This window comes from Corylus avellana, chromosome 8 (assembly GCF_965113065.1).
Source record: "Corylus avellana chromosome 8, dhCorAvel1.hap1.2, whole genome shotgun sequence".
Lineage (NCBI taxonomy): Eukaryota > Viridiplantae > Streptophyta > Magnoliopsida > Fagales > Betulaceae > Corylus > Corylus avellana.
Genome location: NC_142497.1, coordinates 22,376,939 through 22,655,771, shown reverse-complemented (window position 1 = coordinate 22,655,771; position 278,833 = coordinate 22,376,939). Strand labels below are relative to the sequence as shown.

At 35.8% G+C, this 278,833-nt stretch overlaps 30 protein-coding genes, 1 long non-coding RNA gene, 3 other non-coding genes and 1 pseudogene across 45 annotated transcripts; 15 read left to right on the top strand and 20 right to left on the bottom strand.

Annotated features, from left to right (window-relative positions):
- Positions 1-535: 535 nt before the first annotated feature.
- Positions 536-3,845, bottom strand: LOC132164449 (protein LIGHT-DEPENDENT SHORT HYPOCOTYLS 5). Of its 2 annotated transcripts, XM_059574964.2 has the most exons (2): positions 2,934-3,845; positions 536-2,139 (listed from the first exon to the last, which is right to left on the bottom strand). In XM_059574964.2, exons 1-2 carry the CDS (start codon positions 3,483-3,485, stop codon positions 2,107-2,109), a joined length of 585 nt encoding a protein of 194 aa, XP_059430947.2. In that variant the 5' UTR covers positions 3,486-3,845; the 3' UTR covers positions 536-2,106. The 2 variants fall into 2 exon arrangements, with proteins under 2 accessions (XP_059430947.2, XP_059430946.2); XM_059574963.2 differs by lacking the exon at positions 536-2,139 and having other exon boundaries at positions 2,662-3,845.
- A 13,207-nt stretch (positions 3,846-17,052) lies between these two features.
- LOC132164795 (Rab3 GTPase-activating protein catalytic protein) lies at positions 17,053-33,721 on the bottom strand. Of its 2 annotated transcripts, none has more exons than XM_088519016.1 (22): positions 33,557-33,721; positions 33,237-33,280; positions 32,944-33,007; positions 31,935-32,052; positions 31,774-31,841; positions 30,737-30,834; positions 30,125-30,296; positions 29,170-29,392; positions 28,706-28,832; positions 27,787-27,896; positions 27,530-27,622; positions 26,263-26,391; positions 25,987-26,120; positions 24,639-24,737; positions 24,465-24,544; positions 20,409-20,592; positions 20,216-20,287; positions 20,090-20,129; positions 19,081-19,358; positions 18,051-18,228; positions 17,723-17,934; positions 17,053-17,480 (listed from the first exon to the last, which is right to left on the bottom strand). In XM_088519016.1, exons 1-22 carry the CDS (start codon positions 33,611-33,613, stop codon positions 17,184-17,186), a joined length of 2,877 nt encoding a protein of 958 aa, XP_088375142.1. In that variant the 5' UTR covers positions 33,614-33,721; the 3' UTR covers positions 17,053-17,183. The 2 variants fall into 2 exon arrangements, with proteins under 2 accessions (XP_088375142.1, XP_059431340.2); XM_059575357.2 differs by having other exon boundaries at positions 24,648-24,737.
- A 5,373-nt stretch (positions 33,722-39,094) lies between these two features.
- LOC132164792 (Protein kinase superfamily protein) lies at positions 39,095-45,668 on the top strand. Of its 3 annotated transcripts, none has more exons than XM_059575353.2 (4): positions 39,095-39,681; positions 39,970-41,050; positions 42,611-42,906; positions 45,510-45,668. In XM_059575353.2, the coding sequence occupies exons 1-4, from the start codon at positions 39,251-39,253 to the stop codon at positions 45,595-45,597; spliced, it is 1,896 nt and encodes a 631-aa protein (XP_059431336.2). In that variant the 5' UTR covers positions 39,095-39,250; the 3' UTR covers positions 45,598-45,668. The 3 variants fall into 3 exon arrangements, with proteins under 3 accessions (XP_059431336.2, XP_059431338.2, XP_059431337.2); XM_059575355.2 differs by lacking the exon at positions 45,510-45,668 and adding an exon at positions 44,562-44,912; XM_059575354.2 differs by lacking the exon at positions 45,510-45,668 and adding an exon at positions 44,559-44,912.
- Positions 45,669-47,183: 1,515 nt separating this feature from the next.
- On the top strand, positions 47,184-54,198 carry UBA1 (ubiquitin-activating enzyme 1). Of its 3 annotated transcripts, none has more exons than XM_059575351.2 (7): positions 47,184-47,504; positions 47,725-48,146; positions 48,991-49,208; positions 50,883-51,677; positions 51,910-52,778; positions 52,897-53,329; positions 53,419-54,198. In XM_059575351.2, exons 2-7 carry the CDS (start codon positions 47,738-47,740, stop codon positions 54,013-54,015), a joined length of 3,321 nt encoding a protein of 1,106 aa, XP_059431334.2. In that variant the 5' UTR covers positions 47,184-47,504; positions 47,725-47,737; the 3' UTR covers positions 54,016-54,198. The 3 variants fall into 3 exon arrangements, with proteins under 3 accessions (XP_059431334.2, XP_059431335.2, XP_059431333.2); XM_059575352.2 differs by having other exon boundaries at positions 47,722-48,146; XM_059575350.2 differs by lacking the exon at positions 47,184-47,504 and having other exon boundaries at positions 47,535-48,146.
- A 716-nt stretch (positions 54,199-54,914) lies between these two features.
- Positions 54,915-59,212, bottom strand: LOC132163350 (LRR/ubiquitin-like domain protein). The gene is made up of 9 exons (XM_059573602.2): positions 58,881-59,212; positions 58,469-58,624; positions 57,666-57,776; positions 57,476-57,576; positions 56,648-56,785; positions 56,186-56,234; positions 55,905-55,970; positions 55,361-55,480; positions 54,915-55,274 (listed from the first exon to the last, which is right to left on the bottom strand). Exons 1-9 carry the CDS (start codon positions 59,169-59,171, stop codon positions 55,164-55,166), a joined length of 1,143 nt encoding a protein of 380 aa, XP_059429585.2. The 5' UTR covers positions 59,172-59,212; the 3' UTR covers positions 54,915-55,163.
- A 2,708-nt stretch (positions 59,213-61,920) lies between these two features.
- LOC132163351 (Glutaredoxin family protein) lies at positions 61,921-64,022 on the top strand. Its single transcript, XM_059573603.2, is given in 2 exon segments — positions 61,921-63,748; positions 63,750-64,022. Coding segments are annotated over 2 exon segments (855 nt in total). The 5' UTR covers positions 61,921-62,923; the 3' UTR covers positions 63,780-64,022.
- Positions 64,023-72,522: 8,500 nt separating this feature from the next.
- LOC132163347 (putative inactive receptor-like protein kinase At3g56050) lies at positions 72,523-77,047 on the top strand. Its single transcript, XM_059573600.2, has 10 exons — positions 72,523-72,692; positions 72,838-73,003; positions 73,098-73,236; positions 73,818-73,889; positions 73,989-74,132; positions 74,222-74,362; positions 74,685-75,295; positions 75,646-75,836; positions 75,915-76,047; positions 76,162-77,047. The coding sequence occupies exons 2-10, from the start codon at positions 72,853-72,855 to the stop codon at positions 76,755-76,757; spliced, it is 2,178 nt and encodes a 725-aa protein (XP_059429583.2). The 5' UTR covers positions 72,523-72,692; positions 72,838-72,852; the 3' UTR covers positions 76,758-77,047.
- A 314-nt stretch (positions 77,048-77,361) lies between these two features.
- Positions 77,362-82,018, bottom strand: EOL2 (ETO1-like 2). Its single transcript, XM_059573599.2, has 4 exons — positions 80,100-82,018; positions 79,430-79,721; positions 79,038-79,347; positions 77,362-78,141 (listed from the first exon to the last, which is right to left on the bottom strand). Exons 1-4 carry the CDS (start codon positions 82,016-82,018, stop codon positions 77,906-77,908), a joined length of 2,757 nt encoding a protein of 918 aa, XP_059429582.2. The 3' UTR covers positions 77,362-77,905.
- Positions 82,019-85,414: 3,396 nt separating this feature from the next.
- LOC132163349 (pentatricopeptide (PPR) repeat-containing protein) lies at positions 85,415-88,855 on the bottom strand. The gene is made up of 3 exons (XM_059573601.2): positions 87,925-88,855; positions 87,399-87,765; positions 85,415-86,751 (listed from the first exon to the last, which is right to left on the bottom strand). The coding sequence occupies exons 1-3, from the start codon at positions 88,311-88,313 to the stop codon at positions 85,978-85,980; spliced, it is 1,530 nt and encodes a 509-aa protein (XP_059429584.2). The 5' UTR covers positions 88,314-88,855; the 3' UTR covers positions 85,415-85,977.
- A 5,983-nt stretch (positions 88,856-94,838) lies between these two features.
- On the top strand, positions 94,839-96,545 carry LOC132163161 (uncharacterized). The gene is made up of 5 exons (XM_059573348.2): positions 94,839-95,097; positions 95,223-95,299; positions 95,424-95,460; positions 95,596-95,710; positions 95,963-96,545. Exons 1-5 carry the CDS (start codon positions 94,839-94,841, stop codon positions 96,543-96,545), a joined length of 1,071 nt encoding a protein of 356 aa, XP_059429331.2.
- Positions 96,546-100,371: 3,826 nt separating this feature from the next.
- On the bottom strand, positions 100,372-107,749 carry LOC132163160 (uncharacterized). The gene is made up of 5 exons (XM_059573347.2): positions 107,343-107,749; positions 106,978-107,068; positions 106,744-106,870; positions 106,490-106,633; positions 100,372-100,640 (listed from the first exon to the last, which is right to left on the bottom strand). Exons 1-5 carry the CDS (start codon positions 107,747-107,749, stop codon positions 100,372-100,374), a joined length of 1,038 nt encoding a protein of 345 aa, XP_059429330.2.
- An 8,899-nt stretch (positions 107,750-116,648) lies between these two features.
- Positions 116,649-119,440, top strand: LOC132164031 (putative phytol kinase 3, chloroplastic). Its single transcript, XM_059574437.2, has 6 exons — positions 116,649-117,054; positions 117,802-117,869; positions 117,953-118,084; positions 118,523-118,638; positions 118,813-118,927; positions 119,009-119,440. The coding sequence occupies exons 1-6, from the start codon at positions 116,725-116,727 to the stop codon at positions 119,184-119,186; spliced, it is 939 nt and encodes a 312-aa protein (XP_059430420.2). The 5' UTR covers positions 116,649-116,724; the 3' UTR covers positions 119,187-119,440.
- Positions 119,441-124,319: 4,879 nt separating this feature from the next.
- LOC148584291 (guanosine nucleotide diphosphate dissociation inhibitor 2-like) lies at positions 124,320-129,361 on the bottom strand (annotated as a pseudogene).
- A 10,562-nt stretch (positions 129,362-139,923) lies between these two features.
- Positions 139,924-140,322, top strand: LOC148584290 (putative disease resistance protein At4g33300). The gene has a single exon (XM_088518841.1). It carries the CDS (start codon positions 139,924-139,926, stop codon positions 140,320-140,322), a length of 399 nt encoding a protein of 132 aa, XP_088374967.1.
- Positions 140,323-141,885: 1,563 nt separating this feature from the next.
- LOC132163768 (putative phytol kinase 3, chloroplastic) lies at positions 141,886-144,847 on the top strand. Its single transcript, XM_059574141.2, has 6 exons — positions 141,886-142,279; positions 143,090-143,157; positions 143,241-143,372; positions 143,815-143,930; positions 144,105-144,219; positions 144,300-144,847. The coding sequence occupies exons 1-6, from the start codon at positions 142,163-142,165 to the stop codon at positions 144,475-144,477; spliced, it is 726 nt and encodes a 241-aa protein (XP_059430124.2). The 5' UTR covers positions 141,886-142,162; the 3' UTR covers positions 144,478-144,847.
- A 367-nt stretch (positions 144,848-145,214) lies between these two features.
- Positions 145,215-146,019, bottom strand: LOC148584289 (uncharacterized; the record flags this gene model as incomplete). The annotated part of the gene is given in 2 exon segments (XM_088518840.1): positions 145,215-145,878; positions 145,881-146,019. Coding segments are annotated over 2 exon segments (504 nt in total), but the record flags the coding sequence as incomplete, so codon positions are not given.
- A 2,435-nt stretch (positions 146,020-148,454) lies between these two features.
- LOC132163992 (guanosine nucleotide diphosphate dissociation inhibitor 2) lies at positions 148,455-154,827 on the bottom strand. Its single transcript, XM_059574387.2, has 13 exons — positions 154,143-154,827; positions 153,012-153,074; positions 152,815-152,898; positions 152,586-152,693; positions 152,312-152,484; positions 151,711-151,822; positions 151,512-151,592; positions 151,267-151,329; positions 150,995-151,096; positions 150,650-150,774; positions 149,135-149,345; positions 148,977-149,051; positions 148,455-148,697 (listed from the first exon to the last, which is right to left on the bottom strand). Exons 1-13 carry the CDS (start codon positions 154,227-154,229, stop codon positions 148,647-148,649), a joined length of 1,335 nt encoding a protein of 444 aa, XP_059430370.1. The 5' UTR covers positions 154,230-154,827; the 3' UTR covers positions 148,455-148,646.
- A 1,338-nt stretch (positions 154,828-156,165) lies between these two features.
- On the top strand, positions 156,166-156,237 carry TRNAE-UUC (transfer RNA glutamic acid (anticodon UUC)). Its single transcript has one exon. It is a non-coding gene; the product is annotated as a tRNA-Glu (tRNA).
- A 274-nt stretch (positions 156,238-156,511) lies between these two features.
- On the top strand, positions 156,512-159,420 carry LOC132164167 (SAGA-associated factor-like protein). Its single transcript, XM_059574604.2, has 4 exons — positions 156,512-156,684; positions 157,733-157,812; positions 158,390-158,701; positions 158,930-159,420. Exons 2-4 carry the CDS (start codon positions 157,771-157,773, stop codon positions 159,110-159,112), a joined length of 537 nt encoding a protein of 178 aa, XP_059430587.1. The 5' UTR covers positions 156,512-156,684; positions 157,733-157,770; the 3' UTR covers positions 159,113-159,420.
- Positions 159,421-160,826: 1,406 nt separating this feature from the next.
- Positions 160,827-160,899, bottom strand: TRNAE-CUC (transfer RNA glutamic acid (anticodon CUC)). Its single transcript has one exon. It is a non-coding gene; the product is annotated as a tRNA-Glu (tRNA).
- Positions 160,900-162,328: 1,429 nt separating this feature from the next.
- On the bottom strand, positions 162,329-164,475 carry LOC132164183 (BAG family molecular chaperone regulator 4). The gene is made up of 3 exons (XM_059574620.2): positions 164,145-164,475; positions 163,276-163,679; positions 162,329-162,761 (listed from the first exon to the last, which is right to left on the bottom strand). The coding sequence occupies exons 1-3, from the start codon at positions 164,335-164,337 to the stop codon at positions 162,564-162,566; spliced, it is 795 nt and encodes a 264-aa protein (XP_059430603.1). The 5' UTR covers positions 164,338-164,475; the 3' UTR covers positions 162,329-162,563.
- Positions 164,476-174,248: 9,773 nt separating this feature from the next.
- Positions 174,249-176,150, top strand: LOC132164114 (Acyl-CoA N-acyltransferases (NAT) superfamily protein). Its single transcript, XM_059574538.2, has 2 exons — positions 174,249-174,983; positions 175,174-176,150. Exons 1-2 carry the CDS (start codon positions 174,801-174,803, stop codon positions 176,134-176,136), a joined length of 1,146 nt encoding a protein of 381 aa, XP_059430521.1. The 5' UTR covers positions 174,249-174,800; the 3' UTR covers positions 176,137-176,150.
- Positions 176,151-183,381: 7,231 nt separating this feature from the next.
- On the top strand, positions 183,382-187,191 carry ZIP6 (ZIP metal ion transporter family). Its single transcript, XM_059573922.2, has 3 exons — positions 183,382-184,037; positions 184,148-184,297; positions 186,617-187,191. Exons 1-3 carry the CDS (start codon positions 183,420-183,422, stop codon positions 186,929-186,931), a joined length of 1,083 nt encoding a protein of 360 aa, XP_059429905.2. The 5' UTR covers positions 183,382-183,419; the 3' UTR covers positions 186,932-187,191.
- A 1,637-nt stretch (positions 187,192-188,828) lies between these two features.
- TRNAI-UAU (transfer RNA isoleucine (anticodon UAU)) lies at positions 188,829-188,902 on the top strand. The gene has a single exon. It is a non-coding gene; the product is annotated as a tRNA-Ile (tRNA).
- Positions 188,903-192,640: 3,738 nt separating this feature from the next.
- ATL63 (TOXICOS EN LEVADURA 63) lies at positions 192,641-193,585 on the bottom strand. Its single transcript, XM_059574980.2, is given in 2 exon segments — positions 192,641-192,875; positions 192,878-193,585. Coding segments are annotated over 2 exon segments (684 nt in total). The 5' UTR covers positions 193,509-193,585; the 3' UTR covers positions 192,641-192,822.
- A 1,190-nt stretch (positions 193,586-194,775) lies between these two features.
- Positions 194,776-208,478, bottom strand: F2KP (fructose-2,6-bisphosphatase). The gene is made up of 23 exons (XM_059573560.2): positions 208,167-208,478; positions 207,981-208,044; positions 207,092-207,387; positions 206,490-206,702; positions 205,942-206,151; positions 205,737-205,832; positions 205,415-205,513; positions 205,270-205,299; positions 203,090-203,143; positions 202,485-202,538; positions 202,326-202,403; positions 202,120-202,211; positions 201,984-202,041; positions 201,808-201,882; positions 201,271-201,318; positions 199,402-199,499; positions 196,797-196,872; positions 196,125-196,187; positions 195,888-195,979; positions 195,648-195,716; positions 195,484-195,547; positions 195,324-195,389; positions 194,776-195,018 (listed from the first exon to the last, which is right to left on the bottom strand). The coding sequence occupies exons 1-23, from the start codon at positions 208,359-208,361 to the stop codon at positions 194,941-194,943; spliced, it is 2,268 nt and encodes a 755-aa protein (XP_059429543.1). The 5' UTR covers positions 208,362-208,478; the 3' UTR covers positions 194,776-194,940.
- Positions 208,479-211,964: 3,486 nt separating this feature from the next.
- LOC132164459 (uncharacterized) lies at positions 211,965-212,516 on the top strand. The gene is made up of 2 exons (XR_015913021.1): positions 211,965-212,124; positions 212,218-212,516. It is a non-coding gene; the product is annotated as an uncharacterized LOC132164459 (long non-coding RNA).
- Positions 212,517-213,390: 874 nt separating this feature from the next.
- LOC132164080 (CHUP1-like protein) lies at positions 213,391-216,088 on the bottom strand. Of its 2 annotated transcripts, none has more exons than XM_059574496.2 (5): positions 215,143-216,088; positions 214,739-215,055; positions 214,536-214,647; positions 213,692-213,823; positions 213,391-213,623 (listed from the first exon to the last, which is right to left on the bottom strand). In XM_059574496.2, the coding sequence occupies exons 1-5, from the start codon at positions 215,734-215,736 to the stop codon at positions 213,546-213,548; spliced, it is 1,233 nt and encodes a 410-aa protein (XP_059430479.2). In that variant the 5' UTR covers positions 215,737-216,088; the 3' UTR covers positions 213,391-213,545. The 2 variants fall into 2 exon arrangements, with proteins under 2 accessions (XP_059430479.2, XP_088375317.1); XM_088519191.1 differs by having other exon boundaries at positions 213,391-213,616.
- Positions 216,089-219,450: 3,362 nt separating this feature from the next.
- On the bottom strand, positions 219,451-222,356 carry LOC132164315 (pyruvate decarboxylase 2-like). The gene is made up of 6 exons (XM_059574806.2): positions 221,784-222,356; positions 221,483-221,646; positions 220,577-221,227; positions 220,370-220,487; positions 219,872-220,060; positions 219,451-219,743 (listed from the first exon to the last, which is right to left on the bottom strand). Exons 1-6 carry the CDS (start codon positions 222,306-222,308, stop codon positions 219,573-219,575), a joined length of 1,818 nt encoding a protein of 605 aa, XP_059430789.2. The 5' UTR covers positions 222,309-222,356; the 3' UTR covers positions 219,451-219,572.
- Positions 222,357-225,309: 2,953 nt separating this feature from the next.
- LOC132163586 (potassium transporter 1) lies at positions 225,310-230,566 on the bottom strand. Of its 2 annotated transcripts, XM_059573928.2 has the most exons (10): positions 230,467-230,561; positions 229,548-229,791; positions 228,720-228,965; positions 227,859-227,909; positions 227,509-227,769; positions 227,364-227,416; positions 227,159-227,273; positions 226,826-227,080; positions 226,576-226,727; positions 225,310-226,320 (listed from the first exon to the last, which is right to left on the bottom strand). In XM_059573928.2, the coding sequence occupies exons 1-10, from the start codon at positions 230,509-230,511 to the stop codon at positions 225,718-225,720; spliced, it is 2,025 nt and encodes a 674-aa protein (XP_059429911.2). In that variant the 5' UTR covers positions 230,512-230,561; the 3' UTR covers positions 225,310-225,717. The 2 variants fall into 2 exon arrangements, with proteins under 2 accessions (XP_059429911.2, XP_059429910.2); XM_059573927.2 differs by having other exon boundaries at positions 225,310-226,727; positions 230,467-230,566.
- Positions 230,567-235,279: 4,713 nt separating this feature from the next.
- Positions 235,280-238,173, bottom strand: LOC132162742 (ran-binding protein 1 homolog b). The gene is made up of 4 exons (XM_059572970.2): positions 237,896-238,173; positions 237,642-237,793; positions 237,405-237,530; positions 235,280-236,002 (listed from the first exon to the last, which is right to left on the bottom strand). The coding sequence occupies exons 1-4, from the start codon at positions 238,048-238,050 to the stop codon at positions 235,737-235,739; spliced, it is 699 nt and encodes a 232-aa protein (XP_059428953.2). The 5' UTR covers positions 238,051-238,173; the 3' UTR covers positions 235,280-235,736.
- Positions 238,174-246,073: 7,900 nt separating this feature from the next.
- RPL9 (ribosomal protein L9) lies at positions 246,074-250,856 on the bottom strand. Its single transcript, XM_059572969.2, has 6 exons — positions 250,660-250,856; positions 250,256-250,383; positions 248,005-248,050; positions 247,051-247,148; positions 246,924-246,971; positions 246,074-246,340 (listed from the first exon to the last, which is right to left on the bottom strand). The coding sequence occupies exons 1-6, from the start codon at positions 250,801-250,803 to the stop codon at positions 246,220-246,222; spliced, it is 585 nt and encodes a 194-aa protein (XP_059428952.1). The 5' UTR covers positions 250,804-250,856; the 3' UTR covers positions 246,074-246,219.
- A 2,314-nt stretch (positions 250,857-253,170) lies between these two features.
- Positions 253,171-257,014, bottom strand: LOC132162740 (ERBB-3 BINDING PROTEIN 1). Of its 2 annotated transcripts, none has more exons than XM_059572967.2 (10): positions 256,750-257,014; positions 256,556-256,648; positions 256,338-256,422; positions 256,018-256,167; positions 255,751-255,904; positions 254,572-254,787; positions 254,357-254,493; positions 254,158-254,249; positions 253,612-253,794; positions 253,171-253,493 (listed from the first exon to the last, which is right to left on the bottom strand). In XM_059572967.2, the coding sequence occupies exons 2-10, from the start codon at positions 256,644-256,646 to the stop codon at positions 253,405-253,407; spliced, it is 1,197 nt and encodes a 398-aa protein (XP_059428950.1). In that variant the 5' UTR covers positions 256,647-256,648; positions 256,750-257,014; the 3' UTR covers positions 253,171-253,404. The 2 variants fall into 2 exon arrangements, with proteins under 2 accessions (XP_059428950.1, XP_059428951.1); XM_059572968.2 differs by having other exon boundaries at positions 253,171-253,484; positions 256,750-257,013.
- Positions 257,015-257,612: 598 nt separating this feature from the next.
- On the bottom strand, positions 257,613-269,381 carry LOC132162739 (clathrin heavy chain 2). The gene is made up of 30 exons (XM_059572966.2): positions 269,145-269,381; positions 268,833-269,037; positions 267,828-267,916; positions 267,629-267,707; positions 267,366-267,493; positions 266,671-266,769; positions 266,461-266,569; positions 266,165-266,244; positions 265,859-266,086; positions 265,708-265,773; positions 265,468-265,584; positions 265,090-265,287; positions 264,581-264,697; positions 264,297-264,356; positions 263,880-263,966; positions 263,545-263,628; positions 263,267-263,401; positions 263,116-263,178; positions 262,935-263,039; positions 262,741-262,853; positions 262,387-262,639; positions 262,117-262,253; positions 261,762-262,040; positions 260,667-261,669; positions 259,743-260,228; positions 259,415-259,585; positions 259,152-259,337; positions 258,505-258,627; positions 258,291-258,401; positions 257,613-258,083 (listed from the first exon to the last, which is right to left on the bottom strand). Exons 1-30 carry the CDS (start codon positions 269,208-269,210, stop codon positions 257,952-257,954), a joined length of 5,109 nt encoding a protein of 1,702 aa, XP_059428949.2. The 5' UTR covers positions 269,211-269,381; the 3' UTR covers positions 257,613-257,951.
- A 3,230-nt stretch (positions 269,382-272,611) lies between these two features.
- LOC132163630 (uncharacterized) lies at positions 272,612-276,317 on the top strand. Of its 3 annotated transcripts, XM_059573995.2 has the most exons (4): positions 272,612-272,873; positions 272,987-273,309; positions 274,602-274,647; positions 275,557-276,317. In XM_059573995.2, the coding sequence occupies exon 4, from the start codon at positions 275,557-275,559 to the stop codon at positions 276,190-276,192; it is 636 nt and encodes a 211-aa protein (XP_059429978.1). In that variant the 5' UTR covers positions 272,612-272,873; positions 272,987-273,309; positions 274,602-274,647; the 3' UTR covers positions 276,193-276,317. The 3 variants fall into 3 exon arrangements, with proteins under 3 accessions (XP_059429978.1, XP_059429977.1, XP_059429976.1); XM_059573994.2 differs by lacking the exon at positions 274,602-274,647 and having other exon boundaries at positions 273,253-273,308; XM_059573993.2 differs by lacking the exon at positions 274,602-274,647 and having other exon boundaries at positions 272,987-273,308.
- Positions 276,318-278,833: the final 2,516 nt, after the last annotated feature.

Genomic DNA, 278,833 nt, shown 5'->3' with positions numbered 1-278,833 from the left:
TTTTGGGTCCAGAAATTAGCCATCAACCTATTTTGTTTTGTGTCCTTTTTTGGTATTTGCTGAACCATCTAGTCCCAACAATGTTAGCAAACACATCACTTCATTGCTTCCTCATAAATTCAGTCTACATTTACTTCAACTCTCCCAACTTCCCATCAAAATATAGGACAATTTGATTATCTATTTCATGATTAGACAATTTGAAAGAAAATAATTTTCAAAACACATGCCTCTTGTGTCACCTACCACAAAATATTAAATCATATAATTCAGATTTTTAGCAATTTGTTACTCATATTGCTAGTAACTTGCTGCCACTCTGGTTGATTAGGTCTCGAATAACCTACATCATGTTTGAACAGTAAAGATATTGACAATCATCCAAATAACAAAATTACTAAGAATTTTTATCTTATTAGATCTTGGCTAGTAAGCACATTGCAGGGCCCTATTGATAATTAATGGTCTAAATACCATCCACCGACATGAGGATCCATTTCTTAGGAAGCATTAAATACCATCCATACATGTTCTATTAATGTTGCCATGATATAGAAGACAATCCTGATCATATTCGATAGAAATCAATCGTCTTCCGAATCTATTTATTAACAAGATTTAGATTCGTGCAATGAAACTGTTCATTGTACGATCTTATTGCACGATACAATAAACAGACTCATGTGAAAGGGCACTCGGGCTCCACCTAATTCAAAATGTGTCCATATAGTTCAAAATGGTAGATGGGAGTACATTGTCCCACATGTAGAGGCCGTATACATGTTTTGCCTACGAACAAGGGCATGTGGGTTCTTCTTTCTTTGGAAGCCAATTGAGAGGGGTAAAATAAATTAAGCATATATTCCTTTCAAACCATACGTCAATAAAACCACTGCCCCCAGTTGAATTAGACAAGACCACTCAGTGCAGGTGCTTTACAAAACCCCACTCCAAGCCAAACCATTTCTCTCTCTCTCTTTTACCTACCATCGCCTAAATGAGGACTATGATATGAATGCTCTCTAATGTAACGACAAAAGAACCCAAAGATGTTAAAGAAGAAGCCACTCTCTGTACAATCTCTCTTGTGACATTACCTCTTTTCTGCACTTAACTACGCTCAGAATTCCCTGCCCCACGCACTACTGTAGTATGCAGGGTACAAAGATGATCAAACAAGAAAAAAGAGATTAATAATAGCTTTTTGTTTCACATTTGATGTTGTTGGTTTCGTACAATATTCAAGACTGAGTATCTTTTCTATGCAAGTTCTTTTTTTCTTTCGTTTTTTTATGGTTTCCCAGAAGAAAAAGAAGTTTTGAAGAGGAGGGGAATGGAGGAAGAGGAGCAAGACAAAGAAGGGAAGGGAATTTTAACCATCTTTCTTTTTCACCTTTTAAAGGGATAAATTAAAATGGTTAGGAGTAAAAAGAATGGATAAATGGGAAACATAGAAAAAGCCAGAAAGAGAGAGGAAAGTTCCTGGGAAATAGAAAAGGATGACTTTATTTATAAAGAATTATAAAAAATAAAAATAAAAAGGTAGGAAAGAAGAACCGAACAAAAACATAATACTAAAAATTGCTTTAGTACATCATGTGTAGGGCAATAAACTATTAACAATGATGAGTAGGGCAAAAATTGAAATCCAGAAATGGGGTTTTGTTTTGGAGTGTCTGGTGGGTCTGCGTTATCATAACAAAATTTGAATGTATATTATATAATATAGTAGCAGATATAATAAGAAATACAATAGAATGGAAGCAAGGGTTTGGCTATCAGTCGTTTTCATACTGAGGTGGGGATTACTTAAATAAAATAAGAGCAGCAATCAAGAGGGATTAGTTTATGTTTTTCATTGATGCTCAGCTCGTAGCCTATATCTTTTTGTAGTAGTTGTTATCCCAATCCAAATTACCAAGAGCCCCAAATATCTGAGAAAACAAATCTGAGATGAAGATATAAAAGAGGGGAGCATATGCACCTGAAACAGAAAGCGCAAAAATGTGTAAAATCAGATGCGCACGTGTGCATCAGAAACAGAGATTGAGCACAGCAGGCAGCAGATCAAGAAGCCGGGGACCAGATGAACAGTTGCTGGGAACTTTAAGGTTTAGGCCACGCTCTTGAGTTGGTGTACTAGAAACCACACAAGCAACAGATATGGAAAAACAAAAATAAATGAAAAAGAGGACAAGCAGAAGTAAGAACAAACAAGTTAACCAAAAAAAAAAAGAAAAAGAAAAAGGAGATGGCTTATTGGTTTGTATAGCTAGCCATAGGGGTCAATAATCTGATCTATTAAGGACTATAACGTGTGAGTGCTGATATCTAATATAATAATAAAGTTATATTTTGTTTCTCATTTTCTAACTTATAATAATTTTATACTGTGCGGTCTTCTTCTGATTGGAGTTTACCAGGTCAAGAGAAAAAAGAAAAGGAAGCTCAACAGTACTGAATGATATAAATGCTGGATTTTTTTTGTGGTGATATAATAAAATCTTGAAATGAGGAAGACGAAGTGAAACTTGATAATTACAGCTCCTTGCTTGCAACTGTGTGTATGTGTATCGATGGTTTAACAAGAAGGAATGATGTATATATATACATATATATATACTATTTTCAAGAGATGCAAAGAGGAAAGAGATTTCTCGATTTATATGAGAATTGGCAGAGATATATATAACCTCATAATAATCACAATTAAACGTTAAAAACAGATATGGAAATTTTTTTTTTTTTTTTTTTTCGAAAAAAAAAAAAAAGTTTCTAGAGGAAAGAAAATTAAAGAAAATAAAATTGGTAGAACTAGCTAGCTATACGGTGGTAGTAGTTGCAGTAGTTGTAGTAGCTGTTTGAGCAGCACTACTAGTACTAGCACTTCCCTCACCGCCACCACCGCCGCCAGCATCAGCTACTTGACTCACCGGCGCCACAGACACATTCTCCACCACCGTTGCCGCGGTGGCGTTGGGCCTTTTTCGCTTCTTCTTCTCGTAAGGAATTCCTCTGGCTTTGGCCTGCCCTTCCCTCACCTCCCTCAAGTAAATCCTCACCGCCCTTGCTCCGAACGGGTTCGACTCCGGCCGCCCGCCGTTCTCCTCGTAGGCTGCTCTCAGACGTCCGATCAGCGCGTCCAGGCTCCCCCAAGCTTGCTTTAAAGGACAAGCACATGGGGCGGGAGGGTTCGGGTGCCCGAAATAAGGACAACCCGTGATATGCACCTTGGTCTTCCCGAATTGGTCCAAGTACTTCAAAAACTCGATCACGTGCGCGCCACTGCACCGGGCTAGAGTTAACGGCGGCTTGTGGTTCTTCAGGTACTGTAAGAAGGTATTCCAGTCTCGCCGCTTCTGCGACTCGTAGCGGCTCGGTGGCGCGGGCGATGACCCCTCTGCTACTGCCGCTGACCGGGTTGCCGACGGACCCTCTCCTCCGCTATTCGGGTCGGATGCTCCAGCACCTGATGCTGAATCCATGATCAAGAACCAATTTTTTTTTTTTTTTTTTGTCTCTTCTGTAATATTGCTCGCAACCTCAATTTCTGTAGATGGGGTTTCCCTCTATCTCAAACTCAAACACCATCACTCTCTCGCTCCTTTTGGGTGTTTGATCGTTGATGGTATCAAGATTTTGAAGCTCGGATCTTTTCACGGAAAAGAGTTTCCGTTGGTATTACGTCTTTCATGAGAAAGAGAGGGTTTTAGGAAGAGAAAGCTTGATGATGGGACGTAAAAAGTATGGATGGATGAATGAATGAAATGTAAATTGAGACTCTCTCCTCTCACTTAGGAGAGAGAGCGAGAGAGAAAAAATAAAATAAATAAAGGCACAGAGCTATAAAGAGAGAAAAGGGAGTAATCTGAATAATAAAGAAACCATTTTAGAGACAGAGAGAGAGAATGGTGGAAGAATTCACAATACACGTGGTGGCCCCATTGGACATGACATGTTTACTATTCACCCCGGGGGAGCCCTCCACTCTCTTCAAAATATATTAATTTCACCTCGCGCTTTGGAGCGCCTGCGGACCACCGTTGTTTTTTTCACTGCATACTTGTAAGGGACTATCTGTGTGCGTGGATTTCCCCACCCGTGGCAGAGCGTGGGTGTGAACACTGGCCGTGGATCCGGTGGCATTTCGGTCTTGCTGAAGTCAAACGTTTCAAGGTGACTCATCCTATCCCAGGTTAATTTGTTTGTTTGGTCGCAACTCGCAATTCATACTTTCCTCGATAATTTTATTTTACATGTTTGATGTATGGTTAATTTAACAAATCCTATGCTTAAAGCTCTTGGATTATTTGTTGGAAAATCATTTTAACGAAATATATTATAGGACATAAATTTCCTCAAAATCTGAGAAAATATCTTCAAATCCATTTAAAATAGTGTAAGTATCTATAAACATTTGAAATACACATTAAATTCTTGAAATTATTAATAGTAGTTTACTAATTTAGACTAACATTTTTTTTTCTTTGCTTTTGGTTAAACGTTAGCAAGAACGCCTAACGTCGTTTTAGGAAAAAAAAAAAAACCTAAAAGCTTAGAACTAACATTTAAAAAAACATATAACGTTTAAATATTTATAGACACTTGACACTATTTTTAATAGGTTAAAGGATATTTTCTCCAAATTGGTTTGGAGAAAATTTATGTCCTTATATTATAACACTATTTAACACAAAAATATAAATTATTGGATTTGAATCACTCACATATGTTATTTGTCACACTTCCCCATCATGCTACATACGTGATTTCACCACCACATCAACTATATTTCCTTTTGAACAAAAGTTTTTATATAGTGTCACATGTTATCACCTAACAACTATGCATCCGATGCATGTAAGTTATGTGTTTCTTTAGTTTATTTTACTATGGAAACAACAAATCAATAACCCTAAAAATCCATTATCGATATGGTTGGGAGTGCACGTGTGATTGTTGAGGAAAAATAAATAAATAAAAATGAATTGTTAATATACATTAATGAATTTAAAATCATTAGTTTAAGCTTTAAGGTTAGTGTGGTGTCTAAACGTGTATAATGATATGTTTTTGGTGGATTCCATAAGCGAGTCACTCCATAACATATATACATTGCATTCAGCATTAGTTCCCGTTGAACTATATATCAGTTCTAATATAAGGGTAAAAGATAAATATATTTGAATGTATTTTATTGAGACCATAATATAACATATATATTATTGGGACGAAGGGCAGAACTAGAAAAAAGACTTTTTTAGAGGGGATAATACATTATAAAAAAAAAAAAAAAACATAAGTTTAGGGGTAATTTTAATTTTTTATTTTATTTTTAGGGGAGGGGGAGGCATTCCACCCCGATTATAAGGACACTAGTTAATCCAAAAATTTTAACTAATAAATCGGACCGAATTATATTGTTAGAATATTAATTAAATGATTAAATTTATAATTTTTTATTAATTTAAACTTTTAAGATAAATAATCATTTAATCTGTTATTAAAGCAAATATTACATGTTCAAATATATATATATAGTGTCTGTAATTTACCGTTCATTTTAATTGATAAAAATAAATGATAAGGAGTCATTTACCTTTCATTTGAAAATGGTCTACCTTTGGGGAACTGCATAGACCCTTGCACAGTGAGCACTATGGCTGCCGTCATTGTCGTTAGCAAGATCTTCAACAAGGAAATGGGGCTTCGATGATCATGAGACCTTTGTTTTGATATGGAATTATGAGTCATTAGAGTTGACGAGATTGATGGTGCAAGGCAAACAACAAAAAAGCTTTCAAAATTATTTTCTAAAGGTTTTAGCTAAAAATAAATATTAATAATCTTTTTTTAAAAAGTTAATAAAAAATATATTTTATATAAGTAATGATATGTAATACACTTTCACACAACTGCCATACAACTATTATGATAATGCGGTAGTGAAAATAACTTTTGGATCAATTAAGGGCTTGTAAAAGTAAAAATCAATGGTTGATATTCACTGTCACATCATCATAGTTATATGTCAGTCATATGAGAACTTACTAAATATCATTTCTCTTAATACAAACAGATCAAGATAACTTATATTATGATCATAGAGTTTTGTTTGTGCTTGAGGTTACCAGTTTGTTTTAGTATAAATAAGTTTTATGTTACACTTAAGTGGATTTGATTTTCATGCATTTGTCTTGAGAGGTAATTACCCGTGGACACAAATTTCCTCCAAATCAGTTTAGAAGAAATTTTATTCAACTCACTTTAATAAATGCTAAGTGTCTTTTAACATGTTTGAATTTTTCAAAAATTAATGTTTAGATTCTTAGGTTTGTAAAATGGTAATAAATAATTTGTTAAGAATGTTAAAGAAAACACGTGCATCTCATGACTCATATGTTAGAAGACACTTAGCATTTATTATAATGAGTTGGAAGAAATTTCTTCCAAATTAGTTTGAAGAAAATTTATGTTCATTACCAGTGTATACTAAAAGAATTTAATGAAAACTCTACTAAAAAATGGCATGCATGGTGATAGAATCATAGAATATTGAGTAATGTTATAAGTCTTCTTAGAGTCCCCTTAGAGTCACCCTAAATGCGATGTGGCTTTTAAAATCACCGTTGAATTTGAGATGTAATTTATTGACTTTTGATCTATTGGCGATTTTAAAAGACACATCACATTTGAGATGGCTCTAGAAGGACTCTAAGAAGACTTATAGCATTACTCTAGAATATTTTTGTTCTATTTGACACATCATCATAAAGAATTTTGGACATCTAGTGAGGGGATTAGAAGACAAGATTTTGGATTTGATTAGTGAATTTTAATAAAGAGAAATGATAAACTTAAGAGAGAATAAACAATTTTCCCGACAAATGCATGTGATTGGACAAGAATAAACTTCGTAGGTTTAAAAATATTCTGGTAGTGATATAATTTAATTTGGATTTAGAATTGAACATAGTAAAAGAGAGGAAAAATTACATTTAGTGTTTATGGGTGAAAAATGTTATTCGATGTTAATCGTATCCAAGCAGTAATCTAAAAGTAATCATTAAATCTTAAAAAGTAATCAAGAAATCCTTAAAACAAATCCACTCACATATTTTAATAGCAATTATAATGAGAAAGAGTGGCATTAGTTTGGTTTGTTGGACCTATTGAGATTAAGACACGTGTCTCAAGACATAAGTTTAGTCTAATTGGATCGATACGTGTTTCATAACCGGAGACAAGGGACATGCATGTATCTCAATCCCAATAAATGTAGTTCTAATTAGAACTTGACGCAAGCCAAATTTGACAAGCATAATCAATGCATTTCAATTCACTAGTAACTTGAACTATGGATTATGTTTCATTTCTAAAATAAAATAAGATAGATGAATCACCCAAGTCAAATGGACGAGCAAAAAGTTACTATGCTTTATTTGAAAGTAGACTCAACTCAAATGTCGATTATAAATTTCAAAAAGTCATATAGTTATAGATGTTTTGGTTGTTTGAAGTTTGTACCAAGTTGTTACCTTATATTTCTCAATCCCTCGACTCAATGTGCACCTATATATTTTCATAGGATCAGGATCTTATCAATTTCAAGTAAAATGACAATGATTCATTTTCATAATGCATATTAGATTTTATGATGTATATGTTGTTATGCATGTTATTTACAATTTTAAACGATGTATCACCATGTATATCGTTAAATGCAACAAAATAAAATCTATACTATAAAATAGTAATTGAGAGGATCATATTCCATTTTGATACTCTAGAGGTAGATACCGTGGGTTCAATTAATGCATTTATCAGTGTTAGAATATTAACTAAAGGATCAAATAAACATCTCTTATTAACTTAACCTTTTAGAATATTGAGCTTGAATCCGAGCCTTGTCTCCGTCATTATTCTCCAAATTCAATTAAATATTTTAAGTGTTCGGCATTACTTATTAAAGAAAAGTTCGAGTTCATACGTGAAAGAAGTTCGACTACATTTGTGAGAAACCATAGATTGCAAGGAAGAAGCAATTATAGGAATCCCAATCCTTTCAAAAGATGAATCTAATTTCGTGAAGGCCAGCCTTTCTCACTTAAACGGGGAAAAAGTTAAAGCAGCACCCTTTAGTATTTCCATCCCACAAAACTCTCCAAAATGCTTTCTTTCTCCATGCACTTGGGTGTGTTGCTCATGCAGGGAGGACAATGGTGCTGCAACCCCACGAAATCTCTTTATTTCTAAACACACAAGATCGATGGTCTCTGTGCCAATATGTACTAAATTGGGAAACTCTTGCTTTGGGACTCATTTTCCCGATATATATATATATACACACACGATGCTGATTGACAGATATGACCCGCTGAAATGACCCTTGCAAAAGACACTCTCCCACATTTATTCGTGGATGCCATTGGCGAGCTCGAGGATTGCCCTCTGGATATATACGTGGGGTTGTGCTGAGCGTGATAAACACTAACTCGTGATCCATACGATTTTTTTTTTCTTTTGTTCTTCTAAGCAAGTACAAAAGAATATAGGTAAGAGAAAATTATATCAAACAAAATATGTGGGGCAGCCCAAGAAACACTCCAGTACAACTAAACAATGCTCGATAGATTGGCTCGATCTTTAGGGGCATCTTTGCAAAGGATTAGACTGGATCCAAAGACTCAAAAAATTTATCTCAAAATCAATTATAATATTCTTACTTTTTACACTTGGGTTAAATTTGAACTCCGCAATTAATGTAATTTTTATACAAATTTTTGTATTACTCACCTATTTTTTATGTCTAGATGAGGGAAAATATTTAGGAAGATTTTAAATTTAAGATTTTGTGTTCATAATTTACTTAAACAAATGAAAAAATTGGCGTGAAATTTCTTTTTTCTATTATTTGAGTGAAAATTGATGTGAAAATATTATTATGTCATTGCCATAAAAAAAAAAAAAAAAAAAAAAAAAAAAAAAAAAACTCGGCCTATAGAGAGGAAGAAAGAGGGTCACGAGAGGGGGAAGGAGGTGGACTCTTTCATGGAAACACACCTATAGGGTGGGAGGAGGTCATGCATGGCTCCACTTGATTGAGTAACATAATATACTACATTTTTATTATCTCACAATTATTCTATAATACTGACATAGCAGTCCTAATTAACTCTTAGATCTGTTCTTGTTTAAAAATAATAATAATAATAATAATAAATAAGGATTGGTTGGGACTGCTGTTTTCAGCATTGTGAGATAACTGTGAAATAAAAATATGATTTATACTCTGTACACCCATTTTACATTGGCTGACATTTCATGTTTTAAGTGACTTTTTACATCTTACACTTAAAAAGAACAAAAGGAACGCCACTTTAAACACGTCATATCAACAACAGGTGTGAATTGGGTGTAAAGAATAGCATTACTCTAACTTCAGCCTTCTAGGTATATTAGGCTTAGGTGATCTAAAATATGGGAGAATTAAATGATTAATTATCTGGAAAGATCCATTTTTGTTATAGATGCTTTTTTGTTGCTTATTATAGATATTTAAAGCTGGTAATCATGGCTAAAAGGAAAAAAGAAAAATTAATTAAAGTTGGTTTTATTTAATATGTTTTGAAATGGTGCACGTAATTAACTAGATCTGCCGATAGTGCTTAATTCCCTTTCAAAATAGACGTTTGTCTCATTGTCTGATTTTATATCATCATGATCAATGGGATATATGTCATTTTTTTTGAAACCAACATTGCTGATATTTATAGTAATGAAAATCTTTATAATCAAAATCAAATAATTAAGTTCAAGAACTTCCTTGTTGTGCTCTATTCTTGTGGTTGAAAACAAAGTTTTTGTGCTTCAAATCTTTAAAGATTGAGCCCGGTTTTGAGTTCGGAAGCTTAAAAAGGCTTTTAATACTTAGGGTTCATTTGTGTTTGCGATTTCAAAATGCGATTTTGAAATCGGTGTGATTTTTAAAAATGCAGCTAAGTGTTTAGTAAAATTGCAGTTTGACCTTCAAAATCATAGTTTAGCCTTTAAAGTACTTGTTGCAAGCATGGGGGAAATCCCGACTGTGGAATGACTCATTTTCCATTTCACTAGAGAATCTTGATCTCAAGTGGGGAGGTTTTTATCCTTTGTGATATATATTCATATTAAAGAATTTAATGCCCAATTCAACTCAAGGATCTAGTCGAAAGATTAAATCAAGATTTGCAAATCCAGCATTTTGGTGTTTGAATTTCTGGACTTGGTAAGATTTTGAGATATATATATATATACTACTGTTGAAGGATTCTCAACATCACATGTTTGAAATTGGAGATCTTATTCTATAAATCACCCAACTTGACTACTGCATGCAGGTTTTGCAACTTCAGTTTACTGTTATTATTATTAATTAAGATTCTATTTATCACCCAAATAATATATAATAATATCTTAATTAAGTTTGTGGTCACTGATTCCCGTGATGCATTGTCGCGAATAATATCAAGCAACTTGTGATCATCACTTACTTTTCTTCAATTATCGTAATACTAAATCTGATTAATTTACCTCTAATCCGTACTTATTTCTCTTGAATTCAGCCAACCTTAATAAAAACCCCCAGAAAGATTCTTCCACTAATAGTACTATAGCCTCGTGATTACAGATCTCCATTAGTTGGCAGCTCAAATTGGAATTTCTTACCAAAATTCTCATCTAATTTACACGTGGAATATTCTTTTAGATGCTATGTGTATATGTTCTCCTCTGGGAAGAATATTTTTTTTTTAGTATAATTTTTTTTATTAATTAATGCAGTAAATTTATAATTAGTAAAATGATTAAAAGTATATAGTATATAAGTTAATTACTAACTAATTAAATTGATAAGTCAAATTTTATATCAATTAAAAATATTACTAGAAGTTCTCGTTGCTCTGGCTGGTCGGGCCATGGATTTTTGGAGGTGGCATTCAATTTGTCAGAAGAAAAGAAAAAACATATATATATATATAATAAAGAAAGTAAGGGGAGACAAAGGTAATGTGATGGGTGGGAAATGACGTGTTTTACGTGTGATTCTCATAAAAGCTGTTTGTATTTGAGTGAAGAGACAAAAGGGAATACGAGGACACTGTCCTACAACAAGTTTCCCTCTAGTCCTCAAAAAAAAAAAAAAAAAAAGTTTTCCCTCTAGTCTATTGTATATATCCTTAATAAATGAGACTTAATTTCCAAAATATATAATTGAAATGAAATGTGAGATGGGTGGTAGAAATAATGTTGTTGAGTTTATAACTTTTATTATTATATTATTACGTTAAAATTATTATTTATTTTAAAATTTTTAAATGATAAAAAAATAATAATTAATTTAATTATTTAAATAATATTTTAACATGTGTTTAATCCTTATACTTGTTTGTTAAATACAACAGTATCTAGATTGAACAGACATCTCTCATAAAAACCTATTATCATAGGAGAATTTATGGCCGCCAATTGATCCTTGTCTTTAAGAAGTTCTTTGGTGTTTTCTGATGTAATTATTCGTAAATTTTACTTTTAATTCCTGTATTTTTATTGGTGGTCGAGTTTAAAGCTGATTCATGAATCTTCATGGTGAACTTAACTATTAGCAGTAGAGCGTGTTTCATGGGTACGACATGTTTTTCATAGGATTGAAAAGCCATATATCAATGGAAATCTTCTTCCATTAGTGAGCTTGGTGGGATCTAAATGGAGATGGGATCCATCGTCTATTTTGCATTTCCAATTTTTAGCACCAACAAGTTCAAGCACAATCTTGAAATGATTGAGAAAAAGAATAAGAGAGATATAGAGAGAGAATTTCCAATCGCTAATGGATGTTCTATTTGTAAGTCTCTTTTAGGGCCCGCTCAATAGTAAAGCGAGAAAAACCTCTGCTTAAACCTTCTAATTTATAAAATGTCTCAAAAAACGCTACTTATAACTAATGAATGCTCTATGTAAGAGTTTCTTTTAGTGCCAACTCAATGGTTAGGCGAATACGGCCTCCGCCTAAGGCCCATAATTTATAAAAAGTCCTACAAACTCCATCTACACCAAAATTATCTAAATTTTTTTTATTATTTTTTTAAGAGCGAAAGGTTTACAAAAAAAATAAAATAAGAGGAAACCATTTAACATGTTATGAGAGTTTAAAAAAGAGTTAAAAGAAAATATATATATATATATATATATATATATATATATATATATATATATATATATATGTTGCATGTTTAAAATCTTAAAAGATTCCAAACTAAAGCATGACCAGCTTTCTTTTTGTATTTCTTTTCCCTTTTATTCCCTTTCATCACTTCTAATCTTTTGCTTATTGGTTTTATCTTTCTTTTATATATATATATACTTACTATCAAACTTTGTTGATTTTAGTTGGTCCTTGTTACGAGTTTTAGTCGCTTATCATCGACATGTCATTGATTTTAGTACACAATTAATTAAGTCCTAGTTACAATCGACTATCTTACAAAAATGATAAAATGGATAGAAGAATGATTTTTAAATTATTTTTTAAACATTTAATAAAAATAATTATATTAATATTCTAAAAATTTCAAATCTTTAGCCACAGTAGTTAGCCGACTTGAAAGCTCTTCTTGGTTTTTTAATTAATTAATTAATTAATTTTTTTTTTTTTTTTTATATATAAAGCTAAGCCTAAATTACTAATTTGACTATTTTGGCTAGCCCATTAATGTGAGTTATAATTATTGAGAAGGAGCTTTAGAAAAGAAAAAAGAAAAAAAGAAAAACCAAGCTATATATATATATATACAAAACCATTCCTTTTATTTTTCTGAGCATAAAGAAGTGATTCATGATAGAGATTTGAGAAAGCTCGTGAAGTGTTCTTTGCAATGTTCAAAGGACGTACGTACGGTTGAATTTGATGTAAAAGGGAATAAATTTTTCGTTTGATATACTTTTTTCTTATTCTTTTTGTTTTATGCTTTCAAAATATAAAATACTCAAAATTATAGCTTGTGAATAGCTATAATTTATGAATAAATTAAACTCAAAATTATAGCCCGTTGCTCAATAAACTCTTCATGTTTGTGAATAGCTTGCATTTATAGCTTCTCAGGAGTGCAAATTTTCACGCTCACAACTTAACAGAATTGGACACTTCTATCCAAGTTTTTGAGTAGCATTCTCGTCTTATTTTTCCCTTGCTCATTAACCTTCCTATTGATAGCGGTAAGGATTCCCTCGTAATTTTTCTTTTATTTTCATATCATCTATAAAAAAATAAAAATAAATAAAAAGTCTGAATATAATATAGCCAAGTTTTGCTGAGCAAGCCTGAAGAGAATTTACTCGTACTCTTGATCTTTATCGGATCAAGTTGTGTTTGTACAGCAAAAGGTTGCGCCGGCTGGATTTGTTTTATGCTTAAAAAATCAATTATCTTTCTTATCATAAACTCAAAACTGTAGGAAACGTTTTTTTTTTTACATGCATTTTTAATATAATCAATAACTTAATTAGTGGGATCTATTATTGTTGACATACGGGCCTGATGGTTTTGATTGATGGTAATTATAATTAAGACAATCAACTTAGCTGACACTCCCAAATGAAAGCTACTCATGATCATAGGAAGATGAAAACACAACCAAGGAGGACACCATTATATATAGTCATGGCGTGGGCATCAATATAATGGGACATAAATCTCTTTATCTTTCAATTAAAATACAATAAATGAAACAAGGATATATTAATAATAATAATGGTATTTCAAAGGTTTAGCGTAAGGGAAGAAGATAGTGGTTACATCATACGGCCTATGCAACCTTTTGCCTTTTTTTTTTTAAAAAAAAAAAAAAAAAAAAATTCAATTTTGTCAAGGAAAAGAAAGGGTATCCAATGCCTTCCCTCACAAATTCTTTCTTAGACCCTAAATTCAAGACACAAGATGTCAATATCGAAACCCCACATTTAAATAATAATAATAATAATAATTACAATATTTTATAATATTACTAACCTTTTTTTTTTTTTTTCTGAGCAATATTTTATAATAACTTGTAAGTGTTTTTCATAGGTAGCCATGCCCCCACCACCGAGGATTCCTTTTAATCATTCATCACCTCAAGCAATCAAAGCTATGCTAAGAAAGTGAGACACCCAACAGATTGGATATATAGCCTGTGGCTCAAGATGATTTTGGTTTTCCTCCTGCTATCCATTAACATTATATATATATATATATATATATATATATATATATATATAATCTGAATTATCCCATGGGAATAGTCTTATTTTTGTCATAATTTGTGAAAAGATTTTTTTTAAAAAAAAATTTAGGTTAAGAACAATGTCAATTGTTCGTGCTTATGCAGGAATTCTTAATAACAAGAAGTATTTTTCTGTTTGGTGTTATTCCTTGCAGCTTATTCAAGGAGGATAAATCATGCACCCTTGAGGAATTACTCTTTGCTGACACCTTGTCAGTAGAGCTTTTAATTTGATCTATACAAAGGCCAAGACTTGTTATGACCTCTTAAAATGATTTGAAGAGAATTAAACCATCAGAAAAATAGATAATACATGCTCTCTGAAAATTTAGTTGAATATTATTTGAAATATGTCTTTAAGTATTAAAATATTAATTAAAAAATTAAATTTATTAATTTTTACGAGATTAAATTTTTAAAATAACGGGTAATTTAACTCTTACCCTTTTTGTTTTCTTATATCTAATGTCACCAACACATGATGAAAAATTCTTCCCATCCAAGACAAAATTGAATTTAATACTTGGAAAGTATACATGTACTGTTGGTGGTTAAATGATGTTTGTTCAAAGCATGCATTGATGTTTGAATGGGGGTATCTTAGATGTAGTACACATGTCCTTGTTTTATTTATTACCCCCCACCCACCTTTCATATTCTGTGTTTCCAGTATGATGTAGGGTCAATATCCTTGTGATGCTGACCCAAAATCTATAAAAGCTTGGAATGACTAATTGGATAAATCCACATAAAAGAATAGAAAAAATATATATTTTTTTAATTAATATGGCTAATCATATTGGCCCCACTAGAAAATTTGAACTTTTTATGAGGACATTGAAAAATACAAGCATATGTTATTTAAAATATTATCTCTAGGAGAAAAGCTACATTTTCAATTTAAAATCATTCAACTCATGACTAAAGAATCGTGTGATTGATAAAAAGGGGCAGGGGGAGTAATTTATAATGAGTAATGTTGTGTATAATTATTTTATGATGTTAACATGGAAGTTTTTATTGGTTTTTAATTTTTTTTAAAAAAGAATTGGTTTAATGATTGATTGGAACTGTCATAATAGTATTGTAGTGGTAGTTATGAAATAAAAATATATTTTTTAACATTACTAATTTATAATTGTATTTTCTCAAAGCAATATACTCACTCATTTATTTATATTATTTTGTAAACCAAATGGTGAAATACTTTCACACAATGAGTTGTACCACTTCGCATTAACCCCCTCCTTTTGTGTATAATAACAAATGACTAATTAGGAATGTGACGGATCTTATTGTTTTGTCATTTCTTATTTTAATATTAGTTGAGTGTTAGTAGAGGTACTACAGTTTTTACAACAACTTCCTTATAAATTGACGTGACTATTTATATACCACTTATCACGTCAGCCACTAAAATATGGATTGTCATGTGCAATACAAAACACCTACCATATTTGACAACTGGTGTGGCAATCCATAATCATATAACACTTACCACGTCAACTACTAAAATTTGGACTATCAACACGACACTTCTTCTTAAACTAGTTTTTAAAGAAATCTTGGTAAAAGTTGTAATACCCTAAGCATTTTTCATATTAGTTTAAATTGCAATTTTGAGTGCTTAGATGAAATTGTGGGAATCAAAACTTACTCGAGTAGGGTAAAAATTCTCTAATGTGCAGAGGGCTAGACAATTTTATTATTTTGAATGTTAGCAATTCAGACAGTAAATGTAAGAGTTTTTACGATGTCTATTTGTCTAAACAGGTCTCAAGCAGACTTTTCTCCATTGTTCAAGCAATGAACAAATAACAAATTGTTGAAGATTCGATCTCGTTCTAATAGGTGAACTATTCATCCTATAAATATAATTTGCTGGGAAATGAACTAATAATGTATATTGAATTACATACTAACAAATTTTAATAAAAGATATTGGGCTCCACACATGTTTATTGTCAAAGGTTTAGGGCCCTAGAAGGTGGTGGATTTTTAGACCCACACTTCGACTTGTCGGGCACCGGCCTAGTGATCAGAAGAACAAGTTCTCCCAGTTCATCGTTGACAAGAAAAAATAAAAATAAAGCATAAAAGAACCAACAAGCTTCCACCAAATGGTCATAATAATATTCTGCAACAACCTGTTTATGGGTTTTAAAGTAAAAAAAATCTATCTATTTGAAAGTTGATCATCCCAATCCTCTCATGTGAAAACTAGAATCATCAGGACCATGTGATTTTGTTCCATAATTTGGTAATCTTTCACTGAATTTATTCATTCCGAATTAGCAATTTTCGTCAAGTTGGGCCAAATTTGAATAGGATCACTATAGTGAACATATGAATGTTAAATGCAAGAATCCGTTGCTTTGCATAGAATAAGTAACAATCTACCACGTCCTTCCATGCTGACCAGACGTTCACAGTGGCACACTCTATGGTAACTTTTCCTCTGAATTCAGCAACCTTTCCATTTTTGTGGCAGCTTCACTCAAGCACCACGTAACCCTTTCCATAGGTCGCCTCCACCAAGATTCGAACCCGTCAAAGTTAGGCCAAGGCAAATTCAGTTGAACACAACTCGGTTGTTTCTCACAGACGGCAACTTTATATTTTCCTATAAATGACTAATTCACCAAATATGCATTCATGGTCTAATTGGCCCAAGTCCACAAGCTTTCAATCCCCCACAGATGACAAAGAGAGACCAAATTGTATAAAATAGTAGTAGACGCATTCCAAAAGCATGTAAAGCAGAATGAACCAATTTCATTTCAACGGGATTTCTATATGCAGTCTCATGAAAGGGCAAGGATGAAGAAATGGCTGAACTGAATTTCCAGTGAACATAAATATTACTATAAATTGTCTTTGAGAAGATTAATCGCACGAGACAACAGAAAGGGCTACCCGGAGATCATTTGAGGTTCCACATATATACATACGGTATGTTTCGATTTCTTGTTGATAAACCCTAGGAGTAGGGGCAGCGTAGTGATTGCCACTCACTCTATCGCGCAGGGAAAATATGATCTCCCTGAGGACTGGTTCATGGCCATTGAGAAGATTACCCATGCTCAAAACTTTTCTCCATGACTGGTTTGCAGTGGGTAGTGTAAATATGTTTGACACAACTGCCCTCTCATGGTTCCTTACTTGCTGCTTCTTGTCAAACTCCTGAGATATTAGATGCGAAATAAATCAGTCCTCGCTCAAGGGGCGGCCTAAAGTAAATTACGAATTTCTGCCGATATGGTGTAAATAGACCTTATGATCTAAGAATGGGTCCCGGTAGAGGCTACCTATCTCATATAGTCAAATTAATGATGCTTGATTAACACCCAGGAGACACGAGGGACCAAAAGATTTATCTGCTAGATTGCTACACTAGGAATTGAAATGGCTTAAAGGCACTTTACCTTTTGAACATTCTCCCCTACCGAGCCTGTTCCCATTCTGGGAAGATAATAGTTGTAATAGTCACTGAATATTGCTTCAGAAAGGCGTGGTGCTTGCAAGAACTTGCTATAAAGAGAAGCTGCAACAGTTAGTAACTTCTCAACATGTTCAAGAATACCACAAAGCCTTCTTAAGTCTCCAATAATCTCACTGCCGGCAGATAAACGATTTGCTGCAAGGCACACTAAAACTGTCAATGAAGATCCCACAACCAAGTCTCTCTCATCCCCATTCACTCTCCAAGAGTGTGAACTGGAAGCAGGATGGAAGAGAAAAGATAAGTTCTACCTTGCAAAGGTTTCAACACAGATGCCATAGTAAGGTAAAGTTGATCCATTTTGGTTGTCATCTGCTTCAAGTCTCCATAACTAGTCTGGTTTAAAGTGTCCGCCGAAGCTCTGAAGGCAGTGCAAACCATTTGCTCAAGCAACTGATGTGGTTGTAATGTTTCCAGGTAATGAAGGACCTATGGAATTAAAAAGGTGCCATTAACAGTTGAAATGCAAAAGCATGGGGGAGAATACAGGAAGAACTATGAAACCACAAGAAAAATTAGTATTACATAAGCATATTGTTTCTGTTCTCTTTACACCCAGACACACAACTAATATGCAATTATAGTTTACAACCATTTATTGAAGTACAAATTCAACAACGCCAAGGCAAAAGAAAGAACATATGTCACAGACATGTCTGTTTTTGCATCTACTCTCATTATGATAACAATGGTGAAGCCACATCATAAAACTTTCTTTTCTAGTCCAAGATAGATGATATACATGTATTTAACCATTATCCCAACAACGTAAAATTTTAGGGAACCACTCCCTTGAGGAATGGAGTTTTATACATGTCAGTACTAAGAAATGCCCAGCCAGGTACAGTCTCTTGTGGGCATGAGAAAACAGTGGTTAAGTAAAATTTGCTCATGTTTAAGCACCAAGGGACTGGGGGTTAATCCTTGCAATTTGCAAAATTGGTTAGGCTTGGATTACTTTGTAATGAATGTAAACTAAAATAGGTGGCATTTATCCAAACAAGTATTTTCTGGATTATATGAAGTCCATAAGCAAACGGCGAATCCATGGGAGAAGGTTGAAGATGAGCTCTTTTTGTCTAGTTGCTCAAATCATCAACCAGAAGTCTTTATCTGAATTAATCATCTCGTTCTCATGGACCCAACAACATGATTGCAATATGAAAAGCTTCTAGTAAGAAGTTTAACAGTATAACTGCTGTTCCTCCAAAAGTACCACAGCAATGAACAATTGAAAGATAGGATAACAAGCAAAACATAGATTTCTCAAAAGAAACCTACCTTTTCTCCTTCTCTGTTGGGGTCCAGGAGTGGCTTCTGTTCCGAAGCAGGCAAAGCAGGTGCATCATTCCAAATATTTCGCCATAAATTTCCATGCTCAGACATTCTTCGAGAAAGCCGTCCTCGTGGAGGCCAACCATTCTTTGAATCCACCAATGCAAGATTTTTAATTGGTCCATTTTCTTGAGCGACATCATTCTCCCAATCTCCAGGTGAATGCCACCGAATAAAATCTTCAAAAACGGCATCTGGATTTGCTGCTTTAAATGCTGACATGTCTGATTAAAATATCAAAGGTTGTCAATGACAAATATATTGTACCATTATAAAGAAAAGCTGAACATCTTTTAAAAAGTATTAGCAGTTCCTCATAAAGAAGAAACATAAAATCTGTAGTCATGAGACAAATGACAGAAATTGGATTAAATAGGCATATCACTTCTTTGTTACATCATAGATATTACCTAAGCAGCACAAAAAAGAACTTGAAAAGCAAAAGATAAAAACTTCGATATAAGTTCACATATTAATACTTCTGGAACAGCTAGCTGCTATAGAAAGTCAGGCTTGGTTGGTTCACAAAGTAAGAGTGCTAAAAAGGTATGCAATTGGATTCAACAGACACATAATTTTGTCTTACGAATAAGGATGTTATTAATATCTACAATCAATAGATATATTTGGATGCCATCATGATAATTCTGAAGCTTATATGTATCTAAAATCGTTTGGATGGCAGCAAGTTTTCAATTCCTCAGTTCTGCAGTCCCATGATATAAAGCATCCTAATCCTTTCTAGTAATGCCCCTAGTCTTTTTATTTAATTCAGCTCCACATGCCAGAGAATGATCCTTCCAATGATAGTGCCTAAGATGCAAATTGTGTAAACGTACAAACATGACTACAAATTGTCACTATATGACTCAGGATGTTCTCCAAAAAGATGGTTAATACATTAAATGTACAAGTCTAGCCCCCTAATAAAAGAATAGGACTTCAAGCCTATTACCTGAAGATAAGATATCTCTCTCCAACTGAGCAGAAAAGTTCTGCAATAGAATGGTAGACAATGCTTCCTCAGTCAATCCTATGAAATTGGAAATCGATATATTGGACATAAGGAATATAAGCTTACAAATGAATTGCCAAAGGCTTCAACAGCCCGGAGCCGTTCTTCATGCATGTCTTCTGTCATGAGTGGTGCATCCTACAATGATTACCAGAAAAGGATGAACTGTTATATTCTTTAAATTTTCTGAGAAAATAATAAGTACAACAACAAAAAAAGTAATAAGATTGTCAAGTAGTCCAAAATTATTAAGAGAAACCTGAGTGAATGGGGCATGCATTCTTTGCTCCGACTTAAGAAGCATCATAGACCCCACTGCACCAGCTGAGCCCCTCCTGATATAGTCTGAAGGTTTTACATCAGACAACACCACATCTTCAGGCTTACTAGTAAATCTTGATACATTAGTTCCAGAACCGTGTAAATCCTCTGGTGTTGAAGGGCTGCCATATGAAGAATAAGGTGGTTATCCACAAATTTACGTGCCTATGATAAATTTACCATTCTCAAGGTAATAAGAAAACCTAGCAAAGCAGATATAATAATAAAAATTCATATAAAACAAATGTCTAGAAACTTATATCACAGGAAGTCGTGTAACTAAATTTTTTTTTTTTGATAGGTAAACACAATTCATTAATAACAATAGGCATAATCCAAGTACACAGGAAGTATAACAGAAACCCTAGCTAGTAGAAGAAAAAAATCAAGAAAAACATGAAAGGTAGAAGTGTTTAAGTCCACAGCAGCTGTCCATTGATAGTCTTTGAAAAAAACAAATCCTTAAGTTCTTCTACCGCTCGTTCACGGTCTTCAAAACTCCGATAATTTTTATCGCCCTCTAAATACACCACATAAGGCAAGATGGAACCATCTTCACTCCTACCAAAAAACCCATTTCAACAATCAAAAAGATCTACCACTCGATGAGGCATAATCCACGACAACCCTACAAGGCTAAAGATGGTATTCTGAAGGGCATTAGCCATCTTACAATGTAGTCAAAGGTAATCCATTGATGCCCCACTCTTCTTACACAAACACACCAATCAACCACGATGACATGTTGCTTTCTAAAATAATCCATCATTAAAATCTTCCCTAAGGCAGCCAACCAGAAAAAGAAAACCACTCTCAGCGGAGCCTTATTCCGCCAAATACTCCTCCAAGGAAAATGAATGCTATCGTGAGGAACAAGGACATTGTAATATGATTTAACATCAAACAAGTCTCTCTTGGAATGAATCCAACAAAGCTTGTCTTCGCCACCCCATCTCAATTTGAGGGAGTATAACAAATTGAAGAATGAGATAAAGAGATCCACCTCCTAGTCTTGAGCCACTCTGAGAAAGCTAACATTCCACTGAAGAGAGTCACTAGAAAACTCCAAAAGATTTGCCACAAAAACTTCCTTACAACGGGCCAAACTAAACAAGTCTAGAAAAGCTTTCTTGAGGGCCTAATCCCCACACCATACATCATACCATAATCTAATCCTTGAGCCATCGCCAATGTCAAATCTAGTGTGACTAGAAAACTCCACCCCACCCTGATATTCTTTTAGTGCTCCACCCCATACGCCTCCATGAACCTCATTAGAGCACCACCCACCCCATGCACTGTCATATTTAGAATGCACATCTACCTTCCATAAGGCCTCTCTCTCATGAACAAAATACCATAGTAACTTCCCCAATTGCGCTCGGTTAAATGAAAGTAAATTATGGACCCCCAACCCTCCTTCAGAGATCGGAGAATACACCTTAGGCCAGCTAACCAAATGAAATTTGAACTCATCACCAATACCACCTCACAAAATGTCTTGCTACAACTTTTCTATACGGCCGGCAACACTAACCGGGAGAGGGAAAAGACACATGAAATAAGTAGCCAAATTAGATAAGGTACTTTTAATAAAGGTCACCCTCCTACCCTTTGACAAATATGTCCTCTTCCATCCTGCCAAATTACGCTATATCTTCTCAATAATGCCATCCCAAATAAATTTGGCCTTAAACGTAGCTCCTAGCGGAAGACCTAGATAATTCAAAGGTAGAGAAGAGACAAAAGGGAGAAAATAAAAAATTAAAAAAAAAAAAGAAAAAAAGGATCAGACGCTAAAGAAAAATGCTATACCATTGTGCCTAACCTTTATTTAGCTTATACACGATGACTCACAAGTATGGGTGAGCACCAACCCCATCCTGAACTATTGGCTGGATTTTGATGGTGAACCATTGAGGATGGTAAACAAAATCCTGCCACCAATCCTAAACCGACCATTCTATGATACCAAATCGAGCTGACCCGATAGGAGTTGGTTGTTTTGGTTACTTTCTTTTTTCATTTTAAACTTCTCAACATTTTCCCAGAAACGAAATGGAGCCACTAACACATACCTATCAAATTCTTTCAAAACAAAAATAAAAGATAAAGTCTAAAAACTCGATTTGCTAAGGTTGTTGAACCTCCTTTTGGGTCTTAGTTTCTCCAAAGGAAGCAAAAGGCACAAATTTCACAAACTAGAGGGTGGGTTAATCAAAGAGCCAGAGAGAGCTTAAACGAGAATGTGTGGCTCCATTGTTTAAAGGACATGCAAAACGGTTTAAAGGATTTTGAGGATATAGTAACGATTGGGCATGGTGGGAAGTATGCTTAGATGGCTAGGGTTGTCAAACAGTGGTGTGTCTTAGGGTGGTTATGGTTAGGGGTTAGGCTTGTCATAGAAAGGAGGATAGTCTGGATGAAGGCCACTAGGATTAGGGTTAGGGTGGCCGATGGTCAAATAGAGGTGGATTAGGACCATTCAAGGTCGCAATGCAAACAAATGGGAAAGAGAGGGTGGGTTAGGGCAGGCTGTATCTTTTAAAAAGCCGGGGGGGGGGGGGGGGGGGGAGGGGGGAGAGAGAGAGAGAGAGAGAGAGAGAGAGAGATGGACTAGTTTATTAACACCCTAGTCCCATATTGGGAAGACCATGGCCCAATAACCAAAAAAAAAAATGACTCCTACATCCAAAAGGGATCTTCTCCTATAACCAAAATATAACCCGAGGATGCTTAACTTGGAAGAACCCAATTACTACAGCCAAACATGGGTCTTCTCTTCCAGCTCCAGTGAGAAACATCGCCAATGATGATCAGAAATCACTGACGACCACAACAATGATGTCCTTCGAGCCTTTTGTCAACCAGCAGTACGTCAAAAAATGAGAAATACATCATTAGAAACAACACAACGATGGCCTAAACCACTGGGAACCACTGAGAACGCCGATGAAGGTCAGTAAACCAACACAGAAAATGTCGAAAATACCAATACAACACAGAAAATGCCGACATGACAGCCACAAAAAACCACTAGATCCACCACCGACAAGAAGACAAACAATATTTTTTTTCTTCATGCCAGAGACTTTTTCCAGTCACCAACATCTAGAGCTTCATCAAGGCACTGCCCGTGTGGGCTTAGCCAACATAGGTGGTGCTACCACGGGGGGAGATTGACCAACACCAAGATCTGAAAGTTCAACCAAATAAGGTTAGAAAAACAAAGACTATAAACAAAAAAGACTAAACAAGAATCCTAAACCAGAAAACCTTGTTCTGATACCATGTTGTATGAGAAATGGTGGCGAATCTTCTACAGCATTCATTCCATTCTTCCAACTATATAGGAAAGGTGGTTATGCAATATAGCTCATGAATTGACAGCTAGTGGGGACACATCACCAGGGACAGCCGGTGCCTCACCTACAAGTTCTTGAAACTCCTATCATTCTAACAGTTTCAATTAACATGGCCTGCATTAGTGGACACTTTCCTTAAGTCTACTACTGCCAAACAAAAACCCAAATTTCCAAACAATTGACTTTTAAACTCTAGGGTTTTAACTTTGTTATTACCCTCAAGATTTTTAAACAAATTGAAATCATGTTAAAGGTTCAAAAATTTGCTAATAAAAGTCTCCTATGACTAAAATTTACTAAGAAGAAGAAGAAGGAGAAGAGGAAATGAGTGGAGGAAAGGAGGCAAGGAAGTGCATATCTTTATTTTAGCCACAAGGTAAGGTTTGTGCTTAATAATCAACAATAATGACTCAGCTCACACTCCCAAACTAAGGAAGATGATAGATGCAGCCTCAGTGTACTTTAAAGGAAAAACTCACGGAAATAAAATTAAGAATTGTAATGAATATAATCTAAAACATAAGAAGAAAAGGGAGGGTAAAACAAAACAAAACAGTGCAACAACCCCATCTAAGGTCAGCTAGTTGTTAATGAAGAAAACAAAGGAGTTCTCACTTGCTTTAGTTCACCTGTCACGTTTCCCATCAAAATCTTCACCAGGAGTATGCATAATGGACGAGTCTGAGTCCTCCCCAAGTGGATCATCTTCCTGCATAGAGTCAAACAAGCACTTCATGCCAAATACAAGAATGAAAGCAGAGTAGACAATATAAGCACTTGAACAACAATGTAAACAAGGATACCATTGTGACCTTAATACGAGGAGAAGCATTATCCATGCTTTCGACACAGTCTTGATAGTCTTCATTTAGTTCACGCTTCCTTTCAATGCATATTGCAAGCTGAACAAGAAAGCAAAGAGGTAAAACAATTTTGCTGTTGCCATCATATATGCTACAAAAAGAGGCCGACAAGTTACTCTTTTTTCTGGTCTTTTTTTTGACAGAAATTTGCTTAAAAGTGCAAAGGAGATACAGCAGAAGTACACAGGAAGGCTACAAAGGGAAACCTCACAAAGACAATTTCCAGATACAAGAAAGGTAAAAGATCTTCAAGTCATCACTTTCCGCATACAAGAGAGGTATAAGATCTTCAAGTCATTTTAATCACTTACCATATACAACATTTGCCTCTTAATTTAAAAAGTGAATGCTGCAAAATAGCCAATGGAGGCCTATTTCCAGCAAAATACGTAGCTTATCTATTCCATCACCAAAACTTTATCACACATCAGCTAATACTGATAATGACACCTAAGCTAATACTGATAACAGGACATAAAGTAACCCCTTACACAGAAGATGTGTTTACATTCAATATTTGTTGATATAAAACATATTAAATCTAAATACTGGAAAACCAAATAACAAAGTAATTAGGTAGCGGCATACATGTAGTACAGAGAAGAAATGCAGCTAAGTACTTGTTTGCAATGTCAAAGACTTTCATGTATCACTTCTTTTAAGTATATAGATAAAAGGAGAATCATATAATCTCAAGTTGAGAAGATCAAGAACAGACAGTACCAAAAATGTTACTCCTTACATATCACATCAACCCAAACACCAGTCATAGATAAGAGATATATTGAAGGAGGCAATTTCACTAAAACAATGTCTTACAATCTAATAGTCATGCATGCTGCTCAATAAGATTGCCAGAAATTGCTGGCATAAAGTATGTAACATCTAATCTTTAAATCAATGACTGTTAATGAACTTGTTACACGTAAGAACCAGCAAATAGTTCACAGTTTTCAGCACTAAAAACCCTAAAACCTCCCAATTTCAAACAAAGGACAAAAAGTGCAAGGCATTCTCCTTTCTCATCATGCCATATTCATATTATCAGGACTTAAAGTTTAAAATTCAAGAGTTCTACCTATTTCATGAGCATATAATTTGTCCTAAAGTAATAATTTTGCAAATAGTCAGGGGAATGCTGCAACCCATTATAAACTTATATATAATGACTGTGGGACCTGCAGTGTCATAAAATTGAGACGCAAATATTTAATCTTCGGAAACCTAATTCTCATTAAAAGGAATGGTTTCCACAAAAGTTCATCAAAAGAAATATGCATCTTATTACCATTTGTAGTTTCTGGTTGATCAAACAATTGGATAAGTCAATTGAATCATTAACCGGCATTTTGGGCAATGGTTGTGACTCTTCCCAGCACCACCGTACTTCTCGAACAAACTCTATCCAGAGCATTGCAATAGCTGATAACATGTAAAGATAGTCCGGTTCAAGTGATAAAAATGAAAATAACACTATAATTACAGAAAAAATTCTTAGTAGCTGCCCCCTAACAGAGAATAATTTAACTTCCTTTAAGATGCTTATTCATCCAACTATACATACCACGGATGTTGCAGTTGCCAAACCAAATAGAGTGTAAACAAAACTGCACAAAAAGAGATCCAAGAGGTGCGCCTTTAATAGCTCGAGAAGACTTATGCTCACCCTTGACAAAATCTGGGACTCCCACTCCTGCTCATACAAGGACCATTAGTAATAATAGCAAGGCATTTCAAAGTCTCTATTTGCGTTCATATGTGAAACATTTCGCACTCATATTTACAGGACCAAACAAATTGGAAGTAGGGTGGTTTCTTTCTCCAATCTCATTCCGTAGCATGTAGTTTTCTTAATTGGTAAGTTGCACACATATCCAATGGGTCTTGAACCCACGAACTTACCTCCACCCCACTCTTATGTGGGGGGGGGGGGGGGGGGGAGGGGGGAGTGTCATTTGAGTTAAAGCTATTGCCTCAGTTTGTATACATAATAAAACAAGTTTTCTTCCTAAAAAGATAATATTCTTCCAAATATAAATGGCAATATCTTAATTCTAAGATAATTATTAAAAAATCAAATAAACAGCTCGCATAGAAATGATTATTGATTGTAAAAATATATCAATAATCATATTATCCATCAAATGCTAAGCAGTTCCAGCAATCAACTAAAAGTATATTTCAGAATGGCTTCTTTAAAGCTGTCTTAATCTCAGCTCTATTCAGTATGCTATCTTTCATTGTTGATTATACTTGCATATAACAATCTGCACTACTAATTGATCAGCATATTTGTCAAAAGTTAATGCACCCTGATCAGAAAGGAAAAAGGATGCAATTTCTAATAATCTATACTCAGTGGAAACTGAATGTGAGTACTAAAATACACCTACTTAAGTTATAAACACATGTGCATGTGCATGCATGCACACATTTGAAGTATACCAGTAAGAACCTGAACACCAAAAACAAAGATAATAGATACTCTTTTGATCCAACATGGCTAAGCAGAAGAAACTTTCCAAATCACCTTGGCACAAAAGCAAAAAGAACCTCAGACAATAACAAACAAAGATTAATTATTTACTGATGCAGAACAGGGCAACAGGAATAGGAACTTATGGCCCAATAACAAATCCAGGTTTGTGGGTCTTTCATATAAGTGAACTTATGATAAATGCTCTCCGCCTTAAATGTCAAATGTCAATGCAAAGTAGAGAAAAATGCAATGAAGTTTATGTTTATCATAGTATATTCAGGCCAGCAACATGCTACACTTAGGAGAAAATTTATCAATCACATCAACAGAAGCTGAAAATTGTAGAATGTACCCTCATGAAAAAGTTCTTTAAGTATACGATCAATGACTGTAGGTGGAGGTATAACCATTGAGGTCTTCAAATTATCAGGACCTGGGTTTTCAACTGTTACAAACCAGAAAGATGAAAATGTAAGTTGAAATTAGAAGCAATCTGAAACCACATCTAGAAACAAAAATGACCAAAACCTACAAATCGTCCAATATAGTTAGATAATGATTGTGATATAACCACACAAAAAAAAAAAAAAAAAAAAAGAAGATTCAAACCTGAAACAAAATCTTCCATAAATTGAGCTTCAAATGACATATCTAATGCATCAACCAAAAGATCCAATTGGGAGGCAAATCCAACTTGGTTTCCTTTGGAATCGTCACCTCTGACAAAAAATAATCCTTCTTTAAAGATATTGCACATTTCAAAAGAAAAAGACATACTATCACGAGAAAGTAATCAAAATTAGATTTTGCTTGCAACGCTACCAACCTAAAGTACTAAACATATGATATACAATTAGATTAGTCATTGAAGCTCTCAGTAAATCATTTAAATATGCAAGGGAGGTTAAATTCTGAAAGAGCAATGGGAAAATAAATACATAACAAGTATAAAGAGAAAGGAGCTTGGGGGGGGGGGGGGGGGGGGGGGTGGTGAATATTCATCTATTCAATCTGGCATCCAAATAAAACTCCATGATGAACTATAACGTGTATGCAAAGGAGAAGTCTTTTGCAAGACAAAATCACTTCGTTAGATCAAACATAATTTTACTAGAATAAAAAAATACATACCTTATTATTCAGTGGATAAAATCTTATTACCAATGGGAAAATATTTATACATGTACCAACAGAATAAGGTACATTAAACTCACTTTATCAACAGTGACTCATGTCTGACAACATTTAATACCAAGTTACAAATTTTAGTTCATGCATAAAAGTTTGTTGAATAGTGACTTACCACTTTAGCAATAGTTTACGTAAAGGATATACAATCTTAGAAGTTAAAAGCAAGCTCTGTTTTTAGCTTTATCAAAGTTGTAGCATATGGTGAATAGTAAGAACCAACAATAACAAGCGTTCACAATATCACATGCCCAACCACCACAACAAAAATACTTGAATTTACACAAATTACTCTTATCAACGTATTAATACATTCCATCTAACAAAAGGAATTTCTTACAAATTTTGAGAAAAAATTGGAAATAATATCCACTTCTCAGCATCATCAGGTGAATCATTTTCCAATTCAGCCATTTGGAGAGAGCTTTCAACCATCTTCTCTGACCATATGGCAATCAATTCAAATCCTGTAAGCAGTGAATCCATCAAACAAAAGGAACAAATTATCCCCTAGGTAGGGCAGGCTTAAAGTAATAGTGAATCTTTAGAATATTTCATCAAGACAGAAGCTTATATCAGTTTTAAGTTCTTTCAGCCCCAAATAACAAGATAAAGAGAACAGGAAAATTAGAGAATAAAGAAAGTATATTAAGTTCATGTTGCATCATTTTAGCATGCAGACTGTTACGCACATTGAAGTACTAATCTTAAATATCATCCCAGACATCATTCCAAAACTGAAGTTAACACAACAGTGTCAAACAGAAAACAGGTATATGATGAAAAATCCTGGGCATAATGTACCTTTAATTGGGTCTTCTGCAGAATACCACTCGTTCCAAGGACAATTATCATCCCATTGTGCTCTATTCTGGGCGTCACTACCAGGGTTTCCTCCAGATTCTGTAATTTCAGTATCAATTCCTTGGATATCATTGTCATCATCAAAGGGAAGGGTTCTGTAGGTAAGCTTCATCGTAAAATTGACTTTGAAAAGATGCACTGAAAAGTCCAATGTGGAGTAGGCCTTCAACATCAGATGAAATATTATTATAATTAGGGGAAACCAAAAACTATGGTACAATCTTCTTTTTTTTTTCAATAAGTAATTGAGATATCATGAAATCTGATGCAATATGAAGAACTAATGCAATTACCTTAACTGATGCATCTGAGGGTAACTTAACTTAAACAGAATCTTATATCAGTTTTAAGTTCTTCAACCCCAATTACTTAAACTGATGCAATCTGAAAATCATTATAAGCGTGAAGCCCTTTAATTCTTATACAAATACTCTTCGCACAAAATTCGGCATAAAAAACAAGATGCAGCCACAGAGCGCATGAAAAGATGCCTATACAATATATTGGAGAATATTAGCAATTTTTATATAATTAGGAAATATCTTATAAACTCCATGGTTTACAAAGAATAAGAGTTGTGCCCCCTAAGGCATGGTAAAGTCCAACATTATCAGATTAATAACATTTATCAATGTGTGCGTTCGAACTAGATGCTGAGTTGATGTATGCTTTATTAATCAAAAGACGCCTAGATGCTGAGTTGATGTATGCTTTATTAATCAAAAGACGCCTAGATGCTGAGTTGATGTATGCTTTATTAATCAAAAGATGAGAGCTATTAATAACGCATAAGAAGCTTGCAATAGAATCCTTAATTTGCAATTTCAATAATACTGAAGCTAGAAGTATATCATAAAGAAATATTTTCAAAATGTAAAGTATGGTAAACACTTACAAACTTTGAAATAAACAACTCGTGTAAACCTTCCAAATGCATAAGTTTCACTGGAACCTGGGTACCCATATGATCTGCCTCAAATCTTCTGGTAAAAACAGTTCCCATATTTTGGATACCAATGTACGCTTTCCTAGAAGGATCATGCACTGGAACAAATGCTGGCAACAAACTGCAAATCCCAAGTGGGCAGGAGATTACAATTCAGTTTAAGTTACCCTCAGATAAATTACAAATACAAATATAATTTTATAGTATCCAATAGCACAGTAAACTGTTCATCAATGACCCTACAAGAAACTCGGTTTGAATTATTGGAGAAGACAAGGTGCAACACGAGAGAAAAAAAAAAACAAAAAAAAGACTTCCCTGGAGGTCCCCCAATAGTGCAAGAAAGTAGCCAACACAATATGCCAGTATGCTTTAAATACAAGACACGAGAATGAGATTTTACACACAGGCATATATTCTTCACATCTTAAAAAAGTGCATGACCAGATTAAGCACTGAGGTTAATTTGCAATGACCCAACTCACCCAGCCATGATGCAGAACATAAGAGAGCCGTACTTCACAATAGTTACATGGTAGAATTTTCAACTGAGAACCCTACCTTGAACAATTTGACATGGCAATTGCAACTGCACTTAAAAGCTTGCTAGCCTCCGGTGCATCAAGAACTACACCACTAGCACTTTGAGGAGCAATCACCTGGCGATGCAAACATAAGGTGTGAAGATAAGAAAAACATTAAAATTTTGAGGAAAAAGGTTCTCTGGTTGAATTTCAACCATACTACTCAAGTTCAGAGGAACAGTTTTTTAGGTATTTTCAAAATAAAGTCTGGGATGCTTTCAGAATTAGCCAGCAAGCCATATGCTATTGGAAAGCTCTACGTCTCTAGTTTCCAATGCATCAAACGGTGTGCAATTTGGAGTTTCTAGAAGAAGTTATGGAAATTTTACTACTAGGTGTCTAGGCTGGATAAAGATCGACAGCAATGTTGCTGTCCCTATGGAACCCACCTAACAGAGGAGAAGGGCAGGCTGCCAGAGACTTGCTAGCAAACTGGGCAGCAAATTGTTGTGAATCCGAATCCATCTGGGCTGCCAGAATACAACAAATTTTGAAGATTTTTTGTTTCTAATTATGCCTTTTGGTTTCTCCAATGCATATTTTCATTTTTCTAAATGTCTTTTAAAGTATTGATAGATCTAGTCAAGACTGATTGTTTTAGATTAAATGTTTTGTCTTGAAAAGTGTAAACTTTAATTACCTATGCTTGGAGGGTTGTTCCAAGTTAGTTATTTAAACCCCATAGCATGAATGGAATATATAGAGAGCATGATTTTTAATTAGGATCAGCCTTTGGCTTTTGAGAAGAATTAGTTCTTCTTGTTAACTCTTATTCTTTGGTGGATTCCAAGAGGTGGCAAGCTCCTTGCTCCGTATCTGTTTGGTGGGGTTCCTTAGAGTGGTGATATCCCTTGTTGGACTCCTTCGGGTGGTGATTTTCTGTATCCCATTGGTGTTCTCCATTTGGGTGGTGAGCTTATCTAACCCTAGTGAGTGTGTGCTTGTGTTATCTCCTAGCTCACTTCAAAAAAATCCGGTATCATATAAAGAGCAAGATGCCAATTCAAAACATACCAAAAACTCCTTGACCCCAAAACATAACTGCAACTCGTGCAAAGTGAAGTTCCAGTCTGAAATTTTACCTGTCAACCAGAATTCAAATAAATGAAAGTTTAATAGTATCCCCAATATGCGGATGATAAAAAGAAATCACCAAACAAAAAATATCCACATACTATCATTGTTGGTTTTCTCAAAGTAGTACTCCATGCAATAACTTTTTGAGGCATACTTCAAGTCAGATTTGACTTTATATAAGTTTTTTGAAAATTCCAAGAGAACAGCACCCTTTTCCTACAACCAAATAACAAGAAAATTCATATTGGAGAGGCAAGAGAAGATTGAGATCTGCTTCACTTGAAAAGGACAAACTACCACACAGCTATCAGTAATAAAGCCAAAAATTTTATCACCTCAGTGACAAAATGTCAAAGACAACTGAGGCATAACAATTCTCTTTCAAATAACTTATAACAGTTAAGTAGAAGGGAAAAAATCAATGGTATGTTAAAGAAACATTACTGAAGAACCTATGATTTCAGCCCACATTTTGGGTGAATTAACGATTACTAGAAAACTACAATTATCTTCAAATAAAACTCTCAAAATACTTCTGTCCAAGGTGACCAACTTGATCAAGTAACTGTATTCTATGAAAGCAAATACCTATTCTTCAAACAATCCATAAACAACTATCCACATGATATTCCACATCCATAGTTTCAAAAAGTAAGAGAACTGATTTCCACTTTGCTACCGGTTTAAGGTTACATAGACAACCTGACGCAGAAAAATACTAGAGCAAGAAACCCAGACGGTTTGCCAATGAGGATAGAACAAGAAAACAATCACATCAACAGGCACAGCAGCAAGTTTTGCACATGCAATAGAATAAACTAAAAACCAACTGGTCGTAGGCAATCACTTTTTGATGTTTTCTATAAGAACGGAAAATATATATATATATATATATGGGTATAATTATAAATATAAAAAGTATAATGAAAATCTGCTCAGTATGCTAATTACTTGAACCCTGAAGAATTTGACTTATTATAAATGCCAACCAACATTATCACGAAGGCATCGTTACTTCAACTATCCATATCATTCAAAATCAAAATGCATTAGTTTCTGTGTTCACTACAATGGAAATATTAAATTTCCAAATCCAAGAAAGCGTACCAACAAATTTCTTGGACCATCAGACATCCATTGCCGGCAAACCGCCTCTATTTCAGAAATGAACCTAGAAAAGAAGAAACCAGTAATATCAGATTTGTTCCACCCCTAAATTAAGTATAAGTTGATTTTTCCAAGGATTAAACAAAGGAGCATCTGCAATTTTTTAATATTCTTAATTCATTGTCTCTCTATGTTGAGATAGCAAAATCTGAACCATTTAATATTTTAAGAACTATGCTACGAAGTCACTTAGGAGATCCTAATCCCCAATCCGATTAGCTGATATAATTTACCTTTCCCATGAAGAGGCGAGCGTGAAATCATCAAAATGCTCAACCTGAACCAATATGCAATTGAAAAACGAATCAAAAGGCTAGTAAACAAGAAATGCCAGAACTCAATTTCATAATATCAGATTAACTCCGAAATTCAGCTCAATCGGATAAAGCAAATGCAGAGAATTATCAGAATAACTAGACTCTTTACTTATCAAAGAATAAAATAACCGGAATTCAAATTTGAGAACGGTAAGAAATTAAAAAAAAAAAAAAAAAAATAGAATTATAAAAACAATAATGGTAATTATAAAATGGAGGGAATATGAAGGACATGCCTCCTCTTCTTGAGCTTCATCTTCTGCGTCGGCCTCTATTTTGCTGGTGGACGCCATGAAATCAAAGATTTCAGAGAGTCCAAAAGTAGCTGAAAATACAGAGAGAGAGGACTGAGATCTGTTAAACGAGGAAAAGAGGAAGGAAAGAAGACTACGCCGGTTTGCGTTTTGTCTTTACAGTGCTGGCAATGCAAGGGACCTTTTTTTGTTTTTTTGTTTTTTTTTTTTTAAGGGTTAAATGCAATTTTAATACATGCGGTTAGGATCAAAATCAAATAGACTCTTATGTTTCAAAAAATGTCTCAAGTGATACTTGTAATTATTGAAAGCCCACTTAGTACTTCCGTCCAAATACATCAGCACTCGTAAAATAGTGACACATATCCCTAATGCTACATATTAAAGCCAAATCAGCAAACCAAATGACCTAGACTAGTACCTATGCTTTTGGTGTCATGTATGCTTAAAAAAAAAAAAAAAAGTGGAAAGCCATCCCATTTTGGCCATATGGCATTCTGCCACCCCTATTTTAACTAGGAGCCACCCTCAATGGCCTATAGGGGTGGTTCGACCACCCCCGTTTGGCTTGATAGTGGCTTCAGCCACCTCAGACCAACTGATTTAGATGTGGCCAAATCATCATCAAGGCCAAATAAAAAATAATATATATATATATAGGGTTGGCCTTTGAGGTGGTTCAGCCAGTCTAGGGTAGCAGAAGCTACCCCCATTTTGCAAGTTGAGGGTGGTCAAACCACCCCATACACCATGGGGTGATTCGGTCACTCACTGGCTGGTCATAGCCACCTCCTACCTTAAATGAGGATGGCCAGACACCCCAATTCTCTAGATTTTTTTTTATTTTTTATTTTTAGTTTTTTAACAGGAGTTACCATTTATTATTATTATTTTTGTTAGCATACATGGCACCAAAAATATAGGTATCATGCCATGTCATCTGATTTGCTTATTTAGCTTTAATATGTGGCATTAAGGGCATGCGTCACTATTTTATAAGTGCTAATGTGGAGATCCATTAAATATTTGGATGTAACCTAAACGGAAGTACCAAGTAAGGTTTTTCAATAATTACATGAATCACTTGCAACACTTTTTGAAACAGAAGGTTTATTTGATTTTAGCTCTAACTACGTATACTAAAATTGTATTTAACCTTTTTCAATATGTGTATTGTGGCTGTTTTGTGTTATAAATTATTTATTAAATGTTTTTATTTTGAAAGAAAATTCTCGAACTTTCTGCGTTTTTGTAATTAAACTATTAAGCTTTAAAACTTTTTGCAATATAACCTATTCGTTAGAATCTTTAGTTAAATCTTACCAAATGACACCAAAATACCCAAAATCCCCTTTAAAAAAATTAAAAAATTAACAAAAAAAAAAAACACACGCACACAAATTTTGTTGTTGGGTTGACCCACGACCAAGCCGTGGGTTTCATGTTTTTTTATTTGAAATGTTAATTACTTCAAAATTAAATAATTTGTTAATAGAGGGGTATAAAATAACATTTCACCTATATTATGTTTGATTTATCTCCAAATTCTAACGATAAGGGGTGGCATTGTAAACTTTTAAGTTCAATATATTAAATTGTGAGTTTTTAAAGTTTAAGGGATGATCACAAAAGCGCTGAAAGTTTAGGGGGTTAAGTGAAACTTAATCCTGTTTTGAACGAAGAAAAAAAAAAAACAAACATACTTACCCCTTAAAGTTAACAAAAAAAAAAGAAGGAAAAATACACTCTACCCTCCACAATTATCCACCCATTTGCATTTTTAACCAAAATGTTTAAAAAGTGACACTTTATCCCCCAAAGTACTTGACATTGACACTTGACCCTCTTGAAGTCCACTTTACCCTCTGAATTGACACTTTACCGCCCTCAAAGTACCTGACATTGACACTTGACCCCCTTGAAGCAAGTACACTTTACCCTCTGAGTTGACACTTTACCTCATCAAAGTAGCTAAGTTTTTGGGGGTAAACTGTCAATCCAAAATGCTTCATGGGGGTAAAGTGTACTTCATAAGAGTCAAGTGTCAATGTCGGATACTTTAGGGGTAAAGTGTCATTTTTTAAACATTGTGGTTAAAAATGCAAATGAATGAATAGTTTAAGAAGTAAAATATATATTTTTTTAAAAGAAAAAAAGATAACTAACATGCAAATTGCACGTGGTGTTCTTATAAATTGGGAAAACATAACACAAGTTTTTTGAAACAGTAATATTACATGGTACACAAACATTTTACAAAGTTGATGTGGCGATGTTTATTAATCATTGCATTTATTTTTACTTTTTTAACAAATGACCGATCTAAAGACAACTAGACCTTATTATATTAGTATCATGAAATGAGGGTGGTAGGGCCCCAAATGCTTAGCTTCCTCCTTGAGGGGAGGTAAGTAAGTGAGTGGGGACTTATTTGGGCACTTGGGCCTGCACCCTCTTTTAATTTATTAATGCAACAAATAATTTCAGGAGACATCATTATTTTTGGTTAGTTATCTAAATAGTTTCAAAGATTATTGTTATCGACTTATTGTTGTGTTGATGTGACACATCTCAATAATAAGTTATTTTAAATTAGAATAATTCTATATATTATATTATTATTTTACTATTATCTTATTATGCTCTCGTGATATTGTCAATTTATTATTATTATTATTATTATTATTGTTGATTCTAAGGGTGCATTGGTGGTGCCATAGCCACTTAGCGAGATAATGATGTAGTATATAACATTACCCTTTAAATTATGGATAAAATTCGTAAACTTCTATACATATTTATAGTAATTTTTTTTTTAAAAAAAAAAATTGATTACAATTAGGTTAAAGGATTCATTGAGCACCTAATAATATATCTTTAATTGCTAAAATCATTCATCTAAATGAAGTATATAGTAATTTTTAATGGATTATAACTTATCATTGTGCTTGATTTTGTATTGTCTAATGTCTATACATTTCATGGACTAGCTGTCTTCCTTTCTTTTTTCTATAAATCCAAATTGATGTAAAAGATTTGAAAAATATATAAAGTATATGATCAAAAGTAACATGGCTATATATGCCAGATGGGGTTATTGGACCATGTATGAAAGTTGCAACACAGGATTGGGCCTGTGGGTGATGCATTATGCAAATTTGGAGGTAACCTTGGGATGGTGTTGAATCTCATGTTGATGGTGAAAGGCTTAGTAGGGACACATACATCATGGACACCAAAAGCTAGCCCTTACTGTGCTTTTATGGAGGAATCCTTTTCATTGTTTTGGGGAGAAAAGTGAGCGGTTGAGGCAGGACCAGAGTTTTTTTATCAACCCAAACAACCACTACAATTATGATGCAATCAACTGCACAAGGACCACACAGCAATTTTTTTAGTTTTTTTTTTTTTTTAAAAAAGAATTTAATTTAAATGGTAATTTGAAAGAAATATATAAACTTAAAAAAAAAAAAAAAAAAAATCTTAAGGCAAAAAAAGAGGTGTGATAGGGATTGTAGACTGTCATACAAGAGGAAGAAGGTGGCTAATGCCGTTAATTAATAGCACGATAAATTATCATCAAGGGTGGTGGTTTAATGATTCAATTTTTTTTTCAAAGTGATTAGGTATGTACTAGGCGTGGGTTCGAAACTCCGTAATGAAAAATTCTCACATATGCCTGATTAATATTAGCCACATTTATTTTCATTGATGCCTTTATGGAGTTGAGTCAAGTTATGTCTCAGTCGGACTTGAGAGAGTGCCCGCCGTCTACGGTTTCCACTGTTTAGGCTCCTCTTGTGCGGCTCCCAATAAGTAGGTGCTACTATGGTCACGCCCAAATAAAATAGTTATAATTAGTCTCCCTAGCATACAAATTTTCAATTAGAAAAACAAAATAAAAAAATAATAGGATGATAAATTAATAGAGAGACTTATTTGAACCCAAGTTATAATTTAAGGATTTAATTATCAAAATTAAAAATCTAAAAAGGTAAATATTAAATTTGGTTTTATCATTTATATTATCTACCTCATGGAAAAAAAATCAATCCAGTTTATATCATATAAATCTAACAAGAAAATACAAGAAAATAAGATACTTACAGTAAAAATAATTCATACAGAATCCGGCTAAATCCGCACGAGGTCCCGCTTTGTAATCGAATGACGACAATCCGTTAAGTTTGAAGAGATGGTGTTCTGATGAGAACGAGATTTTCAATCAGCGGACCCACTCATAAGAAACCAACCGCATATAAGTCCCAAATATATCCTTCCCCCAATCAACGGCCCTGATTTCCCCCGTCAAGAGTCAAGACCGATTGGTTTTTTCCAAATTGGAGTCACATGGCAGACCGCGAACTAACATCTGGACCCACGTCCATGTACCCGGGCCCATGTCCCACACCCTCTTGGGCCTCTTCGTACTCTGTAGAGTGGAGACATGGATAGCTCTTTTGTGAACATTTTCTACTTTCGTCGTCTCCTTGTAAGTAGATTTATTTTATGATAAATAATTGATCTTAATATTTTATTAATAATTTTCTTGTATTCTCTTTTAAATTTAATAAATTAATAATCATTAGATTTGTGAGGTTCACTATTAACTTATGTGAAGTTTATAAGTTTACAAATTTAATAATTAATTTATTAAATAATATTGAAAAATATGAAAAAAAAATTAATACAAATCATTTTTCTTATTTTATTATATTGATTCGGTCATAATCAATATAAAGAAGCGTAATGCAATATTTTTTTATAAGTAAGGAAAAGTAATAGTCATCATGAATTAGCTTTTGTTTTTTTTTTTTAAAATTCAATAATTACTAGACCCCGTCGTTTCATTATAATAATAAGATAAAAGTTAATGATATATAAGATTGCCCAATAAGAATTAATAGAGAATTTAAGAGACTGAATTAAAATAATTTATTTCAACAAATTTAGAGAAAAACTTTTGTGGGAAGAAAAATTATATGATAGTTCATATTTTATAAAATGAGTGTAATATAATAGTCAACATTTTAGTGCCTAGTATAATGAATATTACGTGAATTATCACATCAGTTTAAAAATATAATAAGTACACTTATAATCCTTAACATGAAGTACATGAAATTATAGGAGCGTGGCAAGAGGCCCATCAAGAGCTTCTCACATAGTCATAGTCTTTCTCAACTGCACGAGCGGAAAAAATTATTAAGATTTTCAATGACGAGAAATTTTGATATTTAGTGATTCATATCATGAGTGTCACGTCGACTGTCATATAAATTTGACAAATTTGTAAAAATTGCGTAGTAAAAACTGTAATTACCCTAAGAAATCAATAATGGAGTCAATATTCACATCACCAAATTCGAAGTGTTACTCTCCTTTAAACGTTGTGAAATTAACAGATAATCCAGGCGGTGAAGTATCAAATGATAAAAACCCGGGCCAGTGGACCCCACTGCTGGGGGTATTTAGTATTTACATGCTACCCTCTCGCTAGCTCACCTTCCTAAACAAACAAACTACTACCACCACCACCCTTCCCTCTCGGTCTTTCACATTTTCCTGTCAGAAGAAAAAACATTATGGTAAAGACTAAGAAATCTGAGTGTCGCTTGAGGTGAGCTCTTCAGCCGTGTGAGCGCGACATTTGGTTTGCGTTTGAGGAAGCGAGCAATGGCTGCGGCGCTGGAGTGTTGGTCGAGCCGAGCCAGTACGGACGAGGACATGGTGGAGCAGGTGCTGATGAGGACGCAGGACAGATCGGAGGGCTCGCCTCCGGGGGGCTCTGTCGGGGCTGCAGCAGCCGGGACCGGAGCGAAGGAGTCTTCGGCGATGCAGAAGCGCCTACAGAGGCTGAGCCGGAACGTGTCCGAGGCGCTCGCCTCGCTGAAGAACTCGCTGAATCTCGACTCGGCACGTGACCTTCCACCTCCCTCCTCGTCCTCGTCCTCGTCGTCTTCGTCGCTAAAGATCGAGTCTCAGTCCACTAGAAAGGTCGTGTGGGGCAGCGTCGTAAGAAACCTCACTCAGCTCTACCCCGGTAGCCAGCTCCCGGAGAAGCTCGTCTCCAACATTCGCAGGCATTACGATTCGTTGCCGCTCAGGTTTGGAGTAGTTGCTGAAGCTTGAACTCTGTTTGGTTGCTGAGAAAGTATAGGAAAATGAAAGACAAACAAAGAATGAAAAACTGTCCTGAACTAAACGGAGTATATAATCTTGATCTTGTTAAGTTAAGTGGAGAAATGGGTTTTGTTTCTTTTCGTGTCATTGAAATCGAAACTCTCAGGAGCCAAACAGAGCATTTAGGTTACAGAGAATTGATTCTAAATAGTTTTCTCACATTTTCTTATTTATTTATTAAGTACGATTTTGGTTAAACTGACTCTTAACAGTTATGCTCAAGCGGGATTTGATATGAAAGAAGTGTTCCTTCATATCAAGTTGATAGAGGAGGCATCAGGGGATGACCACCCTGCGATGTTGATTCAAGAAGTGTCAGATGATGAAGTTCAAGGGTCTGTATTCAAGCTCACATTTGCATGTAACTCTTCGATTTCGTGGCCGGCAATGTCGGGGGCACTGGATAGCGCCTCCATTTGCTGCAAGAAGATTCAGATCTTTGAGAAAAAGGGGTTCACTCTTGGGGTTGTTCTCCTTCTGGTTCAAGCTGGGCAAGAGAAATCGGTCAAAACCCGGATTGAAAATGCTCTTAAATCGGCTATAAAGAAGCCGAAAACCAGTGCAGTGAAGCTCCCTTTTGGGTTTTGTGGGTGTCAGGAAGAGAGCACCAAAGGGATAGACTTCGGAGAGATTGAAGAAGAACCGGGTGACCAAAGTTATAGAAATGGGGTTGAGAATTTGAGCACTAAGATTCAGCTTCAGTTGCCATTACCCACATCGTCTTTTGTAGTATCGGTTGATGAATGGCAGACGATTCAGTCAGGTGGGGATGAGATTGGGAAATGGCTGTTGAACTCGGATAATCTTGAGTTTATTGATCAGACTGGACCCAATTCATTTAAGGGAGTTTACAAGGGCAAAAGGGTTGGAATTGAGAAGCTCAAGGGCTGTGACAAGGGGAATTCTTACGAGTTTGAGCTCAGAAAGGATCTGTTGGAGCTCATGACTTGTGGGCATAGAAACATTCTGCAATTCTATGGTGTTTGTGTCGATGACACTCATGGGTTGTGTGTCGTGACAAAGTTGATGGAAGGTGGATCAGTTCATGACTTATTGCTAAAGAGCAAGAAGCTTCAGAGTAAGGAAATTATAAGAATTTCTGTTGATATCGCGGAGGGGATTAAGTTCATGAATGATCATGGTGTTGCATACAGAGATCTCAACACGCAGAGGATTTTATTGGATCGGCATGGAAATGCTTGCTTGGGGGACATGGGTATAGTTGCTGCTTGTAATAGTGTTGGTGAGGCCATGGAGTATGAAACTGATGGTTATCGGTGGCTAGCCCCAGAGGTTTGTTCCCTATGACATTGGCTTCAATTTACCAAAAATCATTCATAGCAATATAAATGTGTACGTAAAATTGATACATTTTCTTTTTCAAAGCAATAGCCTAACTAGTTGGAGCATTTCAGGTGACCTGTAATGATATTCTTCCACTCAGTATCGCTAAGCATTTAAAATAACTTAGTCTAGAACTCGACTGAGCCATTAAATGCATGGGTGGGGTTTGTGTTTCCAAATGCTGAATGCTGTGGAAATAAAATGCCATCATTGCTTTCCTAAGTATGCATTTGAAACCACGTTTCACTATACTCCTTAGGATTTCAAGAAACTTAATTGTCTGATTTTTGTATTATAATTTGCTATGATGGAATTACTTTAAATCCCTCCAAGTGGCATCCAATAGTCCAAATGCATGTTAGGAAACCTTGATCACACATTGATTGTTTTCCTGTGATTTTCTGCTTGCTATTTTTAACAGTGTGGTTTGCAAGTTGGTGATGGATTTTTGGTAAATAACTTTTACACTGGATTTGAATTAAAACTATATGTTAAACTATTACAGTAAAATATTTATGCTATCTTCTCTAGTTGCCAACGTAAATATGTAATGCAACTTTACCTAAATAAACTTTTTGGGAATTTTGTAAAAAAAAATGTTTTTTCTTTGATGAATGAATGTAAATTTTACTGCGTAAGAAAAGATTACTTAGATCCATTGTATGTGACTTGGATTCTAAGGACCACTCTACACTTTTTTAAAAGAGACTTTATGTCACTTGTCTCAACATCATAGTTGACGCATGCTTAACATGTCTTCATAATTGTATTTGCTTTATACTTCAATATTGTGTTTAACTTTATCTAAGCACTCCTGTATATTCCCTAAACAAATTAGCTTGATCCCAAAGTGCGACTTTCATGACATTTCTTTCAACTAGTGGAGCCCACATAATGGAGCTTTTTAGGTTATGGCATGATTTTAGTCCGAATGTTAGTAGTCGTTTTCTTAAAAAAAGCAACAAAAAACAAAAGCCAAAGAAGAATAATAATAGATTACAATTTGTAAGCACCTTTTCCTAACTTTGTTAGCTACATAATATTGTGTTGTTGATGTCATTGGAAGCAATTTAAGGACTGATAATTTCTGATAAGTGCCAAATATTTACAGCTGGCTTAGTCCTTTATTTTGGAAGAAAGATAAGGTACAGGTGTAGATTGAAACTTTAACTTAATTATCCCTTTCTGGACAGTACCTGCATTAACATCTTTTGACGCGTTTTGTTTATTTCGAACTACAACATTTGTAAGAGTTATGGAACACTTAAAAAAAAAAAAAAAAACGCTTCCTGTTTATTTCAAACTACAACATTTGCAAGAGTTATGGAACACTTAAAAAAAAATTAAAAAAAATTGTTAAGTTCTTTGAGTTCATTTCAACTCACCTATATTTGATTGTTTATGAAAGTTTGCCTCTTCTTTTCCTTTAGTATATTCCAATTCATCGAGTATTGCAAAGCTGAAAATGGTACTTTTTTCTTTCTTTTTCTTTTTCCGGGTTGAGAACAGATAATAGCTGGTGACCCGGAGAGTGTTTCTGAGACATGGATGAGTAATGCATACAGTTTTGGGATGGTAATTTGGGAGATGGTGACTGGTGAGGCAGCTTATGCTGCATTTTCACCTGTGCAAGCAGCGGTTGGGATTGCTGCTTGTGGCCTTAGACCAGATATCCCTAAGGACTGCCCACAAATTCTAAAAGTTTTGATGACAAAGTGCTGGAACAATATCCCTTCAAAGCGCCCTCAATTCTCTGATATTATATCGATATTGCTGCGGCCAAACAACAACAACAACAACAACAGGTAAACACCCTTTTAAGTTTGTGTGGGACCTGATCTGTCGATACTAATTTATGTAAAATGGGCCCTGGTTTAGGAGTTGCCATGCATTAGTATAAACCCGCAAAGCTTATATAGCAGAAATGAAGATATAATTTCCTTTCTTTTGCCATTGCAAATCTATATCTTTATCATATTCTCTTTCTTAAAAAAATGGTGTCAATATTGTTTTCTTTAAAATGCTTTTGTGATCACATAATTCATGATGGTGATGAGTGGTGGTGGGAACATTAAAACATGTTCTCCATTCGTGTTCTTATGATTGACTAGGTATTCTCCGTTTTCTTGTGAAAAAGAGTAGGATCATTTGATCTAAAGTGTCATATGTGTGTCCTTACGAGCCTACAGGTTTTGATTATTACAAGGCACTTTATATATAAAGTTATCTTTTTGTTCGTGTAGTGGCTCTCTAAGGGCCCCAAGAGGGGTCACCCTTGTTTTCGTGTCTCATGAATCATGGGAGGCGGAAAACTATCAAGCACCCCCTCCCTCCATTCACTCTATGAGGTTCAACTTCTACGGACCAGTTCCTGAAGAATTACTGATTGTTGTGCAAAATAAACAAAATTGACATAAGCAAATAAAGAAAAAGAACACACAAGAATATAAGATTTACACAGTTTGAATTCTGCTTACATCCACAGGTGATGAGAGTTCCTTTGACTAACTTGTGAAAAATAAGGGTTACAAGCTCTCACTCTCCTTTCTTAGCCGAATGACAGCTCCTGAAGTGAATTACACGCTTATTGAAACCCCAACTCAAATTTACAATTCAAATATAGAGAAAAGTGTGAAATTATAAAAAGATAACCCTCTTGTTAGATATACAACAAAGAATATAGCAAGCAAATCCACCAATTGAATTCAAGGCACATCAGTATGTTGATGACTTGGGTTTCTGGAGTGGTTTGAACTTTAGAACTCGTTTGAGGCAGTAGGGGTGATTTTCATGATTTGTTTTTTATATTTTTGTATACTTGGGTTCCACCACTATGAACTTTCTGTTGAGATTGACTTATAAAAAAAAGGTTCTTCTATCAACCGGAGGAAAAAATAAGAAAGGGAATTAGGTTTCCAGTCATTTTCAGCTCTTTCACAATCCAAATAAAACAATAGCTTCAGTTTTTCTTCCCTTTTCCTCAGTCAGATAAATAGTGGACTACATAATAATTGGTAACCGTCCCCTTTCCGAATTTCTTCCATTGCTAAATCAAAGATCTCTCATTTAGAGGGGAAGAGATGCCACTTAGCTTCTAAGGTTAGTGTTGCAGCAGTTTCAGGTTTCATTGCTTATCAATTATAGATTCATTCATTCTACACCCGGCCGGGGTGGTATCTTAGTATAATTTTCGAAGCACAAATATTAGTTTAATAAACTGATTTATAGGAATTTCTTCCGACCCATATTTGAGGAAAACTTTGTCATCTCAAAAACGATTATATATTATGGAAATATGGATGACTATATATTAAATGAAGGAATGATAGATTATCCATCTATTTTTGGTCTGAAATGTCTAATTTGTTCATTGCTTCTAATCTTTGTAATGGATTAGATATACCTAGGAATGAATTTGGGTCTGGGTCGTTCACATGGTCTTCTCTTTTTTGGCCAGAAGAAAGGAATCACATGAGCAGTTTATATCTGGTCAAGCATGAAGGCTGCACATGCATGAATAAGAAAAAGAAAAAAAAAAAAAAAGAAAAGAAAAAGAAAACAGCGATCCACATGCGTGGCATGTGCATGTGACTGTTCAAGTTCCAAGTCAAGGAAAAACACCGAAAGGCCTGCTTTTAGCAAAGCAACAACTCTATAATCTAATTAAAGTAATAATTAAGTTTATTGTATAAGGTTTATGATTATAGGTCCTCTTTTCGTTTAGTTCATATGCCTATATGGTTCTGTAAATATACCATATATGCTACAATAAGAATTGAGAAGAGAAGCCTGTTGCATCTAATAAATTAATAACCTACCCAATCTCTCTCTCTCTCTCTCCCCGCTTGTGTGTGGTGTCCAAAACAACGATTTTTATCAGCTGTAGCAAAGAAAAGTAAGAAACTTCATAGAAGTCCAAATGCAAAGAAATCCTTTAGCGTATGGATAAAGAAAGGATCTAATTGATAGATATACGACTATGTTTGTTAATGTGTTTTGAGGTTTCTTTGTATTCGGTTTAAAAAAATGTTGTAATATGACATAAAAATGAAAACTGGTTTTATGGTAAGAAGAAAAAATATCATGCTAGGAGATGATTTACAGAGACCATAAAAGGCTCTTTTTTATTTTTTTTTGTTCTTTGAGTGTGTTTGACTCTGTAATTTTGCAGGTCAAATGTACGTGTTTAAATAAAATTGCAAAAAATATTTATTCGGGAGTGCATTCGAAAAAAAAATGGCAGCTTAAAAAATGAAAAAAAAAAATCACATTTTTAAACCCTAGACAACATGTGCTTTTTTAAGAACAAATGATTTTAAAAATTACACTTTTGTTAATTGTATTTTGAAAACACTATTTTTTTTTTTTTTTTTTTTTTTTTTCATTAGTACATTTTGGAATGAACAAGCCAAATGAACACTTTGGATGGTACCCGAAAGCCCATGAACCGGCAGTGGGAAAAGCAAGAGCAGTATCGCTGGGCAATATGGGCCTAAGCTCCGTACAGCCCACTGGACAGTTAAGCAGGCAGCTGGGAATGTAGTTGGCCCATTGGGCATCCCTCCTATGTTTTTTATGAGTACAGAGGCAATCTAAAGAAAGAGGCAATTGTATTTCAAGTTATTATTTGTCCTAAACATTTAAGGGAACAGAAATAAGTAAATTTAATTATTTAATTAATATTTTAATATATATATTTTTTTATATGTAAAGCTCAACATTTATAATATTTAATTAAATAGGAGGTGAATTGTAGAGTCAAGGATCGTACTCATAATCTGTCTCTAGTACCATGCTATATCACCACTTGTCCTAAAAATTTAAGCTCATAAGAACAGATAAATCAATTCTTTAATACTCCTTTTTTTTAATCTATATTTGAATCCTAAATTTTATTTTACCTCTTTCGGGACTAAATCACACATTCAACTAATGTTTATGTATCATAGAGTGCGGTTTTGCCCTACAATTTCGTAAGCCGAAAGCATGTTTTAAAACAAATCACATAAAGTGTCTCGTTTGAAAGTATATTAAAAAATATATATATATATATAATTTGGTCCCGAAAAATATAAACACAAGGTCCAAGCCTACAGTGCGTCGGAGACACCAAGGAGTGGATGGCACAGTTAGTCACATACTGCTTCATGTTTTTAATCGATAAAGTGCGATCCTATCAACAATAATTGAGAACTTTAGGTCTTTGACTACCCAATTTTCAAAAAAAAAAATAAAGAAGAAAAAAAGAAAAACACTTCTGTTTTCCAATTGTAGCTCATGGTCCACACCCACCAAATTCTTCAAGTTGGTGATTATGATGATGATAATAAGAATATATGAAATTAGTGTGCCCAAATTAATCATTATATTTTTAATGCAGTTCCTAAACATGACCACATATACACACACAAATATCCTCTCTTAACAATTTTCAGACTAATTTAAATCATAGCCAATCTTTCTTGAATTATTGTTCCTAAAAATTAAGAAGAGATTTCTTCATATACCGTAAGACTAAAAAGGATTAACTATATTCCATTAGTTAAAATAAATTATGCCATGATCTACTCTTTCTTTCTTCTAGATTTTTTGTGGCCATGGCCACTTACTTTAACGCTATTGGTAAATGATTAGTGGAAGGATAAAGCAACGGATCAAAATTTCTTCTTATTAGGTTATCTAAGATTCTAAATAATATAAAACTTTGAATCCTTAAAGGAAAATCGCTACAAGATTTTCTTGTCTAGAGCGAATTAAAATCTTTAATGATTTGAAGAATTTATATAAGATTTTATCTGTTCGAATAAATAATCTGACGGTCCAAATTTTATATAGGCTCGCTTAGCATGTAATATCTAAATTATTAGCAATTTAAACTAACCAATAATTTACTGAAAATTGCAGTAACCATATGAACAGCTTAATAACAGAATACCTGAATCCAAAGCAAAACGTTTGGCCGATCAAATGAACTTCCGTGAGACCCAAGACAGATTAATGAATCTCGTCAGGAATGACCGCGACAAAACGACGGCGTTTTCAGACGATTAGCTGACTTATCCTCTCTACGCGCTTCCTCTTTCTCTCTCTCTCTCTCTCTCTCTCTCTGCGGCAGAAAGAGAGAAAGAAATAGTACCTTCCTCAACAAACAGCACCTGTCCTCACAGACCCCCTAAAACCCTAGAAACCCCTTCTGAAAGCAATGGAAATCCATAAATGCCCCTCACCCCTTCTATATGAACCACCACCTCACAGATCACGCATAATTTCTCTCCACTAAGCATAAACCCAGCCCATCAAGGCAAAACAAGAACTAAAAAAAACCCCCAAAATAACCCACAAAAGTCATTTCTCTCTCTTTTTCTCTCTTAGATTCCATTCTTCTACATCGCAGTTCTAATCGGTACGTTTCTTTTGCTTATTTAAGTCTTAATCTCGTTTGCTTCGTGTGATAACCTTGGAATCATGTTGAGATTAGGGTTATTAGGGCTTGTTGTTTCGATTCTGGCTCCGATCGTTGTTGGATTTGTGCTTGGAAACTCTTGTAATGGTTATTTCCGGTTCTTGATTGCTTTTCTGGTTGTGATAATCTCGGTAATGGCGTTTTGTCGCGTGTTCAGCAGCTTACTGCACTATATGCTTCCAAGAAAGCGAGCTAGCGAAGGAGTTCTGGTTGTAGAAGAAGACACTGAAAACAACAACAACAACACCAACAGCAACAGCAACAAGAAGAGCGAGAGTTCATCGGCTTTGAAGAAGATTCGGATCGCCGAAGCCGCAGATTCGACGGGGACGATCAGCAGCGACGTCGTTTGCGGCGAGAACAACATTAGCAACAAGAACAACAACTACAGCAGCGGTAGCGTAGCTAGAGAAGAAGAAAAGCAAGAGGCTCCGATCATGGCTTTGGGCGACGCGAATCCGACGGACATCGATGAAGATCTCCATAGCCGGCAGCTCGCGGTGTACGGCCGTGAGACGATGCGGCGGCTTTTCGCATCGAACGTCCTTGTCTCCGGGTTACAGGGTCTTGGCGCTGAGATTGGTATATTTGTCAATGTTTTTAAGCTTCTGTTACTTAAATATTGATTACGTTTTCTTTAATAATCTCTGGTTGATATTGATCTTATTGTACGACAATTTGCTTTGCTTTAACAGTTCTGTTTCTAATATAGATAACGATTAGTATTTATGATTTTCTGCTGTGGTAGATATTGGTTGTGATTTCATTGTATGTTGATAGATTAGGATGTTTTCGTTTGGAGTTTTTTGAATTCGCATTTTTTAAGCTCTAATTGATATTGATTTAGAATTCTTAATACGATGATTTGGTTTTCATGTCTGATAGATGTTCGTTAGTCTTTATCATGAAATCATTTGGTTATAAGATAGGTTAGGGTATTTACTTTAGAGTTTTTCATACACATTTATGTTATCATTTGGTGATTTTTTCCTGCTTCTTTGTTCTTGAAGGTTGTTTTGCTTCTTCTTCTTCTTCCTCTTCTTCATCTTCTTTTTTATTTTTAATAAAAAAAAAAACTATTTACAACAATACTTTGGTGCTTGGTAGGCATTGTTGTTTTTCCTGTCCTTTCTCATTCACTGAGAGAACCAAATGAATGAAAATGATACAAGAGAGAACCTTTTGGTGATCTGAACGCCCTGGATCTATGATTTTTAAGTTGCGAAAGTCTAGTGGCTGTCTCTATCTTCTATCTTTTGGTCTCTAATTTTGTTTTTAAGAAGTTCATAAATAATTTTACCTCTCATCCTTCGCATTTCCATATAAATGTGACTTGATTCTCATTCTTTCTGGTGTTGTAATTCCAAGTTCATTCTATAATCCTTAACCTTGCTGGTGTTTTCAATGTTATTTTTGCTTGCTGCAGCAAAGAATCTCATTCTTGCTGGTGTCAAGTCTGTGACCTTGCATGATGAAGGAACTGTGGAGTTGTGGGATTTGTCTAGTAATTTCATTTTCTCTGAGAATGATGTTGGCAAGAACAGAGCACTTGCTTCCGTTCAGAAGTTGCAAGATCTCAACAATGCTGTGGTTGTTCGTACCTTAACAACAAAATTGACAAAAGAACAGCTTTCTGATTTCCAGGTACTTTCATTTCTTTGCATTTTTTGTTGATCTATAAACTGCGTGCTTGGCGCGCGCGCGCGGGGGGGTGACTTCTTTAAATCTACTTCCCTTATTTGATATCATCTTGATGGTAGAGAAGCCGGATTTAATTTTATATGTCAGTTTGATTGAAGGTTCCTGTGTTTTTTTTTTTTTTTTTTTTTTTTTTTTTTTTTTTTCTGAAACTATATGTATTGCTGAACCTCTTTAGTCATGTTCTGTTCAAGCCTAGGGTTTAAACCATAAATATTAATTATGGTGACCTGTAATCCATATGGTTACCTTAATTGCTTCCAGTGGATTTTATTTAACATACATTTCTTATAACATTTTATGTTATATGGACTACTTTCAAGGTACACTTCGTGTAGGACTCCTCATAGGATCAATACTTCGCAAAACCTACTGTTGTATTATATGACCTCCGCTTGGTCATCATACTTTCCAAGTATCAAGATAATTGGAGATTACAAAATATATCATCTAAAAAATGTTCAATATCTTGGTTTTTTAATGTATTTTAAAATTTTAAAAAATATACTAAAAAAATGATTTGTGGGTTCATAATAAAGGACATTGAATTAACGTAATAAATGGGAGGGATGGGAGTTTGGATACAAATGATTGAACTAAGTTTCTATGGAGGTTATTCTCTTTCTCCATCTTCAATAGTTAATTTGTTAGAATCTTTTGGTACCTTGTTGGTTAAATTTGTGTTGTTGGATTTCAATTAGATTTTTAATTTGCTGCTCTATGGTTAGGCTTTGAGTGTAATTTGCGACTCCATCTCAGTAGTTGTTATGGTTTACTTCTTGGTTCATCATATATCATAAGTTGTTTAAATGAGACACTTGAAAAATAATGTGGACAAAATATCCTAATCATTACATAGTTGTTCTATTTTAAGTTCTACTTAGTTTTCTTTTATTGCATATAAACTAGCAACTAAGTAACCCATTTAATATATGTTTACTATAGAGCTATAGGTTACAGTTTCTAATTCAGTAATTTAGCTGACACTGTGAATAGTGTAAATTCCAAAACTATGATTGTTGATATAATGAACTTCCATTGAAAAATTTGTCAAGTGTGCGTTAAAAGTTTGGTCTAGTGTCTACTTATCAAAGAAAGTTTGGTCTAGTGTCATAGTGGCCTTATTTCATCTCATCATTCAATATAATGACAATTTAGCCCATTCCCATTAGCCTTGATTGCTTCACAAATTTATAGAGATCATACTAATCATGTAGGGTTAGTGACACCCTTAATGTTGCAACTAGAGACTCTTGCTTCATCAGAACTAGCAGATTGCCAGAATATGGTTTATTTGCCTTCAACTATTCCCAATTTTATTGCAACGCCCAACTATCCCCCTGAAAAATAAATGAAGAAAGAGAAATTGTCTGTTTAAAGCATGAAGTGCTAGCCATGTATTTGCAGTAAAATCTGGCAAGTGATATTTTAGGGTTATGGCAATTCAGTCAGCACAATTCAAATCTTGCTTCTTTTGTTTTTTATCTAAAATGGTCCATAAGCTAATCATGTATTATATGCAATGTTTTGTTTGCTCTTGCTCTCTTCCAACATCCTGGTGTATGTTTGTACCTTGCTTACTGGACTGTACATGCACATGTTAATTCTCTGGTGGTGCAGGCTGTTGTGTTTACTGATATCAATTTTGAGGAAGCCATTGAGTTCAACGATTACTGTCATAATCATCAGCCTTCTATTGCATTCATCAAAAATGAAGTCAGAGGCCTTTTTGGTTCTGTGTTTTGTGACTTTGGACCTGAGTTCACTGTTGTTGACGTTGATGGAGAGGAACCCCACTCGGGTATTATTGCATCAATCAGCAATGACAATCCTGCCATAGTATCATGTGTTGATGACGAAAGGCTTGAGTTTCAGGACGGGGATCTTGTTGTGTTCTCTGAAGTTCACGGAATGACAGAATTGAATGATGGGAAACCAAGGAAGATTAAAAATGCAAGGGCTTACTCATTCACTCTTGAGGAGGATACCACAAATTATGGAGCCTATATGAAGGGTGGTATTGTCACACAGGTGAAACAGCCCAAGGTATTGAACTTTAAGCCATTGAAGGAAGCATTATCCGATCCTGGTGATTTTCTTCTCAGTGATTTCTCCAAGTTTGATCGCCCTCCTCTCCTGCACCTCGCATTCCAAGCGCTGGATAAGTTTGTCTCTGAGTTGGGACGTTTCCCTGTTGCTGGTTCGGAAGAGGATGCTCAGAAGCTTATATCTGTTGCCAGTAACATTAATGAGAGCTTGGGAGATGGGAGACTGGAAGACATTAATCCAAAACTTCTGAGGCACTTTGCTTCTGGTGCGAAGGCTGTACTGAATCCCATGGCTGCAATGTTTGGTGGTATTGTGGGACAAGAGGTTGTGAAAGCATGTTCTGGGAAGTTCCATCCACTTTTTCAGGTTAGTACTTGGTCTTCTCCTTTCTCATGTTGTGGAGAGTTGGAATATTCACTGCTTTTGACTTTCAAATGGTTATGGCCTTTCTATAAGGCCTTGACCTAGGGTGCTGATGTTATATTCTTGTTTTTTAAGTCGCAATTAGATCTTGGCCACTTTTTGAGAGGTGAGAGGTAGTTGACATCTTATCCTGATTGCTTCACATAACCTAATGTTATTTTACATGTTTCTACAGTTCTTCTACTTTGACTCAGTGGAGTCACTTCCAACAGAGCCACTGGATTCCAGTGATTTAAGACCCTTAAATAGTCGTTATGACGCACAGATTTCTGTCTTCGGATCTAAGCTTCAGAAGAAACTGGAGGACGCTATAGTGTTTATTGTTGGATCGGGTGCTCTAGGGTGTGAGTTCTTAAAGAATGTGGCCTTGATGGGAGTTTCATGTGGTGATCAGGGGAAGCTAACAATTACTGACGATGATGTAATTGAGAAGAGTAACCTCAGTAGGCAGTTCCTCTTCCGTGATTGGAACATTGGTCAGGCCAAATCCACTGTTGCTGCTTCTGCTGCTTCATCAATAAACCCTCGTCTGAACATTGAGGCTTTGCAGAATCGAGTTGGCCCTGAAACTGAGAATGTATTTGATGATACCTTCTGGGAGAATTTGAGTGTTGTGATTAATGCTCTAGACAATGTGAATGCCCGATTGTACGTTGACCAGAGATGCTTATACTTCCAGAAGCCGCTTCTTGAGTCAGGAACTCTCGGTGCCAAATGCAACACTCAGATGGTCATTCCTCACCTCACAGAAAACTATGGTGCCTCAAGAGACCCACCTGAGAAACAAGCGCCTATGTGCACCGTACACTCATTTCCTCACAACATTGACCACTGCTTGACATGGGCTCGATCTGAGTTTGAGGGTTTGCTTGAGAAAACACCAGCAGAAGTGAATGCGTATTTGTCCAACCCAAGTGAATATAGTACTGCAATGATAAATGCTGGTGATGCTCAGGCCAGGGATAACTTGGAGCGTGTACTGGAGTGTCTTGACAAAGAACGATGCGAGACATTCCAAGACTGCATTACCTGGGCTCGTTTAAGGTACTTTCCTTGTTGATAATTCTTTCAGTAGCTTTCCTTTTTCTCCTGTTAAAATTATGATACACAAGTCCTTTTCTCTTTTTGTTCATTTGCTGATACCATCTTTTAATTTACTCAGGTTTGAAGATTATTTTTCCAACCGTGTCAAGCAGTTGATTTATACTTTCCCCGAGGATGCTGCAACTAGTACTGGGGCTCCATTCTGGTCAGCCCCTAAGCGATTCCCTCGTCCACTGCAGTTGTCATTTGCTGATCCCAGTTACCTCCATTTTATTATGGCAGCATCCATCCTACGCGCAGAGACATATGGTATCCCAATTCCTGACTGGGTCAAGAATGCTAAGAAGTTGGCTGAAGCAGTTGATAGGGTGATTGTCCCAGAATTTGAGCCCAAGAAAGATGTGAGAATTGTAACAGATGAGAAGGCTACCAGTATGTCTACCAGTTCTATAGATGATTCAGATGTCATTGCTGAACTAATCAAGAAGTTAGAGCAGTGCCGGAAGAACCTGCTGCCCGGGTTCCGGATGAAACCAATTCAATTTGAGAAGGTACGGCTGAATCAAATTTAAAATATTTCTTCTTAGTAGTTTTGAATCAAATTTCTGATTTTCATAAACTTTGTCGCATGAATGTGCAGGATGATGATACGAACTTCCATATGGACATGATAGCTGGCCTTGCCAACATGAGGGCACGAAATTACAGCATTCCTGAAGTCGACAAGCTGAAAGCCAAGTTTATTGCTGGAAGGATCATTCCTGCAATTGCAACATCCACCGCAATGGCCACGGGTCTTGTCTGCCTGGAGCTGTACAAGGTTTTGGATGGAGCGCACAAAGTGGAAGCCTATCGTAACACGTTTGCGAACCTTGCGCTGCCTTTGTTCTCCATGGCTGAGCCAGTACCGCCCAAGATCATCAAGCATCAGAACATGAGTTGGACTGTTTGGGACAGGTGGATCCTGAAAGGCAATCCTACTCTGAGGGAACTTCTCCAGTGGCTCAAGGAGAAAGGGCTGAATGCCTACAGCATTTCATGCGGTAGTTGCCTGCTCTACAATAGCATGTTCCCTCGGCACAAAGACCGAATGGATAAGAAAATGGTGGATCTTGCCAGGGAAGTGGCCAAAGTAGAACTGCCGGCATACCGTCGCCACTTGGATGTCGTGGTGGCATGCGAAGATGACGAGGACAACGATATTGACATCCCTCAAGTATCCATTTACTACCGTTAGGTTCTGCAATCCGCGCAGCATATTGGATTGTGATTTTAGGAAGGATGAGCACTCTATGAAAACAACTCTATTTTTACAGCTCTCCATGACTCTTTACTGCTCATTTGACAATGAGTAAACTAAATGGGTATCTTTCACAGAAGTTCACATTTCATAATATAAATTTCTGAGTAATGTGTATCACAATTTGCTTTTATTATCATTAATTATCATCAGTATCATTATTTTATCTGCTACCACTTTAGCTCCGTAATTCAGTGCGGCAGTGTTACCATATCAACTTCCTGATTTGTGTTTAGCAGAGCAAATTCTTTAATTGTATTTTAGACGGAAACTCTTGTCCTTCATTTTTGTTAACCCAATCACCCTTGTTCCATCTCACACGGTGGGACAAACGACTCGTAGTACGTTTTCAATGGTTTTTACCCTACCTACTGTCTTTTTCCTCGGCAGTTTTAAAATTTATTGTTGGGAAAAATAGAGATTTCAAAATATATTTAATGAAAAATGTGATTTTAAAAAATTGCTTAAAATAAAATTTGTAGAGAAGTGCATTTTTCAAATTGCTCTCTGAAAATTTAGATATTTTAATGTTTTCAAACTGCCATTTTTTCGAAGGCACTAATTATATTCAATATAGTGAAATTAGCAAAGCTCCTGCACACTGTCAAATCCTGTGTGTTTTGTTCTTTTTCTTTTTCTGGGAGGGTGAAGTAAAAGTCCACGGTCTCGTCCGAGTATAACCCAAAATGGTGTTTGCAACCTCAATTTAACCCTCTACGTTTCCCTTCTATACCTTCTCTCTCTACCGCTTTCTTCCTTTCCTACCATGTCAATGAGTTTGCCATAATCTTCAAGATGTTGGAACGGGTGGGCTAGAAAAGAAGTCCATGCACAACTGAATATAAAATCTACCCTCTCATTTCTAATTTGGAGAACCATGACCTTCCATTGAGAACTTTCACCTCCATTACAAGGTTGCTATACCAAGAAATGGAGTTGCGTATAGCTTCGAATCACTTTTGCCTTTACTGGAATCTTCAAGTGGATGCTAGCTTGAAGATTATCCTATAACAAATCTACAGTCTAATACCTCAATCTTTAGCACACTAAAATTAAATGACTATTTTATTCAAAAAAATGGACCATCAGTTTTTATCAGCACCTTCATCAAACTCTGCAGAGCCCACAACTCGGAAATCGAGCTGCTTCTGATGCTTTAAGAGGCGGCGTTGGTCGAAGCTTTCCCACCCTTCAAACTGTCAGAAGAATGTTGTTGTTATTAAGCATACCAATAAAAGTGGGATAAGTTGGACTACTTGGCAAATGGGTCAAGCATATTCACCTGACGAAGGAGATCCATTGTGACTTGTGTGTTGTGGAGATCCAGTGTTGAGAGCTGAAGGCACATCTTGAATAGCGTAGAAGGAACTGATTTTAGCCCGTTGTTACCGAGATACAAAGCCTGCACATGAATTGGCACATTGGCATAAATCAGGATCAGTGGGTAATGCACAAGGGGTTGCCTTCTATGGCATGCGACTGAAAGCACACTCTTTGAAGGTGGTGCTCAAGAAGTTGCCCAACTTCCTCCTCCCCAGAGGGAGTCTGCACTACGCTCATGTGTATATGTTTTGAATTCCATCTCTTCTAAAAAGAAGGAATTCAAAGTTAGAAAACTCTGAGTATACAAATAAGCAGATCCCCTTGTTTTATAAAAGGCAATTGTGAAGAAGACAATCCCTCCCAAACTACCTGTTGCTTTATTGCTAAATATTTAATGATTATGAGCTAAATTTTACATATAAAACCAGCTCTCACACTGCAAAAAGTGTTAAAATAGAACAGAATAAATGGAGAACGAGAATCAATAACTCTTAAGTACAGACCTTCAAATCATGCAAATTACCAAAAGTCTCTGGCAACTCCGATAGAAGATTTGATGAAAGATCAACCTTTACCATGAAAAACCAAGAAAACTACATTAAAAAAAAGATGTATAGTATATACATATTGGAAAAAATAAAATAAAAAAAATCATGCTGTAGTCTGGTAATCTGGCTTGTAATGCTTGGGATCATCTTGTCTACACTTCTGAGGAATTTAATCCCCAAGGAAGACAAGGAGGGGTAGGGAGAGGGGTGATAAAGACAAAGATGCCGAGTCATACCTCAATAAGAGAAATACAGTCCCCTATGCATGTAGGAATGGTGCTTATCCTGATCCAGAGAGAAACACAACAACAATCAAACAGAAGTCATTGGTTATCAAGCATGAAAATACTCTTACGAAACTTATTTCCTCAAGACATCATCCTTGTGTTAGAGACAAGAATATTTAAGTTTCCCAGAAGGACATATTATTTAATTGTTTCCAGCATCTTTATAGGAATAAAAAATTGTGCACTTATAACAAAAGATGGATCTGAACTATTTTTGTCCTTCTACTGCAAAATGCAAATAGGGAACTCTTAAAATTACTAATACCAGATAACGGCTAAATGATGCAGGGAATAAAAAAGAGAACAGAAATAGGAATAGGGCAATAAACCAGTTCTGTCATCCTCTAATGCCCATTAGGAAAAACATGTCCTTGCCCTAAAACAATTGGTTACATGTTTTCTACACATTACCTGTTGTTATTGACTTTCATGACCTCAAGGTGTGTCAATAGACCTATTTCAATTGGGAGGCTAGTCAACTTGTTGTTTGCGACATGAAGTTGCTTCAGTGAAGTCAGAGCACCCAGCGCAGAAGGTAAAGTTGTTAAACTGCATTAATCATACAATTAATCCTTTCAAAGAAAAAATCCTACAATTAATGATAATTAAAAACGTAGCATTGGGATTGCTGACATAGATATTACAAATCTCAGTCAACTCAAAATTCTTAAATCCAACACTAATTGGGATCGGCTGCACAGATATTACAAACTGAACCGGGTAACAGGGTATAACCCACTCATGTAACTTTTGAGGAATAGATTCTGATGATTACAGGCAGTATTACATAACCAAAACAACTAGTTTTACAGAGATCAACCAATGATTAGGCAAGGGGCTTTGCCTGGCCCTAGTCAGGCTTGATAGACATGAACTTCAAGAAATGCGATAAAGAGAACCTATCTAGGACATGTATATGATTTTAAAATGTAAAAAAATTAAGAAAATTAAGCAAATATGTATGCCTCTTCTTCTTCTTCTTTTTCAACTCTCTCTCTCTCTCTCAACAAGTGACACATAATAGTGCAAGACAACAAGTGACACATAATAGTGCAAGACATGGGACACCTTTTCCTACTTTCCAGACATGCTTCAAGCAATATACTGACATACTTACAATTCTATTCATATATAGTCATATCTTGGCATTACCTAAGTAGGTAAAGCAAAAACACACATGACATTTGTAGTTTATACATTAACGGGAATAAGGTGTCATAGAGTACAGAAATTACTCACTGGTTTTGGTTCACAGATAGAACCGTTAGATACTTTAGAGATGTTAGTGCTTCCCAATTAATTGTTTCGTCCATTATAGCATTTGCATTCAGGAACAATTTCTACAAAATTTTGAGAATAAAGGAAATAAGTTATAATATTCAAAGCAGATAAGTTAAATTGTAAAAAAGGAAAAAGGAGTTTTGTTTACCTGAATGGAACTCAAACGGCCAACTTGGGCAGGAACATCTCGAACAGAGTTGTTGCTCAAATCAAGGACTCTTGCAGAAGGTCCACAAGCCCACACTTCATCAGGTATGGCCTTTCAAATTTTAAAATACAAGAATAAAATGAGTAAAAGTTAGACACACAAGAATTTACAATAAGTTTGAGGGATTTAAAAAACGAATTTTCATTTTTGCGAATAATAATTTGATAGCAGAAAACCCTAGACTGAATATGAAACATGATCTAAAGCAAGCCGAGCTTAAAAGAATTTTGGTCAAGTCCCTCTTCAATTGGGCGGGGGCTTTTAATATTTCCCATTTTTGCAAATTTTGGCAAGCAGTTTTAAAGGCGGGGGAAGGTGACTGGAAAACTTAAGGAAATAAAATACCATTTTAAAAACTCAAAGAAATAAATTGAAATTGCGTGAAAACTGCTATGATGAAATTTTCCTTGTTTTTTTTTTCAAAAAAAAAAAAAGAAAAAAACAATCATAATGCATTTATGACTAATGTTATATACTCAATTCCTATTCCACTCTCATCTCATCAAGCTCATATGTCAGTGCTCATTGGCCATTGAATCAGCCTTTATTAAAAAATGAAAAAAAAAAATACAAGAGCTGATGAGCCAAGTGGGAAGAAAGTTGAGTATTTAGAATTACTCCACATCTATATATACCGATTGATTCGAAGGATATTTGGCAACATGAAACAAGGGAAATAGGAGCCAAGTAGCCAACCAAGATATCACAACATGTCAACGTAAAAAATATGAGGCTTCTTGTACCTTCAAATTGCATTCGGACAACGCCACAACTCCGGTCACCTTCCACCGTTCCAACCTGTTCTTATCAACGCGAACTTGCGTCTTCTCGTTCACCATTCTATTAGCATTGTCAACTCGCCTCGGTACACTCTGAGCCTCTTTTAGAATTGGACCATCCTAGTTCAAACAAACCCTAACATTAATTAACTAATTGAAAATTTTGAACCCTTCTAATCCCCAATTGCTTGACACACACAACATTTCCAGCTTCAAGGCTCAATTTAATCTCCATTAACCCATTACTTTAAAGCTTGATGAAAATCTATCATGCAAAAAATGATCACTTTATACTACGATCACTTTCTTTTCCCTCGTTCTTTTCTCGAGAACCAAACAGAAAATAAACAAAAAAGGTTGCCAATTTGAGTTTTACCCCTTGGTGCAACCCCTGGGAGGCCATGAGCATGACCTTGGCCCCGCCGGTCACCGCCGACGCCCTCAACGTCGTCGCATCGACCAAAAGCTTCCCTTTGGAAATGAGCTTCTGTCCACGTGGCAGGACGTTGGTGAGGGGTTGGAGGAGGGACTTGAGATCGCCGATCGTCGCGTCCGGCGAGATAGTGACCGGGATTGACCTCCCGCTGAATTTGACAGTGATGGTGATTCCGGTGATCTCCGATTGGGGATCACTAGCCTCACCAGTGGTAGCACCGGCCGCCTCCATTTTTATTCTATCGCGACTTTGCTCTGTGGGTCTCCTTGGCACGTACAAGACTGGGTTTCCTAGTTTTTAAAGATATATAATTATTTTCATAATTTATAATTTATTTTATCCCCCCTGCTCTTTATTAGAATACTTTTTCAAACCAATATTTTTTTATTTTATATTTATGTAATATTACAACACTATGTTGATTGTTGAATACTTTTAAAAAAATATTGAACTTCACTTGTTGAATGACATGCTAGAGAGGATTAAATAATTAATTAAATTATTAATTTCACTCTTTCTTAGTCAATAGATATGCCCTTAAACATAACCATACATAACATAACATAAAAATCACACTTGAAAATGATGAATAATTAGCTAGAGCCGTCGTTTCTAGGATCGATCGACACCTCATCTATACAAGTACTTACATAGTGTAGTGTATGTCACACATTCAACATAGTGTTCGAACTCACATGCCTTAACAGAACTAGGGGTTTTTGAGCCAGTTGTGCATGATTAGCCATTAGCTAGATGTCATGCTACAATTACTTGCATTTTGAACACTATTTTTTTTATTGGGTCATCATGAAATTATAAATTTACTCTTAATTAAAAAAAACTGGGATGATCCATTGAATAGTGGATCACCTATAATAAATTATTATCCTCGTAATAAAGAGTTGAATGGAGTGGAGGGTAAAAACATATATATTTGACCATTTTGACTATCTAATCCCTATAATAAAGCCGAATCAAAAAAGCTCTAAAATACTTGAAGAATATAGCATAAAGTAGCGATCATCATACCATTTACTTGCAGAACTATTGGCAGCAATACAGCTGATGACTATCAGAACTTCTTAATATCATTAAAAAAACAAAAAAAACTATGGTAGTATTACAGCTCCACCCAGATCCAGATGGCAGATGGCAGAAAGAGGTCAACCTGGATCCGGAGCCAATCTGTAATTTGTTTGGATGTTGGACTTTTGAGACACGGATTTTGACAGCTCTGAAGCTAGACTTCTAAGTGTCAACAACAATGGCACACCATTAATGAAGTTTCCCAGCACCGGCCCCAAACCAACAAGGAATCACAGTTTTGGTTCACATGAACGAACAGGGATATATATATATATACATTTTTGGGTCGATTCTTTTAATGAATGGTCTAGATTGTAATAATAACATCAGAACAAAAGAGTAAGTCTTGTTTGCTAACACGTTTTAGGCTTTAGGCTTTTTTTTTTTTTTTTTACCCAAAAAAAACGAAACATCATATCCGTTTGATAAAGTTTTTTTGCTGTTAATCTTTAGTTGACAACGTCTTTTTCTTTGGCTATATTTACCCAAACAGCAAACTACATGTGTTTCACGATTTCCAAATTGAGTTATTTATTTATTTTGTTGTCCTTGTTGTCAAAAGTGAATGGCAATCACATTCCGTCATTCCCCCTTAATAGACCTTCAGAATTTTAGCATTTTGCTAGGGCATGTGAAAAACCCCTAAAAAGCACAATTATCAAATTTCAAACAAAAAGGACCTCACAAGGGATTATCAAATGCACCCCTAATTTTTGGATGAATATTTAGTGGCCCAACTGATTGATTCGATCATCCAAAAGGACTGGTCTTAAGGTGGTCGACCCATCCCATGATTTTGGAACGATTCAATCATCTCAAATCTGACTAAAGAGGTAGTCGAACCAGCACCAAATCCAACTGAAGGAATCGATCGACTCATGTGGAGGATTCGGCCACTAAACAAGCACATAAAAAAAAAAGTCCAACGACTAACTTTTTGGGTAATGACTTTATTATGACTATTCGGACCATTAATTTACAATAAATAGAAATCCTGCAAGGATTTTGAGGAAGAGGATGATCCATCCATCCATGAAGGATCTTGTATGTTGAATCAAATCGGCATTTACGGTTACCTAGAAAAATCAGCATCTACATTTACCCCTCCACTTTCTTTCTTTAAAAACTCTCTCTGGCGCCAGTGCCTCCATGTGAAAGCTTTTCAGACTCCACCCACTCGCTGGTGCGTTTCAGCTTTTTTTAACCTTTTGCTTTTGGAAACAACCGATTCAGAACTACCAAACACGCCTTGTCTCCCCTGTACTGATTATACATGGTCCCATACACATGCTGCACTTCTCACTTTTTATTATTCTTCCTTCTTAAATCTTCTTCGCTGGGCCTAATAAGACATCCAAGATGTTCAAACAAGACCAAAATTATCTTAAATCTGGTTCAGAAAAATTCTGTAATCTCTAACATTCTCTCTAAATGTGATAAAAAAATATATTAAACTTTCAAGTGCTTCCTCAGGGACTTGGTAGTGAATGTCACCGCTGAATTTTGGACGGATTAATATCTATATTTCACATTAATGGTAATTTTATTGCCATATTAGAGAGTAATCACCTAAAAGTACATATAACATTTCTCATAAAACAAAATTTAAATAGAATAATGAAAGTAGATAACTAAAATAGAGAGCGAGATATATGTATTTTTAAAAAATTGACAACTAAAATAGAGAAATGTAATTTTTTCAGCTAAATAAAGAGTAAATTTATTGAGCGGAATGTGAATACTCTAAATGGTAGGAATTGTAACGACCAAATAAAGAGCCACATTTGTGCTATTAAGGCTATTGTTTTAAAAGGATAAGTCAAAAATTACAATAGAAGTTTTCTAAAATTTCTCATCAAGCCTATGTTATATAGCACTCACACGCCACATGATATTCTTAAAATCGTTTATAAAGTCCAATCTTACCCGATAAAAAGTTAATCATCCACCCAATCAATGCAAACAATTCAACCTTCTCAATTAATGAGAACTCATTGTTCTTAAATGTGCTAGTGTCAGCAGATGAAAATGGTTGGATGGGGCATCCAATGTGCCATTAATGGGAGTGTTTAAAAACCATCACAATCCTATCTTCTAGCAACAAATGACCGGATGACTCTGAATATAATATGCCAGAGAGGGGCTGAATTACGATTGAAGTAAAATGCAGAATTCCCATTCAAGTTTGCCCCAAAAAGGAAACAAAAACAATTCAAGAGAGATTTAAAATACACAAAGCACTTTCCTAGCAGTAAGCACTTGCAGAAATGGTACCCCCATTGAAGAAAGGGCACCCAAACATACATAATGACAGGAAAGAGAAAGTTCCTGTTAAGCTTATCTGTTCAAACATGTCTCGACGACGGGTTTTATAATAAAAACTGTGTCTAAATTATTTAGAGACAATTAGCCCACGGCAGGAAACAGAATATATACCAAGGAGAGAAGAGAGTAGGGACTCTGCATTGACCAGGTCCATACCCAACCCGAAAAGGTAACCCAACAAAATTCAGGGTAAATCATCCCATCCACTAATCAGGACCTCTCATCTATAATTAGGCCAAATAATCCCATCTACTAATCACAGCCTCCCATACCCTTTTTATCTCTCTTAAACCCACCCAATTCCAAACCTCAACTACCTTAACCAACCGCCTTAGCCCCCATTCTCTCATACCCCTATTTTTTTTTTTTTTTTGGAGTCCAAACAGAAAATATAAACAAAAAACAGAAAGGCTGAGAGCTTCTGAAAGCCTTCGCTTTAAGCAATCAAAATTGAAAAAAAGGGAAAAGAAAAATCCAAACCCATTTTCTTTCTCTCAATTTTGTTTCATTTGGTGTCAGTTTCTTTCTTTGTTTCGGTATTGGGAGTCCCGAATTCTGATCTCTACCCTCAAATGTGGCGGCCGCGGGGCACCAAATCAACGGTCCGGATTTACGACAAGTCATCATCTCCGACCTCGCTCTTCCATTGCTCTTCTTTCAAGGACGTCCCGGAGCTTTGTAACGAAGAGGACAAGCCGACTCAACCCACCGTCTCAACCCCCAAGAAGCCCTCAGTTTTCCACCGAGTCCGGATCGCCAACTCGCTCATCCGCGCCTGGTCAACTCGGCCTACCGAACCTCGCGCACCCAAACCCAAACCCGAACCCGAGCCAGAGCCAGAGCCAGAGCCAGAGCCAGAGCCCGAGCCCGAGCCCGAGCCCGAGCCCAGTCCCAATGTCTCAATCTCGGACCAACCGGACACGCAATCTGAGCCGCCGAGTCCACTCCCGGGAACCGAGAAGCGCGTGGTGGTGTACTTCACGAGCCTGCGCGTGGTGAGGCCGACGTTCGAGGACTGCAGGGCCGTCCGATCTATTCTGCGCGGGTTTCGCGTCTCCATCGACGAGCGAGATCTTTCGATGGACTCGGGGTTTCTAACCGAGCTGCAGCAGATCCTGGGTCAGAGCCAGGGCAAGGTGACCTTGCCGAGGGTTTTCATTGGCGGGAGGTACGTGGGAGGTGCCGAGGAGATCAAACAGCTCCACGAGATCGGTGAGCTCAAGAAGCTCGTCGAAGGGCTGCCCCCAGCGGAACCCGGCGTGTGTGACGGGTGCGGCGGATATAGGTTTATCCTCTGCGACGAGTGCCACGGTAGTCACAAGTTGTTCGTGGAAAAGAGCGGGTTCAAGAGCTGTACGGCGTGCAATGAGAACGGTCTGATCAGGTGCCCTTCCTGTTCTTCTGCGCCTCTCTGATCCCTCTGATTAGACTAAGAAAAATTAACCAAAAGAAAAAAAAAAATCTTTTTTTTTTTTTTTTTTTCCTTACTTTGGATAATTCAGTTTTGTAGTTTTATTTTGTTAAAGCTTAAGCTGTGTGGGATATCATATGGATATAGGAAGTGCCACACAAGCACCCAGTAATTTGGTTGCTTAAGAAATATAATATATGAGCTAACTTGGTTACTTTTATTGTTATTTTTTTTAATTAAAATATTAATTAAATGATTAAGAGTAATGTTATAAAGCACAAGTAAACAATGACGTAGCAAAGTGTAATAGTTATTGGATATATATATTAGAGAAATGCTTCGTATTAGATTTGGATTTCTTACAATTTTAAATTAAGAAATTTATGCTGTTTCTTTACACCGAGATGCTTGAAAAATACAGCATATTAAAAATGTGGCATGCAGTTGAGAATTAAGTATATTTTTATTAGGTTCTTGTTCTTTATGTTATAAAAAAGATTTGAGAAAAAAAAACAATTTTTTAGTTTTATGAAAAAGAAGCATCATTATAAAAGTGAATAAAAAGTATTTTGAATGAATACAATTTTTTTGGTTGCCTCGATAACATGCCACATTTTTAATATGTGACATTTTCTAATTTTTTTTTTTTTGAAGGATTAATATTAAGGACAACTAAACCCTATCACGTCTGCATTGTCAGATAAAATGAAATAAATTAAATTGGTATAAGATTATATATGTCAATCTTATTTCGATCAATTTAATTCAGACCCATTAATCATATCCAACTAATTTTGTATTAGGTTCTTGTCAGATTCTTGTGTTGTGTAAAAAATTGACAGTCCTAAATAAAGATGTGGCGTATAACGTTTCTCAATGATTAAATTTATTTTTTGATATAATCGATGATTTAACATGGTATCAAAGTAAAAATTTAATTTCAAATTGTACCACCGCAATTTACTTCTAACTTTAATGTAATAATTTTTACTTGTGTAAGGTGGAGTGGGCGATGAATAAAATTACTTTTGCTACATAAGCCCACATATCACAATTTATGAGAATTGTTATAATATTAATTAAATAATTAAATTTATTATCGGTTCAAATTTTTGAGATGATCATGGAATTGTGATAGATTATTTGAGAACTAATTTTTGGGCATTTTTCTTGAAGTTGATTAAATATTTTGTATTTACGTTTAAGAATTTATAATAATAATAATAATTAATGATTAAATAATTTAAAAAGAAAAAGAATGCTGAGATAATAACTCGAATGTAACTCAGGCATCCTATGCAAGAAAAAAAAAAGAGGGTAAGTAGTACGTGAACGGTGGGCGGTGAGGTAAGATATCTTCGGTCGCTTAGTCATCCGTCATCGTCAATTTCATGATTTTCATCTGAGAACCAGCGCCGCCTACGGAATATAGCGGGGCTTTGAACGCGACTATGCTAGCTGGAAATTGGGATGCGGCTATTCCTCCTTTGAGGAACGTTGAATACTTTTTATTATTATTTTTTTTCTCCTCGAATAGTGTTCCACAATCTCACAAAATAGTGTTACATTTTTTTTTAAATAATAAATTATATATGATTATCACACATCATTTAGAAAATAAATTTTAAATTTTATTTTTTAGAAATGTAACATTTTCCTTCTAACTTCATTCATGAGTTTTGTGGAGATTTTCATGTACTTTGGCTCGCGTTTTTCAACACATGCACCAGTGGTGCACAATAATTCAGGTTTAGGAAAAATTCTAAACTCTATTTATACGAACGTATTAAGAAAATCTTCAAAATACCCTGTATCATACCACGGTAGTGTTGCCCTAGCACCCTCCAACCTAATCGATTCTCTTGCAAACTTAATTACACCCATGGGCCAGTAGACTCCTGCTTCGTGAACGTCGCTATCACGACGTTCATTCTGCTCCTGTCTACTTGGCTTTCTACTGATATTAATATGAGCCACCAATTTCAACATATAACATTTTTCATCTAATAAATAGTTATTCCATTTGAACTGTACAATTGCAATTAGTGTGTGCAAGTTGGGTACGGTTGTGTTAGAGTATAAATATAAGATTATATAAGTTAATTTTTATATGATCAATTTAATTAAATATGTCGGATTTTTCAACCCTAACTTTGTGTTAAATTTGTCTCGCATTTGCAGGTCGTGTCAAAAATTCACAATCTTTATATCGAGTATTGAGTTCGGGTCATATTAAGGCATAGGTATATAGTCAATCCTAACTTGACTCATTTAATTAAATGGACTAGACTCCTTAACCTTAATTCATTGATTTCGTATTAACTTTATATCGAGTTCGCGAGTCATGTAAAAAATTGCTAATCTACATTTCGCTACATATTTTCCACTTGCCATTGCCAATATGGTTTTCTAATTTCTATCTTTGAAAGAAGCTAGAAAAAAAGACATGGAAATTTTAGAAATTTAAATGTATGTAAATCCATATTCTTCTTGTTCAAATCCTAAGCATCATGAATTGCTTAAATCTAATATTAACTATGTGCATATTACTTTTTAGATACATTTTCATTGGAAGCGGGGTTTTAAGGGTGATTTCTACTTAAGGTTTGTTATATTTGATATCAGAGCAAACATCACGTCAAGGAGGGGACGATCTATAAGCATGACTAATACGTTTTTGTATTATATATTAGCATAAGGATTACCAGGGGGTCAATATCAATAAAATGAGTTATCATAGACGAGGGCGGACCTACCTTAGTAATTGGGTGGGTCCTTAGCATTTTCAAAAAATTTTAAAATTATTATAAAATATTATTTTCTATACCATGACCTCATAAATGATGACATTGTCACTCTTAGATGGATAGATGATTTAACTTTCTACTCTAAAAGACTTTTGTATTCGAAACAATATTTCTTTTTATAATGGACAACAAATTTTTTTTCACAAAAAATTCAAAAATTATTTCACATTTATATCATATCAATCAACTCCCCCTACTCCTTTCTCCTTTAGAAAAAGCTTTGGATATTCATTGGATCTCTATTCCCTCCTTGTTTGGGGATACATGGCGCCATTGATCATTTGACACATTGTAACGTTAATGACAACAACTGGAAGTCAGAGAGTTTTGTTCGAGGAGTTGGTTCATACGTCTATTTATTCAGCTGCTACCTTAACGTTTGGCTACACGTCAAACATATTCCCGTTTTGGGGTTAATCCAGTCATCTAAAAGAGGACAACATGCAATTGCAATCCACTGGCTCATCATAAGCAGCCAAATCTGTTTACAAGTGTTTCACTAGATATTGCAGAGAAAATCTTTGATAATATTCTTGTTGCCAGAAACTTTTTTGTAAGAGATATAGTTAGCTTTTATAAATTCTAGTCAAGTTCTTGTCTTCTTCCTTTCACTTCTAGTGCATTTAGCCTCACGATTTCGCAGTTGTATTTTTAAATAAAATTGTGAAAAGTGTCATGGTCAACCAAAAAAAAAAAAATCGAAGTTTGAAAACGTGAATTCAAGCAAGGAAGTGCATGTTTAAAAATGCATGATTTTATAGGCTGAATCGTAATTTTACTTGAGACTTACATAGGAGAGACTGTGAAGAAAAGCTTCTACACTTTTATACGGAAACTTATTTGTTAGAGAGAGAATCGTATGCGGAGTTCACTAAGAGTGTATTAATATATATGTCTGTGCATCACTTTAACCCAAAAGCTTAAGCTAATAGGTTTGGATCCACTCATGTATATTAATATGAGACACAACGCTCACACGTACACTGACATCAACCAATGAGAAGGTGGTGAAGTAGAAGTTGCAGGTGCCCTCTCCTTTGCTTGTTGCAGAGTGCCTTGTAGACAGGGACAAAGGAATAGGGCGCCCGGTATAGGCCATGGCCCTTCAACACAAGGATTTTTTTTTTTGCCTATTGGCTCCTCCCTACTAAAATTTTTGGCCCTTACCCCCTATCTATACTAATCTCTGCGTCCATCCCTGCCCGTGAAAGGGAAGTTGATTGAGCAATTGTTGTTTCTTCTTTGCCCTTAGGCAGGCATGGTTTACTTGAAATCTTTTATTGCGTATTGGATTTTGGAGAGAGTATAATTAGGGAGATTAACACATTGAGAAGTCTTTTAGTGAGACCATAAGATAGCGTAGCACATTAAGATATTACTAGACTCGGTCTACTCAAAAGTAAATAATGTAGATGGTCTTTAATAAAAAAAAAAAAAAAGGAACTGAAATTTCTCCCTCAATCATTCGATCTCTACCACTTATTTTTCACAAAAAAAAAAATAATAATAATAATAATAATTATCACCAGTAATTTTTTTGGAGGCAAGCTTATATACAAGCTAGAATAGGCTTCAGGCCTTTATCTAGGCCTATTAGTGTTCTCTTATAGGACAGAAGAAGTGATGGGGCTTTGGCCTTTGTGTATTTGGGCCGACACTCATATGGATGAACCTTAATTAACCTGAATCTTTAGGCTGGATTTTCCGACAGGAACTGTCATAGGCTCAAATATGTGACAGATTTTATGACTTTCACTACAACACCATACTTGAACTCGTCCTTATTCACGTGGTATCAATAATACCATGCCCAGATATAAATGATATTCTCACCTAACCAATTAGTATAATGTTGAAAAATATGGGTGAAATTTTTGACATAATTTATAAATTTAATTTGAAGCTAATGCAAAATTAGTGAGTTAGAGTTGATGTGTTTGATCCGTTTAATTAAATGAGTCAAGTTAGGTTGACTTATATAGTTTTATACGCTTCGACACGACTCGACTTCGACACACGACATTCAAGATTGACAATTTTTGACATGATTCACGAACACAATATAAACGCTCAATATAAAATTAGTGAGTTAAAGTTGAATGATTTGACTTATTTAATTAAATTATTAGATTATGGTTAACTTATATATATAGTATTGTACTTATGTCTCGATGTGATCCAAACTCATCAAGCAAACACAAATTACCACCCGTAAGGGCCGTAACTACATTAAGAACATTATATAACTTTTTTTTTTTTATTCAGAACATTATATTACTTGATATGAGATTTTAGTACATATAGAACTCCAATAAAATGTAGTAGTACAGTCAATTATGGCTGCTGCATGCGCCATGTAAAAACCATATATAGGATTGACATAGCCAGCATTCGCATAGATTCTTATTGAAATCTAAAGTTCAACCACCAGGAAAAAGGAATTATAGAAATTATGAGGAAACTCCACAGGAGTCGTTTTTGGGAAGCCATATTTTGTTAGTCCCATAGAAGCCGTCAGGTTGGTGAGCAAGCCGGTTGGCCATATCCTGTTTTCGGATTCCGATCTTGTGCATAGAGTTTGCCCATTCTTACTCGTTCAAACTGTCCAAACACTTGTCTAGATAAAATTGCCTTATTGCAACACAAATCTCTGTCCTTGTCTTCAATGGTTGGATTCGACCGGCTCTACTATATACATTTATGTTAAACATTTCCATCCAGGCAATTGGTATTCCCAGGAGTTAATTACTAACCAAAATTGCCAACGAATTTATTGTCTCCCTTCCTACCCCATGTTTATAGTTTGAATGAATTCTGACTTTTGTTTACAATAATGTAAATTTGCCTCTGCATTTTCCATAGTCCAATTTAGTGTGATCCAATATTAGGAAGAACGTTTACATGAGAGTAAATGATAGAGCATTAATAACGCAACTTCTCATAAGCTCCCGAAAGAGCTAAGACATTTAAATTGAGCAGGAAGAATTTTTTCAATCCAGTCTATTAAACAAGCAAGTGGGGTGGGCATCATTGAATGTTAGTGGTAGAATAGGTCGTACGGCATTGTCTATTGAATTTGGGAGGTTGCCATGTCTTTTCTCAAGCAGACCAAACGAGCCCCACTTAGGTCTTGAGTCTGATTCCACCACATAAACAACACTTGGGAAAATTCTGGAGCAAGTGAACTGTGGTCCAGAACAGACCAACCTCAACCTTCTATGACATGATATGGTGCTGCTCCTATGGCCATGCATTTAGGTGTAACATGGGGATACATGTTAGAATACAAAAACCATATGACAGAAGGTTTCATAATTGCTATTACCATCCAAACATTCTAAACCAAGTGTAGTATTCTATGTAGGGTGGACTGTCGATTTCTTGACACTTCTACTGTCGTACTCATACATGTTCCAGATGGCTTGTTATGATCATCCAATGAACTTCTTCCATTGGAGCTAGCTAGCACTTCAAATCCAGATTAATATTTTGCATTCTTTTCTCATTGTCTATGCTCTTAAAAACGAAATTATACCTCAAAGAAAATTACTTTGCGTTTTTCAAAGAACCCGCTATCAACTTGTAAAGCACACCTTAAAAGCATTGGGCTTAATTTGAGTTGTATCTCATTCCTGTGCACATAGCCTCAGGATGTGAGGTGAAACTGCCACTTGTCTTCAATTACTGATGCCTTATTGCAGTGCAAATCCCCGTTCCTATCTTCAATGATTTGATTTAACATGCTCTACTGGTAGGGCAGTCCATGAAAGAACTTGTCTTAGTACTACCTGTTTGGACTGCCTGAACACCTGTCTAATGCAGACTGGACCCGAACATACTATCACATGGTGCTGCCTTACTGCAGTGCAAATCCTCATCCCTATGTCTAATTGTTGAGTTTGATCAACTCTACTACATTTATGTTAAACACTGTATCCTAATGTACTTATGAGGAGTTATCATCATCTAATGAACTTCTTCTATTGGAGCTAGCTAGCACTTCAAATCCATTTTTAAAATTTTTTGAATGGTTATATATGCCGCTAAAAACGAAATTATACCTCAAAGAAAATTACTTTGCATTTTTCAAAGAATCTACTATCAATGTGGTCTGTGTCCTATTATCGTGCACACAGGACGCAAGGTGAAATTGCCACACATCCTCAATTATTGATGTGACAGTCCTACCTTGTGATCTGTAAATAGGACATAAGATGCAAGCCTTACTCTAGAGTAATGCTATATACGCAATTCAACTCCAATCCCACCTTACATTTCATTGGATTAATGTAACAGTACCCATCAACCCTTAGATAAACTTTTATTAAAAAGGAAAACAATCTAAAGGTTAAATGATACTGCCACATCAACCTACCTTTCATAGGATAAAATAGGAGACAAAAATCTAACTTCTAGCGTTACTCTCATTCTCTATTCTTTTGTGGGAAAACTATTCATATATGAGCTTCTTTTGAAACAAATAGACACAGCTTCTCCTTCTTTCTATCACCACTACTCCAGCAGAGAGCAAAGCATAATTAGGGTCATTGTCACTTGCAAAACATGCTTGGATTCTATGTCCTAATCATTAGGGAAAGGACAACTAACAATTTCTTTCATTTTTTTTAATGACGTAGTTGCCACATTTCTTTCCTAAGAAAACGCTAAAACATGATAAGATACCATACTCCACCCTACCTTAAGTCATATCCCCATCTTCTCTACTTTGATTAAAGCATTATACCCACGTCCAACCTTACTACTTCTCTTACACGCCATGTCTTTTCCTCATCATCACAATCCCATTACATGACCTATTCTCATAAACGTCGACGACAAAGTTTTCCTTCAAACGGAATAAAAAAAGTTTGTTCCGACGCGCGTATTAATTTGAAGAGAAAACAAATTTGTGGGCATCCACCCCTTTATACTAGTTTACTTTTGGTCCACATATTGCACACATCCAAGTCGGTTAAGATATTATTGTCTTTAGTACGTATTATGATATTAAGGGAGGACCCATCTTCTCAAACTAGACAAATGGATATATATGAACCATAATTTATTGTAAAAGTACATAAACAAAAATTATTAATCATTGTATTTTAAGTTTCATTATTTATATATATATATATAACCACTAAGATCTAGTACTATTTGTTAATGGGGTAATTATCCTGTGCAGGCCGGAATTAATTCAATAAATTCTAGGGTTTGGGATTAGGATGGAATTGGAAATGAATTTTGCCATTTGTTTGCGTGATCTTCAAGATATGATTAAAAGGAATTGTCCCATGTCTGACTACTATATATATATATATAAAAGTGACAAGAAATTTCATGCATGGAGCAGCATGCCAGAATAAATCATCGCGTGCTGACTCCTATATGAATGAATTTTGAATATTATTCCGGAAAATGAATACTAGTGCAAAGAGACCACTTTAAAGAAGGAAAGCGATACAAGCCTACCGAACTTGATGACCGGCGGAATAATTCTATAAGTTATTTTCGTGTTTCTCTTTTGTTATTCTATAATGAGATGATTTAAAATCATCATTTGATCAAAATTCAATAATGATAATTTTTCTGTGATTTGATTTAAGATTTATCATTTGTGTTTGAACCCAATTTATAAAAAAAAAAATTGTCCTAAAATTTTTATTATTAATATTAACTATAGCAGACATACGTGATTATGGTTGAACTTCTATGTATAGATGTACATAGGATAATCGAATATTAAGAATTAACGACCTTTTAAAAATTCCACAGTATAATTGACATCGGAAAATACATTAAAAAGAAAAGAAAATATATGGAAAACGAAGAAGAATAGGAGAAGAAAAGTAAGGCGCACGTGAGAAGCATGTGCAGTAGAGCAGACGGCGCTATAAATTTAATGGATGGAGAAGAGTCGCAGCACGCTGCAGCCAACCAAGACACAGAAAGTCCAATGTTATTGAATCACTCCGAAATAGCCGAAACGACGTAGGACGGTCTGACTTAGCAAGCCGATACATTGGAATCTGCAGTCTTACTCCCCGACACACCGGGCTCCGTGTCGGTGTCCCTTCCCTGCAGCCTACTCACCGAGTCCCCGATATTTCGGTTGCTGTATCGGTAAGTTTTCTGAAAAGGAAAAAAAGAGAAATCATATACGCGCTTTCTTCATTTAGTTTGCAGAGACTCTCTCCCTCTCTCTCTCTCTCTCTATATATATATATATATAAATAAACGTTTTCTTTTATGTACTAAATTGGACTAGAACAAAGAGAGAAGAATGGTCTTTCATTTTCCAGAGGTTTTGACTTTTCTTGGGATGGATGGACGGTGGAGAATCAACCGGTTGAAGCTCCGCATGGCGGTGTTCATGGTGGTGCTATCACTGTTTACCAGGAATCTGAGTCTATGTTCATCTCTGAACGACGAACGTATGTATACATAACTTCTGCATGTCCGTACAGTTTTTGAGCTGATATATATCTGGGGTTGGCTTTATGAAAAACAGAGTTTGTTTGGTCGCAGGTTTGGCGTTGTTGAGGTTCCGGGATGGAGTGGTGAGAGACCCGTTAGGGGCTTTGTCGGATTGGAATGATAATGACGGAGTGGTTGATCCGTGTTCTTGGTTCGGAGTTGAGTGCTCGGATGGAAAAGTGGAGATCTTGTGAGTGTCTTTTTCCTTCTTAATACGTGTTTTTGCTTCTGGGTTTTCATTTTTGCTCTCAGAAACTACTTCTAGAACTCCATCCAAAAAAACTCACAAAACTCAGTTATGTTTATGCTTTTGATCAAAATTTGACTATATCTTAATGTTTGGCTTCGAATTTGTGTCCTGTATTCTATTAACTTGGAGGGATTCATTTAAAAAAAAAAAGAAAAACTGCATTCCTGTTTTGACAGATGATTACAAGTACTTGGGTCTATGCAAAAAATGTCCTTTTTTTTTTTTTTGTAAAGGCACCTTAGAATTGGATTCCTGAGGCTAGAGATGTGTATGCAATGGTACTTTTGCCTGTCTAAAATGTGCATATACAGCTGCTCTGCCTCTGAACAATGTATTCTTATACCGCCTTCTTTGTCTTATAGAAGATTTCAATCAAGGTCCATATATAGTTTGATGGAGCAATTCTTCCATCATCAAGGTCCATAGTTTGATGGAGCAATTCTTCCATCTGTTAACTTATGCTTTCAAATGTTCAATGTGCTTTAATTTGTAACCCTGAAGTCAGAATTGTCAACTTGCAGAACTTTGAAGGATCTTTGTCTTGAAGGAACATTGGCTCCTGAACTGGGGAAGCTGGCTTACATAAAATCTATGTGAGCACATATTTTAGCCAAAAAACCAACAAATTTTTTTTGTTTAACTATATTTCTCTCTTTCATGAACTGATCATTACTTGTGCTTGCTTTCTGCAGTATTTTACGCAACAATTCTTTTTCTGGGAATATCCCAAAAGAGATTGCAGAATTGAAGGACCTCGAGTATTTGGACTTGGGATACAATAACTTTACTGGATCATTTCCATCTGATTTTGGCAATAATCTTTCCCTGATTACCCTGTAATATGATCCTTTCATATTATTTTTTTCACTAGTCCTATTTATATGAGCGTCCACTAATTAAGTCCATCTTGTGATTCTTACTGCAGTTTACTTGACAACAACAAGTTCCTTGGTACCATATCTCCTGAACTCTATGAACTTAAGACGCTTTCCGAGTCTCAGGTAGATGATAACCAGCTAACTGGTACTCCTTTGAGATCATCTTGTAACAGCAGATCTTTCACTTGGTAAGCAAGTTCAATAGATGTAATCCTACTACTTAATCTGCATGAGAAAATGTTATGGGTCTGGGAATTAAGATTATTATAGAAAGCTTTAGCCAGAGTGTTTTGACAGAAGATCTGCAGTTTTCCTTCTTTAAGGTCTGGTGGATCATCATGCTTGCATTGTTGCCATGGTTCTGTTCTAATCAGAAGTTCAAAGCAAGTTTTAATCTCTGGCATTGATTAAATTTACACTTGAAAGTTATTTATTACAACAATTTTTGTCAAATAACCTAGCATGTTATGGGCAGTGTATTCTCCTTGCTGACATCTTTTGCTATGTTAGGAACACTGTCAAATTTGGAGACGAAGCTTACCGAAGGAAGCTGCTGCGGGCGGTTGGTGTCTCAAATCCATCCAGAGGCAATGGAGACAACAAGAGGGTTTCATCATCCCTATCACCTTCTCCCTCCTCCTCACCGCATCATTCTCTGCCTCCATCACCATCACCATCTCCATTTTCACCTTTATTGGCGCCATCCGATTCGCCGTTGTCAGCATCACCATCATCAATTTCCCTATCGCCATCCTCATTAGAGTCTCCAGTATCTTCCCCGTCACAATCTCCCTCCAATATCTTTCTGACTCCTTCAACCTCACCTATTTTAGCACCAACTCCTGCTTCAACAGTTCCAGCTAATCCACCAACAATAGTATCTACACCAACAGGATCCCCCATGGCTCCCAATCCTTCCCCTGATTCAACTCCAAGCGACGTAGCTAAAAAGAACTCTAAGACAAAGCATACTGTTCTAGTTTTGGTTGGAATTAGCGGGGCTGGCTTATTCATTTTGGCTTCAGTCATTGGCATTGTTTTCTCCAGAACCAGTAAGGTTGTTGCGGTGAAACCCTGGGCAACTGGGCTAAGTGGGCAGCTGCAGAGAGCATTTATATCAGGTTGTTCTTCTTTCTCATGAGAACATAGAACTATGATACAACAGATGACTGAATTGATAGCAAACACACAGAGTGTGCTAATTCACCCTTGGGCCATAAATTGTATCGGCTAATTGATGATAGCATTGGAACAAGAGGCTAAGGAAACATCCTTTTTCTTGTTTCATATATCTAACTGTTGGCTCAAAGGACATAATGACCCTCTGAACCTCAAATTTTTTGGTTAACTCATTGATAAGAACCACAAAAGAAGTTTCAAACATCCTTGCATTCTTAGCAGATGTACTAAAATTCATCTTCTAATCCTTCCAATCAGGCGCAATTATCTGATTTTGACAGTTTGGATTCAGGTGTACCAAAGCTCAACCGGTCAGAACTTGAAGCAGCTTGTGAAGATTTCAGTAATATAATTGGTTCTTTACCAAATGGGACTGTGTATAAGGGGACTCTTTCAAGTGGGGTGGAAATAGCTGTAACATCTAGTGCAGTGACATCTCCTGAAGACTGGACAAAAAAATTGGAAGCCCAGTTCAGAAAAAAGGTATAGAAGAACCAAATCTAGCAAGCTTTAGGCATTCATTCTGATAGTTTCTAAGGTTGCTTATATTTATTTCTTCAGATAGAAACATTATCAAAGGTGAACCATAAAAACTTTGTGAACCTCATTGGGTATTGTGAAGAACAGAAGCCGTTCACAAGAATTATGGTTTTCGAGTATGCTCCAAATGGTACACTATTTGAGCATTTACACAGTGAGTACTTTTAACCCTTCTTCCCTCCATGTTTAAGAAAAAAAGCAAATATATTTTGGTATGATAAATAAATAGGTTAAAGTTAGGTAAATGTTAATTTTGGATGTCTTGCAGTAAAAGAAGCAGAGCACTTGGACTGGGGAATGAGACTCCGAATAGCTATGGGCATGGCATACTGTCTGGAGTATATGCACCAGTTGAGTCCACCTATAACCCACAAAAACCTGCAATCCTTCTCTATATACCTGACTGAAGACTATGCAGCCAAAATATCAGATTTCAGTTTTTGGAATGATATATTTGCAACCAAGAAGGAATCATCTGTTCTGGAGCTTTTGGAAATCCCATCAGTGGAACCAGAAACCAATGTTTACAGCTTCGGGGTAATCTTGTTTGAAATGATGACAGGGAGGATTCCATACTCTGACAATGACTATCTTGCAGACTGGGCATCTGACTATCTAAAAGGAGAGCAACCCTTGAAAGAAATGGTGGATCCAACTCTAAAATCTTTCCAAGTGGATGAGCTTGAGAAATTGTTTGAAGTGATAAAAGATTGTGTCAAACCAGATCCAAAGCAAAGACCAACAATGAGAGAGATCACAGCTAAGTTGAAAGAGATCACAGCAATGGGGCCTGATGGAGCGACACCAAAATTATCTCCACTTTGGTGGGCAGAGCTTGAAATAATGTCTACAGATTCAAGTTGAGAGTTGAAGTTGAGGCTCGAGTCTAAATCTGGAAGTTTTTGTCTGCTCTTCTTTCCTGATTCTGTTGGTTTTAGTTGCCGTGTTCGTAACTGTTCGTGTCTAATGTAAGGCAGAGGAAGATAATTGTTTTGTACATAATTGAGAAAGAAGGATGCTTCTGCTCCGGCTTGCTCACTTGTTTTTGTATTTTATTTATTTTTTCTTTTTTGGTTGTGCTCAGGTTGTAAAATTTCACTGTCAGAAGGTGTACCATTAACTTTAATATCAATAAATATTGAGTGTTTCCCGCATCAGCCAATTTAAGTTTGTGGTTGGTCATCTCACTCAAGTCAATGACTACTTTTATCTTCAATCTTGAAACCACCCCACCATTCTTCCACACTTTCTCCACCATTTCCACAAGCCTAGACGCTTGGCAGTTCAAAAATTGTCCTGAAATCAGATCAGGGACAATTCATCCCATTGGCATTGGGGATGTTGTGCTGGAAAAAAAAAAACTCGAGGAAGAACCAGAATAGCTATGTCACCAGCTTCAGACTTGAAAAATCATTTCTTTGGTAACTGGATGAAGATAAATCCATCCCTGCAGATGAAGACGTCTGAAAATGGTAAAAGGAAAATCAGAAATAATATGGCAAATTGAGACACATATAGATGTTTCTATAAGCTTGTTTATATACAAGGAGAACTGTAAAACAAAATCCCTGTTTCTATCAAGAGACAACTTGGGACGCATATATACTGTTGTCCAAGAATTGTAAAAACCTCCAACACCATAAAAACATCTGATACTCATCCCATGCCCTATTTGATTATATGGACATTTCTTTTTGGTTCATTTTTTACATACATAATCCTAATTCACCGGAGTGCTCTAAGTGGCCCTTGCATAATCCCTTGTGGGAACTTCTTCACTTGTCTTTTCCTCATCATCAATTCCACAAAGCGCTATATACAAAGCACTCCCTTGCTTGTTTTTCCTCATGACCAATCCTTATCATTGCCATGACCAGTTTGCAGACTGATGCTCATCAAGAGCATAATTTCTGGGGGAAAATGAGGCTATATGGAAAGTCCCCATGATTTCTACCCCTTAGCTGATAAAGTCAGCCAGATACTGACCTCATTAGGAACATATATAAGGTGCCTCACTGAAGTTGTCGATTAACAGCGAAGTCTCGTGCTCGACAATACAAATCAAGTGTTTCCTTATGGTCAGGGTCAAAACAGAGAGCTGCCTGACAATCTTGGAGAGCAGAGGTGAGGTTCCCCATTGACTCGTAAAATGCCGCTCGAAGATGAAGCATTTGTAAGTCAAGCTTGAAAGCTATGGCCTTTGTAAGCTCTTCTACGGCTTCAGTGTCTTTTTGGTCATCCATCAGAACTGGTGATATGTGATTTTGTAGGTTAGTATATAAGTTTTGATTTCCAGCTAATGAATATGTTTACTCACCCAGTCACATTGACAAAAAAACAAGAAATTTCTGATGTGAAAGAGATGAATGTAGATAAATGATAAATGTGAGACTCATCCTCAAAACTTGCTTTTACCAAAATGCACTATGCAGAAAAGAAGTCTTGCCACTACATTTACTAAAGGTCTCTCTAGACTCTCCTTTCATTTTCAGCAACTTTTTATTTGTTATCTTCCCATCAGATTCCAAGTTATGTAAATACGACTGCAGTTCAGAGTCTAGTAATTTGGCTCCTTCATTTACCTAAGCAAAGAAGATAGCAAGAAACTGATGCCAGCAACCCAAGAAAATTTGGCAGTACTTGGCTGTTGGTCTTTTTTTTTTCTTTTTTTTTTAATCCAAAAAAAAAAAAACTTTTTAATGAATAAGCTCTAGTAAGATCAATGTTCAGTCAAATGACCAAGGCACTGACAGTGTGACATGATGATCACAAGCCTGACAATTTATGACTACTAAAAGATGAACTATCAAAACCATACTCAGTCCCTCCAGTTACAGTCAAAAGGTAGCATATCTTGTTTCATTGCTGCTATCTAAAGATTAAATGGTTTATATTCTGGAGATAACTGAGTGCCTAAAGATTGAGCAAAAAATCAGTTTTCGGCTTGATATTGAGACTAATATGCAGGAAGCAATCTGAAATATCCAAGAACTTAAATTTCATACCTAGCATTTGACAGTTTTATACACAAAGTGTGTAATTCATGGACAAGTATCACATGTGTATCACTGGCACTGACTTCAGATCAAAATTAAATTGCAGAGAATGCAGCAGTACTGAAGGGAGAAGGGTCATAAATATTACCTGCTGCCCTGTATCTGTATGGATATGTCCTCAGTGGATCCAATTGTGTTGCTATATCAAGATCATTTTTCGCCATTTCTCGGTCACAATATTCTGACCGTTTCTCATATGCTGATGCATTGTTTTGTGCCTTCTCTATTAGCTTCGTCATCTCATCATATGCATCTTGCCGTTTATTTCGTTGATGATAAACACGTGCCAGCCCTTGGTGAGCTCTTGTGTGCTTGATTTCAAGGGCATTCATGTAGCAATCTGCAGCCAGATCCAGCTTGCCACTATCCACATAAATACTACCTAAATTATTTAATGCCTGCAAAATATCCCAATACACAATTAACCAAGTACATCAAGGCACAGAAGGTGATAAGGATCTCAGTTCAGATAATACTCACTTGTCCTTTCCGAAGACCATCTGAAGGACATCTAAGAGCCTCCTTCAAAATTTGGACGACATAAGATGAAGATTTATGATCCAGACTTGTATCTGCCAATATGTACGCCTTAAGGAAAAGAGCTTCAAATGACCTCTCAAGTAAAATGGACCTATCTGCCCTAGAGAGAGCTTCTTCACGATGACCAGTATCATATAAAATCCATCCTTCATAAACTAGCCTTTCATGCTCAGAACTTGAATGATTTCTAGCCAATCGCAAACAGCGCATTGCAGCCTTTTGACAATTTAGCCTATTAGATTAATGAATATTAGAAACTATTCATGGAAATCAATGTAGTAAGTTTAGAGTTAATCAGAGACATATGGCAGCATTTATTGTGTTACACAAACGACATAATCATAGACAAATGACAATACACCATGCAACAATCTATGGAATTTCACTAGTGAATGTGTATGAGTTTATGATTCCAAGTTGGGCTGACAGATGAGTTCCATAATTTAAACTAGGGTGTGTTACAAATAATTCTAGACATCAAAATTGGAGATTTGAAAAGAAAAATCTTCGAAAGATGAGCTTGTTAGTGGATTGCCTTCATGATGATTTACAGCATAAAAATTGAAGATGAATAAGAGAGACAAGTCTAAATTAAATTACACAAACTTACCGCAAAAGAAGTAGAGATTGCCGAAACAGGAGGAGACTCTTTCCAGGGTCATTTACCAGCATCTGATGTATGATAGCCAGCGAGCCAATGTCATCAATACAAGACCATCGCTGATAGAGCTGCATCCAGCAATCAGCCAGACTCCATTTCTGAGCCCATTGGCTGAGCAACTCAATCAAGTAATTCCCAGTAATCTTCCTATGAAACATCATGTAATTGGGTTCTAAAGTTAGAACTACTCGAATGTCTCTAAGAGCACTTTCATAATCCTCAAGTGCAATGAAGAACCAAGCTCGCAATTCAAGGCAGTCGGGTGAGAGCTTAAACCCAATAATTCTGTCAATCTCTAAAATGGCTGCTCTAATCTGCTTCTCCTCCACCTTTGCAACAGCTCTGTATTTATATGGAAATGAAAGAGTAGGATCCAATTCAGTTGCAGTTTCCAAATCCAAAATCTTTTCCTTTCCAATATTATAAAGAGACCGCTCTTGGTACATCCACCCAACTGGTTTATACTCAGATATGAGAGAGCTCATCAACTTATACGCCGAATACTGTTGCCCTTGCTTGTGTTTAGCTCTTGCTACACCAGCCATTGAATAAACATGACCCACCACAGCTGCAGCCGCAAAAAAACCCTGAGCATCCTTATACTCTTTTCTCTCAAGCATCACTACACCCAATTGATGCAATGCAAGCGCCTTCTGCCACCTCTCTTTGGCACACTCTTCCAATCTCTCCAATAGCATCACCGTCATGTTTGATACAATGCTTTTCTCCATAGCGACCTGGCTTAGGAAATAATACAGCAAGAAAGAAGCATGCCCCACCCTGGCCAATCTCTCCATAGCCTCAGAGCTACAAAAAAATTTCATCACCTTCCAATTATGCAGAGAACTTGGGAGCTCTCTCAGCAATACCTGCAAGCAACTTGCCACAACAAGATTCGCCGTCTCCTCCAAACCATATTCAATAAGAATCAATGCGTCCTTAATATCACCAACCAATGAAGCTAAATGAGCATCACAGGCAGACTTCATCTCCTCACAACAGAACCTATTTGCGAAAGAAAGTAGCTCCAAAACAACCTCAGGACTGAACAAGTCCAACCTTCTAGTTCTACTATACACTTCCACAGCTCTCATTCCCTTTACAGAAATCCCATCTCGTGAAAAATCAATTTTATCCATTTTAGACTCCAAGAACCTACCATAGAGCATAACATTAAATGCTCTAGACAGCGCTGCAATTCTATATCGGACACATTGAATCTCCTCATTACCAATGCAAAATGAAACATCACTATCCTCATTCCCTTTCAAGATTGTTTTATCAAACACCTTGGAGTGGTCCTTAAGACATTGGCAAAAATCATGAATTGAATTCAAACAATACCCAGATACTAAAGTAGCGTTTGGACACTCAAGAATGTGACCACCACAATCCATAGCTGACACGCCCACAAGCTCATCCTCCCTCCTCTCAAACCTCAACCAAGCTGAAAGAACAACCTTCGAGTGCACATCTCCAGCGTTTTGACGCGCGGCGCAGAGGCACCGGCGGAGCAGTTTGGGATCGCCAAGGCTGCGCAAGAGAGAGTACTTCTCCATGTGCAGCAATGACTTATTGGGTTGCGAGGAACTCTCAAGACGGCCATAAAGGTCAGCTAAAGCTTCTACCAAGTCAATTGGTTTGATGTGGGGGTCTATGGAGGGCTCAAGGAGGTCAGTTGTAGGGAATCCATAAGGAAGAAGATTCTCAGCTACGGAGACAGAGTTGGTGGGTTTGGACTTCGAAAAGGGTTTGATAAGCTTACCTTTGGTAGCAGCAATGGGGTTTTTACCGTTGGTGGTGTCTGAGGGACTAAGAGCATGAACTTGAATACTCTTGAATCGCTCTATGAGCTTAACACCAAGCATTTCTTATTGGATTATATATATATATATATATATATATATATATATATATATATATATATATATATATATATACTCAGATTACGATATATATAGTCTATAACAGAGCAAATAAGATTCAAGTAGCTAGCTTTCTTACGAATTGTTAACTTAAAATGCTCAAAGCAAAATAAGAATACAAGAAAAGTGAGGCTCTGAATGAAAAGGGTGTTTGCCTTTGGCCAGCAAGAGAGAGAGAGAGAGAGAGGTGGTGATGCAGGGTATGAGTCTAAAATGGTGTTAGCTTCCTGAGAAAAAGAAGGAAACTTTTTCTTGCTCTCTCTTTCATGGAATGGAGTTTTAAGCAAGAAAGCAAGTAGGGGTGCATAGTATAGGCCTCAACTGGTGATTGTTTCTCGAGAAAATAATAATAATAATAATAATAATAAATAAATAACAGTTCTTTCTTTCTTTCATGCAACAGATTCTTAAGCTAACTCCCTCTCTCTCTCTCTCTCTCTCTCTCTCTCTCGATGGGTTTGCCTTTTTCTAACCGCAGCAGTGTTTGGTTTAGGTGGCTCACTCCAAAAGCAACGAGGAAGATGGAGTTCAGTGCGCAGACTAACCACTCCAATTTTGCCACGTCCCCATCACCCCACGTAAGAGAGTTGGCCACCTGCTGAGATGGCCGGATGGGGTTAATTACCAACTAATTAAGCTATCTTTTCTGGTTTAACTGCTGATTAATTAAAAGCAGAAAGTAAGTTATATGGTGGGATTGCATGTTAAGCAAAGGTAGAGATCATTGAGTAGGTAGCATTTTTTGGTAATTATCTATCTAATTGAATAGGTTCGTGAGTCTGATGATTCCACCCACCTTTAAGTAAGACTTTTGCTATTATAAAGAATTCTAACAAACTAACACTTAACAAAACCAATAAGAAAATCTGATTTGTGAATTTAATTAGTAATGATTGACTTATTAATTTTGTAAGAAAATTGTAATAAAAGCTATAGTAATCCAAGTATTTTCGATCAATTAAATTTGAATGTGGCTGACGTGATAAGTGTCACCTGAACTATCACATAAGTTTGTAAGTCAATCTAATACTTACTACGTCAACTACTAAATAATTAAATTTGAATGTAATTAACGTGATAAGTATTACATAAATTGTCACGCAAGTTTGTAAGACGATTGTAATAAAAAAAATATGTAAGTCTCCGAGCATTTTTCAATCATTAATGATCCTCCTATGGGTAAATACAGAGGATGGGGAACCACCTCATTCTAAATCCTAAATTTAACCAATTTAGTCATATAAATAACGACCACAACTAGAAGATAACTTAAGATATGGTAATGGGACAGCTGCGTAACACGTGGGTCTGCATGAATATGCTTAAAGGACTAATCATTATCGTCTAAACAAATAGAGAAAAGGGACAGTGGGACCAAATAATTGATGGGTTAGAACATCAGATCTAAGTACATTTTTTTTTTTTCTTTAAATTTTAGTTAGCATGTCTTTTCTTCTGCATAGAGCCTTTACCTCTCATTGGACTCTACTAAACTACTCAATTTTTTTTTTTTTTTGAAATAAAACTAATCATAATTAGGTGAACATCTCCACAATGTCGAGACATATCCTGATTTTTAATAATTTATTATTCAAATTGTTAATAATTTAGACAATAAAAAAAAAAGAAAAAAAAAAAGCTCTCTTCCAAGTGGGTGAGCGAGTGTCGAGACTATTTGAAACTTGCTTAATTCAAGCAGAAGAGTCTCATAAAAATAGGGTTGGGTATCGGTCATATCGGTCCGGTTAATGGGCTTACCGGTTAAGCTATCGGTTAACTAAATCCTAACCGATTACCGACTGATAAGAAATGTTACCGAAAATTATCGGTCATATTAGTAATCCGTTAACCGGTCGGTTGTATCGGTTTTTTGTGAGCTTTTTATTGGGTTTTTAACTGGTTGTTAATTGAGTCAAAAATTAATTGTTTTGGAGGCTCAAATACATTTTGTTGGGTTAAAGCCTAAAATAGCTTATTAAAAATTAGTTATTTTGGAGTATATTTTTGGCTAAAATAATTTATTGAAGCTTTTCTTTATATTGATCTACTACAATATAAAATAAAAACCAAAACGATGTCGTTTTGGTTTCAATAATAAATATAAAATTATAAAAAATTAAAAATTAAAAAAACTTATCGGTCATATTGGTTTTTCAATAACAAATTATTAACTAACCGATTACTGACCGATAAACTTATCTGTATAAAATTTTTAACTGATTACCGACCGATAACTATCGGTTCAGTTAAATTCGGTAATAGGTCAGTAATCAGTAACTGGTTAATCTGCCTACGCTTACATAAAAACTCATATTTGTTGTTTGTTTGTTATTAATTGAGATAGCAAAATTAGTGAAATCTCTATTATGTTAGACAATTAGAGCTTGCAAACTTATCTGAAAAACAAGGACAAAACAGAACGTGCCAGTAATTGAAGTAGCAAACAGACAAGACAAATAATATAGTCCGGGAATCCCATGTGAAAATTCTGTAGCAGCCTGTTTTTCAATTATCAGTTCTCACACGAGCATCTTGATAGGGAGTCAAGGTTTAAAGCGGGCAAAAATCAACACCACAAGTTGTGCAAATGGGCTACTGAACTGTTTGTATTAAATTCTCGGAATCTTTGCAAGATTGGGTGCTTGTCAATATACGGCTGTGAAGGATGTTCAAGCATACTCACATGCTTGAACATATCAATCTCGATTGGAATTAAACGATTGAAAGTTTTTTTTCGTAATTATAAGAAGATTGGGTGTTTTTTTTTTTTTAATATATCACACGTGAACAACGACAACATTCGCTGAACAAGCCTCTTTATACACAACAAGGCAAACACACCCACTTCAATAGTGCATGGATCCGGATTACCAATGTGAGTTCTTATGAGGTCCACCTGTCCTAATTAGTCTCATGCCTGTTCAGATAGATGAGTTTCATATAAACTCTCTCACATTTGTTGTCTGAATTGCTAACAATCTGAATAACAAATTTGTTGGGTTAGGGAATCTTTATCCAATATTGCATACCAGAAGAAGGTCCGTAAAATAGATATATAATATAAAAAACTTGAATTCATGCCCAAGGCCCAAATAAAAAGGCCAACCAACAATTCTTGGTTCGTAATCTCTTTGATAAGTGTTTTCTTTCTTCTAGGCAAGTAAATCAATCTTCTTTCATGTTTTCATGGTTTCATCCTGACTTGAAGAAAGAAATACCATGAGTTAGAAATTCATTGTATCATTCTTCAAGGATGTGCAGGAACATGAAGATTAGACTTGACAAGCAGGAGAAGGTTTCTCTACATAATCATGACATATACAAGGAAAAGAAAACATATCCAATGTAAACATCGTATTCTTCCTCTTCAAGGTTGCCATAAATCCTAAAACAAGCATGGTATGTGCAATCAGAACTCGAGTTCATCATATTGAACAAACACCATATACATGACAAGTCCATAATATACACCAGGCCCTTTACAAAATATGGAACTCTACAAGTAAAAGAAGGAACAAGAGTGGAAAAATAACGTACCTGTAGTGTATATATATATATGCAGTACACTAAATTACATTCTGCTGAAGCTTTATTGTCATGCTTACAATTGCCACCATATATACAGCATTTGTTCCTAAGAAGAAGACAGACATAACTTTATTCCAAATTTTCACTATTGATCGCCTCTCAGAACTGGTCCATCCAAGGTTTTTGTGCAGCTCAAAGGCAAAGCCATCCAAAACTATACAAAATTAGCATGTAAAAAGCACCCAGAAATTGGTGCTCGTATTAACATGCAAACACCCAGCGAAAAAGTGCTTGTGCTATAAAATCTTGACCACCAAAGTATACTTTTGGGAAAGGTCGGGGTTAACAATCTCATATACGTTGGAATAGAATTCTCAAAGCATTTTCATGACCCACAGCTTATATTTCTTCATATAGAGATAAACAAGAGAAGGTCCAATCAAACTCGCATCAGAGAGGTGCTTGCAAAGCTTGAGGTAAGTTTCTACATTTCCAGATTGATGGATCCGTTTTCTTAGTCCCTGCAACACAGCTGCCCTGTCCAAATACTCTGGATTAAAGCCTAGATCAAGCATTTTAATTAGTGTTTCTGCAGCATCATCGAAATGTCCTCCTTTAACGTAACCTCTCAACAACCATGATAGGCTTTTCTTCTTGCGCAAAGAGCTTGTAACCTCAATTCTAGTAAGCAACCGTGCTATGGCGCTGGCCTCTTTCTGAGAAGCACATATGGCTAGAACAATGTCATAAAGGTCTCCGTCAGCCTCTTTGCCCACAAGCTTCATTTCCCACAACTGCCTTTCAGCCTCCAGTCCCCGACCAGCACAAATATACATTGCAAGGAGCCTCTCATGAACTATCCCAGAAAGTGAAGAGCTTCCCTCTTGAATCACCCAATTAGACAGTTGTACACCATCAGCTAAAAGATCTGACTGATACTTTTCAATAAGCTCAGCATTTTCTGCATCAAGCTCAGCTATAAACCCATCCCTCCCAAAACCTTTCAACTTGCGTAAAGTTTTTGCAAATTCATTCAGCTCTTTAACCACAGCTGTCATAGCAATGAGGTAGCTGTAGACCTCTGGCTTCAACCCTGATTCTCTAAGATGAATCACCAACTTGACCGCATCACTATAGTTACCCTCAACCTGATAGAATACAACTTATATTGTCATCCACTAGTTAAATTCAAAATCAATCTAAAATTTAGAACATAAATACCAGGGAAACAACATGTTACAAAATTAGCAATTAAATTCATTCTGGATATGCGAAAGACTGGCCATGAAATAAACCAATTTCACAAACTTAGTTTACCAATACAAACAATATTTTTTGACAACTGAAATATATTCGACAATCAGCATAAGAAACACAGTTTGATACTTGGGTTTAATCAATTTGCAGGAACGGGTTGACATCCTCCACACTATAAACTTAAATATCACAAAATTTGTACTTACTACTATATATGGAAGAGTAGCAGTTTCAACACACTTTACTACTTTAGTATCAGAATAGGAAATTTGACTGAGACCCAACTGAAAACAAGCAACAAGCAGTAAGAGACCATCCAGCTTCAACAACTAAAACCATCTCAGGCAACATGAAACAGAACAGCAAGCTATTATACCAAAAAAAAAAAAAAAAACAGAGGAAGAATAGAAACTCAAACTACCAAAAACACTTAAAAGTGAATAGAACTCAAATCCAAAATGATATCCAAAGCACCAATACAAAACTCATCAAAATTCATCCACGAAAAAGGAATTCAACTAAATTCCCCGACACTCACCATCATCTTCCAAGCAAGATACCCTGTTGGGCCACCCTTATGCCCCTCCTCTCCATTACTATCATCAATGCCAACACCAATCCCACGCCTCAACACCTCCTCCACAAACAAAACCACTCTCTCTCTCTGCTTCTCGCCCATCTCCCAATACAAAGATATCACCTTCTCCACCATACTAAACCCCGGCTTCAACCCCACACACTCCATGTCCACCAGCAAGTCCACCACGTCCCCAACCTCACGCCCCTCCTCAATCAACTTCCTCGCCCACCCGCACATTATCGCCACCATGAGCTCCATTGTCTCCTCGTCCACACGATTCTCCTTCTTCAGCCACTCAAACACCTCGAGCGCGCACCACGAATCCCTATCAGAATATTAATCAAATGGCTAAATTCACCTCAGCTTCAGTTTTAGAACGAATATCAGAGCAAGTAATTCGAGTTCGAAAGAGTAATTGAATTCGCTGAATATAATTAAACAATTAAAGTTTTTAGCTTTCCAAAAAACAACGGTGTTTATCTACCTCCCCTCCTGAGCGAAGTAGACAAGCACCAGCTGGAGCTCCCTAGCCGAGAGCCGCTCGTTCATCTCCCCAAGCACATCCGACGGCTCTCTAACCATCCTCTCCAGCTCCTCGATCGCCTCGAAGAACCCCTCGCTCATCTCGTCTTCGTCACCGCTCGTCACGAACCGGTCCAGCTCCACCGACTTGAACGGCCCGAATTCTCGGACTCTACTCGGTCTCGCGGCGACCACGAAGCTAGGCTTTTGGTAATAACAGGCGATTCTGGTGCAAATTCTTGAACTCCGACAGACCCTAGGAGCGAAAAATCGGTACCTTCGAAGCGAAAACGACGAAGAAAACGGAAAATTGAGCTTGGTCGACGGAGCAAATGCGTACGCCGAGGCCATTTCTTCAAAACAAAGCGGTTTCCGCCTGTTTGGTTGCCGAGAAAGTTAAGGAAAAAGAGAAGAAAGTAAAATGGTAATAGTAAAACTCACGTCCATCAAAATCAAAACAGTTGCTGAATTCACAATAATTTAGAGTGGGGGTTTTCGGATGGTTAAAGGACTATAAAGAATACGCGAAATTTTTTCAATTTCTTCTCTCTTTCTCTAAGTTTCTCGGCAGCCAAACAGAGCAGTTAGGTTGCGGTTATTTGGTAATTTGCAGAGAAAATGAAATCGAATTAAGGATCCATTATAAGAGAGAGAGAGAGAGAGAGAGAGAGAGTGTGTGTGTAAATTGGAAGTGTGGTAGAGGGCAAAGTTGGAAATTGGAAAAAGGGACTTAATTGAAGGGGTTTAGGGATTTGGTGGTGCTCATAGACGGCGATGATAGCAATGGCTGACGATCGCCATCGCTGCAAGACAAAGTCGTCTTTGTGAGAGAGAATCGTTCATGGAGACGTGTTCGCTAAAGGACTTCACAGTGAGTCAAGAACCTAATAGCTAGAGACGTGAATTTACTCAAGTGTCATTCATACAAGTGCAATTTGGAAGTGCTTCATCTTTTGCTCGTAAATTGATAAAGGGCAAAAGAGTCCTTTTGTCCTTCATAATTCTTTCATTTTCTAAATTAAGGCAAACTATTATTAAATTATACAATTAACCCTCTAAACTTTCAAATGATAATTGACACTCTCAAATTATGCATTACTTTCGGTTTGCCCCTTCGATTACATTTTTTGATGAAAAATACATCATGTCATCGACATTGATTAAAACTGACTATTATATCCCTATTGGAAGTGTAAAAAATACAATTATCTTCTTAGATTAAAATAAAAAAAAAAATCTCCCCCAGCAAAACCCACGGTCAAATCGTGGGTCTTTATAGGGTCTCTTTCCATGGTTTTTATTTTATTTTATTTTTATTTGATGTAGGGTTATAATGGACATTTTTGAGTCACGAGTGGGTTAAGTGATGTATTTTTGTCCAATTTAACATAAAATATTGACGGAAGAGGCAAATTGAAAGTGTCTAATAATTTGAGAGAGTATATTGTCGCTTCGTAAAATTCGGTGGAGCCATTGCAAAGAACATGCCCGCTCAAAGGGTAAGTGTAATTATTTTGAAATGTTAAAGTAAAAATCTTATGTATCTACCTTTATTCTTGAGAAATAAAATGTTTGCTATGTGATTTTTTATTTTTTATTTTTTTCTTCAAAACAAAAATATTAGTAAACAATTTAAAATTCGAAACTCTCAAAGTTTCATTTTTATATCATTAAAATGTTTTTTTTAAACAAAAACATACTATAAAAAGCACTAACAAATGGTGATCCAACGAATGAAATCCATATGAAATTCTTTCACAATTCTCTGTCGGAATTACTACCAAGCTAAACCCTAATAAATATTTGGATGGTTATTCAAGAATGGAGTATTGATTGGTCCTCTCCCGCGTTGGCTAGGACTTTCTTGGTGCGGCTGTAATCTCTAGTAGAATATATGTTCCCAGTGGTTCAGTCCAAAACAAGTCTCAGCCTTTTTATGAGTGTATAATGACTCACAAGTCACAACTGGCATTTTAACCTTAGGCCCTTCCTAGTCGGATCCAACTTTTAAGCTAAGCCCAACATAGGATAGGGATCATGTGCAATTTGGTTGACCGAATTGCAGTCAGAATAGCTTGAACTGTTGAACTTGAACATATAAATCCTATAAGGACTATGTCTCAAATCCTATAAGGACTATGTCTCATGAGACATAGTCCTTATAGGATTTGAGACATAGTCCCTATAAGATTTATATGTTCAAGTTCAACAGTTCAAGCAAGTGCTCAAATAGCTTGAAATGTAAAATTCGTTCCAACAAGTAAATCCTATCGAAGCTATTTCATCGGATCTTCAAATTGATTGCAGTAAAAAAGGAAAAAAAAAAAAAGTTAACTTTACAAAAGTTCTTTAAACTTTCAAGCGTTTGGAGAAAGACTACCAAAAGTTCAAAAACTCTCAATTTCATATTTCGAACTTCTAATTTGATGTAATCTACCCTATATGTTACGATTTGATGTTAAATCCTAATGGAGTATAAATTTTTTCAAAGCGCGTTTTGGTCATTGCTAAAGACCAAAATTAATGTGAAATTAAGGGTAAATTTAGAATTTTATAAAACATTTTAGGAGTATAAAAGATCATTTCATCTATTTTAATGTCTATTTAACCCTAAAATCCTAACGAATGGAGTAGATTGTATCAAATTAAAAGCTCGATGGGTGAAATTGAAAGTTTTTAGACTTTTGAGTGTCTTTTCAAAATGCGTAAAAATTCAAGAAACCTTTGTATAATTTCCCTAAAAAAAACATTGTACCAATAATCGAGTGTCAAACTTTTTTCATTCATCAGGTTGTAATATGCTATGGTGATGAAATAGAGATTATTAACAATTTTACTGTCTCAATTGATAGTAATCCGAATGACAAATGTAAAATAACTCATGAAACTCACATACCTAAACCATTTATCTATACAAATAAATTTAATAAAATTGCTTTCATGTTTACTGTTTAAATTATGAACAATTTCGTATGAATATAGTAATCCATGGTGATGACCCATTCATGACGGATTCGGATCCCCTGAAATTCTTGAGAAATTCTAATTTCTGAAATTTCAAATTCAAGTCATTCATTTTCATTCAAGAATTATTATCATGCCACGTGTCTAATTACTAATAAAATAATAAAATAATGATGATTATTAATATTATTAAAAATTTATTAATAATAAAACACATGATAGGATAATGACTCTTAAATAAAAATAGATTTTTAAATCTTAAATTCTAAGAACTTCAAAGGATCCGAATCAATCCATGACATGACATGCACCTGGTTTGATGTAACACATACCACGATGAGCACAGAGATAGAGGAGCTGACAGTGGTGGTGGTGGGGAGGGTGGGGAGGGTGGGGAAAGAGGACAAACATACTCATTCTCAAATTATTGCTGGATCCGCATTAATAGGGCTAGTATTCCCATGGGCAATAAAATAATTATGTTCCAGTGGAGTGGAGTGAAATAAATTAAGGGTAGGGGGTTTTGAGCAGTTGACCTTTCACTGGCAATTTGGCAAATAGGCAATGGTCTAAGCTTTTCGAGTCTCAATGAGCATAGAAAACAAACAAGTTTTGTGTTTAAATATTCCTCACATGCACCACTAGACAACGTTTGATAACTATCAACTCCCAATTCCTCTCAAGTCCTTGCCAAAATTATGGTCATATAATAATTCATTTCACATTTGTTTTATTTATTATCATTATCATTGTTATTATTAATTGTTACTACTCTAGCATAATTGCTCTGTAATCAATATGATGGTATGACGAATGAGCAGTTTAAAAACGTGCAAGTATATTGACATTACCCACTAATAAGGACAATCTTATTTTTTGCTAAGGGATGCCCAATTTTTACTAAGGAATCTTTCTGACAATGGACGGTTTTTTTCACGTTGTATAGACGAAATCAGAGAGCCCTGAGGCCATAATTTATAAGAGTTTTTGATTTCAACTCAAACTATGAACAAATTTTAGAATAGAACGAGACAGGCATGGCCTTGACCTTGAGATTTCTGGCTCTTGTTCTTGTCATGGGTCGTTTAAGTAGTTCATCATGCATTGTTCTCTTACTATTATTTTCTTTGTGGGAGGTAAAAAAATATTATAAAAAAAAAAGAGAGAGAAGAAGTTGACGTTTGAAACATAATGAAAACATCAGAATAGACTTGGATTAATTAACAAAATGTCTTTCTAAATATTCAATTAAATGAATAAATTTCGTTGGTAGAATAAATTTGTCTAAGGCCCACTCAAGCATCCCGTTACATGAAAAACGGTCCTCCAGTCTTTCAGAACCAGTGTTTTCTAATGATCATTTTTCTTGTTTCGCAGGTTATCATCGATCGATCCGGCCGTCCAAAAATATGCTTCAACAAGTTTATTAGTATTGGTCTTATTAAGAGTTTTCCTTGTAGTTGGTTATAACATAAAGTAATTAGAACAAATATCTGTCCATAATTCACACATCATTAATTGTCTTTTGCTTGACTGTTTTTTCAATTCCTTTTTTCAGCTGGTTCCATATAATTACATGGGTTAATCTTCTCAGTACAGTGGTTCCACTCTATATTGGATGAATTTTCTCTAATAACTTAATTAAGGGGAAAACTGAATTATTCCAAAAACAATAATACAAACATCTTTCTCATGTGTTAGGTGCTTCGGAGAAGCGTGAAGCTGAGGTGGAGCAAGGTCACCGGCCATATATATAGCTTCATGTAATTAAATTGAGAGAACGAATTTAATCATTTTAATCAGCATGAAATCTGATTTTGTCCAATTTTGGTTCTATTCAAACTGTTAATTACAATTGAATCTTGAATTAATTAATTTTTTTTTTTAAAAAAAGACTTGTGTTTTTCTTGGTCTCCTCCCAGTTGTACCCTGGCCTGTTGGAGTGTAGCTCAATTTCTACCAAAGAAAATAGAACAAAAAGGTAAAAGAAGGAGACATGAGGCCACATAAAGGCTTTATTAGAAGAATCAAGTCAAAGCTTAATTTGTTATATATATCTTCTATAGCAAACATCCAATCTTAGGACCATCATAAATTTTTGTGCAATTAATAGAGAATCATGCATGATCCGCTAGTGATGGCCGTTAGATTAGAAAAGAGGCACTGAATCCAAAATATGTCAGAGAGCAGGATACAAAAACTTCACATTATTCGAGAAGTGAAAAAAAAAAAAAACCAGTTTTGTTATCAGCAGGTGCGGTCATGCATGGTAACAAGCAAAGACAAATCCGTGATCACCGACAACGGGAATCATCTCAGCACAGTTCTCTCTACAATGCCTTGCCTCTTTCCATTTACATTTGTATACTTCACGTATATATGGCGGTTTCTTCCACTCGCTTTCATAATTATGCGCGCGTGGCCTGGCCTATATATATATATATATATATATATACCAGTCCATGCCCTAGCTAGCTAGCTAGCTAGTGACAAATATTATAACTATTTTCTCAAAATTGTTGTAAACTTGTATCTTCTTCTTATATATCTTACTAAATTTATATGGTTATTGTTGAAGCATATTTTTGAACGGTCGGATTAATGATGGAACTAGCTAGATCCTGCAAAAGAAAAGAAAAGCTACAAGGATGATGCCGGCCGAAAGAAGTTGGCGAAGAACTTCCGATGCTTAAGTCAATAAAAGTTTTATGAAATAATTAAATAGAGAATGTAAGAGCTTCTTGTCTAACTTGGTAACATTGGTGTCCATGGTGTGTAAGTTAATTTCCTTATATGGTGTGATTTCCCATGTTGTTCACATTAATATATAGTCATTTGATTTAAGGATTATTGATGAGAGTATATAATTTTCACGTGGAAAAGATCGATGTACATAAGAGTGAATGCTTTGTTTTTCTTATGAGGTGTTTTTTTTTTTTTTTTTTACGAGAAATGGGAAGAATGACTAACCATACTTTATATGAATTCAGGTAAGTATTGTTATTTAATACTTTAACGACGACATTTTTGTTGTCATCGATATGAAATTTTTTCTAAAAGTAGCATCGACTAGCAAAAGTTGTTGCTGATAATTAATTAAACACTTAATTATTAGCAACAACTTTGGGGTTGTCGTAAAAGTTTGATTGTTAAAAATTACATTTTTATTTCATAACTATCTTACAATACTGACGTGACATACAACACCAACCAATACTTGAATAAAGTCTTGTTAAAAGGAAAAAAATAAAATAAAATTAAGATTAGTTGAGATTACCACATTAACATTATGAAATAATTATAAAATAAAAATGTAATATAATTACAAGTTTTGGGTGTCAGATTCATGGATAGACTCAAGAGATAGTCAAGGACCTCGAGGTAGGTAAATCTCAAGTTTAATAATATGTGTATACATATATATATAGACGAGTACAAATGGAAGCAATGTGATAGCTACGCGCCTGCTAGAGAGTTTGGGTCTTGCGCTCACCTCTACAGTTTATAATTCCATGCATGTTTATTTCCACTTCTCGATCTTTTATCCAATCTTCCACTTACCCCAGATAACAACTGGTCCAAATTCTGACTTTACATGTTTCACCACATCATTTATACATGACATGACATTTATCCTACATGAATAGGTACAAGATCTAAACTCTTTCTCTGCAGAAAACTATCTGTACACTAAGATCAAGACCACTGGGGTTCCTTTTTCTTTTTCTTTTCATATTCTTTTTAATTTATGGAACTTTCCGGGTGAGGAAACTTTGCTCTGCAGAAAGGAAGATCAAGATCAGTGGATTTAGGAACCATGTGGATACACATGAGAGGCAATATTCACTTTGAATTGAAGTGACTCGATCACTTTCCAACTTAAGGATTTTCTATATATAGAAAGAAGTAAGCATGATGGAAAGTGGGAAAAACGATGGGTTGAATGTGAAATCTTCAGAGAGGAGCGAGGAAGAGGAAGGAGATGATGAAAGTAAGACCAAAAACAGTGCAAGCTCGAGCAACAGCATAGTTGATGAGGAGAGTGAGAAGAAGGCCAGCAGCTCTAGTGGGGTGCGGACATATGTACGATCCAAGCTGCCTAGACTAAGATGGACTCCTGATCTTCACCTTTGTTTTGTCCAGGCTGTAGAGAGACTTGGAGGTCAAGAGAGTAAGATCTTCAATTTTCCACCTTTTTTTTTTAAAATTTTTATGATCATTGCAAATTCATTATAGCTTTTGGGAATTTCTGTATATATATATGGTTTTTATACATGTTGTTTTCTTTTTGTGTAGGGGCAACTCCTAAATTGGTTTTGCAACTAATGAACATCAAGGGCCTAAGCATTTCTCATGTCAAAAGCCATTTACAGGTAAATTAAAAATGTTAATTAATTAGTATAAGTATTCATATATATATTCAGTCTTTGAGATTCACTTCATTCATTGGGAGTCTCATTTTTTTTGTTTTTCTTAATTTTGGCATGTTTCGAGCAGATGTATCGGAGCAAGAAGATTGATGATCAGGGTCGAGGTATATATATATTTATATAAATTTATATATACACCAACTAGCTAGAATGTACAAATTAGGGTTTATAATTTCCTACTCATGACTCATGCTTTTAATATATGAAACTTTGAACTGTTATCTTTCATGAATTGACAGTTATAACCAGTAGAGGACATCTTATGGGAAGTGCAGATCAGGATTGCCAAAACCTTTGGAAACAGTACTCCATGCTTCAAACTACTATTGATCAAAGGGTTACCCCCAAATTCAGGTAAGTATTATTAAAATAATACTTATAATTTTACCTCAACACAAGAATTTTGGTCTTTAGCAACGACATTTTTGTTGTTGCTGATACGATTTTTTTTTTTGGTTGAAATTAGCAACGACTAGTAGTAGAAGTTTAATTATCAACGATCGCAGATGACCAAATTTTTTGTAGGGCCTTTAATTAATTACTTGCTTTGCTTAAGTGCATTTATCGATCAATTTTCTATATGAGTTTTTATCTTTCTCTCTCAAGATATGGTGACTTTTCTTGGAATGGTGATGGGAGCTGGATATCCAAGCCTTATTTGACTGATCATCATGAAACGAATATTAGAACAGGAGATACCCTTTCTGAAGGTATTGATTTGAACAAAAGGAATATTGGAGCTTTCAACATGAATAACATTAACATTGCCTTCTCTAAACAAAGTAGCAAGAGAAAACTACAAGAGTTTCAGGAAGAATTTCAATGGCTGCTCAATCACAATCCTATCAAAACCCAGCAGACAAGGTCCAGGGAATTGCATGGAAGAGGAAGAGAGAGAACTAGTGGAGAAGATCAGCAAAGCACAGGAAGAAGGAAATGCTTTCATGATGACATTGATTTGAGTCTATCATTGAGCTGCATAAGATCAAGACAAGAGGAAGATCATAAGAGAATACCATGGATTGAGGAAGAAGTGGCTAGCAATTTATCGCTTTCTTGTGTATCTTCTTCAAAGAAGGGAGACTATTCTATAGATCTCAACATGCCATCAAAGCTTAGCAGGTTGAGTGCAGAAGATTATAATGCAGAAAATCCGAAATTGGCGAGTACCCTTGATCTGACTATATGAATTACAGAATTCTAGTGAGATCCTGTTGGTACTTGTACAAGAGGATACATAGATTGTTGTTATTGTTGCTGAAATATGAAGTTTCGTTAAATGTTTCTTTATCATGTATGTTATCCATTTCATTTTTCAAATGCAACATGTTACTTATCAATTAATTTCAGCTCCTGATACTTCAGTTCTTTCAATATGTTGCATAAGAAACTCTTGTGAATGTAAATTCTCTCTCTCTCTCTCTCTTTAAAAACTACTATTAGTGATACTTAGAATATTAATTAAATAATTAAGTTTAGTATTTCTTATTAGTTTAGACTTTTAGATAAGTGGCGGTGATTTAACATGAAATAATGATAGAGATTGCAAAGGCATATTTTTGGAAAGCTAAACCAAATAACGGGTCACCTGCAAGATAAGAAGGAAACTACCAGGTTGAGGCTGCCGGAAGAGCCTTTTATTGTTGAATAAAGAGTGGTGTTAGATGGTGAAGGTCATATATATATATACCTCTTTTCGTGAATTTCACCCTTGTTATTTCAGACTTCTTTTGAGATGATCTCTAGTAAAAATTGTTAGATTGTTTGTCGCACATTACAATACTCCTAAACTTTTAAGGGCCTCTCTATGGAGTTGATCACCTTTTTGTGAGGTGCATGGCCCTTTTATTAATTAGACGTAAGGCTTTCGGCCCTAAGCTTCTTAATGGTATAATCAGAGGTTATGAATTTAAACTTTGACTTCACAAACTCTATATTAATTTTGACTAAATATTCTTTTGGTTTGACCCCCACTAAACTCATTTCATCCTTTTCACCTCCTTCATCACATTTTCCCATTCTGGCCAAGTATATGCATTTGTTGTGTTCCTCACAAACCTGTTTCAAATGCATTCTTTTGAACTCCAGGTGTGATCGATCAACACAAAAATCAGTGATCCACATCTGATATATAGTAGCTCGTCATCAAAGGTATAGTAATTAACTAGCTATTGTAAAAACATTTCCAGAGATTATGTATATAGCAACAATATTAGTGTATAAACATAAGATATAAACGATGTCTCTGATAAAAAGCAAAGCATGTTGTGTTGGGCTTACCTCTTCTTGATTTCAAATGAACGTCCAGCAGCCAGGGTCAAACAAAGGTTTCAAGATTTTTTTTTTTTTTTTTTAGTGTGTGTGGTTATTTTCCACTTCTTTTTTGGTGCAAATAAAGTGTATCAAGGTGGTATTATGGCCAGGTTTGGGAGCCTGGCCTTGGTAAGTAATTAATGGATTCCCCCATCCCCAGCATCTTTCAAAGTGAATTTTTATGTTGCCATCAGGCCTACTTTTGCCGTTGCTGCCACCACTCTCAGGAACCACTTAGGTGATTTTATTGATGTCAATTCCTTGAAGCTCCCTGCCATGAATGCTTGTTTGGGAGAAGCTCATGCAGTCCTCTTGGCGGTCAGACTGGTTGTCGATCTCCTCAGGTTGCTCTCCTTTACTTATTGAGGTGATTCCTTGGTAACTATTATCTCCATCACAGATCCTCTCCTCTTTTCAGATTGGAGATTAGAACCAGTTGTTGCCGATATTCAAAATCAGCTCGTCTTTATCTCAGAATGGAAGGCTTTGAAGGTTTCTAAATGTATCAACTTTGTTGCACACATGTTAAATGGGCCGCTTCTCGCCTTGTGTTTAGAAGCATTCCCACCTTTTCTCATTTTCTTTCTCTTTGCATCAGAAGTGGCAATAAACCTCCTTTATAATTCTCCTGCCGTAGTTTCCCTTATTTGAATAGAAAAAAAAAAAAAAAATTAATGGATTGTCATACATGAAGAGAGCCCATGATTTTATGGTGTTAGAAGCGTATTAGAATTCTATGTCATTCATTGTTCGAATTTCATGTAACTTAGACAATCTCGTAAAGAAGGAACACGAGGCCTATCTAACCCCACGCAAGTAATTAAGTTCTTGTACAAATTTCATGACAAAGTAAAGAGACGAAAATAGAGAAAGAAAACACAAAAATTACATGGTTCCTACAATATTCCACTTTTATTTGTGTTGAGAGTGGGAACCTCCATGAGCTATGTATTCAAAAAGTCCAACGACCCAGCACTGATTCCTAGAGATAACTTTAAGGAGAAACAGGAAGCCCAGAAATGGAGCAAACTCTGACCCTGCACAGAGCTGAAAATTGAAATGGCCATGCCTACCCTGGCTAAAGCCGAAGAGCAGTGACAGGGACCCGCCACCACGCGCCGAGAATAGCCCAAACAAAGCTGACTCAGTACTTGCACTTTGTTCGCTGCTACGCGAGTTACCAACAAGAAACTAGAGAAAAGCAGCTTGGTATTGGTTAATGGTACTTATGAATAAAAAGGTACTTAAACTGATATTTATTTTAATAAACAATTTTTACATGTATTTTAATAAAAGTAATAAATCATATCTATTTTTAAAATATTCTTAATAATTATAATCGAAAATCTTTAATGGTAATGAAGATTGAAATGGGCTGAAACATCACACCTACACTGTAACTTTTAATAATTTAGGGGTGACATTGCAAATTAAAACTCGTGATAATTCAAGAGAGTAAATGAAGTTTCTCATAAAATTAATCATTTCTCACTGGCTTAATATTTTGAGATAAGTGATAATTTAATTAATTAACATGGTATTAGAGCAAATTAATATCTTGTTTAAATCTTATTTTTGACATTTACTTCATTTTAATTAAATATTTTACATGTTGGACCTTACTTATTAAGAAGAGTTTATGAAGAAAAAGTGTTGGAATATTAACTAGATGACTAAAATTAACAATTCCTATCAACTTAATATTTTGGAATTAGGGCCAATTCGATAAATTTTAAAGCCTAAGTTTAAGTTGAGCCATTTGTATGTTTAAATATTAATTAAAATAATTTTAATTTTTAGTTTATATTTTAAAATATTTTTTTTTCCAATTGACATATAAATTTCATCTCTGCTGTGAGACATTTAGTTTCAACGGATGACATATTTTGTGTTGAGCTACATAATTCTATTTCTATAGAATTTAATTTGCACAAAGAAATTTATTTTATTCTAAATATTATTTTAATAAAGGAACTTGGCTGACATGTAGATTTGAAGTTCAAGCAAAATTATGAGTTTAGTTACTGCCTTAGGGCCGTCTTTAATGTGGCTTTCCTTCTTTTTTTTTTTCTCTTTCTTTCTCTCTAAATTCTCAATATCTTAGAATTCAATTCTTTATAATTACTTCTACCATAATTGGAGCATTAATTAAAAAGCATTGACTAACCTCTACCATAATTGGAGCCTTAAAAGTTATATATATATACTCTTGCTATTTAGGGCCTCATATTTTATTAGGACCTTAAGTGACAGTCTAATTTGCCTATGTTATTTTTTATTTTTTATTTTTTGAGTAATTGCCTATGTAATTTAACAATGTAGTACATATACCCTTAATCACCATCCTTATATTTTCCATAATGTTATACATAAACACATATAGTCAACAGACAATACAAAATTCATAGCACAACATGCAATTAATCTTTACGTACGTTACAACAAACTGCGGGACAAACAAAAAAATCGAAGAAGGCGATCCAATGAAGAGCAGACAAGCAGAACATTTAAAGGGGGGGCAGAAATTAGCTACAAACCAGTTTGTAGCTAATTCATACAAACTCATATTAGTAATATGTGTCCCTTAACATGTGAGAAGTATATGTTTCTTTAATAACATGTACTTCTCACGTGTTTATTAGATGATTTTGTATGAATCAGCTACAAACTAGTTTGTAACAAATTTTTATCGATTTAAAGGCTCATACGAAGCAATTGGGAGCTGTATCAGCTGGGTTCGAGGAGTTGTAGCTCGGCATCTTGTCTATCCCACCCTGGTTTGAGTTAATGTTCGTTGCTTTCTGCTGTGTCGACGGCCCAGATTTATTTAAGCTCGGGTTCACCATCTGCCCTAGTGCAAGTTCCCAACTTGGCATCCACGCCTGTCCTTGCTTTTGTTGTGCTTCTTGTTGTGTCAAATTTAGTTGGCTCAGCCTATGCACTTGTGGTGGGTTCTCTCTACTAATCTGGGCTGCAAAAATCCAAGCATATATATTCATTTATTCACCATGTCACATCCATCGTGTACGTGTCGTTAAATGCAAGAAAATAAAATTTTGACACGGACATCCCAACCCGTTCGAAAACAACAAAAAGTTCTAGGGTTTGACCATAAAAGAAAAATGATGAGTCATTCCTTTAATTACATGATAGAGACCAAATGACCAGGAAGAAAAGGATTGAAAACTAATGTGAAGGAGGTTGTTGAATTATTTCAAAAAAATTTAAGTTAATATAAATTTAATCATTTAATTACTATTTTAACATAAGTATATAGTTGACACGGCCGGAGCGATTATTGAAAATCTAAAAACACAAAAGAGAAATGTTTCAGCTAATTAAAAAAAAAAAAAAGAGGCAAGAAAATGAAATTGTATGAATTGCAACGATTGTCAATGTCGTGAGCAAAGCTTCTAGCTTTCGAGGATAACTTATACCCTTGCGCTTATATATATAGTCATTAGCTTGTGTTCGAGGATATGCATAAAGAAGACAAAGACAATAAGACAACCAAGACAAGTAACTGCTCATTTTGTTTGTCCCATTTCTCACTACATGAGTTTGACTCAAATCAAATATTCTGCGAAACCCTCGATTACCACGCCCGGGATGAAGTTCAATTTTTAACCCCTCGGCCGAACTAATTAAACATTTAAGTGAAGAAGACAAAACTAAAAAAAAAAAAAAAAAATTAAAAACGTTTGGGGTTAAAAAATAAAAAGTTGATTTTAAAGAGAATATTACAAACAAATGGTGCAATCATATTATCATTTGCATTGCCCTAGCTTCTTGCTCCGGCGATCAACCACCTCCTTGTGAGGCTTACCCACCTCCTTGTGAGGCATATCTGAGGTGATTTTTTAATCCCTTTTCTCCCCTGCCCTAGCTTCTTGCTCTGGCGATCATCCATCTTCCCCCACTCTGTTTTGCTGTGAAGGTCCCTTCTTTCCTGGCTAGCGCTTTTTATTCTTCCTTTTCGGCTTTTCCTCAATCTCCCCATGAAGTTGATGGCCTGGAATTGTAGGGGATTGGCTCGTGCTCCGACCTTTCGTACTCTTCGAGCACTGAACAGGCGCCACAGTCCTGACCTAATTTTCTTGTCTGAAACTAAAGTTCCTCCAGATCGGATTCAGCTTGCTCTAAATGGATTGGGCTTCCCATTTCTGGTTCAGGTTCCCCCCGTGGGTCTAAAAGGTGGACTGATTATTGCCTGGAAGCAGGGTGTTGAAGTTGAACCAATCAGGTTGGATCCTTCTAATCTTACTTGTTTGATCTATTCTGATCCTCCCTTTTGTCCGTGGATGATTTCTTGCATTCATGCTCCCCATACCGCTCAATGGCGTAACTCCTTCTGGGATAGTTTATCGAGGGTGGGCAATTCTTTTGGAGGTCCGTGGCTATTGTTGGGTGATTTTAACTCCATCCTCTCCCAATCTGAAAAAAGTGGGGGTAGATCGTTTGGGTCCTCTTCTCATAACGACTTTGCTGATTTCGTTCATTCTAATGCCTTGATTGATTTAGGTTTTAATGGTAATCGTTTTACTTGGAGCAATCATCGTCAGGGCTGTGGTAATATTAGAGAAAGACTGGATAGGGGCTTAGCTTCTCAAAGTTGGGTCCATCTTTTCCCAAATGCTCTTATTAACCACCTACCTGCTGCCCAATCTGACCATTGCCCAATCTTGCTTTCCACTTCAGGTTCATACCAGAATCTTCCCAAGCCCTTTAAATTTGAAGCTTTCTGGACTAGAGACCTTACTAGCCATTCTGTTGTGGCTAATGCTTGGTTATCTGATGTTAGTGGTTCCCCTGCTTTTTCTCTTAGTAGAAGATGGAAGAACACCAAAATGGCCCTAAAAGATTGGAATCATCAGCACTTTGGGAGAATTCAGTCCAACATCAAGGGCTTACTTTCTAAAATTGACAAGATTCAAAGCTCTCCCCATTCTCCTGATAATTATGCCAGAGAGCTCTTCCTTCAAGATGCTCTTCAAGAACAACTTCAGCGGGAAGATGTTCTTTGGAAACAGAAATCTAGAGAGCAATGGCTCACATGCAAAGACTTAAACACTAAGTTTTTTCATGCCTCTACCATCAATCGGAGAAGGTACAATTCTATTAATTTTCTGAAAGCTGCTGACGGAACTATTTGTAATAGAAGAGAAGATATTGGAAATATGCTCGTTGATCATTTTAGTTATATTTTCTCCTCTACTGACCCATGTTTGAATTCAGAGCTTGATGGTTTGGTTCATGGTGTTATCTCTGATGCTGATAATGAATTATTGTGTACTACTCCTGATGAAGCTGAAATATTTCAAGCCATTTCTCAATTGGGCCTGAACAAATCTCCTGGCCCTGATGGAATGACAGGTCTATTTTACAAAACTTATTGGCCTATTGTTAAGGAGAATGTTATTGCCTCTGTGCAATCTTTTTTTAAGGGAGGTTTTTTGCTTAAGGAATTCAATCACACTCATATTGCCCTCATTCCTAAGATTGATAATCCCTCTCGAGTTAATCATTTTAGACCTATTAGCCTCACAAATTTTAACTACAAGATCATTTCCAAAATTCTTGCTAACAGATTTAAGCCTCTTTTCCACAAATTCATCTCCCCCACCCAATCTGCTTTCCTTAAAGGTAGATCCATCCATGATAACACCATACTTGCTCATGAGATTTTCCATTCTATGAAACAGAAAAAGGGCAATGGTGGTCTTTTGGCTTTAAAATTGGATATGGAGAAAGCTTTTGACTCCATGGAATGGGCTTTTATCCTAAAAATTCTGAATCTTCTTGGCTTTTGCCCTAAATGGGTGAATTGGATCCATCAATGCATATCTACCTCCTCCTTCTCTATCCTTCTTGATGGTTCTCCTTTTGGAAAATTCTCTCCATCAAGAGGATTGAGACAAGGAGACCCCCTCTCCCCTTTTCTTTTTATCCTTGGAGCTGAAATCCTCTCTAGACTGCTTTTCCGAGAGGAACAAGCTGGCCGCATTAATGGTATTAAGATTTCTAGATCAAGCCCACCCATTTCCCATCTACTTTTTGCCGATGATCTTATGATTTTCTCCAAGGCTAAATCCAGTGAAGCTAATTCCATTCTCTCTTGTTTGTCCACTTTTTCTAAATGGTCTGGTCAGAAGATTAATTTAGCTAAATCCTCTATGTTTTTCAGCAAGAACAGTAAACCCTCCATCATTTCTGCCATCAAAGGTATCCTTAACCTCACTATTATCCCTTCTAAAGCCAGATATTTAGGGATTCCTCTTTTCATTCACAAAAACAAGAAAGTGGCTTTTAATGATCTTAAAGAGAAGATTTTATCTCGTATTACTGGATGGAAAGCCAAGCTTCTTTCCCAAGCAGCTAGGACTACTCTTATCAAATCTGTTGCCAATGCCATCCCCTCCTATATTATGTCTCTTTTCCTGCTTCCCAAATCTTTTTGTCAATCTCTCAATTCTTCCATTAGAAAATTCTGGTGGGGTTTCCCCCAAAACAAATCCCACAATCTCTATTTTCTTGCTTGGAGAAATATTTGTCAACCTAAATCTGCAGGTGGCTTGGGTATTCGATCATTGGAATTCCTCAACAAGGCTCTCTTGGCTAGACTAGGTTGGAAGATTGTTACCAATCAACCTTTGTTGTGGGTTGAAGCTTTGAAGGGAAAGTATCTTAATAATGGCCATTCATTCCTTGACTTACCTCCAAATCTGTCTTCTTCTTGGTTATGGAAAGGCATTCTTAAGAATAGAAAGGTGATAGAGAAAGGGGCTTGTTGGGCCATCTCTAATGGTGTTGATATCAATATTTGGAACTCTCCCTGGATACCAGCTATCCCTAATTTTAAGCCCTCTCCAAACCCTAATCTGGTTGATCTTCCTGACTTCAAAGTTGCTGACCTGATTATTCAGAGAGATAGAACCTGGAACTCCCTCTTGCTTAATGATCTTTTTGATCCTAACACTGTTTTGCAGATTCAGAACATTCACTTATCTCAAGTTCCATCTCAGGATCGATGGATTTGGGTTCCTTCTCCCAAGGGTGTATTTTCGGTTAGCTCAGCTCATGAGGTGGTAGCCTTGGATAGTTCAAGTAAACCCTCACCTTTTTCTCCTGAAGATTGGAACTGCCTTTGGGGCTTGAAATTACAGCATAGATTAAAACATCTTCTTTGGAAGATTACTTGGGATATGCTCCCTGTTAGAGCTAAAATAGGCAGAATTATTCCCTCTCAGGATCCTGATGCTTGGATTTGTCCTTTTTGCAATGGTCCTGAGGAGACTTTGCAACATATTTTCCTTGGTTGTTCTTTTGCTAGGATTCTTTGGAGGAACATACAATGGCCTATTGATACTTCTTCTTTCAGCACCTTGCCTATTTCTCACTGGATTATGGCTGTTGTCAAGCCTCATCAATTTCTATCCATTCCTAAGGAAGATGTTTGGAGATTTCAAATCTGTGCAGCAGTGGTTTTGGACCACATTTGGTTTTCTAGGAATCAAATCATTCATAAAGCTCAACATCCGGAGATCAAAACTTCAATCAAGCAGATTTTCACCTCGTTCAGAACTCACCTCTCAGCTTGGCATTCGTCTGTATCCAACTCTGTTTGGTCTCCTCCGCCTGCTGGGATTTTCAAGGCCAACTTTGATGTGGCTATTAGAAATGATTTTTCTGTGGCAGCAGCTGTGCTTTCAGATTCTTATGGCTGTATTCTTGCTGCTGCTTCAAAACGTTTATCTTCTGTTGATGTTACCTTAGGGGAATCTCATGCTGCCTTGTTAGCCTCTCAACTTGCTGCTTCTCATGGTTGTTCAAACTTACTTCTTGAAGGGGACGCTCTCACGGTGATAACTGCCATTAATAACCCCTTGGTGTTTAGAGATTGGAACTTTTCTAGTGTAGTGAAGGATATCTCTCTTATTTTTTCTTCTTTTCAAAGTTGTAAGGCTTTGAAAGTGTCACGTTGTGCTAATTTTAGAGCACATTGGTTTGCTAAGTGGGCCGCTTCTAACCTTGTGTTCGGAAGCATTCCCATAGGATCTCCCATTCTCTCTTCTATTAGGATCAAGAGTGGGAATGATCCTCCCTTGTAACCTTTTCCCGCATTTGATTAAAAAAAAAAAAAAAAAAAAAAAAAAAAAAAGAGAATATTACAAACAAAAGTACATAAATTTTGGGACATTAATGCCTTACCTAATTCCGCCCCTACTGTATTGAAGTACTCTGGTTAACGAAAAAGAAATTGCATAAGGAAAATATGGATTAAAATTCCATGCAATAGAGTTATCGTATTGCAACTGAGCTTCTTCAAACTCCACTTGTTCAAACAACCAGAACGCTTGAACTATATCGAAATACATATCCGAATAAATGGGGTTCAAGTACGTTACGATAATATTATTGGACGGGATTTAAATTCTCAAAAATCATGCTTTTATTGTCAAATCCTTTCCAAACATGTCACCAATTACATTTCCCTAAATATCATTACTTTTTCTGTCCTTGAACTATAACTTCACCCGTAGGTTTCTTTGTTGAAAAATAGGAAAAAATAAAAAATAAATAAGTACGATAGGATCACTTTGCAGATATGTGTTAATTTCTTGATTTTGATATGCAAGAATGGAATGCACACTTCCTCTAACCATATATTTATACATATATTAATGGATTCTAGAAACCATAAACTAAGCAAACATAATAACGTACGGGATCACCTAGAGATATATAGTACCGTTAAAATAATTAATGTTCAGGTTAAGGATTAAGTAGCTGTAATCTAGGTTATATTAGAACTGATTTTACCTTGATTTGAGTTCAAATAACCCATCATGTTTGGATTCCCAGTTTCCCAACTAAGCATTCTTTTCTGCGCCTGCATCTGCTGCTGTTGGCTCAAATGAAGTCGCCTCAGCCTGCTCACTTCCGCTTTCTTCTCTTCAATTTCGGCTGCCAAAACACGCAGAAACAAAATTTTTTCATTAAAAGAAACAATTAAGCAGTACGAGAAAAGACAAAGACACAAACACTCAGAGGAGGATGTCGGTCGGTCTAGTCACCGTCTCTGAGGATTTTGTTGTTGGTGTAAGCCGACATCTGCTGGCTCAAACTTTTTTGCTCCAGTTGTAAGAAACGTTGGTGGTTTTTATAAAGTGCAACTTGAGGAGATAGTACTGATATTTGAGCCTGCATGTACACAAAGGACGAAAGATAGAAGATCTTGGCGTATATATATAAAGAAAATATATAATTTTGAAGATATAATGTTTATATATAATCAAGAGGTTAATTACCTCTAAAGCTTTCACCTTCCTTTCCATCTCAGTCACGTACTGAAGCTTCTTCGTTCTAGATTTCTGTGCAGAAAGTCGGTTTGACATAATCCTACAAATTAACAAAATTATGCAGATCCTTCAAGGCTTCAAAAAAAATAATATAACCCACCATATGTAAAAAGAAATAAATCGTTGTTATTATTATTATTTGATAGTCAGAGTTTTCACGGCTCTCAACTCCGATTAGATTTTTAGGACACCGTGTAAAGCTCAAACGGGGATACCCACCAAACCATGTTTGAAAATGGCTTTAGGGTTAAGTGAATTACCACTCAAGCCGACCCATAAAAGTTTAAAGAAACATAGAGAGATAGATGGATCACCGTTTGAGCTTTTTAGGATCCTCGTCTGGATCTATGTTTCGACACCATTTGGGCCTGACATTGCTCACAGTCTCAGCTTTGATAGAGTTACTTTCGCCGTCTTCGGAGGAATTAGGAGATGGGTTCTGGGTCTTTTTGTTAACACCACCACCCGTCGACGCCGGCTGCGAGTTGGGTTGATCAAGTGGCCGGAAATAAATCTTGGTCGTCCGGCTGCTGCTGCTGCCAGAACCATTGTCGCCATGGAGGAAGGGTCTTTTCCAGACTTGAAAGGAAGAAGTACTAGTGCCTAAAGGAAGATTTGATGGCGCCATGACAGCGGAGGGAGGCATCGCTTCGATTGAACTTTTAGGCCATGGTGTCACGTCCAGGCCAACGCCACTACTCTTTTTGTTCGTGTCCTCCATATCTCAATGTTTTCTTCCTGCAAATTACAGATAAGGAAATGAACTTTCTGTAATACTCCTACTCACACCCTAGCAAGCAATTGATGGATGAGCCTGTGGGATTAAGAGCGTTGCCTGGCCCTACCTTTATAAAGAGAAAATACAGTCAAATTACCAAATATTTCCTTGTCACATTATTGCACCACTCGTTATTCCCCATAGCGGGTAATTGGGTAAATTTGAAACAAGTCTAATACCCTAAAGAGAAATACTATACCGCGCTACATTTTTATTTTATTCTGTTATATTGATGTGACGGAGTCTAATAACTTTTAGACCCTACCACGTTAGCATTATGGAATAAAAGTTTGATGTATAAGATTACTATTTACTCATACTCTAAAACACAGATCTCACCTTATATTGTTAAAAGAGTAGCGTTAGAAACCCCATTTTTAGCCCATAATGCTAATATGACAATTCCAAGCAACATTTGGATCAGTCATAGTAATAAATAAAAAATTAAAAAAAGAAAAAAGAAAAAAGAAAAAAAAGAAGAAGCAAATCTAAGGATTGGTAGAAACAGCCACATCAGCATTGTACAATAAAAATGTGAAGGGATGGAATTAAATGTTGGGTATAAGAAGGACCCTAGGTTTTCCAATCTTTTCTTAATTTTGTTTATTATATATATATATATATATATATATATATATATATATATATATATAGCCTCTCTTTGACCCTATAAAATTAAATTATACTTAGCCTCTCATTCATATTATGACCTCCTAATGAGAAATCTTGATTCTGTCTTAGTTGGTAGATGCTATATATTAGTCGCATGACTCGCATTAGGTACGTAATTTGGTCAATTTACATGGCCTCATAAGATATTGTTGATGATTGAGTTAGATATTCCTTGATAATACGAGATGTGTTTAGTGTCATTCTCCTATACATTTTTTGTCCTTTTTTTTCTTTTCTATTTTTTTTTTTAATTCACTATTAAATATGTGGAACCGACATACTTATCTCTTATACAGAGATAAACAAAAAAATAAAAACCAAACATTTCACTTATCATATTCATGCTTATCTCTATTAAGGATCTCTCCAACGGTAATTAAGAACCATGCCATATGGTAAAATATGATAGCTGTCGCTTATGCTAATTTGAATGCATGAGAAAGCTACCATGAGTTTTTGAAACAGAATTCAGGCTAAGTATGGAACCTAATCATTATAGTACAGCAAACATGTCACCAAATTGTGCCATGTGGACGTCCAGACAAGCAATTCAATTTTTTTTTTTTTTTTTGTTGAGAAAACTTCATTGAAAACGTTTGAACTTTCACCCGATTTGATAACCCCCCCTAAACTTCAAAATCTCACAATTTAATTCTCTGAGCTTTCAATTGCTCTCAATTTAATTGGATCTCTCCGTTAGATTTTAAACGTTACATGACGTTTATACCTCTGACTTTTATAAAAAATTCAAACTTTCAAAACGTTTTTTTATATATTAAAAACAAAAAAAAAAAAAAACAAAAATCAAGGATATTTTGGGATATTTTGGTCTTTTTTTTTGTATTTTTAACGGCTAAAATTGACGGAAGTGTCTAAATTGAGAGCAATTTGAAAGTTCAAGGGACCAAATTAAGAAATTTTGAAATTTAGAGAGTATATTTCAAAACGTGTGAAAGTTCGAGAGTTTTCAGTGAAATTTTCTTCTTCTTTTTTTCTACAAATTAAAAAGCTTGCATAATAATAAAGCTAGCACAGTTTAAGCTACTAGGGTTTAATCATGAATTAAGGAGACAACCCAAAAAGAAAAAAAAAAATAAAAATTAGAAGATATATTAATTCAATATTTAATACGAAATTCAGTGTTGAGTTGCTCCAAATTAATATGTTTTCCAAATTTGTATCAGATGTCTTAAAAGAAGTCACTTTGTTTTTGACATGACAAGTACATTCGATTATGAGTATTTAATTAATACTTTCGAAACCTATTTATCAGTAGTATAATATACGATGGAAAGTCTATTTTACAACCTTCAATAAAAATTTGATACATCAAGTAAAAATATTAAATACAATAGAAATTAAAATAATGTATTCTTAATTAATTCAAATTAATCTCATGAATTTTTTAATTCATTTTAACCCAACGTGCACCACCCACAACGAACCTCCCATCCACCTCTGAGCCCCCGACACCGAAGCCTCCAAAACCAAGCAAGACAGTGGCTTAAGTGATTTTGTCCGTAGTTTTGTCAATGTGTATTTTGGCAAGAGAATGAAAATTATTTAGTGTGAAGAGTTATATTATTTTTTGATATTTTTAGCTTAGGTGTCTACTTTCTATTCGAGAGTACAAAACACCAAGTTTACATCACGACCTGATTGAAGTTAGTCTCTAAATTAATGATCTGGTTTTGTAATCGGCTCCAACAATAACCTTGAGGTGGGGTTTTGTTTGGAGAATCTAATCATATATCTTTGGACATCTAGGCTTTTAGGAAGAGTAAATACATTTTTATGGGATTATTATGAGGTAAAAAAGTGAAAAACTATGTAAAGCAAAAATGTGTTCATTTGGTAAAAATATTTCTTTTGACTTTTTTGCTTTAAAAATGTTCAAAATTGTGTTATATGGATAAAACAAGCTTTTCTAAGGACAAAACAAGAATGTTGCGATTTGGATGAGCAATAACAAATTTGTTTATTTTCGGACCTAGCTAGACAGAAAGAGCTCAATAAATAGATTTCTGTCAAACATGTCTTTTAGTTGTAGATAATGTAAGGAAGTTTTCATGCATGTTGGTCGGTTCTTGGGATATTCCTGCAGACGATGTATTAAGCAGATTAGGGGAAAAAAAAAAATTAAGAAAGAATAATAATAAAAGTTTTTAAGAAAGCTAGAGCCCAAGTTATTCTGCAAATTAACTCCTTTTTTATTTGTCTTTCCTCATATTCTTGAATTCATAGGGTAAAGTTTTCCCCCCAATTTGAACCGGTAGGAATTCCTCCAATTTAGAACATTAAATTGATATATGCTTCTAGAGTAAGTGATTCTCACACGCATTTTTAATTAAATTAACCGCTAATGTAAAATGCACGTGAGAAGATCATTGATTTCAAGAATAAATGTCAATTTAATAAATTGAGTCGAAGGAAAATGACTTTATATATCCTTCTTCAAAAATCAAACATCAATCTACTTCAACGATCGCGTCGGATCAATCAAAATTTAAACATATACTTTAATTCTTTGGAGAGCCTTAAATTAGAGACAGATAGATATATATAAAAACATGGGAGTAAATAGAAAGGTAGGGTGACTCTTGAATTGTGTAATTAGTGACCCTAGATTGCTTACTTAAGGTTGACTTGTATGATATTCATCTACTAATGAAAACCATTAATGCACCACCCTACCATTCAAGTAATTAGCTTAATTAGACTACAAGAAAATTTCACTCTTTCATATTCATCCCCTATATAACTCTTGTCATATTCATCCCCTCTCATATATGTAAGTTCTAATGAGAATCCTAGGGGAGGAAAAGGCATCAAGATAAATAAATTTAAAATAAGATCGAATAAAATTAAACCCTCTCATATATGTAAGTTCTAATGAGAATCCTAGGGGAGGAAAAGGCATCAAGATAAATAAATTTTAAACAAGATCGAATAAAATTAAACCCAAGTGCAATATATATATATAGTTTAAAAGACAGTTTTCTTTCAAATGCATGCGAGAATTACATATTTTGGATATATAGGAGTTTAATAGACTGATCAGTTAGAAGAAATAGCTCTAATCTAGTTCGGAGAAAAACTTAGTTTTTCCGGGACAAGCCAATACTGAATGTTCTTTTAGGAGGGCCCTGCAGGGTTTGGAGGGTTGAAGTACTCCACAAAATCTCCACCGCCAAATTGAGCAGAGTTCTGGTTCACCATCTGCGGAAACCCAGGTGCCACAAAATTATCATTACAGCTCTCATGATCAGGTTGGTTTAAGCCCATATGATGATACTCTAACGGATGATTCCCAGGGTGTGCGCCATTGATGAGCATCTCTGGCAGTTGCTGCGGTTGTTGTTGACAAGCCTCAAACATTAACTGCTTAAGAATGTCTCTTTCTTTCTTCAGTTCCTCATATTCAGCTGCATTAATATTATTTCTTGGTTAATCTTTCATTGATCTTGTGTGAAACTAATTGATGAGAGAAAGAAAGAAAGAGAGCGAGAGAGTACCTTCTTTGTACATAAGTTCACAAGAAAAGGCAGAAAGTTTTTGCTTAATTGAATTGTTTTCTGCTTTCAGAAGCAAATTTTGATGATGACTATATTTTATCCTTGGAGAGTGGATTGCTACTTTGGCCTGCATGTATATATATATATATATATATCCCAAAGAAATAAAAATTCATTGTTACAAAGTTTTGATTAGTGAATGTCATGTTGGTTCAATAAATAAATTTACCATATCAACTATATGGAAAATAATAATAGGGTTGATGACAAACACTCAGGGATCATATTTACGAGCGTTTATTTAAAAGGGCACGCACGCATCCAATCATAGAGATGCAAATTACCTGCAAAGCTTTCACTTCTGTTTCTAGTTCTGAAATATATTGGATCTGTTTGAGTCGATATTTTTGTGAGTACTGTCTGCTTGCCATAATTCTACAAGCCAAGGATAGATAATTAAAGACATGTTGGGTCAAAAAAAGGAAGCACATCTTGAAAAGGATTGTATATAGAGAAGTGAGTGAATTAATTAATGAACCTTCTAAGCCTCTTGGGGTCAATGTTAGAGTAATCTTTGTCACCGTGGCCTCGAGGGGGCTGGGCGGTCTCGATTTCTGCACCAGCAACTCCTTTGACAGAGCTATGACTTCCATTAATGGTGTAGAGCTCATGACCAGAGCTAACATTCCCATGGGGTACAGTACGACTCCTACTTGGGCCTTCCATTTCTTCAATCAACAACTTAATGATCACCTATAAAGACAATCCCCATATATAGCCGTATGAGTATATGAAGAAAAAGCACAGCAAAAAAACGAAAAAAGAAAATGGATTTTCACTTGCTATTCATACTAGCTTATGCTTATAAATGGAAGAAATGAATAGGGCTAGAATACAAGAAAGATCTGCCACAGCCACCCCTTAATTTATAGATGCTAGAATGAGAGGGAAACTCTACAAATTACTTGCTATAACTATTTGAATATTGTCACTTTGAGTATCCATTCTGTCACTCTATAATGATAGGAAATCAGCGGTTGTCATTTAGGCTGAGAAGAATATGCCAGTAAGTTTCCCCAACATAATGCTATTCTCATAATCATGAAACCCTATTAAATCCACATTAGCAAAAAAGGAAAAACTATGAATTAGTTTCTATATGGGTACAGGTAACAGGCTAATAGCCAATGTGTAAGTGGACACATGCTAGGTGCACTAATCGAAACCTAATAATTATATATTCCGTTACACGTTTAAGAAATTATTCACGTAACAAAATCATCATTCCGCTTTTTCGGACTCTTTCATCACCGGAAAGCTTGTGCTCTTTCTTCCTAACCCTAATCACATCTTTTCTCTCTCTCTCTCTCTCTCTCTCTCTCGTGTGCAACTTATCGTCAGTCCATCAACTGCTTTCGCGCGTTCGCAATCCGATGGTAGGAGTGTTTATAACCGACCGGACAACCAATAATCGCTTATAACCGCTAATTAACCGATTTGGTAGTCGGTTATTAAAAACCGCTAACCGCCTAGGGCGGTTGCGGTTAGCGGTTTTAGGGGATAGGGAAATGCGGTTATAACTGATAACCACCTTTATTTATATATAATAATATAAATATATATTAAATATTTTTATTAACAAACTATTAAATAAAAGATCCAAATATTAAGATAACCAATATATATATATATATATATATATATCTCCAAAACAACGTACATGTTTTTTTTCATCTTTTTGGGGCCTTATACCCTTAAAATAAGACCAAAAAATAGGTAAATTAAAGGCTCAAAACACTTAAAAAAATTCAAAAGCCAATTTTAAGAAAAGCGGTTATAACCACCGGTTATTTGATTGAATAACCGCTAATTGCTTAGGCGGTTGCGGTTATTAAAAGCCAATAACCGCCAAAGTCAGTTGCAGTTAGCGATTATAACCAATAACTGACGGTTATAACCGTTTGAACACTCCTATGCGCAGCCGCATTCCTTGCAAATTGGTCTACTGAATGAGAACTAGGGCATTGAATCTGTTTTGCACTTTGATGTTACAACATTCAAGTACATATATACCTTCATTTTTTATAGTTGTCTGCATTTATCAAATATCCCAAAAGGTATTATCATTAACAGATCCACATACTTGGGAGGTCCACCATTTTATACATTAAATTAAACTTTTTAGTTGATTAATGATTGCCATAATGTTTAATGTCTTGTGTAGTTTTTAATAATACACATACTTTGTTACTGAATAGTTGTCGGCCGCATCCTGCTTATGGTTAAAAATAGAAATTGATCATAATAGGCTGATAATTTTGGTAGGATTTGGCATGGGCGGAACTAAAAAGAAAAAAATAAAATAAAATTGAGGGGTAAGAATTGATTTTAAAAAGGTTATAGAGGTATTTTTTTAAAAGAAAAAAAAAATTGAGGGGTAAGAATTGATTTTAAAAAGGTTATAGAGGTATTTAAAAAAAAAAAATTAGCCAATACCTTGACTATTTTTTATTTTTTGACATGTCTATACAAGGAGAAAGAGAGGAGAAATTCGATCAAGTGATTTTCACTTAAAGATGCGTGGGCCCTAACCGATACCTTGACTATTGAGTCAACTTAGTTGCGCCCATGGGGTTTGGATTTATCTTTGGCATAATTAGAGTTAAATCCAATATAACAATATTCTTATGAATACTTCTGCCAATTGGGTGTTTGTTGTGCATTGGGATATACTAGTTGGAATGAGGGGTCATGATCCTATTGGACCATATGGACAAGTGCCTGCAAAAGCAACACTATTTAATTTTCATCGACTTACGTACATAAGTAGCTAGCCCAAGGGAATGAGAGAGACTACTAAAATTGGGGCTTACATCCCCATTAGTTCAGCCCAACCTCTATCAATCCAATATCCAAACAATTAAGGTGTGATTCTAGGACCACCTTGGAGCTCATGTGCCTAGACCCACCAACAAGCATCGATTCGAAACCCACATACAGTAACAAATCCCTATGATTATGAAACAGTCCTAAAGAAGGAAAGATTGTCCACCAAGGGGGATCACCTAAAGGGAGAGTATTCTGTTCCCAAGAGGTAGCTCAATCGACTGGGACCACGCCTAAAGAAGCAGAAGTCACTAGTTCGAATTTTTCTCTCCCCTCTTGTGTGGACTTGTAAAAAAAAAAAAAAATAGAAGGAGTATTCCGCCAAAGACAACGATTTGTTAAAGACCCACAAGAAAGGAAAACCCTGAAGGAAACCCAACATTGTCAAAGGGCTCAATCGGCTAGTGAGTGGGAATATTTTTCTTACCCAAGCCCCTAATCAAAATTAAGATCAAGCCTATATAAGGTCAGTGGGGTGAATGGCATATGTATGCCTAATCTCTACCATGTCTTCCATTCTCTTATCACCTTAACTCTACACTTTTACTTGCTTAAGTGTCAGAGATTGTACTGCCATCACGAACAGCGCGCCACTCTGACTTTTAATTTTCTTGCAAGATTCTTGAATCCTAAATGTATATAGTACTCATTGTATTAACTCTAACGTTAAGTGGTTACATCTCATATCGTACCTATGATAGTCACAAAACCACAAGAATGAATAGTTAGTCGTAGAATATAATTGATTCCAATTATATTATATAAGTTTAAGTTTTTGTACTTAGTAATTACACAGCATATTATATTGAAACTTCTTTTCATATAAGATAATATTTCAAGACCTCATGATTTGGAAACTCAACTTTCTTCTCGTGATTTTTTTGGGTTGATTGATGCAGCTAGTTGCGAAGAGAAGAAAAGGGAATTAGTTTTATTTATTTATTTATTTTAATGAAAGATGGGTCTAAAAATGGGTTTGGTAGTTGAAGGGACAATCTCGACGAGATGTTTCTCGAGCTACTTGGCCTTGTTTTGAAGCTAACTCGGATTTGTTCTTAATTTTGTTTTATGAATAAATTCATATATATATGCAAGTTGGAAATTCAGTTATGTAAATAATTTAAAAATTTAACCTTGATTTTTTTTCCAATTTAGGTTCTATTCATTTCGACATAAAATGTTTTCGGTCAAAAAAATATTTTAGCCAAAAAAAATTTCTCTAAAAAAAATTACTACATTTTTTTTTATATATTTTTATTTAATCATATTATCCTATAAAAATTAATATTTATTCACAACATAAATATATATATATATATATATATATATATATATATATATATATATATATATTTTAAAAAAAAAAACCTAAAAAATTTGAGTTCTGACCATGGTGCACAAACATACACAAGTTGCGACGGTGTCACGGAGGTGTCCAGGCCGATCGGGTCTGGTGGGGGCTTGGCAAAGTCTCGGTTGAGTTACCGCTGTGTCTTGACGGTTCCTGTAAAGTCTCGACAACATCCCAATTAAAAGTTTAAAAGAATTTATCAAGTAGACGGTACTTTGAGACATTTGTACATTTTTCATAATTTGTTTTTAAAAAAACAAAATTTATGAGAGGATGGGGCCTGATTCCCAAAACCAATCCCCCAAAGTTCATCCCTGCACGAAATAAGTTCTATAATCTATTCGTTGACGCAATATTCTTTAGCCATGGCCACCCAACGACAAGTCCAGGGTGGTTAGGCAATTGCTTCAAAAAATTAAAACATAAAGAGCAAAAGCTAAAGAAAAAGTCAAAAGTTACACTCTACTCTGGTAGAGTGTTATTTATTTAAAGAAATGGCTGCTTCAACTGCAAACGTGAATATCTTAACCCCGATTCCGTCGTGGTCGTCCAGATTCGAACCACTTCTTCCCAGATCTCAATTGGGATCAATTTCCAAGGCTCCCTTCTCTTCGCTCTCAGCTCCTAATACTACCACTATAAGCTTTGGTTCCAGACCCAGACAGACCAGAGTACTGAACCGGGACGCCAAGCCACCGGCTGCCTCTATGGTGCTTGAGAACCCGGTCGTCTCCGATATCTGCGCCACCCTCTTGAGCGGTTGCATCGCGCTGTCGATGTTTCGAGTCTGGGGAGAGACCGCCAAACGAGGGCTCTTCGACCAGGTCAAAATCAAAATCCCCCTTTGTTCTTGTGTATGTTGTATCAGTAAGTGGTTACAAGTTTATGAGAATTTGATTCTTTTGGGTTTTTTTTTTGTTAGAGTTCTTCTGGGTTTGGTTAATAATCTTAGTTGCTTGGGTGAATTGCAGAAATATAGGTTCAGAATTGGTTTTTATAGAAGTTAAGGATAGGTTCAGAGTGGCTGATTCTTGTTTCTCTAATTCACAACTGCTTGATGTCTGACTTGCCTATACATGTATATATCAAAATTCCCTTGTAGACTTGTAGTTGTCTTCAAAAAATTTACATGCAAACTTAGAGCCTATTTGGATTGCGACAAAGCACTTAAAAAACTTCTTTTTATTTTTTATTTTCTTTCTAAAAAGGTCTAAAACTGTGTTTGAAGAAAGCTTAAAAGTTTAAAATATTTTTTTAAGCTTTTTCTATAGACAAAAGTCCTATTTTTAAAGCAATGACAAACGGGCTGTTAGCCTTTAGATACTATATGAGATGGATTTTGATTAGCTTCCTTTCTCTTTTAATGTAGCCCTTGTGGTGGCATTTTGTTTTTCTTGCAAAACTAAAGAACCATATAATTAAATGCAGTCGATTAAAAATGGAACAAACAGGCATAACATGCTGTCTTAAAGTATGTGCATTTAAGGAATTTTCCATATTGTTAATTTTGTGTCTTTCTTTTCCTCTGCTTTTTCCCTCAAATTCTTTCTTTATTTTTTGGCCATGTTTAGAAGTTGAATCGGAAGCTTGTGCATATAAGCATCGGGCTGGTTTTCATGCTTTGCTGGCCTCTGTTCAGGTAATCTTATTATTGTCAATGAACTTTTTTCATAATTTTACTACATAATCTGTCTTCTGAATAGCTATTACCAAATATTACAGTTCTGGGCATCGGGGGGCCATTTTAGCATCTCTTGTTCCGGGCATCAATATCATACGAATGCTTCTCTTGGGACGTGGAATAATGAAAGATGAGGCTATAGTGAAGTCAATGAGCAGACACGGAGACTATAGGTTACAATTCTGAGAGAATTATTGGTTGGGAAATTGGAATGCTTCTCTGAAAAATGAGTCATATATGTCTGCTTCTCTTCCCTGGACTTGATCCCACCTAGAGAGATCACTTTTGCTATGAAATGACTCAAGTGCTTGACCCATATCAGAAATGAGGTTAATTTGTCTGGACTTTTGATATTACATCCTCTGGTAATCCAAAATAAGGAACTGGTTAAGGTTCTACCTGCTGGATTGCCATATAAATTCTGATATCTCCTAGGTGGGAATCAAATTTTCTAAAATTGAGCCACGTCTGAGCAAAGATTCAAAGCAAAATCATTTTTCTTTTTAAGTATATATATATATATATATACACACACACATATTTTTGATTGATTGATTAATCATATCTTTACATTACTTTTCAGTTTGTCCTTAGCTTACTTTATGCATCAGGGAACTTCTCAAGGGACCACTCTACTATGCTACAACAATCACTTTGGCTTGTATAATTTATTGGAGAACTTCCCCCATTTCAATTGCAGCAATCTGTAACCTCTGTGCTGGGGATGGTAATTCCTATCGAGTTAATTACTCTTGTCTGTTCTGTTGGCTTGATTTGGGTAGACTCTAGCCGTTGTAGTAATTAACATCAGCTTTTGCACAATTGTGCCAAAAACAGCAAACCTACTCAGATCTTCTCTGTTTGACTTTTGAAATAATGGGCTTTTACTTCCCTGATTCAGGTTTAGCTGACATTATTGGAAGGCGGTTTGGTGGTGCTAAAATTCCCTACAACAGAGACAAATCTGTAGCTGGTAGTGTAGCAATGGTGTCTGGCGGATTTTTGGCATCTGTAGGGTAAAAAATTCCCCCCCTCTATTACTCTTTGAGCTCTGCATGGTCATTTGTTTTTGCTTGTGATAAATGATACTTTGACAGGTATATGTACTATTTCTCATTATTTGGATTTGTTCGGGGAAGTTGGGAAATGGTTTTGGGCTTTTTGGTTGCGTCTCTTGCCTCAGCACTGGTGGAATCACTCCCTATAAGCACTGAGCTTGATGACAACCTGACAGTTCCCTTGACTTCCATATTGGTGGGCACTCTTGTTTTCTGATTTCAGTAGTTAAGGAAAGCAGACTTGATTAACAGAGGGAAGTGTTGGGATTGACCTGACGTAGGGGTGGATAATGTATTCGTTGTATACTAAAATTTTGGACAATTTTAGGACAAGAGAGCCAACTCTTATTAGGCTTGTAAGATTAATTGCACTTGTATGCTTTTGGGGCTCCTCCTCAAGTGCATCCTTTTGTCTGGGGTTTGGACAAGACGTTTCTCAATTTCAAATGAAATTGATAGAATCAATTCATGATGTCATTTTATTTAAATTTTTCAAAAGATTATTAATATTGACATAATGTACACCGTTACTCCATTAGATACATCAACTTTAAAATTTGATTATAAAATGAAGAGTTTTCATTTCAAATGAAATGGAGAATCATATTCACTCCTGGTTTGCCCTTTGTGCCATTGTTTCTTTTCTTCATTCTTTTCAATACATACTCATTTATCCAAAAAAAAAGAGAGCCAGCCTATGATAAATGAGATGGTAATTTCTTCTTGCAATCTGGAATCCTATGCAATATTGAAACTTGTGCGTTGTTTCTTTCAACTGTAGTGTGTACTGTACAATGAGCATACCTTTACTATCAATGTTCGAGCTCATTGCATTTGTACTAGACTAATTTAAAGCTGGCTGCGTTCTTTCGAAAAGAAATAATAAGTGTTAGAATATTAATTAAATAATTAAATAAATTATTTTTTTATCAATTTAAATTTTTTGAATAATTGTCGGGGAGAGAGACGACTTTCTAGTCTTCCGAAGAAATATCTTAAACAAGTAACAAAAAGTAGAGATGGACATTTTGGAAGAAGCATAAATTACATAAACTCATAGAATTTAGGAGCTTGTCTTAGGGAGACCTAAACCATAAGATTTAAGCAAAGTAAATATCATGGAAACACAAGATGATTATATTGATCATGGGAGACTTACAGCCACAGGTTAGAGATTAATTAATACCAAGCATCAAACCTAAACTTCAGAATATTAAGTACATAAAATAATCATGAATTTTGAAATAATTAACCCTCAAGCAGGTTCATAATAATACATGCTCAATAATATGAATTATATAGCTAAAGCTCTCGCAAACCGAAGCACTCAACTGGGGGAATTTTCTGCTAACTTCACTCTCTCCCTGCACTGACCCTTCTTCTGGTGTAACATCATCCATCCTCCCTTCTGGTGTAACATCTTCCATCCTCCTCCGTTTCCTCGGCCACGGCAACGGACACTTCTGCCGAGTCACTGTGCCGAGTCACTGAGCCCGAATGCTCCGATTCTTGGCCCCTAGCGCTCTTGAGGCGAGGCAGCAAGACAATAAACAAGATGAAAAGAGAGAAGACAGCGACGAGAACAAACATCATAATCTCTCCATGTAACTCGAAGTGCTTATCATGCAAGAAGAGAAGCTCGTTTGGGTATCCAGGAGGCATGGCGGGTGAGAGCAATGAGAGCCTTGAATAATCCACCAATCTTCTTCGTGTCATATCTTAATCTTCTTCACATCCTTTTTGGTTGGTGCATGCCTGCTTGCTTCATATATATCTGTGCGATTTAAGGAATGTGAAATGTTTGACTAGAGCAAACCCTCCAAAAGTTCCCTGTTTTATTATCCCACCACATCCACCAAGTCATTCGTCCGACGGTGACTGGGGGCCTCGTGGCCCAAGCTTCTTTTGTTGTTTCCCTCCCACCCCCACCCCAACACTGTCCTTCAATTCGTGTTGTCGAAAGCGATCCCTTCTAGCTATGGTGATATGGTGATGGGGTGATGGGTTGCAGCCTTGCAGGGTTCGTACTTACCCAAAAAGAATGGTTGGAGGGTCCTAATCCAATCTTAGTTGGAGCAAGTTATGAAAGCTTAGTGACTAAGAATTAGGACAAAGATCTCACAAATCTTTGTGTTTTGGACAATAAATGTGAGAAAGCTTTTACAAAGTCTACTTGTCCGAGCAAATCTTAGGTAGCTTGTCCACCAACCCACCTGCTCGAACAAGGTCTAAATACTTACTTATGGTTCGAACGTAAGTAAGCCTCAACAAAGTCAAAATCTTGGGCAGCCCGTCAACCTATTCGGACATTGTCTTTAACTCGTGTTGTCGAAATTGATTCCTTCTAGCTGTGCTGATGGGTTGCAACCTTAGTTGGAGCAAGATAGGAAAGCTTAGTGCTTAAGAATTGGGATAGAGATCTCATAAATATTTGTGTTCGGATTGTTAGTAATTCGAATAGTAAATGTGAAAGAGCTTTTACAAAGTCAACTTGTTCTAACACATTTTGGACAATCTGTCCACCGACCCACCTGCTTAAACATATGAACCCTATAAAAAATTCTCTCATATTTATCATCCAAACGTAAAAAAGGCCCTAAAAAATCTGCATCCACTTGTTTGGACAACATGTTAGAGCATTCTCAGTAAACTCCCTATAAGAGAGTCTGTTCCCTAAGTTTAGAGAATATGTCCAAAAAATCGCAAAAAAAGTCCCATAACAGACTCCCTAAATGAACCATAAACATTATGATTGCTGTAGTGGAACCCAATGTTTTGGGTTTCACTATTGCAATCCTTATGATTATTAAAATTAAAAAAAAAAAAAAAAAGGTTTCTCTCTCTTCTCTATTCTCTCCTCTCTCATCTCTCTTCTTACGATTCTCTCTTCTCTCTCCTCTCATATATACAATATAATTAAAAAATAAATATTTTAATGATATAGAAATGATTAAGGAAAATTATTGGGATGTATTTTGACACAGGAATTTAAATTCTTAAATGTAAAAAAAATGACAAAAAGACTGCTGAGAATGCTCTAAGTCTTGTTTAGGCTTTCTCATATTTACTTCGGAATTGCTAAGAATTTAATCCGAATCCTGAGAATTGAGCCAGTCTTGATGTCAGTGATGGCTGGTTTCCGTGTGGGGTCTAAACGCGTGAATAGAAAGTGACGTGGTACGATGGTTGTCAAAGTTAGAATCCTGTCCATTTCTCCTTTGTGAGATAGCAAACAAACAAATTTAATGGTATACAAACACATAAACAAGTTTAATAAATGTGTACTGTGTACGTTTGTCATACAAATATAGGGCTGGAAATCGATTCTCTAGGGCTATTTTTGGGCAGTTTATAACTATTGAATTAATAGGTGTCGATGACTGCTAAAAATTACTTACTGATTGACCACTTCAAGATGGCCAAATTATGCCATCAACAAGGGTTAATCGAGTCCCAAATGGTAGTTTAATTGGCTGAAAATCATGCCTCATAAAGTAAATGTTATTAGTTTAAATCACCCTCTCCATTTCTCTCCCCTTATGCAAACATTACAGCAAAAAAAAGAAAAAAGGGTTAGTCGTGTTGAGAGAAGTTTGTTCTGGGACGTTCATAACTCAACAAGATGACCAAATTACGCCATCAACAAGGGTTAATCGAGTAGTTCAATCGGCTAAGAGTCACGCCTCATAAAACGAATATTACTAGTTTGAATCATCATCCCCGTTTTGCTCCCCTTATGCAAACATGTCAGCAAAAAAAAAACGGTTAGTCGAGTTGAGAGAAGTTTGTTCTTGGACATTCATAACCCAACCTAACCACTATCAGAACTTCATTTTTCTAATTGACCCCCTACCCAATCAACATTTTTATTTGTGATATGAAAATTTGAACTATTTATTCTAAGGGATTCTATATAAGTTTTATTTGGATCCTATATACGTACCTAGATTATTGAAATTTTTATGATTCTAACACTATATTATTGAGATATGATTCTTAGAACCGTTAATAAATATCATGTGTTGATGCAGTTTTCCGGTAGGTGACCACTGAACTGAGATGACCTGCAAAACGAAAAAGTGTACAAAGAGCTTGTTGGTGTGAGTTGGCAGTGGTAGTTCCGATACTTAAATCAGTGATTAATTATCCAAAATCCGAGAACGTATAACCAAGCATGTATTTTTAGTTGTAGATTCCAAAGAGATCATACTTGGTTCAAGCTTTCCTTAAAATAGCCCTTAGGGCTCATCAATCCGAGTTGTGTTTGACCTAGAAATCATAGTTTTAACACGTGTATAAACTAAATAAACTAACTTTTTCTTTTCTGTTGAGCAAATTAGTTAGTTTAGTTAGTTTTTAAGTTCAAGTTGTTAAATTATTTTCACAATTTCAGTTGCTTCATTGAAAGCTTGTATATAAGCTTTCTTGCTTCTGCTTGTAATTCATGTGAGTTTATTATGCTAATGAAAAACTTCTCTCCTTCTCTGCTCCATCTACTTGTTTCTTCTTTCTTCTTCGTCTGTTCTTCTTTCACATAGCATATGCTCTGCCTTCGTTGATTCTATTCATTCTTGAATAGTTTTACACATAGCCATAATTGACTCATGTTGAACCAAGGATTCTCATTATTTATCAAATCAACATGGAGCACTTTTTTTTCCGCAACGGGAGAGTAGCTAGGTAGTCGTTGTCTGTCTCAAACAGGTTTGGAAATTGATGTCTTATCCGTTCGGGATTGGAGGGTCAGGATGCGATGTGATTGTGAAAGGGGGCGGCAGAAAAATGTCGTGATTTGTGTCCCACACCTTCAAGCATGACGCACCCCAACTGATTATGAATCCGACGTACGTTATCTTCTCTTTTGAGCCTCACATACTGTTGTACTAATAATGGAAAGTACCTCAAATATGGGCCCAGAAGTTACTTGCTTTAACTGTTTGTTTGGAGACTTGTTAAGTAAGGTAGAGCTTCGGTGCCAATGCCGTAGCACCCGAGCTCACATAGGTTGGTTTTCGTTGTCAATGCCGTGGCGTCCTATGATTGGCAACATCTCGATTAAGGGTGGTGTTTGGTAACTGACTCGTTATATCTCGGTCCAATCCATATTATTTTCCCTATAATTAATGCACATTAGTTTAGGATTGGGTCCTCTAAAATTTAGGATCTTTGTTGTAAAATCATAATTTTACAATAAACTGAGTGTAAACCCTAGAGACTAAATAAGTAATTTTCCCTATAATTTATTTATTTTATTAATTCCCCAAACATTCTTTGGGAGACAACACTTTATCACATATGATGTATAGTCTGACAGAAATAGAAAACAATAACAAGTCCACTGCCACCACTCTTGGAACTTAAAACAAAGCAGAAAAATCAGCTCAAGCACCAAAAGTTTTTTCCCTCAATCCTCATTCTTCTGCAGCACTGACAGCACTTAAATCCACACTGAGGTCAAGAACCTGCTCAAAAGCACCAATCAATCATTTTATTACTTGAAACCTTATGAGGGTAGAATTTGCACTTCCAACTATGGTGAGAAACCAGAGCTGTTTTTGTGTAAATTAAAAGCACTTCTAATGGCCACTAAAATGCTCTGTTTATAGCCGACATGAGTGATAAAAGCTTCATGAATGATCAAAACACAAGAGTTCCTATAAATAAGCATGTCCATGACATTATTTTGGACCTCAAGGGATTTAAACAGGGAGAGGAACCAATTGATTTAGCATTATAAAAATCCATTGCCTTTCCAGTTATCATGGTATACATGTTGAGTACATCCATGATAGTTGACTCAAAGTGTGTTGTTGCATCATAACTCTGTTAAACATGAAGACGGACTTTCTTAGCATGCATAGGTTAGTAAGAGTCAAGAATTAAGAAAACAATCGGAGATCACTTACTTTGATATGAAGCAATTGTCCAAGGTCGGTTCGTTGAATGGTTCATATCTGTCATAGATATCAAAGAATATCTCATCAACGGGCCCTAGAAGGTTGATTCCTGGCTTAAGTTCGGTCTGAGGATGGTCAGTCTCCGCCTCAGTTGATACAAATGCAATAAATTTTCCCTTCGGAGCAACGTTGTGAGCATAGGAGCAACAGAAAAGGTACCTGCTCAACCATAGAAGGATTACAAAACCAGGCCGGCAAGAAACATAACAGAAGAAAAGGAGCACTAGAATAAGTATCTAACAAGAAGTTATTGCTCTAACAGCATGTGGAGATTTACAGCGTGGAGAGTGAAAAAGTTCTTACAAGCACTCCTAACAAACAATATAGAGAAAACCTGGCATACATCAAAGCGTTGGGGGAAAAGAGCCTCTTCACATATCTAGTCGCTGAAAAGAAAACATAACAAGAAGAAGGAATTTGATGTTTAATTGAAATGAAGTTATATTACGTTATTTAACATAGCATCTAAACCAACCAAGTGATGTGAAATTTTCCAGCTGAAGTTACAATGGTTAAAACATCCTTGGATGGACTAAGTGAGGTGCCATCCGGGGTTTGACTGTCCACTCAGGGAATAATACCAACCACGTTCTAACAAATATTAGAGCAAATTGGCAAAGTGAAGACAAGTTTTCACTACAATTATTGAAAATGATAATACTGCAGAAACATCAATGGGCTAGTAGATTAGAAACATCATCAAACATACTTCCTGTCCTCGATCGCTATTCCTGTTTAGGTGGCAAATATATGCGCAAGTGTAGTAGTAAGGCAGCAAATCATATCTTACTTCACCGTACATGGCAAGGGATTTATTGTCACTACGTACCGTTTTCTCTGGTTTAGATGGAATGATATCTGAAAGATTCCATGTGCAATTTCACTTTGTGTTATGTGGATTTTGTGGCAAGAGCGTAAAAATCAAACTTCTAATGGTGTTGAGCTGAATCAGAACTCACTTAGGTCCTTATTCCTAATATCATTATATGATTGGATGAGTGTCCTTGGAAGAATTGAATATAATTCCTTCTTGGATTTTCTCCTACATCTACATTTAGAAAAATTTAGGATATTATTATTCTCTCTTTCTTGAATAAAATCTTACTAGTATAAAAGGAATCAATGGACTAATTTCAAACACCATATTAGTCTCAAAAGAGAGTAGCAATTTCCATAAGATATCCAAATGCCCAATTAATCCAAAACTTCCAGGCAAATTATACAAGCCCAGTCAAAAACACTCAACTGACCGACTATAACGATCTAGGAAACATAACCCTTGGCGGCCATTGAAAAATCTAAATTATTTTCATAAACCTCTCTTCTGATCTCCCCCCACTCCATATTAAAAAGCTGGATTTCATCTTGCACCCAGGTTAGTGATCAAATCCCCACTTCTTTTAACCAAATTTTGAGCTACATGCATGCACTCCCATAGAGGAAGAACCCAACATATAATTTATGAGAACTCACATGTCTGATTTGCGTCCCAACTGCTTTTGTGGTAGGATAACCTGCACTGAATGAGAATCATTGGTGTTTGGGATTGGGTGGCTCATTATGGCAATTGCCCTTGCAACCCTACCAACCTTCCTAACCTGTTAAAAATGCAGCCACCTTTTTGTGAGGCAAGCAAAATTCAATGTATTCTGTATTAAAAAGGAAAAGAGACCTTTAAGTTCCACAATAAAAACCTTTTTTAGAATTCACCATTTATTTCATCAGACAAGTTACATTGCATATGGGAGAAGGAAACGAACACAAAGTGAAAGAGGGAGACGTGGGGGCAGGGTCAAGTATGAAGGATCTCAGACAACCTTTTTGCACCTAGCAGTTTCCCCTACTGACATGATACCAACAACTGTGTCTTCCTCATTGAACTTCACCTGAAATTCAGATCAAATCAGACTCAGTGTCTAGTCCATTATCATCCATACATAAAGATTTTTCCTTTTATAAACCAGAAAATCGTAAGTGCAACAACAAATAAACCAGAAAAATGATGAGTGCAACTACAAAGATAGTGTTGATCTGTGAAACCTAATATACGGAGTACCTTACACTCAGGTTTGTTCAACATACATGTCCGGTGCAAATGCCTGAGAGAGAAATAATTGACTTCAACTGATAAACCTTGAATAGAACCCATAATTTATAAAATGAGTTAAAAGTACAAGGGAGAGATTTGGTTTTTTTTTTTTTTTTTTGGGGGGGGTGGGGTGGGAATCTCTCTCTCTCGAGAGAGAGACCTCGGGGAGCTCTCCCAATCCTTACAAAGGATATATGTATGGGGATCCTCCTTGGAAACGTGCACAAGACTCCACATAAAGCTATGACATGGTACAGGAACGAGAAAAATAAGTGCAACAAAAAGCTGCTGAAACTTTCAATGTGCAAGAATCAGAACCAACAAAAAGGTGTTAAATATAAAATCGGGGCAATTTTCACCCTCATTCTCTTCACGGTATCTAGTGCAGGTTCATTGAGGTAGAGATCATTAGGGGAGGACAGATTAACTGGTTTCCAATTATCGGCCGTGCATCGGTTTCGACCGAACTGCTATTAATCGTAACCGATATGTCAATATCTTTATCGGTTAAATTTTTTATACCGGTATGCTTATCGGTTCGGTTCGGTTCGGTTAAAAATTTTATATCGGTTAACCGTTTAACCGATATGAACCGTTAAGTAGGGATGCCAAAACAACGTAGTTTTGGGATTACATATATACCTATATAACCTTATCTTAATTTGGGTTTGAGTATGTTTGATTTTTTTTTAATGATGGCATTGGATGAGATTTCTTTGCTTTGGGTGAAAGCATTTTTCATTAACTAGTTTTGTTAGTCTAATTAGCATTCATTATTTCAATTAGTCCATTTGCTTTGGAAAAATGTATTTTATAAATAAAAAAAAGTTGTAGTAGATCAATATAAAAAAGCTTCAATTTTTATACCAAAAAACAAATATTTGGGTCCCGACAAAAAGTATTTGGACCATAAAACAACTCATTTTTAATAAGTTATTTTAGCCCAACAAAAAGTATTTGAACTCTCAAAAGTCAAAAAAACTCATTTTTGACCCAACAAAATAAATTAATATAAAGCCCACGGTTAAATCGGTTAACCAGTTTAACCGAATCGTTTAATCGTGTACCGTTATAACCGATAATTTTGGTTAAAATTCTTATTGGTCCGGTATCGGTTAATAAACCGTTTAACCGAAAATTATCGATTAATAACCGATAAGAGTAAAAACCAGACCGTTTTAACCGATACCCAGGCCTAGAGATCATCTCTATGAAGCGCCAATGCATGACCAATAAATTCCAGTGTTGTCATCCAGACGATATTTTCTGTCAATATGTCAAAAGTATGATAAGCAAATGGGCTATGGTTCTCACTATGTTCAGTACACATGTACTATCAACAAGGCCATGAGTTGAGATCAACTTTTCTTTCTTTGAAGAGATGAATAGTAAATAATAAAAGATGTAAACATCAGGAAACAAGAAACTAAATTTATTACTTCCACTGAAGAACTTCACATTCAAATATTTATGATAAAATTAAAGAGCTCTATAAGGCTTGACTTTCCACGTTATATTCTAAGCTCCCATATCATATGTGGTTATGCTCCAGAGCACTTTTCCCATAACATTTACAATTTACAACTATGAAATACAGTGCCCCTAAAAACTGAAGCTCCAACAACATTCCCTAACACCAATTACTTGATGTCTATGAAAACATATTGAGACCACTTAAATTGTACAGTTAAATATCTAAAGACAGAAAGCAAGAGAGAGAAACCTGTACAGAAAAGGCAATCAGCAGTAGCTTACGCAATTAGATTTCTAGTTGTTACTCTAGTCAAGTCCATCCCCTCATGTGTTTTGGGATCATTTGCATTATAATTTTGAACATAAGTCAAAAACTTGAGAGCGCGGAGCTTTTGAAATATGCCCATCAGTGAAGATTTGCGTGCTTCCATGTCTGTTGCTGGAACCTTGTGAATCTATAATCATGGGTTTACTCACCAGCAAACCAAGTGAAGATCAAATATATACAAAACCTAAAAACAAGCAAATTCCAATATCATAAAAATAAAAATTATACCTTTCCTTTATTGTAGACATAGCTTCCATCAACAGCTTTGAAGTACAAATACTTGCTGACATCTGTATGGATAAGGACACGAACAAGAGTGCCATTTGCCATCATAAACTAGCCAAACGAGATTTAGTCATGTATCAGAAGAAATTGAAACAGAAGAGAATTACAGCCATAGGTGGTGAACCAAACAGCAATGAGTAGAGAAAGAAGACAAGAGAAATTAAGTAAACACACACCTTAGGGATCATGTCCACATTATAATCCCTACTAGAGCCCAAATGTGCCGGAGGCTTATCATTTCCCCTGAACCTCTTCCAGAGCTGTAAATAAGAATAACAATCACAGTAAATAAATAGTTGGATTTTAACAAATAAAAGAGCTATATAAAGTTTCAGACTTCAACAAATCTCAAATAACACTGCAGAAATAGGACCTGAACAAGATTAAGTGACGCCGATTCGCCTCCATAATAGTTATTCCTATCCATGTGCAGGACCTGATTCACAAGATACATACATCAATTATTGCAGTGCAATCGACAGAATAGTATTTGTCCATTGCTTTAAACCAATCGTAATGATACTTGTATACTTCCTGAGTTCCTGTGTACCAAATATTTCCTTGTCACATTATTGCACCACTTGTTATTCCCCATAGCGGGTCATTTGGTAAATTTGAAACAAGTCTAATACCCTAAAGAGAAATATTATACCACGCTACATTTTTATTTTATCCTATTATATTGATGTGACGGAGTGATGTAGACTACAATGCTTGGGAGTATATGAGGAAGACCTGAACGGATAATTGTGTGAAGACACCCGAAAAGATGGTGACACGATCCCAAACTCGCGTAGCAAAAGAGGTAGTCCTTGGAACTACGATCGATCGCACCTTGACTGCGATCTAGCACAGTGCACCTGATATGGAGAAGGTAGTCCCTGGAACTGCGACTGATACTCCCCTATTTCTGCGATCGAGCGCACAAGCCCCTGGAACTGCGACCGAGCCTGCGAATGAGCGCATGGTCGAGCGCACAAGTCCTTGGTAGTGCGATCGATCGCACTATACCTGTGATCGAGCGCACTCGGACAATTCTATGTTATTCTTCCGTTGTTATTTGTTTTAAACCGACTTAGTTTACTTGTTTTACTAGGATTAGGGTTGTGGGAGCCCTAATTCCGTTCTTTACTAGTACTAGGGGTCTTGGGGCTATAAATATATGATTATAGCCTCTTGAAAAGACAGTTTATGTTATTTGATCAATTTTCTTTCAATAAGAATTATTCAGATGAGTTTTCTTCATATTTTTTCTTGAAACCCTAGATAAACTCTATAGTTTTGAGAAGAATTCTCACACCCTTGATAGACGCAAGGTCTAAGAATTATTTATCCTTCTTCTTGTATTGTTTTACTCGCTTCCACTTAGTCAAGCTGCATCATGGAGTTTAATAATTCTTGGATCAGTCCTTATTAAAAAAAAAAAAAATTCTAATTACTTCTAGACCCTACCACGTTAGCATTATGGAATAAAAGTTTGGTGTATAAGATTACTATTTACTCATACTCTAAAACACAAATCTCGCCTTATATTGTTAAAAGAGTAGAGTTAGAAACCTCATTTTTATCCCATAATGCTAATATGACAATCCCAAGCAACCTTTGGATCAATCATAGTAATAATAATAATAAAAAAAGCAAATCTAAGGATTGGTTGAAACGGATACATCAACATTGTACGATAAAAATGTGAAGGGATGGAATTAAATGTTGGTTATAAGGACCCTAGATTTTCAAATTTTTTCTTAATTTTGTTTATTATATATATATACACACACACGCACACACATACTAGGTTTGACCCTATAAAATTAAATTATAATTAGCTCCTCATTCATATTATGACCTCCTAATAATTAAGAAATCTTGATTCTGTCTCAGCTGGTAGATGCTATAAATTAGTCACATGACTCGCATTAGGTACGTAATTTGGTCAATTTGCATTGCCTCATCATAAGATATTGTTGATGATTGAGCTAGATATTCCTTGCTAATATGAGATGTACTTGTTTAGTGTCATTCTCTTACACATTTCGTATCCTTTTATTTTTTTTCTTCTTAAATTCACTATTAAATATGTAGGATCGACATACTTATCTTTTTTTGACATGTTCACACAAGAGGGGGGAGAGGGAATTCTAATTATTGACTTCCGTTTCATAAGGCGTGGTCCTCAACCGATTGAGCTACCCCTTAGGGACGACGAACATACTTATCTCTTATACAGAGATAGACAAAAAAATAAAAACCAAACATTTCTCTTATCATATATATGGCACGTCAGAATTTCTTTTATTTTTATTTTCTTTATATATATATATATATATATATATATATATATAAGTTTCTGACGTGCTAAAACTAGCACGTCCAAAAAAAAAAAAAAAAAAAAGCTGGACATTCAACTTAATTTTCCCTCTTCTTTTTCTCTTTTATTATTTATTCTTTTCCCATATCTACTTTTTTTATTTAATTCCAAATCTTCTCTCTCTCTCTCTCTCTGAATCTCCCTCTTCTCTCTCAATCTCTCTGCACAGCTGCAAGAAGAAAAGCAGATCAAGAAGAAAAAAAACAAAAGGAGAAGAGAAGATCGAAGAAGTGAAGCAGAAGAAAAAAAAAAAAAAAGAGAGAGAAAATCAGAAGATTGAAGAAGAGAAGCAGAAGAAAAAAAAAAAAAGTAGAAGAGGATCGAAGAAGAGAGATTTTTGATTTGAAGAAGCTCTGATTTGGTTTATTTTTATTTGATTTGAGAGATTTTTTATTTTTGATTTGAAGAGAAGAAGATCGAAGAAGGATAAGGTTTATTTTTTTATTTGGGTTTTTGATTTTTTGAAGATTTTTTGGGTTTGGGTTTTTGATTTTTTGAAGATTTTTTGGGTTTGGGTTTTTGAAAATGGAGGAAAGAAGAGAGAGAGAGAGAGAGAGAGTGAAAATGGAGGAAGGAAGAGATCAGGGAGAGAGCTGGGGGGAGAAGAAACCTACTATTCAAGAATTAAAAAAATATTTTTAATTGAAAAAAAAAATCTAGAAAAAATTTTAAAAAAGAAAAATTATTATTTTTTAATAATTTTAAATTTCCTGACTTGTCAATTTTTTTTTTCAATTAAAAATAGGGAAATTATATCTAAAATCCTTAGGTAAACGCACTTTTATTAAAAACTCCCTGGGTATTTTTTTTTGAAAATTTAGTCTCTGGGTCACTCGAAACTACTAGAAAACTCTCTACCGTCAATTTTTGTTAACTTCTGTTAGTCTACTCAAAACTCACCATTTTATCTGATTAAAATATTATTTTTTTTATTAATTTAATTTAAAAAATTCAATCTAAAAAAAAAGAAAAAAAAAATTTGAAGGGTGGCCAGGGGTGGCGGTAAATTAATAAAAAATAATATTTTAATCAGATAAAACGGTGAGTTTTGAGTAGACTAACGGAAGTTAACAAAAATTGACGGTAGGGAGTTTTTTAGTAGTTTCGAATGATCCAGAGACTAAATTTTCAAAAAAAAAATACCCAGGGAGTTTTTAATAAAAGCGCGTTTACCTAAGGATTTTAGATATGATTTCCCTTAAAAATATTTACTGACGTGTCAAAATTTGACACGTCAGAAAAAATTTTGACGTGTCAGAAAGTGACATGTCAGAAAAATTTTCTGACGTGCCAATTTTGACACGTCAAAATTGTTTCATTTCTGACACCCACAATTGTAACGCCCGAAACACTTCAAAACCGACCCGTTAGGAGGATTTTCTGACGTGTTAGACCACCTGACATGTTAGAAATCGTAAGTCAGCAAAAATTTATTTTTTTGTAGTGTATTCATGCTTATCTCTATTAAGGATCTCCCCAACGGTAATTAAGACCCACGCCATATGGGAAAATATGATAGCTTTGAATGCATGAGAAAGCTACCATGAGTTTTTGAAAGGGTACAGGCTAAGTATGGAACCTAATCATTATAGAACAGCAAACATGTCACCAAATTGTGCCATGTGGACATCCAGACAAGCAATTCGAATTTTTTTTTTTTTTTCTTTTCTACAAAAAGCTTGCATAATAATATTGAAGCTAGCACAGTTTAAGCTACTAGAGTTTAATCATGAAGGAGACAACCCAAAAAGAAAAAAAAAAATTAGAAGATATAGGGCCAGAAACATCAACAGAAGTGCAAATTTTTACGCTCATCATGTGACATATAGGGCTGCGGGAAGAGTTATCTCGGGCTGTATTCCCTCCTTATTTTCCCCTCCTCTCTCTATTCTCATTTGTAGTGGAAAAAATCCACCCCCTTCTCTTCCCTCTTTGTGAGGGTTTTGTTCTGTTGGTTCTTCTCTATGAAGTGGTTTGTTACAATATATATATATATATATATATATATATATATAATACGAAATTCAGTGTTGAGTTGCTCCAAATTAATATGTTTTCCAAATATGTATCAGATGTCTTAAAAGAAGTCACTTTGTTTTTGATATGACAACTACATTCGAAACCTATCAGTAGTATAATAAACGGTAGAAAGTCTATTTTACAACCTTCAATAAAAATTTGATACTTCAAGTAAAAATATTAAATACAATAAAAATTAAAATAATGTATTCTTAATTAATTTAAATTAATCTTATGAATTTTTCAATTCATTTTAACCCAATGCGCACCACCTACAACGAACCTCCCATCCACCTCCAAGCCCTCGCATCTCCAAAACCAAGAAAGACAGTGGCTTTGGTGATTTTGTTAATAGTTTTGTCAATGTGTATTTTGTCAAGAGAATGAAAATTATTTTGTGTGAAGATTTATATTATTTTTTGATATTTTAAACTTAGGTGTCTACTTCCTATTCGAGAGTCACTACAAAAAATTGGTGTTTTAGTTACAGTAGTTTAGTAACGTGTCAATAGGGTTGACACATTACTAAATGTTAGTAACATGTCTGGCATGTTAAGAATTTAGATGTTGCTAAATCCAGTTTAGTAACGTGTCAATATTGACACGTTACTATTTAGTAACATGTTAGTACTAACACGTTACTAATAGTTTAGTAACGTGTCAGTTTTGAAACGTTACTAAATATTAATATATACCAAATCCAGAAATTGACAAGCATATATTATTATATTCGTGAAAGATACAACAAAACCAAAAAGCCAGATTACCAAAACCAAATGTAGCTTTCTAACCTAAGCAAGATTAAGAGCCTGTTTGGGATTGCGGTGAAAAATAGAGCTTTTGAATATAGAGCTTTTGCCTGTGAGCTTTTGTCAAAACTGCTATTACTGAAAAGCTGTTTACATGTTTGGTAACCGTATGTCTTAAGTACTTTTTTTATGTTACTGATGTTTGGTAACAAAAAAAAAAAAATGCTTTTAGTTGAAAAAATGACACTAAAGGACATGTAATGATTTTTTTTTTTTTTTAATATAGGCCGAAAAAAAAAATCATTATGTGACACCAAATATATATCATTTTACATAAAATCATTACATGTTTTTCAATAAAGGCCTAAGGTTGGTAATGATTTTTTTTTTCCCCATTTTATACCAACCTTTTTATATAAAAATGGTTAATGTTAGCTTTCACAAGTAAAAATTATTTTTTTAATGGTTTATGTAATAAAACGTGACAAACGTCAACATATTCTTTTTTTAAAAAAAAAAAAAAATTATTTAAATTATTTAACACTTCAAATTATTTAACACACTTTTTAACACCACAACATTTAAAAGTATTTAACACATAAAAAAGAACAACATTCAAGGAAATCCTTACAACATTTTAAGTAGTTTATAAAAATAAAATAAAATAAATAAAAATAAAAATAAAACATTAACGGGTCATAAGTAGATTAGCAATATGATCACGCTCAATGTTCATAGAATTTTCATATGATGTCTCTGATTGTTGTATGTTTGACTCATCTTGTGCTTCGCCATCGCTTATACTGTCAGTAGGTAGTAAATCCTCATCATCATCATATGGTTAGAACTCATCATCCTTTATTGCATGCTTCCAAATGAAGTTATGAAGAGCCATAGACGCCACCACGATTTTCACTTATTTATCATAAGGAAAACTCGGCATGCAATGCAATAACTTCCACTTATTTTTCCAAACTCCAAATGTTCTTTCAATAGTACATCTAAGTGATGAATGTGCATGATTAAAAATTTCATGCATACCCCTCGGTAGGCCTGGGTATCGGTCAAAACGGTCCGGTTAAGGACCTTATCGGTTATTAACCGATAATTTTCGGTTAAACGGTTTATTAACCGATACCGAACCAATAAGAATTTTAACCGATAATTTCGGTTAAAACGGTACACGGTTAAACGGTCCGGTTAAACCGGTTAACCGATTTAACCGAGAGCTTTATATTGATTTATTTTGTTGGGCCAAAAATCAAAAATGAGTTTTTTTGACTTTTGAGAGCCCAAATACTTTTTGTTGGGATAAAATAATTTATTAAAAATTAGTTGTTTTAGGGACCAAATACTTTTTGTTGGGACCCAAATATTTGTTTTTTGGGCTAAAAATTGAAGCTTTTTTATATTGATCCACTTCAATTTTTTTTTTTTTTAATATTATAAAATACATTTTTCCAAAGCAAATGGACTAATTAACATAATGAATACTAATTAGACTAGCAAAACTAGTTAATGAAAAATGCTTTTACCAAAGGCAAAGAAATCTCATCAAATGCCATCACTTAAAAAAAAAACATCAAACGTACCCAAACCCAAATTAAAATAAAATTCATTAATGAATAATAAACAAAGTATTAACTAATTAAAGTTACTTAGCAAAAGGAAAATAAGTCATGGGCAACACCATTACACAAATTCGGAAACCTGTGTCACTTGTGGGAATTTGGAAACCTCTCTAAAAGACTAAACGGCGCCGTTTTGGGACTAGGACTTAAAAAAAAAAAAAAAAAAAAAAAAATTCCGGTTTCTTATCGGTTAACCAGTTAACCGATAAGAACCGCTTAACCGGACCGGACCGAATTCCGGTATACTTTTTTTAACCGATAAGGATATCGGCATATCGGTTACGGTTTATATCGGTTCGGTCGAAGCCGGTAAACGGCCGGTTAAACGGTAACGGTTAATTTGCCCACCCCTACCCCTCGGTTGGCTTATCAATCTAACACCTCACTATGAGATTGATGTTTCCACCAACTCTATGGACTTTAACAATTGAGGAGTGCTAAGTTTACAAACAAATTTTACAGAAAAACTTTTACAAATTGATGTAGCACAACATGATTAGGTTTTTCAAAATTTGACATTATCTTATATTCAATCATGTTGTGCCACATCAGTTTGAAAAAGTTTTTCTGTAAAATTTGTTTGTAAGCTTAGCATTCCTCAATTGTTAAAGTCCATAGAGTTGGTGGAAACATCAATCTCATAGTGAGGTGTTAGATTGATAAGAGATGTGTGGTAGTTGAGGTGGTTTCATTTGGAGAAAATAATACGATTTGTGGAATGGGCAGTAGGCTTCAATTACTTTTTTTTTTTTAGTTATTTTTTTATTGGGAGTTTTGTCAATTATACAAGTAAAATATAGATAAACTATTTCTTTATATAATATACATAAAAATAAAAATAAAAATTATTATTTAAATATCGACTAAAATCAATTCTTAGCTCTGCTTCTGTATGCCTAATCCGATACTTAAGCGAGCAAAAGTGTGGAGGTAAAGTAATAAGAGAATGGAAGAGAAAATTTTCATATAACATAATATTTAAAGACCTCATGATTTGGAAACTCAACTTTCATTTCGTGATTTTTTTGGGTTGATTTTTTTGTTTTTTTGTTTTTTTGTTTTTTTTTAATTGAGAAGGGGAAAAGGTTACAATGGGGGATCTTTACCACTCTTGATCCAGATGGACGAGAGAATGGATGATCCTATGGGAATGCTTTCAAACACTAGGTGGAAAGCGGCCAATTTAGCCAAACAATATGCTCTAAAGTTGGCACTCCTAGAAACTTTATCAGCCTTCCAACTAAAGAAAGAATGTAAATACAAAGAAATATCAGAAACAACATTAGAAAAATTTCAACCCGCAAACAGCTGGGGTTGTTGAATAGCAAGGACTACATTGAGGGCATCCCCTTCAAGGATGAGAGAGTAAGCACCACAAGAAACTGCAGTATGAACTGCCAAAAGGGTCGCATGAGCTTCACCTATGGCGACATCCTTCGTAAGAATTTTCTTAGTAGCAGCTCCAATGATGTTACCATTTGAATCACTTACCACTGTGGCAGCCACTGCAAAATCTGAAGACAAAGCCACATCAAAATTTGCCTTGGTGGTACCTGGCAAAGGAGGAGACCAAATGGAGGACAAAGTGAAAGCAGTCCATGCTTTACAATGATCCGATGTGGTAGAAGCAATCAGAAAGAGACTGCAAAGGGGAAGGGTTAAGAGCTTGATGGACAAGCTGGTTCCTGGAAAACCATATATGGTCCATGGTGATGATAGCATGAAGTTGGAACTTGCGGACTTCCTGAATGGGAATTGCAAGCTTCTGATGAGGCCTCAAAATAGCCACAATCCAATCTGCAAAAGGTTACTCACAAAAAGCATCGGTAAGAAGGGGCCAAGGAGAGCTCCTCCATAAAATCTTAGCAAAAAAGCACTCAAGCATAATGTGAGAGAGAGAGTCTTGAAGACCTTTGCAAAACGGGCAACACCAATGATCCAGATCAAATGAGTTAACAAATCTGGCCAAAGAAGCACGCACAGGAAGAATATTCCATGCCAACTTCCAAAGAAGATGTTTTAACCTATGCTGCAACTTCAAACACCAAAGACAAGACCAATCTTTAGGAGAGAGAGGAGAAGAACGGGAAGCCAAATCCTAAGAGGCTAATTCATGAGTTGACCTAACAGAAAAGAGCTCATTCGGAGAAGCAGCCCAAGTCCACCTATCACTGAAAACTTCATGAGATAAGTGAATGTTTTGAATGTGCTGAGCTGAATTAGAATCAAACAAATCAGCCAAGAGAGACACATTCCAAGACCTGCCACCTTCAATCAACAAATCAGCAACCTCAAAATCTGGAAGATCCACTAGATTAGGATTAGGAGAAGGCTTGAAGAGCTGAATGGAAGGAATCCAAGGAGACTTCCATATATTGGTATCCTGACCAGAAGAAACTGCCAAACAAACACCTAATTCCACAACTTGCCTTGCCTTTAGAATACCCTTCCATAACCAAGAAGCCGAAGGGCTAATAGAAGCATTGAGAAAGGAGACTCTACTTCGAAGATATTTCCCAGACAAAGTAGCCACCCACAAAAGAGAAGGTTCAGTAATAATTTTTCAACCCAATTTGGCAAGGAAAGATAAGTTCAAAGTCTCCATAGTACGAATACCCAAACCACCCAAGGCCTTAGGTTTGCAAATGTTATCCCAAGCCAAAAAGGAAAGATTATGATTCTTGTCCTGAGGGAATCCCCACCAAAATTTCCTTAATAAAGAGTTGAGCTCTTTACAAAAACCCTTGGGCAGCAAGAACAAAGACATAATATAAGAAGGAATGGCATTGGCAACTGATTTAAGGAGAGTGGTTCTAGCCGCCTAAGACAACAACTTTGATTTTCAACCAACAATCTTAGATAACATCTTGTCTTTTAAATCAGCCAAGGATCTCTTCTTACTACTATGAATTTTCGGTTGATTGATGCAGCTAGTTGCGAAGAGAAGAAAAGGGAATTAGTTTTTTTATTTTTATTTTTTTTCCAAAAAAAAAAAAAAAAAATTATGAAAGATGGGTCTAAAAATGGATTTGGTAGTTGAAGGGACAATCTCGACGACATGCTTCTCGAGCTACTTGGCCTTGTTTTGAAGCTAACTCTGATTTGTTCTTAATTTTGTTTTATGAATAAATTCATATATATGCAAGTTGGAAATTCAGTTATGTAAAATAATTTAACCTTGATTTTTTTTTTCCAGATTCTATTTATTTCGACATAAAATATTTTTGGTAAAAATATATTTTTAACCAAAAAAAAAATTTCTCTACAAAAAATTACTACATTTTTTTTAAAATATTTTTATTTAATAATATTATCCTATAAAAATTAATATTTATTCACAACATATATATATATATATATATATATATATATTAATAAAAATAACTTAAAAAATTTGAGTTCCGATAGTGGTGCACAAAAACATATACAAGTACATGCCTTGGTCGGGACCCGACAAAGTCGCGACGGTGTCACGGAGGGGTCCAGGCCGATTGGGTTTGGTGGGGGCTTGGCTAAGTCTCGGCCGAGTTACCGCAGTGTTCCAACGGGTCCCGTAAAGTCTCGAGAACGTCCCAATTAAAAGTTTGAAAGAATTTATTAACTGAACGGTAGTTTAAGAAATATGTACAATTTTCATAATTAGTTTTTAGAAAAAACAAAATTTATGAGAAGATGGGGGGTCTGATTCCCAAAACCAATACCCCCAAGTTCATCCTGCACGAAATAAGTTCTATAATCTATTCGTTGACGCAATATTCTTTAGCGATGGCCACCCAACGACAAATCCAGGGTGGCTAGGCAATTGCTTCAAAAAATTAAAACATAAAAAGCCAAAACAAAAGTTAAAGTCAAAAGTTTAACTCTACTCTAGTAGAGTGTTATTTATTTAAAGAAATGGCTGCTTCATCTGCAAACGTGAATATCTTCGCCCCGATTCCGTCGTGGTCGTCCCATTCGAACCACTTCTCTTCAGATCTCAATTGGGATCAATTTCCAAGGCTCCCTTCTCTTCGCTCTCAGCTCCTAATACTACCACTATAAGCTTTGGTTCCATTATGGCTGTGACGGACCTCTTCGCTGGCGAGATGGCCACCGAGCTTCTGAAGACGCTGATAGCCATATCACTCAAGTCCTGCCTCCACAAGTCGAGCGCCAAGCAGCTCATTTCCTCCATCGAGCAGCTCCAACCCATCATCCTCGAGATCAAGTACTCCGGCGTCGAGCTACCGGCGTCCCGTCAGTCCCAGCTCGACCGCCTCTCCGAGACCCTCAGGGACGGCCTTAAGCTGTCCCACAAGGTCCTCGCTTCCCCCCGCTGGAACGTCTTCAAGAACCTGCGGCTGGCGAGGAAGATGGAGAAGCTTGACAAGACCGTGTCGAGGTTCTTGTCGGGTCTGGTCCCGGTTCACGTGCTGGCCGACGTGCACCACTTGCGGTTCGAGACAGCGGCTTGAGCAAAAGCTTGAAGCGATGATGATCGGGGGAGGAAAAGGAGAGTAGTTGGTGAGCTTCGGGGTGCATGGGGTTGGACTTGGCGAGAAAATTCTTCTTTTAAACCTCCCAGTTGACCTCCTCAATGACTGTTGCCTGCTGGTTAACAATTTTCTACGTCTTCTTTTTTATATGTTTCAGGGTGTACGTACTACGTAGCCATAAATGATAAATGATACCCCTATAGCACTTAAGTAAGACTGCAAGCACTGCCTGGAAATGGAACAACATATATGATAGAGATAATTTTCTGCCATTGAAACAAGAAGAAAATATTCTATAAACTTATTGTACATTGTCTTTCCTATTAAGGTTTATTCTCTACCCGAATTAGTCTATGATTGTTTATCCTCTACTCATTCTCTCTATAAATAAAGAGGTATATATAATATATCACAATATAGAAGAAAATATATATAAGTAGCCCATTAAAAGAAAAAGCAAAAAATTATTTCCCTTTCTTTTTCCAAAACTCAAGCTTACACTTTGAGTTTTAGGGGATGTTAGAATTTTTTATATTCTACTCTATTATGTTTCCTTATTAGGTTTATTATTATTATATATTCTAGGGTTTTTTGTGATTATTGTAATATTGTTCAACACAATTTAATAAATAAGATGTATCCCATTACGTTTCTACGCTTACGCTCCCTCCTTTCTCTCCTCTTCAATATATTTAACAAAAACTTTAGTCATAATTTAGAATGCAGAAGACTCAATTGTATATTTTGTATGTGCCAATACAACAATCTACTGATCAAAAAACTCCTGCTTAAATCCTACCACAAGTGGTGAAGCCTAGCTTGGACTTATTGGCAAATAATTTTTTGGGGCTACGCTTACAATGAAGCTGAGTCTTACCCAATCCATGCGGAGTAGGGATGGAGCCAAAATTTCTCATCTAGAGGAACTAAAGTATGAATGAGGGGTCAAATTAATCCATTTTAATATATATATATATAACTTAATAAAAAATTTATAAGAAAAATTGAAAACCAAGAGTGGGGTGCCTTGCACGGGTTCAGAATTTTCCCTTCAAGAGTGGTACACAAAGTGGCCTATCTTGGGGAGTTTCATCATTTTTTTAAAAAAAAAACACTACTCCTTATAATGTAACACATGAATAGCTCAAAAAAGTTGACAACAAAATGTAGGGTAAAAAGTTGACCAGTTAAAGAAACCGGTTTGTGTAGAATATTACAATCTAAATGCATGGGTTGAAAGTAGCGAATTCATAAATTTTACTAAAACTTCACAAAATTTATTATATTCTTAAAAATAATAATAATAATAATAATAATAATAATTATATGCAAAAGCTAGTAGGAACTGCTAGATTATTAATATCTAATAGTCAATAGGAGCAGTAGAGAGTTACCTACAGATAGACTTTGGGAGGCCTTTTGGTACCTCAATTATTGAGCTCTTTTGGTCAGCTATTGCTGGCTAGCTGGTGCACGTTTTGGAGAGACGAAGTAGTGTTTGAGACGAGTTAAGGAGAGAGAGATAAGGGAGCCATGAACGAAACTAAAGTGGTTTTGACTTTGGGGGGTGAAAGAGACTGTAGTTAAAAAGGTTGTGCTTGTGCGCGTGAGAGAGAATAATCAAACGGGTAAAGATATTGAGCACGCAACATAGGGGTTCCATTTTGGATTTATTTTCATTCGTCTGTTTGTTTCCCGTGTCTGAAACTCTGCCACGCGAATACTTGGCCGGTTGGCCCACACTACATTAAGATTGAAGCCTTCCAGACCCAGACAGACCAGAGTACTGAACCGGGACGCCAAGCCACCGGCTGCTACTATGGTGCTTGAGAACCCGGTCGTCTCCGATATCTGCGCCACCCTCTTGAGCGGTTGCATCGTGCTGTCGATTCTTCGAGTCTGGGTAGAGACCGCCAAACGAGGGTTCTTCGACCAGGTCAAAATCAAAATCCCCCTTTGTTCTTTTGTATGTTGTATCAGTAAGTGGTTACAAGTTTATGGGAATTTGATTCTTTTGGGTTTTTTTTATTAGAGCTCTTCTGGGTTTGGTTAATAATCTTAGTTGCTCGGGTGAATTGCAGAAATATAGGTTCAGAATTGGTTTATATAGAAGGAAGTTAAGGATAGGTTCAGAGTGGCTGATTCTTGTTTCTCTAATTCACAACTGCTTGATGTCTGACTTGCCTATACATGTATATATCAAAATTCCCATGTAGTTGTCTTCAAAAAATTTACATGCAAACTTAGAGCCTATTTGGATTGCGACAAGGCACTTAAAAAACTTCTTTTTATTTTTTTTTTCTTTCTAAAATAGTCTAAAACTGTGTTTGAAGAAATCTTAAAAGTTTAAAATATTTTTTTAAGCTTTTTCTATAGACAAAAGTCCTATTTTTTAGGGGGAGGTGATTCGAATCTCCTTTTCCCTGCAAACATGTCAAACAAACAAACCAAAAAAAAAAAAAAAACAAAGGTCGTCCTATTTTTAAAGCCTTTAGATACTATATGAGATGGATTTTGATTAGCTTTCTTTCTCTTTTAATCTAGCCCTTGTGGTGGCATTTTGTTTTTCTTGCAAAACTAAAGAACCATATAATTAAATGCAGTCGATTAAAAATGGGACAAACAGGCATAACATGCTGTCTGAAAGTATGTGCATTTAAGGAATTTTCCACATTGTTAATTTTGTGTCTTTCTTTTCCTCTACTTTTTCCCTCAAATACTTTCTTTATTTTTTGGCCATGTTTAGAAGTTGAATCGGAAGCTTGTGCATATAAGCATCGGGCTGGTTTTCATGCTTTGCTGGCCTCTGTTCAGGTAATCTTATTATTGTCAATGAACTTTTTTCATAATTTTACTACATAATCTGTCTTCTGAATAGCTATTACCAAATATTACAGTTCTGGGCATCGGGGGGCCATTTTAGCATCTCTTGTTCCGGGCATCAATATCATACGAATGCTTCTCTTGGGACGTGGAATAATGAAAGATGAGGATATAGTGAAGTCAATGAGCAGACACGGAGACTATAGGTTACAACTCTGAGAGAATTATTGGTTGGGAAATTGGAATGTTTCTCTGAAAAATGAGTCATATATGTCTGCTTCTCTTCCCTGGACTTGATCCCACCTAGAGAGACCACTTTTGCTATGAAATGACTCAAGTGCTTGACCCATATCAGAAATGAGGTTAATTTGTCTGGACTTTTGATATTATATCCTCTGGTAATCCAAAATAAGGAACTGGTTAAGGTTCTATCTGCTGGGTTGCCATATAAATTCTGATATCTCCTAGGTGGGAATCAAATTTTCTAAAATTGAGCCACGTCTGAGCAAAGATTCAAAGCAAAATCATTTTTCTTTTTAAGTATACACACACACACACACACACACACACACACATATTTTTGATTGATTGATTAATCATATCTTTACATTACTTTTCAGTTTGTCCTTAGCTTACTTTATGCATCAGGGAACTTCTCAAGGGACCACTCTACTATACTATAACAATCACTTTGGCTTGTATAATTTATTGGAGAACTTCCCCCATTTCAATTGCAGCAATCTGTAACCTCTGTGCTGGGGATGGTAATTCCTATCGAGTTAATTACTCTTGTCTGTTCTGTTGGCTTGATTTGGGTAGACTCTAGCCGTTGTAGTAATTAACATCAGCTTCTGCACAATTGTGCAAAAAACAGCAAACCTACTCAGATCTTCTCTGTTTGACTTTTGAAATAATGGGCTTTTACTTCCCTGATTCAGGTTTAGCTGACATTATTGGAAGGCGGTTTGGTGGTGATAAAATTCCCTACAACAGAGACAAATCTGTAGCTGGCAGTGTAGCAATGGTGTCTGGCGGATTTTTGGCATCTGTAGGGTAAAAAATTCCCCCCTCTATTACTCTTTGAGCTCTGCATAATTATTTGTTTTTGCTTGTGATAAATGATACTTTGACAGGTATATGTACTATTTCTCCTTATTTGGATTTGTTCGGGGAAATTGGGAAATGGTTTTGGGCTTTTTGGTTGTGTCTCTTGCCTCAGCACTGGTGGAATCACTCCCTATAAGCACTGAGCTTGATGACAACCTGACAGTTCCCTTGACTTCCATATTGGTGGGCACTCTTGTTTTCTGATTTCAGTAGTTAAGGAAAGCAAACTTGATGAACAGAGGGAAGTGTTGGGATTGACCTGACGTAGGGGTGGATAATGTATTTGTTGTATACTAAAATTTTGGACAATTTTAGGACAAGAGAGCCAACTCTTATTAGGCTTGTAAGATTAATTGCACTTGTATGCCTATGGGGCTCCTTCTCAAGTGCATCCTTTTGTCTGGGGTTTGGACAAGACGTTTCTCAATTTCAAATGAAATTGATAGAATTAATTCATGTATATGATGTCATATTATTTAAATTTTTTAAAAGACTATTAATATTGACATAATGTACACCGTTGTATCCATTTGAAATGGAGAATCATATTCACTGTGGTTTACCCTTTGTGCCATCGTTTCTTTTCTTCATTCTTTTCAATACATACTCATTTATCCAAAAAAGAGAGCCAGCCTATGATAAATGAGATGGTAATTTCTTCTTGCAATCTGGAATCCAATGTAATATTGAAACTTGTGCATTGTTTCTTTCTACTGTAGTATGTAATGTACATTGAGCATACCTTTACAATCAATGTTAGTTGCATTTGTACTAGACTCATTTAAAGCGGGTTGAGCGTTTTTGGAAAAGAAATAATAAGTGTTAGAATATTAATTAAATAATTAAATTATTATTATTTTTTTTTATCAATTTAAATTTTTGGAATAATTGTGAGAGACGACTTTCTAGTCTTTCGAAGAAATATCTTAAACAAGTAACAAAAAGTAGAGAGTGACATTTTGGAAGAAGCATAATTACAAAAACTCCTAGAATTTAGGAGCTTGTCTTAGGGAGATCTAAACCATAAGATTTAAGCAAAGTAAATATCATGGGAACACAAGATGATTATACAGATCATGGGAGACTTACAGCCACTGGTTAGAGATTAATTAATACCAAGCATCAAACCTAAACTTCAGAATATTAAGTACATAAAATAATAGTGAATTTTGAAATAATTAACCCTCAAGCAGGTTCATAATACCTGCTCAGTAATATGAATTATATAGCAAAAGCTCTCTCAAACCGAACTACTGAACTGGGGGAATTTTCTGCTAACTTCACTCTCTCGCTGCACTGACCCTTCTTCTGGTGTAACATCTTCCATCGTCCTCCGTTTCCTCGGCCACGGCAACGGACACTTCTGCCGAGTCACTGAGCCCGAATGCTCCGATTCTTGGCCACTAGCGCTCTTGAGGCGAGGCAGCAAGACAATAAACAAGATGAAAAGAGAGAAGACAGCGACGAGAACAAACATCATAATCTCTCCATGTAACTCGAAGTGCTTATCATGCAAGAAGAGAAGCTCGTTTGGGTATCCAGGAGGCATGGCGGGTGAGAGCGATGAGAGCCTGGAGTAATCCACCCATCTTCTTCGTGTCATATCTTAATCTTCTTCACATCCTTTTTGGTTGGTGCATGCTGCTTGCTTCATATATATCTGTACGCTTTAAGGAATGTGAAATGTTTGACTAGAGCAAACCCTCCAAAAGTCCCCTGTTTTATTATCCCACCACATCCACCAAGTCATTCGTCCGACGGTGACTGGGGGCCTCGTGGCCCAAGCTTCTTTTGTTGTTTCCCTCCCACCCTCACCCCCACACTGTCCTTCAATTCGTGTTGTCGAAAGCGATCCCTTCTAGCTATGGTGATATGGTGATGGGTTGCAGCCTTGCAGGGTCCCTACTTACCCAAAAAGAATGGTTGGAGGGTCCTAATCCAATCTTAGTAGGAGCAAGTTATGAAAGCTTAGCGACTAAGAATTAGGACAAAGATCTCACAAATCTTTGTGTTTGGACAATAAATGTGAGAAAGCTTTTACAAAGTTTACTTGTCCTAGCAGATCTTAGGTAGCTTGTCCACCAACCCACCTGCTCGAACAAGGTCTACTTTCTCTCTTCTCTACTCTCTCCTCTCATATATATAATATAATTAAAAAATAAATATTTTAATGATATAGGGAATGATTAAGGGAAGCTATTAGTATGTATTTTAACATAGAAAAGTAAAAAGTAATTTAAATTCTTAAATGTTAAAAAAAAAAAATGATAAAAAAGCTGCTGAGAATGCTCTAAATCTTGTTCAGGCTTTCTCATATTTACTTACGAATTGCTAAGAATTTAATCCGAATCCAAAGAATTGAGCCAGTCTTGATGTCAGTGATGGCTGGTTTCCGTGTGGGGTCTAAACGCGTGAATAGAAAGTGACGTGGTACGATGGTTGTCAAAGTTAGAATCCTGTCCATTTCTCCTTTGTGAGATAGCAAACAAACAAATTTAATGGTATACAAACACATAAACAAGTTTAATAAATGTGTACTGTGTACGTTTGTCTTACAAATATAGGGCTGGAAATCGATTCTCTAGGGCTATTTTTGGGCAGTTTATAACTATTGAATTAATAGGTGTTGATTGCTAAAAATTACTTACTGATTGACCACATCAAGATGGCTAAATTACGCCATCAACTAGGGTTAATTGAGTCCTAAATAGTAGTTAAATTGGCTGAAAATCACGTCTCATAAAACAAATGTTACTAGTTTGAATTATCATCTCTGTTTCTCTCCCCTATGCAAACCTGTCAGCAAAAAAAGGGGGGGGGGGGGGGGGTTAGTTGAGTTCATAAAAGTTTGTTCTGAGACACTCATAACCCAACAAGTTGACCAAATTACGCCATCAACAAGGGTACTTAATTGAATAGTTCAATTGGCTAAGAGTCACGTCTCATAAAACGAATATTACTAGTTTGAATCATCATCCTCATTTCCCTCCCCTTATGCAAACATGTCGGCCAAAAAAAAAGGTTAGTCGAGTTGAGAGAAGTTTGTTCTTGGACATTCATAACCCAACATTACCACTGTTAGAACTTCCTTTTTCTAATTGACCCCCTACCCAATCAACATTTTTCTTTTTGATATGAAAATTTGAACTATTTATTCTAAGGGATTCTATATAAGTTTTATTTGGATCCTATATACGTACCTAGATTATTGAAATTTTTATGATTCTAACACTATATTATTGAGATATGATTCTTAGAACCGTTAATAAATATCATGTGTTGATGCAGTTTTTTGGTAGGTGACCACTAAAATGAGATGATCTGCAAAACGAAAAGATGTACGAAGAGCTTGTTGGTGTGAGTTGGCAGTGATAGCTCCGATACTTAAGTCAATAATTAATTATCCAAAATTCGAGAACGAATATCCAAGCATATATTTTTAGTTGTAGATTCCAAAGAGATCATACTTGGTTCAAGCTTTCCTTATAATAGCCCTTAGGGCTCATCAAGCCGAGTTGTGTTTGACCTAGAAATCATAGCCATAATTGACTCATGTTGAACCAAGGATTCTCATTATTTATCAAATCAAGATGGAGCACTTTTTTTCCGCATCGGGAGAGGAGCAAGGTAGTCGCTGTCTGTCTCAAACAGGTTTGGAAATGGTGTCTTATCGTTCTGCATTGGAGGGTCAGGATGCGATGTGATTGTGAAAGGGGGCGGCAGAAAAATGTCGTGATTTGTGTCCCACACCTTCAAGCATGACGCACCCCAGCTGATTATGAATCCGACGTACGTTATCTTCTCTTTTGAGCCTTCACATTACTGTTGTATGAATAATGGAAAGTACCTCAAATATGTGATATGTAAATTTTCTGGGCCAAGAAGTTACTTGCTTTAACTGTTTGTTTGGAGACTTGTTAAGTAAGGTAGAGCTTGGGTGCCAATGCCGTAGCACCCGAGCTCACATAGGTTGGTTTTCGTTGTCAATGCCGTGGCGTCCTATGATTGGCAACATCTCGATTAAGGGTGGTGTTTGGTAACTTACTCGTTATATCTCGGTCCAATCCATATTATTTTCCCTATAATTAATGCACATTAGTTTAGGATTGGGTCCTTTAAAATTTAGGATCTTTGTTGTAAAATCATAATTTTACAATAAACTGAGTGTAAACCCTAGAGACTAAATAAGTAATTTTCCCTATAATTTATTTATTTTATTAATTCCCCAAACATTCTTTGGGAGACAACATTTTATCACATATGACATATAGTCTGACAGAAATAGAAAACAATAACAAGTCCACTGCCGCTCTTGGAACTTAAAACAAAGCAGAAATATCAGCTCAAGCACCCAAAGTTGTTTCCCTCAATCCTCATTCTTCTGCAGCACTGACAGCACTTAAATCCACACTGAGGTCAAGAACCTGCTCACAAGCACCAATCAATCATTTTTTACTTGAAACCTTATGAGGGTAGAACTTGCACTTCCAACTATGGTGAGAAACAAGAGCTGTTTTTGCGTAAAGCACTTCTAATGGCCACTAAAATGCTTTGTTTATAGCCGACATGAGTGATAAAAGCTTCATGAATGGTCAAAATACAAGAGTTCCTATAAATAAGCATGTCCATGACATAATTTTGGACCACAAGGGATTTAAACAGGGAGAGGAACCAATTGATTTAGCATTATAGAAATCCATTACCTTTCCAGTTATCATGGTATACATGTTGAGTACATCCATGATAGTTGACTCAAAGTGTGTTGTTGCATCATAACTCTGTTAAACATGAAGACTGACTTTCTTAGCATGCATAGGTTAGTAAGAGTCAAGAATTAAGAAAACAATCGGAGATCACTTACTTTTGATATGAAGCAATTGTCCAAGGTCGGTTCATTGAATGGTTCATATCTGTCATAGATATCAAAGAATATCTCATCAACGGGCCCTAGAAGGTTGATTCCTGGCTTAAGTTCGGTCTGAGGATGGTCAGTCTCCGCCTCAGTTGATACAAATGCAATAAATTTTCCCTTCGGAGAAACGTTGTGAGCATAGGAGCAACAGAAAAGGTACCTGCTCAACCATAGAAGGATTACAAAACCAGGCCGGCAAGAAACATAACAGAAGAAAAGGAGCACTAGAATAAGTATCTAACAAGAAGTTATTGCTCTAACAGCAGGTGGGGATTTACAGCTTGGAGAGTGAAAAAGTTCCTACAAGCACTCCTAACAAACAATATAGAGAAAACCTGGCATACATCAAAGCCTTAGGGGGAAAAAAGCTTCTTCACATATATAGTCGCTGAAAAGAAAACATAACAATAAGGAATTTGATGTTTAATTGAAATGAAGTTATATTACGTTATTTAACATAGCATCTAAACAAACCAAGTGATGTGAAATTTTCCAGCTGAAGTTACAATGGTTAAAACATCCTTGGATTGACTAAGTGAGGTGCCATCCGGGGTTTGACTGTCCACTCAGGGAATAATACCAACCACGCTCTAACAAATAGAGCAAATTGGCAAAGTGAAGACAAGTTTTCACCACAATTATTGAAAATGATAATACTGCAGAGATCAATGGGCTAGTAGATTGGAAACATCATCAAACATACTTCCTGTCCTCGATCGCTATTCCTGTTTAGGTGGCAAATATATGGGCAAGTGTAGTAGTAAGGCAGCAAATCATATCTTACTTCACCGTACATGGCAAGGGATTTATTGTCACTACCTTTTTCTCGGGTTTAGATGGAATGATATCTGAAAGAGTCCATGTGCAATTTCACTTTGTGTTATGTGGATTTTGTGGCAAGAGTGTAAAAATCAAACTTCTAATGGTGTTGAGCTGAATCAGAACTCACTTAGGTCCTTATTCCTAATATCATTATATGATCGGATGAGTGTCCTTGGAAGAATTGAATATAATTCCTTCTTGGATTTTCTCCTACATCTACAATTTAGAAAAATTTAGGATATTATTATTCTCTCTTTCTTGAATAAAATCTTACTAGTATAAAAGGAATCAATGGACTAATTTCAAACACCATATTAATCTCAAAAAAGAGTAGCAATTTCCATAAGATATCCAAATGCCCAATTAAACCAAAACTTCCAGGCAAATTATACAAGCCCTGTCAAAAACACTCAACTGACAGACTATAACGATCTAGGAAACATAACCCTTGGCGGCCATTGAAAAATCTAAATTATTTTCTTAAACCTCTCTTCTGATCTCCCCCCACTCCATGTTAAAAAGCTGGATTTCATCTTGCATCCAGGTTAGTGATCAAATCCCCACTTCTTTTAACCAAATTTTGAGCTACATGCATGCACTCCCATAGAGGAAGAACCCAACATATAATTTATGAGAACTCACATGTCTGATTTGCGTCCCAACTGCTTCTGTGGCAGGATAACCTGCACTGAATGAGAATCATTGGTGTTTGGGATTGGGTGGCTCATTATGGCAATTGCCCTTGCAACCCTACCAACCTTCCTAACCTGTTAAAAATGCAGCCACCTTTTTGTGAGGCATACAAAATTCAATGTATTCTGTATTAAAAAGGAAAAGAGACCTTTAAGTTCCACAATAAAAACCTTTTTTAGAATTCACCATTTATTTCATCAGACAAGTTACATTGCATATGGGAGAAGGAAATGAACACAAAGTGAAAGAGGGAGACGTGGGGGCAAGGTCCCAAAAGGATATTATAGTTATTACCTTGTTGGGCACGTATGAAGGATCACAGACAACCTTTTTGCACCTAGCAGTTTCCCCTTCTGACACGACACCAACAACTCTGCCTTCCTCATTGAACTTCACCTGAAATTCAGATCAAATCAGACTCAGTGTCTAGTCCATTATCATCCATACATAAAGATTTTTCCTTTTATAAACCAGAAAATTGTAAGTGCAACAACAAATAAACCAGAAAAATGATGAGTGCAACTACAAAGATAGTGTTGATCTGTGAAACCTAATATACGGAGTACCTTACACTCAGGTTTGTTCAACATATATGTCCCACCATAGACGGCACTAAGCCGTGCAAATGCCTGAGAAAGAAATAATTGATTTCAACTGATAAACCTTGAATAGAGCCCATAATTTATAAAATGAGTTAAAAGTACAAGGGAGAGATTTTTTTATTTTTATTTTTTTGGTGGGGGGGGATCTCTGAGAGAGAGAGAGAGAGAGAGAGAGAGAGAGAGAGAGAGAGAGAGAGAGAGAGAGAGACCTCGGGGAGCTCTCCCAATCCATACAAAGGATATATGTATGGGGATCCTCCTTGAAAACGTGCATAAGACTCCCCATAAAGCTATGACATGGTACAGGAACGAGAAAAATAAGTGCAAAAAAAAGCTGCTGAAACTTTCAATGTGCAAGAATCAGAATCAACAAAAAGGTGTTAAATATAAAATCAGGGCAATTTTCACCCTCATTCTCTTCACGGTATCTAGTGCAGGTTCATTGAGGTAGAGATCATCTCTATGAAGCGCCAATGCATGACCAATAAATTCCACAGTGTTGTCATCCAGACGATATTTTCTGTCAATATGTCAAAAGTATGATAAGCAAATGGGCTATGGTTCTCACTATGTTCAGCACACATGTACTATCAACAAGGCCATCAGTTGAGATCAACTTTTCTTTCTTTGAAGAGATGAATAGTAAATAATAAAAGATGTAAACATCGGGAAACAAGAAACCAAATTTATTACTTCCACTGAAGAACTTCACATTCAAATATTTATTATAAAATTAAAGAGCTCTATAAGACTTGACCTTCCACGTTATATTCTACGCTCCCATATCATATGTGGTTATGCTCCAAAGCACTTTTCCCATAACATTTACAATTTACAACTATGAAATACTGTGCCCCTATAAACTGAAGCTCCAACAACATTCCCTAACACCAATTACTTGATGTCTATGAAAACATATTGAGACCACTTAAATTGTACGGTTAAATATCTAAAGACAGAAAGCAAGAGAGAGAAACCTGTACAGAAAAGGCAATGAGCAATAGCTTACGCAATTAGATTTCTAGTTGTTACTCTAGTCAAGTCCATCCCCTCATGTGTTTTGGGATCATTTGCATTATAATTTTGAGCATAAGTCAAAAACTTGAGAGCACGGAGCTTTTGAAATATGCCCATCAGTGAAGATTTGCGTGCCTCCATGTCTGTTGCTGGAACCTTGTGAATCTATAATCATGGGTTTACTCACCAGCAAACCAAGTGAAGATCAAATATATACAAAACCTAATAACAAGCAAATTCCAATATCATAAAAATAAAAATTATACCTTTCCTTTATTGTAGACATAGCTTCCATCAACAGCTTTGAAGTACAAATACTTACTGACATCTGTATGGATGAGGACACGAACAAGAGTGCCATTTGCCATCATAAACTAGCCAAACGAGATTTAGTCATGTATCAGAAGAAATTGAAACAGAAGAGAATTACAGCCATAGGTGGTGAAGCAAACAGCAATGAGGAGAGAAAGAAGACAAGAAAAAGTAAACACACACCTTAGGGATCATGCCCACATTATAATCCCTACTAGAGCCCAAATGTGCGGGAGGCTTATCATTTCCCCTGAACTTCTTCCAGAGCTGTAAATAAGGATAACAATCACAGTAAATAAATAGTTGGATTTTAACAAATAAAAGAGCTATATAAAGTTTCAGACTTCAACAAATCTCAAATAACACTGCAGAAATAGGACCTGAACAAGATTAAGTGATGCCGATTCGCCTCCATAATAGTTATTCTTATCCATGTGAAGGACCTGATTCACAAGATACATACATCAATTATTGCAGTGCAATCGACAGAATAGTATTTGTCCATTGATTTAAACCAATCATAATGATACTTGTATACTTCCTGTGTACCCAGGACGCCTTATGCTTATAATGATATATTATTACTTATAAAAATAAAATATCTTTGGACAACCAAATCCAAAGGTTGCTCAGTGTTGCCACTCATGATAGGTTATATGGATGTTCTTGGAAGGGCTATTATCAAGAAGGTTAACTCCTCAATGTCCATGCACTACTAATTCAATCTGTGCATTGCATGAGCATCTTTTGCATGCCAAAATTTTTATAAAACAAAAATCCCAGAAAACTTGTACTCTTGTGCAAAGGTAAAACCATATACAACTCTATAAGTGCATAAATACAAGGTAGTCCAATGAAATTGATAGAAGCCCCGAAAAAGCAATAAGCAATATTCAAGCTGAATATTGCCACCATTCTCCTATACTCATCTAAGATGAAAAGGAACTGACAAAACATATATCAAAAACAACCTCTCAACTTCCTGATTAGTCCACCATTTTTTTCTTTTTCAGCGTGTAACATCATGGATAGCCCACTTCAATGCAAGTTATTAAGTTGACAACTCCAGAACTATTACTGTCCAGCCGACACGCCAAGTACGTGAACAATTTATTGGTGAGATTTGCAGTGCCATAATCAGGTTATTAATGGCAATCACAAGCCAGATCAAAAACAAAAATATATGTAAAAAAAATCCCCCACTTGAGAATTTTCCAAAGCTACATATAGAACACTTGGCTAAATCAAATCATTCCTTATGATTTTCAAAGCTACATACAGAACTGTAGGCTAAACAAAATCAATCTATACGATTGCAAACAAACAGAGAGAAAAAAAAAATGACAAGAAAACTATGACAAGCGAGGGCAGAAGCAGAGATTTAAGAAAGTAGATCCAACATGATCAAATTCCAATCTGAGTTACCCATTTTGATCTTGATCCAAGACCAACTACCAAGTAATAAATTGAAGATTGACAGTGTAAAATGAACAATTTTGAAGAAGCCTTACCTTGAGGCCATTAACGGAGAGAAGACCACTGAGGATGCATTCCTTGAGACCCGTACCCAACACTATCACATCATACTCCTCGTCCATGGCGATTTATTCACTTTTGGCTTCACGGATAGATCCTCGCAAACAAACGGAGATACAGAAAGAGAAAGAGGGTTATGGTTTCAAGCTACCAAGTCATTTCTTTCCCAATATGTATTTTATATACTCACACTCCTAGTGCAAAGAGAGAGAGAGAGAGAAAGAAAGAATGGTGCTTTGCTTATTGATTGAGGAAAGCTTAAAATGCTTTGTACTTAACTTAGTTCCTAATATCATTTATATGCTTATGGATCCTTCAAAAGATTAAAGACAAGGGAATATCTTCCTAAGCGAGAGACATTGGGGCTCTCACACCATTCTTGTGTTCCCAATTTGTCCTTCTCTCTTTCGTTTCAATTACTGAATACACTTCTAACTACATTCTATACAGCAATTGCAAACTAGCCTCTGAGAGAGAGTGATGCTTTGTTTGTTGATTAAGGAAAGCTAGAATGGTTTTTACTTAACTTAGTTCCTAATATCATTTATTCTTATGCTTATGCAGCCGTCAAAAGATTAAAGACATGGGAATATCTTCGTAAGCGAGACCTTTCTTGGGTACCCAATTTGTCTTTCTCTCTTTCGTTTCAATTACAGAACAAACTTTCAACTACATTCTATACAGCTATTGCAAACTAGCCACTGACTGTCCATAGAGTCCAGTGGGCTATAAAACCCATTGCCCACGTTTGAATATAATGCACCGCTGATAAAGAGGGGAGAACAAAATCCGATCACTTCGACTACTTTCCTGGAGAATTTAAACATACATTCACTGAAAAAAGGCAAGAACTCAATCAAGCACAAGTGTTGGATGATTGAAACCGAATATGAAAACAAAACTGCATAGCATGCTAGTCTGCAGCCAATCAAACAAAATTTTTATAACTGATATATTGAAAACAACACTATAAAAGTTAGAGAACTGTTTGCAGAACATTTAAAAAAAAAAAAAAAAAAAAAAAAAACAATCTTTCAACTTCCTTCGTCTTTTACTTCAACCCCCTAAAGCTAAGAAAAAAATAAAAAGAAGCAGAATTCCAAGAAACAAAATGGAGAACCTACAGAGATGACAATTACGATTAAAGGGTCCCCGAGAAGCATCTACAAAAGGGTTCATTCACAGTCAAGAAATTCAAATTGTAGACTGTAGGAACCAAATTCTCAAGTTCTTAAACAGAGAAACTAATAAAACGACGACGTACCCGTGAAGAAGGATGGTGGTGAAGCAGAGCTCGCAAACCCTGAAGGGCCTCAGCATTCCGAGCAAGAGCCAAGGATCAACTGGGAAGAACTCACAAATTAACCAAAAATCTTAAAATTTTTCTCTTTTTATTTTTATTTTTTTTCTTCTCTCTCTCCCGTTTTTTTCTTTCGTTTTATGGTGGTACCATAGTCTAATGGGTTAAAGTAGATGTAATAGGCACTATTATAAGATAGTTTAGTTAGTTGAAAAGGTTATAATACAATTTAGTTAGTTGAAGTGTTAGTTGGAGGAGGATGTATGAATAATTTGAATGAGAATGTAATAAGTAGCTTTAAAGACAATTGTTCATTGTGAACTTAGAGGATGAGTCCACAAATACTCAAGGAAATTTAGATATCTTCAAAACACTTAGTTCAATAATCAATTCATTCATTTTTTTCTATTCTTTCCCTCTTTCCTTTTCATATTGGCATTCATAACTGCTGTTATAAAAACAGAATTGTTACAAATAGATAATGAGGTCGTATTGTATGCATCATATAATTATTACATAGACTGGGGCAGAGATGGCTTTGGCCCTTGGGTGAGGCAATGAAAGGAGGAAAAAAAAAAGAAAGGAGAAGAAGAATCTGGTTGGTATTTCTCTTTGCTCAGTATATTCCGTGGCTGCTAGTTAAACCTTTTTTTTTTTTTTTCTTTCCTTGTTTTTTCATGGCATTAGATCAACAAGCTTCCGTTGTCGTCCAGCGGTTAGGATATCTGGCTTTCACCCAGGAGACCCGGGTTCGATTCCCGGCAACGGAACTTTTTCGTTTTACAACTTTTTGACGATATTCCTTTATCGTCTTTACAAATAAATGTGGTAACAAAAGTGAACTATTGGGTCACGAGAAGCACATATATTTCGTTACGAAAGCACATCTTCAAGTAGTCCTTTTCGCCGGAATATTTAAAAAAAAAAAAAAAAAAAGTAGTTCGCCTTAACAACTTAACACTTCGTCTTGTAATAATCCTTGCCCTGAGACTCTCTTTTTTATAGGCCAATAACCATCGCCTTAACAAATGTAGGTCGCCACTACAACTCTTTTTCGAAAACTAGCTGCTTTTAGGCCTTGTCACCACGAACTCGATCCAAATTCCCCTTCCCAAAGTAGCGACGGCGAGGTCACAGTACTCTCTCTCTTTCTCTCTCACTCTGTTTGTTATTCAGATTGGTGGCACTTTCTCTCACCGCCCTTCAATAGTTTCCTGGTGAGCTCTCTCTCTCACAGACTCGCAAAAATGCCTACTTTTCTGGATCTGCAAATTCATATTGTATTGATTTGGCTAGTATCGATGTTACACAATCTGCACGTAAAATCGTTGTTGGGTTCATTAAGACTATTAGGATGTCATCGATTTTCCTTTTCTAAGCTGATCATCGTCTACCTTTATTTCTGTATCTTTCCCTTCCAGTTAAATTTCACAGTTTTTCTTTTTTCTTGTTGAAAGTTCATAGCTTTTCCTCTCCTTCAGCAATTCTGTGCGTTTTAGGACCAAAGGGTCTTTGATTTTTGCTCATAACCTATTTATTCAATAATCAAATGGGTTTCCTTTTCTTCTTTTTTTGGAACTATTGGAAACTTGGAAGCAAATTGGACGTATGTCCCTTGTATAAGTTAGTGCATTGGATCGCCCACGTAACTGTTGCCGTCTGATAGAAAACTAGCTAAGTGTTGTTCTTAGTGAACCAGATATGTATATACTTTTATAGTTATTGAAATGGATAAATTTTGCATACAATGTGCAACTTCTGGATTAGATTACAAAATAAGGAGATCTAATACAAATCTTATATGTAATGGGGCAGGACAACCCAGGAAAAAAAAATGGGGTTTTTTCTTAGTTGGAAGAAAAGAGGGAGGGAAAACTCAATAGTAGGAGCAATATGGATCAGGAAAGACCATCAAAGGATATCTACATCTTAATAACAACTATTACTTCTCATGAGATTCTGGGTTAAGATGCTTTACCCCCTATAAGAGTTGATGAAAATCTATAGTTCAATTAGCATTTTTCAATAGCGGCGTATAAGGCAGAATTTAATTTTGTTATTAGCTTGTTCCCTCTTTCTTTCTGTGTATATCTTGTATACTTTGTGTGTGATACAGCTATGCCCTCTTGTTTTCTTTTTATCACAATAATCAATATAATTGGTTCTATCATTATTGTCTGCTATTTGCTACATAATGAAGTGTTTCTGACTTTATTTACCCAAAAAAGGGGGTTTCTGTCTTTAACTGGAGTTTTTGGTTAGCAGGCATCACATCGGACCTAGCAGCGCTGCTCCTAAGACTAATGTCAGTTCCTAACGAGGATAATATGACATCTCATTCTCAGGTATCCCTTTGATTCATAGGAACACATTTTGTTTTGTGGCTTAGCTGTTGAACAATGGGTGATGAGATGACAATCTCCAGAAGTTTAGTTTCAGATCTGACTGATTCTTCTTGCACACGACAAGATAGAAGGCCTCAAATTTCCTGATTTAAGACCTGTCTTAGACTGAAATCACAGCTAGACGATAGAGAAGAAGTTGTGGTACCCTTTTATGTTGCACACGGAAGAAAGGGTTTTTTGGGGTGTAGGGGGGCGGGGACCTGTAAAGAAATAAAATTTTCTTTTTCGCATAAGATTTTCTTTTTCTCACTTATTTTTATTTTCCATTCTTTTGCCGTGTTCTTTTGGTTCTTCTCAGTCAAATGAGATATATCATACATGAGTCTTTGTATCAACTGACGTTGTTTTGTTGGTTTGACTGCACAATGTAATATATGACCCTAAATATTGCAGAGTGGTTTCATACAATGACCTAAAGTAAAGATTAGGATAAAATTTAGAAACTTGTTCATGTGTAGAAATTTTTCCAAGTGATATTTGTCATATTTTCTTGCTTTTTGTTTGTTTTTGCTTGCAGCTTTCATCTCATTTTTTGGGGGATCTCCTTGATTCCATAATTGTTGATGTGGCATCTGAGTGTCATCGAATAGCAAGGTTGGGCCTTGATCGTAATTTGGAAGAAGAGGAGGAAGAATTGAGGCTGTCAGCACAAGCCCGGGTAAGGGTAGCTGATCCCAGTAATAGTGGTGAAGCTAATAGCAAATATGTGGTTGACATATTTGGACAAACTCATCCTCCTGTAGCCAATGAAATATTTGAGTGCATGAATTGTGGTCGATCTATAATGGCTGGGAGATTTGCCCCTCATTTGGAGAAGTGCATGGGAAAGGTGATCCTTTTTTCCCTTGATTTTATAGTTAGTAGTCCATTTCTTAAAGTTGGAAATCAAATGTTTGTAGTGGTTTTCATAGAATATCATGGACATCCATAAACATTTTGTTTCACTTGATTGATGAAATTTTTCTTCCTTTTTTTTTGGTGTGAAAATCCATTTCTTTACACTAGGCATTCCTCAATCCTCATTAGCTCTTGCTTTTCCTTCTGTAATCCACTACAGGGTAGAAAGGCTCGACCGAAGGCAACAAGAAGTAGCACGGCTGCACAGAACCGGTATTCGAGAGGCAGCCCTGTTTCCACATATTCTGCTTATTCAAATTCCACCAGCACAAACCGGTTATCAAACGGAACATCCGGTGCTGCAGGTGAGGAGTACTCAAATGGCACATTTCCAGAGCCATGAAACTGATGAGCTTGTCAGGCCAATGACCGATACCATCATATACCTGGCTGAGGAAATATGTTTCAGTTCTTCTTTTGGTGGGGGCTGAATATTCAACATGATTCTCTCAGTTTGGTGTGCCATAGCAGAGCATATCTTATGAAAGTATAATGAGTTCATAGCTCTTTAGATGTTTGGACTCGAACAATTGTGAACAGCTTGTGTACCAATATCAATATGGTTCCAATTCGGGAAAGAGTAAGAAAGGCAAATTTAAATTTCTAAATATTATAAGACTTTGGTGTTGAGTGAATTTCTGTACTTTTTTTCTTTCCTTTCCCTGTCTTCTTGACTATCTACCCAAGCACAAAGCAAATTCAGAACTGAAAGTTAATCCCTTGATAAGGTATTGCCTGCTTGGAGTTCCATGTATTGCCTGATATGAACATCCTGAATCCCACGTATACCCGGCGGCAGCTATAGCTTTGGGAAGAAAGCTCTAGCATAGTGTTGAGAATTATTCAAGTTGCAATTAAAGCTTTCTAGAATTGTTTATAAAGCTAGTCTACAATGTTAAGAGGGTGAATAATTGTGCAGCGTGCCTATGTCGTTGGCTCTAAATCATTTGTAGAGGAGCATAAACTGTAGCGTGATGCCCCATTTCTCTTGATGACTTGCTAACTTCTTAGTACTCCTTGTCGTAAATTGTCGAGAAAATTAAAAATTAAAAAATAAAATTTGTCCATGAGTTTTCATATGTTTTACAATTGCTTACTTTTGGCATGTTAGAAGTGTAAGTGTAATTGAAAATAACACCTTCAACTTCAACTTGTGTCATGTGCGTGCGTACCTTCTAAAAATGTTAGAAGAATGCTAGGCTTACAAATATATTTTACAAAAGAACTTTTAAAAATTGATGTGATACAACATGATTGGATATGAGATAAATTTAAATTTTGAGAAATTTAATCACGTTGTGCCACATTAGTTTGTAAAAGTTTTTTTTGTAAAATATATTTGTAAGCCTAGCATTTTCCAAAATGCTATATCAGTAATTAGAAATGACACCTCACTTTGTGTTTTGTGTGCACAAACACACTTACACAAGACATAAACCAAAGACAAGGAAATTACTCCTAAGTTTTAGTCGCATTAAAAATCACTCCTATTGTCATGTAAGGCAATCATATTGTAGTATTCTTTAGAGCACTAGCCGCAGATGCCTTATATGTCATTTACTTCTCTATGTTTAGGAAAAATTTCAAAAAAACCACAAAAACCTACTCATATCAGATTTCTTACATTTAACCAACCATCAATGGTTGTTAGAGTATTTTTCAATGTGTAGGGAACCAAAAGTGGTTCACTTTATATTATTTTAATATAAATATTTATCTTTCTGCTCTTCTCTTTCCTCTTTCATCTTTATGTATTTAATTGGGGATTGTATTGAGATTTTGTGAAAAAAGTGAGGGTAGAATGGGAACTTATATTTTGTAAATAAATAATATTGTAGCGGTATAAGGAAATGTAAAGAAAGTTATTATGAAATATATTTTCATAGAAAAGAAAAAAATAATCTTATTCCCTAAATTTAAGAAAAATAAAAGAGAAGCGAGTGCTAATACTCTTATGATCAGTATTTACACTTATATCTTCGGTAGGACCCAAGGACGTTTGGATCCTCTTAAGTCTTGACTAAGATATGCAAAAATATTAAGAAAAAAAATTAAAATTCCGTTGCCGGGACTTGAACCCGGGTCTTTCGGGTGAGAGCCGAATATCCTGACCAACTAGACTACAACGGATTTGCGTTTTACGTGTACCAAATTTTATTGAAAATTATTCGGTTCGAATCCCCACATCGAAATTGATCTGTATAAAATTCTTAGGAGGCGACTAGTTTTGTCTTCAAGCATGTCTTGAAAACTTTCTTCCAAGCCTTGAGGTGTTCTTTATGGAACCTTTTTCTTGTTCCGCCCACTTGTGAATGACATTTCTTTTAACATCACATCCAAAGAGTTTTCGAAAGGATTTATGGACTAAAAACGACGTCATGTTGTAAGAGGGGATACTTGCAGGCTTGCAGCCATTGATACGATGAGAACAGTTCTACTCGCATGTGATAACACTTTTGCCTTCCATTCGATCTTATCTTTGATATTATTTATTTGATTGATTTATATTTTTAAGTATAGGTCGATTTATATTTTCTTGTATAAGTTGATTTAGGTTTACTTGTATAGGTCGACTTATTCAACTATAAATAGGAACTTATATACGGTAAACAATCAAGTTAATGAAAACATAATGTAGCCCTATGAGTCATTCAGAATGGTAGATGTAAATGTTTAACACCGAATCACTTCGTTATCTCTCTTTTCTTTCTCTTGCTTCGGCTATTGTTTCTATATTTTATATTTTCCCACAAACTTCAACATATATCTTCAAAATGTCTTTTCCGATCGATGAAGATTAATAGGAAAGCCCAAATACTTGGACTTGCTGAGTATGATGCCCCTAATATATTTACTTTGTTCCTCCCTTTCAATTAATCGAGAAGCTACATTAGAAAACTGGATGAAAAGGAAGGTACAAATAAGATCCCTGTCAAAGGCCACTTTTTGACTTAAAGAACCCAAACAGGTTCCCATTGAAAAGAATGGAGTAAGTTGGAGTAAAAATGCATTGACAAATCTCCCAAGTATCACATAATCAAAAATTCTTCATTACTTCAGCTATAAAGTCCAATTACATCTTGTCATAAGCCTTTATCGTATACAAACAAGGGTTGTGGTCCAGTGATCCTTAAGCTTATCTTCATGTTGTTAGGGGGCATTAGAATTTAAGTTGTTTATTTTTTATTAGTAAAACACTGACTTGTTCCGCTGATAGTTTGGTGGGGCTCGATTGGGTTATAACCCACCTCGATTTGAGGAAGCACTTGTAATCCCTACATCTGCAAGCTGTCTAGCAGTTTAGTGAACCCCTAGTGATTAAATGCTACTATTGTCTTATTTAAGTAGAAAAACGACTTTGGTTGCCCTGATCTACCCTTTTTTGAATAAGCAAAAAAATTAGTGTCATAAACTCATGCATATATGCCTAGGAGTTTCTAGATCCCTTGGGGACTACATCATAAAGTCATGTTGTTTCAATTCATATGTCTACTCAAGACAAGTCATGTTGGCATTAACTTGGTTTAAGTGTGGGCCTACACAAGAGAAGGCAAACAGATAAGAATGCAGAAGCATCTCAACCCCAGTCTCAAGCATTCAACATGAACCACATGTACAGCAAGTACAGTTCTTCAAGCATAAGCCTCTGCCTCTGCCTCTATTTCTATGAAGATAGCTTTTCAACAATCAAAAAGAAGTGAACAAGCTAAATGGGTTCTGGCTCCCATAACATTATACATACTGCAATTATAGATTTACACAGATCCCTTATAGTGGGTGGAATTTTTTTCTTGTTAATCAAACACTTCCCAGTCCTGTGTTATTTTGGTAGAAGATTGCAGTGGTGTTGGGGCGCACAGGCTCCCCACTCCCAACTCAAAAGTCTCCCATCTGGTGGCTACTGACACCACATCCTTACTGCTGCTGAAGGGATTAGAATTTCTTGCCTTCAGATTGTCAAGTGTGTCTACAAGGCTCTGGACTCGACGAACCTGTGCAACAAATTATCAGCATCACATTGCTGTCATCAATTTAGCATATACATTGACAGTTAAACATCTAATTTGCTTTCTCAACTTTTTCCTGAGAATAATCAAGTCATATCTGTTGTCCGTTCAAAAAGACTAGTCAAGTTATAAAACGTTGTTCGAATTGTGAGATTTAGTATCATTAAGGCTATAAGTTTAGTTTTTATAATTCACCCGCTCTATATGGGCAATTCAAAATATTAAGGTATTATAAAGGATAGGGACTTTTTAATTCACCTAGACACTGTTGATCAGCTAGAAGTTGAAAAATATCTTACATGTCTTACTGGTTCATTATGTATTTTTTGACTAAGATGCACAAGAAGCTCTTAAAAGCCTGTCCTGAATTCTGAAATTCTGACACATCAACCAACCAAACAACAACAATTTTCAATGACAGATGATCAGGCTCCAACATGATCTAGCAAATTGATAGTTTTGATAATAGAAAAATGATAAGTAATAATCACACACATACCTCAATCCGCCTCTGCACTTTTGCCTCTCCATCAGCCTCAGTTGAATCCAATTTAAGCAACTGCACCATGAGCAACTCTGTCAAGACCACAAATTCCTTATCTTCGACATTGGTGCCACCTCTGACAGTTGCCTCCAAAGCAACAACCTTTTCAGAGAGCTTGTCAACTTCTGCTCTCACATTGGCAACTGCCTCATAGGCCTTCATTACACATTGATTTCTCTGCATCTCCTCAAGCTTCCTCTCCTTGCTAGCTGGGTCCTCCAACAGTATTACTTTAGACATATCTTTTACACCTGCCATGTGCAAGCATTCCTCATCCTCCTTTTCTTTCCCTCTAAACAACAATCTTTGCTCCTTAGGCTGAAGACCAGTCTCATGGGCAAGAACCCTTTTCAAATCCCCTTTCATTTAACCAAAAATAGAAATTGAACCTCAATTTCAGAAACTGTAATTACAAGTGTTGCAGCCAAAGTCCAACAATAGATAAAGCAAACACAAAATATAATGACCATATCTCAAAAGGCTAACTTTAAGAGTCCATTACCTTGAATCAAAAAAGTAAGTCCTAAGTAACTTCTTTATTGACAAAGATCAACTTCAAAATTTCCTTTTTGACTTTTATCAAAAAAAATTTACTAAAATGCAGGACAAAATTACCAACGTAGCTTTCATGGCAATGACCCACTTCTCAAATTTTCCACCAAACAAAGACTCAACAGTTGAAATTGAGATGCACCAAACTAGGAAAAATGCACACATGAACCTTTTTACCAGAGTGACCCAACAAAGCAAATGCTCACAAAATTGTAACAAATAAAGCAAAACAGCAGAAACCCAGAAACAAAACTATACAATCTGATGATTACCAAAAGTGGATTGGGCTGGGACAGTGATATCATGGTGATAAGAACCATGGGAGACCTTGATTTTGATCATAGTCCCAGAAGATGAATCCCCGATGTCTCTCTTTTGAACAAGCATACCACCAGGCCTGAGCTCCCAACCTATCTCCCTATTAATCCCATTATTCATTACACCCTTTGAAGTTGATCTTTTCATAGTCACCAAACAAGATGAAAAATGAAAATCATGGACTCAAAGAAAAAGAAAAAAAGAAAAGAAAAAGGTGGAGTTGGTAGAGAGAGGTGAGAAGGGTCTGTGTTGGCAAGCGGGTAGAGTAAGCAAAACTAAAGAGACTTTAGGATAGGAACCTCCCAACACTGACTTATTAACAGCTAGCGGTTGGTCGGTTAAACTTTTATAAAAGTTGGCCAGAGAGAGAGAGAGAGAGAGAGAGGGAAAAGTTACACTATTTTGAAACTATATTAAAATAATGTAATATTGGTCAGAGTTTATCTACCATTGATGGAGAAGTAATAATTAAAGATTTTATTGGTGAATACACTTGTTCATCGTTTCTTTAGCTATTTTATGAAATTACAAAGGTGTTTTTATAATTAAATAAAAAGCCTACTAATGTATTCGGAATTCGTTTGGTAAAACTTTTTAAAATTGGTTTTTTTTTTTTTCAAAAAATTTGGACAAAAAACGTTGTCAAACAAACTCGTTAGCGTTTCTAATGACATTGAAATAAGAGTAATTTTTTTAAAAAATAATATTATTCTTCACACCATTTTATCACACTTATTTTACAGGAGAGTTCTACTATCAGGCTGCCAAGAGTCAGACAAATGTCTGTCAAAGTCTGATGTGACTTTATTAGAAGAAAAAAATTGTAGAAAAATTTCTCTCTTTCTAGTCCTGCTAGATTTTGTTTTTGTTTTTGTTTTTTTTTTTGTTTTTTTTTGTTTTTGGTTAAATTTTTATGAGTTAATATTTAGTTTCTAATGCCTCAAAATTTATTTTTTGATTTAAAACTAAAACCTAGGGGTGGAAAGTTAACCATTTAGAGCATTCCCAATGGAAGAGCCATATTTTTATGTAAAATGGCTCTTCAAAACTCACTTTTATCTAGTTTAACTAAGCTATTTTTAAGTGTCTACACATCCGATTAGCTATATTTCTAAAAAATAGGTGGGAAAAGATTTGGAAAAAAGATAAAGTAGGAGAGAGAAACACTAAAAAATAAAATGGCTCCCTTAAAAAGTGCTGCTACATTTAACTTTTTTTTTAGCTCTTCTAATCAAATATCTATAGATATCTTATGCTTGAGGCAGCCGGAAATCTCAATTCTTTACAGGAACATGATAATGAACAGGATAATATCCAATTAGTTATATTATAAGGGTATTTTTATCTTTTTACTTTTTGAGTTGACGAAAATACATGTTCAATATAACTAACTGGTTATTATCATATCATAATTCTATTTTACATGTGTTTTAAGTAGTTTTTCATGTTAATCATTTAAAAAAAAAAAAATCATTTCAAACATGTCAAGTTAACAGGTATAAAATGAGCGTAATAAATAGATATGAAGAGCAACATTATTTTTATTTTTATTTTTTTAAACACTTTTCTCTTTCCTAAAAGCATCATTTTCATTTCTTTTTTAATTAACACCTTGTTGGCTTGTTCTTTCTTAAAAGCATCATTTAACATTATTAATAATAACATTACTCCAAGTGTTGCTTTAGAGAAAATAAATAGAAAGGATAAATATTAAATTGATTCTTGAGATTTACCTTGGGGTGTCTTCTTATTTCAAACCAGTGCCTCCGTGACTCCGTCTAACTTCTTTCTGTTTACGTTGAATTGGTGATGAAGATTGAAGACCGTGACTCATCAGCACATGTCTACGTCACACGTTACAAAAAAGCAAAGAAAAAAACACCCTTTCTGTTGCGGTTATATATATTTATTATTTTATTTTTTTTGCAACGTGTCAAGTTGCATCAGCAATTAGCCTATGTGGCAAGATGATATTGGCATTGACATGGATATACGTTGATGTGTCATGATCTGTGTCAACAAAAACTGACCCAAAGTTGGTCGAAAAAAACTAGTTTGACACACGACAAAACCCCAATAATCTTTAAGATTATTTTTATTCAACGATGGATTTAAAACAAGGTTAAGGGTCTGTTTGGAATTGCGATTTCAATAAGTACGATTTTAAAAATTGCATTTTTAAATTGTTACTGTTTAAAATCGCAAAGGCTAAGGATTCGTTTGGAATTGCGGTTTCAATAAATACGATTTTAAAAATTGTATTTTAAAAAATTGCTACTTTTTAAAATCGTAAAGACGTTTGATAAAATATGTTAAAAAGTACTTTTGTATAAAATATTTGTTGTGTGAAATCGTGATTTTGGTTTAAATTCGCGCTTTTTCAAATAAGTATCATCTAGTCTGCTTATAGAAATCGCAAATTTTTTTTCTTATTTTAAATTAAATATTTTTTAAATCGTAATGCCAAACGCTTTAAGTTTTGTGATATTTTTTAAAAACCTAAATTATTCTTGCAAAATCGCAATCCCAAATGCATCCCCCATAAGATCAACTTAATAATTATTTTCTAAATAGAAAAAGGATAAAGAAGCAAATGGATAAAACTTTCAAATTTTATCACTTTTGAACTAGAATCTTCTTTTCACCAAAGATTAAAAAAAAAAATTTATTTGATAATATTTTTTCCTTCTCACTTTTATATTTTCCTTTGCAAAACAAAAACTTAAAAAAAAAAAATTATCCAAAACATAAAACACTCAAAAAATAAAATAATTTTTCAAGTTAAATACAAGAAAAATTATCATTTCAAAAGCGTTAACAAATAGAGCCTTTAAATATTTTTTTCCCGCACATATAAAATAACGATTTTGACATTTTTGAGCTTTTCTATTTTTTTTTTCACTTTTTTTCTGTTTTTATTATCTTGGTGTATAACTATAGTTATAGACATGTAGTAAGTACTAGGGACCCCCATATATTGCTAAGTAATCGATCATGTGTTGCACATGATAAGATTGAGGGACAGCCATTGCAGGCTTTTTGCCTTTTGGTATTTAGCCATTGGAAGGGGCCTGCAATGGAATTTCAATAATTTCACTAGGTAATTAAACAGTCCGAGCAGGTGAGATCGAACTGTCTGAATACATGTTCAAACAAAGGTGAAACCACCTTTAATGTAATGACCAGTAATTTTAAAAGTTCTTCTTCTGTTATTTTTATATCTCTTAAAAAATAATGTAGCTTTTAAAATTATAATTTGATTCAATAGTGATTAATCACAAGATTAGTAGTAATTTTAAGAACTACATTATCCTTAAAGAGACTTATAACATTATTCGTCTTGTTGAACCCGATTCCATCTATATGATGAAAGGCAAGTGCTTTTAGATAATTTAAACAATAAATGCTTACGTGTTTAAACATATTGAAATAATAACAAAAAGATAAATGCAGAAACCAATTAAGAAAATACTAAAATATCCCAAAGAAAATATCAAATTCGAAATTGAGGGGTTGTTCACGTGAGCCCTGCTTGGGATGGTCATGCAAGCCTCTCCCTCTTTAGGGGAGTGGTCACACAAGCCATTACTCTACGTGGGAGCGGCCACGTGAGGGGCACCCTTTAGTTTAAGGTGGCCGTGTTGCTGAAGCACCTTTCTTCAGTTTCTGATCTCTCTTTTCTTTTTGTTTATTTTTTTATTTTCAACATATATATATATATATATATATATATATATAGCCACGCAAGCAATTTTAAATGGTTTTGGATGGAAGGAGTGAAGTGAAAAACATGAAAAGCTAAAAGAGTTAACAATTTGATTTAAAAATGGAGCGAGTAAATTAAAATCACAGGATTTACTCATTGAATAAATTTATATTTTTCCTTAGGTAAGATTAGGGCTGGTAATTTTGACATGATCTGCGAACTCGACACGAACACGACACAAAAAAAGAGACTCAGATAATTTCGTGTTTGACGGGTCTACCTGGTTACTGTTCGGGTCTGGTGGGTCGACCCGCTAGACCAATTTAAAAATTGAAAAAAAAAAAAAAAAAAAGGTAAAAAAAAATCTCCTAACTGTATTATAAATGGACTATCTAATATCTGTAGAGTTGAAAATTGCTAATTTTGTGAATGTGCTGATTTAGGCCTCCTATTTTTGATAATGAATGTGTGGATTTGGATTCGAAGGGTGCAAAATAGGCATATATTGAGCTTGTATTACATTGCAATGATCCTAAGCCACATGAAATATACCAAATTGGCTATGTTACCATTTATCATAAGATAAGTACGCATTAGACACATCTAAGTGATACCCAAAAAGAATAGTCAAAATTAGGCTCCGCATATTTGCTTAACATAGCCTAGATCATCCTACTACACACTTGAGGTCATCAAGATTTTGAATGGGTGAACACTCTGTCGTATATTGAATCTGCACACTAAGACTATATAAGTGACTAACAATTAACAATGTTATTGGTATTATTATTATTACATTTTTTTAATTTTAGGGCTTAGGGCTTTTTAAACGAGTTGTGTCGGGTTACCTACTAAGAACACGAGTCGTATCAGATCGTGTCAACCTGATATGACCCGATTATTTTAAACGGGTTGTGTCGGGTTACCTGACTATTTTCCATGTTATAATTGTGTCAGACCAGCCAACCCGTTTAGCTAAACAGGTCGTGTTCGTTTATAGGTTACTCAAGCTGCAGGTCTTTACGAATCATGATCGGATCGTGTCAGATACATGTCTTGCCAGGCCTTCATGAGATAATATAAAGAGATCTGCTCCATAAAAATTATTTTAAAAAAAACATGTCACATTGTAATGGGACTTTTAGATGTGCCAGAGAAACCTGTTATTGATGGGCTGGCAGAAGACTCGCTTAAACAACCTTAGGGGCTGGACTTCAAAACAATGGATGAAAATGGTCGACAAGGCCGAAATTCAAGCCTTGACACAAAAATTCAGCAAGGCGTTCGTAGGCCCAACTGTTTCGATCAGGAGTGAAGAAAATGCATATTGCATGCAGACCCCCTAGTTGAATAAAGTTTTTTTCTTTAAGTTGTATTAGAAAATTCTTCTAATTTAGTATATTAAATTTTTATATATTTTTAAAGCAAGTGAATTTTACATGTATTTTTAATATGATTGACAAAACACGTGACATATGTCCTCAAAATATGGAATGGATGCAAGAATTTCGCGAACAAGGACATATGTCAATTTCATAGGTTAAATTGGAGAAGCTTTTTTCATCTTATTTTGGAAGATCTTTTTTTTTTCCCGATTGATATTGATATATATTGGGTAGAACCCCATAAAAACCGATTTACATGCTCCGCAACCGATGTTCATGGTGACCCACTCTATTGACACTAATCTGATAATAGTCATTTTTTATTTTGACGGCTCCACTTATCTATAAGTATTCAATGGCTTAATACTATGACCGTACATAATACCAAAGACATTTTACTCCAGCTTATAAGTCGCTCCCTCCGTAACTCAACCACAAAACTGTAACATATTCAATCTCATACTCGACGTGGTGGTTGAATTTTAGTGTTAAAGTTGTGATATCACATCCTATCTACTCTAGAGGAATAACGACTTATTTTTAAGTTCTTAACTAACCTAGACAACGAAGATATCTCTTATTGGCACATCCTAACTAACCCTTAATTAGGCCATTCTTTACTATAAATTTCAAGTTCCCCTTAACATTTGCCGTACAGATTTCCATGGGAAGGAATGGATCCACAGCTGCCCATTTGGACAAAAATTAAATATTAAAAAAAAAAAAAAAAAAAAAAGCCAAAATGTGATTCTCCCAAAAAGGGTTGTTTAGTAAACTGGCCAAGGAAATCCTTCCAGAATGCCCCTGGTCGATCTGCACAAATAGCAAGGTTGCGTACTGGTTTTGAATTCATAATTACTGCATTGGATAGCCTGAGTTGATGGGTTTCAGCTCCACTTCCATTCAGTCTCAAATATAGATTGAATTATCTATATCCCAAATCATGGAATTTTGGATGGAAATACAACAACTCACCAACTATCTTGGTTGGTTCAACAATATGTTCTTGAACTATCTCACCAAACATCACTTACATGTATCACAAAGTTGTAAAAGAGTTATCATCAACTAAAATGAGGGGCGGAGCATGATATTTTGTTTTCTTATCATGTTAAATTATTAATTATCTTAAAAATTAAATTTTTAGAAATTAATGAATTTAATTATTTCAATTAATACTTTAACGTGAACCTTAGAACATGAGTAGCTAGCTAGCATTGTAAGCATCTCTAAACGGGTTTGATTAGACAAATGGATAAAGATGAGTGAGCGGAAGCAAAGAGAAATAAAAGAAATAAGAAATTTTGAAGTGGTTTGGCCTTGGGGGCTTATGTCCTCCCCGCCGTGTGAAGTGTCTTTAAGGTTATATACTTACAATGAAACTAAATCAAGGCTTCAGATGGTTTAATGTTATTTAGTAGATTGCTATACGACTGTCATATAATTAAGGTAATATCGCAATAAAAATCAGATTTCTAACAACTAAAACTCTATACCCTCCCCATGTTTCGTATTTCTTTTTAGGAAAAAATACACATATTCCTTTTAATTAACGCTCAATTTATCGATGCAAACTTTACAAATGGAGTATTTGTTTGAAGGAGGTAAATTAACTTTACTTTTTCCTTCTTTTCTTATTGTGGTTGTTTCTTTTTGGTCTTGTTTTGGTTTAGCTTTTCTTCCGGGTGTTTGTATCTTAGTTAAGTGGACTCCATTCGAAGATACCAAGAAGCAACAGCACAAGCAAACCAGAGGTGATGATCATATTTTAACATGTGCAGTTGGTGAGGATAAGTTTGATGCGAAAGAAGCCAACTGGGAGCAGCCTGAGCCAATGAAAGAAGTCCAAACAATCAAACTCCCCCAAGGCAAGTGCTTTGGGCAAGGGCCTACCCGTTTGGAAAGTGATAAGCTCCAAAGTATGCATCCAAGGAAAGCATGTAGAGGACAACATAATGCATGCAAAGAAAAACACAAAGAGACAGATTGTACACTTCGTGGAGGATTGAATAATGAGTGAGTGGACCTACAGGCCTACAGTATATTGGAAAAGATGTCTACCAAGGATCACAATATATCCTTTGGTGGTGGTGCTGGGGCTAAGTGTGAGAGAAGGCTTTAATTTTCCCCACGTGTAGACTTTGCTATTGGGTAAAGGAGCATATATGATCAATGGCGTAGGTGTCTTTTCTAGTAATAATGGGAGGTCTAATGATTAATTAGGAAAGTGAGGTAGTTGGAACTTAAGTAGCTTCAAGCTAGGGCCATAATTATATATAAAGCTAGAAAGCAAAAGAGGATAATAGCGACAGTTAGGGTTTTGTGAGCCATTTTATGAGTATTTTGAGATGATGAAGAGTGATTAGTGTGGTGTCTGCTATTGGAGATCTCTGTTTGATGCATTTTAGTGCGTTGTTTTTTTATATATGGGAACATGATATAAACCACCACCCAATATTTCCATACATGAAATTAAGAGAGAGAAGTTTAATTTAAAAAGTACTTTTTAAAAAAAATTATAGGGTCATCACTAGCTTAGATGAATGAATGTATGCATGTGATCCGTGGGTATTTCCAAATTCAATTCTCTTCGTCCCAAAGAGGTAGTTCAATCGGCTAAGACCACGTCTTATGAAGTGGAGGTCACTAGTTCGAATCTCCCTCCTTCATCTTGTGTAGACACGTCAAAAAAAAAAAAAAAAAAAATCAATTCTCTTCTTGCATAACTTTATTGGCTCATGCTTAATTATGAATTCCCAAAGCTATTTGTAATTGAATTCCGCTAATTGGGTTTAGTTCCAAATGAAAATGGACCCTTTGAGATTAGGATACATATCCCTATAATGATAGATGGATATTAATGAGGTCTTTATCTTCTCATGTATTTATAGGATTGAGATCACTTCAAATTACTCGAAATTTGAGATTCTTATGTTACGAAATTGTGGCCTTTCATTTTAAAACATCTGGCTTACATGTTATTTTAATAACAGCATGAATGCTGTAGTGTAAGCAACGGTTAATATTGAATTTTAAAGTTGGCTTACTTTTAGAAGCTTTTAATAGAATAGAGAAAATGAAGAAAGATTTTGAGAGATTTAATCTTAACCGTTGCTTAAACTACAGCATACATGCTATTATTTTAATAACAGCATGTATGCCGGATCCCATTTTAAATCCAATGGTCTATAAAATCATTTAAATCTCGGTAAAACAAAAGCCAGCTTAAAATCAAAATTTAATGTCTCGGTTATACAAAAGCAACTAATATTATATTCTATAGATCATTTGATTTAAAATGAAGGGCCACGATTTTGTAACATGAAAATCTCCAATTTTGAGTAGTTAGAGGGGATCTCAATCCGTATTTTTATAAGCAGACTTACAAGTGAAATTTGAAATATACAAACAACTAAGATCTTATCCTAACAACCATAATCTTATCCTAAGATAATGCTGTTATAAATAAATCAAATTATGCAATCAAAACAACCTGAGATACGATCTAAACAAATTGAGATAAGAATATCTCGACCTGAGATCGAATCTAAATAAATTGAGATAAGATTCTCTGATGTAATATCTGTAATAAGATTATGAGATCCAATAGTATTCTTGTTATGGGACACGTGTTCCAATCCTAACAAATCAAGTTCCAACTAAACTAGATCCAAGCCAAACCCTTTTGTAATTTAATCTAATCAAAGTAAACGAATCAGCTAGGGAATTCAAAATTAAGAGCTGAACTAGAAATATCTTGTCTAGACTTTGGTTTGAAGAGGTATATTGTTTAGATAGGAGAGTTTAGGATTTGAATGACCCAACAAAGAAAAATAAAAATGGTGTTTTCTTTCTTGGCGTTAATTTGTTTCAACTTGTAAGTTTAGTAAGATATTATCTTTAATTGTAACCATCTTCAACTTTAGCTAGGTTGAAATTTGAACTAGAATTATCTCCTTGTGTTCAATATAGACTGATGGGAATCGTACGGGAGGAAGCCTAATCCTAAGTACTTGGATTAGTGCTATAATCCAAGTACTTAGCAGGGTAGAGTTTATCTTATGTTTATCTAGGCAGTGGGAGTGTTTCTCTATATAGTTGGGTCGGTAGGTTAAGAAGAAGGTCATTGAGTTATTTGATCAAACAATTTGTATGCAGATGAAATCTAACCCTAAGTGGAGTATCATGAATAAATCCCCTTTCCATTTCTCCAATCATTCACAAATCCATCATCTACATGATATCAGTAGAACGACCCTATCATAAAACCCTTCGTGGGCAGAATGAAATAATTCTAATCATTTCTCTCAAATCACTCTTTCCAAAAGATTTTATAATTACTTGAAGAAAACTACTGAAAACATATATACAGTAATTCTGAAGTGTCCCATTAAGCAGGCTGCAGTACACAATAAAATAATGGATTCAATCGAAACTTTTCTAACAGTAACTTTCTTGATTTTTAAAATTTTTCCTTTTGAATCCTAAAATTTCCCTTGGTGATTTGCTGCAACAATTATTGCATTATGAACTTCTTTTCCGCACGCTTATTGCAAGATTAGACTAATTCTGTCCTTAATTATAAAATTTACTTAATTAGCAAAAGCGAGACAAGTATTTAGTGGGGTTTTCACTTTCACTATCGAATCTAAGTGTCTGAAGGGTGATGGACCACCTTAGCTAAAGCCACACACCATACAAGAAACAAATTAATCAAAAAGATTGGTGGGAACGGAAAGGGACTTCATCCCATAAAGCTTGAACTAACAAACCCCCTTAACTCATTAATTTAATTACCCCCCTCCCTCCACACTAATTAATCATATGTTGTTATGTACCAGACGGTGTACATGTCGCCCCGCCGACACAATCCCGGCTCTTGATCAATTAGTTTATAGTTAATCCATATTAGATTCTAAGATCTTTATGATATATATAGACCAAAATAAGATCATGGTACACCATTACATTTTTTTTTTAAAGTTTAATTAATTAACTAGTCAATTAATAGGCTTTAAACAAGATAGTAATATTTATGGTTGATATTAGATTTCACAGTATAAGCTTTATGGTCCAACAAAGGCATGGTCTTAATTAGGCGTGCAACATGGCGTGAGGCTGAGGTTATCCTAACGTGGATAGAGACATTTTTTTTATTAATTATAAGGTTAAAAACTGCTAAAAGCTAGAGACAAAATACATATACTGTATGTTATTAATCACCTTTTGGCTAATATTGTTGTCGAAGCCGAGGTTGATGTTGATGATAGACAACATTCCCATTCCCATTCCCATTCCCTCCATATAAATGATGATCATAATGAAGGTTCAAAAGCTAAGTTTTCTGCTCCTAAAGCACACATACATAGATATATAGAGAGAGAGAGAAGCAGAGAGAGAGAGAGAGAGAGCTCTGAGCTCTCATTTCTACCTTATACAAATCACAGTGCACTCCTTCTGTTGCATGCTTGTTTATGTGTATTGGTGGGTAATAAGAGAGCAAATTGTATTGGATTAGAATGGGATTTGAGGAGGAGGAGGAGGCCATAATCAGAAGCTATGATGGGGAGGCCGATAGAGCTCGAGTGGAAGATCTTGAGAGAAGATGCGAGGTAGGGCCAGCAGAACGCGTATATCTCTTCACAGACACTATGGGTGACCCCATATGTAGAATTCGCAACAGTCCGATGTACAAGATGCTGGTACATTCAACTTTTCTTTCTTTTTTTTTTTTTTTTTTTTTTTTTTCTTTTTGCCCTTTTCATCTTCTTCTTTGATTTAATTTCTTTGCACCATTATTGTCTGTCTATATGTATTGATGTCTAATCGAAAAGAAGTTTCATATATATATATATATATATATATGATGATGATGATGATGATGTGTGTTAGGTAGCGGAGTTGGACAGGGAATTGATTGGCGTCATTCAAGGCTCTATAAAGGTTGTCACGGTTCATGGGCGTCCTAGGGATCTAGCCAGGGTGGGCTACATCTTAGGCCTACGGGTGGCACCAATTCATCGAAGAAAAGGGATTGGGTCGAGGCTAGTGCGGCGGCTGGAGGAGTGGTTCATTGCAAAAGATGTGGATCTTGCATACATGGCAACCGAGAAAAGCAACGACGCTTCGGTCAATCTTTTCGTCGACAAGTTGGGGTACATGAAATTCAGGACACCGGCAATCCTCGTAAACCCGGTTCACTGCCACCCATTTCATATAGCATCGAATGTTGAGATAGAGAAGATCAAGGTAGAAGAAGCGGAATTTCTTTACAGAAAATTCATGGCGTCGATGGAGTTCTTCCCCAATGACATACACAAGGTGCTGAGGAACAAGCTGAGCTTGGGAACATGGGTGGCATATCCGAGGGGGGAGTCATTTGGGTGTGATGGGCAGGTTCCGAGCAGTTGGGCCATGCTTAGCGTGTGGAACAGTGGAGAACTGTTTAAGCTAAGGGTTGAGAAAGCGCCATTATCTTGTTTATTATACACAAAAAGCTCGAGATTGATGGACAAATTTTTCCCCTGTTTCAAGCTTCCATATCTGCCCGACTTTTTCCACCCATTTGGATTCTATTTCATGTACGGGTTGCACAGGGATGGACCGTTGTCGGGAAAGCTTGTGAGGAGGTTGTGCAAATTCGTGCACAACATGGCTGCAAAGGCTAACAAGGACTGCAAGATTATTGTAACAGAAGTTGCAGGACACGACACGCTGAGACATCACATCCCGCACTGGAAATTGCTCTCATGCCTCGAGGATTTGTGGTGCATCAAGGCCTTGAAAAACGAAGCCCATGAATTGACAAAAACCCCACCACAAAGAGCTCTTTTTGTAGACCCCAGGGAGGTATGAAACCCCAAAACAAACCCACCCCCACCCCCACCCTCACGCTCATGTATTGTTTGATAACTCCATCCATCTCTCCTGGTGGGGGCGAGGGTCCCTGTTTCCTCTTGTTCCTTTCACATCGGTGACACAAAATCTCTAAAGATTTCCTTAAATAGGTGGCACCTTTTTTGTCCCTGTTCCCAACTAGATTTTTCGCCTCTTGATTCTGACTAATCAGTAACCCCAGCGGTCCAGCTTTGTCCCTTGCTCTCAGATCAAACTTTTTGCTGGACCCTCCCCCCTCCTCTCTTCAGTCCCATCGGACGATCTTCATCCTATCATGCCAAAACAGCATACTGACAATCATTCAGAATTGCATTCAAATCATATATATATATATATATATATATATATGATGAATATATCTAGTTGATGATCATGTGGAGAAAAATTGTTGGTTGGGGTTTCAAGTCACTACCTAGCTAGTAGATAAAGCTAGATGATCATCATCAATTAGGTGCGCAGGCATAATCTAATGCCATTGAAGAGAAAAGCAAGTCTTTTTATAGTGAATACTAAAAAGATGATGAACAAAATGCATATATAAATGTACCAAAAAGGACCCTTTTGTGCCTGTTTGTAAAGATGATTGATCATTAGCATGAATGATGATAATTAATTAGGATAATGGTGGGCAGTGGCCATGCTGATGGATGATGGTGATGCGCTTTATATAAAGTTTATTTGGATGGATGAAAGATGGGGAAATGGAAGAAAAGGGCTAACATGATCATATTGCATTGGACTTTAACTTGGATCTTCAAAGAGGCTTTTGTCCTTGACATAACAAAAATTAAAATATTAGGAGTGAGTGGAACACGCGGCGATTATTGGCAAGTAAGTGGTGTCTGCATTTGTTTTGTTGGTTTGGTTCAAATTGTCTTTATCGTTGAACATGTCCACTTACAATCTTAATTAAATCATATCAGCTTAAGCTTTTGGGGATGTTGAGTTTGAACTTTGTCTCTATAATTCGTCTTCAATTTAATCATATCTGCTAGCTAGCTATACTTATTAGGGAGATAGTTTGAGTTCACGCATGATAAGTATTAAAATGTTAAATTCATGATTAAATTGTACCATTTCTCATTAACTTAAACTTTTGAAATATGCGATAATTTAACATGCATGATAGGAGTTAAGGGTAACTCATCAAGGCCGAAAGCGTGATATCAAACAAAATCACGGAAAGTATGTGGTTTGAGAGTGCATTTTTTTTTTTTTTTTTTTTTAAATGGGGGTTTGTAAATATAGACAAAGATTACGTTTTCAAATCCAGGCAAAGAAGTGCATTTTCAAAGGCTAAACTACAATTTTAAAAGTCAAATCTCGCGATTTTACAAAACGTTTCAAATTGCACGTTTGAAATCGCTATCTTCTAAACTGCGCTTTTTGAAACCGCAAATCCAAAGCAACACTCAATAGCAGCATGATCTTTGGCCATTGAACAAGGCTGTATCATATATATATATGGAAGCCAACGCTATGAGACAGCTTTTGACAAAAATTCTTGGTCCAAATACAGAAAGAGGAAGAGAAAGATAAAAAAATTAACAGAGAGTAAAAAAAAGGCAAGATGGTAGGCTGGTAGCAGCAGAATATCTGATTTCACAAAGTTCTTGGGCCCTTTTACAAAAATGGAGGCAGAAACCCCCAAGAAGAAATCTTAAATATATATTAGGTGGAGACCACATACGCACGACACAGCCAAAACAATTGGAGTCGTTTTCTGATGATAAAGGTCCCCTGAAACTGTTGTGCAGAAAGTTTGAGCCAACACTGCATGTATTCTCCACGGTCGATGCATTCATTGAGTGAAAGAAACTTGTGGACCACATTCGATGCAATAGTTTCCAGCATTAAACTTAATCTCTCCGAGGAAATGAGAGATTCCCAGAGTTAGTTGATTAATTAATTAAGTCAATCAATTAAAATAGGCAGGCTGCCGCCATAATAAGGGAAGTTAATTGGAATTTTGCTTCTTCCCTGTTCATGTATTGTATGTTGCTGTCTATCACTTTTATGAGAGCTCCATTGGAATTCCTAATCATAGATAGAGGAAAGGTTGAATTCTGATTTCGTTAAAGATGCCAATTTGTGTTCACATGTCAGGTGGGATCGGGCTAAGATATGTGTATAAGATTATATGGGTCAATTCGAACTCGGTTTATTGAATTAAACAAGTCAATCCAATCAACACTGTCGTGGCTTGAATAACCTATTTAATAAACAAGTTTTGTAGGGTGGGGTTAATCCGACCTACTTTACCCGCTTAATTAATAAAATTCTCAATTATTGAGCATGAAAATGAACTGGATAATATTCAATTAGTTATAGTTGAGGGTATTTTTGTCTTTTCACTTCATTATAACTAACTGGATATTATCGAGTTCATTTGAAACGGAGAGAATCCTAATTCATTTTATACAAAGATATATTAACACAATAACTCCCAATTATTGAACATGAAAATGAATTATATTACCAAAGTTATATATTTATAACTAGGGATGAGACTGGTAGTAATTTTTTTGTTTTAGTCTTTTAGGCCGGTTTTAAATTTTTTTTAATGGTAAAAATAAAAATTTTGTTAATTTATACAGATTATACAATCGAAATCAACTCGTTTATGAATTGTATTCAATTGGATCGATTCGGTTTAACTCCTCAATTAATTTTGTATTGAATTTATACGGAATACACAAAACAAACAAATCGAGTAAAAAATTATGAACCGTAAATTTCGTCTTGAGTAAAGAGGCCAAGGCTTGGGGCTAAACGACAATTGCATGGCAACTAGATAGCCGCAGCGTTTGATAGGAGGGTTGTCGATTTTATGGTGGAAAAGAGGTCACGTATAGGTACCACAACATGATAGTACATTGCACATGAAAAAAACAAAACGACAATACGACATAATGACTATTAACGTACAGGATGACTAAAGAGGGAGGTGTCGTCAAATTCTTTTGTTTGGTTATGCAAAAGAAATAAGAGAGATACTCAAATAATTGTTGATTTTTGTTATTGTAATTATCATTCTTTTGAATGAATGAGCAATGTTTCAAAATTCAAAAGCAAAAGAGAGAGATATGAAACGGTTGATACATAGAAAGTTAGAAACCAAACCATATATGCCAAAGGTTTCCTAAACAAAAACAGATTTAAGTAAGGTTTTTTGTTATATTATAACATTAATTAAATCATATTTCTTGTTTTTGGGATGCAAATTTACCATTTAGATCTTTATATTCAAGTTTGTAGGCAGTATTATTGGACATTGGCTAATTTTTTGGGAGAGATAATGCACCATAATTTTGTGTGTGTATTTTTTTAGTTCTTATTATAATCTCAAAAGATCAAAGACCTCGTCTTCGTATCCAGTTAGTTATATTTTATGGGTATTTTTGTATTTTTTTACTTTTTGATGAGACAAAAATACTCATCTACTATAACTATAGATATTCTCCAATTCATTTCCTAATTCAAGATTCAAAACGAGGAGAACTTGCTCCTTACTTTCAAACCCCAATTCTTACATCTTCTTAATAATATCCAGTTAGTTATATTAGATGGATAATTTTGTGCCATCAAAAAGTGAAAAGACAAAAATACACTTGCAATATAACTAAAACTGGATATTATCCCGTTCAAATGAACTGGAAATGATCCTGTTGTAATTCTTACGGTTTAACTACCTTCTATTTCAATTAAAATATTTATGTATTAATGGCCCAATTATGATAAATGAGTATTAATTTGAAAGTCTGAATGGAAGAAATTCTATGGTTTAGCTAAGAAAGCAGTTAAATGTCATAAATCAAGTTTGAATGAAAAAAAAAAAAAAAAATTAAGCACCGAGCATTCTAAAAACTTAAACCAATAAAAAATAAAAATTATATATATATATATATATATATATATATATATATATATAATTTAATTAAAATTAAAAAAAAAAAAAAAAAAAAACGGTGTCAACTTGTGTGAAATTTTCACACGGAAAGATGGAGCTATAAGGATGCCTTTTGTGTGGTTGAGGCAATTGAGCAAATATAACAACGTCATGGACCACTTCGTACAAGGAGATTCCAATGCATGCATGCTAGCTATACTAATCTTTTGAATCCCTCCATGGAAATGAAGATAATCCGAGAGGTAAAGAATTAGTCAATTTTTTTATTTTTTTTTTTAAATCAATGCGAGAGACGGGGAAAAATGGGAGAATGGGATAAGCTTGAGTGCCGACTAACTTGATGGTCTAAACGGGCTCAGATGTCACCACCATACTCTCTCTACCTTTATCTATTGGAATTGCATAGACCTGAAGTGACCTTCTTTCTAACTCAATCAATACATTTATTTTTAGAGCATGTGATAGTCATATGCTGTAGAGTATTGACGAGGACGCGAGAGGGCAAATGACCCCGACCCGAGGACTAGTCACGCAGTGCAATCCTTATCAAATTTCTCAAATTTTGCCCTGTAAGTAAAGGGTTGTACACCAAAAAAGAGGGACAGAAACCCTGCTGGAATTGAGAGCTGGTTGTGTCAAAAAGAGAAAGAAACATTTTGCTAGCGCTTTGAGAGAAATTCGGGTACCAGCTGGAGTCTTTTTGTGGGGGAATGAAAGAGACAAGAGTTGCAATCTTACATAGAACAGTGCAGTTATTTACGAAATAAAAATAAAAATAAATTAAAATTTTCAAAAAAGGAAGAAGAGTGCAAGTTAGGATAAAGTCTTGGGAATAGAGATAAGAGTAGTTAGGGTTAGGCTCGATAGCCATCAAAAGAAATGAGCAGGGCCTGACTCAGCAACGTAGAACGTTGAAGGAGATCAATGGTGATGGGCCTGGATAGTCTGAGCTGAGATCTGTCGAGGCCCATCACTACTTTTAGGTTTATCAATTAGATATTTTTATTTATTAATTTATAATTTTAAATGTTTCCATCTTTCCCAAGCTATTCCAACGATGAATATGCAACGACAAGGATTTTTCTTATTTCAAAAATTTAAAGTTTGCGCATAGTTTTAATGTTGGCATTTTAAAAAAATAAAAAAATAAATAATATAATATCATGTATACCGTTAAATGTACAAACTTTAAATCTGCTCTATCCATTTAATTTAAAATTGAGAGGATCCTATGCAAGCTATTCCAAATTAGTTTGACTCTTTTTTTTTTTTCCTGCTTAATTCAGATTGAGATTTCCACCAATTTGCTAGCAATTGAGGGAGAGTTCATATAAGACTCACTTACCCAAGTTGGTGAACAATAGTCCAAAACTTATTTGAACAAGTATGTCTCAATATGAACTATTTTACAATTACTGGATATCTTAATGTACTTAATTCATGCATGATCTAGGCTCTATTTCTGGCCGTTTTGTTTTTAAATCTAGTTTGTAAATCTAGATCTAGTTTTTTAAACTCAGATCTACTCGTTTTCACCAGCCAAGGCATGTCTTCTCGAGTATGTTTACAATGCCATACTCCTCCACTATTGCTTGTATTGGGGATTTTTTTTTTTTTTTTTTTTTGTTATTCTTGTCTTGGTCTTTAGGTTGAGGACATGAATTGTTTTCCTGACCTTGTAGGCCAAGAAGGAGTAGATCGGTGTGGAAATTATCTCTCATGGCTGAAAATTAAAGTTTGGAGGCTACCTATGTCTTATATCTAGTTTGCCTTGAGTATATTTGTTTCATCACTGTAATTATACATGGATTAGTGGAAGCTGAATTCATATATAATGCTTGATTGAATCTATAATTTTGTAACCTTATCATTTTTTGCTATGATTTATTAGAGCTTTACGCTCTGTGATATAAGAACTTTATACTATTAATATTTTACCAATAAAATCTAACAAAATTCCCGTTAAAAAAAAAATCATTCACTATCCAAATGTCTATGGCCTTTCCATTAATGGCAGCCATGATAGGGTATTTACTATTTAATGCATCAATTGTTTGTGGATAAAAACCATGGGATCCGGGTTGAGTAAAAGCTAGCAGTTGGGTGTTTATAATTATTACATCAATTATTTGTAACCTAATGCACCTAGCTAAAAAGCAAAAACCATGTGGGCTTAGCATGATTACGAGGGCCGAAAACCAACCAAATCTAACTTATGAATTGAATTCATTAGAAAAGCCCAAACAAAAATCTAGGAGTTGGGTTTGAAAAACGAAACCCAAATGAGAAAGTCAAAATAAAATAAAATAAAAATCTATCTTTCAAAGAGTCATTTTGGTCAATAAATGTGGTTAGCTACCATTCAAAGAGTTTTTTTTTTTTTTTGAAATATTTGAAATTAAAAAATCTCTCTCTCCAGTCTCCACTGTCGACACTCGACATCTTAACTTCACTCTTCCCATCACGAAAACGACAACCCTTTTTAATAATTCACAACAAAAGCCTTCTCAAATTAAATAAACTAGAAAAAGGCATAAAACTAATGGCACCTTACACACATCATTACATTACATAACAAGTATTAATTTATTATAACATAACTTTATAACACAAAAGTGGAAGGAAAAGTTTTCGATATTTCTCCTTACAACATGCAAATGCATTCCTCTATTAAAATGCACTTAAAAATAACGATAAATATCAATTTAAAAAATTGTTTGAATTATTATAGTTTTTACTACAAAATCGTTTACAAATCGATAGGATTAGGGTAAGTCATTTTTTTTACTTAATTATTTTATTAATTGTAAGTTGCCACATAACTTCTAAATAATTTTGTAGTAAAAGTTGTAGTACCCCTAACACCACCCATCATTTTAATAGATCATTTAAAAAATAAATAAAAAATCTCTAACCCATTTTTTATTTTATTTTTTTCTAATTCATACAATAAACATGAGAAATTCACCTATTCAAATACTTATAAAACAACCCGCCCATTTATTGGAACAAATGAACACCATAGTCCATAGAGATTCTAACAATCCAAAGGGCAAATTTTGGGATCCGGATCCGAAGTGAAGAGTCACACTCACACGTAAAAAATTGTTTTACATGAATCTAATTTTTCCATATTATAAAAAGACGAATATTGGAAAATACACACATCACACTAAGTATGTATATTTATCAAAAGGCCCACTCTATTTATCACGGCTTTCTCCATAGTGGACTCCACACCACTCAATCCCACAAAAGTCCACAAAGGCTACGCCTACACCTACACTTCTCTCTCTCTTGGTGCGTGCGAGTTGCATTGGCTGGTTAATCCATGGCTCGGTGTGTAGAGGACACGGCTCGAGCCCTGGCGTGCCGGGACGGCAAAGCGGCGGCGCACCTGAAGCTGATATCCATCTGGGTCATCTTCTTCACCAGCGTGGTGGGCATATCTTCACCGGTAATGCTGGCTCGCTACTTCCAAGGGAAGCCTCTGTACGACAAGGCGGTGCTGGTGATCAAGTGCTTCGCGGCCGGAGTCATCATGTCCACCTCATTGGTCCACGTCCTCCCGGACGCCTTCGACGCCCTCTCCGACTGCCGCGTGGCCTCCCGCCACCCCTGGAAGGACTTCCCCTTCTCCGGCCTGGTCACCATGGTGGGTGCCCTTCTCGCTCTCCTCGTGGACATCACCGCCAGCTCGCACGTGGAGCATAGCCATCAGAACCCTCGCGATCACTACGCCCCCGTGCCGGCGCTGACGCAGGAGGAGCTGATGGAGACCAAGAAACCCTATGAGTCGAGAAGTGAAGCGGGCGAGTTGGGACCGAGTCATGAGCTGATGGAGACCAAGAAACCCTGTGAGTCCAGATGTGAAGCGGGCGAGTTGGGACCGAGTCATGAGCAGCGAGTTGAGGAGTTGGTTAGACTGAAGCAGAGGCTGGTGTCGCAGGTTGTCGGGAAATTAATTTTATTTTTGTAAATTTATTTATTAATACCAAATTACTATACTAATTTTCGGTTTTCAATTCTTAAATTATTATAAAATCGTTTTCCATGCAGGTGTTGGAGATAGGTATAATATTCCACTCGGTGATAATCGGAGTGACGATGGGGATGTCTCAGAACCAGTGCACCATCCGGCCGCTGGTGGCGGCGCTGGCGTTCCACCAGATCTTTGAAGGCATGGGGCTCGGTGGCTGCATTGCTCAGGTAAGTTCATCCATTACACTATTTAGACTTTTCGATAAAAACAATAATTTATAATTTTGTCAAAATTAGGGTACACAATTTCCTTCCCAATGAATTTTCTCCAAGTTTTCTTACTGGTTTTATTAATGCTGACAGAACACATATGCTGACTAATTGACAATTAGCCGTATTTTAAGTAATTAATATATAAAAAATACTTAAAACACGTTTATTAAAGTGAAGTGAGTGTAAAAAGTAGTATTATTATTATTTTTTTGACATATAGTTTAATGCGGGTAAAATGCATCTCATTGAGTTTAATTTAGTTTAATATAGGGGGTGAAAGAATTTGTTCCAACTAGAAGAACTTCATTGAAATTGGGTTAATGGAGTTTGGGAGAAAATCCAAAGAGGATGATTGATATTAAATGGCTAGGTATTTACTGTCTTTTGAAGCTCCTAGGATGTAGGTAGTTTTATCACAGGGTGTAGTTGAAAGGTAGGTTAAAGAGATAGCCGTTGTGATTATTACTATAGGCACATGATAATGTTATGACATTAATTGATATGGTACAATTATGGAAGGAGTGTTGATGGGTCTGACACATTGGTGCCTTTAGATTATGTGACTTTCTAAGTAAATGGGTTTTCGAATTGCTACAAGTTTTGATTACGAATAATCTTGTCTTGGTTCGATTGAGGTGGAGAGAGGTTGAACTCTTTTAATCCTATTAATAATGCATATGAAAATCACTCCATTCCCGACTTAGTTTGAAGAAAAGTTTATCCAATAAATATTTACTTTGGAATATCTTTGAAAGAAAATAAGATGTTTGGATATGAAAAAAAAAAAAAAAAATTATAAATTTCTTATTCTTAATTAAAATTTTTGTGCATTTTAAAAATAAAAGTCTTGACTAATTTTTTTTTATATATATATAAAAATATAAGAATGATTGAGTAAAATGAATAAAATTTATTTTTTTTCACTTTTTTCTTCTTAAAAATGGGACATCATACATATTATTTGAAGCAAAATATAAAGTTATCGAACGCACTAGAACTTCCTGCCCCTGGACAGTCAATACAACCGACCGATGCAAGACGCAAACGCCAAATGTGGACACGTGTTTGATTAATATCGAGCGATGGTCTTTTTGCATAAGGGAAATCGATACGACTTGGACTTTGTGACCGATGACAAGTACTTGTTTGAAAATTCAAATGATTTTTTTTAGATGTCATTTAACATTGCAAGTCAAATGTCACCTTTGGATCAATTTTATTTTTTTATTTTAAAAATAAATAAAGAGAAAATTGAACATATATATATATATTTGAATTGTCCGTACAAGAGGGGAGAGAGATTCGAACTAGTGACATCCTCTTCATGAGACGTGGTCTCCAACTGATAAGAAGTGCTAGGGAGCCAAACAAATGAACATAGAAAAATTTCCAAACCGACATAGCAGACAAGGGAGACCGTGAGTGGCAGACAAGAAAGAGAGAATTGTATTTTTTTAATTTAAAAACCATTATCATGTCAGTTTGAAAATTTTTCTTGATTCATTTGTTTTGCTCTCTAGCACTTCTCCCAACTAATTGAGCTACTTCATGGAGACAAAATTGAGCATATTACATCAATTAGAAACTTAGAATGTTAGGAAAATGCTGAAAGAATACTAAATAGCATTTTTTTTTTAGTCAAAGAAATGGCATTTTAGATTGTTAAATCAGCATTTGTTATTAGAGATATCGATTTTTAAGTGCACCTATATGCGAGAATCTACGTGAATTAGATGTCTGTTTAAAATACTAAATAAAAAAATAAAAAAATAAAAAAAAACCATTGAGAAATAATATATTTCATGAAATAGTACAAATGATTTAAAATAAAAACAAAAAAGTGATAAGTAATCAAAGTACATTTTACCCCCTAACTATCCACCAATTTGCATTTTAACCTCAATGTCTAAAAACTGACATTTTACCCTCCCCCAAAGTATTTGGTATTGACACTTGACCCCATGAATTACCCTTTACCCTCTGAAGTATTTTGAGTTGACATTTTACCTCCCGAAGTAACGAAGTTTTGGGGGAGTAAAGTGTCAACTCAAGGATAAATTGTCAATTCAAAATACTTCAGGGGGTAAAGTGTACTTCATGGGGTCAAATATCAATGTCAACTACTTTAGGGAGTAAAGTGTCACTTTTTAAATATTGTGGTTAAAAGTGTAAATTGGTAAATAATTCAGGGGAGTAAAGTGTATTTTCTCCGATATCTTATTTTCACCGTATTCTCCTATCAATTTAATGACGTGATGCGGGTGAAAATTACAGGCGGGATTTGGGTTCGGAACGACTGCCTATATGTGCTTTATGTTCTCAGTGACAACGCCCGTGGGGATCGTGATGGGGATGATACTGTTCTCAGCGACAGGCTACGATGACAGTAACCCTAATGCGTTGATCATGGAGGGGTTGTTGGGGTCCTTCTCTTCGGGAATACTCATATACATGGCTCTGGTGGATCTCATAGCCGTTGATTTCTTCCACAACAAGATGATGAATTCCAGTCCGTGGATGAAGAAGACTTCGTACATCGCCTTAACCCTCGGCTCTACTGCAATGTCTATCCTTGCCATCTGGGCTTGAGGCCTGAAATGGTGTTTTGTTTGTGAAAAAGCATAGGAATTGGAATCATATGGGGGAGGCTTCATGATATGGGAATGTACATTTCAAAACTTCTGGTACCATGTTCTTAGCCTCTCCCTGTTTCTCTCTCCATTTAAATCTTGGAGACATAATCAAAAGTAGATTGGTCAGCATTTGAACAAATCTTCTTTCCAATTCTCATGTTCCTTGAATAGAGGATTTTGTTTCCTTTACCATGCCACATTTTACATGGCGACACTTATATGCAAGTTTATAATCTGTTTAAGTGTGCATTTGAGGAGCTTAAAAGTAGTAGCGAATTTATGAATTCGTATTAGAAGAGACAGAAGAAGAAGAGTAGGGGCAGGAGAAAGAGGAGTAGGTACTATATATGATCAAGAAAACTAAAAAAATATTTTTGGGATCCGCCCTCCACTGCTTCAAAATGCGTTTAACACTTAAAAAGTCTGTTTGAAAAAAAAAAAAAAAAAAAAAAAAAAAAAAAAAAAGGCCAAAATGCAATTTTGGCAAAAACGAAAAAATGAACATTTTGTCAAAAAAAAGAAGAAGAGATTTTTGGCTTAAAAGCTCTATTTCTTAAACACAATTCTAAACATGCTCTTATTATATTTAAGTGGGTGTGTCAATAAAACTTAAACATTTACAATTCTAGCTACGAAAATATGAATTATTTATCACGTATACACACACATATATATATATATATATATATATATATGAAACCTCATCCACAAGTTTTAATCATATAAAATTTAATTTAAACTATCAAATAAATCCTTTTACTTGAAATGAAAAGGATGATGGCCCCTTCCAAAGTGTCTCATATGGTCATATGTGAATCCCAATTGGACTACAGTAACATGTCGTGAAAGCAACCCACTTTGTCTTAAAATATTGATGCCTTTTTACCAATCTTCCCTGTTTCTGCCTCCTTTGTCATCTCCAATATCTTCCCTTTTCTTTTCTCTTTTTCTTTCTTTCTTTCTTTCTTTCTTTCTTTAATGTTTCATCTCCAATCTCTCACATTAAACGGAAGTGCAGATATAGAGAGGATCATGGCCCCTTTGATAAGATGGGATAAAGCTAAGTGGAAAAATGAGGTGGGCTTTGTCTTTATGAGCTAATGAATATCTTACAACATTCACAGCTCAATTAGCTAAAAATAGTTTCTTAACCAAATTTTAGTTGACCCGCTTAAATTAATCATTGCAATAAACCCGCTTATGCTATCGCCTATAGGAATTGTGCTTATCAATTCTCTTACGTAAAATTCTTATATTCTCACTCTTTCTTTCGTGCTCTCATTCTCTCTTTACGTACTCTATCTCTCGGGCTATTTTATCGATATACTACCATAAATACTTCTAATAATTGAGAAAAGATTGATTTTTCTATCTCTTAATGGACTGACGATAAGTCCAATACGTACGTTGTCTTCCTTTTATATCATATCTAAGTTCTGCTTTAACTTAATTTTTCTCAATTTGATTGGTTTTTATTTTTTGTTGTTGAAGTGTTTCATTGTCAAAAGGATGATGTGGAGGTTCATGGGAACAAGAAATTGATTAACATAATATCATATTTGAGTGTACGTCCTAGTGTTACTTTAAAAATAATCCTTTGTCCATTATAGCAAGTTTCTCATTTTAGATGAAATAACCACAAAAAGCAAGCCCTCATCTAGGCATATGTTCAGTAATAGAAATATTATTCACGCAAACAAAAATGTATTATAGAAACAATCATTTGGTCCATAACAATTAATTAGGTCATGATCAATCAAGTTGGTAAGATGCAGGTCATTATACGTTCTAGAAAGATAATTGTTAAATAGCAGCCTATTTGTTTGTAAAACACATCATAGAATCATCAACAAGGTCCCGTAGCTCAGTTGGTTAGAGCGTTGGTCTTATGAGCCGAAGGTCGCGGGTTCGAGCCCCGCCGGGACCATCCATGTCCTGTGATTTTGGTTGTTTTTTTAATCCAGAGTATATAAAGGCCTCCTCTCTTAAGATTAGGCCTTTTTGAGTCGAAGTTCGAACAAGCCCAATCCCAACCAAGCATCCTCTTATGGATTTCATTAGAAAGCCCATAAATTCAGATTTTTATTTATTTTTTATTTATTTTAAGTCTTTACCTTTTAGAAATATTTTTAAACTAGTGATTTTACTGATATGATAATTACAAACTCAAAATTGAAAAACTAAAACTATATAAGTGTAATGATAATATCTCACAACCCTAATTATATCCTATAAATTCTATTACATCAATTAAATATAGATTTCAATTAGGGTGCCTGAATTACATCTCTAACATTACTCGATAAATAATAATGCACCAACTATAATTCGATAGGAGAATGTTATGTGCTCTCTTAGTGTTATTCTCGTGTCCTCCTAATCTTATGAGGAAATACACATATCTCACCTTATTATACACATACACACACTTGATCATCTTCTTCCCTTAATTAGTGCTAGAAGTAGGTTTTTTTTTTTTTTTTTTTTGGCAACCCAACTTTATAAGTAGCATTTTATTATGAAAGCCTGTATTTTGAATTGTAAATTTTTAAAAATATATATATATATATATATATATGTTAGTCTCAATTGTGTTGTTTCAGCAAAGAGAGATATATTTTTTTCCCCTAAATTCTGAAGCCTTGGCTGCTAGCAGAAGGGGACCATTGATGGCATGGCATCTTTTACTTGCAGAAAGATGATAGCCACATGCTTGTCCTGAATGCATAGTACACTCTCTCTTCCTCACTGCTATTAGTACTTGCCTTTTATACTGAAGCTTCAGCCTTGAATCCTGAGTCATGCTATATAAAATCATTGTCACACACATTATTGAGTGGTAAAGATGGAGTTTAATCCAACAAAATCACGTCTCATCAAGCGAAAGTTAGTTCTTAATTAGGAGTTTATGATGAATAGGCTCTATTTGATCTTATATATAGCATATTTTTACGTGTAATTTATTAAGTTAATTATTAAATAACAAACATTTTTGATACAAGTCTCACATTCGGCCAAATTAAAGATAATTAAAATGAAGGGTTGTGTATAAAATAATAATAATAATAATAGTAGTGTGTTTGTCCTTGTATGAGTGTATCCCAAGTCTTGTCTTTCAAATCACGTGCCCAAGGCCCACTTTGGCTAAACGAGGATTGCCATTTGGAGTCGGCTTGATTTAACATCCAAACAGAAAAGTGAAAATGTTCTTTTGCTACTTGTCGTTTACTGCCTTGGCGTTAGCCTGATATCATCAGCTACGACTACGAGTACTAATAATACATCTAAAAGTTTTTGGATTGGAAAATAAAAAAACACTATATTAAATTAATGGAAAAATTAAAGTTTATCCCCTTAAAGTTGACAGCGTTTTTCAATTCTAACATCAAAGTTTTAATTTTTGCAATCTATCTCTCCCAAAGTTTCAAATTTTTGCAATTTGACCAATTATATCAAAAACTTCTCATATTGCCCATAATTTTTATTTTTTTTATTTTTATAAAAAAAATTTAAAAAAATCCGGGCTACCCCTTTGGCCATCTGGCCATTTTTGCACCATCAAAAAATAAAAATTATGGGCAATATGAAAATTTTGGGATAATATTGGTCGAATTGAAAAAAAAAAAAAAACTGAAACTTTGTGGGGGGTGGATTGCAAAAATTAAATTTTGGTGTTCGAATTGAAAAACGCTGTCAACTTTGAGGGGATAAACTGTAATTTTCCTAAATTAATATATATCATTAAATTAATTAAAATTATATATTTTTAAGATAATATCAGTTTGATATATTGAATTATCGACCAATATTCTAATTTTTTTTAAAAGATATAGAAACTTATCCAATAAAATATGAATGCTAAATTTTGTTTTTTTAAGCAAACGTAGTTGGTGGAGGAGAGCAACTGTAACTATTTTAGCTATGAGGTGACTATAATAGCACATGTTCGCTACGAGCAATACTTAAAGGGCCTAGACGATGGAAATTGCAGATATTTCCTCAAGTTTAACTGTGAGCCACACATGAGAGGCCTAGACAATAAGAATTACAAGCGCTCATTTAAGTTCAATTGAGCCAGAGCCTAATCCAACTTCATTAGGTTCTCATTTCGAGAGTCGAACTCTGTTATGATCCTAGTGTCCCACATGAGTTAAGTATAATCTTGACCATGTATAATATATAGGTTATTGGGCAACTTTTCTTTATAAGTTGGTTTTTAAGGGTGAGTTCTACCCAAGGTTTGTATCATTTGATATCAAAGGTAGCTACAATGTCGGTTAGATTAAAATACTGATAGATGAGTGGAGCCGCCAAAAGAAAAATGACTACCATTAGATCAGTATCAATAGAGTGAACCGCCATTAACATCGTCCTTAAAAATATGATAGTATATTACGATTCTAGTGGTCCTTATATAAACTCTTAGATAATCTTCCCTTGTAAGCCTCTGTGTACATATTGAAAATTTGAAAGAGGCGGAGATGGCGACAAGGATCCGAAATTAAATGTAGAGCGTTGCATTGCAGCACTTGTTTGACCATTCTTCTTCACATAATAATTGTTTTTTTAAAAAAAAAAAAATTTCTCCCTTCACATAATAATTGATTGATCAATTGAAGGATTGATTATAAACGCTCTCTGACGAGTGACCAGAAAACATGGAAGGCTGTACAGCTGGTCTTTGTCCTCCTCTCCCTACTCTGTCCCCATTATCCTTGTCTAGTCAACCATAATAGGTCCACCTTTTTGTGTTGAATATCATATTCATTGTTCACCGTACATCCTGTGTATACCGCGCAATTAGTGTAAATTTGGATCCTCTGCCGTTCATTTACTTAGTTATGTTTGATCGACATTTTTGTTATTTATAAAGTAAAAAAAACAAATTTACCTTTCAAATATAACTATTGAGATACTTTCTTGTTCCCTTACTATCGGCCACAGCCCATAGAGATTTTTTAGTATTGTTATTGATGTGGTTAGTAATTTAAACACTAAACATGAGTCTTTGTAAGACCTTGTTTGTCTGAACATGTTTTATAAAAACGTTTATTGTTTGAATCTCTAGCAATTTTAATAGTAAATTAATTCAGCTATACTATTCCGTGCACTTGATTAGCGAGATGTTGAATTTATTGATTTAGTGGTTTTTTCTCACATAAATATGGAAGCTCCACAAAACCATGTACATAAACTTAGGACAACTCAAAAAGTTGGATTATAAAAGTATTTTAAAATGCTAAGTTTCATGATAGTTTCTTATTGATTGAGATTGAACTTTATAAGTAATTTTAAAAAGTAATTTTACAAAGCGTCAATAATAACTTGACTAATCAAAGTGTATAACTAACTTTTTTCACTGATTCATTATAACAGTTATCATTCGCATTACTAATCTATTAGAAGTAATATGGAAGAGAATGACACTAAACGCATATTTTTTAACATTATTTTACCATACATGCGTTTGGGATTTTGGCCTCGTATGTTCGAAGTAGGTGGATCCCACAATCTCGGCTCGATTGCGTTACTCAAATTGAGTGGAATTTAAGTAGCAAATTACCAAATGTCACCTACCAATTACACTAAATTGGGTGCGTAAAAAACATGCTTCAATCAAACAAATGAGAGCTAGTGATTAGGAGTAGGAACACAAGTGCAATAATACGATCTCACTAACCGACCAAAATAGACGTTTCAGTATCAACAGCCCCAATCAATCACAAAACATGACAATTTGCCAAGAAATCTATACAACAACAACAACAACTGTGTATCCACATTCAAGCACAGTCATCTCTGATCACTTCATTCGCATTCGACGACGGGAAAATCTTGCGTTCTGATCTATTCCGGCTCAGCATCCTCTTCAACGAACAACCCAGCGACGAAGATGACGGAGATACTGGTACGGAATCTCCCGCCACTGCCACTGCTACCGCATTCTGATCACTCTCAAGCTCGAAACTTGGGATATCAACCACAACCTCCAATGCAGAATCCCCGTCGCCGATCAAACCCAACTGATCGTCGGAGGAATCCGCAGTTGAAGAAGTAGTCGTCGTCCCATCACACGCCGCCGGAGCTCTGCAAATGGGGCAATTGGGATGCGAACTCAACCACATGTCGATGCACTCCACGTGGAACGCGTGGCGGCACTTGGGCAACTCTCTCCCCATCTCGTTTTCCTCAAACGGGCTCAAGCAGATGACGCAATCCAACCCGTGATTTTGCTCCTCCGAGCTGTACAAGAACAGAGGAATCGCGGATATGGAAGACGGGTCGAGGCCTTTTGTGGGTGAGTTGGAAAGAGAGGCGTCGATGGTTAATGTGTGGATATTGCGGAACCGAGAGGGCCTGAGCACGTGCGAGATGGCCATGGAGCGCCGCCTTCGTCGCTGGGCTTGCGCCAGGAACCAGTTCGCACAGATGTGGAGAAGCAAGACGAAGAGGATTACGACGAGTAGAGATATTACGGCGGCGAACATGATGTTTCCGTCGTAGGAGAAAATGCTCTGGACCAACTGGGTCATTGTGTGTGTGTTGGAAAGATGGAATCTTCTTCTTCTTCTTCTTGTTTCCTTTTTGTATAGCGTGGCGGAAGAGAAGGTTTACGTGAAAATGAAGTTGTTGTGAAAGGATTAAACAATGGGGGAGTTGGGATTTGCGTGTACTCTTAGCAACACCCTACTACATCTCTCTCTCTCTCTCTCTCTTGTGTATGTTAATGTGTGAGAGTGTGTAGGGGGTACGTTGAAGTCAAAAGAATCCCTTTATTCAAGGAGATAATGAGACTCATATGCATGGGAGAGGAGAGAAAGAGGGCAGAAATGGACGACTCGTGAAGGCGACGGCAGCAGAGGGTGGGTGGGAGCTTTTTTTGATTCATGCTGTGTCTCACATACATTTTTTTAGTGGGGGTGTGGTACGGATCACAAGACCAAATAGGAGGCCGGAGGGATCCCAATTTTTCATTTACTAATTTTCTCTTCCACCTCCTTAATACGTGTCCCGACAATTTAAAATTTATTCAGATAAGTGGGTTTTCATTAAAAAAAAAAAAAAAAAATTATTATTTATCTAAATTACTAATGATTTAGATCAATAATTATTATAAATGTTTATGCAAAGGATTCTCGTACGGTTCTCCTAGGCCCATCTTTTTTCGGGTCTTTGTTTGCTTTACTAGTTTTGGTATTTTCTTGCGTGGAAGACTCGTAGGGTTGACGGGGGACCCGGTGGAGTTAGGTGTGAGTATTGGGTGAGGGATCAGGGGTGACTTGTGAATGTAACCAGGGTCTTCTTTTTGACTCTTCAGCCATGATTTGCTGCTACTACACTTAGCTTCCACCTTTTTATGCTGCATGTTTTAGGCAAATCATCATACTTTAGCCTTCGTTACAGGCTCGTGAGTTGTGACCCTCCGACCCATCTCGTGATAAATGTACCAGACTTATGACAGACCTCGGATTCAGTCATAGGCACGCAATCTATAGCCAAAATCCAAGATTTTGAAATCTTGGGTGTGGAAAATATGAGGTCCTATCCTTTTTCACACGAATTACAAATTTGATACAAACTTAATATGAAATAAGTGGATTAAAATTTAAAGATTTAACTTTTTTAATTAAATGAATTGAATTAAGATTAACATATATAGTTTTAGATAACTCGAATCCGACACAACAATTTTTTACATGAGTCGTAAATCAATTTTCACCTTTTATGTCATGATAACACTTTTTCAAACAAAAAAACAAAACACATTGATAAAAATAACCAACTTATTTCATGCAGAGATGACAAATGAAATCATTTTCCATTGATGATTATTGAAATACTGATACAATGTCACTTTTATGCTAATGTTACATCTTGTTAACGAATGAGGATTAAAAGAATGCAAACTTGCCTCAACAGTTTTGAGTTACAAGCTTAAAAACTAAAAAGTTCTTGTGAACTTATCTAGTCCATGAGTTTGTATCTTTTCTCTTGGACACCTGTAACTCCCATTTGAATCTCTATTATAGTATGAAGCGGGACCTGAAAACCAGTATTTCAATTATATTAGGATGTTAAAAACCAGTAGACTAGTTCTATTAGGATGTATATCCAATACACCCAGCAAACACGATTAAATCAACTATTCTTACAAGCTCTGTTGATCTAAAGACTGATTTTCATTGCTATATTATCCCAATTATATAACAGTCATACAATGATCTACTAAATAACATTACTCATTCTTATGGCGTAGTTGAGGAGCAAGAAGGGAACATGAAGGGAGCATGCAACAAGAAATGTAAAGCATAGTCAACCACAAAAACAAACGCTGCAGGCCATATTACCTCAATGTGTGGGATTTCTTTCAGAGGCCTATCAGCAAAATAAGCATATAATGCTCTCAATACTGCCTGCAAGAATAAAGAAATAATGAAAGCTTAAATGGGATCATAACCACAACATCAGAATTTCATAAAAGCAAAAGTTCCATATGATGTATATAACCTGGTGAGATATCACAACAACAGGTGCCCGTTGTCGTTCAAGCTCAATAATTACAGGCTCAAGCCTGCATTAGTGGAGATGTTAATACTATTGAACAGGTCGGAAAACTATGTATTCAGAGACTTGAGAAAACTCATGAATCATTAGTACTACAAATTACATACCTTTGAATAACATCCAAATAAGACTCCCCACGAGGATACCGATACCTCAGCTTGTCCTTCTTACGTCCCCTGTTATTTTATAAAGACATAATTATAAAGGATAAATCTCACAGCAAATACAGCTTACTCATACCAACAAAATTTACAGAACAAACTATTATTTGGATAGATTTAGAAAAGTATACGCGTTCTTCATCTTTACCATTTAAAAAGAAAGGACAAAAAAAAAAAAAAACATACTCGTATTCCTCAGGCATGTTCTTCTTTATTTCTTCATATGTCATTCCATCACAAACTCCAGCATATATCTCATCGAGTGCACGCCATTGTATCTACCATATGTAAAAAATTACATTATATCCCATATAGGTAATTGTAGAAAAAATTCCTACATCTATCTATCACACCAAAATCAGCCGTAAGTATATGGCTTAAGATGGTGATAAGTCAAAGACATTCCGATGGATCAAAATAAACCTTAGGGAATCCGCCAATTGGAGTTGCAGTCAGAATTGTTCGCTGCAGAGTGCTTGTCCAAATCTAAACCACAAAAGTAAAATGAAATTAGCCATTAGATCCAAGAAGTTCAAGAATTGATAGCTCTAGAAGAGTTAAAAAAAAAAAAAAAAAAAAAAAGAAGGCCAAAGAACATATTCAAGTAGCGAGACTAGCTCTAGAAGAGTTTTACGCATGTAAACATTCAAACCCAAGACTAGATGGCCCAAATGCTGTGACCTAACTTTAAATACAGAGCCAAAACTATACAAACCTCTTTTAAAAACTACTTAATGTAAATAAAAAAATCATCCAGAGAATTATTTTCCAAACTCACGTTTGAAGGAGGCCAGGTCTGCCCCTAAACTATCATGTTATGCCCTTGAGAAATCAAGCGCGTAATAGAACAACAATTATCAATTTGTTTCTTAAGCCAATTTTTTTTTGTTTTAATTTATTTAAATGTTAACTAAATGCTATTCATATTCCTAACTTAATCAGCTGTTAGAAGTGAGGTATAAAAGTACCTATTTGTTTGCTGAGCAAAGGGGTAAGGTCCTTTACAGTTCTAGAAACAAGAATCAACTTACAAGCATTGCATCATAGTAAAATATACCAAAAAAATTAACTATCATGCATGTGGATGAATCTTACAGAAGCAGCCCTTTCTGATTTGAGTCGCTTTTCGACAAAGTTTGCAAGTTTTTTTGAATAAATTTCTCCACGATCACTGTACAAACAATTTGCAATATAGATGGGTAAGTGACACTCAAGATATAAAACTTTGTTGTTGAGGAAACAATATTCAGAAGGAAATTAAAATGCAAAACTTCAACAGCAGAGTGGATTAAAAAAAGCACATCTCCAGCATCAAAGAAAATGAAACCTAGATTTAGATGGACAGGGCTAACAGTTATGATGAGCAAAAAGCCAAAAACTAATCAGATGACAGAAGAAGATTGGTACAGACAAACAGAAGTTAAGATGATCATAATATAATTTAGAGTTAAATGAAACCTAACAAGTGGAATTACCATTGGCACATGTTGATCATTATTATAGTTATATACCTAATATTCACTTTAAACATCAAACAAGGAGTACATACAAGGACTTTCTAGTTTCTCAACCATCAGATGAACAACATGACCTTCCATTTTCTGATGCATTTATGAGTAACAGTTGGTATTTGCATTGATTGTCTTGACAACTAAATGTTTACGAAATTTAACAGTTTTTACTGGTGTGTTTTTTGTGAAAATCAATTATTGGCGTGCTTTTCTTAGAAGTCATTATTATTGCCAACAATTTATATATTTATTTTACACCACAGAAATCACCCAGCCTCAACCAATTACTAGCGCTCATGATTTTCACCCTATTTTTTGTCATACCTGCATTCTTTACGAATCTATGATCTTAAAATATTCTCAGGATCAAGGATAAAAGGCTAGATTTCAGTCCTTTGGAATTTTTGCTTGCAAAAATGGCCTTTTGGTCTATGAAGACGGATCTTAAGGAAACTCAAGTAGAGCCACAGGACTGCAACAAAATGAGCCAACGTCTTTATGGTGAACCTTGTTTTGTAGTAATCCATCGTCCAGTCCGGCTGTGTAAAATATCCTCAACAGACAGTATTAATGTTTTGGTAGAAAAAGTTTTTCAGATATGTTGCATCATCTTAGGAAACCACCCCCAAACTAGGTGGTTGAACCCTTCTAATGCTAGAAGTAGGACTTTTGTCCCCCTTTTATCACCCAAAAGTGATGTGTTTTTTAAAATCACCATTAGATTTGGGATGATCACTATTAGATTTTGATCCAATGGTGATTTTAAAATCATATCAACTTTGGGGGATAAAAAAGGAACAAAAGTCCTACTTCTAGCATTACTCACTAGCAATACCTCCAATCAATGGAAAAATGAGTGGGGAGATTCCAAATTCTACTGTCAGATTGCCAATATCAAACATCCTTGTAAACAATTTCCCACAAAGGAAACTTTTCTCAAAACCCGTTAGGTTTTAATGTTGGCTTATTTTGTGATCAAAACAATATTTTTAAGTTTATTTACACCCAAGTATTTTGGTCTTTTAATTTGGAGTTGGTCCTGCAACTGTGTCATCGAAGGTGTCCTAACGTGAATCTTCCAGTAGCACTCTAGAGAGCCTTGTCAGCACTAGCGTCAACTAGCCTTCCTGACATCTTTGTTATTTCACTACGGAGGCAAAAGAAACCCTAGAGGCCTTCTGACGGGACTATTTAGGCATCCTAACACCGCTACATGATCTGCATGGGTTCAAAGCTTTTCAACATGCAGATTAGGTTTTTCATCCTTGCACTTTATAAGGATCACTAGGCAAGATTAGAGCTTTGCTCAAGCCTTTTGATAGATAGTGCTTATTGTTATGAGCTTCCATTGTTTTTTTTGATACGTTATCCCGGTGGTTATGAGCTTCCATTGTTATATCTCTTGGAGTGCTTTGATCAAACCACACCCTTCACCATCAACAAACCATCAATCTATTCAGAGTTCCAATTAAGGAAGATCAAATAGAAGAATTATATAGAGGTTTTGGGAGAATTACTGTGGTAGCAAGCGAGTGGGTCACTTGTTCAGTACAATAGAATGTCATTTACAAAGGTTTTGTGAATATAAACTTATTGTAAACTTCTAATTCTTCTGTAGTGAGCTGATTTCCTAGATTTGGCTTTTTCAAAGTGTTTTACTTTTGAAGCGTTCTTCAAAGGGTTTCACTTCGACAATAAAAAGTGTGTTGATTGTATGAATGTTGTTCTTTCTTTTATGTGGTTTGATATATTGATTATTTGTGCTGCGTTGAATTTTTAAAATTGCCATTGTCGTTGCTCATTACATATTCACCCCCTCTAGGTGATTGCCTTGGGGTCCAGGCTTGTTTTTCAAAAACCGGCAGCCACACTACTGTTGTATGATCAATCCATTGTTTCTTGCATGTTTCACTTGGTTCTGAAATGCATTTCTAGTATTTATAGAAACTTTTGAAGAAACATTTTTATTTGTGAATTCAGCTACTAACAAAATATCACCAGTATAAACTGATGGAAATTAGAGATGCTATCAAAGTATGAGGGTTATTCAAGATAGATGATACAAATTCTAAAAGCAAGTGTTTTATTTCCCACGACAAGTGTGGAAATGCACTCATGAACTTTCAATTTCTTAGAAATAGCAACTAAACCAGTAAAATACTATCTTGATTGTTGTTAGAAAGATATACCTCAATTCAGTGTCACCCCCAATCCTGCCTCTGACATTATCCTTACTCTCCCCGTGTCGAGTAAGTAAAATTGGGCGAGGTGTGAGATGTGTGTTTACCTGCAACAGATATAATGAAAATACATGCCAAGAATATGAACATCAAATCAAGATAGTAACAGCAGAAAATGATCTCATTTTTAACAAAGATAACTCTATACCATAGTTACCAGATTCCCTATCCCCCCGGGAACCACATTTATCAAAAAAAAAAAAGGTTCTCTAAATTTGGCAATCCCAACTTCGAAGAGTAAACAACTGATTTCATCTTATAGATTAATGAAGGACGAAGGATATTTTATTTTCTATAGTTTTTTCCCTTTTTGAAAAAATAGAACATTTGACTTGATCTCATATGAAATAAGAATCTGATCTAATCATTAAAAAAAATTCCTTATTGAAAGAGTAGAATATTTGATTAATCTGATACCCAAAAAAGAAGTGTAATGATTTTTAATAGTTATTTTTTCCTTTTGAAAACCATAAATATTGGATTTGACTCATACTCAAATTAAAAATCTGAATGGAAATTTTTTTTTTTGTAATAATAAAATAATTCATCTGATCTCAAACCCAAAATAAAACACATAACCTAATTTTTAAAATTTTCTTTTGATGTTATGTAAATGCAAAGTGTAATGATGCTATTTTATCCTTGTCAAGACACAATATTTTGATTTTCTTTGTGTTTATATATGCTACATGAGTAATGCTAAAAATTACATTTTTATCTTACAATTATCCCACATGACGTGACAGTCCAAACCAACCATAAGACTAGTCCTTGTTAAAAAAGAAATAAATCTAAAGGTTAGTTGACACTGTCACATCAGAATTATAGGATAAAAATATGGTATACAGCATTTCCCACGTTACATATAGTTAAAATCCACAGATAATGTGTACATACATACATACCTACATACATATAGCATTCTAATGCATACTGCAAGCTTAAGTAGGGAACCAACTAAGTCTACCCCCACAATACTGCATACTAGGCACAAGAGCATACCACATTTCTCTACCCATACCACGAACCCAAATGTCGCATCTTCCAAATAACCTTATTCTAACTCAATCAAAACTAATAGTGATGTAAAAGTCACCCCTTATTTACAAGCTCAAATTAAGCCGAAGAAATCTGTTGGTAAGTATATATGGGGAACCTTTTATGAAGAAGTTTAGATATATCTTCATATAATGCAGTTCTCCTATTAATATCTTCACATGGTGCAGTTCACCTATTAACAATCATGGTTCACAGATATTACTTCTGCTATTAATACAATGTCCATATGTTAGGGTGGCTAGGACATTTTTTTCTCATAATATGATCTTATTCAAGCCAGGTTACTTATCCAAAAAATTATCTTGTTCAGGCCAAATGGTGATCACATATTGCAGATAAAACATGGAATATAGCATATAGACATGTGGTGTGCAATACATCCTAAAGCTATCTTTGACAAAATAGGCATGCCAACTGTTTACATAGTACAGCCACTAGGACATATATTCATTAAGAACTTGCAAAAATGATAATTCCTTGCACAACAGTTGTGAACCAAAATACCGGTCTCGCCATGTTAAAGATTCGCTCTATGTAGCCAAGCTAATCCATGGAACATTAACATCATAGTTTCAAATGCATTTATTTTGTGTATCCAACTTTACACGATATATATTGGCTGAGATTAGAGTTGGCTGTGCAGTTGACCAAATTGTGTCCTAAAGGACAAACAAGATGGAAAAAGATTCTAAAGATCACAAAGCCTTACAAAATCAGGAAGACATATGCTAGGACCGTATTTTTCACAGTACAACATACCAAGAAAAACACAATCCGCCCAGGAAGATAGCCACTGATATTGTTCACCTGAACAAATAAAAAAGGTCGTCAGCAAGTTGAAAATCATAGGACACCACTGTAGATTAATATATTAAGAAGACTAAATAGATGAAGGAACATCTAACCAAGGATTTTTGGGAAGAAAAAAAATAATGACAACTTACAACAAACAACAAACATTGTTAATGGACAAGAAATGGCCCATGCCACTCTCCTTACCTGGCAGGAACGCCAGTGTTATGAACTAAAGTACCATTTAATTGAATTTAAGTTAAAATAAAACAGAAAGTTATCAGGCACTGCTATCTTCAACAACATGAGGTAGTGAATGCATCAAATATGTTTGTGCTAAAGCAAATAATAAAAAACTAATACAACATCCAAAATTTTGTCAATAATAATCAAGCAATTTTCAACAGATAAACATAGTGCACAATTAAAAGAAAAAAGTACATTCAATAGGTTCACAACATTTTGAGGTAAGATCCTTCTTATTAACAAAGTCCGCAAGCTTACTTGTATTTGTCCACCGTTTCCACTGACCATATCAATCATTTTAATGTAAGATCCTTCTTCTACTGGCTCATAAACCTAGTAAGAGGAATGCAGTGTATATTTTAGCAAGATAATAAGCATTCCTGTAACCAAATCTCACCAAGACCAAATTGTAGAAGTGCGTTTGAGAGAATTACCTTTTCATAATTGTCTAATCGATTTTTGAAGTCCCGATATCCTGCCTCAAAATCTGGCCTGCAGGAGCACAGAAATTATTAGGCACACAACTTTCAATCAAGGTAAGAAGCAACTGGTTTCAGAGAGCAATCATACTCTTCCGCATAATCAGGACTTTGTTGAATTTTAAGACGTATATTTCTTTCAATAATGCGTTCATCATTGCAAAGTGTCTCCAAAAAAATAATCTGCATTAAAAAAATAAAAAAAATAAAAAAAACGTATCAATGGCCTAAACTATGTATATTACTTTTCATATATGGGATTCCTTAACTATACCCACAATGCTTGGATCATGGTACCTTGCATTTTCCTTCAGCCATTTTCATCAGCATATTCCTTCTTTTCCTGGTACTGTTTGTGGCATCAAATATCCCTACCTAAAACCAAATCAAGATTAATGAAAAAATGAACTAAATGGATGCCTCAGATATATCAAAAGAAAACATAAGAGAACTTACCTGGCCACCTTCTTGCATCCAAGATATCATGTCTTCCATAGCCAAGGCTGCTACCTAGTAGCATGTGATATATTAAAACTATTTTACAAAGAAGAGGGTTAATATGGTGTTAATATTACCAATTGTCCAAAATAAAAAACAGTATAAACAACCAAATATTGTCCCTCACTACCATATTCATGTGGTGAATTCATATCCAAAGATCACCTCATCAACATAAGCCAAACTGCTGAATCATGTAAACATTGTGTGAGGTCTCACGGTGTGTTTACTCCTTTTCCATCCTTCCTTGATTTATTTTTTTGCCATTCTTTTTGCTTCTTATAAATAATAATAATAATAATAACAAAAAAATTAAAGTGAATCATGACCTTTAGATTTCCAATCATTATATTCATGCAAAGTGCATGCTCAAATCACAGAGAAACTTTAAACAAACCAATCATTTAATCCAAGTAACCTCGTCGATCACAGAATTGGCATCACTCATTTAATGATCTGACAGATCAGTATTAATAAAGAAAACCAGACTTGTAAACTATAGAAAACAAATACATAATCACATGATATACTCAAAGCAATAAATCATTCTAGTGGATATTCACCTCATTACGTGCTTCCATGCCTTCGGGATTGTCAGCTCGGAAAAAATCTGCAGACTGCACCGAGATATTCTTCATCCATCAAGAATCATTCAAGAAAGTTGAGAAAACTAATGCAATCCTCTTCAGATTCAAAAAATGTTTTTAAAGAAACCATGGCCTGAAGACAAACTATGAAAACCCCAACATTTTAAACACACAACACTTTCTCCTGCAAATACTTGGGCTCCCTCTCTCCTAAACTACGAAAACCCAGACATTTCAAAGACATAGGACTTCCTCCTGCAAAAACTTTCATACCACTTCGTTTAAAAAGGCCCTAACAATTGTAGGCCACCACAGTTATATACCACTATTAAACCCAACTCCCTCTTGTTAGAAATCAATATATCCTAACATACATCACAACAGAGCCATTGCATCCCTAGGCCCAAGCCACAAGTCAGTCCGCTTTTCCCCTCCTCATTCCTCTACATATATTGCAAATTTATGCATTTTCCGATGTTTGGTGCAAAAAAAAAAAAAAAAAAAAGGAAAAGTCCACATAACCCCTCAAACTTCCACCCAATTGACAATGTCCTCTCCCCCAAAAAAAAATTTTCAATTGAGACAATGTTCCTCTGGTTAGCCATATTTTGGCCCCATCTCCCGTGGTATATTCCCCATCTGAGTCTGCATCACCATTGTTCTCTCCACGGAAAGCAAATCCACCAATAATAAGCGACAGCTCAGCCCCAGCTTCCACTTCTAGGCTTGCAGAGTCCAAACAACCTTCAATCCCTCCTTTAGGATCTCCATCAATTCTTCCTATATTACCTCCAATCCCATTTCATAAATCAATTGATCTGGCCATCAAAAAAAATGTGACAGTAAAGGCATGGACAACATTGCTCTTTGACTCTCCTCCATAGCTCCATTTCTAGGCTGCAAGACTGGCCCCCTTTCTGTGCTTGAGATGGCAGTAAAGGCTTGCATCCAACATGCAAAGAAGGCGCTGGCCATGGCTTCACAACTCCTTGTTGGAGCTAACAGTTCTCCTCACAAATGGTCAGGGGTGGCTCGGCCACCCCCCATTTGGCCAAAGGGGGTGGCTTGGTTTTTGTGTTTTTATTTTTTTCTATTTTTAATTTTTAGTTTTAATTTTTATTTTTTTAAAAAAAAAAAATTATTTATAGAGGTACTTTTTGTCTTATTGAAAAAAATTTAGGGCCATTTTTGTCTTCTATTTTTTTTTTTTCTATTTTTTTGCCTGGGGAGACATTGACTATTCATGGTGGTTTGTGGGGAACATTGTCCCAATTGAAAGGTTTGGAAAGGATATTGTCAATTGGGTAGTAGTTTGAGGAGTTTATGTGAACTTTTTCAAAGAATAAAAAAAAATAGTCAATGGTTTAGGGCAAAAATAGGCTCAATCCATCTTCCACCCACTCATTTTAGTGCCAAAGTGAGTGTATTTTTCATGAAAATTTACTGGGCAATTATTTATAAAAAAAACATTTATAAAAGCAGGTGGTTTTATATATGTAGACGTGTGTGTGCGCGTGTTTAAATAAATTAACAAAACACCAAATCTTTTCCCATAAGCATTTATACTTGATTTTTTATTTAATTTTTTATTGTACTTTTTATTATTTTCTTCATAAGAAATCAATCTATGCAATCAGTAGATTGATCTTCTAGTTTCTTATGTTATATCTTATAGTGAATAAAAACTATTAATTACATAAGATTATAAAAAAATATTACAGATTTTCAATACGAACCAAACAACCAAAAATGTTTTCAGGATCACTTCCGAAGTGTCAACCAAACACCAGGAAATTAGTAGTCCTCGCAGAAAGTATTTTTAGCTGAAAACATTTTCCATCAGAAAATGCTTTACGTCGAAACAAACATAGCCAAAATTGTAGCAAATTCTTGTTTCTTTAATAAGATTGAATATTTAGAAATAGAGCGAAGCAGGTAAGTGCAGAAACTGGCTATTGTTTATTAACACTATGAGATTAACTATCCAAATGAGTTTTTCACACCACTATTAAACCTCTACAGATTATAATCAATTTTGTAGCCAAAAATCTGCCTGAAATTAATCATATCCAACTTTAGGCAACTTAGAAGAATGGAAAGAGAAATCTTATGTCAATGAATGAGATATCTAAGCGGGAAACAGGAAAGAGATATACCTGATTTGACCCATGCTTCAGCCGCCGATACTGTTGCAACCAAAAAAAAAAAAAAAAATCAGAATAACCTTCATCTTCAAATTTTTCCCCATTAACTAGAAGTCTGACGGGTAAAAGGAGTATTCATGGTAAGAAAATAAATGACCTTCCCAACATTGAAATGCTTGGTATCATGACCCAACCAACGAAGATATCTGGTAAGTTTAGCTGCAGTGAAAGTCTTTCCTCGAGCTGGCAAACCAACCTAAAGAACAAGCAAGTACTTAGAATAATTCATTCTCAACAGTAGTCCTGAATTAATTTTATGAAGCAAATGGGGAACTAATGATGTTGGTAATTATTGCCAACACCCAATTTCCAGTCTATTAATGGTCAAGCTTTAAATTCCAATCTCGTGAAGTTTACACCTGGGAGAACAGTGATTAAACTTATTAGCAGTTCTGATAAACGGTCATGCAGAGAAATACCAAGACAATAGCCAAATGTCGATCCTCCTTTGGTCCAAGCATCTGATCAGCTACAGCTGCAGCTGCAACAGCTCCAGCAGCCGCCGGAATTGAATTCTAACAATTAAAAAGAAGATACATGATCATCTAATAAAATAACACCACCGAAGAAATTAATTAAATTGCACAATCTTCAGTTATTAGAGAAAATGTACTTTTAACAAACCTTTGTTTCTGTGTCCAGTCTGAGATCAACAGTGAAAGTACTTGCACTAGCTGATTTAACTAGCCTAGGAGATCCAACACCCCTATCCACAAGAAGACCCCTGTGACTATCTTGCTTTTGCAAAGGCGAAAATGTCCCAACTGACTTCGATTCAACCATTCCAGGACCTGAATACACCCGGGATGAATCAGGGACAATTACCTCCATCTCCTATGTAAACAATTAACATAAAACATTAGATCCAGAAAAATATAGCATTTTACAGAAGAAAAAGATAAATTCTGGAGGCACGCACAACTCAAACAAACATATCAAAGTTCAGTGTCCTATCTAACATCTTAAACAACAATATCACACTGTTCTGAATCAGCTAGCACGCCACAAAAAAAAATGCTACCTGTTGCATACAGTAACTTCCATTTCATAATGGACCAAAGAACACCTGAATGTTGACTGTCCTATCCTCATGCTGATATAGCTTACTATTTCTCCAAAGGTCATAGTAAAGTACAATTTACATATTTGCAAGATGGGTTACCAAGAAAAACCTTTATAGTTGCAGGTCGATCAACAGAAACACCGGCATCCTTAAAGGAATATGAAACACTCCCTGGGCCATCCATGCTGGCAAAAACCCCAGCATGACCTAATGACCTTGGGGTCTCTGTGTTGTTAGCTGCATAAACAAAACCTGAATTGGTTGATGGAGCTGGAACAACATAATGTTCAAGATCAAGCTCCAAACTAGTTGAAGAGTTATCCTGCACAGAAAATGGAACAAATTTTTTTTACTTGGGCTATATAAGACATTTCAAAATAAATGTCATAAGCTAACGTTTCCAGCAAGAAAGGCCTCACTGGAAGCAACTAAACTTCAAAACCAATCAGCTTAACCTCAACATTAAGCCACCTTGAATATAATTAAGAGACATATATGGCTTCTGAATTTGGGTCAAGGAAGAAAATTAAAAATTATAACAGCACTACATAAAATAATCTGTTGGAAAAAGAACAAGTTCTTATTTCAATTCTATGATTGTAGTTCAACTGAGTTTGTTGCTCATTGAATAAGAACATGTCTCAAATTTATTTTCCATCAGAATACCTCTTCAACAAAATAGAAGCCAAAGCATTGAAAGTTAAACTGTACCTCGGCACCCATCTCCGGCAATGAATTAATAGTGACATCAGGAATACCACGAACAGCTGAAGGCCGAAGGTTCTCCTGATAAGCCCTCCAACTAGCCGCGAGATCAAACGGCGAAACCCTGTCGGCGTGAATGAACACCCGATACTCAAGAACCTCATCTGCATTAAGCCTAAATATAGCCAGCCTTGCATCCCCTTGCAAGGTTCCCCCAGTGAGAAGTCGATTTGGACCCTCCTCGACTATGCAAGGTGCATTATTGTACCTAGGCTTCAAAAGGAACTTGAAGTCCAAAGTTTCTACACCCAAAACAAAACAACCCCTAAAAATTTATCACATAATTTTTTGTTGTGATATTTGAAATCTTAACATCGACTTTCTTCTTTTAGGAAAAAAAAAAAGAATCTTTCTGTTCTATGAAACTTAAACAACAATCAAAACAATAAAGATTATGTTAATCAAATAGCCATTGCATGAGGGTTGTTTGCTGGTGTATTGAGTATTCTGTGCTTCCAAGAGCAATAAAAATACTGAAAAAATGCTTTAAGCAGCTGGTGCAGTCAAAAATTACTGCTTAATTGTCCACGGTGATATCTGGAAATTGAAATAACCGGATTCCTTTTCTATTTTCACCGTTTGAAACCTAATTTTCAATAGATAGAAAACAAAGCTAGTTTTCTTGATTGAGTAAAATTCTCTTTTTCAAACTAAAACAACAATTAAACAAAAAAAAATTATGTAACTCATCAATTAGCATACTAATAAGCGTGTGTTTACTGGTTTACTGAGCACACGTTAACGCTTTCTATGCTTTTCCAAAAGCAGTAAAAGTACCTTCAAAAAATGCTCTAAGCAGTTGGTGCAATTGAAGCGACAAAATCAACACAATTACCGTGATTAGGAGGAACAACAAAGCTCAATTCCCACATAGACGCCGATTCCCGTTCCATCGGAAGCTAAAACAAGGCCCCAATTAAAACAAAAAAAAAAAAAAAAAAACATCAAAAACCAATACAACATAACCGAGAGAACACAGAGAGAATGAGTGTTATAGAGAGAGAGAGAGGAAATTGATTACGGCTTTAGAGGAGTCCCAAGAGCCGACGAGAGGGACGGAGCCATAGACATGGGGAATGATGTCGCCCTTGCGCTTGTAGTTCTCCATCTTCAGCGACAAGTAGAGCTGCCCGCCCGCTTGGTCCAGGCTCTCCTCTCGCTCCTCCTCGCCTCCATGCGAGCCGTCCTCTCTACTCTTCGACACACCCGTCCCCATTGCTCTTGTTTTCGATTGCTCTCCCCTATGCTTTAAGCAAAGGGACTGAATGAGATAAATGTATTCTGAGTTCGTTTGTTTCTTTTGGTATTGGATAGGGGCGGAGAGAGAGAGAGAGAGAGAGATGGAGACGAAAACAGAGAGAATAAGTTAATAACGATAAAAAAAATTAAAAAAAAAAAAAAATTGAGAGATTTTTATATTATTTGTTGGCCAATATTACTTATTCCCCAAGTTTTTTTTTTTTTCGAAATTAATTATATATTAATTAATCATTTAAACCCACCAAATATTTTTTATAAACAAATTTACAATATTTTGACAATACATTTGGTTAAATCTTACAAAATATGGGCTAGCTCACTATTTAAACAAATTTATAATTTCCTTTAAAAAAATATATATTAGAGTGTTTGTGTGGTTATCCTTAGCGGAGGAAAGGGATGGCTCCACCAAGATAGGGGTGCTTCGCCATCCCTTTCCTCCATCGAGGGTGGTCACAGGTCACACAGTCATTTTTTTTGTTTTTTGTTTTTTAAAGTTTATAAATAATTAGTCAATTTTACACTTATTTGTATTTTTTAAAAATAAATAGGTGCACTCCACAATTAAAAAACATTTTTCTCAAATCTCACAATAAATCACTTTCAAGATACTTGTATAACATTTTATGTCACATCATAACATTTTTTCTAACAGACGATAGCAACTCCACTCCCATTTTGTAGGAAAATATAATGATCAATCTTTTGTTGCATCATTACTATTAATCATTTATTTAAAGGAAGCATTCACTTTTCTCTTCATTTTTGCTATTAAAAAAATCTATTTTGACTTTCTTAATTTTCAAAGCAACTACATCACACTTACTATATTTTTATTATTTCATTTAAATATTACTTTTCAACAACTTCTTTATTCTTTATTATTTTCATTGAAAGAATAAATAACAATATAATCAATTTTGTTAATTTTGTTACATTTAGTGAGTGTACATTGCTCACCAAGCTCACCATTTCTTTTTCTTGGGGTTAAAATAGCTAGTTATATGTTGGTGATTTTTCATCCAAATTTACATCATGTTTATTTATAATCAAAGCAACATTAATAGCTACTATCATGCATTAGCCAAAGGCAATAAATTTGGACGGTTACACCAATAAAGTAGAGTCACCTTCAATATATGAGCTATGGGTTGAGAATTCAATCATTGACTTTCTACCTAATAAATATAAGTAGAGTTTTTAAGAGGTAGTTCAATCAGTTTAGAATCACGCCTCATGAAGTGGAGATAACTAATTCGAATCTCTCTTCCCATTTTCCTCCTCCTCTTATGCAAATTGTCAAAAAATAATAATAATAATAAAGCAAACGCTTTCGATGAAACCACCATTGTCGTTGCCGTTGAGGAGTCTTGAGACCTCTTCTTGGAGTTCCATACTCGCAAATCACTACCAAATTATCCGTCAAAGCACAATCAACATTAAAATAAATATATATTTATTTCTCGGTCGTGGTATATAATTCCAATGTTGAGTAATGGTATATTATTAATTCGAGAAATGCTATAATCTAATAAAAACTCAATATTTTACCCATAAAAATCTATGTAGTAAGATGTCACATCATCTTTTAATTTTAATAAAAAATGACAAAACAAAAATAAAATAATGTGGCATCTTGCCACCTGAATTTTTATAGACAAAATATGAACTTTTTATTATATTCTACCATTTTTCTATTAATTCATATCCATGTCATCTTTGTTAAAACATTGTTTTAAATAATTAAGTTTTTTTTTTTTTTTAATTATAAATTTTTAATAAATAATAATTTAATATATCATCCGAAGAGATCCTCAGTCAAGAATCACTAGATTGCATCCCATAAAAGTGGAAGTTAATAATTTCATAAACCAATTATTAATAATATGGTCGAAATCACATGTATATCAAGTAATTAAATCTATTAGATTTATAAAAATGATTTATTGAGAATCTTATATTCATAAATCTTACATTAAAATTTATGGACCAAATCCAAATTGAGATCTACGTCAATATCCAGAATAACATTTCTGATTCGCTGTTGATGTTATAGCTCTTGGCCTTTTCAATTCTCTTGTGAATAAGTCCGCATACGCCTCATCTAGTGAACACGTGGGATTCTCTATTCGATTTTGTCATTGCCCTGACACGTGTCGTGCGTTGGTGATGAGTTGCCCATTCGACCGTTGGTTTCGCTGCTACGACAGGGATAGGGTTGGGTGCTGAGGATAACCTACTTTTTTCCAACTAAACGAATCGTGGCATGCATACCTGTCATTGTCCGCCACGTCTTATTATTGTGATATTCATCCCCCCAAAAAAAAAACTATATAATTTTTTAATTTGGTTAATATATTAGGCCAAAGTTTTTCTCCAAACTAGGTCGGAGGAATTTTCTTTAACTTAATCTATAAAATTGACATGTGTCCCTTCTGCCCTAAAAAAATGTTCGGGGTGACTCGACCACTTTCATTAGTTTTATAGTGGTGTGTATTTTTCTTCTCAATTTCATGACAGATAAAAATTATTTTATTGTATTTAATAGTGTACATAATATTAAGAGATAAATGCAAAATTAGTCTATGTGATTGGCCTAAATTAGAAATCACTTCATACGATATAAAAAACAATTTATAGGTCATCAGAGTAGTTAAAATAACAGTTTACTCACTGAAATCAATTTTCATCAAGTAATTTAATAGAATCCGTAACTTTGTCACGTCATACCCAATAAAAACACGACACATATTATTAATAATTTATGACTTTAAAAAATGACAACTAGTATTTTTTACATCATTTTAGGACACCGGCTAAGATTATACACCAGTCCTCACTACAAGTCATATTGCTTCAGTAAATTAACATAATCTTTTCTATCCCTAAAATTTTACTTTATGCGCAACCCTCCCTCATTTCCATTTTTCTCGCCACGATTTGCAACCCTCTCTCATTTTCATTTTTTTCGCCACGATTTGGGAGCATTTTGTGAGAATTTGAGAGTCACATCTTCTAACCATTGAAAAATAAATAAAAAACAACATTCAAGTTAATAAATTGTGACAAAGTTTTATTTCAAATTAAGTTGAAGAAAATTTTGTTACTCTTTTTATTAAACTGACATTTATTTTTAGAGCATGAAAATCGATTTTAGAGAGTAAACTGTTGTTTTGGCCTACCCTAAGTACCTACAAATTATTTTTTATACCACAATAAATGATTTGTAATTTAGGCTAACTACATGGATCTATAAATTATTTTTTATACGACATTAAATGATTTGTAATTTAGGTTAACCACACGCGCTAATTTTGCATTTATCCCTAATATTAAGCTATTTAAAAAATTTAAATGTCATGAAATATGACTGTTAGATCTGTGAAAACTTTTAATAATTTTCTTTAAATTAAAACTGTAGTGGAACCAAAAAAAAAAAAAAAAATAAAAAAATCGGAGATCCTTATGGGCTCGTTGACCAAGATGGCCACGCTTGGGTTTAAAAGCCATTGAAGCCCCGTATTCACGTGGATCCCCTTCAATTGCGCTCCGTTTTCGTACCCGGCCCAGTTAAATGGTAGGGTTTGCATATAAATACCGTAAAGCCACCATCAGTTCATTTGAGTACACAGCCTTCGTTTTCCTCGGCTGCGCAGAGTTTTCGAGCCGTTCGAAGGAATTTTGGGTTTCTCTCTCACTTTGCCACCATGCGAGCCAAGGTACGGAAACAAATCAACAGTTAGACTCTCTTTGTTGGTTAAAATGATTTTCACAGCGCTTGATTACAATGAAAATTCTACCATTTTTTGCAGTGGAAGAAGAAGAGGATGAGGAGGCTGAAGAGGAAGCGACGAAAGATGAGGCAGAGATCCAAGTAGAAGCAGAGCTGCGCTGGGCTCGATCGAGCTCGCACGACGTCGTTTCTGGGTCTTACTGGGTTTTGGCTGGCGTCTTTGTTTTGTTACTTAGCTCGTTTAGGTCCGCTTTTGAACCATTTGCTAGCGGCTTAGTGATTTGACTCTCTTGAGCATTTAATTTTGTTTTTTATGAGATGGGTTATGTGAATCTACTGAATTTGTTTATCTAATCTATTATATTTGGTTTTGATATTGTTTTTTCTGTGAATGCGATGGTTGAATATCTGATTGTATGAATGCGATGGTTGAATATCTGATTGTATGAATGCGATGGTTGAATATCTGATTGTATGAATGCGATAGTCTTATATTGATGCAGCTGGGTGTTTCTATTATGGGCATGAACTGGAAAAAGAATAAGAATACAGAAAGCCGATGTACGCTATGTTCTTAGTGCAATATGCGCAAGGCTTCTAATTTGATGGTTTTGATTAGGGTTTGAAATGGTTTCATTATGTTCTCTGCTATAATTTTGGTATATCTAATTGCTACAACCCGTATTGCAGTGAGCAGTTGGGCTGTACTACTTTGTATCTTAAGGTTAGGATCTAAGTAGACTTGGATTGGCTAGGATAGGTTTTCATGGTTAGTCTCCAAACACTCCTGATGTTTTTGTTTGTTCGAAGGGTTTTGCTTTCCCATGCCAAAAGGAAAATAAAAAGTGATTTGCTATGTGTAAGAATGTTGAATGGTATTGAGCTTTGCATTATGGTTTGTCCATGGAACAAAGTGTCCAAATTGGGTTGGAGGAATTTTCTCGTACCCAATCTATTAAGCTTGTGATTCTCACATGTACACCCGGAAACTGACACTTAGGAGTAGAGTTTAGAGAAAAACTTTGTTCCTATCGAACCATGTAGGACACATTGAGCTTGCATGTGTATATATGATTGACTCTTAGTTTCTTTTTCTTGCACAATTCTCTTGGCAGCCAAAGAAGGAACGACCCTTGTTTGTTTGAGTCATTAGTATAGATCTCTTCTAAAATGGATGCTAATAGCTGCGCAGGCATAATAAATGCACTATACAGTTAGGAAGTATTGGGTTCACACTCAAGTTCATACTCAATGAAACTTACCTTTTTAGAAAATATATTCAAAAATATGCAAACAATGAACTATTTATGTAAGTTCTGAGGACACTTCACATGTTGGTGCACTGTAACCACACAACTTCTCAATGTCCATATTCTAACATGTCCAAGGTGTTTAGAGACAACGCAATCAATTTTCGGTACCCAAGCCAACTTTCTTTAGCTTTTCAAATGCTTGTATGGTCTCTGCATCAAAGCCGCCTGCAAACTGAATTTTCTGGTGGTTAGTATGACAGATATTAGAATGTAGTTTTAATTTTTTGGTGTTCATTTTACCTGGTGTACTCGATATGCATATCTAACTCCTTGAAGCATAAGATTCTCTTCGCATGAGCATTCATCAGACTGCAGTTCTTTTGTAATCCTTTTCATGTATTCCTTTGCTAGCCTCAGTGAACTTAATTTCATCTGCCAAAAATATAAAAATTAAGATTTGTTGAAAATGGAGAGTAGTTGTTTCTCAGACAATATGGGAACTCATTGGCTGATTTCGGAAGTTATGTAGATTATTGAAATGAAGATGGATACATCTTCATGGCTGCTTTGCACGAATTTCTGTCACAGATTCGATAAGTTTTTTGAGCGATAAATGTCAAGAAGGGCTACTATTGTTTCCTATTTATAGTATGGATGGACCATTTAAAGTAGAGCTAGCATTTTTTGATAAGATGTGCAAATTCAATACGAAATTAGCGGGTTAGGGTTGAGTGCTTTACTCCTTTAATCAAAGGACTCGGGTTATGGTTGATGTATATAGTTTTATACTCATGTATCAACATGACCAAAATTCGAAATGTTGAGGGTTGATAATTTTTTATATGATTTGTGAATTCAATACAGTTAGCATATTAGAGTTTAAGAGTTTGACCCGTTTAATTAAATGGGTTGAGTTAGCATATTAGAGTTAGTTTTATCATATTATAGTATTATGTTCATGTCTTAACATGATCTGAAACTGAAACTCGAACATGATTGTTACTCTTGATCTAAGGTTTGTAGAAGAAGTTTTGAAAAAGGTACCGATTTAAATAGCAATTTGGGTGTGCTTGTCAAATTGGTAAGCCATTGTTATATCTTGAATCTTAGGTTTTGAAGTAAAGATCAGCTATGTGCTTCCTACCTTACCAACTAGGCCTGTGTCCAGCATCCATTCCCAAGGGATCTGGAGATCTCTGTACCTCTTGCTTGTGCTTTCCCTCATCCTCTCTACATTGTCAATGCTCTGCTCCAACCTGTAAATTGGAATATGGGAGATCATGTAATTTAATCTATAGTCTAGAATGAAAGTATCGAGTTCTTATATAATATTTTATACATGCTCGCCTGTCTTGCAATGCTTGAATTCTTCTTAGAGCCTGGGTTAAAGGCTCTTTGGGGTTGTCTTCAAAACTTGAAACTTCAGACTCAAGGCTCTTTAGATCTCGGTAGGAGAAAGAAGCTTCCCGCAGTGCATCTGCTTTTCGTTCTGGCCATTGTGGGAAATGCTTCAGCACTGCTCTTTCATCAACCAATGAAGATAATTCCCCATCTAGCCATTTCACAAATGCCTCCACTTCTGCAATATCTTTATAGGCTGCAGACTCTACCTCTTTGATCAAGAACTTGATGAATTCTCCCCGTCTATCGACATCTGATTTTATCTGTCCATGAATTTACAGAGTATCAGCAATGGGTTTTTCTTTTCAGATAACTAAATATGAAGAAGAGTAGGCTGCAACTATACTTACAGCTGAAAGATATGCCGAGCGGTTTTCAATTTCTCCAATCATGTTCTTCGTAAATGCAACTCCTGGAGTTCCTGCAGAATTGCTTCTGTTCTCCTTGTGGGCATCTCTCCTAGTTAGCGAACGGTACAACTCCATCACCTCCGGCACACGGCGCACCGCTCTTGTCCCAACTAGCGATTTCGATGGTGGCGGCGGCGGCGGCGGTGCTGGTGCTGGTGGAGCTTTACTTCCTTTCACTTCTTTGGGCAAAGAGGGGGGAGTGACTGAATTAGGCCTTGGTGGTGGGTTCGGTACCTTCATTGGTTTTTCCATGGTTGATTCTGGGATATCTGCTCTGGTTACTCCTGGAGATGCATCTGTATAGCTGCTATCCATGGAGAGCTGAAACTTTTTCCAGAGCATCGTCTTCCTCTCATTGTTGTGTGCTCTGAGGGAGCTTATTTGCCCTTTTAGACGGCTTACTTCCTGCTTTAGCTCCTGGTTTTCCTTCTCCAATGAATCCATCTTTGCCAGAGAGACTCCGAGCTCTTTCTTGAGCAGCTGGATCTCTGAATCATCTTCCTCTTCTGTCATTCTCTCGTGCTCTGCTTTCATTGAATGACACAACAAAGCACAGGAGTCACCACCGAAAGGTTAGATCGATCTTTTCCCCTTTATATATATGATTTTGCTTTTGAACTAAGGTTGTCATGTTTACCTAAGCCCCAGGAGTGATGTTCAAGAAAATGCCCCTGGATACTCTAGCAATGGCGCTTTGGGGCATACAGTGTACACTAGTCTAGGCAAGGATGCTTTCGACATTTTCGAATTTTGGTCGGTTGAACATGGAGATTCATTGTAGGTGAGAGATTACTTTGGATTGCTAGCATGTGATTATTTCTTTAGGAAATCAAGTTAGGTAGAACATTAAATTCTCTTTGTAATTGACCAAAACAATTTTTTTTTTTTTTTTTTTTTTTTTTCAGCGGTGTTAAGGTACTACAACAGTTGTATTTTAAGTTTCTTACAAACTAAAGTAATAGTCTCCGTACGTTATCTTCTAAATAATCAAATTTATTAGTCAAATTTTGTTTTTTTTTTTGTTTTTTTTGTTTTTTTTTTTTTCCAGAAAATGTTAGCCAGGCTTATTCTATTCCTTGACGTAACAGTGCAATGTGGCACCTACGTCAACCCTCCAAAAAATTTACGATACTCATGTAGACTACCACGTGAGTTTGCAAAAGAATTATAGTAAAAAGTGTAGTATTCTAAGAATTTTCCTTTGTTATTAAAAAAATTATGTGTTTTGTTGGCTCTTGAAGTATTTGAGCCTACTTACTTCATATTTTAGACGTAGTATTTGAAAGATGGCCAGAATGGCAAATGAAATATGACTGATTGCAATCTTCCAACTTCCCTTGTATGAAACTCTCAATTCCTCGTGGTCCAGGTGTCAATCGTGGTATGGGACGTTGAAATCTTTAGGTCAAACTAGTTTTTATTTCTAACATCGCAAGGCCAACTATGGGAATCGATGCATTTGCTATTCTTTGCGTGTGAAGCAATGGAAAAAAACATGAAAAGGGGACTGGGAAATGAGTTATATTGAAGGATGCTGACTGTGAAAAGTAAAAGAAAAAGAAAAAGAAAAAGTATTGATGTTTACAGCCCACCATATTCTAGATTGAGATCCTCTTGATATTCTATTGCTAGTTTGTTCTCTTTAAAAAATACTCATACCGGAACGATTTACAAAAACACTAATTACACTTGCGCTATTATTTTTTTTAAAATTTTGCCAATTTAGAGTTTATTTAAAAATCTTGTATAAAGTCCAATTTTTTGTTTCTTATTAGGTGATATTGAACTTTATAAATAATTTTAGAGAACTCTAAATTGACTAATCATTTCGAAGTGATAGCGTAAACGTGAATAATGCTTTTTCTGATCTTTATAAATGATTTTAGGGAACCCCAAATTGACATCATTTTAAAGAGATAACATAGACGTGAATAATGCCTTTTCTGGGTCATTACATCTACCCCATTTTTTCTTTTCCATTTTTCCGGTTTGTAAACTGTGTTAGGGTTTAAAATATGGGATCATAGGTGATTAGGAAGACCTTAAACATGGAGTAATGCTTGCATTCTTTGTCCTATGCACACATGGCATATCAGTAATTAGATACGCGTGACACTCTCAACTTGTGTTTTTTTTTTTTTTTTTTTGTCTTGTGTGCGCAAGAATAGGACACAAACTAAAGCCTTAAACATGATATTCCTGCTACGTTTTATATGACAAGTTCAATGGTATTGGTGGGATTACATAATGTTAAAGTATTTTATTAAATTATTAAATTTACTTATTTCGACCTGTTTAAGTGGTGATTTAACGCATAACAAAAATATGTTATAGGAGGCTAATTATTTGAGTGTGGTAGGAGAAAATAAGTTGATGGCGAAATTTTGCTTTCTGTGGTAGTTGAATCTGAGACATAATCCAGCAGCACTATAATTGTGGTGAAGAAGATTCAATTAGAATGAGAGGTTGCTCAATGCCCCTCAACTAGGGTCTAGAGAGAAGTAGATCTTTCTTTACATATTCTCAAAGGATTATATTCTTACCAATTCTCGAAGACAAAAGGCAAAGGTACCTTAAATGCACTGGTGGCTGGCTGGTACAGGTTTCAGATTTGGCCTTTACTTTCTTGAGGGCCCATGGCCATGTCTATCTTTAGTTCTTAATATGACTTCCCTATTGGCAAGGGAATCTTGTAGGGTGATAGACTAACAACTTGCTGAAGGCTCAAAATATTATAAGCCCTATAATTCTCTTTATAAATTTACGTGAAAGTTTACGTAGCACTGTCACGTTAATCACAATTAAATTTAATTATTTAGTAGCTGACGTGGTAAGTGTCATATGACATTGTCATATCAGCTACACTCAAATTTAATTGTACGTATAGGGTAAATATTATGTAAACTGTCGCGTTAGTTTGTAAGAGACTTGTAATAAAAGTTGTAGTACCCCTAATAATACTCATGAATGTAGTATTGGAACTAGATAGTTTTAGGAGTTTTAATTGAAGAAAATTTGCATCATTGCCATAGAGGGAAACAGAGAAAAAGTAAGTGATGAGAAAAAAATTGTGGTTGGTTTTTTACGTAGAGTAATGTTACTATTCACACTCATTTATTATTCGCTAATGTTACGTGTTTAAATACAGCTCAGAAAACACGCCACTGGTGATAAGTGGTGCGACAAGTAACATTACTCTTCCATATATGATTGAGATCTATGCCCCAAGACAAGGGGAAACATTGTCTGTCAGATTTTAGTTAAAGAATGATCATACTAGTCTTGGGGTCGTTTTCCTTTTTAAGTTTCAACAATGCAAGGCTGTGGTATTTATTGAGGTTGTTGCCGTCCATGCAGAACCTTGCCTAGTTCTTTGACTAGTCTAAATTTCAAGGATCTCTAGCGAACTTTCCTTAAACTCTGTGTACACATTGCCCCAAATTATGAGAGTGCAAATTTTGGCATTACTCAGATGTTTCCTGCCCAACATGGCATGAATAGAAGTAGGTTCTGGTGGTTAGAAGTAAAAAGAAAATGAAACCTTGAATATAAAGTATATGCTTTCATGTAGTCTGCAGAACATAGAGAAGTTATTTTTCATACGAAAACTTAAGCAAAGGGAGACTGAAAAGCCGTGTGCACGTTAGAAGCACCTAGCTAGGTTAAAGTGTGAGAGACACTCGGACGGGTGCTTCATTGAATGCTTAGGTTGAAAGCATTCAAAATCATTCTGTAGACTGTGGATAGTGATCATAGGGATCATATAAAAAAATTTCAGTCATACCAAAATGTCACTTGTAGGGTTCGAGTCGTATCAAGTCATGTGTATAAGACTATGAGACTCCTCAATCATAACCCGCTAATTTAATGTCGGATTCGAGAATAGTGAAAAAAATTGTCAAAGTCTTAGGCAAGCCCAGCGGAAAACTTGACTTCATTAGGCATAAAAAACTAGGCAAACTATGGCTCTTGAGAACTTCGCCCAGCAAGATAATAGAACTTGGAGTTATTGATCCATTACTACAGGAAAGCCTGCGTATATATATAGTTTGGGCTTAGAAAGCTTGCGTCAAGTCGAAAAACAACTATCTTTTCAGCATTTTGTGGTTAAGTTGATCTCTACTCAGATTGAATAAAACAATGGAGATCAGTTCCACACACAACATATGCAGATTGTTCCCACAGAATCTCAAAAAACAAAGAATATTGAACAGTACGTAAACTATCTCATGCATTCAAGATTTTAATGTTTCATCAAATCCTTAATTAACTAACGATAAAATGAGAACTCAACTAAAATTAAGAAAGTCATTGAAGACAAAACGCTAAGATATCTAACATGCTTAATTGCTCTTATCTAAGCTGGAAGATCATTGAGGATTTGGTGGACGGCTATTGGCTGCAGAGACCCTGGACCCCCATTCAAGCAACTCTTTGCTGGTATCATCCTTGTGCACAATCACTTCTATGAAGCAGAAGCAGTCTTTCTTCTCCCCCGTAGCTGTTTCAATTGCTTCAATAAGCTCCTCTTCGCAATGAACCTGATCATGAGTTAAGAATAATATTGTAAGATTTTGAGTGTGTTTGGCCAATAGTTCGATTTTAAACAAAATCAGAAAGTGTACGTTTTGAAAGAGCAAACTTGTAAGAATTACAAACACAAACTGACCTTTGTTGTCCAGCACTTTCCTTGTCCATTATGGATTGCTTCAACTAACCCAGTGTAGTTCCAATTCTTGATCACGTTGTATGGGCCATCATGTATCTCAACTTCAATGGTGTATCCACCATTGTTTATGAGGAACACGATTGTCTTTTGCCCGCATCGTATCATTGTTGAAACATCTTGTGCAGTCATCTGCGAGCAGAAAAACATCATCAATTTTGTAACCAATCAACAACATCATAGAATCAGCAGTAATTCTCACGACATTGGTCCATTCAAGTTTTGCCTACGGTTAAACAAAATTTCAATACTATTTGTGTTACCAAATGCCAACCTAAGATAAATTTGGGTAATGTTTGGGAATTAACTTATTTCTATGATTTTGTTAGTACTAAACTCCTAATATAATACAACTTACCACATTGGAACAATCAGAAATATGGGTTTTAATAGATTTCTAATGAAAAAACCAAAGCAAAAAGCTTTCAAATTCCTGCTAACCTGGAAGCTGCCATCACCAATGCAAGCGATGACACGCTTATTTGGTACAGCCTGAGCATATCCGAGAGTTGCACCAACAGACCACCCGATCGAACCATATTGCATCTGGAATTCATATCTGCAAACCCAACTTTTGAATTTTTTTCATGTTCCTTAAAATTTGACAAACACAAAAACAAGGTGATAGCTAGATTTCTGGTTGCTTACCCACATCCTTCAGGCAACTTCAGTTTCTGGCAGTTAAACCAGGAATCCCCCGTCTCAGCAATCACAGCAGTGTCGCTTGAGAGCATGTTCTGTATATGCTGAAACAGAATATTAACCCTCAATGGCTCTTTAGGCTCACATTTAAGAGGAACCCCATCGGGGATATATATGCGGTGGTAGTTTTCATAAGCGGTGGTGTTGCGGCTGAGCCTTTTCGCAAGTGCTTGAAGAAAGTCCTTCATTAAGATGCAGCCGAAAGCAGGGCCATTGGCGACTATCACACGATCAGGATGCACAATGATTGCTTTCTCCTTCCTGAGGAGGAGGGAGTAGCCGACAGAGCTGTAGTCGTTAAGGATTGGCCCTGCAAAAAGGTATGCGTCGGCAGATTCCACAATCTCAGCGCAGAAGGCAGTGCTCACTGCACCCCAATAAGTCCCGATGAAGTGAGGGTGATTCTCTGGCACCAGCCCTTTTGCAGATGGCATAACAGAAAGAGCATAGCCAGAAGCATTAGCAAGTTCAACAAATGCGTCACAAGCCTTTGCAACTCGGAGCTTCGGCCCGCCCACCATCACCGGCTTCACTGCCTTGTTCAAGAAGGCCGCTGTCGCCTCTACCGCGGCTTCTAGTCCAATCTTGTTGCTCAATCTGTATCAAGAAATTGCAGAAATACCATCAAAAGATTGATTGGCACTATCACATCAAGAAACAATTCGGGTTGAGATAGGGGGATCGTATTTTTTTTTTTGTCTTACTTTCAAATGCTCAGTTTTTAGTTCATAAAAAACAACCAAAGTATATTTTTTTTAATAAAAAAAATTCTAAAGAACCGAAAAAAACGAAAAAAGAAAAAAAAAAAATTTGCTCCCCTCCCTTAAAATTTCCCGGGTCGTCCGTGTGTACCTGGGAGACAGAGCAAATGGAATGGGCTCCCTGCTGAAAGTTGGATGAGGGATGGCAGGCAAATTGCAACTGATGCTGATATAAACAGGCTTGCTTTCTTTCAAAGCAGTTGATATGGCTGTATCAATCAGTTCGTGGGCATCGTCCAAGTTATTCACTACAGCCTTTATTAACAATCACCATATTGCCAAAACAAAAGGGTAATTAATTTTTTGTCAATTAATCAAGAATTCAAAAAAAAAAAAAAAAAAAAAAAAATCTCAACTTTGACATTCAAATTGCGCGCATAAGTATTGCTCACCTGAAAGCAAGTAACAGGCTTGAAGCATTGAAGTTCTTGGCTGAAATCGGGCAATCCAATGGTATGGTGAAGAATTCTGTTTGTGCCATAATCGTTGGTATTTGGCCCTCCAACAATACAGATAACGGGAAGATTCTCACTGTAAGCCCCAGCAATGGCGTTGAGAACGCTTAGGCCACCCACAGTGAAAGTGACAACGCATGCACCAACCCCACGAGACCTGGCGTAGCCATCAGCAGCATAGCCAGCGTTGAGTTCATTGCAGCACCCGACGTTGTTGAGACCAGGCTCGGCAATGAGGTGGTCGAGAAGCGTAAGGTTGAAGTCCCCGGGCACGGAGAACACGTCGCTGACTCCAATCTGGACGAGCCGGCGGGCGAGGTGGCGGCCGAGCGTGGCGTCAGGGGATGCCATGGCAGGAGCAGGGTGAGAATTTTGGATTGAGGCTGTGCCGTTTTGGGGAGGGCAGCCAACGTCGTTGTTGCAGGGTTTGCACGAGTCTAGCATTCCCATTGTGGTGTCCATAATATTTTGTGAAACGTACAAACAAACACAGAGGGTTAGAGAACAGATTTCAAGAGATGGGATTTTTGATACCTGGTAGACAAGGAAGTGACCATATTTATACGGGCGATTAACGGTTTAACCAGGAAGTATGTATGGGGTTTACTTGAGGAACACGCATACGCCAATTATGGTAGTGGTGTTCAAGGCATTTACAAGGCCGATTTTGATTCTGTGTACATGCTCGCTCTATTTATGTTGCTATATATATATATATATGAGATTTTTTTTTTTTTTTTTTTTTTTTTTTTTTTTTTTTTTTTCACTTTTAGATCATATTCACTAGTAAACCGTGAGATTAATTAGTTTAAGTTAGTTTTGCTCCATATATATATATATATATATATATATATATATATATATATATATAGGATTGAATACCCTAAAAGCGAGAGAATGGGTGGCGATGCCAACCACTAGGCGAGTTAGGCGGTCGCGTAGGGCTCCCAATTTAAAAATATTAATTAAAAAAAATTCTATAAAAAAATTAAAACCCTTATTACCCTCCATATTCTTTAATTAAGGCTTCTAATCATGATAAATAAGTAATTTAAGAAAGACCCCAATTTAATAAGGCTCCCACAATTAATGATAATAAAAAAATTTCCATAAAAAAAAAATCAACACCTAATTGCTGTTTGCATAAAAAAAAAAAAATTTAAAAATTGATATCAATAAATAAGATAATTAAAGAACAATAAAGATATTCTTAAATAAAATACCCTCATTACCCTTCTATGGCTTGCACGACACTCATTTTTTCTTTCTTTTGTGTTTTTGGGCCATTCATTTAAAATAAATACTCAAATTAGATATTACACGGGATCTTAATCATTCATGTCTCATTCTCATTGGCGACTCTTATGGCTTGCACAACACTCACTTTCTCTTTCTTATGTGTTTTTGGACCGTTCATTTAAAACAAACAGTTCAAAGTAAATATTGTATGGGATCTTAATTCTTCATGCGCCTAGAATATAAATTGTTCTACTTAATTTCTTTCATTTAAAGCATATTTACATTTTGTTTTCTATATGTGTCTCCATATTGTTTGCATTGCATAAAAATTTTTTATTTTTATTTTTCTTAGAGTATATCTTTTATATTACTGCTTTTGCACTTTTGACAATAGATTCAAAGGTTGGGAACCATATATTGAGGATTCTACCAATGAAGTCCGACTTCTACTGCATGATGTTTGTTCGACATTTTCTTTTGGCTGATCACAACTATAATTGTTCCTCATTTTTTACAAACGTTTTAGGCTTTTATAAATCTTTTTCTGTTCTCTTTTGTAACAAACATTGACAAACACCCCAAACACAAAGCACTTCTAAGAACATAACAATTTTCACTTTTATATTACATCGTAACACTTTTTCAAGCAAAATACACAAAACAAAACAGAACACTCATCAAAACACACATTCAAAGCCGCCATTTTTTTAAGAGACCATTTAGTGTTCTGGACTCTTTGGAGAGAAAAACACTTGAGAATTTTCAAATGAGACTTTGATATAATAAAAATGTTAGACTTATAACTCTTTACACTTTGCTGGCATGTGTGAAAATGTGATTGAAGGCTATTAATTTTTTTAGTCGCTAATATGATTTCAATCACATGTTAACAAATGTCAACAAATTGTAAAAGAGTTATAGGTGTAATATTACTCTTGAAATAAATATTTGACATCAACTCAATTAAAAAGCTTTAAGAACTTTATGGCTTTTCAGCTCAACAATATTATAATAGCCACATTTTTTTTTTTTACCTATTATCCAACCCATCTTCACCGCTTACTCTAACATGTAGACTCAACATTCATAATTAAAATGTGGGTTTTTTTTTCTAAAATAAAAAAAATAAAACCAAGTACTTTTCATGGCACTATAAAGTGCACCGTTCCTGAGTTCCATACCAAAAGCCAAGCAAGAAAATGGAGTGCAAATAAAGCTATCCTCATCTAGATCTAATTCAATAATTGTTAAAATATTTTTCAAAGTTAATTTGTATATATATCTAGGAAAATGATCCTCTTCATTTCACTTGAAATGAAGATGATCCATTTAGTGCGTTTAGGAAGACCTTCTAAATGCACTAAATGGATCATCTCTATTTCAAGTGAAATGGAGAGGATCCGTTTCCAATATATCTATAGTTTGGAAATGTTTTAAATGGAAGGTGTTTAAAGAACCTTAGAATAAATTTATAAGGTCCAACTCACACAAGCATTTGCTTTCAAGCAATACTTGAATGTATGCAATTATATGTATGTTCTAGTATAGTGTGAAGCAACAGACACACAAGCGCATGTGCGTGATAGTGGGCTGTAGGGTGCTAGTGGTGCCTTGATGGTGCACTTGGCACGAACCATCGAAGCTTGGAGCAACAAATCACAACCATTAATTTTTGGACGGTTATGATTATACGACTTGGCGATTTAAGATGCTTCAATGGTAGATCCAATAGTTGAATTTACTTGACCGTTGGTAAAGTCAACTATGAGATTAAATTGAGTTTGATCTAAATAATTGTTTCTAACAATTAAGATTTAATAGTTATAATTAAATAACCATTAATTATAATCTTAACCTAACTGTCAAGATTAAGTGGCTATTAATATTTGATGGTCAAATTTTAATGATTGTTAGATTAGCAGTTATTTACTGTTAAATGCGAAATTATATGTCTGTTAGTGAACAAACATTTAAACTACTAATTTGACACTATATATATATATATATATATCTTTTCTTCTACCTCTCGCAAAACCTTTTGTAGTTTTGAAAGAGTCTCTCTCTTACTAGAATAGAAACTTTGAGGGTATTTTGATTTGGTTTCGTTTTGTGCAAAACGCAATCAAACTACATAAGATTTTTAGGCTCCATTACATTCTTGGAAAAAGTATTTGATATAACCCGGTGCATACCAATTCGCAAATAATTTCTTAAAGAAAGGCACTCGGTAACACACCTTAGAAACATTTCATTTTCTGTTCTCTATTTCTGTTCTTAACAATAATTAGCTTATAACAATGATACAACAAAGATGGAATCCTTATATATCCTCATGTTATGCAGTTACAACTCATGAAGCCCGGTTGCATTATATATTCTTTAAAACTATCATTATGGGAGTGCTTCACTTCTATTTCTCTCTCTTATAAGAATCAAGGATTCAAGATAAAATGTATATGTACAAATTTCAGTGAAGTGCTAGTTGGGCTCTACAGTGTTCATTTGTCAAAAGGATAACCTAAAGACCTGTGACAAATAATCTAACTGAAAGAGAGAAGTAAGTAGTAACACCTGTGGGGAGGATCTTCATTCTTCTGACCAGCAGGGAACCCCTTTCTTGAGCCCTTAGATGTTAGACATAGTAAATCATACCAACTTCCAGGGAAGATGTAGGAGGCACGTTCAAAAGAGAATTTGGATCTCTGCAGTTCTTGCTCAGAAAAGCATATACTACATTAATAGCAAATTTCTTGAAAATGGAAGATGATTTCTTTGCCTTTGCATAGGAATGCCCAAAAACGTAAGTGACACCGGATTCTTTAGCTGTTAGAATTTGCAGAGACTCAGCCTTAAGAAGAAAACTTTCGACGTGCCTGATATCAGATTTCGTCACTTGAATATCACGCGAAGACCTCACTCTGTCCTCTTCATGATTTGGATTTGTGATGGTGCGCGCTAGAGAATCAAAGACTTCAACATGTGAGTTCCCAAACTCTTCACATAAATCAGTTGTTGCTTTTGATGCACTTTCTTCCTCAGTTTCTACAAATTGTACTAGTCCAGACACCAGTCTGTGCTCTAAATTATAATTTTCTTGTTGCAGATCCTTGTAACCATATCTCAAGATGCACCTGAACATGCCGCACTCCGTTGGGCCTACCCTGCTAATGAGAAGTCGTTCCTCTTCACAAACATAGGGAACTTGGACAGACTTTATGCAAACAAAAACAAGCACCTGATGAAATGCAGGTAAATTAGTCACAAAGTGTCCAAAAACAGCTGGGACCCCAGTTGCCAGATTAGTGTATACAAGTCCAATTCCAGGGACCCGGACCATGCCTAGGCTTGGCCCTAAAGAAACTATTCTATTCATTGAAACCTTGTTCTCCATATCAAACTGGTGTTTCTTCATTGTTCCATAGTTCCATACATACATTATAGCCATAAAGACAGAAGACATTGCAAGTGCAATCCATGCCCCCTCTGGTACCTTGAAAATGCATGCAGAGATGTAGAGCAGTTCCATTGACCCAAAAAACAAAAGAAATGCAATGGCACTAATTATCTTCTGCTTCCATACTATTATCATCACCAGTGCCATCAAGCAAGTTGTCACAAACATTACAGTGGTGACTGCTAGCCCTGTATATTCAGCAAAACAACCAAGTTCATTCATGGACACAAAAGGCCTAAAGATGCATTAGAAATTGGCAGATTTACTCAATTGTTTATGTTGATACCATATGCATGACCCATCATGTTTGTGTCCCTCAGCCCGATTGTCACAGCTAAGGAAAGGCACATTAACAACCAATTGACCTCAGGAATGTATATTTGCCCACATATTTTACTGGATGTATGGACGATTCTAACATGCGGAAAGCAATTCAATGCACAGCACTGGCTTATAATGGAGAAGGTAGCTGATATTACAGCCTGACTTCCTACCACGGCTGCAGAAGTAGCCACTATGAAGACTGGCCAAAATACAGCTTCTGCACAGAAGATAATGGCATTAACACGAGACGGGGAAAGAATGATATATCCCAATTGGCACTTTAATATGTTCTTGCCTGGTATGGATTTGTAGAAGCTTCTTTGAATATCTTCGTGGTGCTTAGAGAGGAATGCGGCCTCACCCATATATGTAAGAAGCAAAGAGGGATATACCAGAAATGTGAAGGCTATCTGGGATTTGAAGACCATGTATTATGACAATAAGTTTGATAATTAGCCAAGGCATTAATGTCCCATGCATGCACAAGAGTTTGGCTTTACCTTAATTGAGAGTGGAGAGAAATGGCCCAAATTAGCAAACATCGCCTCCACACCTGAGACAATTCCCAAGCAAAACCAGTTCCAGTAGCTCTTTCCAGCAACAAATAAATGACAAAAATCCATATTGGATCTGTGAAAGAGTTACCTGTGATTGCAAGAACCACTCCTCCTAATGACACCCATCCTTCGATGCTCGTACTTCTTAGGAACTTGAACATATAAATTGGAGAAAGTGCACGATATATATGAGAATTCCACCGAAATATGTTGTACGCCCCAATGCCAGTAAGACACAGAAGCCATGCTGTGGCAATTGGAGCAAACATGAAAGCAACTCTGTGTGTTCCATGGTGCTGAAGGGAGAAAAGCCCCACTAGAATGATGCATGAGATAATAACAACATAATCTGAAAGAAAAGAGAATCAAATGAAATTAATATGTTGTTAGGGTTTTTAGAGAGAACAGGAAGATAGCAATGTATTTAACTGGACTCACTCTCATGGAGTCCTGTGATCTTCAGTTTAACGCCCGAAACTGCTGAAAGAACTGAAAGGGGACACACATGCAAATCTCGGTAAGAGCATTTGTGGAGAGTAAAGTTGAAATTAAATTGAAGGGCCAGCAGATACTAATATATAAATGTGCACTTTGAACATGTAGGATCCAGACCGAAGGGAAAATGCAGGATCCTTCCTCCCCACCTCTACCCCAACCAAAAGAGTATTACCCATTAGGTATTCATTCATGTTTTACACCACTTTGCCTTTACATTGCCCAATCATCTTCAAACAAGGTTCTTTTTAGTAGGCTTATGAATGATCAAATCTTCACTTTCCCAAATTCATTTTGAACATTTATGCTTTGCAGTTTAAAATCAGTGATAAAACCACTCATGACCGACCCTTATTTTTATGCTTGTAATAAGTGCATAAACTACAAATATCACACATAAATGCAAAGCTCAGTTCTATGACAGCTACATGACATGTTTTAGAAATAAGTATGTGGATAAGAGCTAGATTCCTTAATGTTATACATGAACATATATGTATATTTTCATTTAAAACAAAAGAAAATAATCCTATAAATTTCAATGTTGATACATAATGAAGATATCATGTAATTTATATATAAAGCAACAATAGACTTGTGAAATGAAATGCTAAGAACTATAGCACTGAAATCTGCACCAGATCTATGATACACAACTAAGAAAAATCTGATGCTAGGCATACTTGAATTCATATCTTGTGGACTTGATATCAATAAGGTTGGGTACTAAGAGAAATTCAAATGATGGAGCACATAACAGTCATGATGTAAGCAGCGCTAGAGGCTGACACTAAATCCAGCTACCTGATATTGCAGGAGTAAGTACCCCATCAGCAATAGCCATACCGGTTCCAAGCAGTACAAAAATCAAAAGCCCTTTGTGAAATCTTTGGTGCTTATTGAAGAATGACTTCAGAGAAGAACTCTGCCATGTGTCTGCAGATCCTTCTCTTACATACGCAGACAACTTCTCATCTGCGGCTTGTTGATTGGGCAGAATGCTCAGCCCTGCATGGCGGCAGAGAAGGGAGTACAATGCAAAGGTGCCACCTACATCATAAGTGAAATGTTGGCATTGATAGACTTTCGATTTTGACTAAATCTGCAGTCATTAAGTTTCAAACAATAGTACTTCACATAACTGATTAGAGGTTTACTTTCTGAAGTTTACGTCTACCATACGAAAGGAAATTCTCAGCCACAAGGTCTAAATAAAGCATCAGCAGCACACAGTGCTTCTGTTCAGTGATGAGGAGGCTATTTTATAGTCAGAAGTGTTCAGCTTACTGGCATATGCCATTTGAACAACATCGTATGACCATGCCCAAATTTGTAAGAAGAGAAAACAATAAAAAGAAAAACTAGAGGATTTTAGTAAATCACTTGTTTTTTGTTGTTTGAGACACAACATGTGGGTTCTCCATACATATATGCAGACTTACACCAGATTTGGAGCCAGAAATGACCCCTGCCTAATGCCTACATAATGGTGTCATAACATTTTTCATATCCTTCTCAACTATTGTGGGCATGGGAGGGAAAGTTGAGGGACAAGGAGTAAGTTTGAGTCATGAGTTCAATCATGTTGGCAAACTAAGTAATTAGTTATTGAAAGGAATGACAAAGTTATACCTTCACCATTGTCATCAGCCAACATCACTATGAATACGTATTTAACGAGAGCAATGAGAGTAATTGTCCAGAAGATAAAGGAAAGCACCCCATAAATCTCTTCATCATTCTCATGGAGGCTCAACTTCCCAGAGAAGGTGGTCTTGTAAACATAGAGGGGGGAGATACTGAGGTCGCCATATACCACTCCTAGACTTTGATAAGCCAATGTGAGCACTGTTGTACAGGACACCCTTTTCAAGTTCTGGTTCAAGACACTAAATTTATTAACATATATGTGATGAACTTAGTTGGAAAAAAGAAAAGGAACAGGCATCAGTGGTTGCTTCAAAAAATTTCATGGTGGATCACCATTGTCAGAGATTCACGACCCAACTTTGGCTCAGGACTCGAGCCTGACTCAGATTATATCATTTTTCTTTCTTTCTATTTTGTCTTGTTCAATTTCTTTATAATGGTTGCACTCTTTGAGTACGGTTCGAACATGGTTCAGGCAGCAAGCTGACAGTAAAGGCTCTAAAGCCATTACACACATCCCTTTCCATTGGGATTGAAACTTGAAATGCCTCCAGGGAGGCAGGGTATGAAGCATATATGAAAAAGACATGCACTTATACAAACAATTATGTCCTAAATAATTAAGGAGAATACACTCCTTCTCCTTCCACATGCATCATACATTCATACTATATCTCACCAATTAATCTCTTGTTATAACTCCATTTAATACAGAACCCAATTAACATTCTGAATACAACAATCCCCACTAACCCATGTCATTCTTTTTCAAAGGCACATTATTTATAAACACCATTTTAAAGAACCCCATTAATTCTAATAGACCCAGAAACTCGTTAGGAGAAAAATGACGAGAAAAGACTGAAACTAACATGGAAATATTATAACTGATTATTCTTACCTCTTGAGATATTCCCTGTTCTACAAACTCTTCAGAGGGGTTCATGGCTTTGAGAGACAGGGAGACGGAGAGGAGACTGGGAAGTGGGAAACAAGAAGGCTGGGAATTAGAATATAAAGAGAGAGAGAGAGAGAGAGAGAGAGAGAATGTAGGAAGTGAGCGGCACTAAGTAGTCAAGAAGCAAGTGGTGTGTGTGTCCAAAGAAGTTGCAAAACGCTTTCAATGCTCTTCACCTCTCTTGGAAATTGCACTGCGTATTCAAAGCCATGGAAAATTAGTTCTATTTATTTTTTATTTTTTTTTCTGAACAGAAAATTAGTTAGGAATTTATTAGGCCAAAATCTTGGATTAATTATTACATTGGAGAAAGAAATGCTATATACTATTTTTTTTCATCCCACCATTATCTTATTGGGTTGATATAGCAGTGCCTATTAGCCCTTAATTTTTTTTTTTTAATAATGGTTGATCTGGTTAAATCACCAGTTATCCCATAAACTTAAGCTTTTGGGATAACAGATAGTTTAACATGGTATTAGAAGAAGATTCGATTTAATGACCTTTGGCTTTGATACAATATTAAATTACCAATTATTCCAAGAGCTTAAACTTTTAGGAAAAGTGGTGATTTAACAGATCCAAGAACCAATTTAGACTAATGTGATAGGAGTGGAATTGAGGTGTAGTATATATATATCATTTCTTCTAGAGATGCTACATACCAAATAAATATGAGGCATGTTATACAACTATCTTTCAACCATATATATATTTTTATAAATTCAATAGATCAATCATTAGATTCGTAGACTCATATGGACTCCACACAAATTCAATGGTAGATTCATTCATTCACTATGGAGATCGTTGAAAAAGAATAAATTCATATTTTCTTTTTTTTATAATTCTTATTTTTAGAGCAGATTTTTTATTTTTTATTTTATTATTACTATTATTATTATTGTCTTTACTAAGTTAAGCATCAAAGTGTTTCTCTACCCAACGAGCCTCTAGTAATTTAATTTATATCCCTTTTTGCATGTTTCTATTGACTAAATAGTTTTTTTGTCTTTACTAACTTAAGCATCAAATATTTCTCTCCCCAACAAGCCTCTAGTAATTTAATTTATATTCCTTTTTGCATGCTTCTATTGACTAAATAGTCAATATGGCTGAGGATCAACAGCATCATTACATGTTTTTCATCTAAAAATTTTTGGGGCAGTTTTCTTTTCAGTTCAAGTTTTGTTTTCCATTCAATTTAGGAACCCTAATTAAATCTCACTGACCAAACAGTATTCAACAAATTAGGTCAGGCTTGTTCTGCACTAGGCCTCCTAATCTCCTCCTCATTTGTACCAACTGAAGTCTGGCTTGTCACATAAATGCTGTGTACAAGTAAAACCTGTAGGTAGAGTTGAAAATCTAGAGGTGACAGAAGGACCACCACGTATGTCCTTCCCCCCTGAACCAATATCCAAATTGTACTAATTGTCTCGGTAGGGCATTTGGTCCCCAATTGTTGAGGATGTTTTTTTTTTTGAGCTAAATATCTTTGTGTTCATTGAAATTATTTTTGTGGTTGGAATTAGCATTATTTATGGGTGAACTTGTGCTAAATTTTCACTTCATGTCTTTTACAATGTTGATGAATTAAATGAGTTTGGACATTTTTCAATTCTACAACTAATAATGTAGGCTAATCAGTGTATTACATGCATTTCATATGCTAAGTTAGTTCATAATGTACGAAATTGGACAATTAAGGCTGCTAAGATAAAGTTGGTGTGGACCGTTGATGCGACGTTCTCAAAATGTCAATCATATATTAAGTCGGTAGATTATAAGGTGCTCTTGAGTGTTAAGTTTTTTGCATTAGTTTAATATTATGTGAGACAAAACTTTAATGAACTTTAATTGTAATTTGACTAATTATTTTGAGCCGATGATGATAAAGACCTGACAATACTTTTCTTGGGTGATACTTTTTTGAAAGCAACATTCTAACACAACTTTTTTGGTTGATGTGCATTATTTGCCAATAGTATGAGATGCTAAGATTTGATTTGATTTTACCCACCAAATCAGAAGGAAATGTAGTAAGGAAAGAAAAAAAGATACGATGGGAACTTATCTACTTGAGACTAGTCTCTCACTCTCTCCCCTCCAAATGTTCTCTTTTCTATCTTGGATGGACAAAAATCTCTTTCAAATTATGTTAGAAGAATCTGTTTTAGCTTAGTTTATATTATTGCCATGTGTTTATTGATCGTGTGAAAAGCATATGTTGATTTTCATGTGTTAATTACATGTTTTTCATATGCTAAGAGACATATGATAATAAATTTTCTCCGACCCTATTTAGAGGAAATTTTTATCCAGGTTCATTAAACTTGACACTTGGACTATCATATTGAACTGGTCAGAGGATCCTCAGCCATGATGAAACGTCATGGTCAAAAAGTTTGTCTTTGAATTTGGATTAGAAGATGAATAATTAGGAACTAAGATATCTTCCTTAACAACCAAATCTGACTTTGGTTGTTTCTCTATGTATCATTGGGTTCCAGCAGTACAAGTACTAGTTTATACAATTATTGGATTTCATTATGGGCAAATTGATTGATGGTCTATCCATCTTAACAACTAAGTCGGTCGATAGAGTTTTCTTCTAAATTAGATTAGAATGAAAATTTTTTAACGTGTAACTCATGCTGATGTTAATTTAACAGATTGGATTGGAAGAATTTCTTCAAACCCAATTGAGAGAAAAATTTTGTCCTATCATTGAAATTGTTAATACACTGCACTTTTCACATACTCTAAAATGATATGTTAATTTAATAGATTGAATCTGATGAATTTTCTCTGGCCGAAAGGACAAACTTTGTCCTATTTTGGGGTCCACGTGTCAATGTTTATAATTGAAGGCTGATAAAATTTGAAAAGAGAGAATGACAGTGTGAGAGAGTGTGAGAATGAGAGAAGGGATGGGGTATTATGTTAGGTGCCCTTTCTATGTCAAAGATTTATGGCTCTTCCATTTTGATTCAATGCTAGGACTTTTGTGAGTCCCCCTCCCATTTGAAAGGTCATGGCCTCACGGGGGGACTTACTGCCTTATCTAACAGTTGCTTTCATGGACAAAAAGAGTAAGGCAATGCTCCAACTCTCTGTGCTTTAACGGGTTCCTCCATGGCCCATCATGCCAACCAATCATTCAGCCACGCACGGGTGCATATGTTGAAATGGCATGCCATAGCTGAGAAGATGACATTCCCTTCCATGATTGCTGAGGTAGCAGGACCACATGAGGGTAGGATAGATTTAATGGTGCAATGTGTTGTTACATTCAAATGCAACCAAAAACCGTAAAACGGATCCTCACCCGATAATTTTGGTTGATAATACTAGACTTTTATTATACCACTATCTTATTTGGTTAATATGATAGTACTAATTAGTTATTTAAAAAAAAAAAAAAAAAAAAAATCAATGACTAATTTAACACTGTTGTGTCAGTGAAATAAAATAATAAAAAATAAAAATATAATTTCTATCATTATACCAAGGTTAGTCAAGTTGAATCACCACGTAAAGCCATATAGATTTGTTTTTTTTTTTTTTTTTTTTTAATTTGTGAGGGGCCTTTGGTACATTTTGGATCCTTTGATTAAATGTAGGTAGAGAGGTCCAAGTAAATGTTTATATATAAGGCCCAATACAATCTAGACCATGACAAATGCAATTCAAGATGGAGCTCCCTACACTAAAAAGGTCAGTCTTAGTATAAGGTACTCTGACTAATTTTATATTTTATGATCTTTATAAAAAAAGTTTGTTTATTTTTTGACAGAAATTTTATTTAAACTGGATTGGAGGAATATTATAAAACTGTCATCTTGTAATAACTTGAAAGATGCATATGGTACTTTCGTTCAATATTTTATCAGAGAGACATGTCAACGCATCTTATTATGTGACATTCGTCTCATACATAACATCATATTATTTTAAAATAAGAATAACAAATAAAATCAAAACAATTTTTTTTAAAAAAAATGATGAGAGTGGCCGAACCACCCTTAGGGCGCCCGAGCCACCGCTAGCCATTTGGGGTGGTTCAGCCACCCCTAGTTGGCAATAGTAATTCATCTCCTTTGGCAAAATGGGAGTTGCAGCTACTAAAAATAAAATAAAAATCTTTGTTTTGTTTTAGTTCTTTAATTTTTTTTTAAAGATTTTAAAAAAAAATTATTAAAATATATGAACACATGACAATTGCTGATTAATTTGACGTGTCTCTCCGTAAAAATAATGAACAAAAATACCGTCTGCCTCTTTCAGATTATTATCATTACGACACTTAACGAAAACCAGAGTCTATTTTGACAAAGAGACAAACCACAAATACTCACAAAGCATTTAACGATTTTCTTTAAAAGAACTCCCAAATAAGAATAACGGTGGGTTGCAACCATTCTGGGCATTCCCTCTCGGCCCAATCATCAAACCGATGAAATTATAACCCAGAACTTCTTCTGAAGCATTGACAGCCAATAATCCATGGGTGACTTGAAAACTAGGTTACGCTTTATAATCTGAGACATTTTTCTAAGAAAAACTTTGGCTTTTTGAATGATGAGTTGGAAACATAAAAAGAGGTTAAATTTGGCACTCTTGTTATTTCATTATGTATCCGTCTCTAGCACAAAAGGTTAATTTTTTATTTTTTATCTTTGCTTGTCCAATACCCCCATTAAACTAGACTTTCCACACAATCAATCAAACTCTGGTCAAAATGGATTGTAGCTTGAGACACAAGCAGAAGAAATATATTTCCAGGAAATTGTTGACAATAAGACACAACCTTTCGTTCATATATGGAATAGATAACAATTCCAGACTCTGCACAAAACAAGAAATAATATCCCAACAAAAACTCTATTTTTATAATACTCTTTCTTCCAGCCCCTCCTGAGCTTAACGACCCGCAGCTTAAACCATGTACTTAAATTGCTTAGAAAAAACCTTAAGACATGCCCAAACTGCAAAAACAACCCTCAAATACGCAAACGAGAACAAAGTTCGACCAAATATTGAAAAAAGACTCCCAAATGAAGGACGCAAGAACCTCACCACCATCTAACCCATAATTCACACCCAATGAATTTCAGCTGCATGAATATATCAAAGACATGGGTGGGAAAAGGTCAGCCAAACAACCTCATCTTATGGCCAGGTCTCTATGGCATCAGAAGACATCGTCTTTAAGAGGAGGAAGCAGGCTCCTCATTTTTCTTCTCCGATTTTTCGGAATCACTCTTAATTTCCTTTTCGGATGCAACAGGGGCATCATCACCAGCTTCATCCTCGGATGCAACAGGGGCATCATCACCAGCTTCATCCTCGGTTTTCTTTTCTTCAACGGTCAACTTATCAAGAAGCCCAGCAGCTGCAGATGTCTCTTGGTCTTCCTCTTTCGTTGATTGGGATTCAGCAACTTCTTGAAACTTCTCCATGAAGGTTTTGCAGTCTGATACAGAAACAAAATATTAGTAATCTACATAAGAGAATAATTTCTTCAAAAAGGAGTGTTGAGTGATAACTAAGAAAATCAAAAGAATAAAAAGAGAAAACGCAAAACTTTCATAACTAAGAAAATCAAAAGAATAAAAAGAGAAAAGGCAAAACATTCATTATACTCTAGTTTTGCTACAATACCAAAGGTCGACAGCAATCAGAAAGTAATTCTTTAAACCAACAGGAAATAGAACATGACAATGCTGCAGGACATTATCATAAAATACATTAAGTGAACTGCAGAATGTGCTAGTTGACCAATGCAACACTTTATTGAGAATTTAAAGAAAAGGCAAGATGCACAATATTTCAGTATTGATTGTCAACACATATTTAATAAAACACTTTCGTGAAGCCAGTAGGCACCTGACATCTAAAGAGAAATAAATTTCCTCTGTTTGTCAATATAGAATAAAAGTCACTATGCTCCCGCTTGTACTTTCAAATCCAAAAGATGACATTATTAGGCAACAACTAATAATAACAAAGTTTTTGCATACTTAAAGAAAGTTTGGGTTTAAATCTTCACTCTTAAGTTTCCAATTGATTTTCCCCAAGTATAATGGCTAGGGCAATATGACACTCATTCCGAATCTAACGAGTTCATTCCAATAGGCTTCATTGTTAAATAGTCCTTCACATATTCGCATGCTTAATGAGTTCTCCAATATAGCGTATTGATTTTCAGGCATTACAACCTAGATCCAGATTCACTAACCACTACCATAACTTTATGTCATGAAATTCTAACTTGGTCTTGTAATTAAATCAAGAACAATGCTCTCTTTGCCACTTCACTAGCATCAATAAATGGCACAAAAACCAACACCACATTTCAAACTCGACACAAATATCACCCAAGAATAGAGGCTTCTCTTCCAATTACACCCTGAAGTAATCTTAAAATACCAACGTAACTTTATTACTCTTATAAAAATAAAAAAAATAAAAAAAAAGTACTTTGGCCTCGAATCTATAGCAAATCGAGGGAAACCCAACTGTGTTTAAGACAAGTTACAACTGATGATAGTTGAGATCATATTTTCAATTCCATTTTTTTCTTCTGAGCAGGCATATTAGGGTCAAAATCTCTATCTTCATATTGATTTTCAATAAAATCCACATTCAGATCAAACACAATTGCAAATTCAAATGATGTTCAAAATAGTTTCCCAACTAGACGGAAGAGAATTATAAACCACATATATTCATTTGAGAACCGCATCAAATTCATCAAAATTTTAATCTTCCAGCAGTTGAAAAGATTAACACTTGCGTAGCATCTAAAGAAAATCCAGATTTACCAATCAAGAATTCGAATATACTGTAACTCAATTGAAGATATCGAGACTCACTCTCAATGGAAGCAAATCTGATGCAGAAAAGCTCGTCCTTCAATTCACCATCGGCGAAATCGGTCGCATGCCACACACACGACTTCTCGTTCCCGGCGTGTTCCTGCACCGACATCGTCGAAATAACTGCAAATATACACAAGTCAGTCCGTTACATCAGATTCAAGAAAACCCTAACCCTAACCACAACCAAAAATAAAATAAAAATAAAAATAAACAAAACATAAAGCAACGGACCGAGATGATTGGCGCAGATCTTGAGGGTCTTGGACTGCCTCATAACAAGGCGCACCTTGTTGGACTCCTTGTGCTTGAGGAACTTCACCGTACCAGCGCCCCTCTCTTTCCACTGCTTCCCATTTTTATCGAATCGGTATAGCTTTGCTTTCCTACAAATCCAAATCAAATAAAAACCCTAGATTCAAAAGATCCGCGAAAAAACCAAACCCTGGGGACAATACAATCAACATATGTATAAAAAGAAAGCGTACAGCTCGAGAATGGCTTCTTCGTTCTCCTCGCCAGTGGAAACGGCGACCTCCTCTAGCTTGACGATCGGAGCGACCTGAGCGCCGGTATCCTCGTCTTCGTTGGCGGCAGCCTCCTCATCCTCTCTGTGCTCGTGCTCTGGTGCGGTGCTCGCCATCTTCTTCTAGAAAGAGAGATCCGGAATTCGGCTGCCGAGAAGAGAAAGAGGGGTTTTATAGTGAAATGAGAGTGTGTGTGTAATAGAGGGCAGGGCTTCGTGAGAAAAAAGCGTGAACCTCACGCCTTTATAAGGGAGTCCAAGAGAGAGGGTGAGGGATAGGACGTCCATCGATTTGTAATTTTTGGACACTAAATATGAGAGAATTATTAAAAGGTATATTTTGGGGCGTAACTAGTATTTATATTTTAGGGGGTCAAAACTATCAAAAAAAAAAAAAAAGGGCTATATTCTAATTTTTTAAAAATTTTCGAGAAACAAGCTGAAGCCCTAAGCCCCCATGTAATTCCGCCCCCTCATCCTCCCTATACTCTGGTTCGGTGCTCGCCATCTTCTTCTAGAAAAAGAGATCCAAAATTCGGCTGTTGAGAAAAGAAATAGATAAGAGTGTAAACTCGGTTTCGGTTTTTCAATTATTGGCTAAAATTGGAAACCGAAGCCAAGGTAACCAATTTTTTATTTTTTAAAACTAGTACCAGAACCGGATACCCAGTTAACCGGCCGGTTCCGCTAACCGGTTTTTTAATTTTTAACATTTTGGGCTTAATTTAAAAAAAAAAAATTCAAAAATATTAATAAATATACTAAATTCGAAAATATAGAAATGATTTACAATTTTTGTGAACCCTAGAGTAAAAAAATAATAATAAATATACTAGATTGGAATATATATATATATATATCCCCGATTATAACCGGATATTTAAAAACCTCAAAACTAGTAACTGGAATCGGGCACCCAAGTTACCGGTGTTTCCCAACCGGTTTTTAGGTTTCCTGGTTTCTCGGTTCCCGTCCCGGTTTCCGATATTTTTTTTCACCCCTAGAAAGAGGGGTTTTATAGTGAAATGAGAGAGAGTGTGTGTGTAATAGAGCGCAGGGTTTCGTGAGAAAAAAAGCGTGAACCTCATGCCTTTTATATGGGAGTCCAAGAGAGTGGGGTGAGGGTTCGAACGTTCATCAATTTGTAATTTGGACACTAAATATGAGAGAATTATTAAAATGTATATCTTGGGGGTGGAACTAGTATTTATAGTTTGAGGGTCAAAACTAAAAAAAAAAAAAAAAATATTTTAGGGAAACAAGCCGAAGCTCCCCAAGCCCCCATGCAATTCCGCCCCTCATCCTCTCTGTGCTCGTGCTCTGGTTCGGTGCTCACCATCTTCTTCTAGAAAGAGAGATCCGGAATTCGGCTGTTAAGAAGAGAAAGATGGGTTTTATAGTGAAATGAGAGAGTGTATGTGTGTAATAGAGGGCAGGGCTTCATGAGAAAAAAGTGTGAACCTCACGCCTTTTATAAGGGAGTCCAAGAGAGTGGGGTGAGGGCTCGGACGTCCATCAATTTGTAATTTGGACACTAAATATGAGAGAATTATTAAAAGGTATATGAGAGAATTTTTTGGGGAAACAAGCTGAAGCCCCCCAAGCCCCCATGTAATTCTGCCCCTGCATGTTGTTCAAGACTTGCTCGGACAAATTGCTTTCTTACATTTATTTATCGAATCGTTAGCAATCTAAGCAACTAAAATTATTAAGGATCTCTATTCGAGAATAGTGAATGTGTGATGCCTTTTACGTCGATCATTTGTACTGCTTTCTAATGGATATGATATGATCTCATGACCACATAATCACTTATATCAATAAAAGGTTAACAGAAATAGTGTGAAGAGAGTCATTTGATAATGGTCTAAACCTTAGGAAGTGATTCAATAAATTTGAAATCGTAAAGAATGGTTTGAACAAAAAATGGAACCTTAAAGAGCCACTAAAACTTTTTTTCCTAGATAAATATTGTGAAGTTTTAACAGAATTTTCGATTTAGAGTCTAGCCAAAGTAATAGCACGAAGTTGCTTACAATCCAAGCCGATTGCCTTCAAAGGATTTTGAGTGTAATTTAGATGTTATTCCTAATTCATTCGCATTACTTATTAATGTTGAAAGAATAATGCTAAAAACTACACTTTTATCTCATCACTATCTCGATATGTTGATATGACAGTGTCAATTAGCCATTGTTTATATATAAAAAAAAAAAATGTAAAACTAATTGACACTTTCACATTAGTAGAATAAGATATTGATGGGATATGATCTTTAACATTATTCACATTGAAAATGTATTTGTAAAGACTTGGGAGGATTTATGTGGTTAAAGTATCATGGTCACAACCATCCAGCATTACTTCATAGAGATTTTATTTTGACATATAATACTTGGAGGGATTAAAGGAATGCCTGTATGACATCTGAGAAGGGTGGAATAGAAACCAAATTCAGTTCTTATTGCCAATGAAAAAGAAGATAGAGAGTTGTCCAATTCATGCAGGATATTGTTTAGTTCTTGAATGGAGCCACGGAGGATATGTTATACATGCCTGTCCATCTAAGCAATAGGGTTTTCCCCACTAGCATTTTTATAGGACCTCGGTATTTCATGCAGATTTTTCACGAAAGAATATTCCTATTAAACTGACAAATTTCAAAATGTATGTGATTTTTGTGAGAATCAACATATTGAAAGAATTTTTTCTTTGGTCGAAAATTTTTGGCCTTGAAATGGGAGGAACTTCTCTTAAATGGAACCACTTGGTATTTACGTGAAGATTCTATTAGGGTTTTTAATGGAGTGCCACGTTACCCTTACACGTAGCGTGGTACCTGTGGTTTTCAGGCGCCACGTGGCGTGGTACCTGAATTTTTGGGTGCCAAAAAACCAAAAAAATAAAGGAGACCTGGGTTGGCCGACCACCCTATTTGGCTCAAACCACCCCCAAGGGCTGGTTTGGGCGTGGCTGGAGCCACCCCCATGGCCGGTATGAGGGTGGAGGAAACACCCCCATGGCCAAGGGGGTGGTCTGGCCACCCCCAAAAGGCCAAAAAAAAAAAGAAAAAAAAAGGAATTGGGTGTTTTGGGGGTGGTTTCGGCCACCTCATACGGCCGATATGGAGGTGGTTGAACCACCCCCAAGCCCTTGGGGGTGGTCCGGCCACCCCCTAAGGCCAAAAATTCATTCCCGTTATTGGTTTTTTTTTTTGCCTTTTGGGGGTGGCCAGACCACCTCCAAGGGCCTGGGGTGGTTCAACCACCCCCACACTAGCCGTAGGGGGTGGCTGAACCACCCCCAGGCCGTTGGTGGTCCGACTACCTCCAAAACATCCGATTTATTTATTTATTTATTTTTGGCCTTTTGGGGTGGCCAGACCACCCCCTTAGCCATGGGGTGGTTCTACCACTCATAGACCGGTCATGGGGGTGACTCTGATTTTTTTTTTTTTTTAAATATTTTTCTTTTTCTTTTTCTTTTTTATTTATTTGAAAAATAATAATAATTTTAATGTCCAAAACAACATCGTTTTGAGCTGGGTGGGTATTGTAGTTTTGGGGCCCAAAACGATATCGTTTCCAGGTGAGGGTATAATGGGCATAAAAAGTCAAACCGTTTGAGTTTAACGTTAAAAACTAACAAAGTGGTCCAAAATGATAGAGATTGAAAGTTCAGGAGTTCAAAGTGAGAGATTTGAAAGTTGATGAGAGTTTTATCAAATCGGCTGAAAGTTCTGGGGGAGAGCAAACTAAAGTTCCCTTTTTTAGTTTTTTTTTTTTTAACCATTTCTTTTAAAGAACTGTGCTTTAGCACTTCATCTCTATTTGTGGTAATGGAAATCCATCTAAATATGTTGACAGAGTAGCTCACTCTGAACCGTGTGCAGTTTCATGGATTTCTTTATTTTGTTAAATTTACGATATTTAGTGTGGGCTCTATCTTTATTTATAATTTTTGAAGGTCCCAAAGGCATGGAGATATAGAGAGTATGTAGTAGGCTAATTTCTTCTATTATCTAGCTAGGCATTACCTCTCTTGCATGGTCGTCAATTATAATACTTGATTTTTTACTAACATGGTGTTGGAATTCGGAGCTCTTCTTCCAAAAATAGAGGATGGGACTGCTTTATATTATTATTATTATTATTATTGGTAAACTATATATACAATTGAGTTGAATACTTGCTCGAATAGTTGTTAAAATGATTTGGCATTAACTAAGTCAGCATACATCGATACTTAATTATGTTCGTATCGTAGTTCCTAGTGATTGTAACATTGTGTGATCGTTTCTATCTCGGCTATGAACAAGATAGATGAAATGTTATTGGTTGCTTAGTTCGATCTCTTTGCCCTTAATTTTTCATAATCTGGTCCTCAAGGGGTAGCTCAATCGACTGTGGACCACGCCTAATGAAGCGGAGGTCATTAGTTCGAATCCCCCCTTCCCTTATGTGAACATATCAAAAAAAAAAAAAAAAAAAATTCATAATCTGTAAGTTCAATGTATGTTGCATGCATGGCATCATTAACATTAACCTAAACTGCTTTTTCCACTTCTTAACATCCTCTATGCGTTTTGTGTGCACATGTGCGTGCTTGCGTGGTGTGTATGTGTGACATACAATGTCAAGTTTGAATTATAAATAGTGTAGGTACTTGCCCTAATTTCTCTATGGCACAAAGTCAGGCCGATCGTGGAGCACTTGACATTCCAGCATTACCAACTTTGCGAGTACAAGTTAGACAAGCTAATTGTCACCAACCCCGATGGTGAGATCACAAGCCAACCAAGTAAGTCCTTTATGGCCAGCTTCAACATCAGAATTCAACAGTATTATTGCAATTTGCTAACTAGGGCTTCTAGAAAAAATGAAATGATCCCAATGGGAGGTATGTGAACAACGTATATGACCAACAATAATAGGACAAGAGTAATGCCAAAATCCGCACTTTTATCTTACCACTGTTCGTCATGTTCGACTATGCTGATATGATAGTGTCAATTCACCTTTACACTTTTTTTTTTTTTTTTTTTAAAAAAAATGAGAACTGATTAACATTGCAAAATCAGCATATTGGGTAATGGCGTCCAATGGTGAATTGACACTTCTCTATCAACATAATGGATAGTGGTGGAAATAAAAGTGTGATTTTTAGCATGACTAGCAAACAACGGCCAAAGAGGGAGCATAAAAGAATGAGATGATCTTGATAAAAGCTACAATTTAGGAAGAAATGCAATATAATTAACTAGGTTATAAGAAACAATACAAACAATATCAACTATATGACTCGAAATTTTCTGGCCATTTAACCTCGGTGGCAAAAGAGGTTTAAATCATGGTTATGCCAAAACTTGCAGAGATCCTATCTATATACATGTGTTCCTTGCATGTCATAAGTGCCATGCGGCATAGCTCCAGATCCATATTGAGAACCAGCGTCAGCAGCAACCTGGACCTGAATGCAGTACATAGTTTAGGAGCTATCGAAATGAAGAGCCACAAAGTTTTGTGGTATCAAATAAAAGCCATTACCCCCCATCCCCTGCGCGACGATAATTATACAATATTATAATTACCCCGAAGTGTCACTGCTACTCCTGTACTGTAAACTTGCAGCAAAAAATGCTATAAAATTAATTAACATTATCTATTTTAAGAAAAATTTACGTACATAAATCATGCTATAAAGCTTAAACTGCCTTCGAGAGGTGTTTACTTACTTTAGTTTCTTAGTGTTTTCTGTCAACATTTCACAAAACACTCTGCTCCAACATCTAAAAAACTATAGCACTACTGAAATCACCATTCAAACATTAACGATGGAGACATATGGATAGTGGACTATTTTTCTACAACTAATGGTTCAAATATTTCTTTACTTGCACCGCTCATGATATATCATGTGACTTTGAATTTGCTTTGGGGGAAAAAAATATCTCAGCTGGACAACCTAATTAAGACTAGTATTATGTGATCGACCTAATTCTCGTTTGTTGGGTGATATAAAGGACTATAATTTATAGGTGATGGATGACATTGGACCAAAACTAAAGCCTTAATCACTTTCCGAAGCTGTCAATCATAAATAAAGTATTAATGACACAAAACTCGCAGTGTGCTTGTTAATGGCGATGAAGTCCCAGCCGGGTCTCAATGAAGTCTTGACCAGGTTTGGTAAGTTTCGTCTAGGTCCCTACGAGTCTCAACTGGGTACCGATCGTGTTCCAACCCAGTCCCAACGAAGTCTCAACAGTTGCCCGATTAGGTCTGGATGAGTTCTAACAATGTCTTGACCGGGTTCAAGTGGTGTCTAGGTGAAGTCTGGGAGGTGGCGCGGCCGGGTCTCTACCGTGTTTTGGCGAGGTTGTTAGCAAAATCATTCACTAGGGGTGTTGGTATTTGACCCCACACCCCACACTCGTTACAATTCCACTCTATATCACAAAACCCATCTTCTTTTAACATTTTCCTATATATAGCAATGCACACTCTCCCACTCTTTTGCCTACTTCATTGCTCTCTCTCTCTCATTGCTCTCTATATCACAAAACCCATCTTCTTTTAACATTTTCCTATATATAGCAATGCACTCTCTCTCTCTCTCTCGTATTTTCAATTCAACAGGGATGGGAAGGCCAAAATCCATGAGTGCGCCATATGTAGGTTGGAGTTTATGTTCGGTCAGGTGCTCGGTGCCCACATGAGGCGGCATATGGCGACTTCAACAAGCGCTGCAGCAGACTCCATCCAACATGTTGAGATCAAACAAGAGATATTTTGTCTTTGGATCTTAATCTTTCGGCGTTAGAAGACGATTCTAAATTTCTAAAGTTCCACTTTAGATCCGCCGACCAACAAAGCCTTGTCTTCTCCACCCTCGCCTTGGTGGATTGCCACTACGAGCTGGAAGAGGAGGAAAAGAATATTGTTGATTTTTGATGAATGTAAATCATTAATTACCATTATTATAATATACTATTATTCATAATTATAATTATTTTTTGTGTTATTTGTGACACATATTGATGAATGAGAATTTAAACTAATGACCTCCGCTTCATGAGGCATGGTTCTAGACGATTGAGTTATTCCTTAAGTACAAGATCAATATTGTGAAGGGTCTTTATCATTTAAAACCAACCAATATGCATTTAAAAAAAAAAAAAACCAATATTCTCAATATCAATATGCTACGAAGACCTGACATTTAATAGAACAAAATAATATATGTTCTTTGTTTTTTTACTTTTTTTTTTTTTTTTTGGCTTTTAAGTCAATAAGATCAATTTGTAGGCCTAGCAAGCTTTAAAATGGTGAACACGAGACTCTTAAGGTCGAATTACCTCAAATTTTTATATTTATCTTTTTCTTCGCTTCAATTCTTTTACATGTTAGAATTTAATTCTAACACGGTATTAGAGCCACTTTCTTTTGCAATTGTTAAGTGTGATTAGAGATCGCTACCACACTGTTTTTCAAAAAAATTCGGGTGCTTTTAGCTCTTGTTGTGGAATTAAAACAATACCTATGGTTTCACAAGCCCTAATCTACTCTACGCTGGCCAAGCAAAGCAATCCTAAACCTACAAGCGACATAAAAGATTTCTTTGCCATCCATGCACTTTCAAGCGCTACCCACCATCACTTGCACCGTCACCGGCGACCATTATTGGTGTTTTAATTTTTAACCCACATAAATAGGCGTGGAAGGTTGCTAATCTTCCAACCGAGGGAAGTAAATTTCTCACCATACGCCTCCGCACATGCCTTCAAGTGCCACTTTAAACTTTGAAGTACAATTCTTCATCCCATGCACTTCACACACCATGGCAGATTTTGGCGAGCCCTTTGCGCCCCGCGCACGTTTTGCACGTGCCACACGTGCTACATTCACATTCATTGGATTATCAAGTTTTCCAATCTTATCACCGGCTCAAGTTAGCCCATTTTGGCTCACAGTCGGATAATCGGCCCAAATAGTTGCTCATTGTGGCCCAAATTATCAGCCTAGTTTCAGCTACCCAATGCTGAGCCAAAGTTTGTGTCCCATTGCCAACCGAACAGCCCATATTGTGGAGGGTCAACACATCGAGTTTAACGAGTCAACTCATCAAGTCACTTGGTTACAAAAAAATGGGAAGTCAACTCACTAAACCCACTCGGCACGAATTGACTCAATCAAAGAAAAATATATATATATCGACATACCGAAAGAAAAAAGGGAAAATGTCCATCCAGAGCTAGGGCACCAAAAGGTAGTTGACTAGTTGTCCTTAGTTAGCATACACATTCAACCTCACTCGAGCAATAACTTCTGGGTGAAGCCTCAACTCTGCAATATATTCTCCTGTTTCCCGGATTTCTGGAAGAGAAACAATTCGCTTGTCCACATCCCTATACATGCATTAATAATAGCAATTAAGAAACCACAAGCATCAAATTAATATAGCCTCCAAAAACTTCTTATTCTCTATTTTTTGAACTGTATACTTTTATAATCATACCCTTATACTTGAACCGAAAATCCTAGCAGAGGGTTAAAAAAATAATAATAATAATGAAAGACGGATTGTGATTGATATTTTTAAAAGTTTAAGGGTATGATTGCAAAAGTGATGAAAGATTAGGGGTGATAAATGAAATTTTCCCTAATAAATAAAAGCTATGTAGCTAGAGACCATGAAGAGAGATTTAGAAATTGAGACTCAATGGATGAAATAACATAGAAAATTATGAATGAATTCAAGAAGAAAAAAAAAAACCATCCATAAATATGAGAGGATTTCAATCTGAAGTAGGATAACAAATAATACAGTATCCTGGAATCATAATAATTTCAGAAATTTTCAAATATATTAGAAATTATGGATTTGTAGATAAATATAGAAATCGTTGAAACTTGGATTAGGGAAAAGCTCACAAATATAGTTGGAATCAATGAAAAAATAAATAAAATTAATGGCAATATAGGTGATACCTCTGAAGTTGTGCCTTAATTATGTCAACAAGATCTTGAGCAGTAACACTGTAATTGGAATTTTGCATCAGTTAATATCCAAACAATAGATTATATAACTGCTTAATAGTGCACTAGTTCCACTCACCTTCCAAAAATTTGTTTCCCCTTCCCACCTTTGCGCCTCACCTTAAAAGCCCCAACCGTTTCAAAACTTAGGGCGAGTTGCTGTGCCTCGTCTTTTGCCTAAAGAAAGAAATGATATAAGGAACATAAAAAGAGGGATGGGGGACACCGGTAGAGGTTTTTACTAGCAAAAGAAAGAATATAAATGTAATCAAAGATATAGTGCATTTGGGCACTGAATTGAAATAATCAGCTCTTATTTGTCATTTGGAGGCCTTTTTTTATTTTTATAATTAATGACAGGGAACCTCCAAGGCGGGGTCATTTCATATACCTACCACTATCGAGTCTAAGAGTACAAGCACAGTCTAAGAATGGATCTTTTAATAGGAAAGTGGGGTTAGACAATGTCATCAGTCTTACCCAATGATGGCAACAGAAAACAGGATTCTGAAATCGTTACAACTCATGTCAAATCTATGCAGTAACCTTAGGTGCACTGTCTAAAGACAAGAAATGTTTTAACTACAAACCACATGTAGCCTTAGGTCATAATGTATATACGAAATTAACATAAAATAAATTCAACGAGATTTGGAGAAAATAATGATGTAAACATGGAAATATTTATAAAGGTATAATCTGAACTAATTTCAATTCTGGGGAAGTAGAGGGATAAATAAATGTAAAAAACCTAGGGTTTCACGAATTCATTTTTGTATTTGGGAATTTGATTGTAATGGAAATGAGGCAATTTTGTAGAATTAAATGGAATGATGGAATAGAATTCGATGTTGTGGATTGTACTGGAAAGGAATTGATGAATTGTAATGAACAGTATGGTTGAAATAAAAAAAAGTATGCCAAAATCGATGGGTTGTTTCGAGGACCTTAGCCTAGCCTAATAACAAAACTCACACCTACTGAACACACCACTACCATTAGACCTATTACAATAAATGGCTTATTTCATTACCCGTGTTTTCTCAGCCTCAATTCTCTCCTCTTCCATTCGCATTTCCCTGGAAAAAGAATGAAGAAAATTTATATCAAAGTGATGAGATAGGTTACTTTTTCTAACAATAATATGATACTAAATTCTATGATCTGCAGCTTCAATCAACTATTTGCCTGCTAATAATTGAAAAATGCTATGCAAGATCAAGATCATGAAGTTTATATCTAGAGCTTATGTATACATAACTTTTTAAAATAAATTATAAAAAATTTTGCTATCAATAGCTCTTTGCGAATAATTTGTTGATGTTACAGAATCTGTGTCATTGCCAACATAGCAGATACGAATTATGGGTGACAATCAGAATGTAGATATTTTAAACATGTGATCAATTAGAATGTGTTCTTATGCTGCTCCCCGCTGCCTCCTTCGAAGCTTGAGAAGAATGTTAAAAAATAAAAAATAAAAATACTCCCAACTTTTCAGCTTTTTGAAATCTTTGGAGAATCTGCCTTGCTCAGATGTGAGAGTACCTGTGTATATTGACGGTTCAAATTTTGTCAACGCAAAACCACTTACCGCTACAAGTTTCTAAATTCCCACGTGAATTAGAGTTTTGGGTGGACATCATGATAAGCCATATTTGAGAAAATGCCAAGACCACCATTACCACCTTAGACTATGAAGATATCATCCATTACAGACATTATACCCTCCTTCATCACCAACACCAACAAATGATGGAGCAATTGCTAGGAAACTACAGCATGTGATTGTCTACTCATGGGGGTGGTCCGGTAAAAATTGGTATTGATAAGTTTTAGGTTGAGGGTGATGGAATGTGAGAATGGCAGAGGTGGTTAAGGCTGACGAGGGTAGGATTGCTAATGATGGCTTTGGCAGGTTGTCATAGAAAGGGTGGAGGTAATGAAAATTGTGATGGAGATGACATCAACAGTGCTCTCCTAAGGAGATGGAGAATATAAGCATTGGTCAACACAAGATGATGAGTCACAGTAGCACATGGTGGAATAAAGATGGACCCCAAGTGAGGAAATATAGAAACTAAATTCAACTTACACCAAGTGATTGCTACTTTAGGTGGGAACCAACACCTCAGTACAAGAATAATAGATTTCTTTTTCTACTCTATCACACACAATGCTTCCTTCCCTCTCTAAACATAGATCTCTAACTCGCTACCACACTCCCTAGGACACAAATCACACTCTAGACAGTTCATGCATCACACAACACACACATATAGAACACATTAGATACACTACACTACACACGTTGAACACCAAAGTACCCACATTTCCATAACTGTATTACACTATCCCACGACCTCTATTAAACTAAATCTAGTACCCACTCATTCAGGGATCACCTCCTCTAACACCCCAAATTTACTTAAAACACTCCCAAATAGGTGCTCTATTCTGGCATGTTTTGCAGGATGCAAAAAGCACTCCCACTTCCAACATTTTCCAATTTTTCCAGGCCTAGCACTTGCTCCCTCGAGATGAATATTGTCCTTCAGGTTTAGATTAGGAAAATGGTTAGAGAGCCGATCCAACAAATCAAAGTCTTTAGAGATTATATTCATTTTCCACAAAATGAGCACTATGAATGAAGAGCAGCTACTACAAAGGTGTTTGCCCATCCGTTCTTGACCCAATCTTTCCTCACGAAGCAGAGGAGGAAAAGAGAACTTACCCGAACCATAGCCCAAAGCTAAAGGAGCTACCGAGGCAAAAACCGGATCCAACTCAATATTAGAAAACCCTACCTGCTGCTTAACCCATTGAATGACAGAAATGCCCTTCGTCATCTTCGTGGAGACAGCCGCCAGCGCATATAGAAGGAGATCTCTTCTTCTTCGGCAGAACCCGATGAGCCTTAGAATCTGGCTTCTCCAACTCAGAATCAGAACAGTCCACCGCTGAGTGCGGCTCATTTCCTCCATACCCCGTCTCACGAGAAGCCGACACCAGAAGCAAATCAATAAGTCCAAAATCCATGCCTAGTTTTACTTATTCTATCTAACATACACATTCCCTAATAGTTTGCAGGTACTCTAGTTAAGGACTGTTAGCATATGGTATGGTATAGTTTCTGTTTGACAAATTTTCCAATTTACTCAACTTAGGCTCCTAAACATGTTGCATTGTTTCATCAAATAATCAGTGTTCCTACTGAATTGGAGATGTGAGAGACAACCAAACTAACACAATCTAGAGATAATATGGTTTCAGTTATACGTTACTTGAGCAGAGCTGGAGTGACAATTTGGGCCTTGCCCATGGGCAGCAGATAATTTCTGTAATACCCGGCCTTCACGTCAAGCAGCTGCCCCATCTTTCCCAGGTCTGCCACATCCTCCTTCAAAATTATCTGAATCCCTCCAACAACAACAATAACCCCATTATATAATTTTTTTTCTTTTCTTTTTGCCAGGCAGTTTGGTTGCTGAGAAGATGTGGGAAAGGAGAAGCCCAATTGTGAATAATGTAGCTTAACTGAAGTGGGAAAAGTTTATTTTAGTTTTCTTTCTTTCTTTCTTCAATTTCTCGGCAACCAAACAAAGGCAAGCACACAAAGACCCAATTAATTATGAGAATAGTAACAGAAACCCAGTTCGTTTTTATGCAATGAAATCTATATTTCTACCTTTCGGGTCTTCGTGGCTTTCTTCTGAGCAAAAACCACCAAGGCTGTTCTTCTATCCGATAGTTTAGTTGCTTCACTCAAGTTTCCGCCCAAGCTATTTAGCCAGGAAGAACTCCATGATACAGTCGAAGCTGTGGATGCCATTGCCAAGGCGCTCTTCTCTCTCTGTCTCTAATTCGTTTATGTGATCTTATCCGTTTAAGGTGGGTGTGCCTTGTTTTGAGTAGTTTTGGAGGGATCAGATCCCCTCCCATTATGGGGAGGATCGGAGATTCTCCAAATTTTAATCTTAGCCATCCATTTTTATCCGACGGCCCATACAATGCCACGTGTCTAACTTAAATTAAATAATAAAATATTAATTAATTTTTAAAAATTAAAAAAATAATAATAATAAAATAAAATAAACTTAGGAACTGGAATCGGCCGATAACCCAGACTCAGTTCTCGGTTCCGGTTTCCTAAAACCAAGAACCAAGGTACCCTGATTTTGGTTCCCTGTTTTGGCCAAAAATTGGGAACCAGGTTGACACTCTTAACTCTCGAGCGTGTGGATGTATTGTTCAAGATTTGTGAGGTTAGGTAACCCTTATAAATACTTTCTCACATTTATTTATAAAATTATTAGTAATTTAAACAACAAAAATTATTAAAGATTTCCATTCGATGATAGGTGGGAATGTGATGTCTTTCACATGGATTGTATGTATTACTTTCTAGTGGATATGATATGATCTCATGATCACATATTACTTATACCGATGAAAAGTAAAAAAGAGTCATTTGATAATAGTCCAAACGGAAGTGATTTCAGAAAATTTGAAATAATAAAGAACGGTTTTAACAAAAAACAAAAAATGGAACCTTAAAGGACCACTAAAACATTTTTTTCCCAGATAAAAATTGTGAAATTTTAACGGAATTTTTGATTTAGAGTCTAGCCAAAGTAATAGCATCAAGTTGCTCACCATGATACCCTCCAAGCTGACTGCCTTCAAAGGATTTTGAGTGTAATCTAGATGGTACTCCTAATTCCTTAGCATTGCATTACTTATTAATGTTAAAAGAGTAATGCTAAAAATTATATTTTTATCTCACCACTATCTTATCAAATATGGCAATACCAATCAACCGTGGTTTATAAAAAAAAAAAAAAAAAAATGTATATATAAAAAAACTAATTGACACTTTCAGATCAATGGAATAAGATATTGATGAGATTAAAGTGTGATTTTTAACATCACTCACGTTAAAAAGGTATTTGTAAAGACATTGGGAAGATTTGGTTAAAGTATCATGGTAACATCCATCCAGCATCACTTAAGAGGGATGAAAGGAATGCCTGAGAGGGTGGAATAGAAACCAAATTCAGTTCTTATCGCCAATGAAAAAGAAGATAGAGAGCTGCCCTGTTCATGCAAGATATTGTTTAGTTCTTGAATGGAGCCACGGAGGATCTGTTATACATGCTTGTCCATAAAAGTTATAAAACACTCCATCAAATGCGATGGAATGAATTCAGCAACAGGGTTTTCCCCACTAGCATGTTTATAGGACCTCGGTTTTTCACGAATGAATATTCCTATTAAACTGACAACATTGATTTTTGTGCGAATCAACAAATTGAAAGAGTTTTTTCCAATTCAGTTTGGTTGAAAAACTTTGTTCCAGGTATTTTTACTCTGCCTTGAAATGGGAATAGGAACCTCTCTTAATGGAGATCTATGATTAACATCACAGAAGGCCCATTGGATTCTAAGAAACATAGAATCTGAGGGGCCTTGTGGGGCCGTGGAATCTAACCTAAAACAAACCAGAAAAAGGAAAAAGAAATCATTACTTTTGTCCAGAAATGTCTCATGAACAGATGATTTTGTACAACTTAGGAGCTTCTCGGTTATAAACAAGAAGGTGATTTACCATAACAACTTAAAGGGGAGCATTCAGCTGCAGAGCCAGACAGATTTAAAGTTCCTGATGCATATTTTGTAGATGGCTGAAACAAGCAATTCAATAACACACTCAAAGCTTGGATGAACAACCACCCTAATAATGAGATGAGACCCGGATAATTAAACTACAAAATCTAAATGGTCATACTGATTTCTATCATGAGTGAGTGCATTCATGTACCCTATTCAAGTTATAGTGCTCAAAACAATCAAAATATACACCCCTCTCCGTGTGTATGAATGCACTCACATATGGCAGGCACTAGTTCGACCATGCAGATTGTCCTCAATTGAACTAAACTAAAGATCAAGACTTGGCCTGCATGAGGGTGCTGCATTGGCCTCATGCAGCACCCTCTACTCCGCTAAACAATTCTTATATGTACCAAGAAGCCTACGTTCAGAATTGACATTAGTCATTTCAATCACATGCAGGGGAGAGTTTCAAAAGGCACGCTAATGGAAGTACCAACATCACGGATCATTTAATAGTCAGCAATAGAATAACATTCTCTTTTCCAAGTATCCCAGTGCACAATCAAGACAGAAGTAACCATAATTAAGCTTTAATCGTGGGGGATATTTTATGCAGCCATTTGCTTTTTATTGTTTGAACAAGTGAAACATTGGGACCAAGTAGTCGATAAACAAAATGATCTCTGTATGCATTAAGCCAAATCACCTCACACACCAGAAGCCCCAATCAGACACTATATTAGAGAGGTTTCTCCACAAAACTTCCATTGCAATTAGCCAATACAGTGGAGTGATAAGTGCCTAAGACTAAAAACTCTTATTCTTGAGTTACAGCCCCATTCTCGGCATCCATTGACTCGGCTTCTGCTGAATCCTCCACTTTGTCGCCCTTTTTACCTGCAAATGCTTAAGTTCAAACTGTGAATTATTGATTGATAAAAGGATCAATGGAGTTTGATCTACTGCCAACCCAGTATAGAATGTGTTGTAGCTGAATATTTAACCAAGTTTCTCTTTGACCCACCTTTCTTCTTCTTCCCACCACCTTTCTTCTTTGTTTTAATGCCAAGAGCCAGCCAGGCCTTGATTTCAGGATCATTATCAATAGACTTTGCAGGCTGCAGTTCCTGCAGAGGATGAGAAGTGACCCTGTCTGACCCATTTGGCATTAGTAGAACTGTGAATTTAATATGCGCAACTAAATCCCCTGCACACCACCGACAAAGTACGTTAAAAGAAACTCAAGTGGTTAGAATTAAAACCAAACACACAATGTTAACTCGCCATTTGTCTTTGAAAAAGAAGCCAGAGATTTTGTATCACCAGCCTCTTTTTATGTGTCCCTGATGCATATTTGAATAACATAGTTGCATATCAATAATTTTATTTTATTTATTATTATTATTTTTTTTAAAAGGTCCTCCTTGTGCTACCAAGAGTAAACATGGGAGTTTCTGAAATGATTTGTTGGACATTTTTGGTAAGAAAAAATATTAGAGCAATGATGCGAGCACAAATTCACTATTTGTGAATTTAATATTTTGCAAACAAAGTTGATCAAGAGACTTGCCCGGTTTCTCGTGGAGAACAGGATATGGCTGCAACAGATCATGGTTTACACATTCCACTAGTCCCAGTCGAGCTCTCTTCTCTTCTAAAGCCCTAAAAAAGAAAGGCACGCAAATGGATTTTTTATAACAAACCACACAGGCTAAACAGCAATATCATTTCAAGATTGAAACAGCATAGAAGTTGAAAAGCATGTGAACCTTGCCGTAAATGGCATGATGGGAAATTTCTGACTAATTTCACTGAAGATGAACCTCGATGCTTTCATCTTCAAGTGATAATTTCTGTCAACAGCTCTCTTGTAAATAGTTGTTTGACGCTCATCCAACAGCTTAGGCTGCAATACAATATCCATAAGCCACCAATAAAACATATTACAGTATGATGTTTAGGTTAAATAAAAGCCTACACTTACCTTGCCATCACCTGTGCTGGTCACTATGTCAATGGCATAGACTTCATTTTCCTCAAATTCTGCATCATCAACTCTTGTTTCCGGACTGGACACACTCAGTACAACCTTGTTTCCATCAATCACAAACTGCTTCAGCTGGTGACTCAGAACACCTTCAACAATCTTGCAGTCATAGGCAGCAGCAACTTTCTGAATAGCATCTGTCACATCTTTGTTCTGCCACATCAAGAGTGACCAAGTGAACAAATTGGGGCATACCATAAAGAAAAAAAAAATCAAGAGCATAATGAAGGAACATATAGAATTAAATATAGGGAAGATGGATGAAGTAAATTAATATAACATAAAAATACTTATCTAATGAACGAAAAAATGTCAACTCCAATAAGTATAAGGGCATAATAAAGACTTGTCGTGAACCGTAGCTATATTTCAGTCAAGAGAATGGGGATGAGCATGCAACTAATGCAACAATCATTTTTAACATCTATCCTATCTTATTTTTAAGATAACAAAAAAAGCCCCACTTGAACATGAAACGACTGAGATAGCATCTTATCCTTATGATGCGAAGGATATAACACAGTATATAAACCACATTGCATGCAATACAATAATTTCTGAGTTTTTGTATTTTTGTTTATGATATATTTACACAAACGTGTGCATTTAAACAATCCTCAACACAGTTTGTGAAGAACTCAAGAATTTATTTGTCAAAAGTCGTCACCATCAGTCATCTTAAGGAACTCTTCATTCACTGTATTTCACTCTCATAATGGCCTTACAAGGTACCCAAACATTTCATTCATCTGTTATTCAGTAAGTTGAATAATAATTTTGATGCTTCTTCAATTAGTTTTTTTTAAGAAGCATTAAAAAAAAAAAAAAAAAAAAAAACTAATTTAAGAAGCATATAACACAGTATATAAACCACCAGCATCCAATACAAGCTCAAGTATCAATACAAACCAAAATTTTGCATGCCCTGAAACAATTCATTATGGTCCAGTTCCATACAAATGAAATTGCACCAAGAGCATAACCAAATGCTTTAGATATACACGAGTGGTTGAGGAAAAACCAAATACCTAAGACAAGTTGGGCGTCCAAAGGAAGAATATTATTCAGTGCCCCCACTAAGTTGAGAGAAGAAAGAAATTGAGCATTGTAAATTACCTTTCTTCCAGGCTTTACAAGTCTCAAAGCAACTTCAGCAGCTGTATTGGCTGCTGCAATAACATCTGCTGCCCTACCCGTCACCGGCCCCTCTTGAAGAACATGAGTATGTGCCACTATAGCAATAAAACCGTCGATGTGACATCCCATATCACTGCAACCAACCAAACACTTCCTCACATATCCTCTTTCCTCAAAGAAAAAACCATTTACACCATAGCTAAGAAAATAAATACCAGACAACAAATAACCCAAAACAGGACTTACATCTTTATCATATCACCTTCTTCCAACAAAGCCTCGTCACTTGCTAGCGGCGAGAAGTGGCAAACCGTATTGTTTACAGAAACACACGTGGGAAAGGCAACACCCCTCTCAATTTTCCTCTTAACATTCTTGTACATGTTCCCAGTTTGCCTGTACCCACAACCCCATCATTAATCAACATAAGAATGAATCCATATCCAATCAAGCCTTAACACATTACACGCTGTCATCATTAGCATATACAAAGTACACATTTTTTTCACATTTGGGATTGGGAGCATGAATTCTCAAAATATACAAACAAATAAATTTTGCCATACTCTCTGATAAAGGCATCGCCTTTCTCGCATATATCCACAATCTTCGCTTTGGGTTTGCATTCCGATATCACTAACTGCAATGCCCCTGCAAAACAATACGTTATACAAAAATCAATTAAAACCCATTTTTTATCCCCAAAAAAAGATACACTTTTCTCTAACATTTCCAAAAACCCAAATTAAAAAAAGAGACAAAGACAGAGAAATAAGATCATCACTGTTGACAATCTCGGCAGCACTCTTGTACTTGGTGACAACCTCAGGAGCTGTGAGATCCAACTCTTTCTCTTCTCTCTCCTCGTCCGACATGGCTATCAAAACACAATAAAACAACAAAATCAAGGACTACGAATTGTGTAGGAAAAAGATTTTTTTAAAAAAATGAAAATCCAAAGGCAGTAACTGAAATTACCGGAATTTAAAGCTAGGGATTTGAGATTGGGTTTAATGGGCTGGGAAATGTTAGGGCTTTTCTTTTTCTTTTTTAATTAATTCTGTTAAAGGGTTTGTGACTGTGAGACAGAGCTGGTGTTAGACTGTGGAGTACAATTAGGGCTTGTGGCTTCGTTGGCGAATCAGTAGCTGATAGGGGATGTATGGGAGCCAAGTGTAACGGCGATGGAGCGTGGTGGCGTAACGGAGGATCTTGGTCCAAGCACCCACGTGTGTGTGGATTATTCAACTAGCGGTGACGATTTTGTTCCTCCATTTACTGGATAGACATCTCCATTAATTTTGTTTTTACTATCCACGTGTCTAAATAAGTTTTGGATAATCCACCCCTTTTTGGACCAGTGGGATATCGTAATTAGGATCTTTAATGTGTCCTTTTTGTCGGATCAAAATCCTGTTTATTAAGTTACTTTAAGGTAACTTTTTCTCTATCAACCCTATAGACCGAAATATAATCTCTCAATTTTAAGTAAAATGAAATGGAACCATTTCATTCTCCATATTAAATTTTACAATATCTAACGATGTTTATATTTACTAATAATAATAAAAAAAAAAACGATGTTTATATTTACCTACACTTCTAAATGACATGACAATATAGACAACATAAACACCTTTAATTAAATGCTGTGAAATCTAATTTATACCATAAAATATGTTTCCTCCATTTCAAGGATCCTGTTCACCATTGTCACAATGTAGTAGGTTCGGTTATCTTCTGATATGGACCTCGTAAAAAGCTTAAACAAAATATCTTCAAGAATGAGATTCAGAAAATAACATGGCCAACAATTGGGGGGGCCAAAAAACAAAAGAACGTGAACGAGAATCAATCATAAAATTTAGCGGTGAAAATTGTAATACAAGGAAATATAGTGTGTACAAAATTTTTCTAAACCCTCGTCGGGAACCCAACATGTGTCTTGAAACTAAGACAACGTTTTACTGTCTTAGTGATCTAAACAAAGAAACCTATACACGTTAAACAAAAGTTCAGTCCAACACCGCCTGCTCGGCTCAGCCTTGACTGCTAAGGAAATAGAGCCGTGGTGATGCAACCCAACAAATATTTGGCACCACCGCTTCAATTTCCACTTATCATTAGAATTTGTAGACAGTAAATAGGAAATTCTCTATGTATATTCAACAACCCAGAGATCAATAGCCCATTGGTGGCATGCCGAAACCTGGCATCGGAGGCATCCCCATCCCGCCCATTGGTGGTGGAGCATAACCGCCTGGCATTGGTGGTGCAGGCAAAGCAAGAGGCAGCAACTGGGCATGCATATTCTGCAGATATTGAAAACATTAAAAAAAAAATGAATCTTTTTGTTACTTTTATAAACAAACTTTTTATGTACAATAATATGAATGTTTTCAGAATTCCATTTGAAATGGAGACAATTCTATTCCCAAAATATGCACCAGAAGCACAAATTTCCATGTGGAGAAAATGTCTCCTTAATGACGCAAATAAATATTGGTGAATAGCCATACCAGCTGAGCAGCCACATCCTGCTCCTCCTTCGCTTTAGCTTTCACCTCTTTTTGAGCTTCAAGTTTGTCCTTGACAAGTTCATCTACCTTGCTTGTGTACTCTCGAGTAAACTTTTAAAAAATAATTTAAAAAAGTAGATGTTAAGAAAAAGCAAACAAGTGTTAAAGACAAGTAATAGAGGAAGAAGAGTAATGACAGAAATAAAAAGGTCACCTGCAAGAGGTATGGGAAGGAAAAATCAATGATATTGTTCATCCATGCTAGCTCAAGAGCAACATCTGGCCGGATTAAGTCATAACAAACAAAGAGGCACGATGCAAAACACTCTTTCTTTCCCTGCATACACATCATGCACAATTAGACAAGAACATGAAGCAATGTTCAGTGAACCAAACTTCAAGTAACCACATTTAGGATAATATATCATATAGGAAATAGGAGAAGAGCTCCTGGCCTCAGCTGAAACTGAGGTTATGATTTAAACAAAAAAAAAAAAAAAAAGTAGTCAAATGACAACAAAAGCAAACACGTTTCGAGGAGCTATACAAAAATAACTACACCAGCACTATACTTTATATATTGAAAAATATTTAATCCAAAAATATCAAAATCTAAAAAAAATAATAATCAAGAAGATAGGTGTAGGAAGGGAAGAACATGTGTGACTCAGATAATAATGTACATGTCCTTGACTCGATTTATTCAAGAACAATGTATTATAATAAAATAATAATAGAGAAGAAGAAGAAGATGTATGACTCGGATAACAATGTACATATTTCCTTCACTTGATTTATTCTAGAACAATGTATTATAATAAAATAATAATAGAGAAGAAGAGGAAGAGGAAGAACACGAACCTGCTCAATGAAATAGACAAGCAACTCCTCTGAAAGTTCACGCTCGCCAGACTGTGAACATGTCTCCATGGCATCCTTGTAAAGATTATCTTTCTTTGACAATGCAATGGACTGCTTCCATCTGCCTGCTTTCTTATAAATATAAGCAGCAACACGCCTCATCTCAAGGAGTTCATGTTTCTCAATCTGAAGATTTGCATTGTTGGCAAGGTTAGTATGAGTCCCATCAAAAACTTCCAACAACAAAAAGATTTTAACCTCACCTTCTGTGCAAGGCCTATGTGATCAAAGTTATCATGCAGATCAATTGATTCACGAAGTCTGTCATAGTCCTCCTCCTCTATGTAAATCTCATTCAAAGCTTCGTTTACAGCAGCAACATCGTTGCTCTGAACTGCAACCATGTATGGCTTCACAAGACGGAGGTGACCAGCCTGAAACCCAAAAGATAGCAAACAAAAAAAAAAAATTACAGACAGCACTTTTTCCAACAAATTCAATCATCCTCTTCTCAACTAAGGGAGTGGGGGAAAACAGCAGCAAGACCAGTATAAAGCATATACTGATAATATCATAAGTAAAAATTCATACCTTTCGCATTATATCCACCACACGGGTATGGTCAACACGAAGGGCAAGCACATTAAGAAGATCATTGATAAGATCTGGATGTTCCTGCAAGTAAAAATGCACAGCCCTATAGTAGAGCTCAACACTTGCAACTTTGACTATCACATCCTTGAATTGCATGTGGTCCCATGCTTCCGGGGAGTGGTTCATAATGGTAGTTGCAGCATTGTCAAACTCATCATATTGGATGTATAAGTAAGTTAATTCCTTCCAGTGCTGTTGTTCATCACAAGCTCGTATGAGCTTTGGAATATTCAGACGGGTTGAGAACAATTTAATGTGCTCCATAAGCTTCTCGGGACGATATCTTGCATATAGAACTCCCAACTCAGTAAAGATGCCCATATGAGCACGTTCCAACCCCAGTCCACTCTCCATGAGAGAAATGAGCTCGTTAAAGCATCCCCTGTTCTGATAATACTCACTGACCTCTTCCAAGTCATCCACCTTAAATAAAGAAACATACAGAATTAAGGAGTAGTCAAACAGCAATGGGGTTCTAAATAAGCAAGAAACTAATTATGTTACAAAAATGGACCAAAAGTATAGCTGCTAGCCCAGGGGGACAGGAAAGTTAGGTCCACAAGGACCTAAGCACCAGTATTCAACCACAGTTGTGGCAAGTAAGCAATTTTCAAACCCAGTGAAGCAATGAAAAACATGAGGGGAAAAAGAGGACAAGGGACTGGTGTGAAACCTGCAACATGTGGAAGCATATAACATGGAAATTCATTACAGATTTCCTTCTATTTTGTAAGTACCTTTGACTAAAGTAATTTAGAAATTGGCACCATAATGGTCAAATACTCATTTATGAAACCACAATATTAACTTTCATCAGCGAGATGGCATAAAAATTAAATGCACTATAAACATGAAAGGCACCTGTATGATGATGTTTAGACCACATATCTGAGCCAAGCGGAATTCCTCAGCATCAACACAGGCAAAGCAGACTTCCTTCCATGTTTTCGAGCTGTTGGCTTTCCGAGCTGCATCAACAGCACCTTGAAACTGTTGTAGCTTCACCAGAGTAACTGCCAGTTTAGCCCAGTTCGAAATAAATGCATATATGATCTTTGCCGCCTCATATAGGGCTTCATCATATAAGCGATCTCCAACATTTTGGAGATTAGCAACATTTGGCATGAGAATGAACTCTTCAATGTCGCTGAGCCGATCAATCTTAGCATATGCATAAATGAGTTCACTGTCCACCTTGGGCTCTTTGGTCTTCTGCCTAACCATTAGAAGGTACTTCACCAAGTCATGGTACACATTTGCATCCTCAGCAGCCCGTATGACATCTAAAAATTGGGTGGCATCATCTGCACGGATAAATGACTCAATAGCATCACTCACTAGCCCCTCTCGCAGTTGAGCCTTGGCAACTTGGCTCCAAACAGCATCTTCTTCAACCCGGAATGCAAACTCCACAGCTCGTTCAATGCTACGAATGTTATCCAACAGCACATTCACTGCCTGAACATTCAAATTGAACTTTTTAAAGATGGCATATGCTTCTTCATATAATTGAGCTTCCACAGCCACCTCCCCAACAGCAGGTCCATCAAAATTGTCTAACCTATTAATATAATCCATAACTCTTGACGGGTCAGCCTTGATGGCAGTAAGGATCAGCAGATTCTGCAGATTAAAGTTGCCACTAAATGCAGAATTTTGGAGCACAATCTTCTCAAGAAGCTCAATTAGTTCATGTGGAAGATCCGCCGTCATAAAAGCTTTAACAGCTGCTGACACTTGCTCCGGACTTTTGCTTTCAGGCAAAGCAGTAGACACAACTTGATCAATTAGCTGCCTTCTATACTCATTTTCAGGAGTAAGAACTTTCTCCCAGAGGTCACCATCCATCCTTTCAACCACATATCTAATAGAGAAACAAAGATAAATAAAATCAGTTCGCCAAGTAGAATAGTTAGGATATAGATTCACATCTAAAGCAAGTAACAACATACAAACCTAGCCTGCAGTTTGAATAAGGAGTTTTTATTTGTGACATTTATAAGTTCATCATCACATTGCCCTCTACGGTAAGCAACCACAGCAAGAGTGGGATCTCTTTTCTCGCAATATTTTCCCACGACACGAGAATCGTAGTATGGGTTGGTTGTGAGAAAATGCTCAGGATTATTGTTGCTGTCAATGATGATTTTACCCAGAGCATTGTGAACATGTACATCTTGGCTTCCCTCACTCACAAGATGCTCTAAGAACTGAGTTAGCAAGCGGAGACGATTCCTGCCAAAAGGACAAGCAACAATTAAATAAAATCAAAATAATGATGAAAAAAGGGCATAGTTAGAAAACAACACACCTTTTCTCACATTCCTCCACCAGGGGCTCAACAGGAAGAAGAGAACGAACTGAAAGAATAAGACCTTTGATGAAATCTTCGGGGCACTCATCATCTAACAGCTGCCCTACAACTAGAGGAGCATTTCCTGGATTGACCTATTAAGCAAGACAAGAATCATAATGCTTAATATCCACTTGATATTACTCAGCTTCATAAGAAATAACCAAAAAACCAAAATCACTTGGAATATTCCATATATAAGTAAACAAATCCATGTGAAATATTTACCTTTTGAACGTAACCTTCAATATAGCGAAGCATGTTATTAGTGTATAGGTAATGGGTGAGATCCGGAACAAAACCAAAACGATCACAGACATTAATCAGAGGACGCGCATCTGGAAGCTTGGCTTCCATCAGAAAGTTCTTTGTCTTTTCAGGGTCGTAAAAGTTAGATTCCCGCGTCACACGTTCTACCTCCTTAATTTGGCCGGTTTTAGCAGCAGCTTCAATGTACTTGAAGTGGATATCAGGATCCTCACTATATAAAAGAAATAGAAAGTAATGATAAATTGCCCACCAAACGAATATAGTCAACTAATGTCGGTTTTTCCTTTTCTTCCACTATAAAGAGAAGGGTACCTGGAGCTCAAATATGACCCTAAGAAAAAGTATAACCCTTCATAGGACTTGAACTGCTCAAATAGTTTTATGCAGGCGTCAACACCTAAATGCTCAGAGTATTCTTTGGCAGCCTGCATCAAAAATATTCTAATGAGCCGCATGTTTAAAAACAGCAGTAACAGCAACACCAACTGAAAGAATCACCACTTCACCTGCACAATTAGCTGAAGATTGCCTCTAAGATTGACCACTAGAAGATCTTTCATGCACTCAAGAGCCCATTCTCTGGAAAGGGTTCCAAAGAACTCAACAAGCGACTGGAAAGCACCAAATGATTAGAAATTTTACCACATTCACATTTGGCCAAGTTTTGTATTAGAATGAGTAGCAAACCTGTGGTTCAATTGCATGAGTATTCACAATGACACGTTTAATATCAGGCAACTCCGTATAGTGCTGCAGAATAAAAAGATAATTTAGATCAGGAGATAACTAATTATCCTTTTAAATAATTTTGTCATCAAAGTTCAAGAGGCCACCATACCTGAAGGGCCCGCAAATATAAACCACCTTTTTCACAAAGTTGTGCAATACGTGGGCGGTCGTAATGGCTGAACATACCATTGGCTAATATAGCATCCGCAACATTTGGAAATGTCACAAGGTTAATTTCCAAAACCTGAACAAAATAAAAGATGAAACGGATATAAGTAAAAACATGGAAACAAAGTTATAAAATATCAGATTAAGATATTAGAAAACAAATTGCAAGAAACCAAAAAAAAAAAAAAAAAAAAAAAAAAAAAAAAAAAAACACTGGACCTTTGTTTGAAGGAAGCCATGTTCAGGTAGATTTGGCTTCAGCACATCCAGCAGAAAAGCTGTTGCCTCACGGATTAAGTTCCTCTGTACAACAGCAAATTCTTAATAAAACAACGTCTGAAGTATGCAAGTTTTTAGTAAATCAATAATGAGAATATAATAACTTTCTCCTGGTAGAAAATCTGAATATGCTAAACTAAAGATTTCTTTAAAAAAGGAGAAAATATGTTTCTAACTTGATATCCAAAATACATTTTATTAGCTTACGAAGAAAATGAAGTCTATGTTGAATCTGAAACTATTAGAACCACATATTAGGAAAATTCGAGTTGAACCTGAAGAAACAGATCTGTTATCGTGTTGTAATCAACTGGGCAGCCTCCCTCCATTTGAGACATCATCAGTGCAAAATTAACAGCCCCCTGCAATCAAAAAAGTAAAAAAATAATCCTATATAAAAAAACGCAGTTAATATTTGGCAACTCAGTCTGGTACAGCACTATGACACGTTCAACATTTGAAAAGAGACTTGCTATGTGCTAGAAAATGAAGAAACCACAACATAAAAAACTGCGTTTTATATCATAAGGGAATAACACGTGTCCATGACAACACATAAGATACTGCAGAATACAATTTAAAAATTGAATCTGGTATATGAACCTGCAAATTTTGCACCCAACTTAGTTATAATATCCTACTACGAAAAAAAAAAAATTGCCCCAAATTCTATTACAAAACAATCCACACACCTGGGGATCTGACCGCAAAATCGTTTGCAGAAGGAACAAATAATCAGGTGTGTACCCAACCTGCATTGGTAAAGAAAATCATCTGCATGATGAGCATCAACAAGTACATATTACATATTATTTGCAATGACATGCCAAAGGTCATATAATGTTAGTAGTGATTTACTTATCAAATACAAAATGTTAGTAGTGATTCAAAACTAAGGACTACTGGTTGAAATGGTTGAACTTGACTAACTATATTTAGAGATGCTGGTACTAGTAAGAAAATCTTATTAAATCACCTGCTTTGAGTATATCAAAATCTTGTCAAATTCCCTCCTCTCAGCAAATGCTGCAACAACTTTTGGAGTTGCCCTAGCTTTGATATATATTTTCAGCGCAAGGTCACCATCCACTGTCTGCAAAATAAAACATTTCAAAATATTAGAAAGATAAAAAAAATTAAAAAATTAATTAAAAAAAAAAAAAAGAGAGAGAGAGAGAGAGAAGAAGAAGAAGAAGAAGAAGAAAATAGATGAGTAAAACAAAAGCACCATAAACACCCAACTATATAAAAAAACAAACAGAAAAAGATTCAAGGAGACAATCGTCAATTACAAGTAAGAAGGATAATTCAGTTTGATCTTAACAAAGTTGGTATTTTTCCCTAAAAAGTATAACCTTCACTCACCCAGCCCAATGAGCTAACAATCAAGCTTTGCACTTGAATAATCCTCAAAAGCTTCTAAACAAATCCCCACACACATAAGGTGTTACTGAAAAGAGTTCAATAAAAAACTTCCATACAGACCTTCACAAGATCTCCAAGCTCCTCACTACATTCCAGCTTGTCCTCTGCCAACCAATTCTCCAAAAGATTCTTTTTGTTCTGATTTACAACGAGGCGTGATAATTCCAAAGACTCAAAACCATTGAGTTTTCCTCTCGTCAACAGTGTTCCAAAGTACTGCAATAATGGTGGTGTTTGCCCTGCTTGCACAGGAACACTCTGCAACAAAAGAACAACACAACCATATTAGAATCTCGCCGCAAAGATCACGTGCATGTCTTATAGATTATGTATCCTGTTCTCAGGATCACATAAAGAACCAAATGGAAAGCAGAAGAATCTATCAGGAGTGAGGAATATGCATAAACTAACCAAAAAATGCCAAACTGGGATGTATACCTGAAATTTAGCAACAGTATCAGGGGTACGGAGTATTCCCCGAGGAGATTCTGCAGCAAGCTCTGCAGCCTCCTTATACTTGGTCTGAGCAAACAACTCTTGAAACCGTTGGACAACCTAAGCATAATGAGCAAAACAGAAATCAGCTAAAGCATACATCAGAGATCACTACATTTCACCAGTCACAGCTCAAAAACAAAACCATTGTTATAAACAATATCAAAATCAATGTCAAGTTACCAGCTCATCTGCACCAGGAAGGTTTGCTCTTTTGGCGAGATTAACAGCAAGTTCCAAATTGTTCAACTGCAGAATCACATCAACAATAATTTAATATACCGATAATTTATTTGCTCTGACAGCCAAAATAGGGAAAAATTTATAAACATACCGATCCACTAACAAATTTTACAATTGTGTCTTCATTTACAGTGGCAAGCAACACCTGCCCACGTCTATTGATGGCATAAAAGCCCCCAACTGATGAAGCTTCTGATGTCAAAAATATAGGATCTGTACTGATTCGGTTTCTATACACTGCAGTAGCTGTCTCTAGGTCATACACAAAAAGAAGTCCAAGCTTCGTGATCACATATATTAACCCATATTTTTGCGATATCTGTCACACAAAGAATAGCAGATTAATTTATAGTGAATCTATCTGGAACTAAGCAAATCAGTAAGAGAATATTCTGACCTGCATTGAAACAGGAAAGTCATCAGGAAAATCTGGGGGAAAGAATAGATCTGCTTGTTTCTTGGTAAATGATGGTTTGCCTGACAACAAAAATCCATAATCAATACAGCAAGACATTACAGAGACCAGAAGATAGTGTGTAACAGAAGCATCTAACTTAAAACAGCTATAAAATTGATTGCCCATAGTATCATATGGCATGAAAAGTATGCATATGACGAACCCATAGTAGTAGTAATAAACCTATCAGCATGCATGCACTTCTATCACAGATGTTAATGGAGAATAGATTAGACCTGGCTGGGCACCAAGTTCAATAACATGCATCTTCGATGCAACTTGTCCAGCATTCAAGGTCTTTGAGGCAAAACAAATTAGAATTGAAGGATTTTCATTCCCTGCAACCTGTATATAACATGAAAAATAATATGCAGCACAATTACAATATAACTGCATATTAATAATAAACCATATTGAAACAAAACAGCATTGAAGGAAAGTCATACTTTAAACGTGGCAAATGACGCAGCATGTGCTTCTAGAGCTTGACTACGTTGCTGATCCACAGAGAAAAGCTGCATATTTCCTTTGACCAGTTGGGGCCTCTATAACAAAAAATTTGTAAACACAAAATATATCAGTGTTGAAGATACCGCCTGAACTGGTAAGCTTCTTACATCTTCTGCTCTAATAATAGGCAGAGGCAATTTCAGTGATTCAAAAGCCCTATAGACAAAGCAATTATTGTTTTAAAAAATAAAATAAAAAATGAAAAGAACAACACTGCTGTTTAGTGGAAAACAACACACTAAAGGCTGTGCCACAATAATTGGAACTAGCATGTTTTATCATAAGATTAATTGCAGTAGTATGACCACGTTTAAGCAATTAAGCAGCAACCTAAATGAGTACAGCATGTGTGCATCCACCACAACATTACAGCTGTCTAGTATTTACAGGAAATTGGCATAATTCATCAAAATAATGAGCACGTAGCAAGATTAACAGATGAAACCATGTTGGGAACTGCAAGGCCAATGTCTGCAGCGTTATGACATGCCTAAAAGACACCCAATCACTAAGAATGTTAACCTAAACAAACCCATGAGTGAAAGATACACAAACGTAAGAGCAAGCATAGAACATTAGCAACATTGACAACATGGGGCCAAAAACTACAGATAAGGATGGAACCACTTACCTCGGGTGAACCAGGAGCAATTCCAACCAAGACCAACCACTTTTCAGTAGGATCGCTACGATAGTTGATTATTTGATTATTTACCAAATTAGCTGCTCGCTCAAACATCTTCACAGGCTCAGAATCACCTAAGATATGAGATGCATTAAGAATGTTATATGAACCAATAACCAGCAAAGAAAGAGAGTGAGCAAAACAAAAGGACAAATCATTAAAAAAAAAAAAAAGGAATACAAATAATCAGGAAACGTTAAATGTCTTGCCTTCAATTGACCAATGATAAACTGAGGTCAGTGTGACAAGACCTAGCATCTTTGGGGTGATCCATTTCCAAAAGACAACCTATCCAAAAAGGAAAGAGTTAACACTGTTTAGTGCAGTCAAACTCATAACTTGACAAAATAAAGGTTCAAAAGTGACATCACACACTTTCAACATGCTTTAATGGGATAAATTCATCACCTGCTCTGGCATCTGATGCGACTTGACCTTTGCTTTTAGTTCAATGTTGAATATTTGTAAGTGATCCTGAGTAGTTCCCGCAACTTGAGCTTTAAATCGAATAAAACCATTCATTAGCCCCATTGTAACCATAGTACCGAAAACATACAATAAAAGTGCAGAGAAAATCATTTCTGTTAAATTTCTTCTTTTTTCTATAGATTTTGCCACTATTTCATAATACTGAATCCAATATTGCTCTGTGGTAATGTTTAAAACAGAAAAAGACGAAACTATACTGAATATACACTGTTGCAATTCCGTGTCCAATATTCCAAACAAAGATCACTATTCCGCAATAACATGAGTCAGTAACACAGAAACAATGTACCACAAGGTCCACAATCTTTAGTTGGCACTTGGCAAAACAAAATACAATGGTTAACAGCTGATTGGTTAAGTGATTCTCATTTCAAAATGCCCAAAATATGAGATATACACACAACGACAAAACTCAACTTAAGTTCCTTCTTACAAAACCACTATATTAATGATAAACAGAAAATCAAGATCCATACACCTCACGGGTCTCATTGACTATACGCTGTTTATCTGAATCAATTCATTCTAATGAATTTTTAAACATTTGATATAGACTCCCATATTCATCACCATATTTTGATAAAATTTCCAACCATCTACATAGTCTAACAAATCTCAGTAGAATTATATGTTAACGAGACAAAATTTCAAAAATTTCCGATGGTCACTCCACCGTGGACTTCTTAAATTTCTAAATTCAGGTTTTGCTAAGTGCCATTGACCATAACTACATTCTTACAACGTTGTATGGTTGCACATTTTTTGATCAATAAAACAACGATAACAAGATATAATTTGTACAAATCTCAACATTACTTTAGAACGGGCACATAATGTGTGGTACCGGTACACTAAACACGATGAGAAACTGCGAAATTCGAAACCGGAAGTCGGAATTCAGAATGGGGAAAACGAAATGCACACCCTTGAGAGCGAGGATTCTGGAATTGGGGTTCATGAGGGCCGAGTCAGCGGTGATAGGCCGGCGGAGGGGCTGATTGGGCATGGTCATGTCGATGATGACGACGCTGTTCTGCGGCGACGTTTCTCTCACGCAGATGTACTTGTCAGACTCCATCGTCACGTGCGTGAAGGTGATGAACTGCGGGTTGATCCCCAGGCTCGGTAGCTGCAAGCACCACAACGAAAAGCAAAATTAGATCGAACCGAACAAAAACGACGACGTAAATTGAAGCGCAACCGCGCAGACACAAACATGGAAGCGTAGGGATTTACAGTTAGGGTTTCTCTCGCGGATATGGGGGCGTTGGCCGCGGTCTGGGAGGGCGTGGAGCCAGACATGGCGGAGGAGATCGGACGGTGCAAACCCTCCGGGAGAGAGATAAAGGATACAGATCTGAGAGTAGAAAAGGGTCGTGTAGCAGAAGGGCTATCGAGCGTAATTTGAAGGAACCTTGGGAAATGAGTGCTGTGCGGGGTTGTACCCTTTGAGAGAGTGAGGCTGGTCAAATGTCAATGCCCATGCTGGTTCCAAGTGTTTACAGGCATTACAATACTTGGACTGTAAGTATAAGTTGTTGCAGTTAATGTCCGTAAGACAATTTAAGACCAGCATGGCCCATTTTCATTTTTTTAAATATGGGGCAATGGACTTGGGCTACCAGTTCATCAATTTGGGCTAGGCCTGTTTCCTCTGGTGGCAAATTATATAGCATTTTACATAGGTTTGGGCATCATGTAACGATATACATGTCGTCAATATTGGCACGTATTTTAAAAGATTTAATTAATATCACATCATATACATTGTTATATGCATCATTTTAAATGAAATGAAGAGGATTTTTATTATTATAGATACTACTACTGTTAGGACGACCTTTATTGCCTTAACAACATGATCATTAGCTTTAGAAGCCCTTAAATCTTAAAGGATAGGTTTGACATACAAAATGGCTATTTTGTTAAGAAAAAAAAATGAGTAACTTTTATGGTGAATGAAAAAAATATAAAATGTAATAGCCTTAGAATAACCATTTTCATAGCCAATAAATGAGGAATACTTATTCCTTAGTTTAAGGAATAGTGAATGACTATTTCAAGTAGGGAGGGGTGTTGTTTTGGAGCTACGGTAGTTGGGCCACCGAGGCAGAGCTCACCGGCCTCCTACTTCTCTCTGTTATGTGGCCTCTCGGTGTCCAACAAATTCAGCAAGGATGGTAAGTTCTAGTAGCTTCTTTGGTCTAATCTTGTTTAAGCTACAAACTTCTTCCAACTACATATACTTTTAGAAAAATAATTTCTTTTGTTCTGGTGATTCCTTGGACTCTTTATTATATATATTGGATTTCCATTCGGTGCAGTGTCGTGTTGTTTTGTGGTACTCATTGATCCTTCACTCTGCAGCCAATAATTTACAACGATTAGATGGTTTTGGGGTGATGATATCGACAAGATTGCTATTTAACGATATCTTTGAGGTACTTCCCACTCTTTACTGTTCCAAGAGTTGTTGCCGTTGTCTAATGTGTCTCATGTTTATAGGTCTCATCAAAAGAAAGTGAAATTGCTCCATTAATATTGTTCGTGAAGCACATAGAAAAGGCCATGGTGGGTAGTTCATATTCATCGTTTTACTCTGTTGGCTTGTTCATAATTGCATGGTACAAATTTTATTGCCTTAAAGAATCGTATCCTGCACCTGCATCTCTTATTTGTATGTCTCTCTATTACTTGCAGTGGTTTGGTGAAGGGGTGAAGTATGTCAAAGCAGTTTTCTCTGTAGCTAGTCAAATTGCTCCCAGTGTTGTTTTTGTTATGAGGTTGGTTTAATGCATCCACAATGGCTATTATTTTGTCAATTCTATGTTCTGTTCATGCCCTTTTTTTTTCTTGTAAGGAGGGGGTTGTCAATGTCTCAGTCTCAGTCTCCCTCCCCCCCTGAAATAATGTTTGTTCACTTAATTTATTTTTGCAGGTTGATGATAGCATGATAGGAAGACGTCAAATCCACTAGTTAACTCGTAGAACCCTAATTTTCTGTGAATTTCGTTTATGAATTCATTCAATTAAGAATTAATATCCTTATTCGCTAACTTTCTTTTGGGGGGAAATATCCTAGTGGCTTCGATGCGACGTCCACCCGAGATTCTTGACGATCGACGAGAGGAAGAGGAATTTCTCAAAATTCGAATCGTCGAGGCGGTACCAAGTGAAGAAGTAGCAGCAGTTGGACGATCCGATGAACGAGGTGAGCTGGTTGGAGATCGCAAATGCTCAGTTGGTGCAAAGTATCAACTGAGCATTGTTCAGAAGTGATTATCTACCATTGTTCAGAAGTGGCTGAACAATGGTAGATGATCCATCCAAGCGAGTTTTTGCAAGGGCTGATTGAACAAATTTTTAAATGTTAAAATAAAACAAAAGATAATTATTGGAGTTGAGTTGCATGTATATGCGAGGAACAATTGCACTTCTTATAATTATTGGAGTTGCATGTACAAAAGATAATCACACAATGCTGTTAAGTATATATATATTAAAATTAAGCATTTGTTCATAACACAAAAGACATGTTTTCTATAAAATGAATTTTGAAAAAGGGAAGGCACAGATAAATCATTTAAACGTAATACCAATAATCTTTTTATGAAAGAGTCATCAAGACCAACATAAAATAGCATATGATGCCACAATGTGTGGATAACGATATAATGCCCTAAGAAACAGGAAAAAGCCACAACTATGTCTTTGACATATAGAGAGTGACTTTTATAAGTAAGTGGTGTAAACTCATCCCTTTGTGCCTACCACTCATCAAGTGACACTTCAGCATTTTAGAGTAAACCTAAAGTTTATGGAAAAAATAGTAACACACCAGATTATTTCACCTAAACCTTAAAAAATTAATTATTTTTTTTTAAAAAAAAAAAAACACAAAAATTGATGGGGTGGCTGGGTGGCCGGCCACCCCCAGCCCATTTGGGGTAGCCGGCGAGCCACCCCATAGGCAGAGGTGGTCACGTAGGCCACATTTAGCTCATTTGGAGTGGCCGGCGAGCCATTCCATAGGTGGAGGTAGTCATGCGCAGGCCACTCCTAGCCCATTTGGGGTGGCTGCGTTGGCCATATCTAGCCCATCTGAGGTGACCGGCGAGCCACCCCACGCCAGCCACCCCATGGGTGGGGTGGCTCGCAAGCAACCCCAGAGGCCTTCCCCCCCAAAAAAAAAAAAAGGAATAAAGCTATATAATCTGGTGTTTTTGTTCTTATTTGGGTTTGTGCAATAATCGTAGGTGGCAACTGTTTATTGGTTGGCATAAAAGAGCTGGTTTATAGAAGTTATTATATATATATATAGAGAGAGAGAGAGAGAGAGAAAGAGAGAGATAGATGCTTGAGTGCAATAAAAAGACAATTTTTTGCCCATAAAAGTTTTGGGTGGCAAGAGGCTATAGGCTCTACCCTTAGTTGCTGTGGCCCCACCCACTGATGGACCTGTGGTTTCTTGCTATTTAGGACTTTTATGAGCCAAAAATGATATTTTTATTGTCCTACTTAAGACTTTTATGGGCCAAAAATGATATTTTTATTGCCCTATAGCATATCTCATATATATATATATATAAAAGATGATTTAAGATTATTAGGAGGATTTAAGGTTATTTTTGCGGAAACGGGTTGGATTTTGTCCAACCTTTACAGGGCGGGTTCGCCCGCTTAACGCACAAAAAAAAAAAAAAAGTCCCTAATTTCCAATTCCTAGCCTAAGCGCCTCAGTCACACCTGCCTCTCTCAAACTCTCACTTTCCATTTTCTCCAGAAACTCAGAATAGCTCTCTCTCTCTCTCTCACTCGACGCTCTCTCCAAGGATAATGCTCTCTCTCTTTCTCTCCGTGTGTGGGTTTGTGAAAGCTGAAAGCTTTATGTTCTAAGATTTGACCATGGAGCTACTGGAAGAAAAGAGCAGCAAGACCCAGAAGACCAATCTCTAGTTTTCCCAGGTATTCTTATTGGGTTGATTTGATGCTATTGTTTTTGTTTCTGTTTATTCTTTTTTTTTTGGAGTTTTTGTGTTCTTGGTAGGCTCATTCTGAATGTGATTTTCCTCGTGAAGTTTTTTGTCACCGTGAAGTTTTTGTCGTCGTCCGAAAGGCTGGCCACGTCCTCGCTGACATTATTCTGTTGTCGTGAAGTTTTTTTCCGAATGTGATTTTCAATATCCGGCGCCCCGCCGGATATTGCCTATTTTAGCCGGGTTGCGGGCCTAAATTTCAAAACCTGCATCATGCGGGCCGGATAGCCAAAACGCCCAATACCCGACCCGATCTTTCTTCTTTCTACATTGTCAATATCTCTTATTTCTACGCCCTTCTCGCGCAGCCCCTTCACTCTTTACCAAAAGGAGCAGAAGAACAGCGTTCCTCGACCCGGCCCAGGTTAGTTCTTGTATTTTCTCGTACTTTTTATTTTTTTTTATTGTTTTAGGCTTTATTACTTTGACTATTTGTTTGTATTTTTTCCACTTAATGTTTCCTAGTAGACTAGGATGTTTGGGGTGTTTTAACAACAAAAACCCTAGAAACTAGATGCAGAGTATCACAAATTTGACGAATTTCTAAAAGGGGTGTCGTATCTGGTTATGTGTATGCAAAAGTACGTCTTTGTTGTGTAGGTCGTTGCATTTTGTTGTATGTTTGAGTAATGCGCTACCTGGTGTTCTCATTGATTAAGGTTTTTGGGGTAAAGCAATGGCATAGGATGAGTACCAAGTGTTTGATGAAGTGCCGCTGTGAATTTACGGGGTGAAATATAGTTGTGTTCGGGTTATTCTGGAACAAGTATTAGGAAATAGATTGAGTTTGTTAAGAGTCGCGGAGTGCGGGACGCTTGGGGTTGAGTTGAGCTCTTAAAAGAGATAGGGTTTTAGTACTTCTTATAATCTGATGCGGAAAAGTTTTTAGGGAGTTCTATGAACTGTGTAAGTTATTTGATGGTGGACCTTGTATCAATAACCTGCGTCTTATGGTTCTTGTGTTGTTAAGTTGTATTATCTCTCTTTTATTTTTGACAATAATTGTTAATCTCTTGGACGTTATCTGTGATGTGGCTTTCTGTGATATGAAGAATGGGGGTTTGCTGGTGGTTTGACTTGGCTTTTTGATGGCTAGAAAAATGATTTTTTGCGTTATACATAAATCAACTGGATTGTAATCGTTTAATCAAATTTGGGCAAGTCTGTTAATTTTGTATATTGCTTAAGAAGAAGAAGAAGAAAAAGGGCCTGTTCCTCTGTATCTCATATGGGTTTCATCACCAGGGTGATCGATTTAAGTAGTTGTGGTTTTTGCTGCCGTGGTGTGGTGTTAGGTTAACCCTTAGTGAAATACTTTTGATTGGTTTGTAATTCGGTGAGGAAACATATTGCATTTCTAACTAGCTTCTCACTTGACTTTTATCGCTTACTTGGTTTGATGGTCCACATGTTTTACTGACCTTTGCCATTCTCAGCCTCCTGTGGATTTCAGCTGTACTTTACGTGACATCTAGTTGTTTCTTTACTAACCTTTGTTTAACAAAATTTTACTTTGAGTGTATGATTATGGAGAAAATTGCATGTTTTATTTATATTGAGTATGTTGTCAGATGATCGTCGGCTGTTTAATCCTAGCAGTTGATGTTGTTTGCTATGTTTCTGATGCCACAAATTAATGTGCAATGTGCCATGCATGGGTTTTGTTCGAGTGTGAGAGCATCATTTCCAAGTTATATGGGAGGGTACACTCTTCATTATTAATATTGTGAATTTACACCAAATTTTGTTTAAAAAATTGTTCGAAGTTAAGACACTATTAGTGGGTATTATGGATATGGGTTTTATATCCTAACAAATAACTCAAATACAAAACATTATTAAAACCAAAATAAAAATAATTTTTATTTTTATGTCTAACCTAAATACTTTTTTAAATCACAAAAAAAAAAATAATAATAATAATAATTCTATCTCACAAAATGTTTTTTTTTCTTCTAAATACTATATATCATATTTTTATCTCATATTCCAATCAATCCTTAAATTAATTAAGAGTGACATGTTAGCATTAAAATAATCTCTAGCATTACTTTTTTTAATTATTTATTTTCTTCTCTGTTGTCTTTTAGTTAATTCAAAAGAATTGCCCATCACAATGTGTATTAATCGTGCAAACCCCAATCTCCTTCCATTCTCTTACCCAAACCGATATGTTCTCCCCTTTCCTTGTCCTCGCCGGAACGCAACCCAAGTTCATCGTCTTTGAACGTGTAGTGGCCATGCATTGTTCAGTGTGCGTGAGGTTTGTCCGAGCGGGCAATCGTTGTGCAGTATGGTGTGGAGTTCATCAGTGGGCGGATCCGTTTCCGTGGGATTTTAGTAAAAGAAAGGGGTGTTTGGTCGTATTAAATTACCACTTGTCCCAAAAGCTTAAGCTAATAGGAAGAGATAAATTTAACTACTTAATCATTACTTTAAGAGGTTGTAGGCTCAAACCCATCTAAGTGTGCTTCTTTTTTCCTATCCTAGTGTAGGGATTACGTTATATTTGTATTGCAGAATGTTTGGTTCTGTGTTTAGAAAGAGGCAATTGATTGAATTATTTTTCGGAAAATCTAGTTGATTAAGAAAAATAAATTGTTTTGAAGCAGATGGCATTTAGAGGGCGAGGGCGAGGACGTGGATATGGAGGCAGTTTCGGTTATTCTAAACAGGAGAAATTTGAGCTTTTTCCCGATATCGAACTACCCAAGATCCCAACTTTGACTAAGGAGCAAGAAACCTTAGTAATCGAGCAGAGAAAGCTCGAAAACTTTTGGAAAACTTCACCCTATTTTCTTGAGGAATTTGCTTCCAAAGAGAGTATATTTTCTGACAGTTTCCACAAAAAGAAAAGTGATGATATTGAGAGATATTCTGACCGTAAAAGGCCAAACAACAGAATAGTCCGCGATTCTCTTAGTCAATATTTAGTGGCCACTAGATTTCCTCAAGAGCTCGTTGAAGATTCGAAAGGGCAACGACCAAGCAGGAAGAAAGCTCGGTGGAATTTGGACTCGGAGCTGAACAAGTTAGATGTCTTAGAGAAGCTTGAACAAATGGCTAAGGGCGGAGAGGATGGAGAGGACAAGAAAGGAGATGGGGATGAAGATGAAAATGAAGAAGAAGAAGTCGTTGAATCTAGTGATACTGATGGTGAATACACGCAGAACATAGATTTCGATGACGATGAAGATGATTTTATTGATGCCGACAATGATGGTGGTGATGACGAAGGTATTTATTAATAATTTGGCACTCTCAATGTGTATCTTACAAACTTCGGGATGATTTTGGCCTTGTTTTGCTACAACAATTTTTTTATTTGTTTTCCTCTATTTTTCTATCGAAAAATCAAAACCAAATTTAAGTTTGTGCATGTTGTAAATTTTAACCCAATTCCCCGTTTTCAATTGGTTTTTTTTTTTTTTAATATGGTAAAAAGTTGGGTAAAGTCCAGTTAATTCCCTCAAACTAATATCTCAATGACAATTTACCCTTCAAATTATCAATTGTGACAATTTACTTCTCAAACTACCAAAATAATGATAATGTACCCACAATTTTAACAAAATGATAAAACCATCCTTACTAAAATAAAAACAAAAATACTAAAATTTATTATTATTTTTTTTCTTTAAATTTTTAAGTGTATTTTTGTCTTATTGAAAATTCTATAGGAATAATTTCGTCATTTTGCTAGCATTGAGGGGATACATTGTCATTGTTTTAGTAGTTTGAGGGGTAAATTATCGTAATTGATAGTTTTAGGGTTAAATTGTCATTAGGGTAGTAGACTTTACCCTAAAAAGTTAATAATCTCTGATCAAGGCCCTCAATTATGGGTTTTTTTTTTTTTTTTGTAATAATATTGAGGCCTTAAAAAGTCTCTAGACATGGAAATGAGAATTTATTGATGAGAGATGATAGAATTCATTTTTATTTCAACCATCTCCATAGTGAAATGATAAATTCACCATTAAATTTGTGTGAGATCTATATGAGTTCATAAATTTAATGGTTCATCTATTGAATTTATAGAATGAGATTGAAAAAAGATTAAAATAAAATACTGAGGTGAATTATTTCTTATTATTAACTCTAGACATTTAGTTATTCCATTTCTTCGGATGTGTACGATTCCCATCCATAAAGAATGGACTTTTCATGATGAATAATTAAGACCCTCAACGTCATAAATTTTTCAATGTATATAAATTATTGGAATGCCCACTTGTTTACTTTCTCATTTTCACATTTTCACATTCATGAAAGTTCTTCATACATACCTTTCTACAAGATAGTGACGGTAATTTCAATTAATTTTTGTTTCTAATGTCCTCTAACGTCAATAACGTCAATATGAAAATTGAATGCTAAGAAGAATATGGAAAGTATTGAATATAAAAACTTAATTAGTAATTTTGTATTTTAAAATGTACGATTTCTAAATTAAAATATAATTTTTAAAAAAAAAAACTGAAAGAAACATTTTGTACTTCATATATATATTTAATCATATATATCACGACCATCCACCATCATCTCCGGCTTCATCTCATCCCTCCGCCGCGTCTCAACCATCTCCACCGCTGGGGTTGCTGATTTTTGGTTTAGGAGATTTTATTATGCTTTTATTTGCTTGTGTTTGTTGTCTCTTTGTATTTCCTTGTATTTTTTTGTTCACTGTGTTCATTTTCTGGGCTAAATCCTTGTTCTGGCCTTTGTTTGTATTTTTGATAGAGATCTTCCTCTCCTTTCCAACTACTGATGGTCGGCTGTGTTGTTCTTTTCCGACCACTGATGATCGTGTCGGCTACCCTTTGGGGTGTTCCGTTTACGGAATTTTGCCGTTTATTACAGCCTTTTTTGGCTGTTTCGGTTCGCTTGATGGGCCGAATCATTTATTTGACTCATTCCCAACTGTTATTAGAATTTCTCTGTCATTTTCGTCTTTAGTTTGTTTTTGGTCTATTGTTGGGGAGTCCACTCCTTTTTCGTTTTTAGAATCGTCCCCTCCTTTTTTCCTTCGGATCAGGAGTGGAAATGATCATTCCCTGTAACCCATTTCTTATTCAATTAAAAAAAAAAAAAATCATATATATTACTTTCAATGATAGATAGAGTCTTAGAGAGACTTCATTCGGTTCTTCTTCCTCACAAATACATTTGAGCCTTTACACTAAAGCCCAAACCACAAATACCACAAGAAGTGGAGAGTTTCTGGCCCCCCTTCACTATAAGAATCAATGTTTTGTGACGCACGTGACTTTTCTAAATGGCTCATGTGATAGAGTAATGCATAAGATTACCCCAATTATAATTCCTACGATCTAATTTATAGGAAATATATATATATATATATATATACACACACATGTTTGAAAAGAATAAAGAAAATAATCCTTAACCCCAATGGAACCTTAAAAGAGTGTTATATCATCCCATTGTCGTTAACCAATTCCCTACGAAATTTCCTAGTTGAATTATAATATATACTTCCAACTTATGTTTCACGCGGAATATAAAATATATATATATCTCTTAGGAAAGGATCAATATGAACCGATCCAAAGAAGCCGTCAAGGAAACAGGGGAACCTCTGTTTCTGCCTAGTCAAAAAGAAACAAGAGAGAAGAAATTTTTTGTTTATACTCAAACCACAAAATCTTCTACTAATTAATATGTGGCTCTCTATATGTTTATCCTTTCTAAAGTATCATTATTATTATGAAATCGTTACCAACATTACGTGCTAGTGGTGCTAGTGGCGTGAACAAGTCTCATCGCCACCCCATGCGTCAAAATCTTGAGTTGTTCAAGTTCCACCACTCTTATTCTTGATATGGTTCAAGACAATAATTTGGGAATTGCATTATATATGTTACT

Coding starts and splice junctions, on each gene's coding strand:
- LOC132164031 (XM_059574437.2), top strand. CDS start 116,725: ATGGCTGCTTCAACTGCAAACGTGAATATCTTAACCCCGATTCCGTCG. Junction 117,055..117,801: donor AACGAGGGCTCTTCGACCAG/GTCAAAATCAAA, acceptor GGCCATGTTTAG/AAGTTGAATCGGAAGCTTGT. Junction 118,928..119,008: donor GGATTTTTGGCATCTGTAGG/GTAAAAAATTCC, acceptor ATACTTTGACAG/GTATATGTACTATTTCTCAT.
- LOC132164080 (XM_059574496.2), bottom strand. CDS start 215,736: ATGAAAGCAGAGCACGAGAGAATGACAGAAGAGGAAGATGATTCAGAG. Junction 214,648..214,738: donor ATTCAAGCATTGCAAGACAG/GCGAGCATGTAT, acceptor TCCAATTTACAG/GTTGGAGCAGAGCATTGACA. Junction 213,624..213,691: donor ATGCATATCGAGTACACCAG/GTAAAATGAACA, acceptor CAGAAAATTCAG/TTTGCAGGCGGCTTTGATGC.
- RPL9 (XM_059572969.2), bottom strand. CDS start 250,803: ATGGCATCCACAGCTTCGACTGTATCATGGAGTTCTTCCTGGCTAAAT. Junction 248,051..250,255: donor GTCACTCCAGCTCTGCTCAA/GTAACGTATAAC, acceptor TTCTTTTTCCAG/GGAAATGCGAATGGAAGAGG. Junction 246,972..247,050: donor GGGAAACAAATTTTTGGAAG/GTGAGTGGAACT, acceptor TTCCAATTACAG/TGTTACTGCTCAAGATCTTG.
- LOC132163160 (XM_059573347.2), bottom strand. CDS start 107,749: ATGGAGGACACGAACAAAAAGAGTAGTGGCGTTGGCCTGGACGTGACA. Junction 106,871..106,977: donor GGAAGGTGAAAGCTTTAGAG/GTAATTAACCTC, acceptor GTGTACATGCAG/GCTCAAATATCAGTACTATC. Junction 106,634..106,743: donor CAACAAAATCCTCAGAGACG/GTGACTAGACCG, acceptor GTGTTTTGGCAG/CCGAAATTGAAGAGAAGAAA.
- LOC132163768 (XM_059574141.2), top strand. CDS start 142,163: ATGGTGCTTGAGAACCCGGTCGTCTCCGATATCTGCGCCACCCTCTTG. Junction 143,158..143,240: donor CTTTGCTGGCCTCTGTTCAG/GTAATCTTATTA, acceptor CAAATATTACAG/TTCTGGGCATCGGGGGGCCA. Junction 144,220..144,299: donor GGATTTTTGGCATCTGTAGG/GTAAAAAATTCC, acceptor ATACTTTGACAG/GTATATGTACTATTTCTCCT.
- EOL2 (XM_059573599.2), bottom strand. CDS start 82,018: ATGCTTGGTGTTAAGCTCATAGAGCGATTCAAGAGTATTCAAGTTCAT. Junction 79,722..80,099: donor CAATCTCTACTTCTTTTGCG/GTAAGTTTGTGT, acceptor TTAATCTAATAG/GCTAAATTGTCAAAAGGCTG. Junction 79,348..79,429: donor ATGGTCTTCGGAAAGGACAA/GTGAGTATTATC, acceptor GATATTTTGCAG/GCATTAAATAATTTAGGTAG.
- LOC132164795 (XM_088519016.1), bottom strand. CDS start 33,613: ATGGCGTCCACCAGCAAAATAGAGGCCGACGCAGAAGATGAAGCTCAA. Junction 32,053..32,943: donor ATGGTCCAAGAAATTTGTTG/GTACGCTTTCTT, acceptor ATTTGGTTGTAG/GAAAAGGGTGCTGTTCTCTT. Junction 28,833..29,169: donor TGCAGAAGACCCAATTAAAG/GTACATTATGCC, acceptor CACTGCTTACAG/GATTTGAATTGATTGCCATA.
- LOC132163630 (XM_059573994.2), top strand. CDS start 275,557: ATGGCATTTAGAGGGCGAGGGCGAGGACGTGGATATGGAGGCAGTTTC.
- LOC132164183 (XM_059574620.2), bottom strand. CDS start 164,337: ATGAAAAGATCAACTTCAAAGGGTGTAATGAATAATGGGATTAATAGG. Junction 163,680..164,144: donor CCCAGCCCAATCCACTTTTG/GTAATCATCAGA, acceptor GTTAAATGAAAG/GGGATTTGAAAAGGGTTCTT. Junction 162,762..163,275: donor AAGTGCAGAGGCGGATTGAG/GTATGTGTGTGA, acceptor TTTGTTGCACAG/GTTCGTCGAGTCCAGAGCCT.
- LOC132163349 (XM_059573601.2), bottom strand. CDS start 88,313: ATGGCCTCGGCGTACGCATTTGCTCCGTCGACCAAGCTCAATTTTCCG. Junction 87,766..87,924: donor TACTTCGCTCAGGAGGGGAG/GTAGATAAACAC, acceptor ATATTCTGATAG/GGATTCGTGGTGCGCGCTCG. Junction 86,752..87,398: donor ATCTTGCTTGGAAGATGATG/GTGAGTGTCGGG, acceptor GTATTCTATCAG/GTTGAGGGTAACTATAGTGA.
- LOC132164114 (XM_059574538.2), top strand. CDS start 174,801: ATGGGATTTGAGGAGGAGGAGGAGGCCATAATCAGAAGCTATGATGGG. Junction 174,984..175,173: donor GTCCGATGTACAAGATGCTG/GTACATTCAACT, acceptor GATGTGTGTTAG/GTAGCGGAGTTGGACAGGGA.
- LOC132163161 (XM_059573348.2), top strand. CDS start 94,839: ATGATGGAAAGTGGGAAAAACGATGGGTTGAATGTGAAATCTTCAGAG. Junction 95,300..95,423: donor ATGTCAAAAGCCATTTACAG/GTAAATTAAAAA, acceptor TGTTTCGAGCAG/ATGTATCGGAGCAAGAAGAT. Junction 95,711..95,962: donor AGGGTTACCCCCAAATTCAG/GTAAGTATTATT, acceptor TTCTCTCTCAAG/ATATGGTGACTTTTCTTGGA.
- LOC132164449 (XM_059574963.2), bottom strand. CDS start 3,485: ATGGATTCAGCATCAGGTGCTGGAGCATCCGACCCGAATAGCGGAGGA.
- LOC132163347 (XM_059573600.2), top strand. CDS start 72,853: ATGGTCTTTCATTTTCCAGAGGTTTTGACTTTTCTTGGGATGGATGGA. Junction 74,133..74,221: donor AATCTTTCCCTGATTACCCT/GTAATATGATCC, acceptor TTCTTACTGCAG/TTTACTTGACAACAACAAGT. Junction 75,296..75,645: donor GCAGAGAGCATTTATATCAG/GTTGTTCTTCTT, acceptor GTTTGGATTCAG/GTGTACCAAAGCTCAACCGG.
- UBA1 (XM_059575350.2), top strand. CDS start 47,567: ATGTTGAGATTAGGGTTATTAGGGCTTGTTGTTTCGATTCTGGCTCCG. Junction 48,147..48,990: donor GGGTCTTGGCGCTGAGATTG/GTATATTTGTCA, acceptor TGCTTGCTGCAG/CAAAGAATCTCATTCTTGCT. Junction 51,678..51,909: donor AGTTCCATCCACTTTTTCAG/GTTAGTACTTGG, acceptor ATGTTTCTACAG/TTCTTCTACTTTGACTCAGT.
- LOC132162739 (XM_059572966.2), bottom strand. CDS start 269,210: ATGTCTGGCTCCACGCCCTCCCAGACCGCGGCCAACGCCCCCATATCC. Junction 267,708..267,827: donor CGCATCAGATGCCAGAGCAG/GTGATGAATTTA, acceptor CTTTTTGGATAG/GTTGTCTTTTGGAAATGGAT. Junction 259,338..259,414: donor ACATAGGCCTTGCACAGAAG/GTGAGGTTAAAA, acceptor GCAAATCTTCAG/ATTGAGAAACATGAACTCCT.
- LOC132163586 (XM_059573927.2), bottom strand. CDS start 230,511: ATGAACCCCTCTGAAGAGTTTGTAGAACAGGGAATATCTCAAGAG. Junction 228,966..229,547: donor GGCTGATGACAATGGTGAAG/GTATAACTTTGT, acceptor CTTATGATGTAG/GTGGCACCTTTGCATTGTAC. Junction 227,770..227,858: donor GATCACAGGACTCCATGAGA/GTGAGTCCAGTT, acceptor CTTTTCTTTCAG/ATTATGTTGTTATTATCTCA.
- LOC132163350 (XM_059573602.2), bottom strand. CDS start 59,171: ATGGAGGCGGCCGGTGCTACCACTGGTGAGGCTAGTGATCCCCAATCG. Junction 57,577..57,665: donor GCCGTTTGAGTTCCATTCAG/GTAAACAAAACT, acceptor AAAATTTTGTAG/AAATTGTTCCTGAATGCAAA. Junction 55,275..55,360: donor CAATGGATCTCCTTCGTCAG/GTGAATATGCTT, acceptor TTCTTCTGACAG/TTTGAAGGGTGGGAAAGCTT.
- LOC132163992 (XM_059574387.2), bottom strand. CDS start 154,229: ATGGACGAGGAGTATGATGTGATAGTGTTGGGTACGGGTCTCAAGGAA. Junction 152,899..153,011: donor CATCACTTAATCTTGTTCAG/GTCCTATTTCTG, acceptor CCTTATTTACAG/CTCTGGAAGAAGTTCAGGGG. Junction 151,593..151,710: donor ATACCGTGAAGAGAATGAGG/GTGAAAATTGCC, acceptor ACCATGTCATAG/CTTTATGGGGAGTCTTATGC.
- LOC148584290 (XM_088518841.1), top strand. CDS start 139,924: ATGGCTGTGACGGACCTCTTCGCTGGCGAGATGGCCACCGAGCTTCTG.
- LOC132164167 (XM_059574604.2), top strand. CDS start 157,771: ATGTCAGTTCCTAACGAGGATAATATGACATCTCATTCTCAG. Junction 157,813..158,389: donor ATATGACATCTCATTCTCAG/GTATCCCTTTGA, acceptor TTTTGCTTGCAG/CTTTCATCTCATTTTTTGGG. Junction 158,702..158,929: donor TGGAGAAGTGCATGGGAAAG/GTGATCCTTTTT, acceptor AATCCACTACAG/GGTAGAAAGGCTCGACCGAA.
- LOC132164792 (XM_059575353.2), top strand. CDS start 39,251: ATGGCTGCGGCGCTGGAGTGTTGGTCGAGCCGAGCCAGTACGGACGAG. Junction 39,682..39,969: donor TACGATTCGTTGCCGCTCAG/GTTTGGAGTAGT, acceptor GACTCTTAACAG/TTATGCTCAAGCGGGATTTG. Junction 41,051..42,610: donor ATCGGTGGCTAGCCCCAGAG/GTTTGTTCCCTA, acceptor GGTTGAGAACAG/ATAATAGCTGGTGACCCGGA.
- ZIP6 (XM_059573922.2), top strand. CDS start 183,420: ATGGCTCGGTGTGTAGAGGACACGGCTCGAGCCCTGGCGTGCCGGGAC. Junction 184,038..184,147: donor AGCAGAGGCTGGTGTCGCAG/GTTGTCGGGAAA, acceptor TTTTCCATGCAG/GTGTTGGAGATAGGTATAAT. Junction 184,298..186,616: donor TCGGTGGCTGCATTGCTCAG/GTAAGTTCATCC, acceptor TGAAAATTACAG/GCGGGATTTGGGTTCGGAAC.
- F2KP (XM_059573560.2), bottom strand. CDS start 208,361: ATGGGGACGGGTGTGTCGAAGAGTAGAGAGGACGGCTCGCATGGAGGC. Junction 199,500..201,270: donor GGCGGATTGTGTTTTTCTTG/GTATGTTGTACT, acceptor TATCTGTTGCAG/GTAAACACACATCTCACACC. Junction 196,188..196,796: donor AATCAGAAAGGGCTGCTTCT/GTAAGATTCATC, acceptor TTTGTGGTTTAG/ATTTGGACAAGCACTCTGCA.
- LOC132162742 (XM_059572970.2), bottom strand. CDS start 238,050: ATGGCGAGCACCGCACCAGAGCACGAGCACAGAGAGGATGAGGAGGCT. Junction 237,794..237,895: donor GAAGAAGCCATTCTCGAGCT/GTACGCTTTCTT, acceptor TTGGATTTGTAG/GAAAGCAAAGCTATACCGAT. Junction 237,531..237,641: donor GATCTGCGCCAATCATCTCG/GTCCGTTGCTTT, acceptor GTATATTTGCAG/TTATTTCGACGATGTCGGTG.
- LOC132164315 (XM_059574806.2), bottom strand. CDS start 222,308: ATGGACACCACAATGGGAATGCTAGACTCGTGCAAACCCTGCAACAAC. Junction 220,488..220,576: donor AAGTTGCCTGAAGGATGTGG/GTAAGCAACCAG, acceptor TTGGGTTTGCAG/ATATGAATTCCAGATGCAAT. Junction 219,744..219,871: donor GAAAGTGCTGGACAACAAAG/GTCAGTTTGTGT, acceptor ACTCATGATCAG/GTTCATTGCGAAGAGGAGCT.
- LOC132162740 (XM_059572967.2), bottom strand. CDS start 256,646: ATGTCGGACGAGGAGAGAGAAGAGAAAGAGTTGGATCTCACAGCTCCT. Junction 256,168..256,337: donor GGCGATGCCTTTATCAGAGA/GTATGGCAAAAT, acceptor TTGTGGGTACAG/GCAAACTGGGAACATGTACA. Junction 254,250..254,356: donor ATCATGCCATTTACGGCAAG/GTTCACATGCTT, acceptor TTTCTTTTTTAG/GGCTTTAGAAGAGAAGAGAG.